The sequence below is a fragment of the Strix aluco genome, chromosome Z (assembly GCF_031877795.1).
Source record: "Strix aluco isolate bStrAlu1 chromosome Z, bStrAlu1.hap1, whole genome shotgun sequence".
Taxonomy (NCBI): domain Eukaryota; kingdom Metazoa; phylum Chordata; class Aves; order Strigiformes; family Strigidae; genus Strix; species Strix aluco.
Window position 1 is genome coordinate 85079827 of NC_133971.1, and position 250922 is coordinate 85330748.

The 250922-nt window shown below is 50.8% G+C and overlaps 11 protein-coding genes across 19 annotated transcripts; 5 read left to right on the forward strand and 6 right to left on the reverse strand.

Moving 5' to 3' along the window:
* Positions 1 to 227: 227 nt before the first annotated feature.
* Positions 228 to 4688, reverse strand: LOC141918835 (uncharacterized). Its single transcript, XM_074813682.1, has 10 exons — positions 4651 to 4688; positions 3936 to 3946; positions 2732 to 3376; positions 2550 to 2624; positions 2356 to 2433; positions 1344 to 1394; positions 1229 to 1264; positions 1097 to 1141; positions 762 to 905; positions 228 to 669 (listed from the first exon to the last, which is right to left on the reverse strand). Exons 1-10 carry the CDS (start codon positions 4686 to 4688, stop codon positions 332 to 334), a joined length of 1461 nt encoding a protein of 486 aa, XP_074669783.1. The 3' UTR covers positions 228 to 331.
* A 278-nt stretch (positions 4689 to 4966) lies between these two features.
* On the forward strand, positions 4967 to 8083 carry LOC141918836 (killer cell lectin-like receptor subfamily B member 1B allele B). The gene is made up of 6 exons (XM_074813683.1): positions 4967 to 5015; positions 5476 to 5586; positions 6099 to 6179; positions 6848 to 6996; positions 7268 to 7371; positions 7888 to 8083. The coding sequence occupies exons 1-6, from the start codon at positions 4967 to 4969 to the stop codon at positions 8081 to 8083; spliced, it is 690 nt and encodes a 229-aa protein (XP_074669784.1).
* Positions 8084 to 8831: 748 nt separating this feature from the next.
* Positions 8832 to 10974, forward strand: LOC141918837 (C-type lectin domain family 4 member G-like). Its single transcript, XM_074813684.1, has 6 exons — positions 8832 to 8942; positions 9131 to 9266; positions 9377 to 9469; positions 10047 to 10361; positions 10492 to 10640; positions 10873 to 10974. Exons 1-6 carry the CDS (start codon positions 8832 to 8834, stop codon positions 10972 to 10974), a joined length of 906 nt encoding a protein of 301 aa, XP_074669785.1.
* Positions 10975 to 14183: 3209 nt separating this feature from the next.
* Positions 14184 to 16459, reverse strand: LOC141918838 (B-cell differentiation antigen CD72-like). The gene is made up of 7 exons (XM_074813685.1): positions 16291 to 16459; positions 16088 to 16180; positions 15226 to 15540; positions 14947 to 15095; positions 14614 to 14714; positions 14378 to 14551; positions 14184 to 14331 (listed from the first exon to the last, which is right to left on the reverse strand). Exons 1-7 carry the CDS (start codon positions 16433 to 16435, stop codon positions 14184 to 14186), a joined length of 1125 nt encoding a protein of 374 aa, XP_074669786.1. The 5' UTR covers positions 16436 to 16459.
* A 1629-nt stretch (positions 16460 to 18088) lies between these two features.
* On the forward strand, positions 18089 to 21438 carry CD72 (CD72 molecule). The gene is made up of 7 exons (XM_074813011.1): positions 18089 to 18190; positions 18276 to 18365; positions 18589 to 18678; positions 19220 to 19534; positions 19783 to 19931; positions 20246 to 20397; positions 21300 to 21438. Exons 1-7 carry the CDS (start codon positions 18106 to 18108, stop codon positions 21436 to 21438), a joined length of 1020 nt encoding a protein of 339 aa, XP_074669112.1. The 5' UTR covers positions 18089 to 18105.
* Positions 21439 to 23058: 1620 nt separating this feature from the next.
* Positions 23059 to 35278, reverse strand: TESK1 (testis associated actin remodelling kinase 1). The gene is made up of 10 exons (XM_074813245.1): positions 34780 to 35278; positions 27763 to 27884; positions 27575 to 27623; positions 27199 to 27345; positions 26944 to 27026; positions 26488 to 26578; positions 26158 to 26241; positions 25623 to 25712; positions 25310 to 25460; positions 23059 to 25068 (listed from the first exon to the last, which is right to left on the reverse strand). Exons 1-10 carry the CDS (start codon positions 34999 to 35001, stop codon positions 24035 to 24037), a joined length of 2073 nt encoding a protein of 690 aa, XP_074669346.1. The 5' UTR covers positions 35002 to 35278; the 3' UTR covers positions 23059 to 24034.
* A 12307-nt stretch (positions 35279 to 47585) lies between these two features.
* On the forward strand, positions 47586 to 58153 carry LOC141918839 (uncharacterized). The gene is made up of 10 exons (XM_074813686.1): positions 47586 to 47697; positions 52146 to 52394; positions 54258 to 54548; positions 54787 to 54884; positions 55145 to 55337; positions 55951 to 56059; positions 56456 to 56502; positions 56896 to 56961; positions 57333 to 57394; positions 57932 to 58153. Exons 1-10 carry the CDS (start codon positions 47586 to 47588, stop codon positions 58151 to 58153), a joined length of 1449 nt encoding a protein of 482 aa, XP_074669787.1.
* Positions 58154 to 60130: 1977 nt separating this feature from the next.
* LOC141918090 (uncharacterized) lies at positions 60131 to 67320 on the forward strand. Its single transcript, XM_074812131.1, has 11 exons — positions 60131 to 60320; positions 61819 to 62061; positions 62401 to 62691; positions 63008 to 63105; positions 64454 to 64646; positions 64869 to 64980; positions 65119 to 65365; positions 65629 to 65668; positions 65955 to 66060; positions 66140 to 66186; positions 66762 to 67320. The coding sequence occupies exons 1-10, from the start codon at positions 60209 to 60211 to the stop codon at positions 66180 to 66182; spliced, it is 1485 nt and encodes a 494-aa protein (XP_074668232.1). The 5' UTR covers positions 60131 to 60208; the 3' UTR covers positions 66183 to 66186; positions 66762 to 67320.
* Positions 67321 to 67679: 359 nt separating this feature from the next.
* On the reverse strand, positions 67680 to 92620 carry LOC141918595 (receptor-type tyrosine-protein phosphatase kappa-like). Of its 2 annotated transcripts, XM_074813256.1 has the most exons (31): positions 92487 to 92598; positions 85011 to 85193; positions 84192 to 84425; positions 83507 to 83749; positions 82380 to 82622; positions 82002 to 82244; positions 81624 to 81866; positions 80762 to 81052; positions 80312 to 80409; positions 79592 to 79784; positions 79258 to 79369; positions 78873 to 79119; positions 78570 to 78609; positions 77916 to 78021; positions 77668 to 77735; positions 77243 to 77385; positions 77015 to 77102; positions 76353 to 76423; positions 75907 to 75943; positions 75049 to 75146; positions 74743 to 74859; positions 73466 to 73623; positions 73254 to 73389; positions 72386 to 72535; positions 72112 to 72211; positions 71477 to 71556; positions 70878 to 71012; positions 70310 to 70435; positions 69568 to 69725; positions 69158 to 69293; positions 67680 to 68571 (listed from the first exon to the last, which is right to left on the reverse strand). In XM_074813256.1, exons 1-31 carry the CDS (start codon positions 92587 to 92589, stop codon positions 68497 to 68499), a joined length of 4455 nt encoding a protein of 1484 aa, XP_074669357.1. In that variant the 5' UTR covers positions 92590 to 92598; the 3' UTR covers positions 67680 to 68496. The 2 variants fall into 2 exon arrangements, with proteins under 2 accessions (XP_074669357.1, XP_074669358.1); XM_074813257.1 differs by lacking the exon at positions 85011 to 85193 and having other exon boundaries at positions 92487 to 92620.
* Positions 92621 to 101559: 8939 nt separating this feature from the next.
* On the reverse strand, positions 101560 to 165386 carry RUSC2 (RUN and SH3 domain containing 2). 7 transcript variants are annotated; one of them, XM_074811574.1, is made up of 14 exons: positions 165361 to 165386; positions 157930 to 158105; positions 139881 to 139979; positions 118345 to 120423; positions 115148 to 115936; positions 114419 to 114619; positions 113031 to 113174; positions 110987 to 111063; positions 108320 to 108494; positions 107257 to 107362; positions 106134 to 106180; positions 103650 to 104628; positions 102814 to 102987; positions 101560 to 101873 (listed from the first exon to the last, which is right to left on the reverse strand). In XM_074811574.1, exons 4-14 carry the CDS (start codon positions 120314 to 120316, stop codon positions 101693 to 101695), a joined length of 4845 nt encoding a protein of 1614 aa, XP_074667675.1. In that variant the 5' UTR covers positions 120317 to 120423; positions 139881 to 139979; positions 157930 to 158105; positions 165361 to 165386; the 3' UTR covers positions 101560 to 101692. The 7 variants fall into 7 exon arrangements, with proteins under 7 accessions (XP_074667675.1, XP_074667679.1, XP_074667673.1 ...); XM_074811578.1 differs by lacking the exon at positions 165361 to 165386 and having other exon boundaries at positions 118447 to 120423; positions 157930 to 158288; XM_074811572.1 differs by lacking the exon at positions 165361 to 165386 and having other exon boundaries at positions 157930 to 158288.
* A 313-nt stretch (positions 165387 to 165699) lies between these two features.
* LOC141917903 (phospholipid-transporting ATPase ID-like) lies at positions 165700 to 240909 on the reverse strand. 2 transcript variants are annotated; one of them, XM_074811580.1, is made up of 28 exons: positions 240251 to 240909; positions 233942 to 234020; positions 222295 to 222353; positions 212514 to 212627; positions 210199 to 210297; positions 209168 to 209229; positions 207535 to 207607; positions 207284 to 207354; positions 206026 to 206108; positions 201976 to 202134; positions 200900 to 200988; positions 195607 to 195803; positions 194245 to 194453; positions 192188 to 192231; positions 190434 to 190599; positions 189449 to 189637; positions 188492 to 188607; positions 186868 to 187032; positions 184313 to 184424; positions 182464 to 182569; positions 181517 to 181664; positions 177708 to 177891; positions 175991 to 176214; positions 174398 to 174481; positions 173248 to 173493; positions 172228 to 172366; positions 170225 to 170355; positions 165700 to 168475 (listed from the first exon to the last, which is right to left on the reverse strand). In XM_074811580.1, exons 2-28 carry the CDS (start codon positions 233982 to 233984, stop codon positions 168254 to 168256), a joined length of 3534 nt encoding a protein of 1177 aa, XP_074667681.1. In that variant the 5' UTR covers positions 233985 to 234020; positions 240251 to 240909; the 3' UTR covers positions 165700 to 168253. The 2 variants fall into 2 exon arrangements, with proteins under 2 accessions (XP_074667681.1, XP_074667682.1); XM_074811581.1 differs by lacking the exon at positions 240251 to 240909 and adding an exon at positions 234236 to 234325.
* Between the last annotated feature and the right edge of the window lie 10013 nt (positions 240910 to 250922).

Consider the following 250922-nt stretch of genomic DNA (forward strand, 5'->3'; position numbering starts at 1 on the left):
GTCCTGCCTGCCCCAGGAGCGGCTGGAAGCTGTTGGGGAGCGGGCAGGGACAGAGAAGCACATCTGCCCCACGGCGTGTGGCCTGGGAGTTTCTCGGGAGGCTGTAAATAGCTGAGTTCCCCTTCTGCTCATCTCGAAAGTGAGAAGGGGAACATCCCCCGGAGAGGGGGAAGGAATCGGTCGATTGCCATTGCTGGTACAAAAGCTATTTTTAATTTTATTAAAATGTCTCTCTTCTATAAACTTCCAAAATATCTGGGCCTCTGCTATAAAGATTTGTGCCGTGACTGCGTAGCGATGCCGTTGCCTCAGGGGCCAGGGATGGTGGCACTCACGGAGGGGTGCAGCCGGCGGCAGGGGACACCTGAGGCTCCTCTTTGTGATCCGGGGAGGTGTGGGGACTGTCCGGGGAGCAGGGTACCCCAGGACCACCCTCAAAAAGAGGCATGTGGGGGATGTAGTTGCCGAGGGGGCCAGGGTGGGTCTGTGGCCGGAGCAGGAGCTGGTGCAGGGTCTCGCCCACCTGCACCAGGCTGTGGGAGAGGAGATGGAGGTGGGAGATGGTGTCGCTGGCCAGGCTCTCCAGCAGTGCCTGCTGCTGCCGCGATGTCTGCAGGATCTGCACCAGCAGCTGCTGGACGCTCTGGAGCAAGCCTGCCACGCCAGAGCCTGCAGTGAGAGGGGGGTCAGTGGCAGCAAACCCTCACCACGTTTCCAAGGGCCCACTGTGAGGCTGTCGGGATGCTGCAGGGAGGACCCACCGTGCAGGCTCGTGTCTGACGCCTCTTCACCTGCTGCTGGCTGCTCGCTCATGGCAGCCGTCCCGGGGGAGCCTGGGCCTGTGGCGGCCACTGACAGCACTTGGTTTCCTCTTCCCATCCCTGGGGACGACTCACCAGGAAAACCTGTCATGACGGTTTGGCATGGAGGAAGCAACCATAGTGTTGTAGCCACGCAAGCCTTGTGCTCAGACTGAACTCACCGCAGAGCTCCGGGAGGCCACTGCCTGTGGGAGGCTCTGCCCTCCGTCCCCACGGGCCGACAGATCAGAGCTGTCTCCTGGAGCAGGGGGACTTGCTCAAAGCCAGAGACTTACCAGCTTTTTGTTCGGCTCTTTCGTGCTTCAGGGCAGTATGAGAGCCTGGAGAGAGAGCACACACAGTCCATGAGCTGCAGCTACCTCCTGCCCCAGGGTGCATGAGCACAGTGGCCTGGGTATGCTACTCACCCAGGAGGGGAAGGGACGGGAAGCAGCGACTGGCGTCTGCAATGAGAACCATATCAGACCCTGCTTGCAGGGCCAAGGGGGTTTACTGGGCTGAGTGGGACAAGGAAAGCCTTACGTGGCACAGCGGGGGGAGCGGGCAGCACTCCAGCGACGTGGTCCCCACTGGCTGCTGGGAGAGAGCAGAGAGGAGAGATGCGCTGTCTGACAGGACCTGCCAGGGGATCACCACCAGCCTGGGGTCTGCCCAGCTTGCCCCGGCCAGCCCCGCAGCCCGACATGCCCTAGCCACAGCTCCACAGCACCCTGCAGGGCCCCAAAGCGTTTCACAAGCTAGATACAAAAGCAGGAGTCACTCACCCACCACTGCAATGCAGCCACCTCTGGGCTGGAAGGCAGCAGCGGCGTAGCAGCACGCAGCAGCGCTACACAACAGATTAGGACTGGAAGTGAAGGAGAATCCCACATCCACTTGAAACTGCAGGGGGAATTTAGGGAGACAGAAGGTAATTACCCAGTGTGGGATGCTGGCTGGGGCGCCCATGCAAATCAGACCCAGGGACGGTATCCTGCACCACCTCCGTGCCAAACCCCCGGGAGTGAGCACAGTGAGGGGGGCACAAGGATCTGCCCCTGGGTGGGCTGCGGGGCTGGGGAGCTGCGGGCACCTCTGGCCCTCACACCCAGTCCTAACTCATCCAAAGCCTTATGGTGTTACTGGGGAAGGGGGGACCAGGACCTGCTGAAGGAAGGGGAGTCACATGCCCTGCAGTGCCGCACAGCCACGAGAGACCCCTGGGCCAGATCAGAGCCACCGTCCCTTAGAGACCTTGAGCCCTGCAACCTGCCATGGGGCAGCCAGCAGCCTCACCATGCCCTCAGGGTGGGTCGGAGCTGGGGAACCCCTCCTGACCTGTCCCAGCCATCCCCATCCCCTCATGCTTGGGCTGGTTTGGAGCCAAAGCCTCTGGAGAGAGAAGTCCCAACACCCCCACTGGTGAGAATCCCTGCTGAGGTGCTCGTGATGGCCCCCCCGACCCTCTAAGCTCCCCGTTCCCATCATGCTGGCATGGGCTTGGGCTGGAGCCGTGGCCGTGCAGCCCGGTGCAGCAGGGCAGACCGGTACTTACAGCTCTCTGGCTCGTCCTTTGCACGCTGCAGCAGCGGGGACAGCAGTGCGCCCGGGGCATCCTCGCCAATGTCATGCTCTGCAGAAGGAGGGTGAGGGAGGGCAGAAAAGAGCTTCAGTAACTGGGAGATGAGGGGTTCCTGCCATCCCACAGCCAGGACAAGCCCCGCTCTGCCTGCCTGAGCCCATGGGTACCTGGTGGCTCTGGTGAGGATGGAGAGCGGGTGGCAAGGGCTGACCTGCGTCTCCTGGGGGGCAGCTTCACCAGGTCTAGAGGAAGAGAAAGAGATCATCAACAGACTCGGGGTGGCCATGCAGCGCCAGTGCTCTCCCAGCATCCCATATCCAGCCACGTCCTGCCCGTCCCCGGCACGCACCTGGCATCCTCCGCTCGCCAAAGACGGGGCGCCCGGCCGCCTTCCAGATGCTCTTCATGGCTCGGTAGTGCGGGGGCAGGCGGGGCGAGTGGTGTCCCGCTCTCCGGCGCGTCTCCCGCTCCGAGTGGAAAGCCTGCTTGAGCGCCTTCCACTTGGAGCGGCACTGGGCCACGCTGCGCCCGTAGCCGGCCGCTGCCAGCCCCTGGGAGATCTCCCGCCACAGCGCCTCGTTGGGTCGCGACGTGGAGGCCATGAGCAGGGCGGCCTCCCCTGAGCCCCCCACCAGGGCCAGCAGGCTGCTGACCTCCGCCTGCGTCCAGGCTCGCCCGCGGGGCATGCTGCCGGGGGCGAGGGCGGGTGCCGGGGGAAAGCTCGGCCCCGGGCCGGTGGCGAGGCCGGGATGGGCAGGGCTCAGCTCCGGGGCTCGGCCGTGCGCTCCCGAGGGCGCACCGGCAGTCTGCCGCGCCGGGAGCTGCACCGGGAGCCGCACCGGGAGCCGCGCCGGGGGCCGGCACCGGGAGCTGCACCGGGAGCCGCGGGGATCCGCACCGGGAGCTGCACCGGGAGCCGCGGGGATCCGCACCGGGAACTGCACCGGGCGCCGCACCGAGCGTCCCTGCGCCGCACCGGGCGCCGCGCCGGGAGCTGCCGGGAGTCTCCGGGAGCCGCAGCGAGCATGTGCAGCCCCGGGAGGAGCTGCTGGGAAACGTAGTCCTGGCCGCGCCGTGCCCCCCCCCCCCCGACTCCATCACCCGCCAGCCCGGCGGAGGGGTCGTTGTCTGCCCACAGGCATCCCCACCCTGCCTGCCCTGCCCGCCCTGCCCGCCCTGCCCGGCTGTAGGGGCAGGGGTGCGCGGTGCGGCAGGGAACCCGGGGCAGGACCACCCCTGGGGGTGTGGGGGTCTCTGCCCCCCACCACAGATGGGTTGCCCATCACGCTAGCCCTCAAGGCTCGGGGAGGGGAAGGAGCCCCCAGCCCCCGCTTTCCAGGGTTGAGATGCAGCTGCAGCCCCATGCAAAAAAGTCGGCAGAAACCACATCTGAGCCAACACCCTGTGGCCTTGCTGCTCTGAGAGCGCCGAGACCGGGGATGCACACAGGGCCCTGTGTCCGGCTCCCCAAGGACGCACAGGTCCCCTGCACAGTCCCTAGGACAGATTTGCTGAGCACTGAGGGGTCAGGGCAGGGAAAGCAGCCTCGGCACATCTGCCCAGCCTGAAACAAAGAGCTTCACTCAACAGTCAGGATTGAGTATAACTGTCAAGCAGGGATTCTTTATTCGCAGCGCTGGGCAGCACTGGGGATCGCTCCAGCACAAGTGCCGCACTTACTAACAAAATTCTCTGACTAATATACACAAAAAGCATACATATGCATTAGATTTCTTAGAAAAAACAGTCTTATGCTAATGGTTCTTAGAATTCATTCACAGTCTGAGCATGCGTAGTAAAAATAGAGTGAGGGTCTTCTCCCCTCCTTAGGGGTCCACACAGCCTTTCTCACACTGTCCCTTAGTGAACTTTAGGTTTCTAGTGTCCATATATGGTCATAGAGTTACTTCATCCGTCCTTCAGCTCCTGTTTGTTCCAGCTTTCAGCACTTATCTTGACACTGGCGTCTTATTTGGCACTAGTTTCTTTAGGTTCCTGCTATTAGGGATGTACTCAGGGAGTTTTTCAGACTGTCCAAGGTCTGTCTTAACTTTACTAGGCAAGGAGTTAAAGGTTTCAAAACATCTTACAAGTGGGTAATGAGTACAGAGGGTAGTTAGGAAAAAGTATGAATGAAATTATATACCTTACAGTAAAATACAGGAAAAATACAGGGGGAAAAAAGCTAGCAAAATACGAGGGATGTCTAACATTAAAGCTAAGTGTCTTATATTACAGGTCCCTGTACATTAGCAATTTCAAGTATACTTGTAGCGACTTCCCTTCGAGCCCAGCTTTGGCCCCATGTCTGAGCTAGCAGTCATCCCCACCGCTCGCTGCCCTGAAGCCAGGGGTGTGGGGTTCCCTCATGCCGGGAAAGCCCAGGTGCCAGCTTCGCCGGGGTTCCCCCTTGCCCTGGTTGCTGGCAGCACCGCGACCCCCCGGATTTGTGGCCCAGGTGGTGCCTCTGGGGACCCGTCAGGAAGTGACACTTTCCATTTCGTGTCACACCCGGCTGCCGAAGGAGGCTGGGAGGGGGTTGCCACTTCCCTCGTGGGGTGCAGAGCGAGAGACGAAGGGAAGGATGGAAGAGGGGGTCACATATGCCGATCTGCGCTTGCCCCCCACACCAGGTAATGGCGCGCTGCTCCCTGCCACTGGCACCCCAGCTCTCCTGGTGGGTCCCCTGCCCTCCTACAGCCACTTGATCTCTGCAGGGCTGTTCTCCCAGCCCTGCTCCCCGCTGGTCCCTCCTTTTGGGTATCCTCTCCCAAACATCTCCTCTCCAGCCCCATTGCAGACTGCCTGCTCTCAGGACAAGGGGCAGGAGGGGCTCAAGGACAGGGGATGCTCACTGCACCCCAGTGCACACAGGCACCCCTTGCTCTGCTCTCCCCACCCTGTGCCAAGTGCTGTCTGCAGGGAGACAACTGCTAGGAGGGGCAAGGTGCTGCAAATGGGCTCTCCCTCACCTTTTCTGGGATCCCCCACTGTCTCCTGATACCCAGCCCAGGGTTCACAGAGCTTTCCTGGCAGGGGGGTCCCCACTGTTCCCACCAAGTCCCCAGGGCCCAGGTTAACTCCCTTTCTCAGCTCCTCAGCAGCCAGTGCGGCTACCCTGCTGCTGGGCAGCCCTCAGCCTGGCTCTCCTCTCCCTGCTGCTCCTCCTGGCACAAATCATCCTTGTTGGCTTGAGCTTCCACTGTGAGTACCTGTTGGGACCTCTCCGGATGGGGTCTTGGGGTCGGGGTTGGCACCATGCAGTCCAAAAGACAGAGCTGCAATTTGCCCATGGAGCTGGGCCCTCCTGCTTGGGGCCAAGGGTGTTGCGGGTTCTGGGGCAAGGAGGAAAATTGGTGAGATAAGACCTCACCTGCCTGGGTGAGAGAGGAAGGTGCAGAGACAGTGTGGGCTGGGCGATGGTGGTGGGGCATCCTGTTCCATCACATGGCAACAAAATGAAGACAGGAGGGAGAGGGAGAACGGTGACACTGAAACCAAAAGGGAGAAGCTCTTTCCCCGAAAACCTGTTGTGTGATGGTCTCCCAAGCACAGCAAAAGCCATAAGGACCTTGGTGGGCTTGGCTGACAGGTCACCCAAAGGGTGGGATGCTCTCAGCTGCAGCTGTGGGTTTGTCTCGTGGGAGAGGGCACTGGTGCTGCTGGAAGCAGGAGCCTGGGGTTGGCGGGGACACTCCTGTACTTTTCTTCTGTAGATTTAGGGCAACAGGCAAGCTGCACCCATGGTCCCTGGAGTATGGAGGAGACTTCCAGCTGTCAGCAACAGACAGTGCAAGGTAGGAGAGCCTGGCAGGCTCATGGGTGAGGTTTGGAGAGGGCCTGACTGCTCCTTTCAAGAGGCCGGATCTGTCCCTACTCCAGAATGTGTCTCTCCCCAAGTCTTCCTTCACCCTTGCTGCCTGTCCCCTGGGTCACGGCAAGAAGAGCTGCCCCAGCACTGCTGAACAGGCTGCACTGCTGGTGCCCGTTTGGGAGAGATGACCCCAGCGTGGCTCAGCATCACCTGGACACACCACCAGCACCAGGCTCACGGCTTCCACGAGTATCTGTGTGCCAGATGGCATCGGACACTCTTTCAACTGGTCTCTGGTGAATCTGAAATCTTGACTGCATTCCCAAGGCTTTGAAAATTATGTTTGTATCACACCCCAAAACCTGGAGCTCCTGTCCCTGACCAACCTGTCTGATGCCAGCACCTTTGTGTAACCAGCCCACCTCTCCTGGGTCTCCCTCTGGGGAGCTGGGACTGAGATGTGGGAGCTGGGCTCCACAGTAAGGGGCAGTGGAGTGTCCTCTCTGAAGGGCCAGCACAGGAGTACACCGGGTTGGTTGGTACCCTGGCTGCTCCTTGTCACCCTCCTGTCCCTTGGGCTGGGGTCTGGGGTTAGCTCCTGCCAGCTGCCCTGCCCTCGCTGCTCCCACAGGCTGAATTTCTGGTGTGCAGGGCAATGCCAGTTCTGCCCGGCCGGCTGGCTCTGGGATGCAGGGCAGTGCTACTACTTCTCCTCTGCCAAAAAGACGTGGGAGCAGAGCAGAGAGGACTGCTGCTCCAGAGGGGCACAGCTGGTCACCATCCAAGCCAACACGACCCTGGTGAGTGCACCCAGCCTGGCCTGTCCAGCTCCCCATGGGCATTGGGCTGAGTTGGTGACCACCACAAGGTCCCTCAGCTGTCACCCAGCCATCACCAGCATTGTCTCAGCTCTCTGGCTCTGGCCCACACGCCCAAAGCCCAGCCAAGCCTCCAGGCAGGGAACCGGTGATGCTGTGCCTGTACTGCACAGCCCCCATCACTAACTGTGTGGCTGGGGCTGGGTTCTCTGAGTTCCCCCAGAGAGCTCATGCATGTCCTCTCCTGTGCTAGGCTTTCCTGTTGCGCACAGCCCACATGGAAGTCTTCCATGTGGGGCTGAAGCGGGATGGTGCCAGGTCTGACTGGAAGTGGCTGGATGGCACCACACTGAAGGGGTGAGTCTGTCAGCTTGTCCCCAGCCAGGGCTGCTGATGGTCCAGCATCAGGGCTTGGGGAGGTGACGGGGGGTGACGGACAGGCAGCCCACTGGCATACGGACATGTGCTCCACATTTTGGCCACTCTCATCTTCCCAGGGCTGCACTGGGACATTCTGGGGAAGCAAAGATTGCAAGGGCCTGACTCTGGTGCCCACACCCTGCCTGGGTGAGAGGCTGTGAGGGGTTCCCCCAAAAGCAGGCTCCCAGGCTTTCGTTGGTGCAGAGCCCTGACAGGAGGGACCTGTGGGTGCTGGGTTGGGGCTGCATGTCAAACACATGGGGGTAGGGGGGGTGGGGATCAAGCATGTGTCCTCGTTGTGAGGAGGGTGACAGGGAAGAGTGCTCTATGGGGAGGGTGAGCTTTGCCTCACAGCATCTCTTTGCAACCTCCAGTCCCTGGCTGCGGGAGATGCTAAGGGCATGACCTCAGCCCTTCCTGCCCATTCCATCTCAGACTGCTCTCTCCCTGCAGGTTCTTCCCAATCCAGCGGTCCACCAGATCCTTCCTGGCCTGTGGCAGAGTGTCAGGCTTGGGGCTGTCAGGCGGTCTGTGTGGGGAAGCCCTCGGCTGGATCTGCGAGCAGCGAGCAGCCACCCTGCAGTGGCTCCAGTCCTCGCCTCCCACCTTCCTCTGGGGAAACACCACCTACACCTGTGTGGGGTCCTGATGACCATGGAGACCTCCAGCCTGTCCCACCATCCTGTTCCGTGACCAACCCCAGCACAAGGGCATCCCCAGCCACTGCTGCCTCCTCACTCAGACCTCCTTAGCTCCCTGGATCTCTGCACTTTGCCAATAAACTCTAGCACTTGGATGCTGTGGCTGTCTTTGAGGGATGAGGGTGGTAGGATGGAGGTCCATCCTTCAGCTGACTCGGTCACATCGCTGCCCGGTGGGAAATAGCAGCTGCTGTGGCACTGAAGGAAGTGGTCAGGAGCCAGCATTGCATCCTCATGGCCTTGTGGCAGTGTGGACCAGCTCCTGTGCAGGCTGGAGCAGGTTCCCTCAAAGCTCTGGGCTTTCTGATCATGGTGGCTTCCCAGGTGCTTCTTGGGAAAGGCAGCTGAGAGGTGACCCTTGGCCTCCCTGGTCCCACTGAGGGCTCCAGCTGGGCAGCACCTTGTCTCCTGGTGCCTGCCTCTGAGGAGGTGACAGCAAATGCCCTCACTTTGCTTTGAGGCTGGGTGACATGTGAGAGCCTAAAAGGCCTGCTGGGGCTTGGCTTGGAGGAGTTTGGTCCTGGGACCTGTTAAGGTTTTGATATAGACCACTGGAGTTGTTCCATCAGCATGCAGCCCCAGCATGGACATCCCTGGGAGTCCCTCCAGGCACATGCGGAGGACCAAGCCCCCACAGTCACTGCATCCTTCCTCCCGGGCAGGGGCTGGGATGGGGAAGGTGATGCATGGGGCAGCATGGCCCCGCTGTGGCCAGTACACACCGGCTCCCGAGGCTGCTCGCAGCCTGGGGAGGCACATAAGACCGTGCTGCCCGGGACGGAGCTCGTTCACCTCCCACCCCCCGAAGTGAGAGCGGCTTCAGAAATAAAACCACTTTTTGCAAAGAAAGCAAATACTTCTGCTTTTCTGCACATGAATATGCGTCTCCATCCCACGTGGTTTTGGCCACAGCATGCCACCTGACTGTGGTGGAGGAGAGCAGGACGAGTCCCTGTACTGTTGCCACCTGGGCGGTGCCTGCCCACACGGCCCAGAGCGTGGTCTATGCTGACCTGAAATTTGCTGCGGCCTCCCCGCTCACTGCCCTCGCCTGCCCCGCAGCCCCTGATGAGGACGACAGCCTCTATGAGAACGTGCAGCTGGGGCCGGTGTCCGTGGAGCCCAGCCCAGGTGAGAGCCCGGCCGTGGCCACCACCGCGGGGATGCCCCAGCGCAGGGTGGGCACTGGGTGGTGGCAGTGGGACCCCGGGGTGATGCCTGTGGGCGCTCATCTCTTGCAGGGCGCTGGACCCGGCGTTGGCGTGTCCCCGCGGGGGTGCTGGCAGCCAGCCTGCTGCTGCTGCTGGTGGCCACCGTGGCCCTGGGGGCTTGCTGTGAGTTGGGACAGGGGTCGTGGGGTGGGGGCAGCTGGGGAGGGGGGTCACAGGGACGGGGGGGCTGGGCAAGGGCCAGGCTGCTGGGGGTTGTCAGGGCCAGAGGGTGCCTGGGGCTGGTGGTCCAGGAGTGGTGCTGCTTCTTGCTTGGCCACCCTGAGCTGCCTTCCATCTGCCTGCACTGCCTTCCCACTGCCTTCCCACTGCCTGCACTGCCTTCCCACTGCCTTCCCACTGCCTGCACTGCCTTCCCACTGCCTTCTCCTTGCCTCCCATTGCCTCCCATTGCCTCCCATTGCCTCCCACTGCCTTCCAACTGTCTCCCCATTGCCTCCCCATTGCTTCTCAACACCTTTCCATTACCTTCCCATTATATCCCACTGCCTCCCATTACCTCTCCTCCCCTTGCCACCACTGGGGTGTCCTTGCCCTTCCCACTGGCACCCCCAGCACAGTCTCTGCCCACAGTCAGACACTCTTGGCTCATTCTCCCTTGCGAGGGCTGTGCCCTGAGTCCCATGTCCCCCTGGCCGAGCTGTCCCATCCCCGTGCCCCAGCTCACCCGCCCTGTCCCCAGACTGGCAGGTCACCCGCAGGCTGCAGGACACGTCCCGTGAGCACGAGGCCGAGCAGGGCCGCCTCGAGCAGGAGGTGAGCGTGCGGGAGCAGAGCCTGGAGCAGACACGGCTGGAGCTGGCGTGGGCCAGAGCGGAGCTGCAGCGAGTGTGGCGAGAGGGCAACAGCAGCCAGCTGGAGCTGGAGAGCCTGAACGCCGAGCTGGGGCGCGTCATGGAGGTGCTGGGAGAGACGGAGAAGGAGATGCAGGAGGTGTGGGGGGAGCTCAGGGCCAGCGAGAGCACAGTGAGCAGCCTGCGCACCTGCGTGAATACAGGTAGGGCTGTGGTGGGGTGGGGGGACGGGCAGTGATGCTGCCTGGGAGATGTGGGGGCTGATCCTGGCCAGGCTGGGCCCCTCGAGCGTCTGTGGGAGGCTGAGTGCCTGAGCCATGTCCCTGCCCCCAGATTGCTGCCCCTTGGGCTGGGTGCTCTACAGGGGCAAGTGCCTCTTCATCTCAGTGGAGAAGAAGGTGTGGTGGGAGAGTTATCATGACTGCAAGAGGAGATCCGCTTCCCTGCTGGTCCAAGGCGACTGGCCATCGTGGACGTTGCCGGTACAGAGCAGGGGGTCTGTGGCACCCCAGGAGGGTGGGGGCAATGGTGGGGCTGGACAGAGCCCTGTGGAGCCAGCAGCAGCAGCATCTGTGGAGTTGCTGGGGTGACACTTTGAGCCCTGGGTGCCCATCCTGGCAGGCTGCGGGGAGGAGCACGGCCGGCCCCGGGGCTCCTGGGCAGCAGGCGGTTGTGGGGCGTGGGGCAGGCAGTTGACAGCTTCTCTCCCCTCAGCATTTTGTGCAGGCTGATGGTGGCATGTACTGGATTGACGAGAGATATCAAAATCATCATGATAAAACTGAGGGTCTCTATGAGAAGCTGTATAAAGAGTAAGTTGTTCCATCTTGGCCACCTGCACCTCTCCCACCTTCACCAGTCATGGGCAGAGGTGGTAGGCACTGTCTGGGCATCTGTCCTGGCCACGGGACCGATGCTTGGGCACAGGCAGTGTTCTGGCCTTCCTGCCCAGGCTAAGGGGCCCTGGAGCTGCAGCTGTGTGAGGGGCACCACAGTGCTGGCTCTGTGCTGAGAACATTATGGTGGCACCTCTCACATGCTCCTTCCATTTTGAAACAGTTGGTTCCCTCTCTGTGCAAGAACATCCTATGGACATATAAGCAACTAGTATTGCTTTGATAATTTTCCATGAATCTGTGAGAAGCCCCCAAATCTGAGCAGTCCGTCTGAGATCCTCTTTCTTCTCCCAGCCAAGGGATGAACTCTGAGACCCCTCTTCCATCGCAGGACTGAGGGACAGGACCTGGGGGTGCACAGCAAAGACACCCTTTCCTCCTGCACAGCCACATCCCTGCATTGTGTAGCTTTGGGGATACAGGTTGGGAAAGAAGGTGTCTGCATTTTAAGACAAGACTTGTGGAAAAGAGACTGTATTTCTGCCTACTCATGCCCATGTTTACATCCCCAGCCCCTGCCCTTCAGCCCCAGCTCCTGTGACCCAGGGAGGGGATGCCAGTACCAAGCCCTGCTCACCCCTGCTGCCTTCCACTGAGGCTGGTTTGGGAGGTGCCTCTTGCACCTTGTGAAGCTGGATATGGTGGTGCCATTGGTGTCCCCAAACCGTGTCCCCTAGGTAGTCCTTTGGTTTTACTGCCTGCCCCTTGCCTCTGCCCCTGGCTGCTGCTGACTCCTGTCCTCCCTTTTCTCCACCCTCCGTATGTGTCCCTTGGCCACAGACTGTTGCAGAGCTGAGATTTATTCTCCCAGGAAGAAGATAGAGCATGTCCTCCTGGGCATGTGATGGTCCAGGCCCAGGGAGGACATGCTGGTAGATGGGGAAAGCCAGGCAGGATTTACCAAGGGCAAGTGCTGTCTGTCTGTCCTGCTGGCTGCTGTGGGAACACTGGGCTGTGGACAAGGGGAGAGCGATGGGGGCCATTTATCATGAACCTTTGAGGTCACGTGGTTTCCCCTGGTCTCCTTGCTGGCAGAGTGGAGAGATGTGGCCAGGAGAAGAGGAAAACAAGGTGGGCAGAAACCTGGATGGTGGGAGGGCTGCAGGAGGTGTCAGTGATCCCTCATCCAACTGGCAACATTCCTGCGGGGTCAATTCTGGGGCTGGTGCTTCTTGAAGCCTTCACTGGTGCTCTGGATTGTGGAATGGGATGGCCTCAGCCAGCTCAGAGGCAATACCAAACTGGACAGGAGTGGGTATACTGGTGGGCAGGACTGCTGTTCGGAGGGGCCTGGAGAAACTGGGTGATGGAAGCTTGCTGATGTTGGATGGGGGAAGGGGTGACCCCCGCAGCTGGGAAGGAAGGAGAAACACCACATGTCTGTAGGAGTCTGGGCTGCTCTGGAGGGAAGTTAGTACAGGCAGAAGAATGCAAGGACGAAGACAAGGCCAGCAAAATAAGGCTGGCAAAAACACACAAGATAGCAGATAAGTGAGAAACATCTGTGGTCAGCAAAAGCACACAAGTCTGAGCAGAACAGGGTATGAGATAAGGGAGTTTTTGGCAAGTTTGGGGCTTTACGTACTAATTGCAATTAACCAATGCAAATGCTTGTAGAGGCGCATGAACAGCACGTGCAGATAACCTGTAGCCTACTAGAAGATAGATGAGCACGTGTACGGAACTTAGTAGAATATAAATGTAACAAGGATTGGGAAATAAACGGACGATCTGATCATCATATTGGTGTTGTGTCGTTCCTGTTCCCGCACGGAGAAATAAGGACCCTGGCAAATGGTGACCTCGACACGTGTCAAGATGGGCAAGCAAGCAGACATGCTGAACAGACCTGGCAGACCCACGAACCAGAGGCTGGACAGGAGTCAGCAGTGTGTCCTTATGGTGGCAGAGCCCAATGACACTGGGTAGTAGTGGTGGCTGGAGCTCGGGTCTCCAGGAGCAGGGAGCCTGCTCCTCTGTAGGCACCAGGGAGACCATGACTGGGCTCCCCAGGACAAGCCAAACGCAGCAAGTCCTTGTTTCACACAATAGCTGAGATTGCAGTGGACCTCCTGCAATCCTGCCCCAGCCTCCCAGTCTCACCATGCTGTGGGCTGGCTCCACCAACCTCCTTCCACACCTCCACTCCCAGGAGCTGCCTGCATCCAGCTTAGCAAAGTGGTCCCTGTCTCGTCCCCCTCTGGAGAAACACTGAGTGAGACAGGGAAAGTCAGAGCTGCCCCTGGACTCCCCCACACACCCCAGCCAGGTCGGGGACAGGGGTCCCTTATCACCCTCCTGACAGCTCAAGTCCCACCATGGTCTTACGGATCTTTCCCCCGTGGTGGCAGAGATCTCCCTTTTCCACCATGTTCCGAAGCCTCTCCAGTGCTCCTTTCTTTCTCCCACTGTCTTAAGACTCCTCACTGCACCCGCATTTCCTCCCACTGCCTCAGGGCTCCCTCATTTCCCTTCCATCATCTCAGGGATCTTCACTGCATCCCCATTTCCCCCATGGCATCAGGGCTCCCTTATTCACTCCCCATGGTCTCAGGGTTCCCTCATTCACCCCGCCATGGTCTCAGGGGTCCCCAGTGCTCTCCCATCTCCCACATAGTTTCAGGGCTTCCCAGCAGTTTCCCATGCTGATGGCACCACTACCTGCATCCTCCCCAGGCAAGGCCCAGCCCAAAGCCCTGGCCAGATGATGGAGGCAAGAGAAAGGGCAGGATGGGAGCTGTCGATGCTGAGGAAAGGGACAGGCGGTAAATCCACAGGACTCCTTGAAGAGGACAGGTGAGGGACTGCACCAGCGCACCACTGGCAGCCTGGGAGGAGCATGGGAGGCGGGAGCTGGGCTCTGCATCAGAGTCCAGGGTTACTGTGAGATGTGCTGGCTGGGGAAAACAGGGACACGCAGAAGACCAGTGCAAGGTGGTATAAGTGTATACGTGAATGTGAGAGAGGGGAATAAGGCCTGTTTTCCATGAGCCTTGCTTTACAATACAGACACTCTTTCCCAGCGCTTTGCAACGCGGTTGAGGCAATGTGTGCACAGGGCAGAGGGTCTTGGGGTGCAACTCCAGCTCCTGTCCCTGAGTCCCTTGATGAAGTGGGGTGGCAGCACAGTCAGTCCTTGACCAGGAAAGGAAGGAGGGTCTCAGATACGCTGCTTAGCTTCGGGGGCTGCTCGCAGATCCACTGGCACTTTCTTGTGCATTTTGAAGGCTCTATAATCCCTTTAGCTGTTAGCCCACAGTCTGCAGAATAGTCATAACTAGGAGAGAGGGCATGTCTCAGAGGGGCAGTGGCAGCATCCTCACCATGGACTCCTCTTCCCACAGGTCCCAGTGTCGCTGGGACAGGCAGGGCACCTGGCACTGGGACCAGTCTGAGGAAGGGTCATGTTCCTCCCCGCAACCTCCTGCTCTGCCACTTGGAAACCCAGCAGTGTACACTGCAGCTGGGCTCTGCCCAGGGGCCGCTCCCTCAGGACACTGCTCGTGGGAGCATCACCCCCTTTGCCAGGGGGGTCTCACAGGGGTTAAACAGCACTTACAAGTTGAACTGCTTGCTGTTCTGCCATACAGGAGTCCTCTTTTTGTCAGAAGTATATTGTGCTCCAACCCAGTACATGCCACCATCAGCCTGCACAAAATGCTGAGGGGAGAGAAGCTGTCAACTGCCTGCCCCACGCCCCACAACCGCCTGCTGCCCAGGAGCCCCGGGGCCGGCCGTGCTCCTCCCCGCAGCCTGCCAGGATGGGCACCCAGGGCTCAAAGTGTCACCCCAGCAACTCCACAGATGCTGCTGCTGCTGGCTCCACAGGGCTCTGTCCAGCCCCACCATTGCCCCCACCCTCCTGGGGTGCCACAGACCCCCTGCTCTGTACCGGCAACGTCCACGATGGCCAGTCGCCTTGGACCAGCAGGGAAGCGGATCTCCTCTTGCAGTCATGATAACTCTCCCACCACATCTTCTTCTCCACTGAGATGAAGAGGCACTTGCCCCTGTAGAGCACCCAGCCCAAGGGGCAGCAATCTGGGGGCAGGGACATGGCTCAGGCACTCAGCCTCCCACGGACGCTCGAGGGGCCCAGCCTGGCCAGGATCAGCCCCCACATCTCCCCGGCAGCATCACTGCCCGTCCCCCCACCCCACCACAGCCCTACCTGTATTCACGCAGGTGCGCAGGCTGCTCACTGTGCTCTCGCTGGCCCTGAGCTCCCCCCGCACCTCCTGCATCTCCTTCTCTGTCTCTCCCAGCACCTCCATGACGCGCCCCAGCTCGGCGTTCAGGCTCTCCAGCTCCAGCCGACTGCTGTTGCCCTCTCGCCACACTCGCTGCAGCTCCGCTCTGGCCCACGCCAGCTCCAGCCGTGTCTGCTCCAGGCTCTGCTCCCGCACGCTCACCTCCTGCTCGAGGCGGCCCTGCTCGGCCTCGTGCTCACGGGACGTGTCCTGCAGCCTGCGGGTGACCTGCCAGTCTGGGGACAGGGCGGGTGAGCTGGGGCACGGGGATGGGACAGCTCGGCCAGGGGGACATGGGACTCAGGGCACAGCCCTCGCAAGGGAGAATGAGCCAAGAGTGTCTGACTGTGGGCAGAGACTGTGCTGGGGGTGCCAGTGGGAAGGGCAAGGACACCCCAGTGGTGGCAAGGGGAGGAGAGGTAATGGGAGGCAGTGGGATATAATGGGAAGGTAATGGAAAGGTGTTGAGAAGCAATGGGGAGGCAATGGGGAGACAGTTGGAAGGCAGTGGGAGGCAATGGGAGGCAATGGGAGGCAATGGGAGGCAAGGGGAAGGCAGTGGGAAGGCAGTGCAGGCAGTGGGAAGGCAGTGGGAAGGCAGTGCAGGCAGATGGAAGGCAGCTCAGGGTGGCCAAGCAAGAAGCAGCACCACCCCTGGACCACCAGCCCCAGGCACCCTCTGGCCCTGACAACCCCCAGCAGCCTGGCCCTTGCCCAGCCCCCCCCCTCCCTGTGACCCCCCTCCCCAGCTGCCCCCACCCCACGACCCCTGTCCCAACTCACAGCAAGCCCCCAGGGCCACGGTGGCCACCAGCAGCAGCAGCAGGCTGGCTGCCAGCACCCCCGCGGGGACACGCCAACGCCGGGTCCAGCGCCCTGCAAGAGATGAGCGCCCACAGGCATCACCCCGGGGTCCCACTGCCACCACCCAGTGCCCACCCTGCGCTGGGGCATCCCCACGGTGGTGGCCACGGCCGGGCTCTCACCTGGGCTGGGCTCCACGGACACCGGCCCCAGCTGCACGTTCTCATAGGGGCTGTCGTCCTCATCAGGGGCTGTGGGGCAGGCGAGGGCAGTGAGCGGGGAGGCCGCAGCAAATTTCAGGTCAGCATAGACCACGCTCTGGGCCATGTCCTGGGCTGCCCCAATGGCCGATGGCTCCTGCCCCACTGTGGTCGCCCACTCTCTTGTTGCTGCAAAGGAGAAGTGTGGCTGGTTTTTGCATAAGCAGAAGTTTTCTGTGAGATGCAGCAGAGAGGAGCAGGAAGGCACAGCCATTGGCCCCGGCACTGCTGTGCTGTCCCCTTCCACGCCCTGAAAGTACTCAGGGTCCCCTGGGATGATGTCAGCGTGATGCAGCTCGGGGTTGGGGTGCTGGGCAGAGCTGCATGGCTCAGCTTACTGAGAATAGGCCCAAGTCCCTGCGTCAGGGGAGAGTGGGGCCGGTTTCCTTGTGGGAACAGGTCGCTCTGGGGCTGGCCGCATCCAGGATGGATGTGCTCTGTTCAGCAATGTTTGAGCATCACTGCCATGCAGAAATGTTTGCCATAATGCCTAAAATGGGTTTCCACATTGCAGTGTGGGCTCTTGTTCTCCCTTTCTCCTGGCCATGTCTTCCCACTCTGCCAGCAAGGAGACCACAGGGGACAATGTCCCAGACCTCAAAGGGTCATGATAAATAGCCCCCACTGCTCTTCCCTTGTCCCCAGCCCAGTGCTCCCATGGCAGCAGGCAGGCAGGTCGGACAAATGCCACTTGCCCTTGACAAATCACTCTGGGCCACCACCATGTCCTCCCTGGGTGTGGACCACTGTGTGCCCAGGAGGACATGCTCCATCTTTTTCCTGCGGATTCGGTGGAAGCTATTCAACCTTTAGTTTTCCAAACCTCCCTCCTGTCCCCTTTGAAGTTGGCCTTGATTTTTGCCTTCTCCAGTGACGAAGGACTTCCCCAGCTCTTTGCGGAGGTGATGGAGAGTGGCCTTGCAATGCTGCGCTCCACCAGCACCCCTGCACACCTCCAGTCCTACCCCAGGAACTGACTGTGTCCAGCTGTGCCCAGTGGATCCCCAACTCAGCACCGTTTCCGAAACTTGACTTTCTCTGCACGCAGTTCAGTGGAGACCTCCAAGATGCTGATGGGCTGGAGGTTGGGACAGAGGAGGAGATACTGCTGGGGCTGTATTCTGGGGAAGGGAAGGCAGAGCAGGTGTCATTGCTCTGTGCAACTCTCTGGTGGGAGGGTTTGGGGTGATGCCAAAGCTGGGGTCTTCTAGGCAGGGACCAGGGAGAGGATGAGAGGCAGCAGCACAAGCTACATGGGGAAATTCCCATTCCCAGAGGACAGAAGGGGAAATCTGCATCTGTGAAGAACTCCAGCCCTCCACAGGGCTGTCCCCAGGGCAATGTAGTCCTGTGTCCAGGCTGGCCCTGCTCTCACCCAGCTCTCCCCTGGCCAAGGGATTTGGATCCATTCTTGCTCAGCCACTGCCCTGACCTCAGGCTGTGCTGTCCTGGCCCTGCAGCGTGCCCAGGGGGACCATGAGAACTTTTTGGGTGTGGGAGGGGCTGGGCAGGTGGTGCTAGGACCAATGAGAGGGTGCTGGTACCCGCAGCCGTGCCTCGCTGGTCCCATCTGCTACAGCTCAGATCAAACTTCTGCTTCTGCAGACGCTGGCTGCACTTCTTCTTTGTACCTCTGAGAGACGGCTCAATCACCGGGGAGCAGGACCATCCCAGAAAGGCATTGCAAGGGCACGGTGGGAGACAGCAGGGCTCAGGGATTGCTCAGCGCTTCCCCACATGGCCCAAAGTGTGGTTTATGCTGACCTGAGGTTTGCCAAGGTGATGGGGGGCCGGAGCATGGCCAGCCAGGCGCTGGAGGCAGGTGAGAGCCTGCGGGACCCCCCGCGCTGCCCCCACCATGCCCAGCCCCGGGGACTCAGCCGCTCTCCCCTGCCTTCCTCGAACAGCCCTCGGCATGGATGAGGCAGAGAGCCCCTACGAGAACATGCAGCCGGCGCCGGTGGGGCAGGATGGGGATGGGGCCCAGCCCAGCCCAGGTGAGTGCCCAGCTGGAGCCCAGGGGACCCGGGGAAGTCCTGGCATGGGTAGTGGGTGGTGTTTTGGGGTGCTCCCGCTCACATCCTTGAAGAGAGGAAGCGCCCACACCATGCCACCTGTGCCACCATGCTACCACTCCACTGCTTGCAGGCGGGAGGTCTGGGGGCTGCCGGGAGTTTCCTGGCTCACCAGCTGATGCCTGTGGTTGGTTTTGTCTTACAGGGCGCTGGTCCTGGAGGTGGTGCATCCGTGTGGGGCTGTTGGCAACCTGCCTCCTGCTGCTGGTGGCCACTGTGGCCCTGGGGGCTTGCTGTGAGTTGGGGTGATGGGCACTTCTGGGGTTGGGGGTGGCTGGGCAGCACGCGGAAAGGGAGGCATCTGGGCTGGGGTGAGTGCCGTGCGTGAACAGGGGGGTGAATAGAGGCATGCCCACACACACTGCTCGTGGCTGGGTCCGTCTGCCCTGTCTGCCATGATCTGGCCTGTATCCCTCACACATCATGGGTACCTCCCTTGCCTTCCATCACCCACCTTCCCCACCCCGTTCTTTGTTTCTGCTCCTTTCCCTTCTCTTCCAGATGTTGCCCAGCCTCGTATTGCTGCACCGTCCCTGCCCCTGCCCTGCACTGTCTGCTCCTACACTCTATCCTGCCTTGCCCTGCTCTCCCCTGCCAGACCTTGCTCAGTCCCTGACCGTACACTTCCCTGCCATGTCTTCCCCATCCTTTCCCACCCAGCACAGACACCTCCCCACCTTGCCCTGCCCATCCTATCCCCTGAGCAGGCTCAGTCCCATGTCTGCCTGGCCGAGCTGTCCCATCCCCGTGCCCCAGCTCACCCGCCCTGTCCCCAGACTGGCAGGTCACCCGCAGGCTGCAGGACATGTCCCGTGAGCACGAGGCTGAGCAGGGCCGCCTCGAGCGGGAGATGAGCGTGCGGGAGCAGAGCCTGGAGCAGACGCGGCTGGAGCTGGCGTGGGCCAGAGCGGAGCTGCAGCGAGTGTGGCGAGAGGGCAACAGCAGCCAGCTGGAGCTGGAGAGCCTGAACGCCGAGCTGAGGCGCGTCATGGGGGTCCTGGGGAAGACGGAGAAGGAGATGCAGGAGGTACAGGGGAAACTCAACAACAGCGAGAGCACTGTGGCCATCCTGCGCTCCTGCACGGCTATAGGTAGGGTGATGGTGGAGCAGGGATGGGGTGCCCCAGGGGGCTGGCACCCCTCAGTGGGTACAGTGCCAAGGCACGAGCACTGGTGTTTTTGGCCACATGGTGGGGGCAGGGTGGTGTAAAGGCTGAAGCTACACCTGGAGCGGAGGCTGAGCCTGTGATGTCTGCTGGGAAGATGTGGGTCTGTTCCTAGTCCCTCCCTCAGGGCATTTGTGGCTGAGCAAGCACCTGAGGTGTGCCCCTGCCCCCAGATTGCTGCCCTTCAGGCTGGCTGCTGTACAGGGGCAAGTGCCTCTTCATCTCATCGGAGAAGAAGACATGGGAGGACAGCAGAGATGAGTGCGAGAGGAAATATTCTCAGCTCCTGGTCACCAAATCCTGGAGTCGCTGGACCGTGCCGGTAGGGTGCTGGGGGAGCTGAGGGCAGGAGCTGGTGCATCCAGCCCTGGGCTCCCCAGGTGGGCCACCACCCCTCTGGGGGCCCCTGGCCTACCGAAACATTGGAAGGTGCAAGGCTGATCTCTGGAGCATGTGGTTGGCGATGCATTGGGCAGAGGCTCCGGCATCCCTGGATGCTGCCCAAGCTGCCTAGCTCTCCTGCCCCAAGTAGCTCCAGCTGCAGGAGCTCCTTGGGGAGATGAACACCCCTGCAAACACCGCAGCACATAGGTACCATGGAAAAGCCACTAAAAGGCCCTTTTTCTCCTTCCCCAGACCTTTCTGAAGAACGCGGACATCCCATACTGGATTGGGCTGCAGAAGAGCAGTTTCCCCTGGTATGACTACGGCTGGCTGGAGGAAGGGGACCCGGATGGCGAGGGAGTCTCAGACGCCTGGTTTTGGGTGGACGGCTCCCTTTATGAAAGGTACCCAGTGGCCAAACCCCCTCTCCTCCAGCATGGCTTTAGGAAGCATTTTAAATCCCATCGGTACCCAGTCCCAGGCACAAGCCCTGGGCAACAAAGAGCACCAAAGCAGCTGAAGCGGGGGGAGACAGGTGCAGTGGTGTGATGAGATGCTTAGAGGCCACGCAAATGGAAAGCCAGGACTTGTTGAGGCACGTGTAGGGCATGCACAAGCAGGAGGCAGCGAGAGGGGAGAAAAGAAACCGCAAGTTTTATTTGGGGTCTAGAAAAAACCTTTGAGCAACACCTCTATCCCCCACGGTGCCTCCTTGGTTCCTCCTTGAGGGTAAATCAAGCCTTCCCACCCACAGAGGGTCCTGGGCTCCTCCCTGCCACGTGCACCCCCTCCCCAGCTCGCCACCACTTCCTTCTGCAGTGTCTGAGAGCAGTGGGGAGGAACAGACCTGTCTGGCCAGATGCTGGGTACCCAGTCCCTGCCCGCTGCCTGCCCCTCCATTCTCAGCCCCGCTGTGGGGGCCTGCACCCCACCGTGGCCCCATGGCCCAGAGCAGCTCCTCCTGGCATCAACGAACCCTTGGGGATGACCAGGCTCTCCCCACTGCTGGGTGCTGCAGGGATGAAACATCCCCCAGCAGCAAGGCTGAGATTCAAGCAGTGTGGAGGCTAAGGGGAGTCGCAAGTGATGCAAACTTTTGCAAAGGGGTTTCTCAGCCTGCCCAAGGGCAGGGGTGCGTTGGCTGAGGCTTCAGGCTGTGAAATCAGGGGAGGACTGGGGGATCCCTGCTTTGACTGCAGCATTCAACCCCTCCTGTGCGAGCGTACAAGAGGCAGCCGTGGCTGCCTTGGCAGAAGGTGGTGGGTAAGGCGGTGGCAGCCCCCCAGTGTGTCGTTTCCCCATCCAGGCCGTGGCAGTCAAAGTCGAATGGATCCTGTGCCATAATAAGCCGCGGAAACATCAAACCTGCCCAATGTGCCGGTCCCGAAGACCTGCACCTCTGGATCTGCGAGAAGGCGGCGGGTCCAAGCTCCCCTTTCATGTGATGATGGCCTCTGGCCCCAGCACCGCTGTGGTGAGTGCGCCCATGCCATGTTCTGCTGAACCCTGGCAGGTGTGGGGCCTGTGGGGTGTGCATGGAGGAAAGCAGGGAGCCTGGACCTCTGCGTGGGGCATGTTGACCCCCTCCCTTGGGAAGGGAGAGGGATGCAGGCACCTCTCAGTGCTGGACAAAGCCTGCCTCCATCCCTTCGCTGCCATGGGAGCTGCTGGTCTGTGGTAGCTCAAGAGACGCCCCCACAAGCTGTGGTGCAGCAAAGGGACAAGATGGGGGAAACCCCTTTGCAAGCTGCCCCACTCCGTGCCGTGGAGGCTGGGCAGCACCTCATCTTCACCCTCACCCTGTGTCTTCCCTTGCAGCACCTGCACCCCTCCCTGCCTCCGCTTCAGCCCCGCTGCTCTCCTGCCCAGGATGTCCCATCTATGCGAGCAACCCCCTTCCCTCTCACAGACCCCTGCCCACGCACCGCCCAGGTCCTTCCCAGCAGTTCCCAGTGATGTTCTGCCATCACCCAAGCTGGGGGAGGCGGCGGCAGTGGCCGTTCCCCCTCAGCTGATGTGCTTCAGCAGAGCGGTACAGGCCCCACAGCTCAGACCCACACCTGCATGGGGTATGCTGGGTCTTCCTGAGCACAGGGGCTGGTTGCGATGGGGACCCCGGACCCGGCCACAGAGTGGAGCAAGCCCCGACGCTCAGCGCTGCAGCCATACAACATCCCCAGCATGGAGCACGCGGTGGTGCTGGCATGCAAGGACACGGGAGTAGGGGACAGCACAGCCCCACACCCAGCCAGGTCCCCTCCCCACGGCAGAGACTTTCTGCTTGGCCCCATCGCAGAAGCAGCTTGGCCACAGCTTTCAGGCAAGCCAGCAAGCAACAGCCTCGGTGCCCAAGGCGGGAAGCTGCACTTGAACAGTCTGGTGCCTGTGCTAGTGGTGGGTTTTTTTTTGCTAATTAGAAAGTAGAGCAATGACGTTTTAGGATTGTACAATATGATGGTGCCTTTCAAAAGCAAATCTGGCACTTGCAGTGGCTGATGCTTTGTGAGACAAGTAATCAGGACTTTAAATAGTTACTACACACGTGCACATGCAAAGATTAAGCAAAATAGCCCTGATGTAACATTGCAGCCAGGCAAGAGCAGAGGAAGTCCTGTTCAACCAGGCAAAAACGCTCTCAGTTTATTATGGTGTCGTGCGTGCCATATATAGTTGATTAATTGCTATGTGAATTAGCTTGCTTGAAGAGCAGAAGGGTGTTAAAGGCAGGCTTTTTGGAGGTGGCACATGTCACTCCTCTCTCTCGTCCGCTGGCTGAACCCACTTTGTAGCAATAAAGAGTAACAGTTTGTCTGCTCTTTGCTTTCTTGCGTGCCACCACAAACACAAACTCAAGGGCAAAAACCCAAAGAACCTAAATAATAAATGGGAATTTGACTGAAGCCATTTCAGCCAAGATGGCCACTTTGGGACCACTGACATCTTGGTCTGAGCCAGGCTGGCTTGTGGTCGCCAAGGGGCTCCCAGCAGCCCCAGGCAAGCCTGTGCAACCTTTTGGGGCCATCCGTGTCTGATGCGCAACCAAGAGACAGAAGCAGGAGCCTGAGTTGCTAGGACATTCAGTTTTTATTGAACACTTTAAATAAGCTGGGTATATATTACTGGCAATTATTAATAATAAAAACCACAAGAGTTCTGCATTCACCAGTGCATTGTGCGGGAGGGAGGAAAGCCGGCTCCCACCCTTGCCAGGGGCTGGGCAGCCTGGCCATGCTGCTCACCAGCCCCTTATCCCCAGTGCCAGGATGGCACCTGGCCCCTCTGCCAGCACCCCGCTCCCAAACCCATGTACTCCCAAACCCATGTGCTGGGGGTAAGCGGAGCGCTGTGACAGCTCAGCACTCAGCTGTTGGTGCTGGGTGGGCACAGGCAACTCAAGCACTGGCAATCTTCCCCCTGCACTGTACCCTGGGCATTGCCCATCTCCCAGCCCCCTTCACGCCTCTCCCTGCATCAGGAGAGCATGGGGACACCCCCCCAGCCCCACAGGGTCCCCCAACACAAACATACACACACTGACCCCTCCACCCCCAGCCCAGCCCTGCTCATCCCCCAGCCTGGGAAATGGCAAGGGGGCTCCTGGTTCTCCTAGAGGAGCAGGCTCGTTGCACACCCCTCTGTGAGAGCTCACAGAGCAGTGAACCCTTGGGGAAGAGAAATCCTGCCTCCAGGGTTTGAGCCCCCAGGTCCCTGGGGGGACCAGCCCTGCTGCCTGGGGCAGCGCTGCTGCGTGCTCAGAGCAGGGGTGTTATTGCACTTCAGTCCCCGGCAGGGACCCAGCCCATCCCCGGGGGTCCCCACAAATCCCCAAGACTGATTCTGGTGGGATGGGTGCCCAAGCGCCTAGGCAGCACTGTGGCAGCCATGGCATGGGGCACCGTGGCCACCAGCAGCCACCAAACACGGAGCGAGCCAAGGCAGACCGTGGGGACATGCCGGGCTCCCGCGGCTGCTCGGTGTTGGGGCTGCAGAGGGGTCTGGGGGGTGGCTGGACGCAGCCTGGCCCCCCAGGGCTCCCCGGCACTAGGATTGTGCCTCTGGCAGCTTCAGGCTGGGCTCCGCCAGCACCGGCCCCGCGGCTTTCTGGTGGTGGCTCCGGTCGTGGTAGAGGAGGCTCTTGGTCTCGCAGTTGAGGTTCTGGTAGCGGGGCGGGCTGGGTGCCGGCCGGTGGCAGACGGAGGTGAAGCTGAAGGGACCCAGGCAGCAGCCAGGGCAGGGCAGCACTTCGTCCTGCTCCATGACACTGGAGCCGTGCCCAGGCAGCATGGCCACGCGCTCCGTCCGCTCCAGCGTTGCTGCGCAGGGGATGCTGAGCTCAGAGAAGCCGTGCTCCAGCCCGCTGCCCCAAGCCAGGGGTTTGCTGACCACCTCGTCGTTGTTGTTGAAGAGGAGCCCGCTGGGGGCTTGTGGCTCCGGCTGCCAGGGTTGGGCGCCCGAGGATGCCGTGCGGATAAAGTTGCTGTTGGGCGGCGGCGGCGGGGGCTGTGGCGGCTCGGGGCTGTCGGGGCCACAGTCCATCCGCTCCTCCGCCCCAGGGTTGAATGGAGAGGCTCGTCCCCAAGCTGGGGGAGGAAGGAGGGCGGGAGGCTGGGGGTCATCAGTGAGACAGGGAGACCCCACGCCTAGCGCCAGGCCCCCCCGGTGGGGCAGCTCGGGGGAGGTGGGCAGTGAGTGGCACTTGCGGGGGGCGGCGGCAGGGGCCGAGAAGTCACACTGCACCTCCACGGCGGGCTCGGGTGTTATGGGGGTGCCGAGCTGGAGCAGGGTGGGGGGCGGCAGGTCGAAGGTGAGTGAGATGACTGACTTGCTTGGTGTGTCGAAGAGCTTGATCTTCCCCCCCTTTAGGTCCTCACGCTGGGAGAAGGGGTTGACGCGGGGGAGCGTCTCCTTGGTCCTGGCCCCGCCGTAAGGCTCCAGTGAACGCAGCAGGGCGGGCAATTTCAGGGAGAACATGTCAGACTGGCTGCGGGACAGGCGCTGGTCCGGCTGCAGGTGCTGCGTTTCCAGTTCACGCAGGGGCGACTGTTTGGCACAGCCAGCTGCCCTCCCGGGTGCCCCTGGGCATGGGCACAGGAACAGGTCAGCAGCTGCCAGCAGCTGTCGCTGAGGGGTGCTATGGGGTGCTGGGCACCCAACAGCCCTGGGGTGCACCCCAAGAGGGGAACAGTGACTGGTTCCATCCTGCAGACCTCATGCAACCCCTGTCTCCTTCCCCTTCAGCTGCTGGGGTAGGATGGGACATTGCACATCCCCCCTCCTTGAACCCCTCTACAGCCTGTCCCTCGGACACCCACATACCATTGAACGTGGCCGCCATCCCAGGTGTGGGCAGGCTCTCCCCAATGCTGAAGAGGGTGGCCCCGGTGCCCTCCACGTCCGGCTGGTGCTGCAGGATGTCCTCCAGGCACTGCGTGATTTCCAGAAATGAGGGGCGGGAGGTGGGCTCCATCTGTGGGTAGGAGGGGTTTCCCGTCAGGTCTGAGGTCTCCTAAGCACCCCAGGGAGCACTGCCCAGCAAAGGCAGCTCCCTGCCTCTTCCCCTGTGCAGGCAAGGCTGCCTGTCCTGCCCAGCTGCCCCAGCAGGGAAGGGCAGCCAAGATGGGAGGCTCACGCTGCAGCAGTGGAAAGCGAGCTGGAGGAAGGCTGATGGGCAGTCGATTCCCACCATGGTGCGGAAAGTGGTGATGTCCAGACCAAAGTCCTGCGCCAGGGAAAAGAGGAAGAGTGAGATTGGGTCCCTTGGGACACCACATGGCCTGAGGGACACAGAATGGCCTGCCCTGCCCCCCCCCCGCCCCCCCACTGACTGCGTGTCACCCAGGGCTGCGGACCTGGCAGCACCCCAAGCTGGGGCAACGCTGGGGGATGCGGGGACACAGATCCCTCATGCTCTCTGTCTGAATCCAACTGTCCCCTTCTCCCTCCCATGCTGACTACGGGCTCTGATGACAGGATATTAGCAGAGAGCATCCCTCCCTGGGCAGCATTTGGGACACAGCACCACTGTCCCAAGATGCAGGGCAGCTCCTGCACATGGGGCTCTGCCCAGCACAGGATGGTCCCCTTCATTTGGTGAAGTGGTCCCAGCCCTGGTGCTGCTGCCCACCCACCCACCCTCCCTCCCTGTCCCCGTCCCAGGGAGTCACCTCGGTGCGGGGCAGGTAGTCGGGGTCAGCGGGGACACGAGCGATGGTCTCGCACAGGATGATGCCGTACGCGAACACATCGGCCTGCAGAGAGCAGGGAGTCATGGCGGGGCCCTGCAGCCCCGAGGTGACATGCCCACCCTTCCATAAACCCACAGCCTCCCTCCTCCCTGCGGAGCCACGCTGGGGGCCCTGCCACCTCACCACCAGAGGGATGCCCAGTTCCTTCCCTCTGTGTGCCCAAACGCCCCCAGAGCTGCAAATCCTGCAAACTGCTGGCAGTGCAAGCCTGGATAAAGCCCCCCCCTCACAGCAGCCAGGGAGCCTCACCTTCTCGTTGTAGATCTCCCCTCGCAGCACCTCGGGCGCCATCCAGTACGGGGAGCCCACCACAGCCAGTGGCTCCTTCTCGCTGCCCTCGCTGGGGGACATGGTGGGAGATCAGGGGCTGCCCACAGTCCCCTGTCCCTGTCCAACCTCCCATCTTCCCACTGGGGCAGCCCAAATCACCATCTCCATCTCCCTTCCTGGGCTAACCCTCCTCCATGCATCCCGCAAACTCATCTCTCCCCACCTACACCATCCCCTTCTCCAGCCCCTCTTAGTCAACCCCAAACGTGTCCATCTGCCCCGAGTCACCACTGTTGGGGATCACCCCCACCACCCCCCATCCTTGCCCTTCTAGTTGCATCCCAAATGTCCACCTTTCCCCAGCTCCTGCTCCGCGTCAGCTGGAACCCCCCCACTCCAAGGATGGGGACAGAGGGGTGGACGCTGCCCACGCACCTGTAGGTGGGTATCTTCTCTGCCAAGCCGAAGTCACCCACCACAGCCGTGTAGCCGTTGGCCTCGCAGCGCACCAGGCAGTTCTGGGGGCACAGGAGGACCCCAGTCACATCGATCACACCAGCCCTGCCTCACCGGCCGCTGCTCCCGGGATGCCCCGGCACAGCACAGCCTCCTGCTCCCCAGCCAGCCACGCCTGGGGCAGCAATGTGGGTATGGGACAAGGTAAACGCGATGCCTTAGAGCATCCTGTACCTTGGAGGTGAGGTCACGGTGGAAGATGCCCTTGGAGTGCAGGTAGCGCAGGCCACGGGCGATGTCGAGGGCCAGCTTGACACGCGTAGACCAGGAGAGGGGCACAGGGCTGTCCAGCAGCTGCTCCAGGTTCCCACCGTTCATGTACTGATGGCAAGAGCCGGGCCACTGCATCACTGCACCCCACCTCCCTCCCATAATGCTGGATGCCCATCTCTCATCCCACCGCATCCCCCAAGCACCCCACAGCACAGCCTCCCAGTAGACCTTGCCCTGCGCATGCACCACGGGCTGAGAAAGTGTCCCCACAGCCATCACTGTGTCCTCCCCAGGCCTGCGGGAACCCCAAGACGCATGGCCGTTGCCCCGCTCTCACCTCCGTCAGCGCGTGAAGCTGTCCCTGGTGCACACACACCCCCATGAACCTGTGAGATAGAGGGAATCTGAGGGTGACCACAGCAGGGACCAGCCCCAGGAGCTTATCCAGGGCTGGTGGTAGCTCCAAACATCCCAGGCTAGGGAAAGGGGGTGCAATGGGGATGGTAGCGGGGGAGCAGGTCCTACCTGAGGATGTTGGGGTGCGAGAGGCGGTTCATCAGCTGCACCTCCCGCAGCATGTTGCCCCGGTTGCTGGTCAGTTTGTTCATCTTCAGCACCATGATCTGCCCTGACTGGCGGTGCCGCACCTGGAGGGGGGTGCAAAGGGAGGCTGAGCCCCACGTGTCTCTGCAGCCCCCCCAGACAGCAGCATGCACCCAGCACCCACCCCTGTCCTAGAAGCAGGAGCTGGGGACCTCACACAGTTGAGGCATGGGGCACCCCAGAGACTGTTAGGGCTGGGGGGGGGCTCTCCCAGCACAGCCCCAAGGACCCCCAGTGCTGATGACACACATCCCCATCCTCCCCAGAGCACCCTGCTCGTCATGCCCCCAACACCACTACACTGGCCAGCCCTCCTGGAGAGGCAATGGCAACTCCTGCAAGCTGTGACCCCAACCCTGCAGCAAGGACAGGCAGCAGCAGGATTGGGGCGCATCAGGGAGGGCTTTTTTGGGTCAGTACCACCCAGCCAGACCCTACCAGCACGGGATGGAGGACAGAGGGGGCACACTGCCCCCCCGAACCAGCCCCATGGTTGGCCAGTGTTGCCCCAGTGCATGACCCCGGCCTGGCAGGGTACAGCGCTCAGACGAGGCTGTATAATTAGCTGGCCCCAGCCTGACGCTGTCATGTAAGCGGGGAGCCTGGCCGCCTGCCAGGAACAGCAGCTGGGAGCGTGGCCAAGCACAGACACCCCTGTCCTCCTGGAGCCCCCTGGCACGTGCAGGGCGAGGGACGAGCATGGATTCCCCTGCCCCAGCACCATGCTGGGGGCGGGGGGCCAAACTGGTGCTGAGGGTCCCCTCCTGAATGGGTGCTGGGGGTGGGATGGGACACCCCCTGAGCAGCAGCCGGTGGTGGGGGACAACCCGGCGGATCCCAGCTGCCCCCCGGCACACACCGAGCTGTGCACGGAGGCGCAGGCATTCCTCGGTGCTGCCGTCAGCTCCCTGCTCTTCTCCTTTTTAGTCGATGCTGGTTGAGGCTGCTGTGTCAGTGCCAGCCCCTCGCCACCCCTGTGCTTCAGGGATCGCCTCACTGGGCAAAACATGGGGGTCTGGCTGGAGGCAGGGTTCCCAGTGCCCCCCATCCTGCTCACAGCTTGGCCCCTGTCCCCACCACAACGTGGGGAGGCTGGCAGGCTGGGCTCTCTGGGGCTCTCTTACCACCTCACAGCTGCCATTGCTTTGGGGAGCAGCTGTCCTGGGGTGCACGCTGAGATGGGGACCCATCCAGCACCCAATACCCTGGGGATTGGCAGCAGCTCACCCCCCTGCAAAGGGCCTGGGGGAGAAATTATGCTTTATAAAGATCCCTCTACATGTCTGGGTGCACCAAGGCCAAACCAGCCCCAGGCTGAGTGGAAGCAAGAGGCAATAGCCTAGCCTGCCCCACCCTGCCACCACCAGCTCACTGAGTTCATGGGGAAGCTCCAAATAATTCGGCAGCCCCCTGCCTGTGGGCACCCCTCCAGCCAGCACCAGGCAGCCAGCCAGAACCCCTGGCCTGTGGGCAGGGTCCACCTGGCAGCAGAGATCAGGATGGACCTTGGATGAGTAAGGAGGGGACACCCCAGACACCCGCCACTGTGAGTCCCCATCCCGGCCCCCCACCACACTGTGGGGAGAAGGGAGGATGCATTTCCCCACACCACCTCGCTGAGCACTGGACAAAGCTCCTGGGCTTGGGGAGAGTCTGTCCCAGGGTGACGGTGCAGTCCATGCTGTGGGGAGCATGGCTGTGTGCACCCAAGCTGCCCCATCTAATGGCACCCAGGTCCTCCCGGTGCCCACCACCCTGCTCACCCCACCCCGTCACTGCCCTGCAGTGCCTGGTACTGCTGCCAGCCCCATCCCAGTGTCCTAGGGCTCCCTGCCCACACTGCACCAGCAGGCAGAGCAAGGAGCACCCCCAGTGTACCGCCACCATTGCTGTCTTCCCTCTGCCCCATCGCCAGCGCAGGGCAGCTGGAGGCAGCACCAGACACAGAAACGGGGCTCCCAGCCTGGATTTGGTGGCTGTGGGAGCTTTAAGGAGGGGATCTCCCTGGCCAAAGCAGGGTGGGAAGTGTCTCCCTTTGCCCCTCCAGCTCCTTGCAGAGCCAGAGCCCCAATGAGGCCAGCAGAATCCACCAACCCCCCGGCGCGCCCAGCAAAGCCCAGTGCTCTGGACTCAGCTCACCCACGGCAGCGCTGCCTTCCCTTCCCACGCCACGCGGGGCTGGCAGGACGGGCTTGGTCGGTTTGGCTGGCACAGGCAGCTGCCAGGCACCAGGACCTGGGCTCGACGGCGCTGGCAGGCTCAGCCCCGCCAGGATGGCTGCAGGCGGCGAGGCTCCGGCACCACACGCCCACGACAGGAACGCCGGGTGGCACGCAAGGCACTGGCACTCGGCGGCTACGCATCGTGGGGCTGGCTGGGTCCCTGCCAGCAGCAGCATCCCTGAATCAGAGAGCAGCCCCCGGCGGGCACTCGCTCAGCCCCACATTGCTGGGATGTACCCATGGCTGAATTCCTTGTTAACAAGCCTCCCGACATTGCAACAGACTGGGTCAGGTCTGAGTGCAGCCACACGGCATCGAACGCCTTAATCCTGGAGGAGAGGCAGCCTGGGGGAGGGAAGGTCTGGTGAAAGCCCCTTCCCTGGGATTTCTCCCAGGGATCCCAGGAGCCTGGTGCTCTGCTCCGGGACTCTGTCCCCAGGGGCAGGGAGGGCTCCAGGGGCTCCTAGGACAGCCCCAGCGCCACGCAGACGGGACACGACCTCCTCGAGGGCACCCGGTGCCCTGAGCTCGCTTGCAAGGCCCCATCCTGCCATCTCCCCCGCATGCTCCGTGGCTCAAGGCCAGCCGCTTGGGCTTCCTACGGCCTCCCATGCACGCTGGCCAGTTTATCCAGTCTGGCCAGGTGCTAGCACCAGCCCAGGGCCCTGGCTGCCCCTGGGAGCCTCGCAAGCCACGACCCCAGGCAGGACGCACTCCTTGCTAAGGGAAGTTTCCTTCCCTGCTGCCATCTGGGGAAAGCAGCGGGCAGCAGAGCGTCCCCGGGCAGGACGTCGTCCCCCCTCGCCTCTCTGTGCTTTGGCATGCCGCCCAGGAATCCCAGTGCATTCCCCAGAGCTGAGCTCAGCCGGGCAGCCCTGCCGGGGTGCAGGGTGGAGGACAAGCCTCCGGCCTCCACCCAGGAGCCAGGCAAGCCCTCGCCCCTTGCAGGTGCCCACCAGCACCCCACACGGACCCCCACTGGGTGCTTCATGAGGGTACCACGGCTGAGCCGGGGTGCCATGGTGTGTCAGTCCCCATCCCATCTGTTGCCAGCACACAGGGCTGGGGGATGGGACAGGGCTGGCGGAGGCCCCAGCCTGGGCACAAGGGATTTGAGCTCTTTTAACAGCGGAAATTAGAGTCTTATTTAAAGAGCATGCTAATCAGAGTGAGCAGACGGCCTGCTCCCTCCCCCCAGCCGGCGATCCTGTCTAGACACGGGGTGAAGCCCCCCCACCACTGCCCCACCCCGGGGGTCTCTGCAGCCAGCGCCCCTCCACCCCACGCTGGGGACAGGCTCGCACATAGCCACACTCAGTGCACGTCTCCTTGCCACAGCACAGGCAAGGCACAGTCACGCAGGGACATCATCCCACACCCCTTGCCCCAGAGAGACCAGTAGCAAAACATGGGAGGGCAAGAAAGGGACCTAGCAACACCACTGGTAATCCCACAGCCGCCCGCAATGGCTGCACCTCAGTTCGTGTTTCCCTGCGTTCCCAGTAGCGCAACAGGTCTTTTACTGGGTGGGACTGGAAAACCCGCTTATTGCATGGAAAAGGCAGAATCGGTCAAGACTGAGTTCTTGCAGGGAAGGAAAAGGACCAGGGCACGCAGCACCCGCTCCCAATGAATGCTTGAGCATCATCAGCCCTCACCGCCCGCGGTCCCTGGAGCAGCACCATGGGCATACCAGGAACCTGGGCAGAGCCGGCGTTGCGCCGCAGCGGTGCGGCTTTGCCACCCCTCACCGGCAAGGCCAGAGCACGCCCCGTGACAGCGCAGGAGAGGTGCCAGCTGGTCCCTGGCTAGTCAGCACAACGCGTTTCCAGCGCCTGGGGCTCCTGAGCGGTGACAGCAGGGCCAGGGCTGCTCCCGGCCTTGCCGCGGCTGGCTGACCTCGGCAAATTCGCTTCCTCCCCGCCTGCCTTAGTTTCTCCATCTGTGTCACACTGCTCCACCCTCCTTTGTAAAACAAGGCAAGGTCCACTGATGAAGGGCAGCAGATAAGAGGGAGGGAGTTGTGTCATTAGTTGCACTGGCAAATTGGGAGTAAATACAAAATCTCAAAGGTTGGCGGGGAAGAGAGCAGAGATGGGCAGGTGACAGTGGTGCCAAAGCCTCTCCTGAGCTCCGTCCGTGCTGGGAGATGCTAATTCCCCCCCCAGCACTGTGGAAATGGGGCGCTGGGCTGCGCACATGGAATGGCTTGGGAAGCAGCATCTCTAAGAGGGCATAAGGTGCAGAGTTGGATGAGTGAAGATCTCTTGATACAGCCCCCAGGAGAGCAAAGTCAGGATGCTGCCTGTAGCTCCCGTGTCTGCTACAGACTGCACACAGGAAGGTAAGAGAGGGATTTGGGGAAAACATGCAACAGTGGTTTAAAGGCTGGAGAAAATGACTGGCACAAACACACCTGGCTCGATCTGCTCAGCCTATCAGAGATGGAGAGGCAGCTCGCTGCAATGTCTGTGTACCTGAAAAAACAGGTAGGCCTGGTGCACAGGGGAAGGCAGTGAGAACCAGCTGCTCCAGAAGGAAACAGCCCAGCTCTGCAGCACAGCGGGCGATCAGCTGGGAACAACCCCCGGGGAAAAGGGCAGCTTTTCATCACTGGTCCCTCCCGTTCGCTCTAGATAGCCTTTTTGAGAGAAGCGCTTGGCTGGAGCATGATAAGGCTCAACCCAAAGGCTAGCTTGGGACACCAGGGCTCAGACATGCTGAGCCCTTTGGCTTTAATGCTGGGAAGACAGCTGGACACCCGTGCCAGTCAGACTCATCCTGCGTGGCTCATCTGCACACCAGGGCTGAGCTACCTGTGTAGGGACAGAGACGTCCAGTTCCCCTCCCTGTCCCCCACACCCACCAAGGCTGGAATGAGGCAGGACTCAGCAGTCACACAGAGCAGGGAGCCACAAGTGCCCACGGCCATGGAAAGCAACAGCAGGAACAAGGGAGGTGGGAGGAAAATGGGTCCTGTGCTGCCCTGCCAAGCTCCATCCTCCTCGCAAGCTCAGGCAGCCAAACCCCAGCTCAGATCCCAGGCTTGTCCCACCATCCTGCTGAGCTCTTGGACTCAACCCACCGCACGAGCACAAAGCCCCATCTGGCCCCCTCCTGCCCCTGCCTCCTCTCCGACATGCACACACGTTGGCTCCTGCCGCCTGATCCCACTCCCACCCCCCAACCTCCGCCAGTCCCCCAAATCCTACATGCAAGTGGCCCCACAAAAACATGAACAACGGGTGAGAGAAGGAGCACTTTGTGGCTCCTGCAGGGCCTGGGAGAACTGAAACATCGAGGCAAGGAGAGACCGTGGCCTGGCCGAGACACAGGAGCATCCATTATTAAAGAGCTGTATCCACGCCTGACATTATTAAATGCCTCCCTCTGCTCCGAGGTGCTGCTGTGCGCTCCAAGCCAGAGATCAATAGCAGGAACCTGGCCAGCGGAGAGGCCATGGCTCCGGAGGGGCAGGAGGGAGCACGGAGGAGAGGGACCCCTCTGCACGCCCGCCACAGCCCCGTGCAGGACACCTCTCTTGTGGCTGCACAGGAGCTGGGTCTGGGGTCTCCCGTCTGAGCGGGGAAAGGTGGCAGGGCTGGAGACGGACCCCACAGTCCTGCTGGGATGTGGATGCCCCGTTGTGCTGCACGTGGGAGCGTGGTCCCACACGGGGACACAGCACAGTGCTGCCCGGGACCCCAGCGACCGTGGTGGGACATGGTGGGGGTCCTGCTGCTTTTTGGCTTACACTGCCCAGCCCAAAGCTGCTCTTTGAGGGGGGTGAAGCCACTAGAAGCACGACTTAAGGGCAGTCCTTGCCCAACAGCTTGTGGCATCTTAAGCGATGCCGAGGATGAAAACAACATGTGCACACACCTCTCCTCGGAACGGGAGGGGCGGCCGTGGCGGTGGGGCAGGGCACAGCCCCTCAGCCCTGGCAGCAGCGTGGGGGCTGGCAGGGTACCCTCACCACACACCTCCGCCGTACTGTTGGGACCCCGAGCTCCCCACCAGCACCCACGCACCCCTAACCAGGGTGTGGGCCACACACGGGCATCCCCACTCTGGCTGTCCCGGAGAGGACGGAGACAAAGGCAGCTCCGGGGTCCCAGCCGGGGACCAGCCCCTGCGCTGCCCTCACCGCACCCCAGCCCTCTCCCAGAGCCGGTCACCTTCGGGAGCTCCCGCGGGGACCCTGCACACCCACCTGCCCAGCGCAGGCTGGAGCAGGCCCAGCAACGCTGGAAACCCCCTCGGACGGCTGCAAACACTGCCTGCGTCCCCCGACACAGGCACACCCTGGGCCTGGCGGGGTCGGGGCTCCAGGCTCTTAACTGGGGTCCCCGGGACTGGGGTACCCGCCACCCCACCCGTGCCCCGGCCCCCCACGCGGCCCCGTTGTGACCCCCCGCCGCAGCGCTTCGGAGCGCGCAGCCCTCCCGGGCTGTAAACAGAGCCGACACTCCCCTCCCCCCCCGCACGGAGGGACGGAGCCACAACACCCGCGGTGGGGACGGGGCTCCCCGGCACCCCAGGTCCTCGCCGCACCACATCCCACCCTGACCTCGCACAGCCGCCGGGGGGCCAGACGCCCCCCCCCCCCCCCAACCCCGCGATCCCCCCCCCGCCCCGCGCACCCCACCGGGGGCCTGGCCACGGACGGAGGATAGCCAAACCCGTCGGGATGCCTCGCCATCCCCGCCCCGCATACCTTGAAGACCTCGGAGAAGAAGCCGGCCCCGATCTTCTCGCAGTAGAAGTCGTCGATGCGCGCCAGGGTGGAGACGGCGCTGCGCAGCGCCCGGTACGAGGAGGGCCGCAGCCGCCCGCAGCCCGGCCAGGGCCCCGCCGCCGCCTCCCCCTCGCCCTCCCCGGACCGCCGCGGCAGTTTCTCCCACTCCATGTCGGTCCCGCTGAGCACCCCCAGCGCCATTCACATCCCCCGCCGGGCAGCCCCGCCGCCGGGGCGCCGCCGCCTTCCCACACCCCCCGTTCCCGGGGCGAGGCTAGCGGCGGCGGCGGCGGCGCGGGGAGGGGCGGGCAGTGCTCATGGCCCGGTAGCGGTGCGGCGGCAGCTGCCCGACCCCCGCCGCGGCCCGGGGCTACGCCTCCGCCGCCCCGAGCGCTGGCACCGGCGGGGCGGAACCGGGGCGGTGACAGCCCTTAACTCCTTAGGAACCGCCGCCGCCGAGCGCTGCCGGGCGTCCGTGTGCTCCCACCTCCCCGCCCCGCCCCGGCGGGCAGCGGGGATCCTCCCCGCCCTTGATGTCCTCACCGGCCCCTGCAGGGTCCGTGGGTGCCCAGATGGCATCTCGGTGGGCTCTATGAGGACCTGAGGTCCCGGGGTGCGGCTTGGACAGACCCGGTGGACACAGTGCTCTGGTCCTCCCCTACCCCGGGACCTGTCTGGATGCTCCTTGTAGCTGCGGGACTCTTTCCCGCCGGGTCCCACCTGGATGCACATTGTAAATGCGGGAGTCTCTTCCCTGGGCCCTGCCCGGATGCTCCCTGTAGCTGTGGGACTCTTTGTCCTTGTAGCACCCTGAGTGTGGGGATCTGATCCCCCATATATCCAGCACCACCCCATACAGTGTCGTGGCTCCAACTCCCCCATACAAGCAGATGCTGGCAGGATGGGTCCCACTGCTACAGGCTCAGATCTCTCCTCACAGCCACCATTGGGCTGGATGGATGCTGTGGATGTGGGGCTCTGATTCTCCCCATGCACCCACCCCTGCCTGGATGGGGTCCCAGCAGCTGTGGGGTCCATGCTCCAGAGGAGCAGGGAAGCGCAGCCTCCTAGTGACAGTATGCCCAGTGCCTGTTGCACCCCTTCGCGTTTCTCCCTTTCCCGAGCTCTTCCACTTCTCCCCAGTTCCTTCCTGCTTCCTGCTCACCCCCAGCCCGGCCTTTTCCCTGCTCCCAGGCTGATCTGGACTCCCTGCAGCTGGATCTGCCCTTGCTCCTTGGCACCCACCTGCCTGTGCCGGCCCAGTCCTGCCACAGCCACCTCCTGAGGTGCTGCCACAACCCTCCTGTGCTGCCCTGCTGCCGCAGCTACCCTGCAACTGCTTTGCTCCGGCCTTTTCCCTGTGCGGTGCAGCTGGCTCCACACGGCCTGCACCCCTCTAGCTGCTCTTCCTGCTGGGAAAAGCAGACACACGGGAGTGTCTCCTGGTGCAGCAATTTTTTTGGCCAGTGCTCAGGTCCAGGTGACACCAAACACAGGCGTAAACACCATGGACCATGAGCTCTGGGATTTCTTCCTTGTCCCAAGAGGAAGAATAGCCCTGTGAACTAGAGCAGGTGAACTGAGCCTCTGACTTCTTTATAGCAGGAGCAGCCCCCTGCCCCCCTATGCCCTCTGAAATGTCTGGTATTTCTGCTCTTACAGGTCCACAGAAGGGAGTGGGTCTGTGCAGGGCAAGTTTCCTACATGTAGGGAGGCAGAGCCTGGGGACAGGGCTCTGCCAGTCCCTATCTCATGGGGTCTGAGCCATCCCTTTCATCACCAGTACCGCTCCAGCCTGGTGCTGCTGCCTGCCAGGGTGACTGATGGTGTGTGCCAGGGAGGCTGCTGCAGCCGGGGGGAACCGCGCTGTGCTCGGGCTTTCCGGGCTGCACATGTCTGTCCCGCTGACACCAGCCTGACAGAATGACAGGAGCAGCTTCACAGGCCTTCTGTGATGGGCACGGAGAGGAGACCAGTGCCTGTGTGTGGGGATAGGAGGCTGCAGGCTTTGCCCTTCCACCACGACAGCAGCTGCAGCTCCTGGGATGGCAGTGGGTGCCTTTCCTGCCTGCCTGGGCTCAATCCTCGTACCTGAAATCTGAGCACCCTGCTGCACCCGCAGCCCAGTGACCAGCTCCTCAGTGGTGTAGGGAGCTGCTCAGAGGAGCAAAGCCAGCTCAACTGGGGCTAGAAGGAGAGCAAACATTGCCTCTCTGTCTACCTTGAGTGGACATGAGCAGTGGCCCCCCAAGGATCAAGGCACCTCGACAGAGGTGGGGAGTCCTGGAAAGGCATCTTGCAGAGAGAAGCTCAGGACCATCTCCTGTTCAGGGCTCCTGCAGCTTACAAGTGACTGGGTTTACATCCAATTAAGTTGTAACGGATAAATTAAAGCCCTGGAGACGGCCCTGACTGTGGAAATTGCTGCTGCAGGATTTACAGTCCCTTCTCTCATCAGCTCTGGTAACTCTACTGTGCTATTTCCACCTCACTCTGTTCCTGGCTTGCACAGCAGTGTTGAGCTGAGACATGGCTAAAGGTCCCCAGTGCCCCTAATCCCTCCTGTGGTCCAGGCAGGTACACGCTGGACAGCTGGGTGCAAAGCCAGGCTGGGCTGATCCTGTGGCAAACCCTGAATTAAGCTCCCCAAGCCCTGGTGAGGAAGAGCGGGAAGGAAGCACTGGCTGTGCTCTGCTCCTGTGGAGCTGCAGGGGGTAAAGGAGGGGACTTTGTCCTCTTTGCCCTTCTCGATCTGGGCTCTGCACCTTCCCCTCTCATGGGGAGAAGGCTCAGGGATTCACAAACATCTCCCTGCCTGCTGGGGGTGGTGCATCACCCAGGCAGAGCAGGAGCAAGAGCCTTTCCTACAGCCCAGGGAGGCTGGTGCTGGAGAGGTGGAAGGGCTGAGGGTGTCCTGTAAGGATCAGGGCACACCACAGCTGGGGGGTATCCAGGCTGCGTGCAGGGCATGAGAGGTGCAGGGGGTCTTCCACGCAGAAAGCCTGGTGCTCACTGCACCCCCACCTCTATTCCACACCAGCACCTGCGGCATCGGGTCCTTGCAGCACATCTCTGGTTGGGATCAGCCAACAATAACCACCCTGACCAAAGGCTTTCCCGGCTCTGTGTGAAGCTGTGCCAGAGCAGGCACAAGGCTTCATTGCAGGAGGGTTTTCCAGCCTGGAAAGGGGCTGTGCAGACCTAGAGATGAGCAGGACATGGAGCATCAACTGACTCAAATGACTCCCTTTGGTGCTTTCTCCCAGAATGTGGGTGCAGCCTCTTGGTCCCAGCTCTTTTCCCACATTACCACATACCACCCAGCAGATCTCCACACCTGCCTGTGTCCTGCACATTCCCCAGCTCCCTGCTTATGAGAGGGCCAGTCCATGACAAACCTCTCCCTCTTTTGCCCTGTAGAAACAGGAGAGGGGGGCACAGCAGGGTCTGTTGCAAACTGCTAGGAGGCCTGGTCGGTGCAAAGAGTCCAGAGAACGTGGCAGAAGGTCTGAGTGGTTTATGTGCAGCCTGGCTATGCCCAACAGCACACAGTACAGGTGATGCAGCAGGACTACATTTCCCAGCGCGCTGTGTGTTGCTGAGCTGGTCGAGCGCAGGGCTGTGCAGCACCATGGCTGCAAGCTGCAGCAGGCCACGTCCAGCTGCGAGCAGGGACTGGTAGGGTCCCCACTGTGCAGGCGCGTTGCTGCCCCCACATTCCCTCCCTAGCACTCCAGCTGCAAGGCCAATGCGGGGCTGTCTGCAGCAGGAGGGCTGAAAATCTTTGTTGTGTCATTAATTTTCTATGAGCAGAGTCAGCACAGCACCTGGCAACATTTTCTCACTGCCTCCTGTTAGCTCCTGTTGATGCTTCTCATGCCTGGGTGCTGGTACTGTGACATCTGTGGAGGCAGCATCCGCATCCCATCCCTATCTCTTAGTGGTGGGCAGTGATTTCAGCTCCCAGCTCTGCTTCTCCTCAAACAAGCCTCAGTGCCCCTGCCAGGGTGCATGATAGGGTGGCAGTGGATGAGAGGCCAATGCCTGAACACAGCTGAGTGTGTGCCTGCTGGAGGCCCTGTGGGCTATGAATTTGAAAACATTGAGAACACTGATAAAACAAAACCAACCACCACCTCTGAAAAGGAGGGAGAGGCAGCTCTGGCCATGCCTGTACCACCTGTGACCCATGGTGACATGCACCCATGTGAGAACAGCTACATACTTGCAGTGAACCAGCACTGCTGAGAGCTCCATGGTCACCAGAACTGGTCACCTTGTACCAGACAAGTAGGGGCAATGCTACCACTTACAGCATCTCCCACCCTGCTCCTGAACCAGCCTCAAACAGCTTATCTCCCAATACCTGCCATGGTCCCATCCTCCAAGGCTGCCCAGCAGGTAACAGGGCTGTTCCTTGTCCCCTTGACCTGGCCCTAAGAAACAGGACTCTCAGCAGCTCCACACTCATCCCAGGAGGCTGTGCCAGCCATGCCCCATCTCCTGCCTCTTGCCAGGCTATTAGTAATACTCCCTAGCCACAGCACAGCGTTTCTGAAGTGCTTATGGTTCTGCCAGTTGTAAGCCAGGAGCAGACATGCCAAGAATCTGCTCTGGCTGCAGTGGTGGGCTGAGTGGGACCACATCAGAGCAGGTCTAGGACTGGCCTCAGCTGAGCTGGTGGGGGCAGCCCCGTGACCCACAGCACCAGTTGCAGGAGAGCAGGGCTGAAAGTGTTCAGTGGGTCTTGGCCTACGGCTCTGGGGGAGAGCCTTCACCTGTGGTTCATCACCGCCCTTTGATCCACACGGCCTGACGTTGCTGCAGGGAGGAACTCATAAGCAGCACAGCAATGTGGAGGGAAAGGCTGGTGGGGGCATGCACAGCTCAGCACAGTGACTGCCAGAGGCCCTGCAGAACAAACCCACATGCACAGTCCACCCCAGAGACCCTACATTAACAAGCCAGCATCCTTAGCCTTGCCCTGGCTTCCTTACCCATCCCAGAGCTGACAAAAGGAAAACCTGCAGGAGGAAAGCAATGCATCAGGCTGGAGAACCATTCCCCTGTGAGATCTGAGCTTTTGTCTGGAAGGGCACATCCTACTCCTGCCACAGCAGCATGGGTGAGAGAGATGCTCCCGGTCCCTTCTGCTCTCCTGCCCACAAGTAGAGACTGTAGAGGCCTGCTTATTCACCCAGATGCCTGAACAAGAGGTAGGTGCTGCAAGGGGCTCCCCATCCTCAAGCCAGTGGTCACTCAGGCTACACCCCTCTGAGTAACTCCTCGGCCTGAGCATGGCTCTGTAATCGTCCACACCGCTCAGTTAGTTCCCTGACACAGTTTTGGCCTGTGCTAAATAGGACAGGTTCAAGGAAAGTCATGGGCCAGAGCCATTCCCAGGAGGAACCATGGACACAGCCACCACCAGGCAGAGAGGAGAGATGAGCTGTGTGCCTGTCCCCTTGCCACTGCTGCCTTCCCTTTCAGCTTCCCCTCTCTGTGCCACGGCACAGAGGACCAGGGTGATGGTGATGGGCTCTGGATGCCCGTGGGAGTCTTTTGCCTGGAGGTCACTGATGCCACAGCCATGTGTGGACAGAGATGCTCTGTCCAGGTGACAGAGGGGCTGGAAAGTGGAGCATCAGTTCTCTGTGCACCAGCAAGATCAGGAGCTCCATGTGACTGGGGGCGTTTCCTAGCCCTTTCCCTTGTTCCCATGCCCTGTCCAGACCCTGGCCAGGCAGGGCAGGCTGGAACATGGCTCAGTGTGGGGACGGAAGGCAGCTGCGCTGTGTTTGGCTTGGAAGTTGCCGTCACGCTGCTGCTTGCAGCTGATACAAGCTCTTTATTGCTTCTCCCAGCTATTGAAAATCTCATTAGGTTTAGCGAGCTCTGTGAGCAGCGCTGCCAGCCCTTCTCATCTCCTGCTGTCTCCCATGAGTCAAGGCATCCTGACCTCCAAGGAAGTGTATCAGCACAATCCATGGGGCCTGGGCTGGAAAACCTTCCCACCCCTGGGTCTGGCACAGTCAAGGTGTACCAGGGTCTGCCACAAAGACAAGGGCAAGGAAAGGTGTGGTGTTATTTTACGTGGGGACATCTCTACAACACAACAGAGTGAGGGAGCAGGGCTGTCCACGCACAGCAGCCTTGTATCCCATGGTCAGTAAAAAATCAGGAAGGAGAGCAGGTCCTCTCAGCTACATTAGTGGCAAACATGTGAGGCTGATGGTCTCAGGCCAGCAGTAGTAGAAGCAAATAGTACTTGAGCCAGGACAAGCGGTGGTAATGCTGTCTTGACCTGGGATCTCTGCCAGCTCCAGTGAAAGGTATTGCTGAGATGAATGGGGTAGGGCTTTGATCCTGCTGTGCCCTGCACGCTGGAGCCCTGTTCCCAGGCAGCACCTGCATGCCACCACAACACATTATTACCTTTGATTACCATGGCCTAATTTCTGTCCACCTGTGTCATGGGTGGCCGGTCACCCCACCCTGCTGAGCCCTTGTTCTACAGTGTCTGATTGCACCAGCACTGGAGAAACTGGTCTCCTGGGGTAATTACAGCCAGGAGAGACCCAGTGCTGCAGGCTCTGGGTGAGCCAAGTGTGTCACCACCAGTCCAGCACCTGGGTTGTAAGTCACACCATGATGCATGATGGGTCCTTTCTTATGGGACATTCAGGAGCATCCATGTGGATGCCCTGCAGCCTGGACTCTCATGAAGAAGAACCATCACCAGCATCGTCTCACCAAGGTCCCTGGCGGGATGCTGATATCTTCCTCCCAATGCCAACCAGGCTTGACCTCCTCCATGGCAGTGGTGAAGGAGCATCCACCCTCCCTCCCCACTGCCTCCTGCCTGGGAACCCTTCTCCCTAGCCTCCTTGTCTCATGGTCCTGGACTCCATGGGATTTCTGCTGGACAAGGAAGAATAGGCCAGAAAAGTGGGGGTTCCCCATGGAAGGTTGTTGCATGAGATGGGACCTTCTCTTTGGCCCCAGGTCAGCTGTGGTGCTGCTGTAGATCTGCTCAGGATCTTCACCTTGGGCTGGAAACACACATGACTTTATGCACATATTTATACAACAAAGGGCAACTGCTCTCTGGGCTCTGGACACCATGTCATCCTCACCACTTGCACTGACTTATGAAGACACAGAGTCCTTCTCCCTCCTTCTCCTCCACCTGCCCAGCCTTTGTGGGGAACAGCGTCATGCCATGACAGGCCTTGGTCAGAGGCTGAAAGCGGGGGGAAGCCAGCAGGCTCCCAGGGGGTTCTGCAGGGCCACATGTTGAGGAAGGGGGTGAGCAGGGCCGCAGCCCAGACCTTGGCTTTCCAATGCCCCATGTGTGAGTGAAGCTGCTTTGGGGAGGCACAGCGCTCTGCTGATGGCAACTGCACGGCCAGGATGCAGTCAGACATCGTGGGATGGGCCAGGCAGGAGCCGTGCCAACTCAGAGTCCCCCTGCCAGCAGCGATACCTCCTCCCAGGCATCTCTGGTGCAGTGCCAGGCAGGACAATGGGGCTGTGCAGCCCCCAGAAGACCAGCTAACACCACCAGATGTGCCACCTTCCCCCCTCCACCAGGCCACTGCCTCCATTTCACTGGGGAAACAGCTGCTTGGCTTTTTCTTCCCTATTCATCTGGTTCCTTCTAGGCTCAGGATATTTTGGGCACTTCTCTGTCCCCAGCTAGCCTGGGTGGCATAGGCATTCCTCAGGATTTTTTTCTCCTCTGGAGCTGTACAGGCTGAGAACTGAAAAGGGGAAATGCCAAGCCCTTTATTTAAGACCCGTGTATGGAAGGAGAGGCTCATGACTCCACTGAACACATGCACTCCATCAGCTGTCTGTGAAAGAGAGCTGTGACATATGGGGCCAGCACATGGTGTTGGGTGGAGCATTCAAACGGGAGCAATGTTAGAGGCTTGTGCAATGAAGGAGGTGCAGAGTGAAGTGTTTGTCTAGGAGATAGAGAGCTGCTGCACTCAGTCAGAGAGGGAGACTGCAGGCACAATATGCCACCCTGCCAGAGGGGAGAAGGGGGGATGTGGGTATGAAACACGGGGACAGAAAGAGCAGGTCAGGGGTATTGATCTTGGTGCAGAGACTCTGCCCTGAAAGCCACACCTTCAGGCAGCAGGGTTTGGGGGGAAACTAGTCTGGCCTGAGATGCTGCTCCAAGTCTTATAATTCCCACCTCCTGGGCTTAGCCAGGTTCTCTGTCCAAGAACCAGGGTGGGATGGGCTGAAGATGGCCCTGGGGATGGGAGCAGGAATAGCTGGACCAGATGTGGAACTGCTTGGAGGTCAGAGCTGGAAACCCCGTTTCTGAGTGTATCTTCCTCAAACCAAAACGCAGCATCCCACACCCCTCAAGCCTTACTCCACCCTGCTGTCAGCTGCAAACTGCTTATGTCCAATTTTGTGCGCTAAAAATACCTTTCTGGATGGTCAGCAAGTGCGCAGCCAGATGGGAGAGGGTTGCAGTCTGAGAGCGAAGGGGAGTGGGGGTGTATTTGGGGTAGGGGTGGGCTGCAGCACAAGGCCAGAGGGGCCTGGGCAAGCTGGGGTGGGGGACGGGGTCATGGGCTGGTTGTCACCGCAGAGGAACATGCATCAAGGTGGCAGTGCCAGGGCAGAACGTCTTGCTTGGCTTGGGTCCATGCTTCTGGGAAGGGGCATAGCAGGGGGGGCATGCACAGATGGACTCAGAAAGGTGGGGAGATGCTCACTGTGGAGAGCAGGCAGCAGTTCCTGCTCCCTCCCCTGGAAACAAGTTGCTGTATCAGAGCAGAGGGGAGGGACGGATGGTTATCCAGCCCCCAGGGCCTGCCACAGCTCTGCCCAGCACCCAGGAGACGCCTCCTGGGACCCCTGCACCCAGCTGGGCTGTCCCCGTCACATCTCTGCTCTCAGCCCGCTGTCCTGGGGGAGGCCAGGCCACGAACAGACCTGGCGGCTCCATAAGCTACCTCAGGAGCAGAGATGGTGGCCTTGGGTGGCCAGTGCCACAAGCGGGAGTCCCTGCCCTGGCTGCTGCCACCAACTGGGTGACAACAAAGATACCCCACCCAATGCCACCCCTCTCCCAGGCCAGCACAGCTCCCTGCAGACCTCCCAGATGTTTTGCTGGGTTCAAGGCAAACTGTGATAACTCACCATGACCAGGCTGTCACCCTGGAGGGATCCCTCTACACCCCAGCACTATGGGGGCTCCCCTTACCCTCCTGCCCATCGGTCTGGGGGAGATGTGCTGTAGGGGACTGGGATGTCTGGGTTTTATTGTGAGCTTGGGGAAAGGGCTGTAGGATTCCTAAGTTCAGAGTGGCACTGTGTACTGGCCTTTGTCCCTGTAATGGCACTGCAAGATCCCTATGTGGAAGAAGGTTCAGGGCTGGTGGGGTTGGGAAGGTTGCTGGAGTGGAGAAAGACCCCACAGCAAGGCTCAGGGCTGGGCTCTAGCCAGGATCCTGTGAGTATTTTCCAGCTCTCCCTGCCAGAAGAGCGTCTGGGCTCTGGCAGCGCAGACTGCAGCCCTGACTGAGGCAGATGCTGCATCCTGGAGCATGTGGAGAGCCAGCCCCCCAGATCACATGGGGTTATGTGCTGGTGCTGTGCAGGGAGCAGACACCTGCCTGGCCATCCTGGGGCTGGATCTGACTGGGTTACCCTCCCCAGGCCTGATCCTGACCCACCACCTGTGGGATGACACCCCAGCCTGGCCTCAGCCCAGCCCCATCACCATGGTCGTGTCTGATTATCTATAGGTACGCCCCACACCACACTCCCTCAAGGACAGGTATGAGGTAGGGACAGGGATAAGCCCCACATATATTTCTGTTATTTGTGAGGTCTGACACAGGAATAGACTTTACAGCAGGGGAACATAGACTTTCCACAAAGCCTGATCCTCAAAAGCCACAGCTACTTCTTGTTTCCTTGTGGTTTTTTGGATGGTTTTGAGCCCTCAATGTTCTTCCCTGTCAGAAGTAAAACTGATTGTAAATTGCAGGTTGTTTGGGTTTTTCTCTCTTCAGTCTGAAGGTCTGAGTCCTGTTAGTTCACTGACGATCGAACCAGACCTTCAGGAAACAGCCTATTAATCATATTTATAATGATCAAATCAATTGTCTTGAGGAAGGTATGTGATTGGCTGGTGTTATGATCTGAAAAAATATACATGTCCGCTGTATGCTATAGCAGGAAGTCTGTATTAGAAAGCATCTAAAATGGGTTGAGATGGCTCTGTGAGACTTAGCCCTGCTGCAAGGGCTAGAGCAGTGTGTGCAGAGTATGCACAGCCCACACGTGATGTGCTCTTGGAAGCACAGTGAGTGGTGTCATGGAACTGGAGCTCATCGCCTCCCATTGATCATGCCATGCCGAGTTTGGATTAATGAGTTGCTGTGTGACTTGGCAGTCCCTTGGAAACCTTCTCTCATTTGAAGTCCTCTGTGCGGTTCCCAGAGAAGTAAGGCATCATCAACTGAACTAGCAGCTCCGATGCTGGACTGTGTAAGAGCAAGGCATATGACTGAGTGCAGTGGCTTTCAGTATTTCTTCAGCATTTTTCTAGTGCATGCTATACACCAAGACAACAAATCTCAAAAAATGATAAATTTCTAAGGAGGAAGAGGCCAAACACAGATTTCTGGGCCCCAGTGCATTTCAATATAGGGGATAAGAAAAGAAACACATCAGCTGCAATAGGAAGCCTCTTGCACCACATGGGCATTTTTGAAGCTTGGCTGTTTTCTTTCACTAATTTTGCTTCTTTCATATGGCAAAGACAGGCAGTGAGAGTGTCTATATCTAACACTGGGATTTTATGAGGACATTATGCAGGGAGTGCTGGCTGTGCCCGTTCTCCTGGATTCTTGCACTCTTTCTGGCTGCACAGAGGCAAAAAACCCCTAGTTCCCAACGTCCAGGGAAACTCCCAAGGAAACAGGGAGGACATGACTTAGTGTTGGTGCTCTTCTTGCTGCAAGCTTGCTAGAAGACTTTACCCTGTTACCCCTTACCTCACATACAGCTGTATATGAGACAGCTGGACTTGTACTGATGTTCTGAATAGATCTTAGGAGAGACCTAGCTTCCAGAAACGCCTCAGTGTTGCTGCTCTACTGGTGTAATGCAGATAGATACACCAAGTGCTGTCCTGTGGTGCTGAGGATGGTGGTTCCTGGGAAAGGATCTGCCATGGAGCTCTGGGCCAACTGGTCCCAGTTGGGTGGTGAAGAGCACCCTGGGTGACAGCACCTGTTCCCAAAACACTGATTGTGTCAGGCCATAGAGCAATCATGCTCTTCTGTCCAGGGAAACAGAGAGAGAGAGAGGCCTTATAAACCACAGAGTTGAAAGAGGAACTGCCCAGGCGAGCGGTGAGAGCAGAGGGAGACAGGACTCTGGAAGCCTGAGGCTGTGCAGCAGTGAGCTGGAAAGGGGTTCAGAGAATTGGTGGTGGTGTCTTCAGGGACAGGAGACTGGGGGAGCAAGCCAGCCTTGGATTATGGCCCAAAATGAGGACTACCCAGGGAATTTCCTCCCATATCAAAAGACCCTGCCTGGCCTAGCCAGGGACAGGAATAAGTCTTCTCCATCCAGCTCCAGGAAGACCCTCTTACCCACAGTACTGTGTGCACTGTCCATTTGTGTGAGCAAGGACAACAGGCAGGATGCAAGAACAACCACAAACCACAGATGAAATGCAAAGAGTAAATTTATTCCCATTATCTCACAACTCAAGGGATCTCTGCAGCAAGACCTGGGCAGAGGCACACAAGCGGGGACACAGGCACCGCGGACCTTGGTCCTTGATAGTCAAGTCAAGGAGAGGGAAAAAAGTAAAAAAAGAAAAAGAAGAACCCTGGCCTGATGATTTTGCCTGTATCTATCAGGGATTTTTGCAGGCGTACTTTTCCACTGTGCTTTGACCTTTCCCACAGCAGGGCAGGAATCTCGAGGATGTTTGATAAGGTGCCTCTGAGTTTCTCACAGGCCTCTGCTATACCTAAACACAGACATTCTACCCATCAAGCACACAGGGCTAAGCAACAATTAGTGAGATATATGTGTTTTTCGGCACCCCAGCTGCAAGTCACTTAAGTGTGTTTACAATCCTCCTTGCCAATCTTCTGCTGTATTCCCACACTATCTCAAGGCGCTTCACATCCTAGAAAGCACTGAGAAAGTGTAGCTCAGTGCAGGGTAGCAGGAAGAGTTTGGAGGAGAATGGAAATGACCCACATCTGGCTGGTTCAGGAGCTTGTCAGATCTGGAAAGTCTGTTGGTGGCGTTCAACAGCAATATTGTTGCAGCTGGGTCAGTTCAAGGTAATAAGTACACTGATTTCAAGTCAAAAGTGATGCATTATGAGAGCACCCTGGTGTGGGCTTGGGCGGGTGAACCAGGAGTGTTTTCCTCAACATCTACTGCTGGATCTGGAGGGATAGAGGAGTGAGACAGACCTGAGAAGGTTTTGGGGGTGTTTGTGGGAGCAGGGCTACGGAGGCCTGAGGTGGCCAGCAAGAGGCTGGACCAAGGCACCCAGGAGACCCCATCGAGCCTGGACCTGCTGCCTGCAGGCAGATGGGTGAGGAGCAGTTCTGCGGCTGGCGGGATAGTATCTTTCCAAAGAGGAAGCTTCTTGCACCACATGTGATTTCCCTGGGTGGCTGTTTCATTTCTGTGTCTGCACCTCTCCTGTGCTGGGTAACACAGATACCTTTCCTGAGCAACTCAGACTGAGTCCTGCCCAGGGACTTCATGCTAGCATGGATCTGCAAGGGACAGCTCTGGCCTTTCTCCTGGTCCTTGCCCCTCTGCTGCTTGCACGGGGGCAGAAGGACTCTGGTCCCAAGAATCAGGGGGCAGCCAAGGAGACAGGTAAGAGCAGGTTGTGCCTCTCTCTTACAGAAAAGGTTTTGCTGCTCCTCCCTGAACGTTTGCTATGTGGCTATACCCTGTTCACCCCGTGGTGGCTCTGTTGTGGGGGGCTGAATCTGGTGTCTGCATCAGTCCTGAGACACTCAGGCATCTGTTGGGTTGTGGTGGGGTGAAGCTCTGTTTGGGGATTGAGGAGAGCAAGCCTCGGTGTGCTGGGAAAGCTTCCAGGAGCACAGGAGCTGCAGTGTCCCTTCAGGGAGTGGGCAGTGTCCCTGGGAGCAGGAGGTGGCCAGTTGTTGTTGCACTGTGGAAAGATGAAGCCAGGGCAATCAGAGCAGTGGTGGCCTTCCTGGGGCAATTGAGGCAGCAGGGGAAGGCAGTGGTGGTGTTCAGCAAAGATGTGGGGAGCTGTGAGATGAATCCCTGTGTTAGCTGGGACGCCTTCTCTCTCCCATAGTCCTTGGGGATGGGGGAGCTGTAGTTCAGTGGGATTGTTCTTTAACAGCATAGTTCTGTTCTTTCTCTGTGCCAGGAGGGCTAGGAGCACCTTCTGGGTCTCTGCTGGGCTCTTCCTAGGGAGACTGTGGGCTTTCCGAGGGGAGACTGTGTGCTTTGCCCTGGGGTTGTCGATACCTGTTGAGGTCCCCGTGGGGCACAGGAGGAATGGATGCTGTTTGCACGAGGGGCTCGGGGACCTGAGGTATGAGTCATTCTCTCAGTAAGGAAATGGGAGCAGAAGTGGCTTGCCGAGTCAGTGGATGGATCATGAGTCACGTTGCCCATTGCTGGTGGCTGTAGGGATGCAGCCCTTCCAGCAATGGGCAGCCCTCAGCTATCCAGGGCAGGATGGAGCCTGTTTCCCTCAACTGAGCAGCACCTTCTGCCCCTTCCTCCTGTCCCCCACAGCCCATCCCTGAGAAGCCCTCTCGATACTCACAGCTCTCTTTTCCTTGGCCTGAGGAGTCCCAACTGAAGGACCCTATGATGGGCTCAGTAGAGGCATTGGCTCTGAGTGGCTGGGGGAGATTTCTTGGGTCTATGTTTGCAGAAGAGGTGTGGGGCACCAGTTTGAGGTTCTGGCCATCACCCTTTACTGTGTTGCTGGCAGCTGCAGCACCAAAGGATGCTGTTGGAATCTGGATTGTGGGTAGCCCAGCAGAGCTGCGGGCAGGGGCAGAGCTTGCCTCCACCTGCACTGAGAGGAAAGTCCTGGTGCCAAGCCAAGGCCCCGCAAGGGCTTTTGTTGCAGTTAGTGCTCTTCAAGTGTCATCAAGGAATCATGTCTGCCATGGACATGTGCTTTTTTGACTTTCTCTTTGTGTCCTGTGTCCTTGCTGTTCAGCGGTAGCCATCAACATCTGAATGACCCACATGCATTTTCTAGACCACACCTCGACAACAAAGGCTTGCGTTACTTGCTGACAGTGCCCATGGCCCAGTTTTGCTGACCTTCCTCTCACCACTGAGGTCTGCATGAGACAGCCTAGTGCTCCCATTTCTCCCACTTGCTATGTCCCCTCTCGTGCCTTGGCCTTGCCAGCTGTTTCCTCAGTGGCTCTTCTTGTTGATTTCTACTCCCTTAGGAGTGTAACCTGCTTGTCACTGTGTCCTCTTGCTTTGTAGGTCATTGTCAACCTCCTGACTGAGCTAGGCTGTGCTCTTACTGCATCCTCCATCCTCTTTCTGTGTAAGGGTGTTTCTGCCTAGCCTTTCAGATAGTAGAGCATCTTGGGGACAGCCAGTCTTTGGGACCTGTATCCGGACAGGTACCAATAGGAAAAAAAACGTTCCTCCCCACAGGTGGAAATCTGCTCTTTGAAGCATAGTTCATTTTCCCACAGCAGAGGGGTTTCCTCCCCTCTGGCTGGTGTCCCTGGTCGAACGCTTGGTGCTAGGTAGGTAGCATGGACTCTGCTGAGGTGGGAAGGATCCTAGATGTCACCCTGGGGCAGGAGTGTGAGGGTACATGCACTGCTTCAGGGGGGTTTAATGATGTGAGGGGGGAAGGTGCGTGCCAGAGATACCTAACTAGGCTGGGACCAAGTCAAGGGTTTCAGACCTGTGCAGGCTTTTGGCTGTCACAGTGAAGTGTGTGATCTGACGGCACTGGGAGGTGTCCAGCTGTGGGGGAAGAAGTTTCCTATGTGGACAACACATGTGGTCTCAAAGGCTCGCCACTGTCCTTTGTGGGGAAGCATCAGGGTGTAGGGTTGAGAAGATGGTGTGCAAACCTGTTACCAGATAAAGGAAGTATGGTGATGCCCCTGTTCCATTGTAAGCAACTGCAGCCCCACGTGTGCCGGCTGGCAGGAAGCAGGCAGTTGTAGAGATGCGCGTAGCTGAAGAAAGGTATTTCATCTTAATTTAGGGGAGGCCACCTCCTACCCTGATGCCTCCTCATGGACTCAGCTTGCACTGGGTGAGCAAGTCTTGCGTGACACATTTACCAGGGCAGGACAAGGCAGGCTCATTTTGGGTGAAGTGCACTGAAAAGGCTGGGGGCATGGAGTAGGGTGTGAGCTTTGTGGCCAGTGCTGTGAACTTGGATGTGGAGGTCTGGAGGCAGGCTCTTGGTGCTGGCAGCTGCCTCGTGGGGCCAAGTTGGAAGGGTGTGCAAAGGCAGCAGAGACTCACTTGGTCTGGTGCACTCCCACAGCCCCTGCCTTTGGGGGAGAGAGCGCAGGAGAGAGCAGCATCCACCGGGCTGCTGGATCCCACTGGCTGGGATCCCTCCACAGCACCTGGGTGGGCAGGAGGGCCTGAGGGTGCAGGGAGGGTTAATGCACCTCGGATCTGAGGCCTCATCCTGAGAGGTTCTCATCTCTGCCACCCCTCAGCAGTGAGGGGGACCAGCAGTACTCTGGATGGGGACTCCTCACCCCCCGAGGACACTGCCAGAGCCCAGTGACCCTCAGGGCTCTCCCTCATGTCCTTTGCACACAGGAAGATGTAGAGTTCCCTCCGACTGGGACCCCAAGCTGCAGTTTACCCCACACCAGAGCAGCTACCTCTTGAACGATTTGGTGCAGCTGAGCTGTGCTGGGGAGTATGTGCCATCGGTCCCCGAGATCAAATGTATTTCCAACGGGACCCAGACCTTGTGGAATGAGACTGCTACCTGCAAGGGTAAGCACAGCCCCACATCACCCTGACCCAGGGTCCTGAGCTGGTGGCAGGACCTCTGTGAGATGGTCGTGCTTCAGCCCCACCTGGGTGACAGTCCAGGAATGGGAGACCTGGATGCCTTGGCTTCCCCCCCTGTCCTGGCAGTGCCAGGGCATCTTTTATCTCAGCACCTTGCTGCAGGCAGCTGCCAGGGTCTGTGCTCCTGGAGAGGAGTTAAAAGGCAGGAATCCTTCCTGGCCAGTGTCTTCTGGTTCCACATGGACAGCTGCAGCTCTGAACCTGGGAGAAGGAGTAGATGAAGGGTTTCAGCTTAAAGCTTTGGCATTTTGTGCTGCTTGTTTCCCTGGGAAACTTCTCTGGGGTTTGGGTGAGCTCTGGTGGGGGAGGCTGTCACTGCTGCCCTGCTCACCTGGGCATGAGGGGGGCCAAGAGAATGGGGTCTCAAGTACCCCATGGGTGGGTGGAACCCAGGGGAAGATTGGGAGTCTTGGAGCTAGGGGTGAAAATAAGCCCTGTGCCTCTGAACAGTTCCTGGGCACACGATGGGAGTAGAGGGACCCTTGCATGTGTCAGGGTGAGTGGTCAGAGACATGGGGAGAAGGGACCTGTCCCAAGCCTCCTCTTGTCACCTCCAAGAAATACTCACCCAATTTTAGCTCTGACAGAAACATGCCAAAGGCCTGTTTGGTGGGACCCAAGACTCCAGATGGCGCCAGTCCGTGGGAATTACAAAAAGAATGAAGAAGTGACTCTGAGCTGCAACAATGGTTTCCAGCCATCCTTCACCCATGTCAAATGTGCAGGGGGAGCTCAGTCCTTGAATTATTCTGGATCTCTAAACAGAGATGTGTGGCTGGGGAGGAAAAGCAGTGATGTCTGGATCCACATTGAGGGGAACGTAGTGTGCATTGGTAAGCAGGGTGTGAGGAGATGCCTCTTATGGAGTTCCATGGTCAAATCCTGTCCCATTTGTTGATCTCTGAGCTTCCACCATCACCACTTGGCCAGGGATGCACTTCTGATGCCTGACTGGGGCCATTCAGATGTTTTTGGTACCTAAGACCATTCCTCCACTGAATTCTGGCACATCCTCATCCATCATCTGCCTGAGCAGGCCTCAGCCCTGGTTGGCATGCACCCACAAGGAGACCCCCATCCCAAAAAGCCTTGTCTACAGGTCACATCCTGGCAGAGGGATGTGTCACCTTCCATCTCCCTTCAGGGATGGAGGGATTGCTGGGGATTGCTGATGCCCCAACACATACACCAGCCCCTCCTCAAACCCTCCCACCCCAACTAACACCCACTTTCACTTCTGCCAGAAACATGCCAAAGGCTTCACTGGGGCCGAGGACTCCAGCTGGCACCAGACCAGGACAAATACAAGAAGAATCAAGAAGTGATGCTGAGCTGCCCTGATGGTTTCCAGCCATCCTTCACCCATGTCAAATGTACAGGAAAAGTCCTGTCCATCAGCAATGGGAAACCTGTATACAGAGAAACTTGGAATGGAAAGAACAGCAAAGGCACATGGATCAACATTCAGCCCATGTTCAGTGTGGAGTGCATCGGTAAGGGAGGCATCAGGAGCTCTCCAGGCTGCCCTGCTCTGCCCTTCCTGAGCAGGGGAAGGCAGGCTGTGCCTGCACAGGAGATTTCAGGCTCCTGTCTGCCTGCTCTCTGCCTGCCTGGGGAAATGGTAGGTGCTGCCGAAGGCCATGTCTAGGCAGCCCCTGTAACTGACCTGTGTCCAGCCTATGGCTAACCAGTGGGTGGGAGCCTTGGTGGGGAGGGGGCTGCTGCCAGCCTCAGTCCCTGAGGGTCCCAGCAGGAAGAGACTTTGGGATCAAGGTGGGGGGCAGTGGCCAGAGCTGCTCATGCCAGGCTAGGGCAAGGAGCCCGGTGTGCAGGGCTCCAGACTATGGTTCATGGGTGGCTGGGAGGTTCCTGGTGGAGGTGCATGGGTGACATGGGTCTCCCTGAGGGATTCTGGCAAGAGCATGTGTAGAGGAGATGGGGGTTACAGTGCTGTAGGTCTGACAGGCATTTGTGGCACAGGCGGCCAAAAGCACTGTGTCAGAGTCTGGGGGATCACAGGACTCTGTTCCCTGTGTCCTCTCAGCCCGTGTGGTCAGGGCAAAGGCCTGGCCTCCTCCTCATGTGCTGGTGTCCCCTCCCAGTCTCTGCTGCACGCCATCACGGCAGGAGCCAGCTTTCAGGCTCAGGCTTTTTTGCCTTCTCAGGAGGACTCAGGGTGGTGGTGTCCTATGTGGGGGACGAACAGGGCACCTGGGTCAAATGCTGGTCCATCAGTCTCTGTGCAGGCATTGTGCATAGTATGAGCCCCTCATGGGTGCCCAGTCCTCAGAGCTCCAGCTCCAGTGCAGGGCCCTTCTTGTTCTCATCCCCTTGCCGAGCATGTGGTGCAGGAGGGCTGCTCTATATAGTGTCCTGGAGCTCCATCTCTCACCCTGCTGTGCCATGGGAAGGATTCCCTGCTCCATCTGCTGGCATGGCCTCCAGGGCCACACTCTGCCCTGCTAATGCCTTCCCATCTTGTTGGTGCAGAGAGATGCCAGAAGCCCCAGTGGGACTCCAGGTTTATATTTGACCAAGAATGGGGGACCTTCAACCCAAATGATGTGGTAAAGATGAGATGCCCTGAGGGGTACTGGCCTCCCCCAATGGAGATCAAATGTCTGAAGCTCAACACAAGGGAAAGCTCCATGATTCCTCGCAGTGGCTGGTTTGTGAGGAACAGCACAGGCCGCTGGCACCGTGTGGAGGGGAACTTGACCTGTGTGGGTAAGTGAGCAAAGCAGCTGCTCTCCCAGTGCTCTCAGTCTGTTCTCTCCAGGCAGGGAGAGCAGTGCTGCGTGTGTCCCACAGCATTAGTGCCCTGTGCTCGGGGTGATCAGGGCATGGCATGGGCATTCACTCCAGAGAAAATGGCTGCTGCTGCATCCCAGGTTTGTGTCTGCGCTGCTGGCAACTGGGGCACCCTGCACAGCACTGAGGAGGACAAGTCCTTGCCCCTGCATGTAGGATGCCAGGCAGCAAGCCCAGATCAGCTAGATGGGTCTGCCTGGAGAAGAGCATGAGAGTCCTGCTGTGGCTGCTGGGTTCGTTGGCTAAGTCACTGTTGATATGAAAGGGACCAGACACCAGATCGTTTGCTAGCCCCAGGGTGGTAGCTGCAGAGAGGCCACAAGTACCTGCTCTTACTTTCCCACAATCACTGCAGCACCCAGAGTACCCCTGGGAATGATCCAGGGCCAGAGAAAGGTGCAGGCAGCACATGAGCATACTCTGGGAGATGGCCTTGTCCACAGTGTGCTGGGGACAGGCTAGGGAGGGAAGAGTGGGGATGGCAGAGGTTGGCTGCAAGGCTGTGAGGGGAAGGGAGTGACCCTCTTGCAATGTTTCCTTCACAGATATCCTCCAGGTTGTCCCTGGGAGCTTGGAGATTTCCAGCACCAGCATCAAACTGAACTGGACCTGCAGGCTCCCTGACGTCTGCCAGCACATTTGGGCCAGGTGCCGGCTGGAAGAACGTTCCTCCCCTCCCTGTGAGGCTGAGGAGGTGAAGGGAGAAGAGATGTTACATGGTCAGGAGGGAACATTCACCTGTCCCCCTCTGCAGCCCTTCACTGTCTACAGTGTCACTGTCTCCCTGCCCCCCAGCACGATCCTGTACACACGACTCCTCAGGACAAAGGAAACGGGTATGTCTACATGACATGCAAAGGTGCCGTTTGCCTGACAGCTTAGCCCGAGTATTGGCTCCCTGCAGTGATGGTACTGGGATCAGGACTGCTGGGATCCTGTGGGGCTCTGGGGAAGGGGCTGTACAGGGCCCCTCCTCACACACCAGACTGTTGCTGCTGCTGTGGCACATGCAGCCTTTGTGGGGGACAAATCCTCACCGGCCTCATGCTTGACCCCATCCTCTTGTGCTTCCAGTGCCGGACAAACCAGAGAAGCTGTGGCTGGATCCCAACACGGGGTCCCTCAGGTGGAAGGCGCTGCCCTCCTGCAGAGGGGAGATCATCGGATACCAGGTACCAGGGGACCACAGACTGCCTGTGGTGCCGCTGACCTTGCCAGGCACCTCCCTGCCTGGAGCTCTGTGCAGACAGCCTGGGGAGAGGTGTGAGCCCTCCTCAGCCAGGGCCCATCAGCTCTACACTGCTGGTGTTTCTGGTAGCATCAGGTCCTCTCCTGTCCCCAGCTAGCAGTAGCAGGGTCTCTCCACAGATCTGACCTGAGTGGGAGTGGGAGGTCGGTGCTGCTCCCCACCAGCTCCCTATCCTTCCTCTAGCTGAACATCACGGCCAGGAGAGCGCATGATGGCAGCTTCCTTGAATTCAAGCAGGTGTTGGTGAACCAGTCTGTCACTCAGTACACGCCACTTCATCAGACACCCGGAAGCAAATACATGGTGACAGTGCAGGGGCTCACGGTGGCTGGTGCTGGGGCTGCGTCACTGCTGGAATTTCAAACCTACGTCTCAGGTAATGGTTGTTCTGCCCTGGATCTGGCTGTGGTGGCCTCCCCGGGAGCAAATGCTGAGCCTGGAGCAGCTTCCAGAGCTGTGTGTGTTCCGACCCTGTCCCCACCAAGACAGAGGTGGGGAGTGTGGGCACCCTGAGAGCCATGGGGCTGGGTGAATCCTGTTTCAAGGCAGTGCATTCCTGGTCCCCAGAGCTTCAGCCCCTGTTTGTGCATGTGAAAGCAGAGCTGGCCCCTCCACTCTTCCACTAAAGATGATACCCATCCCTGCATGCACGTGCACTTGGGGCTCAAGGTCAGACAGCACTAGGGCTTCTGAGCCTGGTTCTGTGTGTCCTCTTGCTGTGCACAGTCTGGTTGAGCAGGCTTCCCGTCCCTCTGGTTGTGTATGGAAGATGGGGCAAGCCCCGCTGCTCCAGAGCCTCCTTCTGCCCTGCCCTGCCCAGCAGATGTGAAGGCAGAGGAAGACTGTGCCTCGCTGCCTGTCCCTACAGCAGCCAGGACAGCAGAGCCTGGACACACATGTCTACACACACGTACACACCCAACGCCAAGGTTGGGGCTGTTGCTGGCACATGATCCAGTCTGTGGCACCCACTCCTGGCTGTGTATTAGTTTCAGGGCAGTCTCTGGGACTGTGGCCAGGGTCAGCAGTCACAGTAGTGGTGGTGGTGTTGGTGCTGGTCCTCCTGTCTGCAGGGATCCTGTGGTTTGTGGTGTCTAGGTGAGTAGGCAGGAGACTTGGAGTCGCTGCTCTGCCTCAGGCCATGCTGTGCTGTGGGGTGGCAGGGAATGGAGAAGGGGTTTCCCCAGCTGCTCCCACCCTTCTCTGGGTGTGGAGAATGCTGCTGGGTGGTCCTACCATAGCTTGGCTGGCTGGGGCTCATAAGCATCTTCCTTGGGGCTGGGGCAGGGACCGTCCATGCTAAGAGACCCCTTCCCTTGTTGCTGTTGCTGCCACTGCTGCTGTCCCCTGGGGTGTTGATGAGCAATGCCTGCCAGCTCATGAGAGGCCCAGAGGGAGGGTCCAGAGCCCTCCAAGCCTCTGCCGCTGGATTCAACAAGGCCCTGGTCCAGGTCTGCCTCTCCACTGACTCAGGACTGCCCTTTGCCTTCCCAGGAAAAGGAAGGCCTTGCCCAGCAAAGCTGAGGAGGATCATTACACAGGTAGGGTCCCCATTACAGAGAGGGCTGTAGGTCTGGGGTTGGAACGAGGAGGGGAGCAGGTTTACTGCAGGAGAGCCTGTTGCCATCCTGTGGTGCCTGCAGGCAGCCCAGCTGACTCTGGCTGACCTGTCAGAGCAGCATGTCCCACATCTGCTATCCCCAGCTGAGAGCCTCCTCTGGCTGCTTCTTTCAGCAACTCCTGGCTGGGGTCCCCCCATGGTGCCCGTGAGGGTTGGGAGATGTCCCTTGTGCTCTCCCTGCCCAGCCTTGCTGCCCTGCTGGTGCATGTCCCAGGGTGCCTTCCAGCCCCCAGTGCTGCTGCCTGCCTGGGTCTGCCCTGCTCCTTCCCCCACGGCCCCTGGGCCCCTCATGCTATTTCTGTCATCCCCCCAGAGCTTCAGCCTTATGAGAACTTGGATAATTACTGCGTGATCAAGGAGAGTCTTCTGGCAGATGCAGGTAGGAGATGGATTGCCCTGCCTGTGTTCCCAAACATGGCAGGGAGAGGGTAAACAGTGGCAGCTGTGGAGGCCTGAGCTCCCCACACTGCTGAGGGCACACAGCAGCCTCTGCCCTGGGTGCCCTTGGTCTCTGCAGGTAAAGGTGGCCAGGCTGGAGAGACGTTGCCCAAGCCCCTGCCTGTCCTGCAGTCCTAAGGAGACAGTCAGTGCAGTGAGGGGGAGGAGAAGATGGGGTGGACGTCTGAGGCTCAGTGCTGATGGCACTTGCCATAGCCCCTTCTTGAGGCTTGCTCCTCCACTGCCGGAAGCAGGACCTCATATAGCTCGTGCTGGGTTATTGCTCCCCCTCAAATTTGCTCCCTCATCAAGCTCTAGCATCCTCTGTCACAGAGCAGGAGCAGCCCAAGGCCTGGGATGACCTGCTCGTGCCAGTAAGGACGTGTTCTGGTAGTCCTTCAGTGCTTTGGCAAAGCCATCTCACCTGCATCCTGGTGCCTACAACTGTCCTCTAAGACTGAAGTATCTCTCTGGGTCCCAATCCATCTTTCCCAGCTTCATATCCCCATATCCACCTAGCCCCTGGCCTCTGCTTACGTTTGGCCTGACCACACTGCCCCTGCAGCTGTGCTGCTCTGTCTGAACAACCAATAAACTTTTCTGGTTTTCATGGGCTGTCTGCCCTGCGACGGCTCCCACCTTGTCGTGCTTCCTCCTTGTTCTGTGTGTGACAGCCCTGTCCCTATAAATCTTCATGGAGGAGCTTGGACTAGGCTTTTCCAGCCCCTGGCAGCCCTGAGGAAGCACTTCTGAGAAGCCCTGTGCTCCCAGAGCAATGCTTCGGGTTGCTACTTTCCTTCCTCCTCATCCTACAAGTAGCATGGTCTCAACTAGGCTGAGCTGGACCTCTGTGTTGGTCTGTGACCCCCTTTGTGGGTGTTGGTGCTCGTTTCCCATTTTGTGAGGTGCAGTTGACCCTGGCCCTCTTGGGAAATCTCCATCTTGCAGCCTTTGGGATCTGCTCAATCTCAGCTGCTGCCCTGGTGCAGCCTCCAGCAGCCACTGCCTCTCCTGCCCTGAGGGATGCCAGTGCCCGGTGCAGCCTGGAGGCTGCCCGAAGGCTCTGCTTGGTGAAGACCACACTGCTGGAAGATGAGGAAATCAACCACTCTCTTCTGCAGCCTTTTTTTTAGCCTGGGATGACCTGCATGTGCCAGTAAAGACATGTTTTGGCAGTGTTGTGGTTTAAACCCGGCCGGCAGCCAAACACCATGCAGCTGTTTGCTCACCCTCCCCTGCCTGGGGGATGGGGGAGAGAATTGGACGAGTAAAGGTAGGGAGACTCATAGGTTGAGGTAAAACCAGTTTAATAATTGTAATAAAATAAAGCAATAACAATAATGGAAAGTACAAATGGGTAATGCACAATGCGACTGCTCAACACTTGCCAGCTGATACCCAGCCCGTTCCCTGCTAGCGATCCTGAAATACCAAGATCCCACAATTTCAATCCCAGAAGCGAGAGAGAACGCCCTCCTTCACAGTCATCCCTCCTTTATATACTGAGCATGACATTACATGATATGGAATATTTCATTAGCTTCTTGTACACCTGCGCACAGGCAGGACAGAGTGAGTTGGAGAGTCCTTGATCTCTTAGCAACAACTGAAAATATCAGTGTATTATCATCATTCTTCTCATACCAAATCCTATACTGAATCCAAATTCTAGCTACTAAGAAGAAAATTAACTCTATGTCAGCCGAAACTGGGACAGTAGTCCTTCATATGAGCTGTCTGACCATCATCGTGGTACCTGCAACTGGTCCCTGGGACCAAAGCATTTCCTTCTTGTGGACTTTAGTTAGTGTGACCTGCGTGCCTGATGGAGCTGCTCTCAATGGGTATTGGGCAGAGAGGGGAAGAGGGGGCTTAACCCCGTGTGACTGCTGCTGGTTGGGAAAGGGGAATGTGCAGGGTTGGGATATGGGGAAGCAGAAGGTTGGTTTGCGCTCCTGCCACCTCCTGGGTTGCCCCGCTCCCCACTACCCATCCCCATACCCAGTCAGACCCAGGGCTGTCAGCCCTGTGGCTCTGCCTGCTCTGTCCAGACAACCAGTAAAGGCTCGTGGTTTGGAGGGGGCTGCCAACACGCCCCAGCTCCTGCCTGGTCTCCTGCATTGCCCTTGTGGGGGCTCATTCCCTGTGGGATACTGAGATAACGGCACCCTGTTGAGGGGAAGCCACGAACAGGGCTGCTGTAGCTGGAGCTGTGGCTGACAGCCTCCACAGTCCCTCAGGGCTGTGCTGGGCAGCTCTGACGTGTGTTTGGATGGGGGGTGTGTTGAGGACCAGTGAGTGGTGGTGCTCCCCCATATTCATCCTGGGCAGGAGTGTGTCCTGTGCATGTGCCATGGGCAAAAGCTGAGCGTCAAGCATGGTCTTGCTCCTCTGCAGCCCCCATATCTGATCACCCATCCCTCTGGGACCTGAGGTGTCCCAGGTGGACCCATGGGAGGTTCTGGAAGAAGAGAAAAGCAGGAGCTGTTGAGGAGCAAGGGGGATGGTTTAGCAGTTCTGAGGGTTTCCTCAGACACTCAGCTGGCACTGGAGGGCAGGGTGGTCTGCACACCTGGGGGCAGAGGAGAGTGCTGACAGGCTGATGGGGAGGAAGAGGAGGCAGCTGGGGATGGAGGAGCAGGGAAGGATGAGAGAAGGAGCAGGTTGAATGTATCTTTCATAAGGGTCAAGGACTGTTTCAGACCTTGAGGTGGTCCTTGCAGTTCACATCCCCATTCCTATCTCTGCTTCTTGCCAGCTCTTTATGTGCTTTCTCAGAGATCCTCCATCTCCTGTGATCATTGAAGGGAAGTGCAGTGACTCATCACAACTCTAAAACCCATGCAGTGGCATTCAGAAGCACAAGGACGTTGCCTCAGAAATAGGAGTAGTTCTTCTTGAATGCACTCTGGTAACTAGGAGGGTTTAGGGGGGAAACTCTGGGATCTTGATGACAGGGGCTCTTCAGTTGAGTACCAGAGCCCCTGGGGAAAAAAGGCAGCAAAAGGCAGCAGTACTGACACTGATGGGAGGTTCCATCCCCAAAGAGGAAGCTTCTCTCATGAGGTTTCCCCATGTGTCTGTTTCCTTCCTGTGGCTGCAAGTCTTGCAGTCAGTTACCGATGCCTGGGCTGAGAGGCAGCAAGTGGGGCTGAGATTTGAGTGCTGCCTGCGGACTTCATACTAGGATGGCCCTGCAGTTGCTGGCTCTGAGGTTTCTCCTGGTCCTTGTATCTCTGTGGACAGCACAGGGCCAGGAAGAACCTGATCCCAAGGTCCAAGGAGTGCCCTGGGAAACAGGTAAGAAGTGGTTCCTCCTCTTTGCTGGAGGGATTTTGATGCTTCTCCTTCTGCAAGTTTGATATGCATCTTTACTGCCTGCAGCCTTGGGCTGGAGCCCAGGCAGACCCCTGAGTGCTGTCAGCTGGGGTGCCTGATGTCTCTTGGAGACACCAGGGTGGGGGTGTGGGTGGGTGTGGGTGCAGTAGGGTGCTGTGGGAAGAGGGAATTGGACTGGACAGTCAGGGATGGGTCGTGTCCTGCACCAAGCCAGTTTGCCAGTTGTTCCCTGGAGGGTGCAGGCATGAATCAGGCATGAATTCATGCATTATGAATCAGTGGAAGGGTCTCCAGGGAGCAGGGCTACCGCTTTCTGTACACATCCTATCACCAGGTGTGCCTGAGGGACACTGTGCCTACTGAGAGCAGAGCAAAAGAGAATTTGCTGCCGCTTTGCCAGCTGGATGGGCCTGGGCGTGGGGAGGAGCTGGGTCCCTGTGCGTGGGGTAGGTCGTGGCTGTGTGTCAGTGGGACACAGCTTCTGGTTGTGGTGCTCAGCTGGGCATCTCTTGCCTTCTGCTGTCAGGGTTGTTTGAGAGCAAAGCCTGACCATAAGTGACTTGTTCACCAGCATGTCTGTACTTCTTTGTGGCTGTTCAGAAGATGGTCTGAACCTTGTGAGATCCCTTCTCTGCTCCTTTGGGAGAAGGAAGATTGTATTTTAAGCAATTTAAGGCCTCCCAGAGGCCCTTGCAGAGGCTGGAACAGGGAAGATCTCCTTCTCAGGTGCCAGCATGCTTGCTTGTAGGAAACATTGCCACAAAACCTCCCCCTGCAGCACTCAGCAAACAGCTGGGACAGACTGTGTGTGCTCAGCCCCAAGGATGGTGAATATGGTGTGGAGGGGTTGTGGAGGAGGAAGCAGGGCTTGTGGCAGGGAAAAGGGGCTGTGGTAAAGAAGGGGATGTGAATGGAAAAGGCATTGCTCATCCCCATGTCCCACTGCACGGTGGCATGGGCCAGGAGGAGAGGTACTGACTGAGCCAGCACAGGCACCCCAGAACTGTAACAGAGGCATCTCTGCTCCCTGTGGGAGGGATGATCCATGGCTGGAGAGACATCCATCCCAGAAGGGCTGGTGGAGACATGACCCAGCAAGGGCATCCTGAGCTGGGGTGGCTGACATGGCTGAATGAGTGGCTGGAGGGAGTCTCCTAGTGCACGAGTGATTGTCCTGGGAAGCTCCCTGTGTGGGCTGTGGAGGAGGGTATATAGTGTCCCCGGACACAAGAGTAGAGGGAGGAGGTTCATGGATAAGTGACCGTTGACTGTTTGGGTACACAAGGAGAGCCCCCTCCCAACAAGCCTTGCTTATGGGTCACATCCTGGCAGATGGATGAGTCACCTTTCTTCTCACTTCAGGGACCAGAGGGATTGCTGGGGATTTCTTTCCCACCACCCTCTGGGCTCCACCTCATCACCTCCCAGCCCAACTAATATTCACTTTCACTTCTGCCAGAAATGTGCCAAAGGCCCCGGTGGGACTCAAGACTCCAGCTAGCACCAGAACAGGACAGTTACAAGAAGAACGAAGAAGTGATGCTGAGTTGCATTGATGGTTTCCAGCCATCCTTCACCCATGTTAAATGTGCGAGGGAAGTCCAGTCCCTCAGTCAAGGGAGACCCATATACAGAGAAGTTTGGCTTGGAAGGAACAGCAGAGGCATCTGGATCCGCATTCGGTCCAGTGTGGAGTGCATCGGTAAGGGAGGCATCAGAAGCTCTCCAGGCTGCCCTGCTCTGCCCTTCCTGAGCAGGGGAAGGCAGGCTGTGCCTGCACAGGAGATTTCAGGCTCCTGTCTGCCTGCTCTCTGCCTGCCTGGGGAAATGGTAGGTGCTGCCGAAGGCTATGTCAAAGCAGCTCCTGTGCCTGACCTGACTCCTGCTGCTTCCCTACCAGAGAGCTGGAGTGACCAATTTCAGCCTCTTGCTTTCCCTCCCTCCCAGCTGGGTGGGGAGCAGGGCTCTCCGACTGCAGCACCCTCACAGGGCTGGGAGGGGAAGGGAAGGAAGTGACCCTCTTGCAACGTTTCCTTCACAGAGGTCCTCCAGGTTGTCCCTGAGACCTTGGAGATTTCCAGCACCAGCATCAAACTGAACTGGACCTGCAGGATCCCTGATGCCTGCCAGCGCATGCAGGCCATGTGCCGTCTGGCAGGGCCTTCCTCCCCTCCCTGTGAGGCTGAGGAGGTGAAGGGAGAGGAGATGCTACATGGTCAGGAAGGAACATTCACCTGCCCCCCTCTGCAGCCCTTCACTGACTACAGTGTCACCATCTCCCTGCCCCCCAGCACGATCCTTTTCACCTGGTTGGTCAGGACAAAGGAAACAGGTATGTGCACATGAGTACAGGAGAGAAGGGACAGTGCTGGGATGTGTCACAGGTAGGGGAGGTGGATAGATGTCACCTTCACCTGGCAGCTCAGCCTGAGCATCTGCTCCCTGCAGTGATGGTCCTGTAATCGGGGCTGTTTGGAGACTGGGGTGCTCTGGGGAAGGGGCTGTGCAGGGCCCTGGAGCACAGCACGTCCCCTCCTCACTCTCCCCCTTACTCACCACACTGTTGCTGCTGCTGTGGCACATGCAGCCTTTGTGGGGGACAAATCCTCGTCGGCCTCATGCTTGACCCCATCCTCTTGTGCTTCCAGTGCCGGACAAACCGGAGAAGCTGTGGCTGGATCCCAACACGGGGTCCCTCAGGTGGAAGGCGCTGCCCTCCTGCAAAGGGGAGATCATCGGATACCAGGTACCAGGGGACCACAGACTGCCTGTGGTGCCGCTGACCTTGCCAGGCACCTCCCTGCCTGGAGCTCTGTGCAGGCAGCCTGGGGGGGGAGTGGGGAAGGGAAAGCTGTGATAACCTCTGGCAGTCCCCATCCAGTCCAGGTGAGTATCTGGCTGTGATGTGCATGAGCATTTTCTGTCTCATGCTCAACATTTCTCATGGTGTGGAGCTGCCCAGAGAATTGGTGGGTGCTCCCTGCCTTCTGGGCTTCCTCCCTGGGTCTGCCAGGCTGGGGTTTGGCAGACTTTGCGGCTTGGTGTGCAGCACTTGGTGACGTGTCTTCCCTGGGTGGCGTCACGGTTTCCTGTGCCTCTTGCGTGCTTGTTTCAGGTTCCTGCCACAGGGAAGCCTGTGGTTTGAGTAGTCTTCTGAAAACCCCTCTTCTTCTGGGACAGTTGCACCGTTCCTTTGAGTTGCCTAGAAGCACCTCCTCTGTCTGTAGGTTTGGGGCTCTTTCCACGGTGCAGCCCTGTTTTCTAGCACTGAGGGGTGGTGAGACCCTTACCAGTGTGCCCTGTGCCAGCTCTGAGGACAGATATCTGTGGGGTGACAGGGACCCAGACATGCTGGTTCCTTGTGCCCCTCTTTGCTCTTTCCTGGAGAAACTGGCAAATAGGAACCCTGATGGCACTGCTTGTGGGTCTGTTCCAACCAGTTCCCTGCTTCCAGACAGCTCTGTTTGTGAAAAGAATCCCTTTTTCTGCTTTCAGTTAGCTCCTTTTTTTGCATATTCCCAAGATGCCATTTCCATAAAGACCCTGACAGCAGCAAGGATGGCCTGGGATCTCATGAGAAATTCAAATGATGCATTGGCAGATGGGGGCCTCCATCTGTATCGCTTGTGGGAACTTGTCTGCCCATTTTCATGTAGACAGAGTCGTTAGACTCCAACCTTGCATGGGAAGAAAGAGATGTTCAGGGCCCCTCTTGTGGGTGATGTCACCACAGCGCCTGTGGTGTTGCAATACTGTACCGGTGACCTGGCCTTGGGCTCATTACTCTTCAAACAATTGGCCTCCCTCTTGCCCTCAGCTCTTCACAGAGGTTTGGTCCTTTGCTCACAGACGCAGCCACTCTGACATCTTGAGTGTTGGCTCCAAATTCCTCCTCTCATCCTCTTGTCTGCCTTGAGGTCCACGCATGGGGCCAAGGCTCCTGCTGGTTCCTCTCCAGGAGCCTTCCACAAGGAGGGCAGGCGCAGAGGAGGGGAAGCTTGCAGGGGTGCTTTTCTCTGTCTTGGTGTGCTGTGGGCAGGTTCCTAGAGGACAGGTCAGAGCTGCTGCCCTCCAGCTCGGTCCCCTGTCCCCAGTTGAACATCACGGCCAGGAGCGCGCAGGACGGCGGCTTCCTGGAGATGGAGCGGCTGCGGCTGAGCGGCTCCGTCACTGAGCACCCGCTGCCTGAGCTCAGCCCCGGCAGCAGCTACGTGGTGATGATGCAGGGGCTCACGGCTGCCGGAGCCGGGCCTGCGTCGCTGTGGGAGTTTCAGACCAACAGCTCGGGTAAGGCTCGCTGTGTCCTGGTGCCTCCAGGGTGGCCACAACGTGCACCCTGGCTGAGGCAGCTCTCCGTCCCCAGCCCTGTGGCCTTGTGGCCATCACCAAGGAGCCTGGGCACAGAGGAGCTGTGCTCTGCAGCCTGCACTGCCCGCGGCTGCCCCTGCTCCTCGCACAGCCCTTGCTGTTCTGCCCACAGATGCTCATCCCCCAGCTCTTCCCCTCCAGGCACCCCGCAGCCTCTTGACATCAGCTGCCACAGCGTCCGTGACATCTCCCCATCCCAAGGGACGGCAGTGCTTCCCCTCCATCCCATCTCTCGTCCCCCCGAGGTGGCGAGGTGAGTGCAGCCCCCAGCAGCTCTGCTCTCTGCAGCCCCAAGAGAGGTTTCGCCACTGGCAGCCTTTGCCTGCAGCCGCCCCCATCCCTCTCTCTCCATCCCTGTCCCCCCTGGCCCTCTCACCACCCCGCCTTGCAGGGAGCACCAGCTGATCGTGGCCGCCACGCACAACGGCACGGCGGTGGAAGGCGCCTGCTCAGGGGACCCACAGCCCTTCAACGCCAGCCATCAGCTGGGCGCCTACGTGGCCGCCGTGATCAACCTCACCACCCCCACGGACTTTGTGCTGGGCGAGGGGACCCGCGGGCAGGGTTTCCACAACGCTGCCCTCCAGCCGGGCTGGGACTACATGGCCCTTCTCCGCCTCGTCCGCCGCTCGCAGCAGGTACCTACCACGGGGGGCTCCTGCTCTCCGGGTCGCTGCCAGCCAGGGCCAGGACCCTCGGCAGGGTCTATGGCGAGCAGCAGTGCCACACTGGCTCTGCTCCCAGCTCCTGTGCTGAGAGCCCGGGTGCCCTGGCAGGACAGTGCCCCAGGGTCCCTGGCCACAGCTGGGGCATTCGGTGGCCGTGGGTGGGGGGCATTTGGCCCCAGGGTTGGCAGTGGAGCAGGAGTGGCCTGAGCTCTCCCTCCTGTCTTCTCCAACAGGCAGAGAAGTTCACCTGCATCTGCTACAGCTTCTCTGTTGGTAAGTGGGGTCCTCACACCCTGTGCCCGAGTCCCTCTCCCACATGTTCACTTTTTTCCCAGCCTGGCTGCTTTCCATGGAGAGGAGCTGGCTGAGCACAGGAGTGGTGGGGTCTCGTGGGGGGCAGAGGAAACCTTCTGTTTGCCATACGTGGGATGATCCTCCATCCTTGAAGAAACCTAAGCCAAGACACTCATCTACACCCTTGCATATACCCTTTGCTACTGTTGGAGCCATTGCCAGGACATGGCCCAGGCTGTGGCACCCACTCCTGGCTGTGTGTTAGCTGCAGGGTACCCTCCAGGCTCCTGGCGTGGGACTGTGATTGGGGTGGTTGTGCTGTTGGCACTCCTCCTCGTGTCTGCAGGGATTCTGTGGTTCGTGCTTTCCAGGTGAGTAGGAAGGTGACAGGTTCAGCAGGGCCATGGGAAGTGTCAGTCTTTTACTCAGGACTTCCCTTTGCCTTTCCAGGAAAAGGAAGTCTTTGCCCAGCAAAACTAAGGAGGATAATTAAAAAGGTAGGAAAATACAATTCCCTGGACCACCATCACAGAAAGGACTGTAGGGATGAGTGACAGCTGGGAGTAGAGCAGAGATCTCCCAGGAGAGCCTGACCCTCAGGACAAACATCTGTTCATTATCTTCACTGACTCGTTTCCCCATTTTCCCCAGCCTTCTGGTGCCAGGGGTGGTGGGGATGGCTCTGCCCCCTGAGCCCCAGGCAGCAGCAGAGCATGGCTCCAGGTAGTGCTTCCAGCCTGGAGCAGGGGCAGGGAAGAGCAGAGATGGGCATCCCAAAGGGTGGCTCATGGCTCAGCCCTCTGTGGGACCCACAGCTGTGTCATCCCTCCCAGGGGAGAGACCTGCTGGAAGAGGTCTCAGGAGGGTCAGGCTGAGGGATGCTGCTCTCACCTGGGCACCGTTGGGCACCTTCGGGGACCTGTGGTTGGGCATGTCTGGGATGAAGGGGTCGGGCTGTGGCAGGCACTGCCCTGTGCTCCAGCCTGTGCGCAGGCAGCTGTGGTGGTGTGAGCTCCCCAAGCAGCCAAAGGCACACAGCAGCCTCTGCCCTGGCTGCCTTTGGTCTCCACAGGTAAAGGTGGCCGGAGATCAGCCACTGCAGCCCCTGCCCAGGACTACAGGAGACATTTAGAGCAATGAAGGAGTGGAGAAGATGGGGAGGATGACCCCCAGCTCAGTGCTGACGACTTTTCTGTAACTGACCAGCACTGGGGGGTCCCATACAATTCAGCAAAGCAAGAGCAAAACAGGAGGCCAAGGAGGGTTGTGAGCTTTTTCTTTCCTCATCCCCTTCACCTCCCAGCTTTTGCTTACTGCTATTTTAAGGCCTTTGAATGTGACTCTCTGTAGTTCCTTTTTTTAGGCTTTGCTTTCATTTTTGCTTTCCTGGAAGCAGGAACTGTACTCTAGATTTCCCAATCCCCGACTCACAGGGGCTCAGGCTGAGGGATGGCCCATGCTCCTGCCATGTCCTGGGTTCCCAACTCCTCTCCCCTCTCTGTCTGCTGATATTCAGCCAAACCCAGGGTTCTGCTGAAGCTTGGCCTGACTGGGCTGCCTTCGTGACTGTCTGCTCTGTCTGGACAATCAATAAAGGCTTGTGATTTGGAGGGCCTGCCTGCCCCACTACAGCTCCTGTCTGGTCCCCTCATTGCCCTTGTGGGGTCACACCTCCCTGCAGGGACCTAACTGTGCCCTGTTGAGGGGAGGCCACGAGCAGGGCTGCTGTGACCCCCTGTCCCCAAATAGTGCCTGAGAGCCTTTCTGACCCCCAGACCTGTGCTGGGCAGCTCTCATGTGAGTTTGGATGGGGTGCGTGGTGGGAATCAGTGAAGGGTGATGTCCTTCAATGCATATCTTGGGCAGGAGTGTATTCTGTGCCCATGCTGTGGCCAGAGCGGGGTGACCTGTGTGCTTTCAGCTCCTTTGCAGCCTCTGTGCCAGGTCAAACCTGGAAGAAAAGTGAAGATCGGAGGTCACCACCACCATGGCCAGCACAGAGTCTTTATTGGTGAGACACAGAACAGAGCCATGGGGTCGGTCCTGGCTCTGAGGCCCCTTGCCCTTGAGCAGCAAAGGCAGAAATAGTCTCTGTGGTGCAGCAGCCCCTGCCAGAACAGCATCCAGGATACCTAAATTGAGCCACTACAACCTGGGATTACCATGGTGGAGCCAGACAGGCTGGTGAGGGAGCGTCTCTGGAGCTGGCAGGGCTGTAGCACCTGGATCAGCATCAGGAAGATGGAGCTCCACGAAGGAGTTGTGTGGGGTAGGAAGGACCAGGCTAGCCCCACAGGACTAAGGATTGTCCCTCCCTTGGCTCTTGTTGGCCTTGGGCTTCATGCTTCTCCCAAAGTAGGACAAATAGCCTGTGCTCCTGAGCCCCATGGATCTTACAGTGGTTTGATGCTCCCCTGGCAAAACAGTTTGGGTGTAGGTGGAGCTACCCCCACTCTCCCTGGGGCTGTCTGAAGGACAAGGATCATGGATGGGACAGCTGGTTCTCTTAATCCCCGGCAGACAGATCAAGTTCTGGTGCCTCTTCTCTGCTCTGCATAGTCAGGCTGTGAGTCCAGGTAAGTTTCTGTGCAAACTCTGGGCAAAGGGTCAGATTCTGGCTTCAAACCCTGACCACAATTTGGAGACAGTTCAGACTGTGCTCTCCAGCCACAGAGGACCCTTGGGGTGGCTTTTCAGGGGAGTAAAGCATCTTGGGGCTGTGCACATCCCTCTCATCTCCTCTGGTTTCTGGATGGAAGGCTGCCAAGAGTCAAAGTCCTGGCCACAGATGGGCTGTGGCAATGCCTCTACTTGAAATTCCCATAGGTTTCAAATGAATTCAAGTAGCTGAGGGCTAGTTCGTAGCAGAGCCCATACTGATCCTGTGGACAGAAGGATGCACGTGAGAACCTGGTACACGAACACCTGCAGTGGAAGGCCAGCCTTGGTTGCCAACAGCTTCCTGAGCAGGCCAGGTGCAGGTACAGACCACTCTCCTCCTCCCAGTTAGAGCCCGCCTTCCCCTGCTGTAGCTGAGGGCTGGGCTACCCCAATGCTGGAGCCAGGTGGTCTTGGGAGGAGAGCCAGCATCCATGGCATGAAGCATCTGCTGCTCACTCCCATCTGGGGTGCTCACCCTAGGAAGGCCTCTAGCACCCAGACAGGGTGGTGAGGTGGGTTCAGGAGAAGTGCCTGAGCACCCACGAGTGCAGCCCCCTGCTGAGCAGGCCAGGTGGACCAGAAAGGGGCAACTCAGTCTGCAGGATGCTTTGGTGCCCATCCGGTTCTGCAGAACCTGCCCCTGAGTGAGTGGGTATCTCTCAGCGGCAGAAAATAGGGTTTTCAGAGGTCTCATCATCCCCCTGGATGATCTGAGCACACAGGTGCTAGGGCAGCTTCCGGAAGAGTCCAGGCTTTGGCTCTTGCTCTGGTGTTGCCATCCTGGCTGGATTTGAAGTCAGCACCTACCACATCTTTAACCAGTTGTCTCCGCCGCCTCTTCAGCATCCTCACAGCCTGGGATACATCCACCAGCCCTTCACTTTGGATCTGCTCACACAGGAAACTAGCAGCACAGAAGATCCCGCTCCGACTGGCACCATCCCTGCGGAGGAGAGCAAGGGGAGAGTCACTTGCTTTGGGATCACCTGGGAGGGCTGAGTCTCAGAGGTGTTCCACTAGACATGCAGGCTCTCAGGATGATCTTGTCCACAGATCCTGCACCCAGCCAGCCTCCACAGGGAAGCCTTCCTCCCTGAACACAGCTGAATTCCTGTCCATATGTCCACCCAAGATGGAGCTGTGATCCAAGTTCACTGACGCAGCCTGGGCTGAGCCAGCTCTGTGCTGCAGTTGCTCCTCTGAGAGACATCACTCACCAGCAGGTGACGAGGATATGACCATCTTGGCTCTGCCGATGGTGTGTCTCCACCTTCCCTAGCAGGCTGATGATTGTGGCAGGGTGTGGAGGAAGACGGTGCTGCATGGGCCAGTCCTTCAGTTGCCAGAACCGGACTTCCAGTGCAGACTTCTTGGGCTAGTGGGGAAGAAGGACAGCGGGTTGGACAGAGAAGAAACCCACTGGCTTCATGGAGGGAAGGGCAGGACAGTGTGTGTCAGTCCTGGCTCAGCCATGCACACTGGATCAAGGGAGCAGCTCCGCAGTGGGATGGCTCAGTCCCAGCCTTTGCCTTTCTCCATGGAGTGCTCTGAGACTGGCAGATGGACAGAGCATGAGATAAGAGCTGAGCACCAGGTGCTGCTCAGAGTGAGGCCAGTCCAGCGCCCAGATACCTGTAATAGCTGTCCCCATCCACGAACCACCACTGAGATGCACAAACTCTATCCACGGCTGCTGTCCTCCAAGTTAGAAAGGTACACAAATGTACCTCTGCTTGCAAACTCACCGTCTTGGGACTAACCTCTCTCTCAGGCAAAAGGCTGTGCTCTGGCCAGTGCCCTTATTGGACCACATCCAACCCCTCTGACTGCTGTGGCCTCTGCCATCCCTAGCTGTGACTTTGACCCAAAATCCTGCTGATGCTGGAGCCTGGCCAGTCCTCCCAGCTCTTGCAAAGGCTGTTCTCAAAGGACTTTGCCATCTCCGTGCAAAGAGCACACCTGCTGCCTGTTGGTGAGGGCAAGCGTCCAGGCTGTGAAGCCAGCTCCGGGCTCCTCTGAGATCAGGTGGACGTGGAAACGGCCATATGCAGCTTCACCCTGGGTGGGCCAGAACTCCACGTATGTCTAGGGGGGGAGATAGCACATGATCACACACAGCCCCAGCCTGCACACGTGGCAGAGCTCAGCACCTCGCGTGAGCGTGCTCACACCAGCCCCTCGCCCACACGCCATGTGGGTGCTCTGCCTTGCTGTTTGCTGGGGACCAACCCACAGTGCTGCAGCCAGAAAAATAACACTCCTGTGGAGAGGACACCTGGGCAGCGGTAAGCAAAACTTGAGGGATGGTGCCTTGCTGTGAGACTGGGGACAGACCACCACTGTAGTGCCATGGTGGTGGGTCTGCCTGTCAGCAGGACTCTCCCAGGTGGAGCCCACAGGCCTGCAGTGGGGTCCTGCAGCAAGCAGGGGTCTCAGGAGAAGAGCTGTGTGGGGGCAAAGGCAGAAAGCACACTGCCCGGCCCCATGGGGAGCCAGGAGAGGGGAGGGCTACGCGTGGGCTGCTGACCTTGTCCAGCTCCTGGAGCTGGTTCAGCACAACCACTGATGTGCAGGTGTAATCCCAGACCAGAGACCAAAAATCCACCAGTGTGGTGGGGAGAGGCAGCTGAGTGACGATGAGTCTGTCCTCCTCGCTGTATGTCTGCAAAACACACCGGGTGTGAGGGGAGGAAAAGATCACAAAATCCACACCTTGAGAGCCTCTCTGACAGTGGGGGTGGCTCCCCGCCTCCCTGCAGCCAGGGGTCTGCAGGGCTGGGACAGAGCCCGAGGAGAGGCAGGGCACCCCAGCCCTGCTCAGAGCAGGCTGACACCCTGCTGCCCCCTCAGCTCATCACACCCGGGCTCTGCTCCCAGCAGGCAAAGACCAGCCGCTGTGAAGCAGCCTGCTGAGTTGCCTGTGCAGGCAGGGCTTAGGCTGATCGCGGGGGCCATCTCCTGGCAGCAGGGTCCCAGCCGCTGGGAAGCAGTCACTGTGAAGAAGTCTCAGGGCTGGGACACCTCAAACAAGGGTAACGTGGTCTACCCCTGCCTTGAGCAGTGGTGCCCAGGGGGGTCTCTGTTGCTCTCAGCAGCTCCCACCCCCGGCTGGGGCTGGAGCCTTACGTTGGCAAACACGGCGTTGATGTAACCTGGCGAGCCATCCATGTTCAGCGAGGACATCAGGATGGGCCGGCAGGAATCCGCTGTGGAGGCAAGGCGCAAAGAGAGGGACATGATGAGCTATCCTTTTTCTGTATGGAGGCATGGGGCTTTCCCTGCAAGCGGTGGGGTCACTGTGGCTCCCTGGGGCACGGGCTGGAGAGGCTTGGATGAACAGGCACCACCAGCCCCATGGCTATGAAAGCTCAGGGCTGCCTGACACAGGATGTCCAAATCCCCATGGGCAGAGGCACAGAGGTGCAGCAGTTAGGAGGGTGGCCTCATCATTACTCCCTGATGCCTCATGTGGGCTCCTCCACTGGGAAAGATGAGACCCAGGGACATGTTTGTCCCTGGTATGCCCCATGAATACGTGCCTCCAGCAAGCCCACAAGGAAGACGGGATGGGATCTTGCTCCCATGGAGGGACCAACCTAATATATATTTATGACCGAACAGAAAATGATGATTGGACCTTGGGCAAAACCTGCCAGTTGCATGGTGCTGGGGAGGGAAGCAGCAGGGGAGCATCATCCCCCCTTGCTGCTCTCAGGTGCTGGGCTGCAGAGCAAGGGGCTGCCCAGCCCTTCCAGTGGTACCTGGCAGGATCCCTGGCTTGCGGTTCTTGGGCTGGTTGCTGGGTTTCTCTGCTTCTCTGCATGGCAGCAGTTGGAACAACTCGGAAAACTTCTGCAGGGCCTGTAGGGATGGTTCATCCAAGCAAGTCCTGCCTGCCAGCTCCTCCCCTTCCTCAGCCACCCCAGAGAAATTTTCCCCATCTCCATCCCACAGCTGAGGAGGGCAGCAGTAGCGGGGAGGCACCACAGACCAGCCCCACAGCACCAGACCCAGTGCACCAGATCCTGATGGTACCTTGAACTCCTTCTCAAGGACATTGTTGTGCCTTGAGGTCTCAGATTCTTGAAGGCAGTGGATATGGCTGGTGATGCTCTCCACTGGGACCCCGGTGCTGCCGCAGAGCAAGCCTTCGAGCAGCACCTCGTAGAGGAAGGTGTACTGCTCCTGCATGAGGACATGGGTCAGCTGCACAGTCTGGAGCAGCTCTATGAAGAGCTCTGGGACTCCAGACCACCAGCTCACCGGCATCAACCTGTGTCAGGAATGAGCCAGGTCCATCCTTCACCTTCCTGCTGTGGGGCTCTGAGGCCAGTCACCTCAGTGCAGAGAGCCCTGCTCTTGAGAAATTTCAACAACCCAGACAAGACTATCTTCCCTGTGGTTTAATACTCCCTCTCAGACCAGACCCCTGCTCTGAGGAAGGAAACCCAGAAAACCAGTGAACTAGTGAGTCCTCCTAGAGGCAGCTGGATGGTCCTGCCCAACCCAGTTTTCTTCAAAGGGTCCCAGCACTGAGCAGACCATGGGGACCTAGTATCTAGGCCAGGACACTTCAGCACAGAAGATGCCACTAGGGCAGACATCCTGAAAGCCTGAAGGACATATGGACTCTCATTCATGCTCCTTGCCTACAAGACAGCCCTTCTATACCAGGATGACTGGTACATGTGAATGCTGCTGGCCCCTCAGAGGGTCTCAGGGGAACATGGATCCTGACTAGGTTTGGCCACAAGATCCTGCGGTCTCCATCACCTAGCACCTCCAGTCCCTGTGGCTAGGCCATGAATGGCATGGCCAGTGTGGATTTGCATGCCACATCCCTGGGAAGGGTGGGAAGCAGATCTGCAGCCTGACAGTGGGCAGGGAGCAGGTAACTCCTCACCTTGGTCTGCACCATGCTGACCCGCTGCTCCCGCAGCCGCTGCACACACTGAAACACATCCACCTTCCCCTCAGCCTTCCCCATCTTCAGGAGGAAGTCCAGGGCGATGAAGGTACCTGTGCGCCCAATCCCTGCACTGATGACAGAAAATTGGGGGTCAGTGGTGCCCCAGCAAGCCTTGCCCCAGCACCCAAGCGCTCCCAGCCCAGTACCTGCAGTGCACCAGCACGGGTCCAGCAGGTGCTTCCAACACCCTCTTGTTCACCATCTCCACTAAGCACAGGAGCTGGGCAGGGTTTCTGGGGACCCCGTGGTCTGGCCACAGCTGGTAGTGAAACTGCTCCACCGCTCTTGGGAGAGCACAGCCTGCCTGCAAAGAGGGAGACATGGCTGGGAGCAGGGAGCAGGAACCAACCTGGAAACTTGCATGAAGTAATTGCATGCCAACAAGTAGGGAGCAGTGGAGTAAACCACTTCAGGGGGGCACCAGCACACAGTGTTCCCCCCCAGCACCCCTACTGCAATGACTGATCCATTATAGCTCATCAGACAGCAAAGGGCAAATTCACCCAGCACACAGCCACACAGTTCACTATGTTTTCTGCTTCCCTGCACTGTGAACAGTGAACTCAAAGTAGTAAACGCAGCTTGTGCCCCAGAGGAAAAAAGAAATAAATCACAGTTTAGAGTGTTTCCATAGTCATTGAAAAGCCCTGGCTTCCCCAAACAAGGTATTTCCTAAGACTGGTACTGCACTGATGTGAATGTAGTCACTTTTGTTACCAGACCATCATGTATTTTTCCCTAAACATCACATTCACTTGGCCTGAACTAATGAACTGCTTATGTCCCACCATCAGGTGCTCTTGGACGTTTACCTTTCAGATAGATTTTGCTCTGGGCAAGACAAGAAAAGACAAGAATATGCATAACTGCAATTTCTTTACATTGTACATGTTTTCCCCTCCTTGCAGCTCCTTCAATTTCTGCTTATTATTTGTGGTATAACTTCAGCAGAAGTACCTGTCTTGAGAAATGTCATTTTGTAAGTTATCTTAAACCATAAACTATTTGTCCAGGTTTAGGAGCTGTAAGTGACCTCAGAGCTTCAATGTGGACCCTCAGCAGATTCGCCCAGGTGACAGGCAGGCACCAGTCCCATCATCCTGAATGTACAGAGATGCCATTTTATACCCTTTAATTGCCTTTGTGATCACCTCATCCAAGCTCTCGAGGGTGCACAATCTGTCCATGTACATCATCAGTCCAGACTCACCTGGGGTGACCACTGCAGCTGACCAATTGCCTTTGCCTGGCACAGAAACCTGGGTCTGATGCCTTGTCATAGCACCCAGTGATAGCAATGCTGACCTGTTAGTCCTGGAGGCCAGGCAGCGCTCCCCACAGCATCTCTTGGCTGACAGCTTCCACTAGCTGTTGAAACTCAAAAGCTTTCTGCATCCCCATGTCAGCTACACGCCAGGCTCACCTTCTGCAGGCAGAAGATGCGTGTGACAAGGCCCGTGGTGGTCCTGATGTTGTTGAGTGTCACGGTGAATTCCCCGTAGACCTGCTCCTGCTCTGGCCAATACTGCTCACACTTGGTCTGTCAACAGCAGCGAGACCGCTAAGCACGAGCAAACTTATGAGGGGAGCGTTGCAAGCCAGCAGTGGTGTGGAGCTGCTCCCCGCTCCCACTGACAGCTGCACTGGGAGCAAAGCAAAGCAAAGCAGGCAAGGAAGCCTGGGCTCTGGGGAGGCCCAAGCTGAGCACAGGCTGAGATGGTTTCTCTACCTTATTCTGCTCCACTAAGCCCGTCAGCATCACAATGACCGAGGTCTTCTCCTGCCAGACCATCTGCCAGAAATCCAGCACTGTCCCAGGCAAGGGGCCTTGGGGAGAAAGAGGAAAGCCCTGTGCCAGTGTCCAAGCCGTGGGGGCGTAGCTGCTCCCAGCCACAACTCAGATGTTCCCAGGCTATGAACAGCCCTGGGCTTCCCTCTGCTCAGGGACTAACTGCACAGCCTGGGCACAGCAGCACCTGACTGGGGGTGATGGGTGGCTTCATCACCCCTGTTAGTAATTGGGACAAGGAAGAGGGAGGGCAGGTGAGCCCAGGATACATCAGGAATTCACTGTTGCTTCAGGGGCTTCCCCATGCAGACCCTCAAGACGACTGTGAGCTGCTCCCACATTTAGGCTCCTATTTCCTGAAAAGCATTTCTGCTGCTTTGCAAGGAGCCTGAGATCTTCTCACTGCATGCTGCACAGAGCAGACTAACCCATCCTGGCATTGCACCACGGGAAGGAGCCTGTCTCTGAGTGCACTGAGTGTGGACGTGTCAGGCATTTGCAGGTTTGTCCCTGTCACGCCAGCTGCCAAAGGGAACAAACCAAGCTTGTGGGTGGAAGGACTGTGTCCTCAGGCTGGGTAGTGCAGGGACCATCTCCAGCTGGCCACTACCAAACTGACACTGAGGCCTTCCACGCCTTGCAGCAGCTGTAACCACCATTCAAGACAGAGGCCTAGGTGATACAGGGCCTTGGACGGAGCCATTAACAGATCTTAGGCTGCTATCCCAGTTCCCCACTCCCCAAAGTGCTCAGGGCAGTGACTGGTGTCTCCTGAGCATGAGGGTTGGGAGCACCCACCTTGAGCTGCAATGAAGAAGCGTGAACTCCGGTAGCTCTGTGGGGAAGAGGTTCAAACAGCTCTGATCACATGGGTTAAATGTTTAACAGGGAATGAAATAAAGGACCCATCCCCACAAGCACCAGAGCCCAGAGCCCTTGGCACAACGTGTCCCACAGCATTGAGAATAGGTACCCAGAGGCTGCATCTGAGCTTCTGTCCCCTTGCACAGGTCCATTTTTGTTAGAAATGAGAACTGCACACAAACCCAGAGTACTCCAGGCAGCTTAGAGAGGACTCAAGGAGAGTGACATCCCAAGATCTGCCAGCACTTGAGGGCAGCAAGTGTCAGACCTCGGGGCCACCCATGTGAGCAGCACTGTCCTCACTGAGAGCAGACAGGCACCTCTCCTACCCAGCCCAGGCACCTCTACCCTGTTCAGGGTAGCAATTCCGTGCTACCTACATCCACGTAGCTGGCATTGATGTAGCCATTCCCCATGTCAGAGGGCTGCAGCACCACACGGCAGTGATCGTCTGAAAGAAAAGGGAGGTGGGAGTCAGTGGACTGTCTCTTCGGAGCAGCAATGAAGTGACTGCTTAAGGAGGGGGATGTCATATTGCAAAGTCCAGGATGGTCCGCTCCCTCCTTAGGATATTTTCAGAGATAAAGAGCAGCTAATGAGAAGAAAGGTGACATGGCACAGCAGGAAACGTAATGTGCTTTTGGGGAAGACGGTTAATGTAATGGCCAAATGTCCATACCATGTGGGGCTCAGAGGAGCTTTAAATTTTGATAGAAATTGGTTCACTCCCTCCACTTTCCCACAAACACCCACCTCTGGATGGGACAGGGCAGTGTTCAGTGATAACTAACAGCAGGAATAGGAATGCAGTGATGAATGATTAAGCTTGCAGGGAGATTTGAGGAGCAGAACAAGGATTCTTCAACTGGACATAAAACAGTGATGATTTTGGAAAATGCCTCTGGATTTCAGTGGCCACAGAGGGTGAGACGAGGAGCTCAGCACTGCTGATGAGCTGGAGGGGCACATACACCAGCCCAGCACCCTGTACTCCCCAACCACCTCCAAGCGGCTGTGCCAACCCCTGGTGAGCTCTGCTTACATGGGATGATGCTCTTGTAGCGGTTCTTGCTCTGATTACACAGCTCCTGCCCGGCATCGCAGGGATGCAACGAAGTGGAGGACAGTTGCTGCAGAGGAAGAAGACAAGCCCACTCTGCATTATCAAGTGTTCTGGGGCTGACCAAGGCCAACTGCATCACATACCCAAGGAAGGGGTGAGGGCTGGGTGGACAGTGCAGTCAGGTGGGAAAGCAAAGCTCAACCAGACCTGATACTCTCTCAGACGCCCAGCGCCATGCCTGTTGTCTGATTCATCCTCTGTCTGCTCTGCCTCTATTTCTGCCCTCTTAAACCTCTTCAGAGCCTCCAGCAGTTCCTCCACTTGGATCTGTGTGTTCAGCTTGCACACACCTAAGGAGACACCGAGGCCAGTTTAGCATGCACCTCATGGCTGGCCCTGGAGCTCTGCAGCTGGGACTGCACTGGCATTGTTGTGGTCAGGACCCCACCAAATTCTAGATTGTCCCTCCCCACTCAGGTCCCTTTCTCCTGCAAGGCGTCCCTTTCCCAGTGCCAGAAAGCTCTGATCCCCTTGTTCCTGTAAAGACTTTACAGAGCCTGTAAGCACTGTGGCTGTGTTTTTAACAGACAGTCTGTCCAGACCAGGCATGTAGGGCTCTGCTCATACTGCACCTCCTTGACGTCTTCGCAGGGGGATAGTGCTGATGTTCTCTGAGTTTTTTGAATTGTTGTACTTTCTCCTGCAAAACAGCAAGTCAGGCCCATAGACCAGCAGAATAGAGAGACAGAGGAGAGGCTGTTGCCTATGTAACAGCCCTGCCTACCACCTTGCTTTATCTCAGGGTCCACTTGGACACTCCCTGTCAATGCAAGGTGCTGGATGCCTCACAGAGAGCAGGAAAGATGGGATACATACTGACCTGAAGAGCATGAAGAGTAGCAAAACCCCCAGTGCCAGGAGTGCAACGATCAGCGCTACTGCCATAACCATGGGCATCCCGCCCAGCAGAGGCCTCGACTCCTGCCCTGCAACCAGCACAGACCAGACTCAGGCTCATGCACAGCCTGAACCAGGCACCAGGAGATCCTATATAGTGGAATGTGGTGAAAAGCAGCTTCCCTCATCTCTCACCACAGGCTTTGCACTGGAGAATAGCTAAGCAGGGGCAGAAAGATTAGGTGCTTTCTTGGTGTGATACCCTCCAACGTGGGCCCTGTCTCCCTGACTGCCCCAGGCATGGACAGAGCCTGGTGAGGTGTTTGCATTTCTGGGCTTCAACATGCATCAGGGGAGTACTTGGGCTAAGATGCAATATGCGATGGTGGCAGAGATGATGCACAGTGTCCAGCTGCCATTGGTACCACAGCTGCCCAAGTGGCCAGAGGTTGCCCAAAGCCCATCTACCATAGATAGGTTCAAGATACAGAGAACTTCAACAAAGATGGAAGTAGGACAACGAGACCCCACCACTCCTGTGCTCAGCCAGCTCCTCTCCATGGAAAGCAGCCAGGCTGGGAAAAAAGTGAACATGTGGGAGAGGGGCTCGGGCACAGGGTGTGAGGACCCCACTTACCAACAGAGAAGGTGTAGCAGATGCAGGTGAACTTCTCTGCCTGTTGGAGGAGACAGGAGGGAGAACTCAGGCCACTCCTGCTCCACTGCCAACCCTGGGGCCAAATGCCTCCCACCCACGGCCACCGAATGTCCCAGCTGTGGCCAGGGACCCTGGAGCACTGTCCTGCCAGGGCACCCAGGCTCTCAGCACAGGAGCTGGGAGCAGAGCCCGTGTGGCACTGCTGCTCACCATAGACCCTGCCGAGGGTCCTGGCCCTGGCTGGCAGCGACCTGGAGAGCAGGAGCCCCCCGTGGTAGGTACCTGCTGCGAGCGGCGGACGAGGCGGAGAAGGGCCATGTAGTCCCAGCCCGGCTGGAGGGCAGCGTTGTGGAAACCCTGCCCGCGGGTCCCCTCGCCCAGCACAAAGTCCGTGGGGGTGGTGAGGTTGATCACGGCGGCCACGTAGGTCCCTGGCTGATGGCTAGCGTTGAAGGGCTGTGGGTCCCCCGAGCAGGCGCCTTCCACCGCCGTGCCGTTGTGCGTGGCGGCCACGATCAGCTGGTGCTCCCTGCAAGGCGGGGTGGTGAGAGGGCCAGGGGGGACAGGGATGGAGAGAGAGGGATGGGGGCGGCTGCAGGCAAAGGCTGCCAGTGGCGAAACCCCTCTTGGGGCTGCAGAGAGCAGAGCTGCTGGGGGCTGCACTCACCTCGCCACCTCAGGGGGACTAGAGATGGGATGGAGGGGAAGCACGGCCGTCCCTTGGGATGGGGAGATGTCACGGACGCTGTGGCAGCTGATGTCAAGAGGCTGCGGGGTGCCTGGAGGGGAAGAGCTGGGGGATGAGCATCTGTGGGCAGAACAGCAGGGGCTGTGCAAGGAGCAGGGGCAGCCGCGGGCAGTGCAGGCTGCAGAGCACAGCTCCTCTGTGCCCAGGCTCCTTGGTGATGGCCACAAGGCCACAGGGCTGGGGACAGAGAGCTGCCTCAGCCAGGGTGCACGTTGTGGCCACCCTGGAGGCACCAGGACACAGCGAGCCTTACCCGAGCTGTTGGTCTGAAACTCCCACAGCGACGCAGGCCCGGCTCCGGCAGCCGTGAGCCCCTGCATCATCACCACGTAGCTGCTGCCGGGGCTGAGCTCAGGCAGCGGGTGCTCAGTGACGGAGCCGCTCAGCCGCAGCCGCTCCATCTCCAGGAAGCCGCCGTCCTGCGCGCTCCTGGCCGTGATGTTCAACTGGGGACAGGGGACCGAGCTGGAGGGCAGCAGCTCTGACCTGTCCTCTAGGAACCTGCCCACAGCACACCAAGACAGAGAAAAGCACCCCTGCAAGCTTCCCCTCCTCTGCGCCTGCCCTCCTTGTGGAAGGCTCCTGGAGAGGAACCAGCAGGAGCCTTGGCCCCATGCGTGGACCTCAAGGTAGACAAGAGGATGAGAGGAGGAATTTGGAGCCAACACTCAAGATGTCAGAGTGGCTGTGTCTGTGAGCAAAGGACCAAATCTCTGTGAAGAGCTGAGGGCAAGAGGAAAGCCAATTGTTTGAAGAGTAATGAGCCCAAGGCCAGGTCACCGGTACAGTATTGCAACACCACAGGCGCTGTGGTGACATCACCCACAAGAGGGGCCCTGAACATCTCTTTCTTCCCATGAGTCATGACAGCCTTCCCTTCCCCAATCTCCCCAGGCTGCCTGCACAGAGGTCCAGGCAGGAACGTGCCTGGCAAGGTCAGCGGCACCACGGGCAGTCTGTGGTCCCCTGGTACCTGGTATCCGATGATCTCCCCTTTGCAGGAGGGCAGCGCCTTCCACCTGAGGGACCCTGTGTTGGGATCCAGCCACAGCTTCTTTGGTTTGTCTGGCACTGGAAGCACAAGAGGTCAGGGTCATGCACAATGTCAACAAGGAGGGTCTGAGCCCAGAGCAGGGTTCAGGCATCTCCTGGCCCAGGGAACAGGCTGCAAAGGGACCCCCTAAGCAGGATTTGTCCCCCTAAAGGCTGCATGTGCTACAGCAGCAGGAGCTGCAACAGTGTCATGAGAAGGGGGAGAGTGAGGAGGGGTCATGCCGTGCTCCAGGGACTGCACAGCCCCTTTTCCAGAGCTGCAGAGGCTCCAAACAGCCCCAATCGCAGGACCATCACTGTAGGGAGCAGATGCTCAGGCTGAGCTCCCAGGTGAAGGGCACCTTTACATTTCATGTAGGTGGACACATACTCGTTTCATTTGTCCTGAGGAGTCGTGTGTACAGGATCGTGCTGGGGGGCAGGAAGACGGTGACATTGTAGACAGTGAAGGGCTGCAGAGGGGGACAGGTGAATGTTCCCTCCTGACCATGTAACATCTCCTCTCCCTTCACCTCCTCAGCCTCACAGGGAGGGGAGGAAGGCCCTGCCAGATGGCATGTTGCCCACATGCGCTGACAGGTGTCAGGGAGCCTGCAGGTCCAGTTCAGTTTGATGCTGGTGCTGGAAATCTCCAAGGTCTTGGGGACAACCTGGAAGTCCTCTGTAAAGGAAACGTTGCAAGAGGGTCACTCCCTTCCCTTCTCCTCCCAGCCCTGCGAGGGTGCTGCAGTCGGAGAGCCCTGCTCCCCACCCAGCTGGGAGGGAGGGAAAGCAAGAGGCTGAAATTGGTCACTCCAGGTCTCTGGTAGGGGAGCAGCAGGAGTTTGGGGTCATGGTGTGCTCAGAAGCTGAACATGACCTTTTGGGAGAATTCCCCCAGTGGGACAATTGCCTCCATTCATTGAAACATCAGGACATGGCGGGGGCAACAAAAGGAAGTACAGGACAGTGTGTCCCCAGCTGGCTACATCACAGCTCACAAGGAGGAACATGGGGTCCTTCTGCCCTCACACCCTCTGAGGTCTGTGATTTCAGTCAATCTTTGGTGCCATGGGAGACCACAGCGGGGCACATTTCATCTTGGCTTTGCAGGAGCTACTTCCACAATCATCAAACCTCACAGCACTGGCCCCAAGGGAAAACCATGACCTTCCCATACTGACTCTCACCCAGACATATTCCCAGCATTCTGCCCCTGCAAGGGACCATCCCGCCCCTGGTGCCTCCCTTACCAATGCACTTCACGCTGGGCTGAATGTGGATCCAGCCACCTCTGATGTTGCCTCCCAGCCAAATCTCTCTGTTTACAGGTTTCCCATCACTGATGGTCTGACCTCCACTCCAACATTTGATTTTGGTGAAGGACGGCTGGAAACCCTCAGGACAGCTCAGCATCACTTCCTCACTCTTCTTGTAATTCTCCTGGTCTGGTGACAGCTGGATTCTTTCGTCTCGCCAGGGCCTTTGGCATGTTTCTGGCAGAGGTGAAAGTGGGTGTTAGTTGGGCTGGGAGGTGACAAGCTGGGTCAGGGCTGGGTGGTGGGCTATTGGCAAGCACTCAGTTTGGGGCAGAGTGGGGCAGCCAGGAGAGCTCCTGATGCCTCCCTTACCGATGCAGTCAAGTCTGGACTTAATGTGGATCCAGTCACCTCTGATGTTGCTTCCCCGCCAAATATATCTGGTTACAGGTTTCCCATCACTGATGGTCTGACCTCCACTCCAACATTTGATTTTGGTGAAGGATGGCTGGAAACCCTCAGGACAGCTCAGCATCACTTCCTCATTCTTCTTGTAATTTTCCTGGTCTGGTGCCAGCTGGATTCTTTCATCTCGCCAGGGCCTTTGGCATGTTTCTGGCAGAGGTGAAAGTGGGTGTTAGTTGGGCTGGGAGGTGACAAGCTGGGTCAGGGCTGGGTGGTGGGCTATTGGCAAGCACTCAGTTTGGGGCAGAGTGGGGCAGCCAGGAGAGCTCCTGATGCCTCCCTTACCAATGCAGTCAAGTCTGGACTTAATGTGGATCCAGTCACCTCTGATGTTGCTTCCCCGCCAAATATCTCTGGTTACAGGTTTCCTCCTATTGATGGTCTGACCTGCACTCCAACATTTGATTTTGGTGAAGGATGGCTGGAAACCCTCAGGACAGATCAGCATCACTTCCTCGTTCTTCTTGTAATTCTCCTGGTCTGGTGCCAGCTGGATTCTTTCATCTCGCCAGGGCCTTTGGCACATTTCTGGCAGAGGTGAAGGTGGAGCATGGTTAGGTGGTAGGAGAGAAATTCCCAGCAATCCATCCAGCCCCTGAAGGGAGATGGAAGATGACACATCCATCTGCCAGGATGTTACCCACATGCAAGGCATGTTTGGAGGGGGCTCTCCTTGTGCACCTGAAGTGTGAAGGGTCACTCATCCATGAACCTCCCCTTCCCACCCACTTCTGCTCATGGACACTCTTAGCCATCTCCCACAGCCTCAGGTGGGGAGGTTTCAACATCTCTCCCTGCCTATCTTGCCTGAGCACTGGGCTGGCCCTGCACGGCCATCCCCACACTCAGCACAGCTTTGTTCCTGCCTGGGGCAGTCCCACATCCGCATCACCTGAGGGAGGGCATTGCTCTTCCCCCAGGTGCATCCTTCACAGACTCCAGCGCTGGTGCCAAGGGCTGACCCAGCCACAGGCACTCAGGGCTCCCTTCAGTCCCTTCCACTACAACTCCTGGGGCTGCAGGAGATGTCCCCGGGGTCCATCACCTGCACAGGCAGGTAGGGGGACAAGCAGACCTGTGCACTCCAGGGTGGCAGTTGGGGGTGCAGCAAGGATCATGGCACCTCCGTGCACCTCAGTACTGGCCCTGGATCCTGCCCCAGGCCCTGGCACCCATCTGCAGGGCCCCAAGCTTGGCCTGCTCAGGAAACACTGCAGGAGCTGCCAGCTTGCCTGGCTGGCACTACCTTGTCTCTTGTCTCCTGGCCAGGCTGTCCTCTTCAACAGTTTGCACAGGCAACACAGCACCAAGGGACTGTGGCGTGCCTGCAGCTTAGCTGGGCAATGTCAGGACTGGCTATTGAGGGTGAAGGTAGAGAGGGGACATGGGAGAGCTGCTGCTGTCTCACTTACCAATGCACTCTACAGTCCTCTCAATGCGCATCCAGGCACCTGTGATGTTCCTGCCCCACCACGTATCTCTATAGACTGGTCTTCCAGAACTGACTTCCAGCAATTCACTTGCACATTTGACCTCGGGGAAGGATGGCTTGAGACCTGCATAGCAGGTCAGTGTCAGTTCTGCATTCCTTTGGTAATAATTTCTGTTTGATGGAAACTGAAGTTTTTTATCCCACTGGGGTTTTGGGCACATTCCTGTCAGGGAGAAAGTGTGAGAGTCCTTCTCAGGGACAGGGGATGTTCAGGCGGGAGGGGGACCAAGGCTTTGTCATGACTGACTATGGTGTCAGCATTCAACACCACGAGGAAACCCAAGACCCCCCAAGTGCAAGAAAGGAGTGTGTGTCTGTGCAAGGTAGTGATATAGGAGACTGGGAGAGAGGTGAACTGAGGGGCAGGATGTGGCCTCCTCCAAGTTCCCCATGGCCTGCAACTGAGGAACAGACTGGGAGGAGATGTGGGCACAGTGAGAAAACCCATTCCACACTGAAGTCCCTCCCCATCTTGGAGACTGGTCTCAACTAGGGCCCATCTCTGAGCTGTGGCCAAGGCATTTCGTGGATATGGCAGGATGTCCAGTGTCCCTCCCTGGGGAGAAGCACATGTAGCAGGGGAGACCTACTGCTCCTCCACTTACTTGTGTTGCAGACCAGGTTTTCTGTTACCCCATGCCATGTTCCCTGAATGTCCTTCACCTCCCAAGCATCCTTCCAAACTCCAAGAGAGGTCTCTTCTTTTGCACATCTGATCACAGCAAGGGGAGGAGAGTTCTCTGCAAAGCAGCTCAGTGCCACCTCTTCATTGGGCCCATAAAACCACTTCTCTGGGGTAAAGCGGAGTCTTGAGTCCCACTGGGGTGGCTGGCATGCATCTGCACAGAGGAGGAGGAGCGGATGTAAGCAGGATGAGAAAGGGTCTGCTGTGGGGTCTATTGCCTTGATTTTGACACTGCCTAGCTCCTTTGGTTACTACATGCAACTCCAAATCCCTCTCTTGCAGCCTAGAGCAGAGCTGAGGGTGGCAGCAGGCCACCCCAAGAGCAGTCCCATCCATCCCTACAGGTGTGTGGTCTTCCCCACTCAGACTCCATTCAGGTAAGACTGACCAGGGGACTGGGATCCTCCCTAGCTTTCACACAGAGGTCCTTCCACTCCCACCACCTCGGCCATATGCCCAGGCACTGTTTGAAGGTATGGGGCTCACAGTAGCCCCTAGTGCTGGGACCTTTGTTCCTGCCTTGGAACCCCTCTCCAGGAGCATAGACCCTGGCAGCTGCCTGAAGCAAGGTGCTGAGATAAAAGATGCCCTGGCACTGCCAGGACAGGGGGGGAAGCCAAGGCATCCAGGTCTCCCATTCCTGGACTGTCACCCAGGTGGGGCTGAAGCACGACCATCTCACAGAGGTCCTGCCGCCAGCTCAGGACCCTGGGTCAGGGTGATGCGGGGCTGTGCCTACCCTTGCAGGTAGCAGTCTCATTCCACAAGGTCTGGGTCCCGTTGGAAATACATCTGATCTCGGGGACCGATGGCACATACTCCCCAGCACAGCTCAGCTGCACCAAATCGTTCAAGAGGTAGCTGCTCTGGTGTGGGGTAAACTGCAGCTTGGGGTCCCAGTCGGAGGGAACTCTACATCTTCCTGTATGCAAAGGACATGAGGGAGAGCCCTGAGGGTCACTGGGCTCCGGCAGTGTCCTCGGGGGGTGAGGAGTCCCCATCCAGAGTGCTGCTGGTCCCCCTCACTGCTGAGGGGCGGCAGAGATGAGAACCTCTCAGGATGAGGCCTCAGATCCCAGGTGCATTAACCCTCCCTGCACCCTCAGGCCCTCCTGCCCACCCAAGCGCTGTGGAGGGATCCCAGCCAGTGGGATCCAGCAGCCCGGTGGATGCTGCTCTCTCCTGCGCTCTCTCCCCCAAAGGCAGGGGCTGTGGGAGTGCACCAGACCCAGTGAGTCTCTGCTGGCACCACTCACCTGCATTCCCATCATCTTGCTGGGCACTACCCACCTACACCCATGTGCACACTTACTTGAAGCAAAAGGCCACTCTAGTTGCTGATTCGCTTTTGCTCTGCAGGTTACACGTTGTTTTCTCCTCTCCATCCCTTGCCCAAAATTCCTGCTGGCTCCTAGGACTGGGTACATCCTGTCCCTGTCCCTCCCACCCTCACCCAGGAGGGGCAACATGCCCGCGTTTGGCTTGGCAGGAAGGAGTCGACAGGGTCTGCAGGTACATCTTTAACCAGCTGCATGTTTGGTTGCATTTTGCAACATGTAGATTGGGCAGTTCATGGAAGTAAATACTTATATTTGTTTTTCATTAGTTTCTAGGCAGGAGTGCTGCTGTCTCTCTGCATGGCACTAATTTGGGTCTCTACCCTCTGACCAGACACCAATTTTCATGCAATAAGAAATGCATCCCTCTGTGAGCAGTCTTCATCCAACAAATTCAGCTGTAAGTACACACACATTGTCCAAAGTTACCGGAGTGCTACCAGGCTGGCACAGTGACTTTGCACTGCCTCCCAACACACTGAAATGGCATCAGGGCTCACCATGAAACCATGATTGCTCTTGCCTCCTCATGCAGCAGACCAACAGATCACAATGGCCGCATCATCTCAGCCAGACTAAATCTCCTGCCAAATAAATGGAATAAAATACCAGCAGACAGGCAAACTGAGCTGCAATGATTTCAGGCAGGTGAGAGATATTTGTGAAGGCATTTCAGCATTTCATTTTGCATTTCAGGGCCCAAAATCTTGCCTGTACAAAGTTTATTCATCGATGGGGATCCTTCCAGCCTAGAGTCACAGCAGAAATGTGAAAAATCATTGCTTGAAAAGAGGTTTGTGGGGCCTGACCCCAAGCAAGAAGCAGTTTGAGGGAATGAAACCTCTCCAGTGGAGACAGCGCCAGGAGCCGAAGGGGCTGCAAGTGCTGACAGGCATGGCTGGCCTCTCCCAGACTGCACCCGCCTTAACCTTCAGTGCAAAGGGGACTCGTTGCTTTTCTTTTTGTAGGTGCTTCCATACCTCCTGGTAGCTCATACAGTCCCTGCAGTGACACAAAACTCAGCAGCAGCACAGGACATGGCAACCTGCTGGGCAGGAAATGAGGAGGAAAAGAGAAATTGTTCTTCATGTGCAACCTGCTGACAGGTGCAGATTTCAAGAGATATCTGGGACAATGTCTTCCTACAAACACCAGCAGAGGCTGGCAGGGGTGGTTGCAGCTGTATGCCAGAGCTCTGCCTTGCACCCAGCCCCCCCTGAGCCCCTCACCAAAACTTTTAGTGCCCTTCATGTAGCAAAGCATTTGCTGCTGATACAACCATGAATAAACCTTGCTAGAGGTTTTCAGCCTTGTATGGTTCTTCCTTACAGAGGCATGGGGTAACGCTGTGTTTGAAAAGCGCACATCTCATGGTTGCTGCTTTAGAGGTGTAATACAGTGCAGACTTACTGTAGCACAAAGGAGAATTAGTCTTTGTTTAAAGTTTATGATTTTTTTTTTACTAAAAGGTGAAGCCTCTGCATGCTGATTAGGCATATTCAGCATTATACTAATTATTGTTGACAGGCATTTAGGATTGATTCAGCCTTTCCCTTAGTTATGGACAGTTAATTAAAGTACAAGTAAATAGGTGCTGTGTAAGGGTCCCCAGGCTGCCAGTGTGTACGAAGGGATCCTTTGGACTGAGCTGGCACAACAGCCACACATTTCTGAGTAGGCTGGCCACCTTCATCAGGACTCCAGTGCACGCTTCTCTTAAACCTGGGAATTTATCAGCCCTAATCCTCTGCCAGAGATGTCAGCAACTTTTCCCTTTTCTGTTTTTCAGGAGAAAAGGGCCTGGCAGAGGCACAGTTTTGCTTCCTCAGTCCTCCTGTCGGTGTCTACTAGGAGGGGGTAGCAGAATGCTGCTGTGACCCAGCGTGGTTTCCAGTGTGGCATCAGTCAAGAGCAGACAGCTGAAACATGCTTCTGCAAAGACCACACGTGTGTCAGTGGTGTGTCAATGGCCACGTTTGCCCTTCGGCCACAAGGACTATGCTGGTGAGCAGTCCCGATGGCAAACCCTCTTGCTCCCTCCTTGTACCTGGCTGTGCCCGCAGAGCCCCTTGCAAGTGCCAGCAGGGTGCCTGTCCTCTGCAGCTTGCCCTCTCCCTTCCAAGCCTTCTGAGCTATGGGTGTGGTCATTTGGCCCCTTTTTTTCTGCCCTGCAGGCTCCCCTGTGCCAGATGTCGCCCTGTTGTTCTCACGCCTGGGGCAGACAGGGGCTGAATCCAGCACCCAGACCCAGGCTGGGCATGGTCCACGAAGGGCAGAGCCTGAGGGCTCGTGGGAGAGATCAGCAAAGGCAGGCAGAGCCCACAGCTCATCCCCAGAGGAGCCAGAGCCTGGAGAGAGCTGCTGTAGGACAGTGCACCAGCCTCAGAAATTAGTCTGTGAATTAACGCTGTCTGACAGAGGGATGGGTATGACAAAATGACCTTGCTTGCCTTGCAAAGGGGTAGTGCACGCCAGCAGGACAGCCTGGCAGGATGCCACAGCCTATTTACCTCCTGTACGCATCCTGCTAGCAGCGCCTGTGCCATCACAGTCCCTCCAGGCCTTGCCTCCTACCCACACCCCTGCTGCTGCACTGGAGCTGAAGACGTGCAGGGTGTCACAGCACTGGTACCATCTGCATTCAGACATCTGCAGCCACTCAGAGCCCTTTCTGGTGGCATTTCTGATGACTTCTAGGTCAAAGCCTAGAAGTCTCTGCTTCCTCACAGAAGGGGGAAGAGAAGGCACTTTCAGTCCACATCTGTTTTTGTCTCAAGAACATCGCTGAATACAATCCAAATCAACCTCACTTCTAGACTAGCCCAAGCCTAGCAGGCATGTGATTACCACTTGAAACTCACTGGGAGAAACTAATCCATGACTGCTGAGTGCAGTCAAGATGCACAGGCTAGGGGGAGCACCTCTGTCCGCGCTCTCTTTCTTTCACTCCTTCCTCAACCACTCCATAGTATTTGGCACGGGAAAAGAGCTCCTTGGAGCCAAGGAGCCTTTGCTATAATGCAGGGTGGCCGTTTGTGTGCTTTGGTGGTGGCCATGGGAAGCTGTGTGGCACACATGAGGCAGAGAGTAATAGATCTCCAGCAGGCTGGAGCTTATCGATTATGCAAAGGAGATGGATGCACATGCTTGTGTGCAGGGGGACAGGGCGCTGCTGGAGAAGGGAGGCTGCTCACAGAGAAAGGGGAAAGAAACACTCAGCTTCTAGCCTTGTAGGGACTAACAGCATCCGGGAGAATAAAGAAACAGTCATCAGACACTGTTTTTCACCCTGCACTGTGGTATGCAGAGAGCCGCCCACGGACCCTCCGCCCCCAACGGTAGGAAAGAGGCTGAGACAAGTGAAATTTCAGCATGGAAAATATGGTGTAGATGTGACCAAACAAGCACCTCTTATAATGTGCAATGTGTGCTCACTGCAAAATGGAGAATGCTGAATGCCGAGGCCAGAGTGGTAACAAAAGGTTGGTGTATTTGCCTCACACAGTCAGACATTAACCATTACAGGTTTTTTTCAGTTGATGCTATTAAATGAATACCCTCCTTGTTAATATTGTTTAATACTGATGAATATAGAAAGCATTTTACAGAAATGTCTGGACTGCCCATCCATGCTGCAAAGAAGTTATGAGTCTGGCAGGCAAAACAAAGAACCAGCATGCCCCAGAAGCAGGTGTCAGGGACGATCAGGAGAAAAGAGGAAAAGCTATGCTGGTAATTCAGGTCAGTCTCCTGGTTTCAGCCCTTTGCTTACCTCAGCAAAAGATGTACTTCCTTACATTATATTATCCCGTACACAAAGAATAAAAGACAAGGTGAAATCTAAGGAGCAGCAGGCAAAGTTCAACCCCTTTCCCATGACAGCTCATCAGCTAACAGAGGCAACAGCAAAATGCGATGGAGTCTTGCTGTGTTTGATGCCATGTGCTTGCTGAGAGGAGCTAAGAAAAGCAACTACTGTTTCCACCAGTGGAGAATGGTATTGCAAGCCACTGAGAAGACGTGCACGGGTCTTAAAGCATCTCTGTACTCATTGCTAGCAACCAAAGCTGCCAAGTGGCTCTTTAAGAGCAAGCGATGGGCAGTGTGAGGGTGGGGAAAGGGCAGAGAGACCTCAGGGCTGCTCTGCTTGGGAGCGTGCCAGGGAAAGGAGGTGGCGAAGCAGGTCACTGAACAAGGCACTGTGGGAGATCAGGGGAATGGTGGCACTTTAACCTGTACTGCTCTGCCATGCAAAAGCGCATCTGACAGAGTTTTAAGAACGGGAGGTGAAATACTTGTTTCCTGAATCTGTGCTCTGGTGATGGGAAGTGGAAGCACGGTGGAGCGCACAGTTCACAGCCCCAAGGGCGGCAAGCCCCAAGGTGCTCCTCTGCAGCGTCTCTTAGCGTTTGTGTTCCCCACAGGATTTAGTCTAGGCACTGTTTGAAATTCGAGTCCCACTTTCAGATTAAGTGTGGTCTTATTTTACTTAGCACCCTCCCACCCACTGGGCATTGCAGCTACGCTCCTAGTTAGGGTTCCTTGTAGCTGCTACTACATCACTGTGCAATGTCAAGCAAGACTGGTGAAAGAGCGGCCAGGGCCAGCCTGGATCACAGACCCTGTCTCTGCAGGGAAAACATTCTTCACCTGCCTCCCAGGTGCACTGGGACTGTAAGGGGCTAAGGCTTTTGTTCAGGTGTGGCATCTTATGGCGGGAGAAAAACCCTGTAAGAACAGCACAGCAAGACAATAAGGTGACAACAGGACAATGAGACAATGCACGCTGCTCAGTGCACGGTGTCCCTGTGATGAGGTGAGCAGAGCAGCAGTGCTGTGCTAGCTCACACTTGTACCACACACACCGACCACATCCTCTGTCTGCAGCTGCTCTGCTCTTCCCTGGGCTCCCAGCAGTGTGTGCCCTCACCTGGGACACAGCTCTGCCAACTGGCCTCGTTTTCTTGGAAAGTCCCTGACCCCATGGCCCACGGCCCTTCCCCAAAATTACTGCCATGCCTGTGGCTTTTCTGGAACTGGTACTGCCAGTGCTCAGTGCTGGTGGGGAAGGACACAGGGTGAGGTGGGGAAGCTGGTCCCAGTGATTTGGGAATGCAGGAGCCCTGCTGAATGGGGACAACCCCACACTGCCTGGCACCCTGCCCCCCCAGTGACTTTCTGGGTTCCTGGAAAGGGACACTGATGTGAAGTGGGAGCAGCTTGTCCCCACTGGGCTATTCCCCCTCTCTGATTGTACCCTACATCTCCAGGGTCATGGGAGATGCTTAGGGACCCCTGGGAAAGGGGACCCTTGGGTCATGTCCTGTCCCCATGTCCCCCATCTCTACCCAACAGCTTTACCCTGCCCCACAGCCACTGTCTGCCCCACAGAGGCCAATTCCACCCTAATGAGGATGGGAGAGACCCTCCTGCCCCATCCTGGCCATCCCCCTAGTCCTGTCCCTCAGCGAGAGAAGGACCCCGATCCATTAGGTGGGCACCTCGGCACAGGTCCCAGGATGGGATGAGCCCATGTGCCGAGGATGCAGCAGGGCTCCCCATACTGCTGGGTGCGGCTGCCAAATGTTTTTTTTTGGTTCCTCTTTTTGCAAACACCAAGGTGCACACTCAGCAATACAATCTCTGCCGCAGGCAGCCCCAGGCTTCTCCAGGAACGGCTGGGTGACTGAGATGTGCAGAGCGCGCCAAGGGTCTGCTGGCCACCGGGTCCCTGCTGTGTCCCACCGCACATGGTATGGGGAGGTCCTGGCCTTAGAGTGCACTGTGCAAACAAGCTGGAAAGACATGCAATGCTTGGGCACAGTGCACATGCTGGCCTGGGAGGACAGCTTCCATGGGGGATCTGGGCAAGAGGAAGCACTTTGAGCGGGAGGTTAGCGTGCAACCTCCTCTGTCGCAGGTTTAGCCCTTGTTTTTTTGGGTGACAGTGTGCTGTGCTCACACTCCCTGCAACCACAGGGACACATTTCATCTGGGAACAGGGTCCTGTGGCCCATATCACACAGTACAGACACCGCTGTTGCTTCACATCAGATCCTGGTCCCATTCCCATGCCTCTATCATAGCAGGGTACTTAATCAGCAGGTTTCTCCAGCCTGTGTCAGCCCAGACACATCCCCGCAGCAGGCTGGGACAACGTGAGTAGATGCTAGTCTAATGATTCTTATCATCTAGCTCCAGCAAGATTGGTTTAGAGAACTCCAGTTCGGGCAGATGCAGAGCAACACAAGGTCACAGCCCCTGGACCACAGCTCAAACCCCAGACAGTGTGGCCTCCTGGGAGGTCAGATAACATGTGAGCCTGTATATAGATACACACTGACTGACTCTGCTGGGATGAAAGTGTGCAGCCTTTGTAGGAAGAGCCCAACAGAGCCCTTGGGGGTACCCTGGCCTTCCAGCACCAAGGAAGCCTGTTAAAGAGCAATGCCAGCACATCATAACTTCTGCCCCCGCAGGGTCTCCTGGACACAGAGGGGCTCAGCTCACAGCTTCCCAGGTCTTTGCTGGGCACCGGTACCCATCTCCACTGTGGTGAGAACCGGGTATCCACACACTGTGCAAAGAGATACGGCCTTCTCATGCTCCCAGGGACACTGCCCACTCTGTGGAGGAACATTACGGTCCCTGCAGAGGCTTTCCCAGCACACTGAGCTTTGCTGCCCTCCATCCCTAAACAGAGCTTCACCCCACCACAACCTGACTGATGCCTAAATGCTTTGGGCCCTAGTATGGACCTCAGCTCCAGTTCTCTCTACAGCTACTGCATGCTGCACACAGTAAAGATACACAAGCAACCTTGCAGCAGGAGAACAGCAAAACCTTCTGGTGTGGGGAGAGGAACAAGGAATTCTTACCTGTTTCCTGGGGTTCTCTGGAGCTGTTGGGGTCTGGCTCTTTCTCCTCCTGTGCTGCCAGCAGAGGTGTGAGCATCAGAAAAAATGTCCACCGCAGGGCCATGCTTCGTTATGCTCCCAGGGCAGGATCCAGGTCTCAGCCCCACTGGTTGACTCACAGCACACCCGTCCGATTGCAAGAGGTTCAAGCACAGAAAGGAAACAGCCACACAGAGAAATCACATTTGTTACAAGAGGCTTCCTCATTGGAGAGGGAACCTCCGCCAGTGTCAGTGCCACTTTCATTCTTCTCTTCTGAGCACCAGGGCAGCTTCACGCCCCTTTTGCAATTTTGCTGCTCTCTGATCTCTTGTCTGAGAACCACAGTTTTCAGGCTTTCTGGCAGTAGTAGCTACTAGCCACAACAGCTGGGTTGCCTCCTCTCCTGGAACAGATCTCAGCGGTCCCAGAAGGACTTGTGAGCTGTACTGGTTCATGACTGGGGTTTTGCAGGAGGAGGTAGCTTCCATACTCACAGGGTAAAGTCAAGCAGAGACTACATCAGGACAATCCTCACCTTGATACTACCTGATAAGGATTGTGATAAAAAGGACTTCTGAAGGGCACCGATGATCTTAATTACCTGGCAGTGCATGCCATGGGCAGGGAAGCCAAGGTTTTGGTAGAAATGGCTGGGTGCTCAAGACCAGACTGAAAGCAGATGCTCGGGAACAAGCTGAGGAGAGCCCTGGGGACCTGGAGCCCAAGTCTTGTGGCAGGTTGTCTTGCCAGCACATGCTGGGAGTGGCAATGACCATGGAGGGATGAGAAGGTGACAGGCATGGCAGTTAGCAGGGAAAGGGCTGCCAGTGAGACTGTCTGTGCAGCTGGAGGCTGGTGGCATTGGCCATGGCAGCAGAACTGACCATCAGAGGTGGCCCAGGGCAGGAGTTGATGAATTTGTGCTCCATCTTCCCCAGCTGCCCAGCAGCCCTTGCTGGATGTGCTTGGCCCACATCCCAGCTGAAACACACAGCTGGGAGAAAAACAAGCCCTGAAATATCTTCTGAGGCTTTGCAGCAGGGCTGCAGCCCCTTTTGATGGCCTTCCTCTTTATTGTGCTCTTCAGCAAGGCCCGGTACTCCCAAGCCTGGGGTCAGGCTCTGCTTTCTGCTGATGCACATCCTTTGCTTGATTTGCACACCCTGAAACACCTCCATGCAGCAGCATCAAGCAGGCCAATGTGGGGTGACCCTCTCCAAATACACTTTCCTCAGCCACCCCAAAAATCTGACCCTGAGCAAAACATGGTAGAAGTCTTGTTTTATGTTTTTTCTGCAATTACGGTACTTGAGGGCAGATACTCCAGCAGTCTTTTACCTCTCAGGGACAGAGCTAGAGTCTGCCCAGCCACCTTCCTTGTGCCCTCTTATGCTCAGAAAGGCAGTCTCAGTCTCTCCTCCCTTGTCTGTGTTTCATCTCTTCCTGCAACAGAGCTGGCAGAACCGGTGGTCCCCCCCAGGAACCTGCCTTTTTATTTCCTTTGCTCAGATATGAAGTTCACCCATAGAGAGTTTACCATACTCAAACACTCTTGCGCTGGCAGAGGTGCCCTGGGGGATGCAAGTGCACAGGCAGGACCCTGGCATTGCAGCAGGGCACAGCCTGGGATGTAGCTGTGCTCTGTCTCGAGTGGAAGGTTTGTGGCGTGGGGGGAAGCAACTGCTCCTCTTGCCTCCAGCAACAGCAGAAAGTCAGACATCACCTCTCCCTGCCCCATGGTGCTTCTGGGCCTTTCAAGAAATAATTAAAGGGCTGCAAAATCCAACTATATCAGTAGGAATAGGTTCCTATTTGGAGGATCTTTGGAAAATGAGTAGGGAAATTCCATAAATTAAAAAAGACTAAAAAATCACATCCCCGGTCCCTCTGTGCACCTCTCCTAGCACAGTGGTTGTCAGCTCCTATGTTAACAGTATATGACATCTCCAAAAGCCCTTCATTACCCCATCTGAAGCCTCAAAACCAATGGAGGAAGTGTGGCCTAAGCAGTTGCAGGAAGCCCTTTTGTCCTTCACACTTCCCCTTGCCCCGCATCCAAAAAGTCCAGCCTTGAGCATAACCCAGGCTCTTGCACAGAGGACGGAGGAATGTTGCAAGCTGGTGCCACCTTCCCCACCTTCCCCAGTGGGTTCAGCAGTTACATGCTCTGGTCACACAAGGCAAACCCAAAGCCACAAAGCCAGCTTTGACTTGTTTGCAACAAGACGGGAACGCAGGTGTCCCTGGGCTTCTTGGTTTGACAGGTCTCACTGCCTCCCCCATGTCTCCCCGCTGCAGAGCACAGCTGGCAGATCTGGCATGGCTGGGAGGATGGGTAGGGTGTATTTCAGCCGGGTGTAGGCAGAGACCAACGTCCTGCTGCGATGCCAGGGTCCAGGCATGCTGCCACAGACGTGTCCCATTTTGCCACAAACCTTGCAGTGTGTTGGTATTTGAGTCACGTTTAGCAGCAATCTTGCCACCCGGGGGGATGTCACTCCCCTGCTGTGAGGGCATTCTCTCCTATTGACCCTACAGACTTTGTGGCAGTTTTGGAGCTCTTGAAGTGTTTGCAAAAAGGACTGCTGGCTACTTCTACAGGTTCTCTTTTTTGTTTGTCTTACTGAGCTTTTACATCTTACCTACCTTTTGTCATCTAGACATGACTCCAGCTCTTTGAAGGGGCTTCTCTGTTTCAAATAACCTCTGACACTGGCGGTTAGCCCTGCTGGTTCCTCTCTACTTTTGATACCAGGAGCCCTGAAAGGCTGCCTTAAATCTTTGAAAGGTTGCTGGACACTGTGTGACCATGCTGCTTCTTTTAGCTTCATTTTATCCAACTTTCCTCATTTCATGCACTTCCCCTTTCTGAAGCTGAAAAAGATGCCATTGGACTTTTCAATCTTTGGTAATTATGCAGGGTCATGAAAACAAAGCGTGTTGTGGCTGTCACCCGCGGACAGTCCTTTCCTGAGAACGTGCTCAGCCCAGTCCTGCACAGAGTTCAGTTCCCCATCTTCCTCCTTAGCCTTGTGGTGCACGTGGAGGAGCCACATGCCTGACACCTTGTTTACCTCTGCTTGTTATTGCAAGCGAGCCATTTTGATGCTTGAAGACCAACAGCAGTAGTACTATACCTTGTGTCTCTCTTTTGGTTGGGATCCCTGTTCCAAAAGGTGTATCTGTGGTATAAAGAAGTCTGCATCCTTATTCTAAAGCAGGCACTCCATCGCTGGCACCATACCTTGGAGAAAGGGCTTCTGCCTGCTGCCTGCAGCTGGCAGTCAGTCCTTGCACCCACATGTGCTACTCCCCTGCATGCTTCTGGAGAGCACCTGGCTTGCCAGTCCCTACCTAAATCTCCCCCACGCCATCTCCCGTGGACCACAGGCAGCTGCTAGTGTGCAGAGAATGGCTCTTGCCCCATGAGCTTTGAAGCGAGGGGAAACAGGGGCTCTGGCCTGTGAAAGCCGCTTGTGGGCAATGGTGCCACTAAAGTTCATTCAGAGAGAACCTTGTGGGTTTCATTGTACAGATGGGGGCACTGAGGCAGAGAGGGAGTCAGCGAAGGGGCTGAGGAAGGAAGTCTGCACGGCAGATGATGATTTTAGTGCTGAGTTCCAGGGCACTGGTGCAACTGCAGCGCTGACCTTCCTCCGGCTGAACAGGAACCAGGCTGTGCCCCAGTGTCTGTTCCTGCCTTAGCTACTGCCACCGGTGGGGTCACACCAACCAGGGACCTGGGAAGCAGCTCCTGTGACCCCAGGCTGGGACAGCCGCCGTGCAGGGAGCTGGCCTGTCCCCAGGCTATGCTGCAGATGGGCTAGCATGAAAACTGGACGTTCAGCTGTTTTGAGCATGCACAAAGCTCTCAGATGATAATATGAGCTCATACACAGTTTGATGTCCCCATGTCACGAACTGTTCGTAAACAAGAAACTGTTTGCAAAGAGGATGTTTCAAACAACTTGAGTGGGATGCCTTGTGGGGGAGAAGCGGAGCGAGCTCTGCGGAGGTGGGGTGGTGGGCTGTTTCTTTCCTCCTCCCTCCTGTTGTTGCCCAGAGACAAAACTTGCCTAGCTGCACAGGTGCAGGCCAGAGAAAATGAGAACCTTCTGGAACAACCTATTGTGCATGTGTAAGAAAAACTATATAGAGGCAACATCCCATGTGTGTCTTTGTTGACCCACCACCTACAGACCAAGCTGGCTACTCTGCGACAGTGTGGGATCCAAGGGTGGTGATTCCCCTTTTCCTATCCCCTCCTCCTCCTCTCTTTTCTACTTCCTCTTTCTGCTCTCTCTCCTTCTTGCATATATTCATGTGTATAAGTTTTGTACAAATTGAATTGTGATTGGTTGATTGTTGATGGGGTTATTAGGAAAATAGTCTCATCACGAAAGTGCCTTTATTCATTCCCCAGAGGGTTATCAGTTGATTGTTGCCAAATTGTCTCCATTCATTCACTAAAGTGGTCAGTTAATAAAGTCACCAGCTCAATTGTTCCTCTGAGTCATTGTGGTGACTCGGCCGGCCCTGCAACTCTGCCGAGCAGAGACCGGCTCTTCCACCAGCACCGATTCAAATTGGAAAGATTCACCCCTCTCGTAAACCACTGCGTGGGACGAGACACCCTAAAGAGATGTGTCAGAGCCACCTGCATGCCCATTCCCACCCTGGCAGCCCCTGCCCTGTATGGCACGGCTGCTGCATGGAGCCTTGTGGGATTTGGGGATGTGTCACTGCCTGCTGGGTGAGCACTGGGTCTGGCTGCGCTCCCTTCCTCCAATATATGGGCCTTTCCTTCAGACACACACATTCCCGCTTGCACCCCATGCTCCCTTGAGCAGCTGTCTGCCCCTCTGCTGCCCTCAAGCTCAGTGCTGCCTGCAGCCCTTGCAAGAGAAGAGTTAATCCCAGCAGAGCATGAGCCCATTTTCCACCACACTGACGCTTTCCCACTTGCTCAGCTTTTAGTGCCTTGAAAAGCTGCCATGTTAATGTGGGATCTTTGTTCTGTGTCAGATGCCATGCAGTCTTTGTGACATGACAGTCACGCTTCTCTGCCAGGCCTCACACAGGCTGCTACCGAGTCTGATGAGACACCCTCTGCTTTCCCATGAGTCCTGCTGGCTGGCACGGCTTGCAGCTCCGTCCTTAGAAACTGATCATGACATCGTGGCTCAGCCATAGGGTTCCCCCTCTGAAGGCAGCTGTCCTGCTGGGGCTGGAGACCCCCTAGGCTTTGTGCTCACCGTGGGGCTGCCTGTCCTGACTCCATGTGCATCCCTACACCACCTCTCGTGTCTGTCCTGCCCTGTGTGCATCCTCGTCCCACCTCTCCCTCTGGTCCTGACTCCATGTGTATCCCTGTTCCAGCTGTCCTGTGCAAATGTCCATTTCCATCTCAGTTCTCCCAGCTTGACAATTTGCTCGTGCTCAGGTGCCTCCTCCCTTCCCAGTCTCCCACAGCAGCCTCGGAGAGCTGCCAGAGTTGCTTCAGCCCTGGCAGGCATCTGGGGGCCATGGTCACAGTCTTTGCCCTGAAGATGAGCCAGGTCCTGATGACCCGGGTAGAGAAGGTCCAAGGGGACCTGCCAGGAGCCCCTCTCTAGCACTTGGCACCAGCAGGTCTCTGCCTCTCAGCTGGTGCATGTCCCTCAGGTTGTCATGTGTGTCTGGACTCTCACTGCACCTTCAATCTGCCCCCAGCCATGCTGTCACCCCATGCCTTTACCTCCCCCACCTCTGGGTCCCACAGTCCCCCACCACTACTCCAAAGCAGACCCCCGTACCATGAATTTAGGCTCCTCTTTGCTTCCCACATGCTGGATGCTCTGCTCCCAGGGTTCACCCCAAGCCCAGCACTTCTTTGCTAAGACCTACTCTGAGATCTGCAAGGAGGCAAGGAGCAACTTCGCTGAGCAATGGCTGAGAGCTGCCTGCCAGGAGCAGGAGTGGAAGACACTGCTGCTGCTCCAGGACCCTGCACAGGTGACATGAGACAGGCAGGACTGACTGTACATCTTAGCGCTGGTCCAGAGCTGCCCCTGGCCTCGCTCTGCACCTCAGGACATGTGAGGTGGGCACCGGTGCTGAGGTGGGCACTGGTGCTGGGGGTGGCAACTGCTCTGTCCTGTGCCCATAGAGGGCAGGAAGATGTGGGGCTGGCCCTGCCAGGCATCCTGCCACCAGAAGGTTGGGAAGGGACTTTAATTGGTGCAGTAACAAGGCCAGGGACCTGCACTGTTTGCTAGTGAAGGGTTGCTGTGTTTGGGAAACACCCAGGAGGGGTCATGCATACAGCATGACAATCTTACCTACTCCCATCTCCTCTGGAGGTGCTCACAAGGCTGTGGGACAGCACCCATCCCTCTCTCCATCACCACCCGCACCCCACAGCACCCACCTTTCTGCTGCCGTGTCCCAGCTGAAGGGGTGCCAAGGGATGCTGAGCTCAAGGACACACAGCACCTGGTGGCTCCTCTCCCTCCTCAGCCCTATATCCCCATCAGGATCCTGCAGCTGACCCATATACATTGCTGTTTGTCTTCCAGCCTTGCAGGCTTCATGGGCTGTCCCATGGTCAGTTCCTGATTGGGACAGGCTATCTGACAGCCACCAACCAGGACATGCTTGAGTGTAGCTGGATGACCCCGAAGCAGACTTCAGCAGCTGCAAACCCCAAATCCAGCTTCTGACACCCCAACCACCCTGCTATGCCTCCCCTGCATCCGAGGCTGCCCTGGCAGCAAGCACCCAGCAAGCAGCTCCGTGTCAGTGCCTGCAGCGCAGGCAGCTGGAAATCCCCTCTTTTGTCCCAGGGCTGACACAGCACCCCATCCCCTTCCTCATCTGGGCCAGCCCCTGCACGTGGGGAGAACAGACTGGCTCCATGTAATTTGCAAAAGCCCTGACCACTGGCCCCTCCGAGACGTTAATTAAAACAGACCATGTGCAAGCCCTGGCAGCTGTGTGCCTCTCCAACACAGGACATAGGCTTATGCTGCTTCATTTCTGGATTGTCTTCAACGTTTTGACTCACCTCACTACTGCAGACCATCTGTCCACGTGGTTGCAACAAATGCCAGCGTGGCATCGTTGCAGCAAAGGCTGGAGACTCGAGTGGAGCTTTTCCCTTCTCCTGGGAGTTACTGAGATGTAAAGGGAAGGCTTTTGGGGCCATTCCTGCTGGACTTGGAGGTGCAACGCTTGTGCAAGTTTCAGTTTAAAAGCCCCAGAGCCCTTCCTTGTAAGTGACCCACAGCCACTGAGCTTCATGGCCAGGTTGTCCCAGGCTCTGGGTCCCAGCCCCACAACCCATCCTTCATCACCTCCTTCCCATGCTGCTCAGACTTCCTCCCACTGCCCATGGGTTCCAAATTCCAGTTTGGCTGCACCTATGAACACCTTACTGACAACAGCTGGAGCAGACTGAAATGACGTGAACTCCTATCTGAAACCTGCTTGGTCCCCTGCCAGCATGCACAAGGAATAAAGACAAGGAACCTTGAACAACACTGCCTCCCTGAGTCATACCACCATCTGACGATGCGATGTAGTCCCCCCAGCCTGAACTGACAGGTCTGATAGCTAGGGGCAACCTATCTCCTTCTGAAGGTCTGGTGTCGGCTGTGGTGGAGGCAGAACGAAGCCTGCAGTGTAGCGTCCCAGCACAGGTAACCCTCAGACTCTTCCCAGGGACGGGCTGAAATCACAAGGCTGTGTAGCAGGGAGCTCAATCAGCACCTTTTTTATTAATATGCATCATAAATAAAGAAATAAATAAAGGTGAGACACCTCATTCTAACAGGGAAATACAAATTAAATATGGTGCAATGTCTGCTAAGCGATGTACAAGCAGGAGGTAACCTTGCAAGACCAGGGCCCCTCGCCACGGGGAAGCCAGCCCAGGCACGATGCTGCGAGCAGCGTCAACCCAGCCAAGGCACCAAATACTGGCATGGCCTTCCTTTTAACACTGTTCCCCACCTGATGGGCAGTCAAAGATCCCCATCCCAGCAGGCAGCAAGAACATGTCAAGGAAGGGTTGACTGGCATGGCCTCTGCTGAGGACCCCAGGACCCCCAGCAGCCCCTTCTGCTTGTGCACAACACTTGGCCTCCCCCACCCCACGGCACTGCTCAGCAAGACCAAAAACCCTCTGCCAAGGAGAGCACCACCCCTCCCTCCCCAGCTCCCCAGCTCCCTCCGGGAGCACCCCCCCAAGCTACCTGCCAGGAGCACTGCCCCAATTCCAAAGAGCATCCCTAGCCCAGTCAGGGACCCTGCCCTCACCCCCTCCCCTTCAACCCCCCTCCACTGAGCATCCCAGGGTTTCCCAGGCACTTGCTCCCTGCTCAGTGTGGAGGGCACAGGGCCACCCCCGAAAGCACCCATCTCCACACAGGGTGTCACTACCCATCCCGGACCTACATAACACTGAACATCCACGCGCCTTCCTCATGACCCCACGCACCCCTTTGCTCTGCACACACACACGTGCCCCGTCCCCCTCCCCTGGCCATGGCCAGGCACAGCCCCAGCCCTGCAGCATGGCTGTGCCAGGCCATTTGGCCCAGTACAACCCACCAGGCACCACTGTAACACGTTAGTACAGGGCTGCTTCAGCGTGGGGGAACCTACCTTGCATCCCTCACCAAGACACAACACAACCCCTCAGCCCAGCCTTGCAGAGACCTTGCCAACGCACGGTGCTCCCACCCCTGTGGCTGATGACACCAGGGATGCTGGAGGCTGCAGACTGTGCTGCCACCCCCGGGGAGGGGACAGCCAGCATCCTGCACACTCCAGCGTGAAACTGAGCCAGGCAGTGGGACAGTGCTGCCCTGGCAGGGACTGCCTGTGTTCCTGCTATGTACGAGTCCACGGCCTGCGGGTGCTGGAGATGCGTGGGGAGGGGGGCTCAGGCGGTCCCCGGTGTGGCTGCATGCACGGCGATGCCTGGAGAGACGAGGTGCAGCTTGCAGAAGACCCCAGGGGCTGAGTTGGCCTTTGGCAGCTGCACAAGGAGGAGCAAGAAGGAACCACCTATGGTTACTGTATTCTGTAATGGCAAGAAAGGTAAGAAACTAGCAAGAAGCTGTGTCTGTTCCTCTGGCAGGGTGGGCTTCCCCGGCGGAGCCTCAGCAGCCCACGGTACTGTGCTTCACCTCCCAGCCACGTCAATAGTCCTCGTCCTCCGGGTGGGTGACATACATGATGGGCACCAGTCCCTTCTCGGAGCCAAGGCTGCACTGCAGCCAGTCACCATCCACCTTGGAGATGACCTGCAGGATATCCCCTTTGTTGAAGCTCAGTTGTCCCGCCTCGGTGGCAATGTGATGGCAAAGAGCTTTCACCTCACTGCGGGCAGAGGGAGGGGAGGAAGGGTTAGCTCACCACAGGACACTCGCCCCGCTGAAGCCCAGGGACCACTGCGGGCACAGAAAAGTGAGAAAAACACCCCCTGCCTCCCTACCCAGCCAGGCTGTCAGCTGCTGTAAGGAACTGAAGGCATTAATGCCTCAAACATTCATCGACTCGAAAAACCTGAAGGACAAATTGTGGCCTTTGTGTAATTAGTTATCTGCCTAGGGAAGCACAGAGTATATCAAAGTGTGCACGGCTCCGCTCCCTTGCAGTTTTATAGCTAAATTCCTTAGATAAGCCTCGAATGGGGGAGATGTAGACTGAGTAAAACCACAGGTCTGGGTTAAGGCCTATAGTTTAACTTATGACTATAGCCTTGAAGAAGAGCTAACTAGTATGCTAATCAGCTGATAAGATGAATTTAAAAGGTGACAGAAAACTTTGCTGTGTGTGCACCCACCACCCAAGATTACCGGACCTGAGACAGCGCTGCATCCAGGCGTGGTGATCTGTATTTCTTTGACTCTCTTTCTCTCCTTTCTTCTTCTCTTCTTTCTTTTCTTTCTTATAGATTTATAAGAGCCCACACTACATTATCCTTTTCCAAGCCCACACTGCATTATCCTTTTCCAAGTTTAAGCCCTTTCTACCACAAGTAAAACACGTTAACCGATTGTTTGGTGTTGTTTCACCCCAAGTTAACCTGAGGGGATCACAGAACCTTTATGACTCTCTGGGGTCCCAGTCTGGGTCATAACAGCTGTCCCTCGCTGGCAGATTGCAGAGCTGGGATGGATGGATGCATGAGCTGCATCACTGCCCTGAACCAACCCCTGGTCCACGAGTATAAAGGGGTCCAGGCAAACTGCAACAGCCAACCCCAACCCATGTTGTTGTCCCAGCACTTGCAGGATGGCCACACGGTGCCACTCACCAGGGAGGGTGCGGAGACAGCCCCCGGGCTGGCCGTGCTGTGGGGGGCACTTCAGGTGGCTCTGGCTGTGGGGGCTCCGGCTCAGGAGCTGCTTCTCGCCACATACTTGCCCCAACTGTCTGGGCCACCAGCTGGAACACAGACTTGTCCAAGCTCAGCCAGCCAGAGGGCAACCTGCAAGAAGGAGACAGAAACAAGTAGTGGCAGGGAAGCGTGCCTGGGGGCAAGAGGCAGCTGCTCGCATGGGGAGGTCATGCCTTAGAGGTCTATCTCCTGTGGTCCCCAGGCTGTCTCCTGGCAGGGAGGACTCAGCATCCTCCAGACACAACATGGGCTAGACTGGGAAGGACATTTCCAGAGGCCGTAGAAGAAAGGGTACAGATGGAGAGGCAATGTGGGGAGGTCTCAGCTACATGGGTCAACTTTATGCTTCCTCCTCACCCATTGTGTGCAACAGTCTCTATGTTCTATTCTCCCTTACTACGCACTTTTGGGAGGGAAAAGGTGATGATGGGGGTGGTCCAGCTGCACCCCTTCCCCAGAGAGGAGGCTTAGGAGCCAAGGCAGTGGTACAGCTCAGGCAGAAGAGAAAAGCCAGTGAGGTGGATTGAACAAGGGTAGGAGCCGAAGAGGGGAACAGTGGTGTGGTAGGAAGTGGGAAGGCCAGCAAGCTGGTAGGGCTGGGCAGGGCTAACAGACATCTCTGTTCACATACTGCCTCTGGTGTACCACTGTGGTGTAGCTCAGCAGTTAGCTATTGAATTGACTTCCACGTGCACTGCTGCAATCCCAGGTTAACCAGCCCTCTCCAGCCCCAAATCATCCCTGTCCCCTACCTGTTAGGCTGCCTGGGCTCTTTTTGCACCTTCCTGGACCCAAACAAGTGTCCCCACTTGATGGGCTGGCTGCTGTCTGATGCATTGGTGCTGCTCTCCTCTTGGGGGGCTGCTGCTGCTGCTCCCACTCTTTGCTGAGTCCCCGTCTCCTTCTCCTTGCTATGCTTCAGCTCTGTAACCACCGAGTCTGGGGGGCTGCCCATCCAGAAGGGCCAGCTCCGTTCCTTCACCTCTTCGCTGACCACTACCTGCTGCGGCTTTTCCAACGGCTTTTCTACAGCTTCAGGACTTGGCTTGCTGGCAGCCTTGGGCTTCTCCTCCAAGGTGCCTTCAGCAATGGGGCAAGCCTCTGCACCCTCCACCACTCCTTCGCGGGGGGGTGGTGCCTTCTGGGTCTCCACTGGCTTGGGCACAGCATTCAAAGCCTTCTTCTTCTTCTCATAGCGGATGAACTTTGAGCCTTCAGCTGAGCCCTCGATGTAAATCTGAGAGCTCTGCATGAGCTGGTACCACCAGCCTGCCTGTTTGTCCTTCTTCCCCTCCCACGTGCTCTCTTGCACCTTCCTCTGTTCTTCCTCCCTGTCACCGTCTCCGCAGGAGGCCCCTACTCCTTTGACCCTCTCACTCTCAGCTTCCTGGGGGCTGTGGACTGGTGAGATGTCACCATCTCTGGCACCCACTTTGCATGCTTCAGGGGCGGTGCTGCAGCCATCTGGATCCTCACTGCTGCCCCGTGTCCGCATCAGCTGCAGGGTGGAGTGTGCGGAAAGCAGCAGGTCCTGCTTCACACGCAGCAGCTCCTTTTGCTGCTGCTGCTCTTTGCCCATCTGCATCAGGTGGTGCTCGAAAAGGAGGTCTAGGTTGAAGGGCAGCAGGGAAAGAGGCTGGAGCAGGAGCAGGAGCTCCTCGAAAAGAGGCTGGCACACGCTGTGAGACAGGCACAAGAAGCCCACGGGCTGGTAGTGTGCCAGGACGATATCTGTAGGGCAATAGACATTAATTAGAGGAGAAGCCCTTGCCACCTTTGCCAAGACACACCAAGAAGCTGCTAACGCTTGGGGAAAAGACGTGGACGCTAGTTTTTTGGTCAGAGGTGTGGCTGCAGTGTGAGGCTCAGCACTGGGTCAGGGGGCACCAGATGCTCTGTGAGCTCTGGGAAAACTGGCCCAGGTCCTGCTTCTAGTCACACCTGCAGCCAGGACCTGCCAATCAGACTACCCACCAGGATGACCTTTGCCCCAAAATACCATGGGAGTAGGGTGCGAATAAAAGGCAGCAAAAGACTGGCACATGTTAAAATCCTCCTCCCCACCTCCTGGAGATGAACAAGGAGCTGCAGATCTGGTCAGTACCAGTCTCCTGTAGAGAGAGGTGTCAGGGACAGCTGAATAGTCTTCCCAGGGACTTGGCTGGTCTGAACTGTAGATCCTAACAGAAAATGGGCTAGCATTTCTACCTGCAGCATTCATCCTACACTTCATTCGGGCACATCCACAGTGCCCCCCCATCCCGGCTCTGTTTTCAGGTCTCACTCACAGGGAGAGAGTGTGGAACAGGATTTGTGGCCCTTTGGCCTCAGTGAGATAACGAACTTATACCACAGACAGGACTTGGGCACTTTATCTCCAACCACTTTGCCTAGCCTTCATCATCCTGACAGCCCTAGCTTTTGCTCACAAATACAGCTCTTAATGATGGCTTGAAACAGATGGTCTTCTGCTCCAGAAAACCAGGAAGCTTTCTCTTGCCACACTGCTCAGTACAAAGGCAAGTCTGCTCTCCTGTCTGCTCCAGAAAGAAGTGCTAACTGCACACACAGACCTGGGAAATGTCTGCTGTCAGCCCCCAAACCTGCCAGAAGATACTGGGCTGGACTTCTTGTCCTGGGATGAGCACAGGCTGAGCCAGCAGCACTCTCAGGGGATCCAGCAGGTCGAGGGTGTCACTTAGCACTTAGTCATGCTACTTCTAGGCATCAGGCAGCTTGGTCATGCTGCTCTGTTAGCTGCACACGCTAAAAACATTTCTGGTTGAAAAAACAAGATATATCCAGTAAAATCTGCTTTTTGTTTCTCAGTTTCAGTTTTGTTTCCATTTTCGAGGGTTTCAGCTAAGTGTGTACATCTTCAGATGTACAAAGCACTCAGGCACTGGGCAGGGAACACAGAAATTTGGGGAGGGTTAGATCTGGTCTCCGGCGGGTAGACTGAGGGAATCTGCATTGGAGGTGACAGCCTTGGGTACTAGCTACAGCTGGGAAGCACATGGCTGGCCAGGCTCAGGTGGAGGAAGCTGCATGGAGCCTGGACTTCCACTTGGGACTTCCCTGGTACACTGGGACTGTGTATAGTCTGGTCCTTCAGCTCAGAGCAGAGGTGAGCAGTCTAGGCTGAGAGACCAACAAGAGAAATGTATGTCCCTCCCATGCTCTACATTGTGCAGAATTTGGGCCCCCACTGCAGCCCACAGCCCTCAGGCTCTTACCTTCATGGTTGTAGAGGTGGTTGAACCAGAACTCCAAGGACCGGATACTGCAGGAAGGGAAAACAAGCAGGGAAAGAAAGAAAGAGTGAAAATCATTTCACCCCCTTCGTCCTCAAAAGGTGTGGCTGGAAAAGGGCATTTACACAGCATGAACCTATGAACGTGAAGACCTCGTGAAAGGACAGTGGCTCACTCCCGTCAGTGTGCACTGACCACAGCCACACAGCCTGTCACAGAGACATCCAGTTTGCTTTACATAAGGCACTGTGCAATGTAACCCCTAACAACCACATTTCCAGCAAGTTTCCTCACCATTTAGCTCTTATGTCCTTGGCAGAGCTTAGTTTTGCTGAGGAGGGCTCATATGGAAGAGGCAAATCATCTACAAACATTAAGACCATTGGTACAGGCTTGGCCCAAAATATGCTGGTATCCTGTGCCAGCAGGGGAGAGCTGGGCCACCCTGGGTGGGGAGAGCAGGGCAGAGCTTGTTCCTGCTTGTGGGGGTCCTCCAACATTTGGAGATCTTGGGGACTCTGTTGCCACTGCTAGAGCTCGTGCTGACCACCAGAGAGAAACAGTGAAATACCAACCTAGCAGCAATTATCCCTTCACAAGCAAAAAGACATTACTGCCTTCTTCTGTTTAACACTGAGTGTAGTGTGCACACTGCTTACCCAGCCTAGAAGGGCCAGCCTTGAGCCTGGACCAGGGCAGTTTCTCCTTCAGAGTCTCACACCCTGGGATTCACTGCAGCTCAAGGAAGCAGTGATTTAAGCAGTGATTTCCAGGAGTAATTTATTCATATGTTATGTCTAACCTTGTATGAACCCTGACAGACAAGACTCTTCCCACCTAATGTTTCGGGGCTAAAACAAGCTGACAATGTTCTTTAGTGGGCTACAGCCACACCTTCTCAGTCCTGGCCTGGTAGGGTATGTTTTGATCCTTCTGGAATTCCCTGAGGCTCACAGCTTCTTCCTTCCCTCACCTACAGCTAAGGAGCAGCTTCCCAGGTTTCTTAAGTTTTTTCACTGACAACGGTGCCTTCCTGCAGTCAAGGACCAGCACCTGCTGCCAGCCCTGGACAGTGACATGCAGCCAGCCCAGAGAGCCTGCTTACTTGAGGAGGCCAAAGATGAATGCATTGAACCTCATGGTGTGGTTGGTGAGCTCCATGTACTGGCTGATCTTGCTATAGAGGCTGTGCAGCAACTTGGTAGAGGGGCCTACAGAGAGAAGCAAAATGTTGAGATTAGCTGAGGCCAGCAAAACCAAAATGGCACCACGGGAAGGACCGTCAAGGCACAGACAGATGATGGCTGGGTGCCCACGCCTGTATGTGCATTGCCCCTCCACCAAACACCAACATGAGCTCATTCCATCCCAACAGTTAAGACTCCACAAGGGAGATGAGTTGTGGTCTGTCCCAGGCTGCCACTCCAAAACTCTGGGAGAGTTTCAATGCTGCAAGGACCCGTCTCTCACACTTCAGGGACAATCAGAGCCCTTGGTCAAAATCAGCAAGTAAACAGAATATTGTGGTGGGTGGTTATAATCTGGGGTTTCTGCAATCACAGAGATAACCCCCAGAGCTGGAGATCTGCCACAAACAGGCTAGAAGGCTTCCCAGCCCTGGATGTAAGCTCTTTATGATGCAGAAATCAGTGTGGCCCTGACATCTGTAACCTCAGAAAGAGTTATCCTGGATGGCAGCCACTGCCATAATCCAGGGTGCAGACTGGTACTAGCAGATGGTGCAGGTGTTGTGGGCATGGTTGAGCCAAGTGAGCTGTGAGTGCAAATTTTCTTACAGACCAGGCTAGAGCACAACTCTGCCTTATACAGTAGCTGTGCAGGGCTAAAGAGGAAGGTCTACAAACACCCTGGAAACTTAGAGGGGGGAAAGGGGCATTCTTTTTGTTTTTTTCTTTTTTTTCATTGCTAGGCTCTGTTATAGAAGAATTTGGAAATTTTAGGGGAAATATCAATAAATATTTGGGCAGAATATTTAGACAGCAGTGGCTCTCTTGTCTTACAAGAGAAGGTCAAGCTGCACCCTTTTCTGTGTGGGGAGACAAGTATTATTCTGCATTCTCATCCTTAGAGTCAACCTTCCGCAACACCTCCTAGCCACAACACGGGAGGTCCGCAGAGCGATGGGCACTGCTGCACACCCTCCATACCTAGCTGGGTGGATGCCTCCACCACACTCCAGGGGATGTTCCTCCTCTGGCCAATGATCATGTCCAGGACGTAAGCCTTGAGACCGTCACTCAGAATGTCCCGGACAGCAGGGCACAGGTATTTCAGGATGAGGTGCCCCACGTTGGGGCTCACAGAGCTGTTCCCAAGTTTGGCCTAAGGGACGACAGGCAATAGGGAGAGTGTTAGTAATGGCTCTACAAGGCACAGATGCATGCAAACAGTCTAGCCCCACTTGCCTACTACAGACACCCAGCAAGCAACTTCCAGGCTATGCTGTTGCTCAGCAGCAAACAGAACAGGCAGGCTCTTCCCCTTCACGCCTGCTGCCTCATACACCAGTTCTGGATTGCTCCCTGCAAGGTCTGCCATCGGCTAGGACAAGGCAACAGCTTGGGAAAAGAATATCCCAGCTTGGGAAGAGGATATCCCAATTCGAAGTGATGCCTGGTTCTGCCTACAGGTATAGCAAGGCTGTCCTGCTGGAGGAAGAAAAGAGTAGGGGATTTTTTTTTCACTGTCGATTTTCTTGTTGCTATTTTTGAAGGAGGAAACAGCAAGCCACATAGGAACTACCAGCACTGAGGGGGTTAAGGAACACTTAACTCAGTGACATGCTGAGCTGTAATTCCTAGGGATTACTATAAATAAACAGGGTGAGGGCAAAATGGATGGACAGTGCTCAGGTTGAGGTGAGGAAGCACATAAGAGCCCAGCACCAGCAGAGCAGAGACATGTTCTGCTGCATACAGTCTCTGAGCTGCTGAGGGGTCTATCCAAAGGGGTCAACCCCTGACCTTGCACATCATGTTGGTGGTCCCAGGCACAGGGGCATTCAGGGCACAGATTTTACCAGCTGAGCTGGAATTATACTGACCAGTTGGCACAGGTCCACAAAGGCGCTGAACTGAGACTGAACTTCTGGGTTAGGAATAATCCCGTCAGATCCACTGAGTGTGGGAGCATCAGGGACAGGTGCTGTCTTTTGACAGGTGAATGCTCAGCCCTTGGCACACTGATGCAAACAAACTCCCAGGTCAAAATCACAGTTGTCTGATAAGTAAAGTAATGGGGAAACATTGCAATTATTCCCCAAACCAAAACTGCAAGAATAGGAAACTCACAGTGAAGCCTTAAAAAGCTGTGGGAACCCCAACAGCTCCGGTTGCACTGCACAGCAATCTCTGCATCAGCAACAATTGCAATTAGGGGCAAATTACGCTGAGCTCTGAGATACGATTGAATGGGCCTGGAATCTGTCCCAGTCAGTTTCTCCTTGGGGATGGCACTCCGGGGCAGTCATCATGTCCAAATAGTGTCACATTGCTGACCCAGAGTCCCCTTGTTCCCCTGAACAAGAGGCCTCGTTCAGAGTTGCTAAACTGTACGTGCTTGCTACCTGAACAAGAGGCTTTGTTCAAGAATTGCTTAGACCGTATGTGCTTGTTATGGGAAAGAATGTACTGTTTACCAGGAACTGTAGGCTGCAAAACCATTTCTCATCACACGTTACAGGCCCCACAAACGTTTCTCATTGCATCCAAGGCCACTTAGTACGTATTGTTATCCATACAAGTGTTTCTCATCAAAAACAAGGACAAATTGGGCACACCAGTTAGGTCAGCCTGTTCTTCAAACATCAACAGTAACTAGTAAGGAACTTCTAATCAGAAGCTACCGTCCTTGAAGAAGAGAAGCATCCTGGGACATGAAAGCCTGTTAAAATTGTCTTATGTAAATAGTTTAAGACCCCTGCCTGGATACAGACTCTTACCCTTCGAGTTTGTGCAGAAAGTTACCAAATCCACCATATGTTACTAACAAATAAGGGATAGGAGCGATAAGCAATTAGCCAATAATCATTATAGAAAATATGTAATCACATCGTTTGAAGTGTATAAATACTTTGTAGTTCTTTGGTGAGGGGTGCTTGATTTGTGGATGCTTCCCACCCAGCATCCTGCGCAAAATAAAGCAGTATCTCCTCTCTAAACTAATTCTGGTTTCGAGAATCTTTATTTCAGATAACAGGTGGGCAATGACTGATGCACTTTTATATCATTATGGAGCCCTGTGATGCGTTGAGGGACTGGGGACACTGCACTATATCCTGGCACCAGTGCCATAACAGAATCACAGGACGTGTGGAGGAGGGAGACACAGGTCTCACTGTATGAGAAGAAAGCTGATGTACTGCATCAGACTATAAGTCCAGCTGGCCTGGTATTCCTTCTTATAAAAAGCCGTAAGTGAGTACATAAGAAAGAGTCAAACCAGAGCAAGCATGTATAATACTTGTCCTTAATACTCTCACAGCCTACAACTACTTTCAACTGAAAGACAGATCAGTTGAACTGAGCTGGACATTATTCCTGTGTGTTTAGTAGACCTCAATGAATTTCCCTTCCCTGTGTTTTTCTGATCTTCCCTTAAATCCATATACTCTTTTAACACCCTCAGCATCATGCAGCAAGAACTGTCATAGATTAACTATCTGCTGCACATGGCATACCATTCCCTTTGTTTGGTTTGGTTTTGGTACTACTACCTTCATTGAATACCCTGTACTTTTTGACTGGAAAGAGAATGGAGAGGCAACCTTTTGCCATCCTTTCCATGTCACTCATGATGTTGAAAGTGAGACATACCTTCACCCCTGGATCCCGGCTGGTTCCAAAGTGAGCCACAATCAGGTCAACAGCAGTGTTGATTGCCTTCACCAGACCTAAAGGGAAAGAATGAGTCAGAGAGCTGCCTGAAGGGCTTCTAGGACAGACCCTGACCAAACACTTCATGAAGAAATGAGGCAGGGGCATTTCAAGCCCATGTCAGTGCACATGCCGTCTCCGCCAAAAACATGTAGAGCCCTCCTGACTCCTCACCAAACTGTCCCTGCTGATTCCAACACTCACGTATCAGCCCAACAGTAGGACAACCTTTAGAATTGGCTGAAGCATAAGATACCCTATCAATATTTCCAAGGGAGATGGACCATCACCTCCACATACCATCCCTTGAGGGTGCAGAGATGGGATCTGAGGCAATGAGTCTTTTGCTGCTTTGATCCTACAGGGTGGCAGGGCAGAAGCCATGCATTTGGCAAGCTATGTAATGACATTCTTTAATAAGCCATTGGTGGGTAATCTGATACCTGCATCAGTCTGATGCAAGAACAGAAGTGGAATGGAGGGGAAAGCTGCCATCTGCTAATCACCAATACATAGCTTGCAAAGGCATGGGAACCTTTCTGCACATTTCTGCAAGCCTGCTGACAACACCAAGCTGTGTGGTGTGGTTGACACTCTGAAGGGAAGGGATGTGCCATCCAGAGGGACCTGGACAGGCTGGAGAGGTGGGCCCGTGCAAACCTCATGTTTAACAAGGCCAAGTGCACTCCTGCACATGAGTCAGGGCAATCCCAAGCACAAACATAGGCTGGGCAATGAGTGGATTGAGAGCAGCCCTGAGGAGAGGGACTTGGGCGTATTGGTGGATGGAAAACTGAGTATGAGCCAGTAATGTGTGCTTGCAGCCCAGAAAGCCAACCATGCCCTGGGCTACATCAAGAGAAGTGCAGCCAGCAGGTCGAGGGAGGGGTTTTTCCCCTCTCATGAGACCCCACCTGCAGTGCTGTGTCCAGCTCTGGGGTCCCCAACATAAGAAAGACATGGACCTGCTCAAGGTCCAGAGGAGGCCACGAAGATGATCAGAGGGCTGGAGCACCTCCCCTGTGAGGACAGGCTGAGAGAGTTAGGAGTGTTTAGCCTGGAGAAGAGAAGGCTCCAGGGAGACCTTATAGTGGCCTTCCAGTACTTAAAGGGGGCTACAGGAAAGATGGGGAGGGACTCTTTATCAGGGGGTATAGTGATAGGACAAAGGTTAATGGTTTTAAACTGAAAGAGGGTAGATTTACATTAGATCTAAGGAAGAAATCCTTTACAGTGAGGGTGGTGAGACACTGGAACAGGTTGCCCAGAGAAGCTGTGGCTGCCCCCTCCCTGGCAGTGTTCAAGGCCAGGCTGGACGGGGCTTTGAGCAACCTGGTCTAGTGGAAGGTGTCCCTGCCCATGGCAGGGGGGTTGGAACTGGATGATCTTTCAGGTCCCTCTTCTATGACTCTATGATCCCTTGCCTCTGAAATTATACCAAGTCAGCTGTCAACAACCCAGTTCCCAGCCCTGCCTCTAGCATGGGTCTTATGACAGCCATGTCTTGTCCTGCTTTGGAATCCTTTCTCCCACCCTTTTATATAAACAATTTCCCATGTAGGACACAACAGACCTTTAAACTAAATTACAAAATCTCAGGCTAGCACATCTGAAGCATCACACAGTACACAGGTCTACCCTTTATACTGAGACAGGGGTGGCAGCAGGTCCTGCCTTAGGGTCATATGTGCCTGCCTGCTTTCTCTGCCCCTTCTTGTGGACTTAAGATCCTTTCTAATCATACTTCCTGGGACAAGCAGCTCAAACATATTCCATGGCACACTGCATGGTGCAGAGAACACAAGAACCTGCCATGGAAACAGCCATCAGTCCAGGCAGACATGCAGTTATGATGCTACAGTAGAGAAGGGCAGGGAAAGAAACCATTACGTCTACAGAGATGAGATGAGACAGAGTCTCCTTATGCTGTCACCTTATGCTGTGCTACACCACACTCTCGCCCATGAGAGATGCACAGACTCACCCTTCTTCTGCAGCAAGTCAATGGAGATGGACTCTGTGTTGCCGTCTGGGGAGAGGCAGAACTCAGCGGGGGGTTTCTCTGCTAGCGAGAAGTAGTCAGGGAAGAAGTCAGTGTAGGTAAGCTGGAGTTGCCTCATAGACTGTCCTGCAGGGCCAAGACAGTGGGAAGAAGGATCAGTCACAAACCCTTATACCAAAGTCTCTCCCACAGCATTTGCTTTTCCAAGAAGCAACCTGCACCAGCAGCAGTCTTCACCCCAGCCTGTTCACAGCCGTGACAGCAAGGCTACAGGCTTGTTATTCGCCCAGAAATGGTTTGCAATGTGAGCCTGTACCCCACAGCCCACCCAACATCTAGCTCCAGCTTGACTGGGGGCCCATGGGCACTGGAGGATGCTGTAGGAGGTTCACCCTCATGGGTTGGTGCCAAGGGAAACCTTGCTGCACCAGACTCTCAGGGTTGCTGTGCGGATAGCCCCAGCAAGTGGGGTCAAAAGCAGAGCACAGAGAGAATCCCTACTTGTCACACACAGGCATGCACATGGAACAAACTACATGTCTTCTGCCTGTGCCCCGGGATGATGTCTGTTTTCAAAAGGTGACTTCTTCAGGAGCTCTTTCATGTACTCAATTTCCACCTGGTTGATTCCCCAGCTCTGTGCTAGGCATCTTCCCGTGAAGGAGGGGTGGAGAAACTGTTTGGGTTGGCAGAGTGAGGTGTAGAGCTTTGTGAGATTCCCTCCATGACTTGAGGCTGGCCTGAAGAACGCTCTCCCTCCCACAGATAGACCACACTGCTCTTCCCAGAGGACTCTCAAAGGTTCAGCCAAAAGCAACCTGCCCCTCTCAGCACTTTCTGCATAGGTTTTGGAGGACAGGGAAGCCCTTAAGGGAAAAGCATGGAGAAGACAGAGCCCCGTGGAGCCCCACAGTGTTGCCAGCTGCCCCATGAAAGCTATAGTCCAGCACTTAGCATGCTGCCAGGGTTGGGACAGATGGGCAGACATTGTGGGGCACAGACATGAGATATCCAAGGGCCACAACTCCTGTGTGAGACATGAACTACAAGATGGACACAATCCAGGAGCACTTGCTGAAGTCTGAGCAGGCTCTTGGGCCATTCACTTTCCCCTTCAATCCAGCCCAGAGCCAGACAACTCCTCCCAGCTTGTGGAGAAGGGAGTCTCCACACAGATTGTACCCATCCGTGAGGCAATTTTCACCTTTCTCTTGTACCCCTCAGCCTCAGTGTGAGCAGATACATCATCCCTCCCACTTGGAGCAGGCAGAGCTGTGATAAAGCCAGGCTGAACCTGAGCCCAAACGGATACTGAACCTGAGCCCCAAGGTCACCTCGCAAGACCCCCCCAGCAGAAAGGTGGTGCGCACCGTTCAGCTTGCAGTGGAAATGGCTGGTGTTGAGAGTGCCAGGGAGCTCAAAGATGGGGTTCCCCCGGTTCAGCCGAGGCTCTTGCTGCCTCCTGTCTAGGCTGCCTGCTAAGCTGGGCAGCCCCGAAACATGGTCCAGACCCAGGGGGTTCCTCCGCCTGTACTCCCGCCACTTCAGCGCTTGGGGAGAGAGGTGGTTCGCTAGGATGCCGCAGGCAGTGAGCACCAGATGGGAGGATGTGAGCAAATGGGAGGATGTGGAGGAGAAACGGAGAGAGAGAAGATGAGAAAGAGGACGGATAGAGAAAGAGAGACAGCACATTAGTTAAAAGTCCAACAGCATTTCAGGACGTTAGCACACACACATGGAGGGAGGTGGAGGCCACAGCCTGGCAGGGCAGGGCAGGAGCCTGGGTGGCCTCGTGGCTGTGGGCACAAAGAGAGGAGGTTTGGGGTGCAAGCACCTGGCATGGGGTGCTGTAAGATCTGCAACCCACGCTGCCGTCTCAGAGGCACAGTGTAGAAGCTGGGACTGGAGGGACACGCTCTTAGTGTAGGACTTCCTTTTGCAGGTAAAGCTATGGTAGGGGCTGATGTGCACTGCAGTACCCAGATGCAATTTCGCCCCGGGCTGTGGCTATAAGAGAGCGTGGTACTATAGGGAGCAGCCACAGCCATAGGGAGCTGGGGTTGTTCCAGACAAGAATGTCCTGGTGGATGGGTACCTACCATTGAGGGGCCGTATTCCCATGCTGCTCAGGGGACCAGAGCTGCTGGTCTCACTGCCACTTCTCCAGTGGGGATCTGCGTGGCCTCCCACTCTGCTCAAGGGCATACCACCCACAGAGAGGGGTGGAAGGGACCCACTGTGGAGTCGGTACTCGGAGAGTTGTGGGCTTGGCTCCAGTGCTGCCTCCTTCTTGGGAACCGGCTTGGGGTTTTCCTTTTGCCTCAGGGCATCAGCTTTGGTGGCTTGGGAGGGCTGCATGGCACTGACAGCAGGGGAAGACCTCGTGGGAAGCAGGCTGGCAGAGATGGGGCAGGATCTGCTCCTGGGAGGTTGGCTCTCTCCAGCTCTCTCCGCAGTGGGCGAGGAAGAAGAGTCCACGCTTTGAAAGAAAGGCACGTTGCATCGCACAGGAGAGTAACTCCCCAGGGGGGATGGCCGGGTTGTCTCAGGGGCAGGTTTCTTAATGCAGCCATCAGTGTGGGAGGCAGCTCCGTCCACTGAGCGCTGGGTCAGGAACGTGCTGTGGGCTTGGCTCCCCCTCACCGCTGCCTGCTCTGCCGAGGTGGCCGAGGCTGAGGACTGGGAATTGAAGGAGATCTGCTGGCTGGCAGGCCTGTTGCTGGACAAGCTGTAGAGTTGGGAAAGGCTGGAGGCAAAATGGCTGTGCAGGGCACGGGCCTTGGGTGGCTTGCTGAAATGGTGCTGGAAAACAAACGGCTGGATGGGCAGAGTCGTGGGACGCTGGTCCTTGCTGTAGCGTACCACAGGCTTGCTGTCTGTGCCACCACCTTCAGGGAGAGAAAGGGGGACAAAGTGTGAGGATTGGGCAGAGGACAATCATCGTCAGCCTGGCAGATTGCAGGCAAAAGGGAATGTGCTCTCAGCTGCAGGAGGAAGAGATCAGCTAGAGGCCAGTGACACACGCAGAGTGGTTCCAGTCTGAACTGGTTACACACATCAGGGCAGGGTAAAGACATGTGGCCCCAAATGCAGTGTTTCCAGCTGTTGACAGCTGTCTGGAAGAGTAAAGCGCTGCACCAGGAGCTTGTGTCTCCTGGTAGGGTCACCAGCTTCACATCCCTTCCCCATCTCTTGGTCCCAGGACAGCACAACGTCATTTTCCCAAGTGCCTGCTCTCAACCTGTCTCTGCCCAGGCAGTACCACAAAGATATGGCTCAGTGTGCTGTGGTACAACCAGATTTCTTATTCCAAAGGACTGTCCCCTCCCATGCGTGCTGAGAACTCACCCAGCCAAGCACAAGCATTACATACAATAGCACCGCAGTTCTGCATCTGACATTGCACTCGGTGCTGTCGGAAAGGCTGCTTGCTTCCCCTTCTCCTCTTCTTTCTCCTGTAACTGTCCCCCTTCTGAACAGACAGGTACCTTCATCCCCCTGCCTATACAAGACCTAACCAGGGTGTCCCAACCAAATCAGGACCACAGCAGAAACAGAAGAGCTTCCAACCCTGGAAAGCGCAGGTCTCCTCCAGCAAATGATGGACACAGATGTCCTAAGGGAGTGGGCTGGGCTGATCTCCTATGCGTGCATGCCTCCAGCTCCTGGTGGGGCCACAATATCCTGAGGGACACAGCTGAAGCATGACACAGGGTGCACTCAGTGCACCACACACACAACACTGGATGCACACGCAGGGCTGACTGGGATCCCTGATCACCAGCCACGCTGCATCCCAGTGCAGTGTGGCACCTTCTCCCTTGCTTCCCCCCCAACTCCTCCAGCACACAGCAAATACTGGGACAAAGGACCCATCCCAAGCACAGCCCTGGTGTTACCTGCTGCCTGTGGGGTGTGACAAGCCTTTCTCCCTATAGCTAGCTTTTAGCAGGGCTTGCTTTCCCTCTACCCCTTCCTCAGACCCTCTAGGCTTGCATGCTGCTCTCAACTTGAGTAAGGCAGCTCTGCCCCTAACTCCCGCTGCAGGCAGGAGTTTTCTGCACAGCACTAATGCCTGCCTTGCTGTCACAGAGCAGAGGAAGGGATTCCAGCTGGGCGTGCAGGAACTGCTGGGACATATCACCCTGAGAGCTCCTGTCCTCCTCGTCCTCCCTAAGCAAGAGTTTGCTCCTTCCAAGTACTTCCTCTGCAAACCAAACGGGCTGCCTTCTCCCAGCAGATACCTGTCTTGCCTGCCATCCCACAGCAAGTACACATTCAAGACTCAATAAATAAACAGCACAATACCTAAAAAACTCTTGCTCCAAAGGCCAAAATCTCTCCCACACCTGTGATGGCAATGAACAACATGTTCTTCCTATTTCCTGCCAGAATTCTTCAGGGCATTAAATGGAGACGGTCTGGCCCTTGGCATGTTAGGGGCTATCTACTGCAGCAGTCTGGTCAGAGGCACTTCAGCCAGGCTCTTACTTGTGAAGCAGGCACAAGAACTGCCTAGCGCGGAGACAGAGGTCTGGTGCCATGTTGGAGAAATGGCCATACCTCTGATGGGGCTGTCGCACAGCTTCCTCACCAGGACAAGTGATGGCAATATCAAGGCGTAAAGCAACACCTATATTACAGGCTTTTCTACAGAGGCAACCGTGACAATTACCCTCCACAGGATCCTCTGCTGCAATCCAATGCACTGTGGAGGATATGACCAGGATATTCCAGCAGAGACACACAACTGGTGTAATCTCTGCAGGACCGAGGCTGCAAGTCCTGGCAGAGACTGTGTGAGCTCCCTGACGCTGCATTGAGAGGAAACTGCTGGCTACGCCTCTTCCCTCTCCACCTCTGCCCTATGTAGCTCCAAAGAAGAAAGGCTAAAAACTCCTCAATGTTCCCCTTCCCTTTATCTGCTGGGAATGTAACTCTGCTAAGCATCTTCACATCTCTGTCTTAGGAGCTAAAGTCGGGTAATTCTCATGGACTGGAAGGGAGATAATCCTCCAAGCTGCACAGACCCGAAGTGCTAATGCCATGACCTCTCTTACACGATATGAGAGGTTTGCACAAAACCTCAAAAGGTTTTAGAAATGCAACTACAAGACACTTGCACTGATCTGGGTCTGAAATAAGCACAGCAGGGCTCTGTCCCAGGGACTGGTAGACCAGAAAACAAACTGCACAGGCACTGGTCTCCCATTGCCATGTAGATTCATCTGCTGCTCCCCTCATGTCCCAAAGAGCAGCCTTTCTTTCTTCCATTCTGCCTAGTTTGGCTCCTTACCGTCTGCTCGGGCTCTAACATCTCTTTGTCCGTGGCCACTGGCAGAGCCACCTGAGAAGCTGGCATCTGCCTCCGTCAGCAGGGAGAGAGAGGCTTGCTCACCTGCCCCATGCCCACTGGGGACCTTCTCACTGGAGACCGAGTCTTTGGTGGAACACAAAGCCTGACTATCCCCCAAAGCATGATTCAAACAGAAGCCCTCGCAGCTCCTGTTCAGGCCATGGACGAAGGGCATGGGTGGAAGACTCTGGCTGCGGCGAGCTCTTTCTTCAAGGAAGGCTGGGCAATCCCGCTGTGTCTCAGGGATAGGGGAGAACTCCAAGGAGGAATCACCACTGGACCGGAGTGGTGGGGAGGTGCCATTTTTTTTCCGGCCTTTAGCCAGTTCAGCAAAAGATGTCACTCGCTTTGGGGGAGAACTCTGGATGGGTATTGCTGGACTTTCACTCAGCTTGACTGGACAGCTCACCATGCGCTCCAAGGAGCCCAGCCTGTTGCTGGGACTTCTGTCCAGGTTCTGGTCATAGCTCCTAGAGCGCTGTCGGCTTGTGTTGAGGTTAGGTGGTGACACATTCACATAGACCTGACCCTCAATCACGTTCTGGGTAGATTCTCCCTTTGCCTCTTCTTCACCGCACTCCACATTGTTTTCTTCTTGTCTCAGATCAGGCCTTCTGAACAGATAGTATTCAGTGGGCTGGGCTGGGCTACCTTTGGTATGGTCTTCCGAGCAGCTAGTTATGGAAGATCCTGCTGGGCTGGGGGATGACTGGGAAGACAAGTCACACGTGACTAACTTATAATAATTCTGAGTAGCCACAACGAGCCGTGCTTGGCTCTGAAAGCAGGCAGTGAGGTCTGAGCTCTCCGAAGTGCAAGGCTCACAGTGGAGGTGGTAGGAGTTGCAGTTAGCATCAAGGACAGGTGAGGAGGAGTGTTGACACCCACACACTTTCCCTGCACTCTCTGGGTGATGCGACTCGCAAGACATCTTGGATTCTGTGGGTGATGAATGCAAATCCAGGTAAAAAGCTCCTGTGTCTGAGTGGCTGCAGAAGGAAGAGTCACAGGACAGGTTGGCTGAATTCAGGTTAGATCGAGAATGGCCATTCATTTTGTTGTAGAGAGCACTGAAATTCACCAGCACCCCATCAGAGCTGTTGCAGGAAGAGTCGCTGATGTAGCCCATCTGTTGGTCTATCATTTCTGACTGACTTGATGAACTGTAGCAGCGGCAGTGCTGGAGCTCCGAGCTGGAACAGCTGCATGACCGGCTGTGCAGGGCATCCTGATTCCTCAGAGATTCACCTGTGTTCTGGTTCCACTCCTGGTCACCACCATCAAAGGAGAAGCGGGAGGAGCTGCCGCGACGGCAGCTGCATTCATCCAGCTCCATGCGTTCTGAGGCCTGGTGGCACCTGTTTGCATTGTTCCTCTTCTGGACATCATCACTGCTGATTTTGTCCTCTTGCCCGTCTACCACACCAGACCGGCTGGCCATGTTCCAGGATTTCACAATGTGGTTGGAGTCGTGGAGGTGGAAAGGAGGCAAGGCCAGCTCGTGCAGATGAAAGGGAGGTTTGCCAGCCACAAGTGAGTTGTGAAGGTGAAAAGATTTTTGACCCAGGTCATCCCCAAAAATGCTGAGGTCTTCACCCTCACTCAGCAGGAAAGGGTTGTGTCGCTTACTGACACTAGGGACAATCAAATCCCTCGCTTTGCCTTCTTTGTTGTCTGAGGCCTCTGCTGAGGTTTCGGAGGTCTGGAGAAAGCTGCTGTACACCAAGGAGTCAGTCTGCGAAAGGTCTCTGTCTGGAAGGGCAGAGGTCCGTGTAATGCTGAGCTCAGGCTGGCAGAAGGGGTTGGTCCTTTTGCTCATGGAGCAGCACTGTCTGTCAGGGACCTGGCAATGCACCAGGGGAATGTGATGGACAATCAGCGTCTCACCAGTCAGCTTGGGTGGACTATCCATGGTGAGGAATGCTCTTCAGGACATCAGTTAAGCTGGTGCTACCCATGGACAGGTAGGGCTGCACATGAGAGGCAGGGAGGATACTTCTCATGAGGGAATTCAGATACCTAGAGAGAGACAAAAACACCAAGGAAGTCACCTTTCAGCAAAGGCAGTGACTGTTTAAAGCATCACCGGTTTGACTAAAGACTTTATGTGTTGACAAGGACCAAACAGACTGGTCCTTGTCAGCACAAGTACCTGAGCACAAGGTCCTGAGTTGTCCTTTTTCAGAGAAAGCATCACAATGTAAGACAAACAAAACCCCTCCCTGCAGATGCCTCGGACAACACTTGTGCTTCCAGCTGACGCCTCTCAAACTTATCTGAAGTGAGTAACTGATTTCACTCAAGTGGCCAAAGGGCTGCACAGGCTTTGGGCCAAATGAAGACCTCACTGTGGATGGCACTATGTAGTTCACAGGAAAACACACAGACAGCACAGGATCTGAAAGAAACTGCTGCACTCTGATGAGAGCAGTCCCTCTTCTCACACTGCATTAAATATCTTTGCCTCCCTCTAGGTACCATGAACTCTTCTTTAAGGACCAAACACTGAATTGCACTGCCAGGCCTTGCAACGTTAGAGACTGGAAAGCAGGAACAGACTGGAACAGGAAAGCAGCAACAACCATTCCTCTGCAAAATCCAGGAGGCCCATGAGGTCCTGAGCTGTTTTAATGGTGCCAGGGGCGCATGCCAAAGTATGCAACTACTTATGCACACAAAGGCCTCTCATGTGAAAAGGAGTGGATGACTTCAGTGGGGCCATGGGGAGGCACTGGTGATGGTTAAATAGGTCCCACATAGCACATTGCCTTCTGCTAATCTTTTGCTGATGGTTAGGCCTCAGCTCAAACTGGTTCTTCTTGTGGTCTGGGGTGCCTGGTTCACAGGTCTGTGACACTCCGCCACATTATCTATAGCACTTATCTGCTTTTCTTATTACCAGCTGCACTTCACAACAGTACGACTGCCACAGTCCACAGGAGCCATAGAGTCAGTGTTCAGTAAACAGCAGGTTCGCATAAAGCTAGAATATGGTCACCAGCATTTGATATGGGAGAGCAGAGAACACATTCATTCTTCCTTCCCCATTTAACCCAGGGGTCCAGCCTGCAAGCACCTCCAGGACAGTCTGGAGGCCTCTTGCCTTCCCTTCTGAAAGGGAATGGAGGGGCTCAAACAAATGAATTTCTGACAATTATTAAGACTAAACTGTGATGTGATGTGATGTATGAAAGCTTTGCTTATGCTTTGCTTCATTTGTTTCAAAGCTTTGCTTGCGTTTTGCTGTTTGTTTCTCAAGGACTCCTGACTTCTCAACTGTTTCCTTAGGTGTCTTTGTTTAGGTAAGATTAAAACACTCATTAGGCTCCCTGTGTAAATCACTGATAGCAGACTCTGATAGCCTTCAGTGGACACCTGGGCAACTCCTACAGTGAGATAAGGGGGGCTCAAACAAAGAGACACAGAGACCCTACTATAGGGAAAATGATTCTGCTGATTTAGGAGGGAGACACCTGGACTTCACAGCGCATGCTCTGGAAAGAGGGTCAACTAGCGAACACTGTGAAGAAAACCACTTACTTCTTCCCTCGATCACCGAAGACCCTCACCCTATTTTCATTACGCATGCTCGGACTATGTAAATGAATTCCAGGAACTCATTACCATTAGACACCTCTTTCCAGGAAATCTAATGAATATGTCTGATTTGTGTGTATGTAAACTGATGTCCCTTGCTAATTCTTGCATGTAATAGCGTGGCCAGCAGGAACAGGGAAGTGATCTTACCCCTGTACTCGGCCCTGGTGAGGCCGCACCTCGATTCCTGTGTTCAGTTTTGGGCCCCTCACTACAAAAAGGACATTGAATTACTCGAGCGTGTCCAGAGAAGGGCAACGGAGCTGGTGAAGGGTCTGGAGCACAGGTCGTAGGAGGAGCGGCTGAGGGAACTGGGGTTGTTTAGTCTGGAGAAGAGGAGGCTGAGGGGAGACCTCATCGCCCTCTACAGCTACCTGAAAGGAGGTTGCAGAGAGCTGGGGATGAGTCTCTTTAACTAAGTAACAAGTGATAGGACAAGAGGGAATGGCCTCAAGTTGCGCCAGGGAAGGTTTAGACTGGATATTAGGAAGCATTTCTTTACAGAACGGGTAGTTAGGCGTTGGAATGGGCTGCCCAGGGAGGTGGTGGCATCCCCATCCCTGGAGGTGTTCAAGAGTTGGGTTGACATAGCGCTGAGGGATATGGTGTAGTTGGGAACTGTCAGTATTAGGTTAATGGTTGGACTAGATGATCTTCAAGGTCTTTTCTAACCTAGACGGTTCTGTGATTCTGTGATTGGGAGCCCTTATGGTGGAGAATCCCCAGGGCAACCCCAGCGCTGCTAATAAAGAATACCTGCTTAACAGTTATATTGGATTATGACTGTTGAGTTAATTTCTTTGTTTCAATGGCATAAGAATAGCAATTGAAAAATGCTTAAAAAAAAAATCAGAAGAAGTACTTTCCTCCCACGCATAGTCGTGCTTCTCACAGACACAGGATGATGCTGGCAGGAAAAAAATATAAAGATGGAAACGGACCCAGTGTTTATAGTAAACACTCAATGATGTAAAAGTTAATGCTAACACCAGTGTTAGCGAACAGGCAAGTCTGAGATCTAGACTCTACCAGAGATCATCATGAGACCTACATGAGGGGCACACTGACCCTCATGTCTGCTTCTGTGGGGGTGCCTCACCCAGAATTAGGCTCTGAAGTAGAAAGGTCACCTCGGCCACTTGAGCATATCCAGCTGGACTACTGTGCAACCCTAAACTCTCCCCCACCTATAGCCTCCCTAATGCCCTTTACTCCCCTTTCAGTGACTCTGGCTCCTTTACCGCAGCCACTGTCGCAGGGGCTGAAATGAGTGAGTCTGTCCTCAGCCTGGTTCCTGGGGGAAGATCTTTTCCATCAGAGATTCCCAAGATCACATTGTTCAAGAACCACTGTGGGTAACAGCAGCTCCTGACTCTGTGTCCAGCACACACACACAGACACGCTAAAAGTGGTGTTCTACAGCTGAGGCAGCACTCATGCCTCATTTTGGACCTTGTGCACCATTGGTGGTACACGTAGCAGCAGGAGCCCCTATTTATCCTGTCTCCTCACCCCCCCCGCCAGCATTATGGCTAAAAAGCTGGTCTCCCAGTGCCTATCTGCTCATGCAGGCCTCCCCTGATCTTGTTACTGCCTTTGTAGCTGATCATAGTGCTTAGATCACATCTCTACATCAGGTTTTGCTATATTTTTAGAGTGTTGCCACAATGCAACCACTTGAAAAGCATAATTTTGAAGATACAGACGGTGATGACAGCACACTTCACTGCTGAAGCCCTGGGTCTCTGCTGCCTCTGGGAAATGGCTGCTTGGAGCCGGATCCCAGCACCAGCATCGATCTGCTGACAAGCCCTGCTGAGCAACACGCACTTCACGTTGGTGCAGAAGCTGCTGTCGGAGGACAAGGCTTGCACAGGCACACTGTGACATTTGACAACAAAATGTCAAGCGAGCTGACAGCCACCACTTCCCAGCTGTCTCTCTGGAGTCTGGCTGCAACATGGAACTCTGCCCAGCTATTTGGTTTCAGTGGCAGCACACGCTCCCTGGGAGGACTGTGATTCACTGGCTGTCACAGATGCTGCAGCAGACAGATGCCCACCCTACCTGCACCCACAGCCTGCTCCCAGCACACAGCTCTGAGGTCCAATATCACAGGTGGCAAGCAGCCAGCTCCTGCTGGGATCCATTCTAACAGCTTCCCTAGGGATATGCGTGACTTTTTTTGTGCCCTAGATACCCCTCCTCTCTCCCTTGGGACATCTCTTCCAGCTTCCTCCTGTCTTAGGGATGCAGGGAGGTTGGCAAAGGCACTGCCAGCACAGGGATTATTCAGTTCCCAACACTAGAGCATCCTCCCTGGCCAAATACCCCTTCACTCTCCCTCCCTGATTCTGGAAGACCGTAGAAGGATCCTCCCACTCCCTATTCAGTGTCTGGTAGGCTGAGATTGACACTGGGGCATAAAATCCAGCAAGCAGAGTAGTTTCAGATTCTGATGGATTTCATCAGCTCTTTGTAAAGCCCTCACACTCCTTTGCAGGGGGAATTTTCCACATGCGGACAGGCAGTCTGTACCTGAACGCTTTTTGCCAAATCACTTAATTCTTCTTATTTATCATTTGCAATAGCACAAGCCCACAGTGTGCTGAATCCTGTTCAAATACAATAGCAAACACAGCACCCAGAAAAGCGTGCCATGGCAGTACAAGGCAGGGAGGCACGCAGGGGAGCACCGTAAGTCTAGACACATCAGTACAACAGCCATTTGAATGGCAAATGTCAAAATTCTTTGCCTTCTCCTACTGACACCATCTGCTGCTAGATGGGAGATACAGGTTATTTATTCAGTCAGCTCTTTCTTGCGGTGCTAAGGGTTACTTGGAGAAGGTGGGCGCCTGATGTTCATTACCTGTGGATGCTTCATTCCAGCCAAGATAATACAGAGCAGAGAAGGATGACTTTTTGTGGGACACCTATGGTGTGGTATGGAATTGCTCATGAATGCTTGTACCCGCATGTGTGTATATATATATATATATACACATGACAAAAACTCCTTAGCTGCAACAAAGCTCTAGGTAAGTAGAAGGAGGCGAGTGTTGAGCAACAAAGGATGGTTCGGCACTGATCTGAGAGCCGCCTACCAAGCCATGTCTGCACTTTAGAAAGGAGGCAGCATGCTGTAGATAACAGGGGCATGCAGCACCTTGCAGTGCTGTGCCCTTCAGGCTCTGCACTTCATGTTTTGTTAAGTCTTTGCTGAGCACTACACAGAGGCTCCCAAATCCCTCCTCTGTCAAACCCTCAAAGACTGAGGACGCTGTGCCAATTTAAGGTTGGTTGGTGCAGCTCCATAGCTTCTGGAGTACAACCTCTTGCCTCTGCAACCCTGCTGAGGAGATGCAGAAGCCTTCAGAGTTGGCTCCAAACTGGCCAATTAGAGGGGGCTGGTGCAAATACCAGCCTTGACTCCAAGTGCTGATGCGTAGAGGTGTGGTGGTCACATACCACCAGGCATACCCTGCTATCTGTTACCGATCCGGCCGCACTTTTGGAGTTCCATTGCTGATTGCTTAATACCCTGCTCTGACCAGTGCTGTCAGCTGCACACGTGGGGCAACAGGGTTTAACACACAGCGACACAAGTTGCCTCCTAAAATGTAATGCAATACTGGGGGAGGCATGCAGAGATTTAATAAATAAATGTGATTTAAATGCAAAAAGATTGCACATATAGCATGGAGGATGAACAGACGGAACAATATTATCAGAACTGTCAGCTGGAGGCAATGCTGGCTTTCTGGAGGCTGGCTGTTCTGAACAGATTACTGTTTCTACAAATCTCAGTTGCTTCATCTATGAAACTGAATGTCCAATGGAAACCTTTAACAGTGAGGGTTCTTGCTACCTCTTTCTGAATGGCTAGGGTTTCACTGTCATCATCTTCCTCAGATGGACCAAGATCTATTACGTGACTCAAGGGTGAAAGATGGAAAAACAGGGTTAAAAACTGGGCATTCAGTTTCACAGATGAAACAGCAAAAATCCTTTTGTATTGGAGCTGGTTGTTCTTTAAGGGTTGTTCCACTTGAATCCCTGACTCTTACAGAGCATTTGCATTAACATGCCTGAAGAACCCACACAGCTCTGCAAAACAAACACAAAAACAAACACAAAGGAGAAATACTGCAAAAAGCAACGTTTGTGTGAACTTGCAGACAGGGGCACAATACAGACATCTCCTCTTTGCTCCACGGGGAGAGATCTGTTCAGTTTACTCCCTGTAAGTCTACACGAATCCAAACTGAAAGCCACTCTTCAGACAGCGTGGGGGATCTCAGGGCTCACTGGTTCCAGCACCGGTTTCCAGGATCCCAGTAACACAGTTCATCCCTACCCCAGCTTTGCCACTCCAAAAAGCTGCCAGAAACTACTGAATGGCTTTTAAAAAAACTTAACAGGAAAATTCCACGAAGCCAGAGGGAATATTCAGGGAGCAGCATCAGTGAAGAGGATGGGGTGAGGGGCACAGGATGAGTGGCCTGGGGATGGGTCTGAACCATTGGGATGAGTAAGAAGAGGGTGGAGGGGAGGAAGCCTGTAGGTTGTTGTAGGGTGGGCCTAGTAGTGGTATATGTTTGGACATCTGTTTATTTCTTGCCAGCTAACGCATCTCTGTCAAATCATGCCTTCATTAAATCCTTTAGTAAATCATACAGCTCATTTAATGAAAAAAAAGGTGTAAAAGGAAATACTAGTTGTTTGACTCATCCTAAAAGTCCAGCTCTCCTTCCCTGCTTTGGGGAACAGGGAGCATAGTGAGGGCAGTCTGCCTGGTGCCAGGGTAAATATTTCAGCACTCAGTGTTCAAAGGGGGCTGCAGCAAGATGGAAAGACTAAGTATTTCCTAAATTTCTGCCTCAACTCAGGCTGGTTCCTCTTGTGGTGCTGAGCAATCAGCGATTCCTGAAAAGACCACTTCCCTTTTCTTTCCACAATGAGGTGCTGCCTGGGCCAGGGCTTTTTCTAGCAGTTTCCAGGACAGTCTGACTAAGCCCATGATTAATGTATCATTACATCCCAGAACTGTACAGGATTATGATGTGTTCAAAATGGAAACTGCAGCACATGATGATCGATCACAGCCCCTGTGCTCATGGCAGCAAGGAGCTATGCAGGTCAGAGATGAGGGGCTTGCCAGCAGAGATGAGAGGGGGCATGCGACAAAAATAAGCAATTGGTAGTATTCCTGACGATGACACAACTAGCATGAAGCAGGTACTGCCTCCCAGTTAGAGGAAAAGAAGCCCTAGCTGCTTTGGGCATTCTGAGTTACACAAGACACCAGAAATAGCTCAAGCAGCAGATCCATACCAGCTAATACAGGAGCTGGACAGTGACCGAACCAGTTTCTCCCATTTCTGTGCTCTCTTGCTCCATGACTCATCATCTGGCATGTGGCACTCAGCAGGAGCCACTTATAGGCCGTGACTCAGGAGCATCCATGAGGCGATCGGGGCTGGAACCTGCTCCGCCTTCTCCCCACCGGGCCGACCTCTGCCCCAGCCCCCACCACATATGCTCTTAATTACTTTATGCAGATCCGCAGAGGAGAAAAAGACTCTGATGTTTCTAGCTGTTAAGATCACACTGAAATTGCTGTTGAATTAAACTGCAGACACAGTAAATCCTTTCTTATCACAGACACTCCGGTAGCAGTGGGAGGAGGGACTATGGTTCTACAGCACCCTTCTGCCTGAGTACTCTGAAAGCATACTAAAGATCTTACAGGAGCATAAATTACCGAATTCCTTTCTGAAACATGGATCTGTCTGGGTGCTGGAGCCTGGTTGCTGCAGGGCTCCTAGAGCGCTCAAGAACCCACACAGAAAGAAAAAAATCCTATAAGCAAATTAAATTGCTGGGCAAAATCAATAGCTGAAGATGCCAAGCTTAACTCCTTAACTGCACAGCTTTGGCCAGGGCTTAGCTGCAAAGCAGGGCTGTCAACTGGCTGCCTCATGGAAGTGGCTCCTTTTACAGACCCTGGGTACCAGAGGCTGCTGCTGAATAGTGGCAAAAACACAGACAGCAGTTGTGGGTGAACCAGAGTCAAAGCCAGCAGAAGTGTGGACTGAAGGTTTTCCCACCAACTTCTATGCCTGGGAGCTGTGAGCTCAAAACTCTCCACCACAACAGCCACAGGAGAGGAAGGAATAAAGTGTCCTGCTGAGGGAGTCAGGCATCAAACTCAGCACAGCCTCATGAGTCAAAGATGGCTCTCTGACCTGTACCTGCAGGCATAAAAAATGGCAAAACTGCTCACAAAGTCTGTTATATAGCTACATGCAATGGTGAATCCTTTCTCAGGTGTGCACTGCAGGGGTGAAGGCTCCCAAGATGATAGCAAGAGATGGCGAGGGCACAGATGCTTTGTATGGATGGAGATATTCTCAACAGCACTGGAGATTTCAAGGGTTGCTGGGGATCTGAAGCATCCCTAGAATTACTATTCTTTGGAAAGACCTCTCCATGAGAGGTCACGAATCACCTCCACTGGGCCCTCAGGACTTTCCTCCCTAACATCTACTGGAACCTGGCTTCAGACAACTTGGTGTTGCCCAGACCATGCCAAGGAGACGCTCTGCTTATACAAGGCTTATGGGAGGATAATTTCAGAAGGAAGTTTCATCTCCGCAAAGAAAAAGCACACGAGGACAGCTCCATCTCAAGCAGTTTTAGATCTCTATCATCTTCATGACTTGGGGAAAACAGATGAGCTAAGCCCTGAAAGGGACAAAGGTCTGTCTTCACAGTAAGATCTCACTGCTGTACAGGTCAGCACACCCATACAGGCTCCAGCCACTCCAAGGCTGCAGATCTTCACTATTGCTTCCTCTCCATCCAGATTAAAACTGGCATTGCATTTCTGTCCAGACCACACCTTGCAGGAACTACAGCTGCAAAAAAATCCTGAACCTTCCCTGCAAGGCAAAAGCATCAGTGATCGGTGGAGAAAGTCTGACAAATAAGGAACTCGAGTCTTAAGATAACACAGTTAAAGAGGCTGTAAAATCATGTTTACTGTCTATTCAGCCCAGAGCTCCATGTATGTAGGAATCACCCACTATCAAGTGAAAAACACATTTCTGGGATGGCAGATTACAGATGTACAACCCCATGTAGCAACATAGCAAAAGCAGAACAGGCAGCAAAGGTGGCTACAGGAGAGTGCAGTAAAACCACAGCAGGGCCAAGTTCTTGAAATATTTGAAGCATTACCTCACAAGCCACCATAAATAAAGCAGCTAGGGATGTCAAAAAGCCCCAGCAGGATTATTTTCAGACTTGAACACAGTGGTGATACAATGGTTTGCTAACAGGACTAGGTAGCCATGTCCCAGTGAACAGGAGAAGCAAAGCAGGTATGGCATTACCTAGCAGTGATGGGCATCAGTTCTGCCAGACAGCCAGAACGCCTGCATCTGCAGAGCTGTATTATTTTTAAATGATGCAATCCTACATGAAATTTAATACACAGTGTGCAACCGTATCAGGAACTCCAAATTCAAGCACAAAGAGAAAGCATCCCAGCAGCAGCCTGGTTTTATTAGATGTTCCTCTTCACAGTGCACATCTAAACCGTTTTGCAAACAGCAGCTACATCCAACAGCTGACTCCTGCTAAAACTGCAGGAAACTTTAACTCCTTCTAGCTCTAGGTAGTTCTGCCAAGACCAGAAGCAGTAACTGGATCCATGGGAAGAAATTTTCTGTCTCTCCAGAGCAGGAGTATGCAATTCAATGGTCCAGAGGCTGGCAGCACCCTGATTTGGGGATGATAGCATGCTACAAAGCAAAAGACTGAGTATCAGCCCAATAAAGGCAGCATCTAATGACAGTAATGAATCAAATTTATCCTGCCCTCTGAAGGACATTAGGACCACCTATACTTTTGCTGCTGACAGCCAGATGCTTTTAGACCACAGGCTGGATTTTGCAATCCCTTGAAGGCAGCTGGAGGAAAAGACCCTGAAACACACAGGTTTGGAAAGGGAATTTGCCTGATTACTCTTAAAACTGTGTATTTCTTGACCCTTTTTTTGGCCAGGCCCCTGAACAGACAGGTCCTCTGTAATCAAGTCCAAATGCTGTCTGAATCTCATTTCAGCAGAATTCAGGATGGGTGAAAAAAAAAAAAAAGCAGAATGAATCCCAAGACGATGGGACAAGAAGCTTCTGAAGTGGGAACAAATCCTTGAACCACAGCAAGACTGTGCGAGATTAGAAGACACTCTCTGCACTTCACAGTAGGTCTTGACATGACCTCCCTGGCCAAAACAAGTCTATCAAGAATGTTATTCTCAAGAAAGACAAAAATCAAGGACTTTTGCCACTAGCTCAGAAATAGAGGGAGGAGAAAGATGTAATGGACAGATGAACATACTTAGTCTTCATGGATCAACTGCTGCAGGGAAGTTTTAATTTCAGCACAGGAACACAGACATCTGTGGACTGAATCAGATGGCTAAAGCCCTGTCCTCTACCTCTGCCAGCAGAGTTTCACATGCTCTGCAAGAGGCATAATAACCCCAAAGTAGGCAACTGAGGGACCAGCTGCTCCATTCTTCCCCCCAGTCACAGACTGCCTCCTTCATATGGGAACAGTTTATGTCTGGAAGTGGGTTTCATCACCCACTCATAGGAAGTTAGGAGCCTGTACAATCATAGTGCTATATATTCTTGAATCCCTTATAGCATTCCATCTTTTTTCCTGAATTCTTGCAATTGTTAGGGCTTGTAACTTCCTGAACCAGTGAGTTCCACACCAAATTCCACACCACAGTAGTAGCTATCTGTCAGTCCTTTTGAACATACAGGCATTTAACTTCATTGCTTGTCCTTGGGCTAGGACAGGCAGAGCAGTATATTTTCTACTACATTTGCCACCCCTCTGAGCAGTCCCAATCTTTTCATTCTGCTCACACACAAGAGTATTCCCAGATCCTTGGTCCAGTGATCAACCTCTCTCCAAGCATCCTCCTGATGTGTGGGTGTGTTTGTATGTTCGCATGGCCGGCAGCAAGGCAGAACTCAAGAGGATCTGGATGAAACCACAGCATCAATTTATGTAACATTTTCCATGCAGCAGAACTAACAAAAGGCAAGCCAGAACCTTAATAAAATACTTATGAAGCAGACCAGGCACTCCTAATGATTACACATACTTTTATTCTGAGAGAAGAAACTTATCCCTTGCAGGGGCTGGAAACCCAAACCAAACTTTGCTTGTAAAGCTCTATTCGGGACAGTTTATTTTAGGATATTGCTTCACAAGACAGCTCATGTGCTAATTAGGCTTTGAATGACTGGGCTCAACAGAGCATTAAGGGTCTAACTAACTAAATCTGATAACCCTGGATTAACCAAGGTCTTCTGATGAGGAAAGTCTTGTTGGGCTGCAGAGGGTGCATACACCTATTCACTAGGAGAAAAAAGGAGGGCAAATGGGGATGATCCTTGGCTCTGTACTGGAAGAGCAGGCCAGAGTCCCAGGGGACACACCAAGTCTACTGGAGGGATGACCACTCGGCTTTTAATTACTTCAAGGGTGTTCAAGAGGCCTGAGGAGACACCTTAAGACTGTGGGCTCCCAGATCTTCCCAGCTAGGACACCTCGCATTTGGATACCTCCTTTCTTGAAGCCGTTGTGTCCTTTCTGTATCAAATATCTCAGAGAAAAGAACAAGTACCTGCAACAAGTGGTGAGAAGAATTTGCGTCTCCTAAGCCCTTGCACTGAGATGGGCCTCAACTCGATCAGGAGGTTTCAAAACTCTACAACTTCTGAACACGTATTATAAATACACTGTCTTATTCACACAAATACCAAGCCATTTGGGAATACTGCTGGGCTTTGAAGTTTGACAGCAAATTCATGGACTAATTAATCACAGTACGTGAAAATTATTCCTATCATCAGTTTCAAATAATCCTCCTTAATTTCCTGGAATACTTCCATGTTACAAGCATCTCATAAGTTGCTACCGTCTTTCTCTAGACAATTCATTATTTCGTATCACAAACCCTACAGTTTCCCATTTAACACAAATAATTCCCATTTCTTCAGTCTCTACTTATGAGAGTTTTCCAGGACTTTGTGCAGTTTCCCAGGCAGTCTCTCAATTCCCTCCAACTCTGCAGTCACGCTTCTGAGCTGGGGTGACTAATTGCACGCAGTTTCCCAATCAACAGTGGGATGTCCCCTGCTTTCGGTTACTAACATTAGAAGACTCTGTACCATAATTTTCCATTCCATTTCTAATGTACCTTAACCTTCATACGTAGATACTCACCAAGTCAAGTCCCTTATGACCAGGGTGACATCCAGGTACTTTTTGCAGTTTAATGACATCAGTTTAATGAGTTGGAATCAACTTAATCAATTTAATGATTTGGAACCTGACCAAGTGTGATTTTCTGACTGTTTTCTGTTACACATATTTACATAACTTAGCATCAAGCTCAAAAAAATTAAGGTTTACATCAAGACTAGCCTAGAAGAAACCAGGGGATTTTTCTTACACATCTGTTCTCTGAGGAAAGTAGTTTCTTTTTCCTGTCTGTGGCATGTGATTTTTGGGGGGTTTGCTTCCTCAAGTTGCACAAATTCTTGGCACAGGCTTCTGGGAGAGGCTTGCCATGTCCCCATGTAAATTCTCTTTGTGGTCCCCCGAGAGATAAGACAGTCCTCAACGTCTGACTAAGGGCTGGGCTGAAGGATATTTTCCCTGTTGAATTTGCCTCATTAAATCAGTGAGGTCTGCTGGCTTGCCTCCATGAAAGAAGATTCCACTTTTGTTTTGATGGGCAGGCCAAGAGGTTATTGTGGTTTTTGTTTTCATCCTTAACTCGTGCCAAGGGTAAAGCAGACAACAAGGCAGTAGACCAAAATACTGGCTGTCGAACATGCTGTGGTACAGAAGGGAATCACCCCTCAGTGCCTCCAGGACAAATACAAATGAATTGTTTCAGTTAGGGGTGTTTCTCCACCCTGCAGTACCAAATCATGTCAGCAGCGCAAAGGCTGGGACAAGTCAGGGTTAGAGAGGTGGAGACATTCTTTGGGGTCTCTGAAGCTTGCACAAAGTCACTAACAGAAGCACAGATAACAGAATCCACAATGGATCAACAACTACGATCAGTGTCTCAACAAGATATGGCCAAACATAAACTGAATGACATGTGACTAGAGCATTGCCACCTTTGTGCATTAACCACCCTCATGCCATTGCTCGTCTGTGCTGGGACATACCTGTTTCTGGCAGTTCCTCCTCTCCTCCTCTGTTATTGTGCCATGAACTGGCTATCCCTATTGAATTAGGTTCTAGAGACCTCTAGGGATGCCTGAGGTCCCCTTGTGCTCCATGCAGCCCCACCTGTTCTCTGACCCAGTCTTCCCCCCAAAACAGCCAGTCTAAGAGGAAACAGGGAAGGGAAGCACATGGGCTGTCAGGCTTACTGTAATAAGTAGTCACCACCTTTCAGAGTGCTTTATAAATACAGTAATTATAAATAACAAGTGCCTGCAGAAATGAAAATGAGGCATATGACAAGGAGCTGAAGGCAGGAGGAGACATCTGGATAAGGAAGATGCTCTCCTCAACAGCCATTTCAAACACTATGACCTGCAGCTGGAGCATAATCTCAGCAGTAGGTTAAGTTAGATGCCGCTGACTGTGGACAAGAGAGAACAGCTTGCCAGCAGAAAATGGCTAAGTGCAGATGCATGCTGAAATCCTCTTGCTGTTCTTCTGAAGGGTCAAGCTACAATAACTGCTCACGATAAGCCACATTCAGGCAAGAAATCCCTTAGAAGTCACTACAACAACTCACATACTAACAAGTGGTGAAGGACAGGTCAACTGGAGTAAGCCAAACCCCAGAGCAGGTGTGTCACTACAGGTATCGATCATTAGAATGAATCAGACAAAGCCAAGGAAGATACGCTGTGTGGGCCAACAATATCTTGGGACCAGAAATATGAATTATTTATACCTCCCACTGGATCTTCTCATATGTGGGCTTATGATTCTGCCACCCGAGTTACTGGAAAAGGTCTGAGGGTGGGACTACAGGGAAAAATTCCATGTAAACTGACACTGAAACTAGCCTCACTACTAAGAACAGAAAACTGTACTAGCACAATGGTCCAGACAGGTCATTCTCCCTGCTGAGAAGGACATCTGTGAGGACAGCTATACTATCTCAGCTTACACAGAAGACACATGACAATGCAGCATGAGGCACATGTCCCTGCTCTTCACCACAGGAAACCCAGTGAGAGACCAAAAGAAGGTGGTCTGTGAAATAATTCAGGTGAATTGTATCTACTAGGCCAAAGGAGGCTAAGTAAGCATGCAGTTGGTCCTGCACCAATGCAGGCAGAGCAGAACGGAGAAGAGCCTGCCCACTGGAAGCATTTAGGTCACACTTTTCCAGAAGCGATGGCAGCTGGTGCCAGTTTACAAAGAATAAGGTGCAGTTCTGGAGTTAAACTGATGAGATCAGACTAACTGTGTAGGGAGTAGGGAGTCTCTGAGTAACACCTGAAGGTGACCTGAGGGTCAGAAGGATCTGAGAAAGATTATCTAATTGTTGCTGAACTGAGTCTGTGTTAGCCAACACTCAGGAGCACAGATTTTCCCCAGGGTTCCCTGCATCATAGTTAAGCAACTGATCGGCTACAACCTCACATCACAACTTGAGTTCTCGTGAAAAACTCAATTTTCCTGCAATGGTATGCAGGTTTTTTTCTGGCACTGGTATGCAGCAGAGCTCCTGAGGTTTGTCAGAACCATAGATGCTCAGGTGAGTCTTTTGCACATCTGGGAACCAAGGGGAAGGCAGACTCTCCCAGTCCAGTACCTACCCTTTGTCCATGTGTCTCACCCTTCTCCAAGAACACAGCATGATTTAGTCTGAGGTAACAGTGGGTCTGAGTGAAGTATCAGGTGAAAATCTGCTGTATATTTGCCAAGGTCTTCCCTACATGTTTTCATTTTTTTTTCCCTGTAACTCCCAGAGGAGGAAATCTCCTCTTGCCAGAAGGAACTGCTAGCTCTCATCACTCTCAGATATCTGTGTCACTTGCCCAAAAAGCACAACAGGGCAGTAACACTCGCTCTCTACTTCCAGAGAGCATCTTCTGCTGGAGCAGAGAGAGATAGTTTGGTGGTAGTGCCCGTTTCCCATCAGTTGCCAAGTGTCAGTACAAAGCATTGCTGCCATCACTCAAATATTTATTATTTATCACTCAAAGGTACTGCCGGCCCCACACCCTCAGCACTGCACATGGTCTCTATCCCAAGAGTTCAAACTCAGATGTTGAGCCTGAGCCAGAAGTTGCCATCACCTACATTATGGCCACTCACGTACATTACAGCTCTGCCTTCTGTCTCCCTCCCATTTACAACAGTTGACAGCTGCATGGTTTGGCAAGGTTTTTTTTCCGTATCTGCTGATATAACCACCAGCAGCCTTGCCCAGTATGAAATACTTGCATGCATCTGATCAACAGAAAAAAAACATTGTCTACGTGATGCTGAGGCTGCAACACAACTGCTGTGGGGAGTGGAAGAGTTTGTGGACAAGCCTGCTCTTGCGCTCATCTTAACAGGTATGTCTCTGCTTTGACCCACTTCTTTCAGAAAATTAACATTAAAATAATTTTCATGAAGAGAGAAAACTGGAGCAGCATCAGGGACCAGAGCCATTTTGACAGCCTGTTTCTTTCTCTTTGGAGAGTAACCAACTTCCAGATGAGTGCTAGGCACGCAGAGAACCTGCTCAGCAGATAACATGACAAATCCCTGCTAAGGCTAGTTACCAACACAGCTGTCATTGATCATTGCTATGGATTTCACCCCCCGCCAGCCAAGATCCCTCAGCTCCTTCAAGCCTTATCCTGTAGCCTTTTGCATAGCTCTGGAATGGGGTGAATTTCTGGCTCTTTTGGACTTACAGACTGGACTGCCAGCAGCACTTTATCAACATCAGAACTTGCCCCATGAAGCAACACAGGTAGAAGACAAGCGAGTTTTCCCACCACCAGTTGGATTTCAATGGCTTCCACAAACGTGGGGACAAAATCTTATCGCTCAGTACTGTCCTTCGATTCCACAGCTACAGGGAGGCACCTCCACCTCCAAACCTCTGCCACTCAACCACCTGCACAGATCTCTGCATCTCTCACTTTCAGTTTGCTTTTCCTGGGTTTAACCACCAGAACCATGCCTACTGAGACGAGCTATCACCCAGCATCTACAATATAGAGGTGGCTTTGGACTGAATATCTCAAGCTGACCCAGTTTATATTAAACAGAAGGGTAAAAAGCAAACAACTCTGTAATGAAACCTTTTTAATTTTTAAAGAGCAGATCTCTGGTGTCTGAGGGTAAACAGTTATAAAGGCAACAAGAACAAAGAGCTTGGAGAAGTACTGCAGAAAACACTTTGAATGTACATCATAAGTAAAAAAAAAATCTGGAATCACCAAGCAAGGTAAGGAAATCAGAAGAGCAGGGCTCCTGAACAACCTGAATGAATAACCACAGCAAGAAGGATATCAGAGGTAAGTAAAACAGCATCTTTGGTGCTGTTTTGGCAAGAAGAATAATATTGAAGCTGCAGCAACGACAGGTTAGATAATACAGAGGAAAGAGGGTGCAGAAAAGGAAATGAGCTTTTGAAGTAGAAACAAATTCCAGAGGATAAATGCACTTAAGTCAGACAGACAAGATATTCTTGATCCCAGAACAATGAAATAATAGTTGTGTGATCACAGCTGGCAATCTGGCTTTTGACAAAAATACCTGTGAGGAAAGAGAGGAAGGAGGGGAAGCTGTGTGGCTGGTGAATAATAAAGGTGAAGTCTGTACCTGTTCTGAAAGAAGAAGGAAAGTGACTCATGTTAGATTTATCAACCTGCTCTTAGTAGTATAAAAGGCTTTCAGAAAACATTGGAAAAGAATAGTAAAGACTGGGAAATAAATGAAAAATGGGGCAAAGCACAATGCAGGGTTGCAAAAGGTGGGCTACTGTCTGGCTATCAGGAGTAATACCAGAGTGAGATCTTGACTCACCAGGAGCATCAGATTGGAAGAAAATGAAGATCACTGGGACAGAGAATTAATCTGTTTGCTATCCCAGACACCTGAGAGGTGGTAATGGAGCTGTGGGCAGGCCATTCCCGAGTCCACAGCATACTCTCCCAGGCCACCTGCACTTTCTGCAATGCAGGTCCGGGTCTCTTGTATCTCGAGATCCAGCTGCACTTTATATTCAGCATTCTGCATCGATGCAGCGAGGAAGACACACAGCAGCAATTATATCTCCTTCCTGTGAATCCTTTTGGTCAGCTCCAGTCACCAGAAGCTCTTGCCCATCTTCTAAGCATCTCAAGGCAAAGATTATCTGTGCAGTCTCACTGCTTAACAAACGCTCTTGTAAGAGTGGCACCTACTAGCCAGGCGCAGCCTGTATGTGTTGGGGAGCGTTCCCATCCCACACAGCGCAGGAGGCTGCATCACCTTTGTTTTACTCCTTTAGACAAGCATTGTACACACAAACTGTACACAATTTTTCCTCCACACCCTGACACAAATATGTATATACTGCATAGATATGTCCTGCTGCATGTCCTGTCCTCTGGCACACAATGCACCTACAATTACACAGGTGCTGTTGTAACCACTGAGCTCCTGCAGGAGCCTGTTCTGCAGCAGCACCACAAACACAGTCTGGTACACACCTACAGGAGCATACCTCGCTCCCTGCTCCCATCTCGCTGAATGGGACAGAGACCTGGAGACATAGAGAGGGTTCTAAGATCCCAGGGTGAAATAGGGATGAGAAGGAGCTGCAGTTCAGGAAGCCCTATGGTGCTTCCAGGACATCACCACAGAGCTGCAAGCAGAATGCACTCTGCTGCATGGTTTTGCTGGAAGACCTCTCCTTCTCACATGGCACCCTGCACCAAAACTCTGGGTTTACCTTCTTCACCAGGTGTAAAGGCCGGAGAGCCTTGCCACTCCACAGGGATGGAGAGGGAGCAACCAGCTGAGAACCTGCAGCAGCAAAATGGTTCCTTCAGAAAACTGCTGCAGAAAAGGCTGTGCTGAGGATCAATCCCACCTCCACAAACCCCTTGGGGCCGCACACAGCACTGACCATCTCAGGGAACACAGTGAGAGGCTGGAGAATGACAGCACAAACAACACATTTACATTCCTCGACAATGACAATCCTGAATTTCCTCCTCTGCGCTCTGTCTCTGACCCACAATTCCCTGTTCCTCCAGCTCTGCAATGCCCCTCACACCTGCCTCTTCTGCTCCATGGTTTCTCTATAGCTCTGCCAGACATTTAGCATTTTATCTACATTTTCCCTACCATTCTGTTGCTCCTGACAAGCCTGAAGATACTATGTCTTAATTATTCTTGGGTGACTAAAAAACTGCAGAAAGCTTTTGTCAATAGGTTAGGCCTGCTAAGTTCGCTCTTAGCAACACCTGTATACGAGGCTGTAGGTGTCTGGAGGTAAAAAAGCAGATGTCTACTTCCCCCATACTCCATACACCTTTACGACACCCATCAATCCAGACCCTGTACGATCTGTTCCTCAACAGCAAATGCTAATGTAACCGCCATTAACACCACATTCCCCCAAAACACCTGCAACCCACACGCTCAGCATCTTCCCTAATCCCAAAAGACTGCATGTGCTTTTTGCTTATCCCCTTTTGTTAACACATTCCCATGTGTACATTCCCCTACAGCCACAATACTGTACACACATACTGAACTCTCATTCTTTTCTTATTGTTATCACTGTCATCCTGAACAACGCCTCTCCAGCATCTATACCCTTATCCCACATATACCCTTCTCTTTGCTCAAGCCCTTCTCCCTTTGCGTTTGCAGAGGCAATTTGATGGAAGGATTTGTGCAGAGGGTGGGGGAGGGAAAAAGAAGGAAGGCGGGGAGGGAAAAGAGGGATTTGGCTATAAGAAGACCATATAATTAAGCTCTAGTAACTGGTATCCAGGTTGGACCCCTCATTTCAGTAATTGAAAGTAGTCATTCCTTCATTCCTAGACAACCCTTCTCATCCAGTATGTGAAAAGAGGCAGGCATCCATTTACACAGCCAGCACAGACACACCCTGGGCAACACAAAGGACTCCAGCCTGCACAGAATCCATGTATCTCTTAGCAGAAGAGCGGGGTTTTACCTGCCACAATATTTACCCTAATGCCTTTTGAGCAATTGATTTACCAGTATTTAGGAAAAAAAAAAAAAAACAAACAAAAAGGAGAGGCAAAAGCCACACTGACAGCAGCCTTTCCTCTGTCTGCATCCTTTGTTTCTGGCTTTTCATGGAAGCGCTGTCTGTCAAAACAGCTTTTGAGCTGCACAGCAGCATCATCACCAGGGATACACAGAGTGCATGGTAGCTGGCGGGACCAAAACAATCCGTGTGGGCTCGGCTGTCACGGCAGGCACAATGGAGAGCTGTGCGACAGCATTGTTGGGGCAAAGCACGGCTCGCTTCTGCACAACCAGCCCCGGACATGACAACCACTATTTCACAGCTACAATAGACAAATATGCATTCTGCGCAGCAACATCAGCCTCCTCACTCGCTTACATCCATTATAATGACAGCAGCTCCAAAGCAACGCAGCCTCTGAAGAGGCAAAGCAAGCCTAAAATATTTCAAGCTTCATCGGGTAACTGGCAATCTCTACAAAAAGAAACCAGCCACTTTGTAAAACAATGAGCAGCCTGAAAACCACCAAGCAGCCTGAAAACCGTCAGCATGACTAACGCCCACCCCGATCATCTCTCCATCTCACCTTTCCACAGATCCTCCGTTCCCTCTCACTGAACGCACTCTGCTCCGGCACTGCTGAGCAGCTGGATTCCAGTGGGCTCTGTGTTCTCTCACCAGGATGCTGTGGGAAACACAGAGTCAATTTTTTTTTTTTTTTTTTTTTTTTTTTCACAGCTGCATCCCTGGCAATGCAGAGGGTCTGCGCAATCACATCTCCAATGCTCCTGCTGCTGCTGTGACGTTGCTGCGTGTGAAGGAGCAAGCCTGCCCACAGCACCGCCGCTTCAGCTTGCAATCAGTCCCTGTGGGACCTCAGACAAGGCAGGGAAAGGGAGGGAGTGGAGGAGAGGAGGGGAGATAAGTCGAGCTGGAAGATGGAGGATTGATTCCTACAGGAACTGGGAATCAGGGAGGTAGCATAAGGAGAAATAAAGACTAAAGCTTATGGCATAAAATAGAGCTGCAGCATCTTATTCTGTGATGGGCTTGGGTTTCAAATGCCGCATGACTGCAAGCTGCCTGATCTCTTCTCCTGTCTTTGAAAGGAGAGCAAAACGAACTGGAGTGCTATGTTCCTACCGTTGATAATGGCAGCCAGAGCCCTTAGAGATAAAATGCTAGTCTGCAAAGCAGCGCCGAGGAGGAGGAGGAGGATGGGAGGACTTATTACTGAGCGATCAGGAAGACTAAAAGAAGCTTCTTGAAGCTTCTTTTACATTTCTGTAGCGCCTTGTCCTGAAGAGCTTCACCAACAGTATCTACACAGCATCCCTGAAATGCGGCCACCCCCAGAGTGAGATGCAACCACCAGCACTTCCCCCTGTGCCAAACACACCTGGCAGGAACAGGATGGCTGAAGTCCCTGATCAAGATCCCAGCAACTACTAACTACAGCTTGTTATTAAAGCGATGCCTGTAATCTGGGCTAAATCTCGGTATCTCTACAAAGCAATCCATGGCAGATCTTCCTTCCTGAAACAAGGGGTCACCACCTACAAAAACCCAGGCTCTTGGGGCCATGTGAAAGGATTTCTCCATCACCCCCTTTCACCAGAGGCAGCTGCAACCTGCTCCATAGGCAAGTCAGTGCAGTTCCTGACATGGCACAGGTAGCTTCATCAAGGGACACCTGCGGATACTTTAGTTTTCCTACCACAGTCTGGACATGACCACACACCCCATAAACTCAGCTGTGCTCCAGGTTGTGCCAGGGGAGATGTTTCTAGCACTGGAGCAGCTGCCCTGAGACAACCATCCTGGAGGGACCACCCACCTTATTGCACTTTGCCATCTAGCCCCACTCTGAGTTAAGCAGAGCTCAGAAAATGGAGTGTCCACAATGGAAAAAGCAATCCCTACAAGCCCGAACCAAACCCCATTTCCTAAACTGAGGCTCCATGGGGAGTGTGTAAGTCAGAGTAAAAATGTCACACAGCCACACAGTTCAAAGAAATGAAGAACCATCACATGCCTGAGTACTTTCTGCTTTATGCCATGATGCACCCAAAGCAGCAACCAAATAAAACAAATACAACAGTTCAGACAATACAATGCTTTGCAGAAGCTTCTGCCTCTGGACAGGCCAATACAAAAAGCTATGCTAGAAAAATGTTAGATTCATTACTGGAAGCAGCTGCCAATTGTCTTCAGATCCCAGACCACTAGAAACCTTTAAAATCTCTCTTCAGGTAACATTCAAATCAGATTTCTGACTGAAAAACCAATGGCTGGTGGGTGGTTCCCGCCAAGGGCTCCAGAGGCAGGAGTCCAGGACTTTCCCCGGTGCAGAGAGACCCTTCCAGTGAGAAAAGAGAAAGGGCCTTGGGATGGCTGTGGGCTGCGCGGGCTCTGCTACTCACCTCCAAAACACTGGGAATGATCCCTCAGCCCATCCCAAAGCTCAGGCTCTGCAGGTCCTTCCTGAGAGGCCGATGCATCTGCCCCATCTGCGGTACTTCACGCTCCCCAGGGCACTGCTTGCCTTTCTGTGGATGCTCGGGACCCACACCACCACCCGGTCCCGCTCAGGCAGCAGGGACAAGCCCCAGGGAGGACGCAGGAGCGAGGGATGTATCTCCATGCCTGGCCATTACAGCAAGCAGAAAGCTAGTCCTGCCAGGCTCTGCTCCACCCGAGCTGCAGTAAATGAGACTATTTACTGTACTCCCATTAGTGTGCAGCCCCTGGACCCCCATACGGCCAGTCCCATTGTATTGTCAGCGTTAATTAAGGCAGGCTGAAGCAGACGTCTCCGGCCCCTTCAGCTGGGACAGTCAGGGAGCAGCAGCGAGGAAGGAGACAGAGAGTCTCAGCTGCGGAGCTCTGTGCAGAACAAGGAGCGTTTGTTACCCAGGAGACTCGTTCCCACAGCAGAGAGGAGAATGGAAACTATTTCGGTGCCCTCCCCAGTCCTCCACAAGCATTGCCAATGCTGACGCCAGGAGGTATAAATGCTGGCAGGCTGAGTGCTTGCCTGCATCCCTGTCCCTGCCACAGGACACTGGCATTAACCAATTCACTGACAGCAATGCCTGCCTTGTGTTGCAGACATGCACACCAGAGCAGATGGAGTCAGAGGGCTGTTTTGTTAAAAATCAGACAGAGCAATGGAGCAGGCAGGGGCTCCCTCAGAAACACTCCTATTTACATATCTATTCCCATCATGAACATTTGTATCCTTCTCCCCAAAACACGTTCAGCACGTTCCCCCCACCCCAAGCTCACGTGGCCTTGCACCTCTGCAGCAAGCACCCCTTTGTTGCATCCCCCTCCCAGGATCTTACCGCAACAGCAGTAAAAACTGATGGGCTGTCCCAAAGCTTTGTAGGTAGTAAGAGATTACAGGCGCTAATGAGGAAGAATAAAGCTCCATCTTGGGGACTGTCTTCTAGGAGGTGACTTCTCTTTGATCACAGAGATGAGTCAGTGCGAGAAGGGGAGCATGGCTGACTCCACAACCTCATGCAAGGAGGGGAGCAGGGATACTGCAGGCTGGTGTCTGCGCTCCTTAGAGAAGCAAGGTGAGGGAAATGAAGGTGCCAGAACATGGCTGCCCCTAGAGTAACAGGGGTCCCTGTCCTGCGTGGCCTGAAGTGGTAGGGATAGGTGCTTCCCACACACCACAGCACTGTGGGGTGCAGCTTGGCAGGAGATGTGGCCAAGCAACATGGACAGTGGGATCGAGTGCACCCTCAGCAAGCTTGCTGGTGACACCAAGCTGTGTGGTGCAGTCGACACGCTGGAGGGAAGGGATGTGCCATCCAGAGGGACTTGGACAGGCTGGAGAGGTGGGACCGTGCAAACCTCATAAAGTTCAACAAGGCCAAGTAGAAGGTCCTGCACATGGGTTGGGGCAATCCCAAGCACAAATACAGGCTGAGGGATGAAGAAATTGAGAGCAGCCCTGCAGAAAAGGACTTGGGAGTATTGGTGGATGGAAAACTGACTGTGAACCAGCTATGTGCACTCACACATAAAGCCAACCGTATCCTGGGCTGCACCAAGAGAAGTGTGGCCACCAGGTCAAGGGAGGGGATTCTGCCCCTCTGCTCCACTCTTGTGCGACCCCACCTGCAGTGCTGTGTCCAGCTCTGGGGCCCCCAGTGTAAGAAAGACCTGCTCGAGTGGGTCCAGAGGCGGGCCAAGAAGATCATCAGGGGGCTGGAGCACCTCCCCTGTGAGGACAGGCTGAGAGAGTTGGGGGTGTTCAGCCTGGAGAAGAGAAGGCTCTGGGGAGACGTTACAGTGGCCTTTCAGTACTTAAAGGGGGCTACAGGAAAGATGGGGAGGGACTCTTTATCAGGGGGTATAGGGATAGGATGAGGGGTAATGGTTTTAAACTGAAAGAGGGTAAATTCAGTTTAGATCTAAGGAAGAAATCCTTTACTGTGAGGGTGGTGAGACACTGGCACAGGTTGCCCAGAGAATCTGTGGCTGCCCCCTCCCTGGCAGTGTTCAAGGCCAGGTTGGACGGGGCTTTGAGCAACCTGGTCTAGTGGAAGGTGTCCCTGCCCATGGCTAGGGGGTTGGGACTAGATGATCTTTAAGGTCCCTTCCAACCCAAACCATTCTATGATTCTATGAAAATTGCTTATCAAGCAACATCAGTCTCCTTATTCACAGGAATCCTGGGTGTCAGGCAGGGTTTTTGCCATCTCGCTTCCTTCCTCCTTGCTCCACGGGTGTGAGAACTCAATGCACACTGTGTTCTCCCACCAGTGAATTCCAGTAAGGAGGCGCATCCCATTCCCAGTGCCGGTCTGCAGCAGAGCTCACCACTTCGGGGGAGCCCCATGTGCTGCACTCACACTGGAGACAAGCCGTGTGTATACCTGGAGAGCTTGCTGACAACAGCCAGGACACAAATAGATCGTCTAGGTGGAAAAAAGCCCAACACATTTCTGTCTTGGCCTCGGGCTCCTTCCTCCACATACTATGCAGGAATTGGCTGCTGAGGTCAGCACACCCCCACATACAAGAAGGAACAAACCTTTCCACTTTTGCTGCACATGTACAGCAAAATCATCCACCAGCAGCTCGAGCCTCTCACCTAATTGCTGCACATCTGCTCCAGTGATCCATGAACTGGAAACAGCTCAGCCCCAGATCCCAGCATGCTGCCTGGGCTGTCAGCTCTGACACCAAGCAGTGGGCAGGAACAGGTCTTTAATCACCCCTCCCTGTTAAGCGTGATGCACAAGTGCCCACCCTCGCAACAGCCTGACAGCCCCAGGGCTGCCACCTCTCCACTGAATCTCACAGCTATAACCCAGCCTGCTCCTAAAGTATGAGTCTTTTGATCTAGCCCTTGTTACGTTGATTGTGTCCATGCCTCTCAAGGAAACAGAAAGTGGTATGAGCAAGCTCATCACCACAGCAGACTGTGCTGTGCTATCTGCGGGTGAAACAGCACAAACATGCCTCGGCAACAGCTTCTGGCTCATCATGACCCCATCTGTAGCATGGCCACAGGAGGGGTGGACATCAGCACTCTTTCCCACGTGCTGGACCACTCAGGAGCAAGATGGGAGCCACTCAGCGCCTTTCCACCTCACTCACTGATTGTTCATGGCAGAAATCTGAATCCTCAAGACATGGCAACCCCATCCACCCCAGCTGAGGCTGTTTCAGGAATGCCAGAGCGGGATGTCAGTCAGAGCTGGACTAAGTGCATGGTCTTGCTCAAGTGGAGCAAGGGGGACCAGAACATAGGGGCCATGAGGAAAGCAGAAGCTGCTGAAAACTCTATAAAAATCCTCTGAAAGAAAAAACAAAATCATTTCCCACCCCTGCCAACCCCGCTTTTCAAGGTCAAACAACATCCCTCTCTCAAACACACGACGAATCAATACAGGCTAATCGCTACCAACATGCGCTTGACAACTTTTCTATTCGTTGGCAACAAATATGGGTGTTTTTTGAATGAGGGGTCAGAATCAAAGAAGATTGAGAAAAGCACATGTTAGCTTAGTGGCAATACCTGCCCTCAGTCCTCACATTTCCCCAGGGGGGTCACTAACCCATCCCCTCCACTGAATCTGCTTTCTGAGAGGATCTGAGGACAGAGGTACAGGACTCTGGGGTTATGCCAGTCACAGACACATTCACAACAGCAGGATTCACCAGCCTCCCCATGATGATCCTGTCCCAGAGAGCCCTGCCCACTGCCCAGAGCAGCAGTACTGATTTCTTCAGGGCTAGCAACCCAAGGCAGGACTCATGACTCCACATAGGAAAATGGCTTGAGATGAGAAAGTTGTTCCTTTTTTTCCAAAAATGTGGACATTTCTTGTTGTTTGCTAATCGTTTGCTAACAGAATTAATTCCCCAAATTAATTCCTCTGATGTTTAAGAATGTTCTCCAAATTTCCAGCTTATCTTTATCCATGCACAGCTCACCTCTATTCACTCATGTTCCAAAAATGAGCTTTAACATCAGCATTTATCCAGTCTGCGTTTAAAATTATATCAGCTGAGTTCTTTAATCACTTTACATTAGGTAGGCCCTTCATTTCTTTGATCATACCAGTATCCCTTCTCTGGACCTGACCCAGTTTGCATACCACCTTCAGAGTGTGACTGGAAACGTACACAGTCTTCCAAGCAAAGTTTCACCATGCCTCAATACACTAAAATTTTCCGGTCTCTGCTACAAATATTTTGTCCAATGTGTAACACTGGATGACAATTTATCTTTTTCATAGCTGCATCATATTAGGTGCTCACAGTTATTCTGCACGTTACTGACAGACCCTGGGTTTTCTGCTGTCTCTCTCACTTTCCCTAATGAGCTTCCAGCTGGAGCTGAACTTTTTGTCCTTTTCTCATGCACACAGCCATGCAATTTTGAACTATCCAATTCCCATTTGTATTATTTCTCAAGGACATCCAAGATCTTCCTGCTGAATAACCCTGAACTGCCTCTAATGGTGCTTCCTAGCTTTGTGTCTTTAGGAAATATCACTAGTAAAATCTTACTTTTTAATGCTCAGAGCATGAGTTGACATATTGAATAGCTTCCATTTTAAGGCTACTCTCTACGAACAACTTCCCTTCAGACCAGTAGTTCCTCTTTCAACACTCCTGTTATCTTGCTCCAGTCGTCTTAGTTCTCAAAGGGTATTACGTATGGAAGAAGCCCACATGGGTTCAAAGGGAGGCAGGGCAAGCACTTGAAAGATCCATTTCAGCTTAGTAAACAGATAAAATATAATAGACTTGGCATATTCCCCAGAAAAAAATATTAGGGTATGATATCTGCTTGTCCTGCTCCCCCTCTTCCCTAGCTGACCACCTGCAACCACTTTTGAAAAAATCATACCAGGCAAAGTGGTTTCCAATCACGAGAGTGATTTCAGCCTGCCTGTATTAAGGTCAAACCCTTTCTATTGCTAGCGGCTGATGCCTCACTGCCCACAAACAGAGGCTTTCACAAGCTCCATAAAAAGTCACAACTATCAGACAGGGCTAGTGCTGGCAAGTCTCCCCACGGGGCTGGGCTCAGGTCCACATACATCTACAATACTGAGACGTCTACAGAAAAACCAAACCCAGCACACAGCCTGCTGTCTGTCTCCAGTCCGTTCCAGCCCAGAATTCCAGTATGTTCATACCGTTTTTCTAGGAAAGTGCTGCCATCAATATTTTACATGCAGAAGACTCGGGCAACGAGGAGATGTGAACCACTTGGAAGGCTGTGGGAAAGGGAGAACTGATCCTGCAACCCCAGTACCCATCTTTTAGCCCTAATACATAGTACTGCCCACGCAAGAGCACAAAGAAAGAGCTGAACGCTTTTAGGCAGAAGGAAATCAGGACAGAAACAACAGAGCAGCTCCTGAATCATGCCTGAATTCTCAGCTTCAATCTGACAAACCAAGCTCATAAAGCTGTACAGGAAACTTTGAACTAAAGCAAAGCCTGGGCGTAAATGATCCAGCCTGAGATTTCAGAGTGTCTGAAGCAGGAGGCCAGATCTAAGAGCAACCCTGTTTCTTCAAGCACTTACTCAAATATTGATGATACACTGACTGGGAATATAAACTCTCTCACCCATCAAAGCCTTGGCAAAAGGAGCAGAAAACGTTTTATTACAAAAAAGATATGCCATCTAATCTGGCAATCAATTGCTCTGAGCAGCCCATGGTTACAGTGGATATTAAGGTGTTATTGGCTTTGCTTCTATTAAAATTAGTTTTCAAAATGGGATCAATGCTGCCCCTACAGCACTATTTACCTAAACCATTAGTTTCACCACAACTTAATAGTTCCCCACCACCACATTACATGCTATACTGGAGCTGGTGAATTTGGCAGCCACAGTTCTGCTGTATTCACCGGTTTGTATTCTGACCACAAATAAAAACTACGTATTTCCAACTAAGCAGCTGAAAAGCTGCAGGGCTGAACTGAATCCACAGCCCTGAAATGGTTCACTGTCTACATATGAAGTACAAGTACAAGTACAGATTGTACACAGCACGCACTGCTCAAGAATGACGTACACCAAAGTGACATTCCTTTCCCACTCCAGGGGCATCACCTGACTGACTCAAAGCTAGAGTGACTGCACTGCAAACAAGCCTCAGCTCACAGGGACCACAATGGAAAGGATGCAGCAGGAAAGAGGCAAGCAGAGCAGAAATATCACTGTTGGACACATGAGAGGCCACATCCAAGAATGGAAAAAGACTCCTGCCCTCCTGCTTCAGTACTAAGTCATAAATATTCTAGTCTTCCAAGGCAACAGCAAGTATGAAAACTGCTCTGGATTTCACACAGAAAACCCACACTCACCTCTCTCTGCGCATGCCAAAGCACTTCCCTGACATCACTGCTTAGAGCAATGACAAAAGTCAAGCCGTGAGAGCTGTCAACTCACCATGAAGTGAGTCCCCAGCAGACCTCCCTGCTCTCAAACACTCCCACCTTTCCAACAAAGCCCAGAGAGCACATAACCACCAGCTGATTTATTAGAGACAGGTGATACTAACTATAGGTGCTTATGCTGATTTTTTTCCTAAATTTCTCCATTTACCACCCAAACTGGGCATGCATTGCTGCTCTGCAGTGTTACCTGTCCCAGCTAGTTATGTTTTAGTAGCAAATAAACAATGTCTAGACAGCTTGCTCTTCTGCAAAGCCCTCTGTGATTAAAAGAGACTGTTGAAGGTACACTCAAAACCCACCCACTAGCAGCAATGCTACAGCACAAGACTGGCAGCATAGGACTCCAGTGCCACCCAGGAGACAGTCTGTGCTCCAGAGCGCCCACATCCCAGCAGGCAACTAGAAAAGCTGCAAAGGGGCGAGGAAACAGGACCACTGAAAACGTCTCCTAAAAAGCCACTGTAATGCAGGCTTGTAACTCTGCGCATTTAACCTTCTGGCTCTCAGATGGAGCAGTTGTTTTTTACTCTTCATCTCTACCGTCTACAGTACCAATACTGTTAGCTGAAGGTATAAGGTCTACACATAAACAGCAAATTGACATAAATTATAATCATTACCATGACACCTCACACAGCACAGATTGCACATCCCCACCCATAATCATCATGCATGACCTGCTCATTCAGAAGGGATCTGCGGTTACCGTAGATCACAGGCTGAACTTGAGTAATAGTGGCATTTTGCTTTGAAGCAAACAAACAGTATGTAGGGCTGTACGAATAGGCACGTCATACACAAGATGTGGAGTAACCCCTCCTCTCTGCCGAACACTGGCACATGCCTCATGGGCATGTCCTATATGGACAAACTGGTGAGAGTTCAAAGGGAACAAGGAAAAACACAAAGGAGTAAATTGCAAAGCAACTGTGTTAGTTCTCTGTAGAAAACTAGGGGGTACATGAAAGCAGTTCTGAAATGTGTAAAAGGCTGCTGCCAAGAGCAAATGAATAAGCTGTTCTCCATATCCTCAACAGCAGGAATAGGGTCCCTGAGGGGCAGCCAGGGAAGTTTAGGTTAGACATCAGGTGTAAAAGACAAAACTAGCCATTCATTATTCCACTAAAAAAGCACAGCAGTCAGGAGGTAAGACTGGGTTTCTTAATATTTTGCATGCTCTTGTCTCAGAAGCTCTTTGCTTAACTAATTATTGAAAGGCATGCATTTTTGTTAATTCTCACAGGCCCTTAGTGTCAGAAATTGGAAACAACTGATTTTACTAGCTTTGCCACCAAAGAAATGCCTATAGTCTTGGCCAACCCAGTGTGCCATGGCATCAGGAGATACCAACAGAGGGAAGGGACTGTACTGCTAAGATGCAGGATGCAGCAGATAATGTCCTAATCACTGGGAACTTCTAGAGAGATAAAATGAAGAAACACAAGGAATGACATAGCCCAAGTCCACTATGCCTGTGTCAAGGAGATGTAATTATATGGCTTCTGGAGGTTTTATTCTTCTATGATTTCTGTTTGACTCAGAGGAGCAGGAAGCCTCTAATGCAGGATTAAAAACTGAGAGCAGTTTATTCAGTGAGACAGAATACCTGGAGAAACAGAAACACGCTCCTGGAAAGACACAGGCAAACCTACAGGTACAGCCTGAGTGGAAAAGCATTCCATGCCAGGTGATCCAGTAGCTAATCCACCCGGCTGTTAAAAACATACTCCGGGGTTTGTTTTTCTTCCTAAATGGAATATGCTTAGCACCAGCTTTCAGGCAATGAACTCATCTTCCTTTCATCCACCACAGTGAAGAGACTTTTTCTCATGAATTCAGTCTTGTTGAAGATGATCCTTGACTACAGCTGAGAACCCCTCTAAGTTCCTCTCTGGTTATTATTAACCTCTTCCCATCTAATAGAGCAGACTGTCCTGGACCATCAGCCAGCTGTACCCAAGGTCTCTATGTCCGGTCAGCCCATGATTAAACAACCTTTTGGCTGTACGCATTTATTGGTGTATGCTTAATTAGCACAAAGAGTCTATCTGCAGCACCTGGCTGCCCTGTGGCTAGTTGTACAAGGTCTGCCTCCTCCAAAAGACATGCTCAACCAACAAGCAGCCATCCCATAGGCAGGCAGGCACACAGAGCCAGAACCGGGAAGTATGTGCCCATCAGCTGCCTACAACAATTTTGCTCAGGTTGGAGAAAGACCCACATCAAAGGAAATGCTATAGGGATAAAGGGGATCCGTGCTTGGGAGGAAATCCTGCCATGTTCTTTAAAATAGCAAATAAAAGTTAGCAGAGGCAAAGCCCAGGCACCAGTGATGCGGCAGGCCACGAAGGCAAAGCAGGTCACAGGAGATGTGTGACAAACACGCCAAGCTTAGGTTGTGTTGGACAGGCTGAAATAGGGCTCAACCTCCTGTGAAGCAGATGAAAGAGCTGGGTCACACTGCTCTATGGGGTTCCCCATGGAGACATCTGAGCACTTCAGGAACTGCTGGAAACTGTGGTGTGGGGCTCAGGCACCACACAGAAGACTATTGAAAAGTGTTCAGCAAGAGGTGCTTGAAGTCGACAAACAAGGTCATGTGTCCCCATGCACACCAGACACATTCCAGTCAGGGGAACAAGAGCATGGCAGGGTGGAAAGAGCCCTGAAAGAGCCCTCAGGAGCTCTGCAGTGTACAATGATTCACAGAGCCTTAGCTCAGGCCTAATAATAAGAAGAAAGATGATGACTCAGAGAGCTCCTTTGTTGGCTGGACATGGGAGAGGAGCAGGAAGGAGCAGAGGAACAGAAGAGCAGGAAGCCCCTGATGAAGGACTGATTGCCCAGAGCAAGTTCCTGGAAAAACAGAAACATGCTTTTCATGTCCGTGACATATTTCCATCCCTCGTCAATTCTGAAGTCTGTGCTTTCAATACACACTTAAGAAAGCACTCCATCCTGTACAGAAAAGCAGTGTGTGCCTCTCAACACACAGCAAGGAAAAGAGAAGACCACCTAAACGGTGAGATGGGGGAGAGCTAGCAAGGACTGAGCACGTGAGATACAACAGTCCAAGCCAGAGTGGCTGCTCTGCTCTCACTCATTCTCAGAGCAACAGCCTGTTGTGTTTTAAACCTGGCCGGCAGCCAAGCACCACGCAGCCGCTTGCTCACACTCCCCCACCACAGAGAGAGTTGGAGGGGTAAGGGTAAGGAGACTCGGAGGTTGAGATAAAAGCAATTTAATTGGAAAAAAAAAAATCATCATAATAATGATAATAATAACAGTAATAATAAAAATACAAATGGGTGATGCACAATGTGATTGCTCACCACCCGCTGACCGATGCCCAGCCCATTCCTGGCTTGTGATCCCAGAGAGGAGAGAATCCTGAAACCACCGTCCTGAACACCTGAGTGGAGCTTCCCAACCAACCCTTATCTATATACTGAACATGATGTTAGATGATATGGAATATTCCACTGGCCAATTTGGGTCCGTTGTTTTGGCTGTGCTGTCCCCCAGCTTCTTGTGTACCTGTGCACTTGCAGGACGTGAGAAGTTGAAAAGTCCTGGATTTCTGAGCAACAACTAAACCCATCAGTACATTATCAACATTCTTCTCAAATTCTACACTGAAACCAAAACAGAGCACTATTCTAGCTACTAAGAAGGGGGGAAAAAAAAATAACTATCCCAGCCAAAACCAGGACAGCTGGAGAAAACACTTGGTCATGATGTTCTAACAGGACCTGCTCTCCATCCCTGGGAACATCTGCCAGAATTAGTAATCCCCTATCAGAGGAGGTGAAGCATGGAGGGCCAAAGAGTGCTTGTGACCTTTTTAGCAATTTTTGCACGCCTGCTGCTTTCAGAGCAACTTTCTGTATCAGCTTAAAATAAATCTAGCCCTTGTGAAAGTAAAGTACTCAGAGGTTGCAGAAGCATCTGGCCCTTCCTCTGCAAAGCCAGAAACTAGCACAGATGTATCTGGCGATGAAAATGTGGAGGCCAAGGGGGATTAATGCTGTCGTCCTGAACCTCAGCATCTGAAAGAGAAGTGTGGTCTCCTCTGTCCACAACACTACTGCTTTCAACTCAGAGCAAATAGGTAAGCCTAAGCACTGCCCCCAGGTTTGCAGTCAAGAGACATCTTGGCTCTCTTCCTCTTCTTCTGTGTGCAAGGCTCCATGTAACAGCAATGGGCGCTTCCCTCCCACCGGGATAACTCCTGGATCTCATATTAGACCAGGCAAGAGTGGAACCACATCATCTATCTGCAAGAGGGAGCACTTCTGTCTTCAGATGGGGCTCCTTTGAGCATGAGCCCTCCAAGAAGCACTTCTGTGAGCTCTAGGCTCCACACACTGAACACAAGGACTCGGCGAGGTCTGCTGCTTTCCACTGGGGTCTCCTGTTTTCCAGCACACAGCAGGGGCTGGTGCTGCAGCAGCATGAGAGCAGCTGAACTGCATACCTAGCATAGGACTTCATCAACAACAGGCAAAAACCCATCCTGAGGTAAACAAACTGCAGCTTCCAGCTCCTCAGTGGGACAGTGCATCCTGCACTGGCCGTGCATAGCCCAGGGAGCATGGCTCCCCAGAAATCTCTGCAGTTTGGTCCGGTTTTCAGTTATAGGCACTGACCACACCATGAAAAGGGCAGAATTTTGGAATAGCTTTTGCGTTTATATGGATAGCAACAATGTCCAGAGCTACAGCTGTTAATTCAACATACAGATTTAATATGCCTTTCGCAATTAAACTGATCTCCAGCTACCAGTCCTCAGGATAAACCGAACACGGGGCCTGAATCCCTACATAGGCCATTGCTACAGCCCAAGACTTTTTAGTGAAGCAACTAGCTTTGGCCACCAGCACGGACCTGTCAGCAGGCTAGATTAAAGCTCAGGTTAGCCCCTCCTGGAATTTGCTGTACCTCTCATTAGATCTAACAATAATGCTCAGAACACACAGGGAAAGCTCAGTAGCAAATAACCTAATTAGAAGTGAAAGTCTCACATTCTCTTGGTGACCAGCACATCTGCTGAATGTGAGGGTTGATGTCCTCTGTGGTAAGCAGGGCAGCAAGGCGAAGAAAACATGGGGAGCCCTGCCGGATCCCCTCCTGTTGCACCCTTCCAAGTGTCCCAAGGCTGCTCTCTATGGAAGATTCCCAAAACTTTGGCTGAAATAACACCAGCATTTGGGCAGGGCTTGGTGTTATTTTTAACACTTGCTCACATAACTCTTTGGATGAATCCTGGGAAGAGCTTGTCACCAAAATAGTATACTGTGGGCACTATTTATACACCCACTGGCAGCACAGCAGGGTATGCTAAGGAGGGAAAGCTAGAGGACCCCCTTCCCTCCTCACAGCTTAGCAACTAGGTATATAGGGGAGCCCTAAAACATGGTTTGTTGTTTGGGCTAGTCCTCAGAAGTAAACCTTCACCTGCAGAAGGCCTGATATCCTTGTCTGTCCTGTTTACAAGACTCTCATCCACATGGGAGGGAAGCCCAGGTACAGTAAGCTTAGGGAAGATGGATGGCTGTGTGTATCAGGGGCGGGCACATCCCAGCTGCTGTGAACTAAAAAGGGAACAGCTGTGCCTAAATACCAGCTAGGTCAGAAGAAAATGCTGCCACACTCCTATTTTATCTGTCCTTGGCTACTGCAGGGAAATCCAGCAGGGGTTTCTAGGTCATCACCTCTTTTCCCTATACAGCCCCAGTAATGATGTGCAGTGGTGGGGGAAGGTGAAGCATTAAATGCCAGTGAAGTTCACTGGAAAGAAGGCACCAGACTAACATGACTGATTCTCCTTCATCCATGGACAACAGCAGCCTCAGGCCTTCCTATACCAAAACAGCTTGCCCTATGGAGCTGAAGGGAAAAAAAAAACAACCAAAACCTTTTGAGACTATCCAGGGAAAGGAGGCCCTCCTTCTGTCTAATGTTCTAGAGTAACAATAACTTCTCTAAAGCCATTTCCGTGCCTGTTGAACTTTCTTGATTTTTGTCTTCAATGAGTTTCTTCTCCCTCCTCCTTTCTCTTAAGCCACATTCAGACTGCTCTCTACTTTCATGTCTGCTGCAGAAGCAGGTGACATGACCTGCAGAACATGCACAGGATGCTGCATGAGAACAGAGAAGACAGGCTCTGGAACACCAGCACTCCAACCTGGAGTAGAAAGGGAGCCAGAGTTTGATTTTCCAGTGTGCAGGTAAAAAGAAAATGGATATATGCATTTTCTTCCCATGTAATAGAGGCTACAGCCTGAGCAGCATACTGACTGTTCATCAGAGCTACAGAACAATGCAAAATAAAACCACATACATGCTACTAATTGAAGCATGCTCTCCAGGCAGGGGCAGGACTGACCACATTACTTTTAGCAGAACAAACAGAAGGCATCAGCTCCTACCTTGCCAGATACAATCTCCCCAGATCATGGGTTCAGCTCACTGCAGCTGGAAGCCGGGTGCAGCAGCAACGGCTTGAGAGCAGCAGAAATAATAAGGCATGCAGAGCCAGCGATAATCCAAAGCAAAACCAGCCTGTCCCTGTGTCGGCTCAGGGATCAGCGGGCCATGCTGTGGGGAGTTTCCACAGGCAGCTCACCCATTGCTGCAGGATGGCAGGCGAGAATCAACATGACAAGGCACTTCTTCCAGACAGGAGCTGGCTGAGGGATTCCTCCTGCTGCCAGTCACCTGCCTCTCCTCGGGCACAGTGGTGCCAAGGTGATGGTTTCACTCACAGAGCATGTGGGCAGGAGAGAAAAGCGAGGGCTGCTGGCAATGCAAGGGCCAGATTGCTAATGAAAGCCCCAGTGTAAATACAGATGCACTCTGGAGAGGGCTATGGCAGAAATGCAGCTCGTGTTACAGAGAGCCATTTACAGCAAGCTCAGAAAGCAGCCAGCGTGATGGGGTGTGCGGGCTGACTCCACGGCCTGCCTGCTCAGGCAGCAGGGTGGGAGGGCAGCTGCTGTGAGGGGAAGCTGTGGGGTGAAGTGACCACTCGCGAGGGGAGACCCCCCAACGCCACACTCTCCAGCAGCTCCTACAACTCCATACACAGCACCTGCTAGCAGTAATGCAAACCTATGCAATTTTCCATCCTATGCCCTGCTTGGGACAGCCCCAGCCCCACACCTTCTCTTGTATCAGAAGTAGCGTGGCCAGCAGGGACAGGGAAGTGATCCTACCCCTGTACTCAGCACTGGTGAGGCCGCACCTCGATTCCTGTGTTCAGTTTTGGGCCCCTCACTACAAAAAGGACATTGAATTACTCGAGCGTGTCCAGAGAAGGGCAACGAAGCTGGTGAAGGGTCTGGAGCACAGGTCGTACGAGGAGCGGCTGAGGGAACTGGGGTTGTTTAGTCTGGAGAAGAGGAGGCTGAGGGGAGACCTCATCGCCCTCTACAACTACCTGAAAGGAGGTTGCAGAGAGCTGGGGATGAGCCTCTTTAACCAAGTAACAAGCAATAGGACAAGAGGGAATGGCCTCAAGTTGTGCCAGGGAAGGTTTAGACTGGGTATTAGGAAGCATTTCTTTACAGAACGGGTTGTTAGGCGTTGGAATGGGCTGCCCAGGGAGGTGGTGGAGTCCCCATCCCTGGAGGTGTTTAAGAGTTGGACTGACATAGCGCTGAGAGATATGGTGGAGTTGGGAACTGTCAGTGTTAGGTTAATGGTTGGACTAGATGATCTGCAAGGTCTTTTCCAACCTAGATGATTCTGTGATGCACAGTGCTGGAAGAAAGGCTGCTCAGAGCATTGCTCCATCCATGTGTGTGACCAGCTGATGGTACAGGAGCCCATTCCCATTGCCCAGGCCCAATCCCCATGCTCAGGGGCTCCACATTTTTGGGACTTACCCTCTCTCTCCAGTTCACTGCCTTTGGCAACTCCTGCTAGGATTCTTCTGTCCTTGCCGTCTCAGGATAATTTTCAAGTTGTATTGCAACTGGATTTACACCAAATAAAGAAGATGGGGGATAGGGACTAGCTCAGCAAAGATGGAATGTGTCAAAGGGTTTGGGGGCTTTGCCTCTGTTGTGCCCACAACTGGAACCAGCAGTAGAGGGGTTTTGCAAGTTTCAGCCACTGCCCATTCAATAAGCACTGAAAGACCTCAGCAAGAGGCAGAGAAGGAGCTGTTTCAGGATGCATACCGCAGCAGGCATAGCCTATATTCAGTAAGCCCGGTGCCAGACAGACATATACCTCATGCCAGTGACCTCTGGGTGCAACTGGTGACAAAAGAACTGGGAGTTCATGTAGTGCTGAAGCAACTGAAGTCTGTTCTGTAGAGGCTGAGGGGACCTCCTTTGAAAAAATATTGCCTAGCCTCTAAAGAATAAGTGTGAAAACAGTTGACTTAGGCCAATTGCATCAGTGAGTTCTGTTAAAAACCTAGCTCCAAGGAGAGCACAGGGATCCCAAAGTAATAGGTGTATGTCCTGGTGATACCTACCAGAGGGGTGAAGCCAGACAGGCATCAAGCCAGCCTGAAATGCTCCCTGTTAATGAGAGCAGCCAGGTTGTATTATCTATTGTCTCCTCTCTCCAGCAAAGTGCTGCTACTGCCACTACCCCTCCACACAACTGGGAAAGCAAGGTTATCTGAGTTAAAAACCCCTGTTTGTGCACATGCTGATAGTCTGTCCCTGGGTTGACAGTGCCTGCAATGAGGAAGGTGCTTTATGCTTTCCCCTTCCATCGTGCAGAGATTCTCCACCACAGCCCAGCCCAGCTGACCTTGGGATGAAGTAATTCTCCTAGCATTGAACTGCCCTTGCACAAGAAAAAGGGAAAACTTCCCAATGTAACAACAGTGAATATGATACCAAGTGCAGCTCCTCAGGTCTGTCTGAGACAAAATACAGCCCGGACTTCAATGCCAAGTATTCATCAACATTGCAAGAGGGCTCCAGAGAGGAGGCTGCTTCTCCAAACATGATGGGCCTTCATGACTTATTCCTGCGTAGGGACAAACCAGGACAGGTCTCTTCTGGGGTGAAACAACTACACTGATAGGCTGGTTCACTGCTAAGCAAGACAACACTGAAGCCGTATCTTCTACCAAGTTGCTTCTGCAGCTGAACTGGTCTCAGCCAGGGAATGGTTAACCACCAGATCATCCCAAAGGGTGTAAAAACCATTCACAACAACCCTGGCTCAAATGAGGCAGCTGAGAGTGTTTAGGTCAAGGCTGCAGTAAGGCTCACCACATCTGCAGCAACAGCAATGCTGTCAAGGCACAAGGGACAGCTCTCCAGCAGCCACAGACTCCCAGGAGCATGAGCATTGACCTTGGCTGGGGCACCCTGTCTATAACGGGTCCCCCCTGTGCTTTCTGACCACACCTGGAGAGATAGAGGAAAGTGATACCCACAGAAAATGGGGTTTAGCAATCTGTACAGCCTGGCCTTGTCTCAGTTTGGGAGCTGCTCTTCCCTACAAGCACTGCTCTACCTCAGTTTGACCCACTGCCCACATTCTTCGTTCACTGGAGGCATCCAGCCATTACAGGAGCGGACAGGCATAGTCAGCACCACTTCACGGGAGTTTACTTTTCCAGCTCAGCTGCACAAAATCTCGAGCACACCACCTCCCCGTTCGGTGCCTCGGTTTCCCCCCCCCTGTGAAATAAGGATCGTAACACTTACCAAGTTGCTGAGGATATTGTAAAGTTAACTTCATTATGGGATGCTGGCAGTCTGTAAACAGTAACAAGCATTCTGTGAGACTCTTCTTCCTCCCATAAAGCAGAGACTCCTTGTGGCTTTCCCAGGCATACAAGCTACTGCCCGCAGCTTTCTTCACCCTCACCACGGCAGGTACACTGTAAAGACAGGGATCTCGATTACCCCCAAAAGCAGGATCTTTCGTCCCTCTACCAGCTCCATTCAGGCCATCTTCCAGGCACGAATGCAATGCACCAGCCCGGCCTCAGCCGAGCTGTCAAGGCAGCGGAAGGGCTGGGGCTGCACCGCTCTGGAATTCCAGCAACGCACAAACACCCCGTCAGCTTGCACCAGAAATGACTCCTCCCTGCCCCGGACCAGGCTGAATCACTGGAAATACCAAAACAACGATGAGGTCACGTTCCCAGAGCAAGGAACTGGAGCCAGATATAGCCGTGCGGAGAAGCGTGCTAAAAAGGGACTCCGTGTACAGGCTGGAGGCTCTGGCAGACAGGCACCTCGGGCATTTGTCTCGTTTAAAAACAGCTTGAGGCTGCCAGGAGACTTTTTTTCTCTCTGCAGGGAGCAGGGAACTGGGCAGCACAACAGGGGCTTTTAACTCTTTATCCATCCCACTGAAAGAGACGCAAACATTAGAGTTTGTGAGTGTATAGATTTAGGGTTCAAGGAACAAGGCAGAGGTAAAATTATGACTGCATTCCGAGTCCAGTATTCCCAAAATCTCACTGTGATACCATACTCAGGCTTAAGCAGTTAAGAATCCCGCTGCAGGAAGCTGAATGGCAGACAAAAATCATATGCCCATTACTGTCTGGTTGCTTTTGCTACAGCCTCAGCCAGTTTTCATGAAAAAAGAAAAAACATTGGTTTTGTAAGTTTTCAGCAGGGTTAGTGGCAAATAACAGTGGCTCCTGCTATTGCTCCTAAAATGAGCATCTAAGGCACTCCATTATCAGAAAACAGACTTTTCAAAGCAGTGCAGTTCCAGCCTTTCCCAGTTCTCAGTGGAGGGAGACTGGAGACATTTTGTTGCTTAGACTGTGAAGGAAATTGCAACATAGGACTTGGAAAGGATAGAGGAATTCACAATAGAATTCGCAATAGCCTGCTCTTTCCCCTCTCTGTAGGATGAGACATTTGGATGGGTAACAATAACACCCACAGTTATATGAAGAAAGGGCTCTAAGAATCCAGATTTTGCTCCATCAGGACATAAACCAGATCCTAATCAGAAGCCAAAGGCGAGCAAAGATAGGACCAGATGGCTAGCACCAGGCATCTCACCTGGCTGGCTGGGCAGCAGTCATCGAGCTGGCATGCTCTGCAACAACTGCCATGGTGTCTGGCACACAGAGCGGGTGGGCTGTGCCCGCACCAGTTCCTTTGTCCTGCAAGTGCCTTCAGATTTGCTAACAAAAGATATAAGAAAACCAGTGGTGACCTCTGCGTAACTCCCACAGGAGAACCATTAGACCAGAAGTGCTCAAAACCAAATCAGTTCATTTTCACCCCACTGTCTCAGCGTGTTCTGGTAACAAGAGCCACCATTTTGGGTCACACCAAGAATTGTTCTGGTCTAGTACCCTACCCTTGACCTTTTGGCACTGGCATATGCATATCACAGAGTACAAAGTGATCTCTCCTAAGGCCACACTCTTCCAGCCTGCAACAATCAGCAGTCAAGGAACTTCTAGAGCTGGAGGTTGCATGCTGACCACCATGTTTAGCAGCCACTGAAACACATCTCAGCCTTTGAGGTGTCTGGTTTCTTTTGGAATCCGTGTGTATTTTCAGCCTTCATGCCATCTCGTAGCAACATGTTCTGCAAATCAACTGTGTTGAAAAAGGACTTCCTTAACCTCCTGGCTAATAAATAATTTTGCTGGATGTGCTTCCTCTGTGCTGTGAGAAATAGCAAAGATGAGTAAGGTCATTCATTACTGAACTTCTCCCCAGGCCTTTACTCTTTTCCACTATCATCTACTTTTCCTTGTTTAATCTCTCTTCCTACAGAAGCTATCCCAGTCCCTTAATCATCCTCATTACCCTTTTCTGTATTATGTCCAGGTCTGTGCCACTCTTTTTGAGAGAGGGTGACCAGACTGTATGTGGTACTCGGGATGCGGGCACATGACTGTATACCTAAGTATGCAAGAATATATTCCAGCATTTTTTGACTTATTCTTTATTTCCAATATGAGGTCTGCTTTTTTGGCTACAGCTGATCATAGGGCTGATGTGCTCAGATAATGATGCACAGTGACTCCAGAGGGCTTCTTGTGGGCGGTGAGAAACTGTTCACAAATCACCATTACATACGTAAAGTTGTGTCATTTATCAGCATGGAATCCCATTTGCAGTTTTATGATGCTAATAGTTTTGCAAGAAACTCCTGTGATTCTTCAGGCAGTTTTCAAACTGACTACCTTGACTAACTTAGAATCATTTGAAAATTATAGTCTTCACTGTTTTCCAAATCATGGCTAGATGTGTTGCAGCATGTGTTCCACAGAGATCCCTGCAGAACGCAGGCACTGCAGGTACCAGAGCTTTGATGTGTGGCAAAGCATGGTGTTTGACAAGTAGTGGTCTAAGCACAATGACCAAGAATGCTCCATCTCAGTGGATATCCCACTATGGCCTGACGCACAGAGCTGCGGAGCTCTAACGCTCCTGTTCTGCACCTGCTGACACAGGTCCACGCACAGGTAGTCAGACACCTGTACCAGGTACTCCACAGCCTTTGCCATGCACAGTCTCAGTGCTGTGTATATGGTAGCACAACAATTACAGCAGTAGCGTGGCCATACTCCACATCCCATTGCTGGGATATTAGCAGCACAACAAATTTGCACTCACACACCACTGTCTAAACCAGTGTCTTGCCCTGGCACTCATGAAGGATCCTGGTGCACTTTGAACCAGCCATTGTGAAATCAGTCAACAAGAAGTTCTTCTCATGAAGGACATGAACAAGTTGCCCAAGAGACACCACCACCCTAGTGCATAATTTTCTGCAAAGCAAATTAACTAGTAGAGAGGTTGAAAGCATCCTAAGGCAGTGCCCTCCAACAGCAGACTTTACAGGTTGTGCCAGACAGCTACTGGTGTCAGCAGGACTTTTGTGACAGCAGCCCAAGAGCTGTCCAAGGAGATACTGTTCAGACAGGAGCAGTCCTGAGGAGGACACTGTGACCAGTTCCCCCTGCTCCCAATCCCTGGCAATGTGGTTAGCACAGCTAATGCCATTTTATGAGGTGAGCAGCTATTCTCTGTGACTGAGCAGGTCACATATTCCTTCCCTTCCCCTCATCATCAGGCCCTTAAGGTCCTGTGCACCAAGCAGACAAACCAAACAGATTTCTTCTTCCCCTCCCTACCAGCTTCAAGGTTCCTGGATGCCAGGAACCTGTTAAGAAAATAAAGCTTTAATTGTGACTATGATTTAGTGCCATCATCATTCTGCCAAGAATCTCTACAGTGTTGGGTGACGAACACACACTCCCATCCACAGCTCCTCTGAGGACTTGGAAGTGCAGAGTCCAGGACAAGGCTTAAGGGCTACAAAGATGCTCAGTGAATACCCACCCAGGCACAACAATATCCCTAGTCCAGGCAAGCACACCCAGGAATGGGAAGAGGAGGAGGAGAAACTGTGGGCCTCACATAAGCAGCCAGATATCACAAGCAAAACCCCAGCCAGGCTTCATGTTCCAGAATCAGAGAGATCTATAGTCAGCAAACCTCAGAAAACACCCTGCGATGTGTCCGTGGCTTTGGTGAAGAACTGGGATATAAGTGTTGAGTGGAAGGCAGATTGTCTAAGGCCAAATAGAATTGGGGTAACCAGCCTCCCTGAACATCTGGGAAGGATACAGTAAGCAGAAGAACTCCTCCCAGCCAAGTTTACCCTAAACTACTCCAAGCTGAGCTGGCAAACCAGCAGAATCTGATGCCTGGCCCAGCTTCAGCAGAGCTAACCACAGGAAAGAGCATAGGGCAGCTACAACTACACGCAGTATCTTCATTTCATGTATTCCCAGAGCTCAAAGGTACCCTTGCTACACAGCAGGTTGATGGCGTGGGGAAGGAGGCACTTCATCTATCCTTCATCTGTTTCATGCAAAATATTGCCTGCAATCCCAGCAGAAAGACAGAAAGGAGGTTTCAGTGAGCCATAACCCCTATGTAATATCCTGGTCTGGGATATTACTTTCTCCAGCTCACATAAAAAGAGAACAGATGCATTCCTGCACATTGTCCATCAAACACTGCCCAGTCAACAGTTCCACCAACCCATCCAAAGGCAACAGAAACCACTGAGTAGAGAAAACTCAGGATACCAGGCATCCTGCACAGGAAAAAGTGTCAGACAGCATCTGCTGCCACAGCAAAAACTGAACCAGAAGCAGAACTGCAGGCAGAATACTGGGCTACCATAAACCAGGCTTGCACCTTCTGAATATTCTATGTTCCCTTATCCACAGCCGGAAGGTTTTTGAGGGATGATTGCCAGGAGGTAAGGAAGCCTCTGAAGCAGCTGCTCTAGGTGTTGTTATCTAAGCCCAAAGGATGCAAACCCACTGCTGCCAGCAAAAGGTCACCAGACTGGAACCTGGCCCGGCAGCTTCTATGAAGCACATGAGACTTTTAGACTACAATTTTTCAACATGAGAGTACAAATTAGTTTTCTAAATACAGACCTGTACCCTACATGGAATGAATGGCCTGGATGCCTGCAGGGCTGATGGAGGGTAGCACTCTACTCCAGATGACACAAAAGACTTCAGTTTAAAATTCAGGGCAGCTACTGACTCCCTGAGTCACCTTGGTCTGCATACTTCAGGCCCCAGCTCCCTGCTGAAGAAGATACTGACCCTCCCTGCCTCTCAGGGGAGGGACAATGCAATAAAGCTTAAAAGATCCCAGGATCTCTGCCATAAATACCAAAGTTAAGGGAAGCAAACAGTGTTACTCATTATGTACAAAAGCCAGGCTTCTTTTATTAAGTGCTTAATACGGATGTGGAAGCAGGATGCAGTCAGTAACAAAAACATTGGCCTTCCCTGGAGACACAACGCTCAGAGCAGACAGCACTTTGTTTGTCGGGTGATGCATGGGGATGGAGATAACACCTATAGGTCTGCCCCAGCCTTGCATTCAGGTCTGGGAATAACCGCTGTTGCAATGCAAACAAGCAGCTCAGCAGCACAGCCCTCACCGGGGCACAGTCAGCTCCCCCCCCAAAGCCAGGCACGATGCTTCCAGAGAACCTACGAAAAGCCAGTGGTTGGATCGTATGTTTTCCTAATTCAGAGGAAGCCTGGCCCAGCTCCGATTTCCCGCAACATCTCTTGGTGTCAGGAGAGGGGGTTGGAAAAGGCCAGATCCATTTATAGCTGAAAAGTCTGGCAGAGGGCTCAGCGTTGTGCAGAAAGGCAGGGAGCTGAAAACTCAGTACAGCCAGCTCCACCAAGGAGGAGAGGCAGGCTGGGGAAAGGGACAGGGTGTATGAAAACCACTTCCCTTCAAGCTGGGAGTGACGGGGGAGAGGTTGCTCCTCCGCAGTGCCAGGCAGAGAAAAACACTCTCTACTTCTGAGTAAATTATAAAAAGTAGGGCAGCAGAAGACTAGCTTTGGAAAAACTGAAGAGCAACTGAGCTGCAGCTATGGCCAGAAGCACTCGCAGGTCAAGCCCAGGCTGCAGGGCTCCGTGCCCTTCTTCTGAGCCCTGCATCTCATCCAGCCCTGCAGCAACCCAGTTCCCCTATCGTGGGGACAGGGCTAGAGGTGGCTCCTGGACAGGGAGCTGAGCCTGGGAACCTGCCTCTGCTAGGAGGAACAACAGCTCCCTCACTCTAGCATATTTACATCGGCCAGCACATAAGTAGATATAGTAAAAAGCTCTTGCCAGCCCTCATGGAAAAATTTTGCCCCTGAGGACCAGACACCAGTTTAAAGCATCAGCATGCACAGACTTACTCTATGATGACTTCAGCTCCTCCCTCGTGTTATCAGGCATAAGACAGAGACGAGAGGTATTTATTTAGCGAACAGTTGTGCATAGTCATGGTAAAGTTAGGAAAAATAACCACTAAAGCTGCGTTAGGGATCACAGAGATAATGAGGCCATAAGAAAAGCAAATGCTGTCTAGACAAGGCAGTGAAATACCAGTGCTGTCGTATAGGCACTGATGACAGGAGCATCATACAAGAAAAATTCTGGTCACCTGCATTTAAAAATGATCAACGCAAATGAACAGGTGCAGAAAGGCCTGGGGGAAACAGAAAACCTATCAAACAAGAAGAAACTTAAGAGCCTGGCTTGTTTAGCCTAGCCAAATGTAGGCAGAGAGCGGATAGGATTGCTCTCTAAATATATCACAAGAGACAAACAGAACTGCTGAAGCAAAAGGATAATGCTGGCACGACAACAAGAGAATAAATGCACTGTGAATACATTTAGGTTGAAAATTAGAGGGGGAGAAAAAAAATCAACCATCAGAACAGGAAGCTTTCCAGCTGGAATGGCTGGTTTTAGAATGAAGTTTTATTAGTGGTCTGACTGGGTTATAGGACACAGCGTCTCACAGATATCCAAGAGGTCCCTTATGCTCCTGTTTTTGTTCTCAGCTGGTAATTAGCATGGGTCATTATTCACACAACTCCTTTCTTATAACAGACCTTGTTGAGGATTGCTGCAGTTGGAGAACCTAGGGCAAGCAGGCGATGCCCCTTTGCCTTCCCATTCCCTAAAGGCTGTTCATGAGTAATGACTTCCAGGCTACAGGTCAGTGGAAGAGAGTTGTGTGGATGCGCACTGATAACGTGAGAGCTGGCGGGCAGCCTGGCAGGACTGCAGGTGTTGCAGTTAGCCATCTGAAACAGCCTCGAGGTGCCTCTGCCCAAAAGTACCTGCTGCCCCACACTATGAGTGGTAGAGGTTGCTCCGGGTCACCCTGTTGGATTCAGGGGAGAGAGAAGATGCTCTAAGACCTCCACTGCTGCAGTGTAACAAAAGTAACCATATTGTCATGGGTTATCATCCACGCATTGTCATTCTTGATCCTGAAACTGCTGCCCAGTGGGCTGGCGAGTATTTAGGTACTACAGCAGAACAGAGTCTTCAAACCATGAACCTTTCTGTTATGGAATAATGAGGAAAAAGGGGAGTAACCCACATTTCAGGGATTCATTTTGATATGTCTATCAAAGAGAAGACCTTCATGAAAGACTAAATTATGATGTCCAGACATGGCACAACCGATGACACGAGGTGTGACACACACCCCCCACCCCCGGGACATACGGACCCCCCCGAGGCAGCTGCCCCCCACCCTGCTCTGCTCACGGACAGGCCTCCCCGCTGCCCCCCCTCCGTCGCCTCTTACCGGCCGCCCGCACCGCTCCGTTGTTTACAGCCGGGCGGCGGGGCGGGATCTCAGCGCTGCCCGCCCCCCCCCCCCCCCCCCCCCCCCCCCGCGCTCCCGGGAATGGGCGTCGTCCGTCTAAGGATGTCTGACGTTTCCTCTAAGTTTCTTCTTAAAACATCCCTGATAGGATCTGAAGTTTGGGAATTTGATTGTTTTCAAAATCAGGATGCGGCATGAAAAGCGCTATCGTGACAGGTGCAGCCTTCCCACAGGCTGTCCTCCCACTTCAGGAGGTCCAGGACCAACATACACATCTGGTTATAAATTCCTTTGATCAATTAGCAGACTGGCAAAGAATCAATCATCCCAGTATTTTTATTTAAAAAAAAATATTTTACAGAATCAGGGGTGATGTAGCACAGACATCACTGCCAACTGATATGTTTCAAATGCTGATCTTGTCAAACCACTGAAATATTGGTATTTGGTGCAAGTTCACCAACAGCTCTATTATCCCCTGCATGTGCTATACAGCATTTGCAAATCCCCTTCAGCCAGAGGTGAGTGCTTTGCACATAAACCATATGAAAAGAGTGACAGTCTCAAGAGTTGCCTTGCTCCGTCAGCAAAAGGCCTGCCTCTGCTGCTCTGCGTTATACCCTGCCGCATTACATGTTAGGAACAGCTTTGATAGAACTCTCGGTCCACAGACCAGTCCAGATATTGGGGGGGATGTCTGCTTACCTGCATAAATTCTCCTTTTTCCTCTAGCCCCAGGGAGGCTGACTGTGAAAGACATAATCCTCATCAGAAGTCCATCACTGTCTCTGCAAAGTGAATGGTAAATCTGAGGGCTGTGACAACCGCAAACTATCACAGCCGTTTCCTCAGTCAGGGTGCAGGCTCTCACTTTACTTATCTCCTTGCAGAGGAGATCACTGGATTAGAATTTGCTCCTTCCCTAGCAAGCAGCTCCTGGCTGCTGAAGTTTGGATCCAGTCCCAGCTCTAGATTTGCACTGGCTATGCTGAAATTTAATACCACAGTTTGCAACGAGCCTCCCAAAGCAGCAGGTGCAACAGACTGGTTTTTTTTCTGTTCTGAGTTAAACCGAGGGAGATGAAACCTTCTATTAGAGTTTAAACAATTTTACACAGTAATTGCTGAAACTGGGACCACAGGCATCAAGGTGTTATATGCAGACTGGATGAAATGGGGACATGGCTGGCCTGTTGCCATCATACACTGCCTCCACTGATAGCTCAGAGACTCAAGGCAAAGATCTCCCAATAAATACCAGATGGTTACTGTGCAAAAAAATCCAATTCAAACAAGGAAGGAGTCTAAATTTATATAAAGGAGACAAAAAAAAAAAAAAAACACAACACCAAAAAAACCCACCAGCCAACGCTGCTTAAACCTCTGCGCAAAAAAGCTCCATTTAGACAGCTCAGCAGTACTGGCAGGACAGACTCGTGCTGCCATGCTGGCCTTCCACCCAGTAACCCCGCTGATTATGGAGCTGGTTAACAAAACAGTGAGCAAGTCCCAGTCCCTCAGGATCACCATGTCTTTGGCTGTGTCGGTGCATTTTAGGTCCCTCTGCTGGCAGCCAGGCTGATAGCATTTTCAGCTCTGCAACTCATGATTGACAGATGAACTGTTCCCAAATAAAATATTAGCCAGCACAGAGAAACTCTGCAGAAGCACCTGAAGCTCTCACTAAGTTCCTCTGAAACTTGACCGCTCATCAGGGAGGCTGAGGGAGCCGCCTGGGCACGCTTCATCCCTTACACCGAGTGACAGCATCAGTGGAGTAAAGGGCAGCACACCCTGAGCTAGTCATGAAATAGCATCTCTGCCTCCGATACTGCCTGTGTGATCTCCATCAAGCAGATGTGTGTGTGCGTGTCTGTTATGGTGGGAGAGACACCCGGTGCTGGCAGCTTAGATGAGCCCAAACCATGACACAGGCTTCTCAGGGCCAGATTTTATGCCTTGAGCCATATGGGAGCCTGAGCTTCTTTTGCCCTTTTAAGTCTAAATGAAATAGCTGGTGCCCAGCTACAAAACCTTAGGAGGGCTCTGAGGACAATGATCTTTTATGAGAGCAGATTTGCAATGCAGATAAAACAGGGCAGGCTGATGAATGTCAAGTCCGTGTCCCTTGACCAACTAAGGGTTTCTGTGAGCTTGCAGCACTTCCTGACTGCAGATGCGGAAAGAGGGTGGTGTTTGGGCACTGGCCATCTCTTGAGAAACTGGATTAACCATTAGTTTGAAAGGAGGTTATCTCCAACTCACGCCTTCCAAAGTGCCTGTGTACAGTCAAAAGGCTACAAAATTACACATATTACAAAGATTAGGGATTTGGGGGTTGTGTGGCTGGACCTAAGGCACACCTGGGTCAATACTGTCACCCAAGTAATAGGGCCCAGAGTGGATTAATGACAGAAACAAAGGCACGTGAATGAGAAAGACATTGCCAATTCAGCCTTTTCCTCAGCCTGGACTTCTCTTTGCTCTGAGGTATGTAGTAAAAGGGAGAAAAAAAAATTAGCGTTATGAACAATCTCAGGGAGTGGAGATGCCTCCGGTGGCATGTTCTGTCTTGTTCCAGGGAAACCCTCTGGAATACCATACAACAGCTCTAATCCACCGTGTCTGCCTTCCCCGGCAACAGCACACATCTTCACAAGAGAAACTGCAGTGAGAGGGTGCATGTGGGTGAAAGGAAAGGCCCAAGTCCTTGATTTAGTAGCCCCGAGGGCAGAGCTCTGGGCAGCCACTCTCTCGGTTCTTGGCAGGGGGCTGGGTTCTTGGCAGGGAGCAGCGCCTCATCCTGACAGACCTTTACTTTGGTTTGCTATGTAGGTTTTTTTGTTTGGTTGGTTTGGTTTTTGGTCTTTGTTTACAGTCCTTTGTGTTTATGTTTGTCACTATTTGGTGAAAATGTTCCCGTTGTGGCAAAAGGTGATTTTGGCCGCATGTTTCTCCCAGACATAATGAGTGCTCCAAAGCCGTGCTGATGGGAGAAGGCATAGCCGGAGCGGCGGGTGCTGGTCCGCCGCAGGCGTCTCTTGGGTGAGGGTGGGGGTGGCCGCTTTTTGGCTTCTTTGATCTTGAGCAGGACCTGAAATCAGAAAATAAGATGGAAAAAGTGGAAGTGCATAATTATTCACAAGCACAGTAAAAGAGGAGCAAAGAAAGGGAAACAGAAGCAGGGGTGCAAAGCCAAAGATGACTGGCAAAACAGGGGCATGGCGGGAGGGGTTGCAGAACAGGAACTGAACTGGCAGCACAGGATGGCAATCTGGTGAAAGGAAAAGTCGATCTTATTCTAAAAGGCGTTAATGGGAGTGTCATCTGTAAGTCACTGGAGGGGAGGATGTCAGTGTATTGTTCCTCACAGCTCTGTGATGCCTTGGTCTGGATATCACTGTAGCTCTTTTAGGCACTTCAGTCAAAATGTGAAAGTCATCTCAACAATAGTCAAAAGTCCAGAAGACAAATAACGAAGCATTTAAAAATTGGCTTACTTAATCTAGAAAACAGACTACTAAAGGGGATCTTTAATATGTAAAAGCTTTTTATAATGAGAATGGTGATCAACAGATTCTCATATTCCTTGGCAGAAGGGAACAAAATAATGCACTTCATTTGCAGGTAGTGGGCTCTCTGCTCCCATGTGGCCACTCAGATAATGTGTGGACAAGCATCTTTTCAGAAAGGGGCTGTCAAAGGCAGGAGGCCAGTACTGAGTGCCAGCAGCTCAGCAGAATCCCCAGCCACTGGACCCCTGTCATTTCTGCCTGGGACAGTGGCAGCTGTAGGCACTTGGCTTCTCTAAGCATTAGGTCTATTTAAGTTACTCTCGTACTGCCAGCTGGGGATCTCGGTACAGCAGGAAACCCAAACACTCTTCTCCTGTGACAATTCACTTCCTAGAGGAAAGTAAAGTGATTTTGCACTACAGAGAGATGCTCAACCCAAGGACTGAGGCTGGGACACAGCTGTGTCAGACTTCTACTCAACTGAAGGTAAACTCAGCCCATTTTTGCACATCTAGCTGTTTCCCGAGGACCTTACTTCCTAGCAGTCTTCTCTAGCACCCACCTATCCCCTCTGCAAGGGCTGAGAATTCCCCTTCACTCGTCTTCCAGCAGTCCTGGAGCACCTGGGGATCTTCTCAGACATCCCAAGGGTGATCAGGGCAGGCACAGAGGAGCATGCCCTTGGGGCTGTACTCAGAGACAGTCGTGTCTCACAGCTCAGTGCAGGAAGAGGCAGGAAGCACCAGGTGGCAGCAGCATTTAGCAGATGCTGCTGTTTGAAAGCCAGCCCAGAAAGCTGTGCTGATGCTGATATTCTTGAGGGGTCCATTGGCTGTAGTGAGCTGTGTGCTCTCTGCCCACTTCATCTCTCCCAGCCTCTCCTTGCCCTAGTGGCCTTATCTTCATATTCCTGGGCATGGGGGGGCAGCTGGTTTCAGAGGGGACGTATAACCGTTGGCTACAAATGAAGTAACTTCGAAAGTAAAAAAATGCCCAGCAAACACATACGCCTGGGTGGAGGGTGAAGGGCTGCGGTCTGTCAGGCTAAAAACTGTATGGCAGCAGGGCAGGAGGAACATGCCACTCCTTTGCCACTGAGCCACAGCACATAAACCCTGCACCTAAAAATAGCATAGCCTCCTTGCTCCAGTGCAATCTAATCCACATCTAAATAATCTCAGCATTGGTCCCAGCTGCAGATGGTTTGAACTGTGCCAAAACCCAAATTCAGTCCTCCTTCTCAAGGGACTAGGGGACAGATGGATGGCAGCCTAGTAAGCTTAGGTGGTAGTAAGCAGGATTTCTGGTTTAATAAGGTATCTCCTTACTTTATCACTGGGAGTTGGCTTTAACTGAGCCTTCAGAAATCGAAAGCCAACTACAGGCAGCACACAGAGGGTGATGCTGAGGAAAATTGCTAGCCACACATTTGGTTGGCTGAGGGTGTTCCGAGCTGTACCTGAAAAACAGAAGCATGATTAAAACTGTAACAGCAGCACCTCTCACCATCAGGGTTCACCTGAACCTTTTGCTCTCTGTGATTCCAAAGCAACTGGCAAACAAACCAAATTATAAAGCCGACACTATCTCCAACAGTGGAATCAACTTGCTGTAGAGAAGAGAGCAACATCAATGTCACTGAGACAAGCAAAGAAAAATGCAACGTCCAGACACAACTGCAGCAACAACTCAGGGAGACAAGGATATCAGAGTGAATGCCTCATCTCTTTACAAAGAGTCAAATCACTGCAAAGGATTGATACAAGTGTTTAGGAGACCTTCTTCAGCAGCAGTCCAGGCCTCTCACCTTTTCCAGGACTGTACTGCAAAAGGAGGAACACTATTTTCCTACTTTCCAGCACCATTTCCTGAAGCATATGGAGTGCTGGCTCTGACTGCCCAGCAGGCAGCATGATCCCTTTATGAGAGGAGTATGTGTTGCTCTGAGTGTCTGCATGGACAGTGTGGCCTAATGGGTGTATTGGCAGAGCAACTGCCATGTGCTGGTGTGACACTGCCATCTTCTTTGAAACCAAAGTGCTCACTTCTGACTCCTCCAAAACTAAAGGAATGTAAGATAGAACAAACAGTCTGCAAAACCCTCATTACAGGGCTTAATGATGCTGTTATTGGCAGTAAAGTTACTGAATGTTTTCTTTTCAGTTGGCCAAATTCTGCTGTAATACAACTCCACTGAAATTAAAGTAAACAAGTTGTCTGAGTCCAGACTAGAAACACTTTCCTTAAAATGGTTTCAGACTGAGACCTTATTAAGCATCTCTCAGCATTATGGCAAATTTGACCTATGTAGTATCAACAGAGCATCAGATAGAGATATCCCTGGCAAGTGAGTTACTACCTGTCTTTGGGAAGTGAACTGACACTCTGTCATCTCTCACTCAGCACTTTTGATACTAAAAGCCATCTTACAGTGGATGTGACCATCTGCTTGGAAAATACACTGCAACAACTGATGTGCATCTCAGATATCTCCAAAATGGCCAAGCACCTTGGTATTGCAGTGAAGATGGGCAGAACAAGTCTTGGTTTAACAATTCATCCAGAAATAAAGGCATGGATTAATACACCAACCTGAGACTCAAAGCAAAAAGGATTGGGATTTCAGAAGTAGAGTCTCATAACAATGTTGTATCAATATTGGCTATGGATGCACAGAGCTATTAGAAACATCTGAATTACTTTGCTAAGCTTTCATCTTCCTTCCTGTCAAAGTCTCAGGAGACGGACTCATTTTTATGTTATCCTTCACCTTTTGCATAAGTTCAGAAATCTGTTATGTAGAGTAACTCCAAAGACCTGGTCATCACTGGAAATTTTTTTGTTGGGAATTTGCCATTTAATCTGGTGAAGGCTCACCATAATCACATGACATTTTTCTCATGTCTAACCAGATGTGGTACTTCTATGGTTTCCTATACCAACATGTTAACTTACAGAAGAACATGCATCCTTCTGCAAACAAAATACTCCTAGATACCTGTAAGACATGGACACCCAGATATAAAAGAGCAACAGAAAGCATTCCAGACAGCCCAGCAGGTTTATTTAAAGGACCATTCTAGTGGCTGCATGTGAGTGTGCATTCCTATGCAAGGAAGTGAGCTGGCACACTTTAAACTGGACGGATGGGATTCAAAATAAGTATTCCCAGCAGCCCGCAAAAATACCCTGTCATTTCTTGTAGAAGAGCAATCAGTATATTCTGTAATTGCCTCTAGAGAGGCAATAACATGCACTAGAAATACTCAGCAGATTTAAGCCCCACAGTATGCCCATTTTGAGTGCAATCCAAATTTGTCCCAGGGCTTACCAATGAAGGGAAAGGAGGCTGTGAAGATCAGGTACATGCCATCACTATACATGGTGAAGGTGATAGCAAAGTAAACAGAAAGGCTGCCCCAGATGAAGAACTGGTTCACAACTGTCCAGTAAGAGGTGTCCAAGCCAATCTGAAAGAATGGAGCAATACAGCTATCGTCAGTGCCTTAATTATTTAGCAGATCCATGCCGAACACAGCTAGAGATCTTGTCCTCTTCTTTGTACCCCTGCTACCAAGACTGTTACTCATTCAAGTCTCAAGAAATACCAAGCCACAGATTGTAGGATGCTGGAACACCATTCAAAGTAAGCACTAGTGTATTTGCCCTGTTGTTGCCCTCTTATGGAGCATTCACCAGTGTCCAGTACTGGAGACAGGATACTAAGTTCAAAGGAGCCATGCTTATGTCCCCATTCCCAAGATGTTATCTAGCATTGAAAACTAGGAGAAGGAACCTACAAGACCTCAGACAGCAGAAACCATTATCTAGGGAGGTGTGCTTGACTGACTTTTCTTTTAAGAAATTTCTCTCATCCTGCTACTACCATCTGAGTTTTTGTCATCCAATTCTTAGCTATTTCTTCCAGCAAGTGCAGTTGTACCATCTGCATCATGCATGGGGCCAGGCTACAGAGACAGCCCCGTGATGGAGACCCTGTAAATAACTGCCTGATATCAGACAGCCAGTCCCATGCTTCAAACCCATTTCATAAAACTGGAATGAGTCCTTTGCTACTCCCAGCCTTAACTGTTTTGTCTGCTATAACTGTAAAATTCCCAAGGCAAAGACTCTGCTTTCCTGTCACCCCGATCTTTCATGGCATATAAATCTGTTGTTCTGTGGAACTGAGGAGAGTAATCTGGTGCCAAGAGACATTTTTTTTTTTTTTTTTCCAAAAATGCAAGATGCAGCAACAAATACAATGCAATCAAGATCCCAAATGGCCCTCCAGATGCTGCCTTCATAAAACAAAAACTAATTCCTAAAAACATTACCTGCGATGGCTTACCTGTACAGACACCACAATCAGTAAGCAGGTCTGGGCCATCAGTGCAAAGGACTGGTAGTCAGCAATGGCTTTCCCATCACTTCTCATTGTATTATACATGGCCCCATAGGGGATGAAGAAGAGAATGAGGGAACTGTAGATCCCTTGCAACATGCACTTGACAAACACCGTTTTGTTAAAATAGAGGTTTTGCTGGCCAGGCACATATAGCTGAGGAAATAGCATGCTCCAACGATCATCCACATCCTGAAAGTAGAGAGGAGATTGTCAGATTTGCTGGCACCTACCCAGCCAACCACACAAGATCATTTAGGGTTGCCATGTCCCTGTGACATGCATTTCCATGAGAAAAGGCTTAGCACACAATTCACTCAGTTGTGCTGACCAGCATGCCACATCCCAAGGTCACCTAGACATATTTTTCATGTTGAATTTCACCTTTCTTGTGCTGAGAAAACTGACAAGTACTGCAAAAAAAAATGAAGGTACAGTTCATCTTAAGCAGAGTGCATGGTCTGCTCTCCAGAGAGTTGCCTGGAAGCTGAGGGATAGAAAATACCTCCCCTGGGTCCACACACAGGCAAGGCTATCTGACTGGGATCCCTTAAGTGTCTGTGAACCACTGCAGAGTAGCAAGTTCCTACTTATTTAACTTCTAAAAGGCATATAGGAACAGCTTTTTTGCTTTTATGTCTTGCCAAACAGTAATAATGAGGTAGAAATGTGTATCTGAAATTACTGCAGGAAGACTTCCACTAGAAAGGCTGAACCTAGAACACCTGCCTTCGGAGATCTAGTTCATTAAGTGGCTTTGTAGTTGTAAAAAGTAACTTGTCAGGCTTCAGGAGCACAGCTGATAGGATGTGATCACTTCAGGGGAGTGTTGCAATGGCAGCTTTTACTGTAGTCAACAGCATAACCCAAAAGTCTTGTCACACACTGAAATCCACAGGCCAAATCAAGATAATACAGCATCTCCTCCCTGGTGCATCCTTTTTTTGTGCTCTCAGGTCTCACTGGCAGGAAACTATTTCACGGGCTACCACAATAGCTAGCCAAAAAGTCAGCTGCTTTTGCTTCATGAAACCAGCTCAAAGCACCTGGAGATAAAACCCCTCTATAAAAGTCCAAGTGATGATAGAAACAGTACCTGATCGAAAAGGCTCATTCCTAGCACTGGGAGGGAGGTATATACCAAATTGTAAAGCGTAATGAACCACTCATCATAGACAGTCTAAAAAAAAGAAAAAAACAGAGCATGAAGTTAGCAAAAGGCTGCCTTTTCCAGCTCTTCAAAAGCATACACATAGAATCATCATAATCATAGAATCATAGAATACCAGGTTGGAAGGGACCTCAAGGATCATCCGGTCCAACCTTTCTTGGCAAAACCATGGTCTAGACAAGATGGCCCACTTGAATCTTAAAAGTGTCCAATGTTGGGGAATCCACCACTTCCCTGGGGAGATTATTCCAGTGGCTGATTGTTCTCATTGTGAAAAATTTTCCTCGTGTCCAATCAGAATCTCCCCAGGAGTAACTTGTACCCATTACTCCTCATCTTTTCCATGTGACTCCTGGTAAAAAGGGAGTTTCCATCTTCTTTGTAGCCACCCTTTAAATACTGGAACATGGTGATAAGATCTCCCCTAAGCCTTCTCTTCTCAAGGCTAAACAAACCCTACTCTCTCATCCTTTACTCATGCAGCAGGCTTCCCAGTCCCTTGATCACCTTTGTGGCCCTTCTCTGGACCCTCTCCAGCCTGCCCACAACTTTTTTGTATAGTGGGGACCAAAACTGAACACAGTATTCCAGGTGTGGCCTGGCAAGCACTGAGTACAGTGGGGTAATGACTTCTTTCTCTCTGCTGGTGATGCCCGTGCTGATGCAGCCCAGCATCCTGTGACTTTCTTTGTCGCTGCAGCACACTGTTCACTGATGTTGAGCTTGTTGTCCACCTTTTCCACAGAGCTGCTCCCCAGACAGGTAGATCCCAGCCTGTGCTGCACTCCTGTATTATGTTTTCCCAGGTGCAAGACCTTAACACTTGTCCTTGCTGAACTTCATAAGGTTCTTGTTAGCCCACTCTTCCAGGTCTTCTGCAGGGTGGCTCTCCCTTCCAAACTGTCCACTTCCCCACTCAGTTTGGTATCATCAGCAAATTTCATCAGGGTACACTTCATCCCATCATCCAGATCACTTATGAAGGTATTAAACAGTGTTTAATACACTATTAAATTCTGGAACATCTTGGTTCAAGATGCTACCAAGACCAAAAGTATAAGGTGACTCAAGTTCAGCAGCCCTAAACGACTTGTTACCATAAGCTGTGGGAATACATGGGGGATGGATCATGTTATGCTAACCCCGTTTGCTCAGCATCCATCGCTGGTGCTATGGGGCAAGCATAGGTCTTACACAGATCTGCGTCAAACTGTTCAGGCCTCTGTGTAATCTGTATCCTTGTTTGATGCCTGTAATCACTTCAAACACTTTCAAAAGTTCCACAAAGGACCTATGTGCTTCATAATGCATCTAAATGTCTTCAGGCATCTGCCCTCTACGAGCAGTGCAATGAAGGCAGCAATATCTGCTTTATACTCGTACAGCTGAAGAAGGCAGACCTGTGTGCTATTCAGTGAGGTGGGGGAAATGGCTTAGTTTATTTCCTTTTAAAATGTTTCTGGATACTTTGCTTGAAAACGCTAGGCATGACTATGAGAAAACAGCAGCTGGACCTACCTGTGCTGAGAAGCCAGAGAAGAAGCCATACCAGAAATGCACTAACGTGAAGGCAAAATTCTTATAGAAGAAGTATTTGAGGAACTTGCACATGCGGATGTAGGACCACCGGCCGTGGACCAAGAGCAGGCGCTGCAGGTAACGGAACTGCGCAAAGGAGAAGTCACTGGACAAGACCGCCTGCATCCCCTCCTGGCCACTGATACCAACCCCGATGTGGGCAGCTGCAACAAGAAGGTTATCGATCATGTCATTACACTGAGAGTTTTGATTACCCCATTTTTAAAATGAGTTCCCTGCACTGGGACATTGTATTAATTCCCTCCCAGCCTTCATAAAAAGTCATATGTAAAGTTATTTTTAAAAAAACAAAAATATTTTGGGGCGCTAATTCTTTCAGCAGCATTACGATTTTGGCAGTGGTGATACACTTCCAGTAACTGGGCTTTTATTTGAACGAAATTACACCTTCAGTGACAATGTTTTGTTTCTGAATGTCTTCCAACAGCATAAATGCTGTTGTTCATAACAGCTGCTTTTATGAAAAAGTAACTTTAATTTATACTGACTTGTGACTTATATTTACATGCATGCATGTCCTTCCAGCAGCCTTAAAATATCACTCCAGAGAAGCAAAATCTTCAAACCCCTTATAGATTTCTCAGACAGAGTGCTACAAGGCAGACTGAAGCCTTTTTACGTTTCCTGGACTTTATTAGTTCAATCAAACAATTAGGTAGAAGAGTCACATCTTTTTTAATAGCAACTTGGGTTTATTAAACATGGACATAAGTTTAATGTGACAGCTAATTATACAACTTGAACTAATCACAGAATGGCTTGAGGTTGGTTAGATTCAAAGGTTTCCACGGAACAGTGGATTGATAAAATCCCAAAGTCCCAACCCTCTCGTGGGGGGAGCGGGTTAGTTTCTAATTATCATGTACACTTGAACTTTTCTTATCCTTGCTTTACTGACTGCCTGACTTATCTCCCTTGAAGCTCCCTACTTAGCCTTTCCTTTCTTAATTAAAAGGCTCCAGCTAATCAATTCTTGCAAATTAACACAAGGAAGATTAGCAATAGACCCTTCTGAATAATCTTAATTTAATTATACCTAGTTAGGGGATTTTTTTCATAAATTCACTGAGGTAATGCAGCATCAAATGATGCTCAAGGACGAAGGGGCCTAGAAGCCTGTGCTTTATAACGCAAGGGAGATAATTGATAAATGGCCCTACCACAAGGAAATGTTAAATAAAATCATGTAACATTATACAGACTATTTACAGGCATGAAGATTTTCTTTCTGCATTGCAGACAGGCCCTCTCTGAAACAAACTCATTTGTTCTTTGTATTGCCCTTGTGATGGTGGCCACGCAGACACACAGGTGGACGTGTCACAGCCCCAGTGGGCTTTTGCCTATTCTAAGGTAGAAACAGAGAAGTAGGCAATAAGTGCAACCTTAGCTTCCTGTGATGCTGGTGGTGAGAGCAAAGAGGCCTCCTGTGTGCCTGGGAAGGCAAGAGACACAAGTAGCCTATAGTGACAGTGCTCTGTAAAAAACCTGCCAAAACCTGGGACAAGGCCACTTGGTGCCACAAAGAGAGTGGTACAGAAGGCACTCAGGTAGGTGTTCTGTCTGCTAGGCCACGTTAGATAGCAAATACATCAGCGAGTCAGCTTGCTAGAGCCGGCAGTTGGCCATCACTCACTTTTGATCATGCTGACATCGTTGGCGCCATCTCCGATTGCCAGGGTGACAGCCTTCTTGTACTTCTTCACTAGCTCCACCACCTGGGCCTTCTGCAGCGGAGTCACCCGGCAGCAGATCACCACTTTGCACAGGCAGGCGGTTCTCACCAGCTCCAGCTCCAGATTCCCTTCCAGCGCGTAAGCCTAAGAAGAAGGAGCAGAGGGGGTGTTCAGGTCAGACTAGCAGCAACTCGTGGCCTGACCAAGCCTGACAACAGCTGCTTTGGCTGATGTAACCTGACAGTGCAGCAGAAGTGTCAAACAACAGGAGCACTAAGGGAATGAAGCTGCTGCTGGGCCTGAGACAACCCTGTATATCTCCATGCGAGAGAGTCCCTGCTCATCCCTCTTGGTTTATTTTTTAAGCTCTGGGAGATCTGCGGTATAAATAGAAGAGATTTCATTTTGGGAGTACTTAATTAAAAAAAAAACATGAAAAAAGCTGAGCTCAGGGCATGATAAAGCAAAACACAAAGCCAGAGAGAAGGCAACTTTGTTCTGAGTGCTGACCTTTTAACTCAGTCAGCCGTGTTATTTCTGTTTGGGAAGCACAGAGATAATTGGATGTCTGGTCACCCCTCTAGCTCTACGTGAGGAGGAGGGAGCAGTGTTAGCTTTTCATATTTCTTTCAAATCATGCTTTTTGGTATCTTCTCAGTAGACGTGCGTGGAAGGAATCTACAGGGCGCTCTCCTCCTCAGAGACATTACAGCAGGCCCACTGCCCTTTCTGCAGGCAGTCCTTAGGCCAGATACCCTTTCTTCTTGAAACAGAGAGCTGTGGGTCGCCAGCACCCCTGCTTCCCTTCCGTCAGTTGCAGGCTCAACAAGAGAGACCTTTTCATGGTTTAGCTTTAGTACTGGCTGGTCAGTGCACTTACAGATGGCTTTTGCTACAACATCCTCGCTGCGCAGCACTAACAAAATGTTATCGTGTTACCATAAAAGCCCGTGGAGGAACGCTCTAAGGCTCGTTTTGGAGTTTTAGAAAGCAGGCATTCTTTATTGCAGCGCTGGATGCACGGGGGATCATTCCACATAATGTGCACACACTAAAACAAAAGTTCATCCTTTATATACCTTAAAGACATGAATATTCATTTTCCAATAAGTCTTCACCTTTCTGCCTATCTACTACATTTACATAAGGCTGGCATTGCAGAACTACACTACACATGCATGGGGGTCTCAGGTGGTCGTCGGTGGTCATTTGGGGAGTTAGCCCCCTACTCCTTTTTCCCTTTTATGGTCATGAGTCTTTTGAGGACAATTTCTTCTCCTTGGATGTTTCCCAACTCTGTTGTCCAGTCAGGCTGTTCTTTCTTATCCGCCTTGTCTGAGCATTTCTGCCAGGATGTATTTATTCTCAAGGTTAGGATATCTTCTTTTAATCTTGATTTTAATCACTCAGGATTTGTTAAATACAAAATTAAACACTGTTTGTCAAAAGAATTTCTTAATATTCCCAGCTTTGAGACTTCCAGGTATACACAACTAGGTACAACATGACCACATAAGATATAATGGAATGCTTCCCTTATCACTAATTGTTACAGGTGTCAACTTGCAGGCAGCAACTGCTCACAGGCATCAGTCAAATAGTATATTAATGGTACTGCACACAAATCAGCTAGTGTGATGATGACATTGCAGATGCTACTGTGCTTCTGTTCACTCGTGTTCTTTAAGCAAGACCACATGTGTGCATAGCCCCAGTGCTGCCATCCCACCCATCTGCATGTAGGGATACAGTGCTGAATAGATGCTGTGTTTGAGAGGGACGGTACAGCACTACCTATTACCATTGTTCAAGCTCTAGGTTCATAGAAATAAACAAATAACTCATAGTTTTGTCCACACTGTCCTTGTGGTTCACACCCAGGGGAAAGCCATGGCCTTGGTAAGACTGGCTGTATGCACTCTGCTGTGGGCTGGCTGCTCCCACAAGGCCCAGATTTGAATTTCTTTGTGTGGGACATATCTCCTTGCCAGGGTGTAGGTGAATGTGTGGTTTTCCACCAATAAAAAGAAAGCTTTGTCACTGCTGCCAGGGGTGGTCTGTGCTGCAGGCTGAAGGGATAGAGTAGGAACAGGCCCTGCCTGCGGCTGGCTGGGATGTCGGAGGATTTGCCCATGCAGATGCACCGAATTTGATAGAGCTCTTGTCTGTTTTGCAGTGAATCTAGAGGGGATTAAGGCCCTGGAGTTAAAGAGGGAACGAGGGTAAAAGAGGGAGAGAGTACTTGACAATGTAGGCACTGCCTGAAAGTGTCCTCCCTAGTCCAGGCCCATATATGTGGCACACAAGCCGAAAATGGAGCAAGATGAGAATTTTAATAGTAATTTGCTGGGCTGGTATAGAGCTAGGAGTTAAATTTTCTGGACTGCCCACCAAGAGAGGTAGCAAACACAGGGAACAAAAGCATCTTGTCTCTGAGAGGCAGTGCCTCCCAGCTCTTTCTGTGTCTACCTATTTGCTTCCCCTGCAATCTGGGAAAGCAAAATACAATAGACAAATAAACCTGATCTAGACTAAGCTTTCCTCCCAGACAGGTTGAAATGTATCTAAGCTATTTTTTTCTCTAACCCTTTCTAAAATATTTCCAAAGATGGCAAATCTATTCTAGTGCTTCACTATTCTCACCAGGAAGACATTTCACCCCAAACTCTCTTATTTCAGTTGAATTATGTTACTTTGTTTACCTGTTATTTGAAGAGTATTACCAAGACTGATCAGTATTCTCCAGGCTCAGAAATCCTAACTCTCTCAGTTTTCCCCTATGCTTTCCAGATCATGCATGACTACTCTTACAGTTTTCTTTGTATGCTCTCTAGTTGGTTTATATTTTCTCAAAGAAAATGGCCCAAATAAGTTGAATTATTTCAGCTAAGACTTTACCGATGCCAAATGAAGCAGGAGGCTTTCTTCACAGGTCTTAGAGATGGTGCTCTTACATATATATCTCTGCTTTTGTATCTGTCTAGTTGATTATGTGAAAGTGGAGATCAAGATATTTGTTCTTGATGAATTGCATTCTCCATTTTTCGAAGTATTTCTTCAATTTGTTAAAATTATTTTCAAATCTAATTTTGAACTCCATCACACCTGCAGTTTCTCCCAGCCAGGTGTTACCTGTTCTTTTTAAGCAGTTAATGCAAACACTGAACATCAAATTGATGTGGGATAGCCCCCTGCAGATGCCACTTAACTGTTGATTTAGATCAGCTGTGAGCCCTTAAGAGCCATACTTTCCAAGCAGTCTTGCGTCTGTCACTTAACAATTTCATCTAGACTGTATTACTTCGGTTTGCTTGGAAGAACATCATGGCAGAGAACGTAAAACAATTTATTAGTTAAATTACAAGATACATATCCTATCTGTTAAATATATTTGTTACCAGAGACATATAGTAGAATATGTTATTGGCATAGTTGAAACCCATGTCTGATGTTATCTTCTTTTCTTGCTGCATCCATAAACTGCCTTATCATTCTTCTAGTACCTTTCTGGAAATGAAAATTGATATAACTTCTCTACCCCTCTTATTCACCTAACATCAGGGCCAACTCTTCCCTGTTCCAGTCTTCTGAAACCTTGCCCATCACCTTTGATGTCTCAGATAACCACTGAACCTAATCTTCAATGAGGAGAAAAAAAATTGTTCTTGTAGAGTTACATTTTTAAAGCATTTCCAGACTTCCAGTATGTCCCTATCACATTAAGATCTTCAGAGAACTCAGCCCTAACATGACTCTGGACCCTCCTTACCAGGCTGTGACCAGTGATAACCAGACCATACACTCCATTTGCTTGCTCATCAGGTATAATTTTTGGTTTTTTTGAAGATTTTTCAAACTGAATATTGATTTCATCACTGTCCAGAAAGGAGTCTGGCTTCATCTTTTTCCTCGCATTCCTAAAAAAAGCCCAGAATAATTATGAAAATCTTGTAAAGATATATATGTTTTATTACATCAACTTTATTAACATAAAAAAATCGATGCTTCCCTTTGATAGTTTAGTTCAATTTTCCCTGTATCCATACAACTAATTGCATAGTTTAGCTGCTGCTGTTTGTGCAGATCATCCACATGTTTCTGAAACTCTAACAAGTGTGTGCTAAACTTGTGCTGATTTAAAGTCAAACAAACCAGCTGAGCGTCATGAAGGACAGTATCCCAAAGGGCACCCCAATTTTCTGTGTGTATTGTCTGCCAACCACTTATTTCAAGAGAAAAGGGCTGAAAAACTTCCCCATTTTCCACCTATACCTAAGAACTTGTGTCTACTGAGGAAGCTAAGGGAGAAAGATAGATTTCCAGGTAATGCTAGAAAAGGACCATATCCCAACAAAGGATGGCAATGTGGATGAATGGCAATAGCAGTAGAGCAACAGCATAGCTCAAGCCTGCAGCCAGAGGCTTTGTGGCTCCAGATCACTTGTCAAATGTCAGCTGATATTGCCTGCCTGATTCTGCTTTCTTATACTTTTATATAGATTTGACCTCTTGGATCAAGAAGCTCCAGAGTTTACCCTCAGAGGAGATCCCTACATTGTGTTTAGCTGCTGGATCTTACAGGGAGCCAGGTAGCCCTTATCTGAGGTTCCTGAATGAACTGCAGCAAGTAAAACCCACAGGAAAAAAGGGTGGGATGATACAAAGTACAAATATTGTCAGTGCACAGCAGTGAAGCTGCATAATTCAGCCATTTACCTCAGTTCATTAAGTACGTCATCAGATGTGCTGCCTTCAATAATGAAAACATCTTCCATGTCATCATTCAGCAAGTTGCAGGAGTAACCAATATTCATTGCCGTCTCTGGGAAAGATAAACCAAGAAGATGACCCATCTTAGCAGGCCTAAATTCACCCACCATCTCTGTGGCCTATTTACTCACATGGTAAAAGCTCTCTTTCTCATTCAAAAGAAAAGAGTGAGCCTTTCAGAGCCTTGTTGACTCTGAGCCTTTCAGAGTCAACAGTTTAAGAGAGCAAGAGAGTCACCTAGATGGATGTAGCAGCAAATCTCCCCTAATTTGGCTTCACAAGGCCATAGAAAAAAATAATTCTACCAAAATGAAAAAGCTTAAAACACCTTTTGGTCAATGTACTTAGAGAACAAAAAATATTTCATGTTGATTCCAAAGAATTTTTTCAGGATTTTTAACTTTCCCTCTCCCTACTCCCAGAAAAGCCCCAAACCATAGTTCTGAAGAGGAGTATCAAGACATTTTGTTCACAAAATACTGAAAAAAATATATTTTGGTATTTCATAAGCAAAACTATTACATTTGGAACATGACAAAATGAAATGTTTTTTCTCAAAATTTTTCTCAAAAATTCTCTGCTCGTTTCTGTGATGAAATTATTTGCAAATACTTTGGGCCTCCCTGAAACACCATTGTTTCAGTGAAGTTACTATTTCTTCACAAGAATTCATTGGAGTTTATTTACCATTCTTTCCAACTTAATGCTTTCTCCAAAAGCCTGTGTTTCCTCCATTTCTATTCTGGATCATTAATGCCAGAACCAAACTGAAACAGACCCAACGTCCACTTCAGCATTAAAGTTCTTGGAAAGCAGGACAAGATTTTTTCCACTTTCTTCACCAGGGTGGTCGACTGTACTGAAGTGACACCTTTTCACAGCATATGACAGGGACTATGGAATGCTCATTGGTCACCTTTGAAAGGCAAAGGATGCTGCCTTCACACTGCTTCTGTTACCCTGAACAAAAGGCCTTGTTCACTTTATGTGCTTGCTATCCATGGTATTGTTTACTGGGAACTGTAGGCTGCAAAACTGTTTCTCATCACACATTACAGGCCCCACAAATGCTTCTCATCACACCCAAGGCCACATAGTACGTATTGTTATCCATACAAGTGTTTCTCATCAAATACAAGGACAAATTGGGTACACCAAATAGGTCAGCCTGTTCTTCAAACTGTCAACAATAATTAGTAAGGAACTTTTAACCAGGAGCTACTGTCTTTGAAGAAGAGAAACATCCTGGGACATGGAAGCCTATTAAAATTGTTTTACATAAAACAGCTTAAGACCCCTGCCTGAATACAGACCCCTTACCCTTTGAGCTTGTGCAGGAAGTTCACAAACCCTCTGTATGTTACTAACCAACAAGGGATAGAAGCGATAAACAACTAACCAATAATCATTATAGAAAATATGTAATCACATCGTTTGCAGTATATAAATACTCTGAAGTTCTTTGGTGAGGGGTGCTTGATCTGTGGATGCTTTTCACCTAGCACCCTGCACAGAATAAAGCAATATCTCCTCTCTAAACTAATTTCTGGTTTCAAGAGTCTTTATTTCAGGTAACACTTCCAGCCTCAGGACAGGAATTAAGAACAGGCACTATCTACAGTTACCTGTTCTAATTCCAGATTACTGGAGTTTTGCCTAGCTGACAATGAAGCAAAGCCCTGTGAATGTGTCTTCTGTGCAGTTTTCGAAGGAGGAAGAATGAGAACATGGATCTTAGCAGAACCATCCTGCTGGTGGGAGAAAAGAGAAATATCCAAAGCTGTAGCCGCTTTACCTTGCTTGTCTCCAGTGAGAACCCATATCTTAATGTTGGCTTTGGCAAGAGTCTCAATTGTCTGTGGGACTCCATCTTGTAACTTGTCCTCAATCGCTGTGGCACCTAGCAGCTTAACAGAAAATGGCAGGGAACCGGTAAGTCTTCCCATTGCTAGCAAAAGAGAGAGCGTTAGACCTCCACATGATTAGTTAAGCAAACACAAATTAAATCCAGGAATAAGGTTGTACTGATTTTCATTCTTCCTCAGCAAATTTACTATACAGAGGCCAGATCCTGCATATGTATCTAATCCTCCAGGCTCAGATGGATCATGAACATGCATGAAATTATTTGCCAACATGTTTGCAGACCTACAGGTCTGTGTTCTTCCACATGTCCCCGTCACAGCAGATAGAGCTTTAACTGAGGGACAAAGACAGCTGTGGGTCCGTGTCCCCAGACCTTCATACGCATCCTCTCATGCTTGCTCCCAGCTATATTGTACCGCAGCTGTCATATGGCTGCTAAACATCTTCTCCAGCCCATAACAGACCTGTTCCCACTCCTGCTCCACACTGTCACACAGCTAAACCACAGACTGCTCAAGAAACAAACCTTCATTATTTTAAAGTTGTTGCTTTTTCTGCACTTTGGAGATACTTGGTGGCTTTAACCTATCGTCAAAGGGACATGAAAGTTTCACTGCTAGCTCAGGTTTAGACAGCATCTGCTACCACCTACCTCCTGCTGTTGGGAGACTAAATTCAGAGGTTGGCTTTAAGCCAAGATCCCTTTTGGCTTCCTGGGATGTTCATCATTCATCAGCTATGAATGTTATCAATGTAGACAACAGCTCTGATGGAACTTCTCTATAGGGTCCTCAAAATTGCACAATCCACATTTTACAGCAGTAGTCCCTGGTCCCTGTAGCAGGACCTTAAATGCTTGTACCATACAAAGCCACCTCCTGGGAGCACTTGCAGATCTTTGGCAGCCTGAGTCTGAGCTGGAAGCTGAAAGATGGACACCTATGTCAAATGTGCCCAGGAAAAGAGAACAAGGGCTTGCATTCCCCACAGCCCTTGTCTTTCTGGAGCTGCAGAAAGGCACAATAGTATTGCGCACAGGCCTTTGCCTGTCTGCCCATGGGTGTAAGAGCACCTGGAGGGACAGTTGTGGTGCCTTCCTGACTGTGGATCTTCCTAAGTTTTTAGGTTAATCAATAACTAGTATTTTTACTACTGTTCTCTGAATCTAACCATGTTGCATCCCCTTGTGTCCTTATATCCTTACTCCCATTAAGGGCCCCTAGCAGGAGCCTGCCACACACAGGGACTTCTGCTCTTGCCCATCCACCAGACTATGATACTTGGCAGTCCTCTACACCTCCACAAGACCCATCTACTTCCTTGCTGACTCTGGCTCTCACATGCATTTTCTGTCACAATCCAGGCTTTTCTATACCCACCCTCTGTTCTTCCCACAGCACCTTTGGGAAGTAAAGCCACTCCTGTACAGAGTACAGAGAAGGGTCTGGTATAAACAGCATTTTCTTCTGAGCCACCCTTCTTTCTGTTGTGAGCCCATGACTTTTTCTCTACTCAGGCCATAAGCTTCATAACCCTTCCTTGCAAGGCAGCTGGCCCCTCAACCTCCTAAACCTCCATGTCTTTCCTGCTTGGAACATGACCCACAGAGCATTTGCACAATGTATTCTCTGGACTGGAGGATCAGCATTTTCCACTACTCTGTTGAGACCGAGAAGAGCAGTAGGCTCTGCCCCATGGACTATGCAACTTCCAGAGGTCAGCATCTCCTCGGCTCACAGTTGCTTCTGCCCAGGCCCTGCTGGCATCCTGAGCATACAGCTAATGGAAGGAGCAATGGTGTGGCTCCCAGGATTTCTGAGATTTCAGGAAAGCACTTCTGCAAGTGCAAAAGCTGAATTGCTTCCCCTCAGATCCCACACATACTTTTCATTCATTATTCATGGCTTTAAAACAGAGGCAGACCCCCCAGGGCATTCAAAAAGCTGTAACAACACTCAGGGAGAGAAGAATGACTTGAAGATCACAGTTTAGCCCTATTTCAAATTGACACAAACATGTTCATGGACATCATCTCCCCATCCTTCCCAAGGGCTGCAAGAACAAAGAAGACCCTCTCTGAAATGGAAGGGCACTGGGGATTATTCGCTGCCTGCCATTTCAAAGACAGGAAAATAAATAGATCAGCCATTTGCACATATAAAGGGTAGCTATGAAATATTTGTGTCCACGTCATCTCCCTTAGGCTCTGGTATGTCACTTCATCACCAGAAAGCTACTCTGACACCCACGTGAGTTAAAATAAAACTATTCCCCAGCACTAGTGGCTGACACCCCAGTTACAGGCTCCTGATGGAGGTGCCAGTGAAAACCCAGGACTGCCATATTCTTAACTGCTCTTGTCACACAACCCACTGAGCTGTTTGCAGAGCAATGTTTACTTAAGTCTTACTGAGCTGTTTATTGACAAACCACCATCCTCGTTGCCTCCCCCAGAGCTTGGCCCAGATTCCCTGAAATACCAACCATGAGGTCTTTTTCAATCTCTTCATATAACTCTGACAATTTATCTTCCCGTCCTTCCAAGGCAGTGCTTGCTTCATGGTGACGCCTGATCCACTCCTGAAAGTAGTCTTCGTCCAAGTTTTTATAGGCCACCACAAGTGTCCTCAGACCTTCACCAGCAAACTCCTGCGAGACAATGGTGAGGCAGAATAGGTCAAAGAACAGTCTGCTCACCTGGGCTTACAAAGGACCCTCAGAAAGCAAATGGCTATCTCTAAAAGCTTCCTGCCTAAAGTCTGCAGAGAAAAGGTGAAAAAAATCACACCTTAGACCACAAACCTTGGAGTACTTTTTAAAACTAGTTCCAGACCACTTTACCATTGCCATCCATGGTCCTTACAAAGAACAAATTCAAAAGGGCCTTACTACTTTCTGTCTCTAAAGACTTACATTAACCAGGCAGTTGTTTCCTAGGCTCATATTTGTCAACAAAAGGTTTGTAACAGTGAGACCTAAATAAACACTGAATACAGCCTTGAATTTTGGACCTCGACTCAACATTTCTAGGGTACAAATGCTGGATGAAATGCACAGCATGAGCACAGTCAGTCATAACATCTCAGCAAGTCCTTGTAACTGTGCTTTCTGCAGATGTATGATTGACGGTATGGATCTCAGTGTTTGGTGGAATAACAGAGATCCATTTAGAAAACTGAAGTGTTCCCCCAGGCTTGAAGTAAAGGTGCATCAGGAACAGGCCACATCCATAGCTCTGCTCTGCCCTCTCCTTTGCCAGCAATTTCCTCTGACTCTTTCAGGCAGTGAGCAGAGATGTTTTTGCTATTGCACAACCCCTCTGGCAAAACTTTCTGTTATCTTTTGCTCTGCACCATACCAGCAGGATTTGGCATCACAAGGGGGAGTAAATATAGGCCAAAACATCTCCTTATGTGTAACCACCTCCCAGTGTACACCATCAACAATATAAAAGGCCACAAGTTTGAGTGATGCTTTTTCCTTGCTGCCCAGTCAATATGCCCCTATACGGTCTGGAAGAAGGGCAGGTGAGCAAGAATATGTCCCAGAACCACCCCGGTCCCTTCTGACTGAGACCTCTCAAATCACATTTGCTGCAGATCTGAATTGTGTTCAAGAAGGTAAATGGCTCTGTGGCCCTTTACCGATCAACTGAGTTATTCTGATCCAAGGCATGCTTGAATGCATTGGGTGCATGCGTTGTAGAGTAACAGCAGACTTGGATGGAATTTAGTTGCCAGAACACAGATGTGTTGTGCCATTTCAGGTGTTTCACCTATCCTGCCTGGCTTCCAGCTCCTACTGCAGAGAAATACAGGTTTTCTGGATGTCCCACACTCTATTTGCCATCTGTGTCCAGATGTCTTGTGCCATCTGTGTCCAGATGTCTTGGAGCAGTTCAAATAGCACCTGATGGCCCTGCTTAGGCAACTGATCTGAGACCTAAGGCTTTATAAATTAATTTCCCTCTCTATTCCATAATTTAAAAAATTGGTGCTTAGGTGCTGTTTCTGAAACCTGTTTTTTGTCTCATCACACAGTACATTTCCATACCTGGAGGAAAGGAAACCATCAAATCCAGAGCTGTTGTGCAGAAGAAAACACTTACATTCAGGTGTTCTGTGGTCTCCTCTTTGAGAGTGTCACAGGATGAATGGAGCAGCTCATAAAGAATGGTGTCAGCCCCCTTGCAGTACAAAGTCAAGTCACCCTCTGGACTCCGTACTATGAGGAAGAGGAGAAGAAATGCTACAGATCTCAGACTGAGGCACTTAGGATTCACAACACTTCCATCAAGACAAATAAAGGTTTTTAGAGGTGTCTGAACTCCACCAAATTTTGTCCAACTCCCAGGAATCAAAACAAGATTTGCTCAGAAAAGAAAATGCATCTCTCTCCACTTTAGTGGTAGCAGCACAGGCAACTGTACCCAGATTGCATTGGTCTGAGCAGATGCTTTGCTGGACTATGTGATTCCTACAAGCAGCACTTCAGACGAGACATCTGCATTCAAGTCAAGAACAATTTTTCTTAGGGAACCCGTCCTGCTGCTCCTAACAGTAAAAGCACTACAACTCTCTTGCTACAGTTGTGATATTCCAATCCACAAAGTGTCTGAGGATGTTGGAGGGTTAATAAAGGCTACACGAAGTTTCTTGAACCATTAGTCCATTTTCCCTTTGGACTTCTCTGCTCATCCTTGCTTTCTCCTTTCCCACTTCCTCAGATTTTGCTGATAAATTTGAAGCTGATTAGAAGGATGGCCTTTCCTGCATTGTCATGAAATAGGTAAGATATGCAAAACGTTTAGTGTCTTCAGGAGGCTGCTGTATCATTGTGGTCCAGATGTTAAGATGTTCTCTCACCTGCCTAAGTTAAGTATTTACCTAGTGCTGTTGCTGTGTAATTAAAAAGTCAAGGGAGTCCATCTCAAGCACTCAGAAGTAAATGTTATTCAGAAAGCATTACAAAGGAGGTCTCCTAGGAAAAGGCATCACAGCAGAATGATGGCCAACTTGAATAGCTAAAAGGTCAGGAAGGAAAGAAGGGAGCAAAGGGAACATACCAATAACAGACATTCGCTTGCGAACATTGTTGAAATCAAGAATAGCCAGGAGTTTGTAGATTTTTGTTTCTCCCATTTCCACGACGGTGATGGTCTCTGGTGTGCGAGCCCGGAACACAAATCCAAAGTTTCTGGCAGCAGTGACGAGGGCTCCCTCATCAGGAGATTGGGCCTGATACACCAAGTTACCTGACATGCAAGAAAAAAAACAGGTGATGTAGCTTCTGCCTTGTTTCTGAGGCTAAACAAATACAAAATCAAAGACATTATAGCAGTTAACCCTTTGCTTTTCTGTCTGTGCCCAATGGTGCAGCACTAAAAAGCACCTTATGTCCACATGTCTTCATCAAGTCCCATCAACCCATCCTCCAGGCCAGTATAAGAGGCCTCCTAGACTCTTTTGGGTCTTTTATCACTCTCTTTGGAGTCCAACAGATCTCACTGAGAGGACAACTTCCTTGGGTTTAACCACTTTTAGTTACATCTGATGTATTTTTCTGATCAGTATTTTCACCTTGTATGTGTCAATTAATGGTTCTAGCCTTTAAAGCACAGTTTTCACCCTGTCTGGGATTTGAGGAGACTGACCCAGTACCTGTGGGGACACTGGGTGAGTGGAGCTAAAGAGTCCCCTGTGGATAGCTGCTCTATGATCTTTGCTTTATGGGACTTGGTGCAGAGCAGAGAAAGAGTGGGGCAAGCCATCTGCCACCTCAGGGAAGCTGTGGCACCTGCAATTTCCACACTCCAGAGATGTGGTATTTGCAGTAGTGTCAGCTCCACCACAGGAACACACAGGGACTGGAGGCCCTGATCCTTTCTCTTCCCATGTGGCATCTCCAAAGACATTGATTTATGTGTAACCATAGACTACAGAAAATCACCAGGGAGCCAAAAGGACCAATAACAGCTTCTGTGCAGAGAAGACATACTGTGGTGCAGGGTGAACATAACCGCTCAGTCTGGTGCCTTCAACAGTCCTCACCTTCCTTCTTCTCTTCTGGCATCACTGTGTGACAAAGTGAGAGCAGCCGGAAGAACCTGTGCGTCGGGACATCACTCAGCTTCACAGCTTCAACCAGGCTATGGTCATAGAAGGCAAACTTCGGGTCGGCTAACTGGTTGTATGAGAAATCAACCTTCTCTGTGTTCTGCAAAAATATGGCTCAATGTTATCTGTGGAGCTCTCATATGCCTGTACACCAGTGCCTGCCCATCATAGCCCCTCTGTCTTCCTTACATTTACAAAGGGCCCTCTCCTGCAGGGCTGTTCGTGACAGAGATTGCTGAGTCTAAGTAAGTGGGAGTCATGAAAACTACTAAATCACAGGAGGGGACAGGCACTTGAGGTGCCTTTCAGAGCAGCACTTGGGCTGAGAACCTGATTAGCTAAAGATGCCTTCTCTGTACGACAACAAATGCTCCTATGGGATCCCTGCCAAAGGGTTTCTACAGCAAAGAAATGCCTGCCTTCAACACATGCCTGCTTGGAGGCATCATGTTCCTGATGTCAATGGCTGCCTGTGATAAGGGAATGTGAAAGCCCAGTTTAAAACAATTCAAAAGGCTGTGTTCTCCACCCTGTTCTCCCAAAGCAACAAAAAATCCTCATATGGAAAAAAGATGACAGACAAGTGATGTAAAGGTTCAACTGCATGGGCACTGCCCTTTTTGTCTAAGAACAAGGAGCCCCAAGCAGAGGGAAATGTACTAGAGAAATGGCCAGAAGCTCACAGCATGATGTGTCATGAAGGAATGCACTGCCTGCCCCGGACGATTCCAACTCCCGCCCCGTCCCTGATGAGCTCAGAGTTTCCTGGATGGGAGTCACCCTTTTGACCTCTGCAAGCTGACATTTAGCGCTTACCACAAGAGCACAGACCCACCCTCCCACCCCCCCCGCCACCTCATCCGCGCAGCAAGGTCCAGGCACTGCAACACCATGGAAGTGCGGGCAGTAGGACTCTGCTCCAGCGAGTATCATGGGCAGGAGGAGCTGCCGGGCAGCCAGTTGGCAGGAGACCAGCATGTGTCCCCAAGAAAGCCAGCCTTTTGCATTTTGCTGGCTGAGCGAGGGCAGTCTGGAGGCACATCACAAATAGCCAATTTCAGTGGGTAATTTAAGTTGTAAATGGCCTGGAAATGGATCACTGGGATGAGGAGTGGGATTTTCATCATCATCTTGCCCTTTGTTACTTGGGTTACTGCATGCAGTTTTCAGACATTTTAGAAATCCAAGACCTGTGGGATTGTGCCAGCAAGCAGAGGGTAGAGAGAAATGGAGAAGTCACCCATTTTCACACTTCTCAATGTCCAGACATTAAGGGAATTTGACAGGGACCTTGTTATCGATATGAACTGAACTTGCTGATTCCTCACCAAAGCCTTCATTAACTGCCAAGGATAATAAAATTCACTAATGTCCAAGTTTCCAACAAGCATTGATGGCCAAGCATTCAAGAGGAGCTATGCATGCACTAGGATGTCATGTGAAGCTGAGGGAACAGTGGGCACTCTGGCTACCCAACCTGAAGGTTTACACTAGACTTTACTGGAACGGAATGCCGCTCTGGCAATCCTCTGAAATCCACAAGAATACACATCCCTGTTGTCAGGGTCAAGACCATCAGCTCTTGCAGGGTCCAGAGCATGAGCTATGCCGGGGTGGGTTGTGACCACTAGAACTTAGGCAGGCAGGTTCACTGAAAGCACAGATCCTGACAGCTCTTGAGCACTTACCTCATTTATTTCTATCCTTTGTCCAGACATATCATACACATCACCTGCAAACAAGAAAGACTGAGGTTATAGCCACAAACTCCAGATAAGTGTAGTCTCTGAGCTTCTCTACCACAAAAACTGGTTAAAGTGTTTTGAAGCTAGTATCTAATTAAAAAGTTTCAGTAAGCATAAATATCTTGATATGGGCATTGGAGACTGATATCTCCATATCAGTCAGTTTCTGTGTTAATCCATGACAAAATCCAGAGACTGACAGATGCTTGAAACACAAAACAGTTACGAAAAAAATGACTGGCATTTGGGTAAAGAAGACTTGTTTCAAGCTGAACCCAGGAAACACATAGTGCTAGGTAGGAAATGAAGGTGCTTTCAGGGAACGACCTCTCTTGTACCTTCCCTTTGGAATGCGGAACAGAATCCAACTCCTGGATCATACTGGGTTTGCAACAGTCCCTGGACAACCACAGAGGAGTTGTTAAAGCCCATTCTTCCCACATCTAGGTAGCAAAGCTGCTCCATACCTGCACCAGCAACCTCAACTGTGAGCAAAGTCAGTTGTAGGTACTAGTACTCCCTCACAAAAGCCCTGAGGGTGTAGAATAAACTCAGAAGTCATCTCTCCTGAGAACTGCACATCAATTGATCCCTTCGGAACTGTAACCGAGAAGCTTTTGGACACCTCCTTCCCAATGAGAAGTTTAAACCTCCGGAGTACCTTCCCTGGCAGCAGAACTAATTCATCCTTTCTGACATGGCTTTCCCAAATGCCCCTGACCAGCAAAGCCAAAGAAGTACATTCTAAATGTTAAACATTTAGAAAACTATAGACAATAGACTGTCTGCCTTCTTTTCCCATATTTCCTGCTCATTTCTTGAAACCACAACCTATATCTATGTTAGTGGTGACATCCACTTTGGAAAAGTCAGTTAAGGACATATGAATGAACAGACTGAATATTTTTCAAACTGTTTAACAGCACTAACATTGGCTAGCATAGTAGCATTCTTTGAGATATGGTGGTCTCCAAATACACATAAACCAAGATTTATAGGAAGACATAACTTCTTTTATTAGTCCATCTGATAGCAGTGAGGAAAAAAGACAAGCTTCCTGGCACACTAGTCCATCAGCAGGTCTGAAACAGGCAATACAAGCATCAATCTATGAATAAGGGACCAATTTCTCGGGGGGGGGGGGTGGGGGTGGGGGTGGGGGTGGGGGATGTGGGGGGTGGGGGGTAGTAGTAGTGGTGGTAATCTAATGATGTTCATCAATTAGTCAGTCTGTGAATCGTTAGCACCTCTTGAGCAGTATGAAGAAAACTGCCCGGGGTGGTACAATGAATGAGCCTTTTACTGTTAGGAGCTAACAATTTCCCATTTTTTCCAACTCCCTACAAACTTTTCTCTCTTCTGGTAGGTGAAGTATGTCAGTGCTGAAGAAAAATGACCAGGCCATTGACTAGGTGCTGACCGAAGGTTCAGCTACCTGAACAGGATGTGGAAAACCGCTGCTCATGACATGAGAAATTGCTGAACGTGAGAGATAACAGTGTGGGAAGCTGACAAAATTTTCAGATAACCTCATGAGGGATGGCTGATTTCACAAGTGGCTAAGAGGGAGGGAGTTATGTGTGTTATGTGTTATGTTTTGCAGGGTTAGCAATACCTGGGTAACCATTTCAATAATGCCATAAAAGGCTGAGATTACCAAGGTAGTGATATCAGAAAAAAACCCAAATTTGAGTACCTATGTAGTAAAACTGGGACCAATGAGTGAAAAGTAATAAAGTGCAGATTTTTTAGTAGGGACGATACTGGGGCATAAAAAGGGAGGTAAAAGGGTGGCAAAAAGGGAAAAAAAAAAGGCACAGGAAAATGATATTAAGATACACAAATGATGTAATCAGGGCTGTCCAGGCAGCCCTCATGGGCATCCCTGCGCTTGATCACTGCAGCTTCTTACAGGACACTCTCTTCTGGATACCACATCTGTGGACCGAGAGGCATACAGTGGAATAAAACTCAGAGAATAAGACAAGTAGATAACATACCATAGGATTTGCCATTGATGGAGCACTTGTTGAAACACATGATGTTCTGAGTAAGAGTTCCTGTTTTGTCTGAGAAGATGTACTTGATCTGCCCCAGCTCTTCATTGAGTGTAGTGGTACGGGCCTGAGCCGGTGTGTCATTCAGCGGATAATACATTTTACGGTCCCAGTCAATGTAGAAACTGTTACCCAAGCGTATAATCTCTACACTGGTGAAACAGAAAGAAAAGGTGATGGAATATTCATTAGCTAAGGGACAAGATCTTTATCTTCAGCACTACCATTGGCGATTGCAATTAGAAGACAAATTTGAAGGTAATGACAGAGTGTACTCATCAGGTTGTCCTTAAATGGCCTGTAGTAAGCAATGCTGAAGCAAGTCCCGCAGAAATGATCTGTTAGGCTTACAGTAAATTCCTTTCCTTTAGTTATAAAACATCTTATAAATGTATCCGAAAATTTTCTGAAGTCTTCAGACTTAAAAGTGAGGTGGGAGCAGTGGGTTTCACTTGGTGCAGTTTCAGCAGTGGTGCTCAGACAGGGACAGATTCCATCAGGGCTCTGGGCTGGGCTGAGCCTGGTGCCAGGGATGAGCACAGCCACGGCTCAAACAACCCAGAGCTCCACAAGAGAGAGTCATTGTGTAACTCGATACAGCCAAGGAGCTGTATCAGCTTGCAGATGACATGAGTTTCCACTTCGCTGGCTGGTGTGACATATTGAACAGGAGTGGGGTTAATTCCTCCCATTTACCAACACAAAAGAGAGTCTCAGTAGCAAAGCTGTCTGAAGAGTTAGGTGCCAATGATAAACTACAGACCTGCTCAGTCTACATCCCAACCTCAAGGTTTTGAGAGTGTCGGGGACACATTGCCTACTCTTTACCTCTGCTAGCCTATCTGCAAGAACTGGGAAGTAGCAACATTCACTCTGCTCATATAGCACCCCATACTATGGATCCTCAACCTGATTACACCTACTTAACTGGAAATCCACTCTTCACATGAGCCCTACAGCCACCTCAAAGAACACGCCATTCACTTTGTTTGAAGGGCAGTGCAAGTGGGAGAGAGCAAGACGCTAACTGTAGCAGGCTTCCAGCCTTACTCCTATAGCATCCTGCACCTACACCTCCCCTTCAACTACAAAATCATCCTCTTCTCTTGAGGGCTCACTGCTGGCCCCGCTCCAACCCTGACAAAGACCTCCAAAGGCAGCAGAAATAAGAAAAAACATCACTGTAGTTGTGTGCAATGGTCCACAATGGGGTTGCATTTGTGTCTAGTGAAAATGATTCTCCCAGCTAAAGCAAAAGCTAAACCTCTCTTAAGATGAAACATGAAAAGAAGTTCTGGTACGTACCTGACATAGAGCGAAATTGGCACCACCGTGTTTAGAATGATCACGTATGACCAGAACATGAGGAAGCCAGAGTAGGAGGCAGAGTTGACACCTTCTGCCCAGGGCAGATAGACCTGGAAGTAGTAGCCCTTATCATACTCCCAGATGCCATTGCCAATGGCTAGGATAAGGCACATCAGTGCTAAAAATGCAAAGATCTACAAAAAAACCACAAAACCATTGCATTTTAGAAACAAGGAATTTATTGTGTACAGGTTAATCAGAAGACCCTAATGAGATTGACTTGGACAGCCTGAATCACAGGAAAGTGTTCCTAGGGATGAAGGAGGAAAAACCAGAAAAGTTATGATGCTTTTACCTCAAGGACAAAAATACAAGGTGCTGAGTCTGGCAATTTGGAATCACAAGGCCTCAAACACCTGGGAATTTAAGTCTCAAGCAGACACCTAAACCAGGGTGCTCACGGGCAGCTGGCTGCAGAACACCAAATCTCCTTAGAGGTGAGTTGATCTGTGGGTTCTCAAACATCTGGCTAAACACCTGGGAACAGAAACTGCCTGGAGGACTCCCTGGCCATTTCCTGGATGTATCGTAGTTTTCCTCAGCATTTCTGAAAAGCTACTAAAGATAATTTGTAACACAGAAACTCCAGCACTGTGCAGTTTGGAATTCAGCACTGACTATCATTCTGGTGATGGCTAAAGGAGAGTTAATCTCTGACTCAGAACTAATGGTTACCTTGGTATCTGCCATCACAATCTGATTACATTTCCTTTGAGCAAACAGAAAGCAACACTAACCATTGATGTGTATCCTTGGACTTCAGAGAAGCCTATTTCCTGAAGCCTAAAGCAACTAGGGGAAGAACAACTGGGAAGAGAATTTCAAAGTGGGAGGGGACATCTTAGTGAAAACAGGGGCTTGCTCAGGAACCCCATTTAATAGACACAAAAACATTACATAGGTCATAAAGCATTTTTGATTAAAAGAAGCAAGAACATAGCAAAACAATTGGAAAAGAATACAAAAAGAAGGGGAAGAAGAGAAGTTAACAGAAATTAATATAAACTGCAAGAAATTATAGAACGATGAATATCTAATAGTCATGTAAAATATCAAGAACAGAAAAGAGTAAACTCCTAAACAGATGTGGAAAAAGCAGACATGTTCAACAGACAGAATGAGGAGGAAAGAGGCAGAAAGAAGTATCTATCGCTTATGATGTAGCAGATGGAAAAGACAGAAATGTTATGTGGCTCTTTCTGCTAATAATAAGCATTTTCAGTCCAGTGGGTCCAGGTAATTTAAAGATGAAGGCTTAGAGGGACTAGCTGAGAAATTCTATTAACCAGTAATGTTAATTTTTAACAATGCTTTGAAAACTAGGAAGCTTCACCATACTGAAAAATCTGCTAATACAGTTCCAATATTTGAAAGGTAGAAATGGTGATTGTGGGAAAGATAAACTGAAGTTAGCTTGACATTATTACTGGGCAAATGATAATAGAACCATTTCTGTTGATACGGACTTCTCCAAATATTTGACTTAAAACAAGCAACATCCTCATAAAAATGTAAGGATACGGAATCATCAGGCTGCACAACAGAGCAATTAAAAATCTTCTCTTGCAAGTATCATCATTAGGGAGGAAATATCACTAAGTAGGGCCATTATGTACCACCCAGTAGCAATCACATTACAACAGTAATCAACCTTTTTAAAAAACAGTAACTGTGGTATAAACATAGAAACATTGCTGGTAAAGCTGATAGTTGTATTGCTAAGGTAATCTATGAGAGGAGGAAGGATACTTTTATGGAGTCACTTGAATCACTTGATGAAAAGATCGCATAAGTCCAACTTGAATTTTAATACCAAGAAGCTGCTAAAAGAGGACTGCAGTAAGTAAAGCTGGTGCGCTGAGTTTCAGGGGACACATTTATGTTCCACATCAGTAGTACCTTTTCTACTTAGTCATGGGAGGCCAAATAGACTACTCCACTTGTGAAATGGAGATAATATTGCTTGCTAGTAAGGAATGTGGTGCAGTGTTTTTAAAACTCTGTGACCAGCAGTAAAAACAGACTTCAATTTGTGCTGTTGTAATCATCAGGACTTGAGGATATATGAGAGTCATGATCCACGGGCAGGTAATGTCCTTTATTAAACCAACAGACATAGTCAGAGAAAATAGACAAGACTATCTATTTTATAGATATTTCTGTTGTTCAAGTAAAAGATATTACTTCTGTCCCCAGGCCTTGTCTGTTGTAAAAGAAACTAATCTTATCACTGTACCCTGAATGATTCCTCACTGCCCCACAGGTTAAAATTTGTCAGTTTGTAGAATACCACAATCCATATAGGAAATTCGACATCTGATTCAGCAACAGAAATACACATGGGGCAAGACAGCAGCTGAACTTTCCCATATCACAGCAGCTCTTGTCTACGACTGCACTTGCTTTATGTACATTTTGCTTTATGTGCATTTTGCATGTCAATGGTCTCATCCCTAAAAGCTCCACTTGTGTGCAATATTCATGCTTACACAAAGTTCACTAAAGTGCTGTTTGCTTTGAGACAAATGCAAAAGACTGAGCCGTTAACTGTGACCCCAGAGATTAATTTCTGTGCAGAGAAACAACTGTGTGCAGGGTGTTGTAACTGTAACCAGAGGTCTGCAAGAGAAGGACATAAAAAAACCCTGATAGTAGGCTTGTGCATGATCATGGGGTGAACATCCTTGTTCTCTGGGTACTGCCCATGCACTGCTTGTGAAAGATCCTCTGCAGGACTGAGTAGGATTTTTGTAAAGAGGAGGTGGGTTTTGACAAACATTTCCTGTCGGACTGTGAATTCAAACCGTCTCAGTTTCTTTATTGTCATTTTGAGTTCTGCTCCAGAAGTCGAAGCAGTAAGTTGTTTAAGGGATGAAGGTGACAGCCCTATTTCTGGGAAAACATGCTTTCCCAAAACAGCTAAAAAGCGAGTTTTGGAGGAAAAAGCATTCCTGGAGCTGGCGGATGCGTCCCTGGCAGAGAAACATTCAATTCTCTCTCAGATCAACAAGAAACACTCCCAAACATGAAAAAAACAGCTATGCTTGCCATCTGGAGAGGTTCACTCCTGATTAACCCCTGTTGGGACAGACCAGGGTGACATATAATCAGGACACCATTGTTAAACCCTGCTTAAACACTGTTTTGTGCCTGAAAGTTTTACGGACGATTAAAACATGAAATAGCTTTGCCACTGTTAACATGGAACAAGTTTCATCACACTTAAAATGAACTATTTATAGCAAGCTGTGGCTGCTTTGTATTTCCAAGCTCAAGAGCTCAATATACTGCCTTTTTTATGGCTGCACTTTGTAACCTTTGACCACCCAGTGAGCTGGAAGGACCTGATGCCACATCCCTTGGATGTGCAAAGAGCCTGGTTCTTAGGGCAGGACAGAGCTTTATTTAGACACCAAAATGTTAGGTGCCTTAAAAATGTGAGGAGAAAAACATACCCTTGGCTCCATCACCGCCCAAGAACCTAGCGAGAGGCTGATGCAATCAACTGCAACTTGCTCAGCTTTTTAAAATGGAGCCAGGAAGTAAATTCATCTTGTTCACATTCACAAAGAGAGGCCAAAGAGACTGAAAGCTCTGGGTGGGACCCTTGACTTGTGAGAGGAGATTTGGCAAACCTTATTCAAATGCTAAATTCCGAGTTCCCTATTCAGTTTTTCTCTGCTCTATTTCTGTGCCCTGTGGATCCCTCACAGCCCTACCCCAGAGCCCATCCTCCTTTCCACCTAAACCATAGCAGAACACCTAAGAAAATGTGAATTTTTTCTAACATTTGCAAAATTTTGAATGTAGGAGGCCCAAACCTTGCTTGATTTTGCTGTTCCCTTAAGTGTAAGGGAAGAAAACACTGAGGAAATCAAGCTGCTTATGGTAATCAAGATTTTCACTCAGTGGAGATTGGTGTAAGGTTACTGAAGTCAAGGGCATGTCCTTATTCTACACGGAGCAAGGACTCAAGAGAGCTTGAAGATGACCTTGGAGTTGCTTTCTGTGCTGTGTCACTGCTTTACCACCACTTCACATCTCTGGGAGTTGGGCTAATCACTGCTGCTTTGGTACGATTTCACAACTGGCTCTGTCCACTAACATCTCCCATCTCTGGGCCCACGTAAAGAGCTTTTGGTATCCTGAGAAAAAAGCAGGAGAGCAGGGGCTGAGATGAAGTGACAAGGTGGGAAAGTAGCGCCATCCTGGAGACATTTGTGCTATAATAAGCCCCAGTGCTGAGGAGGCATGAAGTTACAAAGGGCAGGGAGAGCTCAGGATAGCCTTGCTGTGATGGACAGACTGCTGTTGGATGCCTTCTCCAGGGCTTGCTCCAGCACCTGGGGGTGGATCCTGGCCCCAGCCTGGCTGCCAGGTTGGGCTGGAGAGCAAGGACAGGAGGAAAGAGGAGGGAACAGAGGGACCTTCCCAGTGTCATAAACCAAGGTGGTGCAGCATGCGTGAAAAAGCATGGCATGCTTTCACTCAAAGTAAAATAAAAGCCTGAAATTAAAGAGCTTTTCTTCAAGCAACACTGAGCAAAGCAGTGTCAATGTATGTCTTCCTTCCCTGGGCAGCTTGGAACTCAAGTGGTAAAATCTTGGGAAAGTCTACACAAAGGAATCACTACCTCTGCCTGGAAATGTTTGCCATTTATTAAAACCAGTGACAAGCTTAAACCTCAAATCAGATCTGCTATATAAGATTAGTGTTATCAAATTTCCCAGCTGCTAAAAACACCAGGTTTTGAGTATTAATGAGACCATTTCTCACATTTTACCCTAATGTGTTAAGTCAGAAGCTGGCATCATGTAAATTAACAAACTCAATTACCAAGTCCTATATAGACATCACCAGAGATGCCAAGAAATCAGGAGGAAGAGGGAGAACTGCTAATGTTTATTTAAATAAAAAATGACAAAATTACTAGGGAAAAAAGGCATTTGCAGGCTTCAAAGTGATTCTCACAAGAAAACACAGGGCAAGGGAGAGCAGAGCAATTAAAAGCTCAGAAGAAAGGTCCTTAATGCTGTCAATGTAATGGCCTTGCTTTGCAAGATGGGCTGGCAGAGGCACTGCAGAATTCAGGCTGCTAATAAATTATTAGATAATTTTTCTTTTTATCATTAGTCACTTCTGATATTCCCTCATTTGTGTGGACAAAGAGGTGGAGCATCTGGAAGTGATAATACATCTGAAGAAATGAAGACACATTAATCAGACTTACCACCAACACAAGGACATTCATGAGCCGATCAATGCTTGTCCGTTTAAAAGTTGTTTTTCCACTGTTCTGCATTAGTTTGGTGTCTGGCCCTAGAGATGAAACACACTTGTGAATTTTAGTAATAAAGCTTAGTTGTTCTAAAGCTGATTCCCTCTGAGGCCCCACTGTGCTTTACAGCATAAATACTCATCACAGCTCTCTTGAAGACAGGTACGTGCAGTTTACAGTGCCAGTGGAAAACTTAGGCAGAAAAAGGTTAAGTAAGTCACTTGCCTTAGATGATATAGAGAGAGTCACATAAAGCCATTAATTCCGGATTTTGACCCTGCTCTCTTCTTTCAACAGTCAATCCTCCCTTTCAGGTTTAATTACTTTTCACAGAATACTTGATACTGCTGTGTTATTGGTGACATATTATACATCATCTCACATGTCTACAGCAGTATAGAAACAATAGAAGGTCTATGCTCATAAAAAACATAGATCTAATGGCGTACAATGGTATTATTGGTGACTCTGATATTCCAATGTGGATTAAAATCGCATAGAAATAATGTGGAATTTTTAATCAAATACACTCAAGAATGAAAAATTTTAAACAAGCCTAGTGAGAGAAAGACTCCAATCGGCCCAGTGTGGGCCAGTAAAGGCAGATGTAATTCATCTTTAATTCTTAAACAGATTTAATTCTTATATTCTTTTTTATTGATTGATTAAGACTTCTCTCATATACTTTGCTGCATGCATTTCTGAAATAAGAGACTACTTCTGCTACTAAAGCAACTAGAAGAATCAAGACAGAACTGGATATTGTAATGTAGTGTTTGCAATCCAGTTTTCTCTTATAGACCACTATAAAAAAACCCTCAGATTAACATCCCGTGTAATATGCATAATTTCTAGCCTAGAGTTAAGCCAAGGGATCTCACATATTGCTTTGCTTTTGTTCTTGTACCTGGTAGAAACATATTTTCCAAAGAGGAAAATACTTGGTTCTTTTGTGCATACTGGGTGCGATGTACTTCCATGCTAGTGCTGCTGTGCTCTGCAAATCATATGTCAATTTTTCTACCTACCAGCATAAATAACGAGTCCAAAGCACCATTCTGTGTTCCTAATAGTACAGCCCCTCAGCAACATCTTCTCATTGTCCAGGGCATACTTCTCGCCTCGAAGAGTAAGAGTTCCTGTGAATTTATCCAATTTGTTATTTGGTGCCTCACATTTGACTTCACCTGTAAAAGGAAGGTAAAAACAAAAATGAAAATCTTAGCCCAGAAAGATGTCAGTCAGTACTGCATTCTCAGCTGTTCCCCAGACAGGGAATATTTCACACAGTAGCTGCAGTCCACTCCTGACCCTGTCGTTCCCATCCTGTATCCTGATGTTTTGAAGTAACAAGATTCAATGTTCTGTAAATATGAACATCCATATTTACTGATGTTTTGGGACATTGCTCCTTCCCCGTGTTCATGTCATAATCCAATGAACCACAGTGAACTTGGATTTATCCTATTCTTTGAACATGGCAATTTTTTACTGGTAGAGTGCAAAACAAAGTTTCCACAGCTTTTATGTGGGTGAGAAGAAATGTTGAATCAGCAACATACTTTTAATCCTTTCACAGCAAGTTCATAGTGGTAGGATGTCACTGGATAACTTTAGCTAAAAGTGCCAACCTCACATAATTCCTACTCCATTTTCTTTAAAACTGCAGGAGTCTAAGCGAGAAAAATCATAGCCTGAAGGGTGCAAAAGAGTAATTAAGTGAAGTGTCTTTGTTCACTGTTTTTTAATTTCATCTGTTTTATAATTTAAGTCCCAGTGGCACATGAAAAAAGATAATGCTACCTTCTTTGGCCATGCAGCTGACACCGTAAGTGATTGGAGAGCCTGTTTCTATTTCCATTCTTTATATTTATTTATTGTAATAAAACATGTTCACACAAAATTATAAACAGATACTTAAGTATAAAAATTATTTAAATCAACACTTGCACCTGACATCTAAAGATTCAAAGCAGAGCCCTGTGCATGCATTGAAAAGAACTGGAAAATACAAATATGACTTATTGAAAGGGAATCCATCAGTTAATCAGCAGGAACATTAAAGTTATTTTGATCACGGGCTGCAAATATCTACATTTGCTGAGACTACAGCTTTTCCAGCTGTTCTCAGACAAAACACATCAAGCTCAAGATACGGGAAACAAAATCCAGAGAAGGCCAGAAGAACAGTACAACTTTAAGTATTGCACTAGTCTCCACCACTGCAAATTTTAAAATCAAGAATGAATATTCTTTTCATAGAAAAGTAGCTCTACTCTGGGGCAGACAAACCATCAGCCTTGAAAGATTAAGTGATTAGGAAATTCTGTGATATATGTGACATCAGAGCTCATATGAACAGCTATGCTGACCTACTTTATCATCTGGTTAATCCAAGAACAATCAGACCTGTGCTCCATCATTTCTAAAAGCCTACAGTAACCAGACCCTTCTCACTGCAGCCCTTGCAACCCCTTGGCAAGCACAGAGAAAACAGAGGTGCAGTGCAGTGCAACCTGAAACACAGGCACAACGAGACCTTGGTGAACGAAACCCAGGGCATGGTCCCCCACCAGGAAGGCTGTGCCCCTCCTCATGCCAGCTGTGGGACAAAGCTTGTGTGAGTACCTTGCGTGTTAACACCCACATCTGCTTTCCAGTAAGCGGGTGGCTCTGGATTACTGATACACTGATTTTGAGATCAGAAGACTCATCCAAATGAGACTGATCACAAAAAAGTGAGAAGGTCTAGAGATTCACTCAGTACACCTGCACTGACCCCAGTAACTCTGCAGCTGAAGATACCTCAGCAGGGCACTGTGCCTTCTGTCTCCTCCTCCCATTAACAGCAAGATGATATCTGAATGCATTTCACCTGAAAGTTAAATACCGCCAAGTCTACATGTGGTAAGTAGTAGGTATCTTTTCCTTTCTCATCTCCCAGTTCCCCAAATCAAGTAAAGACATTCAGCGTTTTGCAAGCATCTTCCTTATCTGAACCACTGCAATGTCAACAAACATCATAACTCACATTAAGCATTCCACCAAGTGCCTGTATTAGCTGCTCAACCCTTTCCTCTCTTCCTGTCTTAAGAAGTAATTAGATAAAGAGTTACATAAATATTTAAATACTTCTACAGAGGTTTGCTGGGGAAATGCAAGGTTGGGTCTGATTCCAGGCACTTTTCCCAGTACTCTGCCAAATATAAATCATCCTGGGAAACATTTTATTCATTTTAAGTATTGCGAAGAGGCCACTCTTATTTACAATATAACTAAAATAGAGATTTAAAGGACAAATAAATATTTGATTTAAAAAGTTTTAATGTTCCAAAATATTTTGAAACATTTTTTTTAATTATGCAGTTTCAAGAATTCAGTATCCTTAGAAAAACATTACACAGAAAATGCTTGGAAAATTATTTAAGATTAAGATTTTGCTTACAAGTTGATACACACTGCAGCCTCTTCAGGAAAATAATTAAGGCATGCCACTGAGTATTAACATAAAGCATCTAACTGCACCTGTAAAAACATATTACTCAAGACTTAAAACACTCAGAATCTCAGCCACCACTTCCGAGAAATCCTGATGTACTGAGCTGACACTCAGCTGAGACCACACACACTATTTCTCAAAAGCTCAATGTAGAAAGCAAAAGAAATGCCGATGCCTTTGGATGGCTATAGCCAGTCCCAGCTATGCTAACTCTCTGCCATGTCCCCACCATTTGTCCTGGAATCAGCTAGTTAGTTCAAAGAGAATTTTTTAAAAAATTATTTTTCCTCTTTATCTAAAAATATTTCCTGAGACCCTGCAGTCCTTGAGATGTTCCAAGGACAGTAGCACTTACTCCACCCTTTCCCATACCGACTCTTCCTGTAATCATGCTCTCGTACCTAAGCCAGCAGGGCACTGCAGAGTGTGACTAACACAACTTGCTCTGTTCCTCCATTCTCTCTCTGCAGGCAGATGATGTGTGAGCATGGAGTATTCTGGTTTTGACAAGTCTGGCTCATTTCTGTGTACGTACTGCTATATACTCCCTCGTATGCGGTGACAGGATGCATGGGAAGGACTCTAAGCTGTGTCAGGGGAGGTTTAGGCTGGACATTAGGAAGCATTTCTTTACCAAGAGGGTGGTCAAACACTAGAACAGGCTTCCTAGAGAGGTACTTGATGCCCCGAGCCTGTCAGTGTTTGAGGTGTTTCATCAATGCCCTTAACAACATGCTTTAACTTTTAGTCAGCGCTGAAGTGGTCAGGCAGTTGGAATAGATGATCACTGAAGGTCCTTTCCAGCTGAAATTTCTATTCTATTCTATTCTATTCTATTCTATTCTATTCTATTCTATTCTATTCTATTCTATTCTATTCTATTCTATTCTATTCTATTCTATTCTATTCTATTCTATTCTTGATATACAAAACAATGCTAAGAAAGGACATATTGCCCGCTAACCACATCTGCATTGCTTGTCTTTAAATATCCTAAAATGCAGTCTTTATTTTGGCATCAAGAGAGGAGAGAAATGCTGTCAGGGCAAGGCTTCAGGATGGGAAGTAGCCACCTGTCCTTTGTGCAGTTATTGCTCAGGTCTGCATGGTGTCTGGAAAGCATCACTGCTCAGAAGCTAAATGTAATCACATCAGCATTGTTGCATCAATGTAAAAATGCAGCATCAAAATATTTCAAGATTAGAACTAAGCATTCAGTTTTGGGAAAAGTTTCCACTGCACAATTACACAAACTCTTGTACTGAAGTTCAAGGTGGGCAGTCTCAACATGTACAGACAGATGCAAAAGAAAAGTGTGCAGCCAGAAGGAGAATTGTCACCAATGCAGTTTCAGATTACAGCCATGCATGGCACCAAGACCTGCAAATGAAGGGGGATCTCTATGCTGTTTGTATCTGTTGTACAGATTGCAATGAGCCCATTCTGTTTTCCTGCCACTGCATCCAGAGGACTCCTATCAGGGAGCAGGGCATAGCCTGGAAGGAAGACTCCCAGGTGCTCTCTGGACGCTGGTGCCTGGGCAAATCCCCTCAAAAGTGAATTTTCCATGTAGACTCACCATTGAACTCTGTCAGTTTCTGAAGATCTTCTCCAAGCTCTGCAGTGACTGTCAGTGCCTGCTTCACCTTCAGGTTTGTTTCACTGTAACAAATAACACGAAACAAAAGCATGAACTGAAAGTCCTATGTGAACTGAAAGCTCTCCCCGAAAGACAGTTCTGTTCTTGAGGATATTCTTCCTTAGACACCTGATGGACCATGCCATCACTGGCCTTTTTTACCTGGCCAAAGGGTGTATTTGTCTCTTTCAGTTGCAAAGATAGGCAAGCCAGAGGAATTCTGGTCATGATATCATGGTACTAAAGATAGTGAGGTGGCTCTGTCTTATCATTTTCACTGCAAAGTGCACTACCAGGCACCTGAGCTCCCTGAGCAGCTGTCTATCTTGCCACACATACCACACCGAACCCTGAGGCATCTGAGTATATAGGAGAGCTCAGGATTTTCTCCCATTATTCTGGTCCCGAAGAGTATTCAAGTCCTGGAACTAGCTAGCTGGGGAGTTTGAAATGCAATGTCAAAGAAACACTGCATTTGTTCCGGGTCTCCTGGCACTTGCATGTACAGGAACCGCAAGCTCATTTTCAGCAGAAATCAGATGGGGAAAGTCCAGAGGGCTGTCTGTAGGGTACTGGGAGAGACACAATTCCTTGATCTCTCAGGTCTTGCTTAGTCCTTCAAGCTGATGCTAGCTCCAGTCAATCCAGAAAAGGTAATGCAAACTGGGTCATAAAGATGAGGTCAAATCCAGTTTATTCCAATTAATACAAATTAGTTGCAGCCCTCTGACTTGTGGTCAGTTGTGCTCTGGAGTGAGCAACATTTGGAGGCATTTGCAGAGTGCATGCATTAATATTATGGTATAGCAGTCCAAAGGAGATTACTGGAGTTACTGCTTGTGATTATCTCGCCCAGATAATCTGGCTAAGAGAAAAGACTAAGGGAGACACAAGTAACAGAAAGTTTCTGCCAGTGACCTGGGGTAGTGCAAGAACACATTTCAAACTAACTCTCAGTGTTAGAACTGTCACTAAAAGTAAAAGGAAGAGTTCCCTCCTCACATGACATTTGCACTGAAAGAGCAAAAGTATCTACCAGAAGATGTTATTTTCAAGATACCGACCCAAGCTTTATTTTATGTATTAGTAAACTCTTGCTACAAAAGCTATTGCAGGGAAGGTAGCAGCACCCAGGGTCACCAGAGATTTGGCCTTGCACTGGCAGCAGTGATTGTACCCGAGGGCCAGGCTCGCTTACCCGTCCAGTTCAGCCGTCTCGATGTACGTCAGGCTGTGCGGCTCGCTGCTCGACAGTAACAGTAGATCAGCCTGAACACAGACAGACAGACTTGGCATGAGTTCACATGGTCAGAGGGCATGGCACTGTAATGCTTCTGCACACCGCAGGTCCCTGAGTTAGTTATTGTCACTAATGACTCATTTGCTTGTGAGTGATAAGAGTAATTACAAGGACTAACTGTGAGCAGGATGGAGAGAAACTGTACTCACCGTCACAAAGTTGTTGTTTTCTAGTTTTATTATATCTCCCACTTGGACATTCATCCATTTTTCATCCTTTAACCTGCAAGAAAACTCCTAGTAAGTAGGCACATAAACACCACTTGGGAAAGTAGGATACTCAGGTCTGCTCTTGAAGTCAGACTGTAGGTGCCATCAGAACTTGAGATGTTGATAAGAAGGAGCAGGGTCTGCCATGATGTGGCCTGATCCATACTAAGCCAAGGGACCATCACAATACAAAAAAAGAGGTAACAGTGATGGGGTGACCTGTGCAGGGTTGAGACCAATCACCACAACAGCAGCACAGTCCATGTGCACTGTTCTGTCTGGACTGGCTACTCCCTTCCTTCTCCTCAGGCAAAAAGGGCTACATTGCCTCATAAAAAAACTCTACTTTGTGTAACAGACTTCCCAAACACCTGGGAAATTTGCCACTTGTGTTAGATTTTCTAAGCGGTATTAAGGGCCAGAGCAATGGTTCTGTGTGGGCCTGGCTGTCAGGAAGGTCAATGCAGGTGCTTTGGCTGTGTGTGTACCTAGCTAAGCCCGTGTCTGCAGTGGCCTTCACAGCACTAAGCAAGATGTTCATGCAGACAGCCAGCTAAACTGAAAGTGACAACGTAACCAAGTCATGATAGCTGTACATGCGAAATCTGGAGGTGAGAAATATCAAGAGCTATATCAAAACAGGACTGGGTATTCAAGCTTGAGTTCAGCTCAGCCTTTTTCAATGTTCATCAGAGTTAGGCAGGATGTATGCTTTCCAGTTTTCAAACAAAGGCAAAATATTAGAAAATTTCTATTTCAATGTCCATTTCCTGGACACAGTAACTAATACACAGTAAACTAAGAAATGGGTTTACTTAGCAGAAAGCACAAAAAGTATGTTCCTATTCTTCAGTTTCCAGTTATATTTTTAACTGTTTTATCATCTGTTGGAGTTTACACAACATACTGCTATCTATAGTATGGAAAAAAAAGTCACCAGAGACTTCACAGCTGTCTGCAGCTGTGTCCTACGCACAGTTGGACTCTATGGAGCTGCAAGTAAACAGCACATCTGTCTGCCACGAAAGCCAAAGCTATCTTTTCTGCAGGAAAGAACAGTACTAGCTGTACAATGTCCAAAGCACACAGCTGTAATGTTTTGAGTACATCTAAGTCAGAAGTGCTACACACACTCAAAGTATTATGACATATATGAGAAAGCTATTCCTGCTTCTCAATTTAAAATAACTTGTTGATAATGCCTAGTTTGCTTACTGTGGAAATAAATGTTATGAACATAAACGGACATGGGAAGATAGCCTTGCTTGTCACTTCTAGGGTAAAGACTAAAATATTACAATACTCTCAAAGTATCACTTATTTAAACATATACATACCCAGGAACAGAAAGAATTTACTTTTTGTCAGTGCAAGGTCACAGCCATAATGTCCACACTGATTTTGGTACTGTGTTCATTAATCAGACACATAGTCCAGAACTGCATGGTGAACTAATGGTGTGAAAGACAATTCAATTTTAAATTGTTTAGTGATCCTTGCAAATCACACAGAAAAAAAATATTAATAAAATGCTCTTCCCCTTCAAAATTACAGCAAAAGAAAAAGGACTTACATGCCGTTGATCAGCACCTGGACTGGGCGGTTGTTGACATGTTTGTCACTTTTGTGTCGATTCTGAAAATTTTGAAAATCAGAACATTAGAAGGTATTTCCGGGAAAATAAGCACACAGGAACTGTAGGCAGTTCATTAACATTTTAAGTTTTCACCCAGCTGGCTGAATAGGTCAGGCAGATTAGAGCCACAACTGAGTCATAGTCAAGCCCATGTTTACACTAGCAACATAGGGCATAACTGGACTGCAAAGGGCAACAGGCAACACGGGGCTTGCTCTTGGAGGGAAGGAGGGTAGAACCATACGCATCACTTAGCATAGTCCTGACTCAACTGGTGTTGGTCCTGACTGTCACAGTTTTGTAAGCTAAGCACCCAGAGAAATCCATTCCTCTGCTCTGATGTGGAAAGTGGCCACTGACATTCTGGCATTGCTCTCTGGGAGAGCATCTCGCCACCTCTCACCTGCCTACCTGGAAAGTTGCACTGAGTCTCCATAGACAATCAAAATTATTTCATAATGAGAGAAAATCAGATGCTAAACTCAGCTCTAATGTCACCCTGTGAAGTTAATGGGACTTTGACCATTAGTTCTGATGTGAGCAGGCTTCGGCCAAACCTGTGCAAGTTTGAAAAATCACACACAGACTGTATGCTTACTTCCCACCAAATGTTTCTTCTGCCTACATTGCAGCTAGACGGCAGAGGATGAGTTCTCCAAAGTGGAAGCCTAAGAACAGACTTCTGTGCATGTGTCCAGACATATTTATTGGTGACCACCTTTTCAGACATGCTGAGCAGTTTCAGAGAAAGTCAGTGGAGCTGCTGGGCTGCTCAGCAGATTGGAAGTTCTAGCTCCTTTTTAGGTAATGAACCACAGATTTGGGGATCTAATCTCAGACACCATCTTGGCCACAGACCAGTTCTCCAACTGCCTGCCACTGACTTTATTTTAAGTGGTTTGCTTTAGTCATTGTGCTGAAGAATCACAGGCAAACTCCAAAGTACAGGTCAGCAATATAGATCTTACAAAATCATCGATGGCATCCTTGACTCCCGATACAGCCAGCACCAGCACTAGGGGCACCACCGTTGTAAACCAGGCCAGTGAGGAGATCTGAGGAATCAACTGTAGGAAGAAAAGATCTGTTGAGAATTTTCCTGCCAGTTCAGTAAACAGATGGAAACAAAACACTCTTTTCTGTGGAAGCTGCAGATAATTTTTTTCTATGATGTCTGAATACAGAATAGAGACAGAAATGCAGCTCTATCACTTACATGTGAACCCACAAAGGTGGGACAGGCAGGGAACCCATGCTTTGCTTAAAAACAAGCTGTAATTTAGGATATAAACATGGAGCTGCCAGGAAGTGTAGTGGGTTGCTCTCTCTTGTTGTTTGTAACATTAGGATTGCAAAGTCCCCAGTGGATTTCTCTGGAGGCACTGACATGGGCAAGCCTGCTGTGAGGGACCCAGAGCTATCTGAGCAAGGCCTGCTGTGCAGAGCCTTCAAAAGCCTCTATTTTTTGTTTCAATAACTCTTCACATTTTGCTGAAGTAAACTTACTACCAATAAAAAACACAGAGCTGTTGCCAAGGCTGACCTTCCTCTTCCAAGATCAACAGAGCCATTTTTGTTTCCCACATCTTTAATGCTTTAATAATGAGAGGACCCAAGAGTTGAAGGTGACTCTGTCATGCCTTTGGTGATGCAGAGATGGATGTCTTACCCCAGCATCTCTGTGCCCATCAGGTTGGATCTGTGCGGTGTCAACTCCATGTGCATTGTGAAGTTGACTTTGATGCCATGAAATCAGATGCTTAAGGGTGGAGAGCTGCTCTTTGAGATTGCTCCTTCCTGTCACAACCCAGATCCAGGCAACCACAAAGCCAGCCATGAGGAATGATGTTTAGAGGCAAGCACAGCCCTGCTCAGCTGTGGAGGCTGCAGAGACATGTAACCGCTACCTTCTCACGTAACTGAGAATATGCATGTCCTACTGGTCTCTGACAAAGGAGTGGGGAGGCAGAGTCCCCACAGCCTACCTATCACATCCACTCCTGATGCAGGAAGAGATACTCCCAGGGATGGAGTGAGTGGGCAGAAGAGGGAAAAAAAATTAAATGGAGGAATATGTAAATATAAAAGACTAATGGCTGCCCTCTTTAGCCTACCTTAATGCTGGTAGCAGAAAACCCTGTATGCTTTTATACACAGTAGCTCCTAGATGGTTCAGCAAAAGACACAGCAGAATAATTTAAGGCAAATAGTTTGAAATACTATGAATTTGGTAGACAAACAGCTAGAGTGCAGTACAACAACACAGGAATAGCGCTGCCAGCTTAACTGAAAAGGCACTTTCACTAGTTTCTTGAAAAATATACACGGGCTGAAATTTCCCAAATTCGTTCCCAGTGAATAAGCAAAGAAGATTGTATGTAGTTTGCTACAGGCTTAATAATTTCGCCCATGCTTCTTTGAGCTGAAATTGAAAAAGAGCACTTGAAAAAGGTAATTTTGCAAACTTGTGTACACTGAATGGTCAAATTTAAAATACCATACTTGAAACATAAAATTATACCCTTTTTTTCATAATGTGTATTCCGGTATGACTCAGCAACAACAGAGTACACTGCGTTTATCCATATTTTAGCAAAGTGCAAAGGGGCAGAAGTCCTGATATCCATTTCTTCATTGTGTTCGGCTTTCAGGCAGAGTAGTATTACCAGCAATGATGGGCAAAGTGCAACCCAATGCCATTATGAGCCACAGGGTTCAATAGTGTTGTCCATGTCTGACACACTCCATATTAGACACCTTCCTCACCCTGCTGAGCAGGGAGCAGCAATATTCAGCTCTATGCAAACTAGCTCCAACCTTGAGCCTTCCTGATGTTAACTCCTTCTTTCTCACGGAAACAGTACAGGTTACAAATTTGTTGTTCTTCTCGCCGTTTCCTTTGAGACTGACGACGAAACTTGCCTTTAAACCTATGGATAAGAGAGGACTTCCTTTTGTTCTACAGGAGGAATGAGTACTGCAAATATGGGGACAGAACTCAGATGTACAGACAAAGAGGTGGTAGGCCAGGGCATGAAAAAGGTACACAATTTGTTGAAAACTTTAATTAAATTTTTTTCGTCATTTAGTTCAAACCCTCATATCCAAAGGTAAGAGAGGAAATTGCTTTTTTTCTGCCTTACTTTCTATCTACTTTAAGGTTTTACTAAGACACTAATTCATAACAGGGATATAGCTTGCACTTTATTGCAACTATCAGTACATAGATGGGCTTTGGTAACAGACAGTGCAATCTGCTAGAAACAGCACAGTGAATTCATACCTGCAAAATCAGCAAGAAAAGGAAGTAGGCATTGGCTATTCGCTGAAACTGTTCAAACAGGTTGAGAGGCAGGAAAGTGAAGAAGTTGTATTTCGATGTCTTAATTGAATTGTTCTGTAGGGAAAAAAGGAAAATAAATAGGATTGGTAAAACAGGAAACAAAATTACAGCACAACCCATTTCAACTGTGTTTTTACTTGCTTATATTTAGCAATAGCATTGTTTCCAACAGCAGCTCAAAAACCATTTCCTTTTCCCCCACACAATCGTGCTGATCCTGGATAAACAGGCAGAATTCCCCTTGGAATTGGGGAAAACATGATGCTCAGTTTATGCCAGTGCAACTGCAGGTAAATACAGGTACATGTAGTCGCTCACAGAGATGCATCTTCCCTTTATTAATAGTCTTCCTACTTACACATTGCACAAATAGAAAAACTGTAACCAGAACACAACATTTTTGCTAGTAGTGTCTGCAAAGCAGTGTTAGAAAATACACTGAGGTCAATTATCTATAACTTGTCCAGGATTTTGAAGCACCATTTGGCTGGACAACGCCTCAGGACCTGTAAGTCCTCCCAGGAGCAGAACACAACATTATTATTTTCAGCTGATTCAGCAGCCTCTCAACTCAGCAACTTGAAGAGATGGCTTGTTTCTATTCCACAAAGATCACTTGAATGTGGTGTTGTGCAAACAGCCACTAATACAAGAACTCACCGTTTCAGTGAGTTGCAGTTTTGTTCCCTTTTCCAGTTTCCTTTTCTAATTGCAGACGGCCCCTCCAGACACAAGCAATGACTGCTCCCCTATCTGTCTTCTTGAAACCAGAGAAAGACCCAAGCTTCAGATTACAGGACTGGGTATTTTCTTCTCCAAAGATCAGAGCACTCTGCTCCAATTCTTGCCATCTGACAGATTCAATCCACTTTACTGAGCCCGCCAGCTTGGGCTGTCCCTTCAGTTTTTAAGTGTGCTAGACTTTCTTTTCATATGGAGTTTATCAAGTATTCATCCAGGTTTAGTCCTGGAAGCATGTATGCCATCTGTTGCCAGCACATCTAAAATTTGCCCCTTAGAAGCTCTCCAGAAGATGTCTATTAACCCCCTGCCAGGGAACCTCGGGTGTGACAGCACAAGGAGGCAGATATTACACAATGAATCTTCATTCAGTAATAGATTTGCTGGTTCAACAGAAGAGAAAATGGTGATTGTAGTATTGTAATAACCTTTAGATATTGCTAAGCTTCTGGGAGAACAGGAGCTACTAAGTATGAATCACAGGCCACTTCTAATCCATGCATTAATCCAGGATCTTGACATTTGAACTGACACACATCAGCATGTTTCCGTCATTAAATCAATTATTTAAGATTACTACTGTAAGGTGTGTATGGGGGAAGCTCTTCCATTTTAGGCAGTTACTGGATTTTGCTATGTCCAGACACAAAGTACAGCAACATTCTTCAGCATTAACTTCATGTCTTATCCCTTCTACAAGCCAATGAATAAGTCTCTAAAAGGGCAGAGATGGAAACACCCTTCACAGAAGAGCAAGCCAAATCTTCCCTCTGATCGCACTCCAGCAAGAAAAGATGTTTATCACTGATCATCATATAAACAATATTGCCTGTCTCCTGGCATCATGTAGCCATCTCCGGGTGTGGTTAACTCTGCCTGTGATCTAAATGTCATGACACATACTTAAATTTGGTTTACTTCAAAACTCTTCACCAGGCTCCCCAGACACTGCTAAAACAGAAGCAATGGAAAAGCAGCATCCTCTGCAAATCCAACATAGAGAGAACTAAATTGCTTGACAAGACTGTGTCCATCAGATACAGAGTTTGGCAGATTTTTTAATAAAAACTGGATCTAAAATGCTCCCTACCTACTAATCTGAAGAAAAATATCAGGGCCACTTACATTAAAAAAGAGAAGGCAGTAGCTGCAGGACAAAGTAAGTACAGGGGACATGACCTTTGTGCGTCAACAGAATTCAGAGGGTCACATACAACATGGGAAAAACTATTCAGTAAACACTCACATAAAGTTTACAGATCTTTGCCTGCAAAAATCTCAGAGGGAGATAAGAAAAGAATGGGAGTGGTTTATTTCAATTCCTGCCTTCTATTTCTGTCCATTAATTACGTCAGGAAAACCACTGAATGAACCAGAGCCATTCATTTTGTTTCCTATTGCCATTAGGCACGGTAAAAATCCCAGACATAACAGCTTCCAAATGCTCAACTGCAGGAATTTGGACATCCAATATTTTCTCCATAGTTGTTCAGGATCGTGATATTGTTTGACATGCACTGCCTTTTGGGACGCTGGGACACTACAGACCACAGGGTAACGACGGAGTATTATAGTGGATCTTCTCATTATTCTAGAATCTATAATTAAAACTAAGTGCCAGAAAAAAAAGAATTCCTCATAATCACCATGAAGATTTCTAATTCAACAAGTAACTTGTTCATGGCCCTCAGGGGCTAAAGGAATATCAATATTAGATGATAAAAACAAACTAGGGAAAACGTCGGCCTTTCCAGTTCAAAGCTCTGCATTCCCACATCACAGATACAGTTGAAGCTCTGTGTGAGATACCATTTATGTTTTCATGCAATACTCCAGGGCTGTGTGCTTTGACAGTTGGGGGTCTTGGTTGACGATACGGAAATCTCAGTTGGCCTCTGCTTTTGATCTTATGCTACTTCATGATGCTTAAAACCATCGCTCCCTGTCACTCCTTTAGAGCTGTACCAGAACTGGACTCTGGGGTGGGAGGGGAACCTGCAGCACCGCAGTGTGTTAAACAGTCCATATGCAGCCATCATTTTGTAAGCAATGCCTCTAAAGCGTCATCTGCCTTACCTCCCCCATGCTCTGCCTTCAGCGAGGGAGACTCCCATATGGGAGAAGTGATGGAGGGGAAACATCTTTGAAGCAACATTTAAGTATTAAGAGGCCTTACTGGAACTTCTGGTTCTCCTATAGATTTATGAAAATCAAACATTTAAGAAAAGCAGCTCTATGGGCCAAGCACTAAGATGGGAGCTTTACAGTCCCTGCCAGATCTGCTCAAGACTTCTGGTTGACCGTGGGCAGCTCCTGCATGCCCCTGTGTCCTAAAGGAATAGGCTCAGGCGTGGTTACCCACCGTCAGCCTCAAGCTCTCCAGATGCGAAGCTTGACACAAGAGCAACATTGTCTGTGGGTGAGGGATTATTCTCATCTGCTCTTTTCAGGGGCTAGATTCACACCTCCTGGAGGTGTGACTCCACCAAAATGCTGTCCCTAAGAATAGTGCTCATCGCGCCACAGTTACACAAGTCCAGATCTGGCAGATGAGCTGTTACTTTGGGGGTGTTGTCAGAAGCCCGTCTGTGACGTCCGACCACAGGCAAATGCTCAGCAGATGGCTCCTACCTTTGTTCACTGAGCAAACAAATCATCTCCTCACCATAAAAGTCACTGGAAATAAGAGACACTGCTGCTTTCGTGGCTAGATTACAGGGACTAAAGGGTGATACCCAGAAAAGGCAGGATATGGCAGGGTATTGACCACTTGAATTTATACCCCTGGGTCGGTGACATATTAGTTTCTAGCAGCTGGACAACCTGGCCCAAAGCAAATTTTAGCAAAACCTTGGCAATCCCACAGGGAGGTGTTTTGCCATGACACCTGGCAATTTCTCTGGTACCTGCGTAGCACAAGGTACAGACCAATGAAGCAACTGAGAAGCAGAAACAGCTTTCCCAGGTGCTTTGATAAAGCCTGGCAAGGAGGCAGCAGAAGAGCAATTCAGTGGCACTTTGTTTAACTACAGCAGTGCAATGCGAAGGCATGCAGATGCCATATGCAGAAACGTCACCATAGGGTTGTGAATGTGCTCAAGGACATATTTAATAAACTCATGTAACAGGGCATGTGGTGCCACAGAGGCTTTGTTTTCATAGGAAATACACATCAATCAGACCAGATCAGTTTTAAGCCTACCAAGTTCACTGCCTTATTCCTGATGGTGGGGGGCAGCCCCAGCTCAGCAGAAGACTGAGAAAGGCCAACAGGATGTGATGGGGTTCATCTGGTCCCTGTAAAGATCTCATCCTGACTCCCAGAAGTAAAAGAGTGGCCAGACACCAGAAATAAAAAGATCTATATCCAACCCACAATCCTTTTCAGATTTTTCATTTTTCCTTTTTTTTTTCTTTTCTTCTTTTTTTCTTTTTTAGCAGCCTTGGGAATTTCTTACAAATGTAACCCCTTGACCCCCTCTTGGCAGCAATAATGAAGTGAGTTTCAGGATCCCATTCCACTTTGGGTAGTCCAGGAAAATCTCTAGGAAAATGTGGTCACTGGTTGTGTTTTCCTATGCTGTTCTGCCTGGTGTCATCCCATTACAGAGCAGTTAATCATCACTGTGGTGAGTGTCCTCATCATGGTGGTGCAGAGGTGGACACGGAGGCAGATGGAGGTGGCATGGCTTGATGACCTCACAGGGTTGCTCACAGACAGGATCTAAATGTCTTGTCTCTTAGTCCTCTCCTTCAATTACACTGCCTTCTCCTCCCACTCAGCTTCGTACCTGAAGTTGCTGCCAAGCAGGGAGAAGTGAAGGGGAGCGCAGAGCTCTGCTGAGTGGTGCAGAGAAGGCAAATTCCAAACCCCCGTACCCTGTTCATTAAGGTCTCACATAACCAGACTCCATGAGGTTTAAGCTAAGATGAAGAGTGAAGGACTTGGTCCCAAGGAGCCTACGGACTTCAGTGCAGCTCACGTCTGGCACAGCTCAACATTTCTGTGCTTGTCAGGGTCTTAAGGGCCTTGACTTCACCTGGCATCTCCATCCACAACACCTATCCAGGGCTCAGGACCCCACTTTAGCCCAGCCATGGTCTTTCAGTCTTTGCCTGAGCTATGTTGTAGGAGTGCCAGTCTCCAGCCTGACATCTGTTCTAGTTTCCCTGATGAACCTATCCAGCTCTGCTTCCTGGATGGACTTTGGAACTATGGTGTAGCCTTCTCTTCCGCCCTGTCTCTTGCTGCTCCTGGCTGTGCTCCCTAGATGGACTCTGGACCTGATTCATCACCTCACCTTCTCTGGGATGGTCAGGATGGGCCCCATTATTAGCATCCTGCTGTGTCCCCTCCAAGCAGATGCTGCAGGACTGCACCGTGGTCAGTGAGGGCATTGCCTATGCTGGGGTCACCCTCAACTCCCAGCCTGTCCCCTCTCATGGGGCAGTCCTGCTGTGGCTGCTCCCTGACAGTACCTCACCTGGTCTTTGGATTAATCCAGCTAACACCTTCACATTCCCAAATGCAGAAGGAGCAGTGCAGGTTGTTGCTGTAGCTATTTCTTCAGGGGCTACTCAAACCACTTTTTACATGATCAGACAACACTCCCTTCAACCTTGAGTGTGATGAATACTGAGAAACATTTGCAGGTTGAGACAGAAAGAGAGAGCAGCTATTGCCACCATCCTGACCACAATGACAAGGTCCTTGAGAATAACCCACCAAGAATCCTTCTCAGCTCGAAGCACGCAAGCAAAGGAAGTGGAGCAGAGTCTGAGCCCACTGTCAGAGCTCCTTGCTCTTTGACTAAATTTCAAACAGATAAGAACCCAGCTGCAGATCCAGCACAGGGCAATGTGTATTGGCCATAGAAAGTAATATACATCCCTCCTATTTCACTAAAGAATTCATCAGGTGACCAGGGAGAACAAAAGCAGAGTCCAAGCAGCCCCCTCGCTGCTGGTCCTGCAGAAAGGATGCTGGTTTGACCCTAGATCCTGATCCAAGATGAAATTTGTCATTGACTCATGGGCCCTGCATTTCCTCTCCTATTGTCTGAAAGCCAATTTCAAAGTTGTTTTCGCAGCCCTTTGTGACGTCCCAGTGCAGCTGTGCTAAATTCCAACGTGAAAGCGAAAAAATAAAAGGGAATTGGGATCAGACCAAACATTGAAAGCCTTCAGAAGAGATTTTCTTCTCTAGAGTGTTGATAGACAGAGAGCCCATCGTGGTGGACCCACATGGGGCAGTCCCCTCTGCATCTGTGCTGGGGACAGTACAGGCAGGCTGGGGACAGTGTAGCCAGATTGAATTGCCTCAGATAAGAACCTCAATTAAAGCCCCTAAATCTTGCTGGACCACATCTGGCACCCGGCTTTCCACTTTATTTCAGTCTTTACACAGGCATGTCTCTTACTGAGGTCAGGAAGGATCTTCCTGTCTGCAGTGTGGATAAACATGGGATTAGGACTTTTCATTTTTACTGACCTATACTGAGTCCATTTCTGTGCTGCACTAAGTGCCGTTGCATGCCACTCATTCACACTTGGTTTCTGAGTCATTCCTAACTAATTTTGTGAGCTGGTGGGTAGTACATACCTTCACACTCAGCCCTTTCAGTTAACTGCACAGCACTTTGTTTTAAAGTTTGTCTTATTTTTCTAAGCTACTGCGCTCTTGCGTGCAGGATAAGGCCAAGGATGTCTGGGGTTGCAGCACTCTGAAAGCTCTAGTTTCAGCTTCAGTCTTCACACTAAGTCCAAATAAATCCTGACCTACCCAAGCACTGACAGTGCTTAAAGCTGCCACCCTTAACCACAGACACCTCCTATTATTTAATCACAGCAAAAACCATCAGAAGACATGTAGGAGGCTTCTTCAGGTAAGAGACACTTCCCTTGTCCCCCTGTCAGTCTGTACAGCCTCTGTTCACACAGAGGAAGGAGACCACCCCAATCTTCCAGCCCACTGCATGACACATCTCATATACCCATGGGGTGTATTCAGTTCTTCCTCTGAAGCTGTCTCTTGGCCTCACTGTGAAGCCTCTGTGTTAAGGGGGTTTCCACTACATGCAGCTCCTATCCACCTCTTATCCTCATCCTACCCTATCAGTCCAGCTTCTCTCACTGCCCAACCCCCCTGCCCAGCCCGTGCTCAGCTAAAGAGGTTCTGTGGCTGGGGCAGAGTGGCAGGAACACACTGCAGCTTGGCCTCTCGCTTATTTTCTGATGAGCTCTGGGAGAGAATTTGCCCTGCAAAGTCTCCTGCAAGTCCAAGTGTGAGGGATCTGGACGTGCCCTTGCACGTACTGGCAGATGCAGCTTTCCACGGTGCAGCATCATGTTCCAGCAAAGCTGGTTTGAGCATATTCGTGAGTCTTGCTTCATACCAGGAGGGCCAGCTTTCAGCAGCTGCCAGAGCTGATGTCAGACTCCATACATACTAGAGTTTTCAAGTCTTTCTCAGTTCCTCTCTTCTCCCTTCACAGATATCCTGTAGACTTTGCACCGGGAAGAGACGATAACCACCAACTATTCATGGACAACACACCCACCTCTGATTGTACTTTCCACTTCCCTGTTCTCACTGATACTAAACGAGGACAAAGCATCTCTGTACCTTTGATTTATGCCTACATAATAAAAACTCTTTTTTGTTAACGAAAGGCCCAAAGCTTCATACTAGCCGCAACGTACAGCCTGGCCACAGCAGTAAGGCAATGCACTACGTGCCTGTTTGCATTTCCCTTTCTTTTCCTTACTGGCCTTTCTCAGCAGCTGCCTCACCCTAAAGAAACATTTACCGCCTCACCTAGCTTTGTTACAAGAACCTGTTCTATAGGTTTTATGGCTAACATGGCCTTAAGTTACCAACTAAAGTAAACTCCACTGGCCTTCACTGTCTAAAATACTTTCTAAACTTTGTTATATTGCTGTGTTTCCTTCCAGTTTCTGCCCAGTGTCCCTTTTATCTGGCTGGAATAGCTATTGGTGCAACCTTTCTTGTGTCTTGAGAGAAGGCAAGGCCACTGTGCAGGAGGACAAGGACTAATGGTTCTCACTGTGGGACCAAGAGTTGGAGGACAGCTGTTCTCCTCCTGGCTCTATAAAGAAGACTCAAATTACCATGCGGCCATCCACGTATGCTGATTCTCATGTCCCGAAGACCTGAGCACCACAATGAAACACAGACAGCCCAAATGCTTCCATTGCTTTCTTGTACACAGGTGACACTAAATACATGAGAGTGGGAAAGACATATTGAGGGTGGATTGTGGCTGCAGGAGACAGAAATTACTCTGTCCAGAAAATATCAGCATGCTGAAAGACAACTGAGACCAATAGCTGCTGTGCCTGAGCACCCCAGGGCAGGCTCCAACATTCAGTCTTGGTCCCCCTGGATGACATCCCAGTGCTCAGCAGTGCAGCTTCACCATGTTCAGACAAATCTGAACGTGAGGAAAGGGCCCGCATTTGACCCTCGCAGTGGACTACAGGACTGGAAGAGCTAACTTTCAGGAGCATCATGCATATGTTGACTGGAGAGTACCAGGAGACTATCTCCCTTTTTCACATCTCCAGATGCACCCAGCAATCTATAGCATGGGATCTGAAGTAACTTATCAGCAAGGTTAGTCCTTTTCACACACCATGGTAATCTGGGTTTAATAAATTGAACTTTTGCATATTGGAAATAAGCAGCCCTGTACAGTTAGGGCAGTGCTTGCATCACCGCTTAAAGTCTTTTAGTACTCTACTGTCAGGTTCTGTGCAAATCAAATGTGCTTTCCCAGGCTCAAATCACCAGACTTGATAAGGCATTTGTGCTGCGTGGCCCTTTACATATATTAAATACAAACCATTTCATATTCAGGACACGTGCAGCAGCTCTGTATGCAGGAAGTCTCTAACCTGTGTTGGTTTGTTCATGGATGAAAGGTGACCACTGAAAACCATCCAGTTCATGTTCCCAACAGATCAGCTACATTAAGATCTTTAGTAAAAGCTGTTGGCAAGTCAGACTTTCTGTCTCACAACAAATTACAGTGTTCTGAAATGTTGAGTTTTTTCAGTTCTTACTGAGAAAATACTTGTGATGTTCCTAAACCAAAACACAATTTGAAGGAGCTCCTGAGTAAAACTGAAGGATGAATTTCACCGCTCGAATTCAGATATGCAGAGGACAAAAACTCACAAAATTTGTTTCACTATCAGTTGGCAGCTGCAAACGCTTTGAAAGAATGCAGCTTCAGGATCCTCTCAAGGAGGAGATGACCCTGCAGCCAGGCAGTACAAGTCTAGCAACTGAGTTATCCCTCCTCTGCACACAGTGTCAGCAAATGGTCCACAAGTTTTGGAAATCAAGTTGCCAAAGGGGCTGCCTGGCACTGTAGCCTGGCAGACCTGGGTCACAGCCAGCCTGTGTCATGATGTTTGTTGGAATCACAGATTTCATGGCACAATGTGAACCTAAGTAGGCTGTTAAGGAGCTGGAAATAAAGTTGTCAGGAAGCCAAAAAGGCCTGATTCAAAACCTTCCTGCCAGAGAGGATTCCACTGTGAGAGCTGAGGAACTGACACATTTCCCTTCCTCCTTTACTTTAAATGGAGACACATTTCCAACTGAAAACTCCCCCCAGGTCTCTTATTGAAAGGCCTTGGAGCCTGATCGTGCAAATGCTTTGACTCACAAGTAATTTTCTGGAAGTGTGTAAAGTCATTGCGTTATGCTCTTCCAGCATTAGATCTCCTTAAACTGCCCATCTGCAGGGTTGAGTTCAAAGGCAGAGCTCCCTATGATTGACTCAGTAATGAACCATCCCTGATGGTTCATCTGGCACATGTTTGCCTTGTTTGCAAAATCATAGATAGTGTGCAGTCCTGTCACCCCCTTGAAACAACATTTAAGACATGAAGCAGATGCAGCTATGTCTGTGACTACATCTGCATGAAACAGCATATGCTGGTTACTTACAGCATATTCAAACTGCAGATTAAAATCCCGGTTGTTTGCTTGAAGTTGTCTCTCTTCCTCTGTAAAGAAGAGGAAATACGTCAGACATGTTTGAAGGTAAGCAGAGTCAATACAGATATGAATGAAACATCAGAAAACACAAGCAGAACTGCTAGAAGGTAAAGTCACCAGGAATCTGTGCTCTGGGCTAACCATCCCATGTCAGGGAACTGAAGAGGCTCCTGGCACTGACAGAGCAGCACCATGGACTGGTACCATAGCATGCTAAACCCATAATCCAAGTCTCCTCTACCCATAATCCACTGCGATGCCAGCACTGGTTTTACAGGTTGTTCACCTTGTCCTGGGTAACCATTTAACTAGTGGTGCTCACTATTCCTGCCCTGCTCCTTCTCTTCCCCCTGAAGTCTCTGAAGTTGTTGCCTTCAACCTACTGTTAGGGCCCTTCTTCCAGTACAAGTACATCTCCTAGCATCATCTCACAGGTGGGACATCACAGCCATAGCTATAATGAAATAAGAAACTACTGGAAGGGTTTTCAAAAGGTCACCAAATCTATCCTCTACCTCAAGACAGGGTTATGCCTGTCATTCCCAATAAATGTCCTAGAAAGCTCCAGTGATGGTTGTTCTTCTGACTACCTATTCCAGGACTGCAGTGTCCTTCTCCTGGGGGAGTTTCTTCCTCATTATTTAATGTAAAACTCATTATTTCGATTTAAAGAAATTTTATCTTCTCCTGGGATGGTCAAAAGTGCTCTTCTGCTCCACCTCAGTTCCTTGTGCTACTTGCCAAGGATGCAGAGCACAGACGAGTTCATTATGTATTGAAAGCTGTTATGCCTTACTGTAGTCTTCTCTTCCCAAGGGTAAGAATCTCCACTTCCTTCAGTCTCTTCCTATGGGTCAATCTGTCAGAAGTAACATCACTCTTGCTGCTCTACAGTGGGCTTCCCAACTTGCTCACCTCATTCTGGATGCGCAGTGGCCAAAGTGGGCCATAGTTTGCAGATAAGGCCTTACCAAAGCTGACCAGAGCACAAGGGACACTCCACCTATCTTGTAGACAATGCATATTTGACATGGGAATTCACTTAGAAGTAATTTAAAATAATATCCTTATGCACCACCAGCGCACAGCTGATGGTGTTCCAGAATATGATCCATTTCGGCAGATCCTTTCTGGCAGTGCCAGTACCTCATCAGGCAATGCAAATCTTTCATTTGTCCTTGCTGAACTGCATCCAAATTTTTTCAGACTATTCCTCCAACTAGTCAATTCTAATCTTATCTTTCAGTGTGCTTGTAGCTCCTGCCAGCATGGTGCCATTCGCAGATTTACTAAGTGTGTTCTTTATTCTGCTAGCCAAGATCTCGAAGAAAATATTGAATACCAGAATCAGGATACATCCCTGAGGAATCTCTCAAGTTTCATCATCAGTCACTCATAACTATTGTCAGCGTATTTTATGTCTGGAAAGTCTGGCACTCACTGTGTGGTGATTTTATCTTGAGCACCTATCCCCAATTTACTTGTAAAAATGCCATAAGTGACAGTCAAGATACATGACAGCTATCTAAGGCTTTTTCACTAGCCCTCTGGCTACCACTAATTCAGAATTAATTTTTGTTTGATGCAGTTTTTCAGGACTGCTGACTGTTAACCATCTCTTCACTCCCCCCGCTTCTAGTTACTTTGAAGTGGTTTGTTGGATCGTTTTAACCTTTACCCAAGAAGTGAAGCCAATATATCTATAATCGCTCAGCTTTTCTTTTTCCCCTGTTTCAAGACAGATGCTATGCTTGCTCTTTTCCCAGTCTTCTGAGCTTTGCCTGTCTGTGCACCAGGCAGCATTGCTCCAGGCCATGCTCTACCTTACCTTGCCAACCCATTCCCTCTCTATTCCAGCTGAAAACCTCCCCTCTTCTGCTCTGTTTCTGGCAACTATTATGTTAGATGTCTAAAGAAGAAAAAAAACAAACCAGACCAAAACCCCCAGATTTCTTAGCATTATTTGTTAGGCTTTTTTCACTGAGTAGCAGACATAAACGGTCTTTGATCTCTCTCTTACTAGAAGGGTTACAGAATCCCAGAGATCCCAAGTCTTACAGAACAACTTTTATTGCCCTTTGTGTCCTTGATGGCGTTTTCTCGCTTTCAGCCTTTGCCACACAGTTTGTGCTGGATAAAACAAGCTGCTTTGCACATTCTAGAGGCATCCTTCCTCTGCCTAAAATGAATGAGGAGCTTGTGATTTTGGCATTTCACTCAGCCTTCTGAGCCCTTCCCTGAAGGATGATAACTTATTATATACCTGTGCCCTTACTATCAATTATTTAAGGAAACAACAGCTCTGCTTAATTCTCCCTCCACCCTAGACTTCCTTCCCATGAGATCTCAGTTACTAGTTCTTCATATTTACTGACGATTTCCTTCTTGGAGTCCATTTCAAACACTTTTCTATTGTCACTTTTTCCTAAGTAATATACTGTCATTTCATAATCATTCCCATTTACACTCCCTCCTGCTTTCACAGGACCAGCCAGCTCCTCCCTGTTGGAGGGAATCAGTTCTGGAACAGCCTCCTCTCTAGATCCAAAAAATTACGCACCTCTGCACCAAGATGCTGTGCCAGCTGAACAGGTCGTGTTCCCCTACGCTCCTCTCCAACTCTGCCTCTGCATAGCTAGAATTCTTAATTTATCACCATGCACTGTCTCTCAGAAAACTAGACTTTTTTTTTTTTTTTTTTCCCCACAAAATACTGCCCTTCTTGGTTTGCTATGCCTGTGTTCTTTACTCAGAGATCTGCGATTTGTTCATCTCTTTCTTCAGGCTGGATCTTAGAGCACACAGACATAGAAGGAAAATCTCTGTTACCCTTCCAGAATAAGCTTTATTATCTATTAATATTCCAGCCTCATGAGTTATCCCAGCACATGTCTATTACACCTATTAAATGATGTGTTAAGACATCTAGTTCTTCCTGTTTATTCACTTTTGCGTTAGCAAGCGTCTAAGCTATTAGGTGCATTGAACTGCTATCCTTCCTCCTTTCGCTCCAATAACCCTATAAATAATACAGCATGCCTAATTTTTAAGCCTTTTTTCAGATCACCATTTTTTTTGTCTCTCTCTGTGGGCCATTTTCATCAAGCCCTCTAATTACTAATGTAAAGCTATGTTAGCAGGTAAACGTGCTTTTCCCTTTCTTCAGGCACATCTATCTGTGGCAGGCATTTTTGAATCAGCTCCCATCTGGCCCAACTGGGTGATTCAGACCAACCACAGAGGCTTCATTCAAGACCCTCAAAGTGCTTAATCTTTCATGCTTTCCTCGGACACATTTTGTCTCATCTTTCACAATGGGGAGAACAATGTACAGAGAGATCAGAGTAACTTGTCTGGTGCCCCAGAGGAAAACAGAAGTGGAGCTCAAGAGGTCCAAGCTTTCAGGGCTTCAACTATTGTGTTATGTGCCCCTTCAGGAATTTTCCTGAGACCAACCAGTATTATCAAAGCAGACGAAAGATAAAGCTGTTTGTTAAAAACAGAACTTCCCAACACTTGCACGTTTCCTCCCATACAGTAAGTGCTACTCTTATCCCCTCCCCAGGGGCTCCAAGTCTAGTCCTGGAATAAATGCCACTGAAAAGATAAATGGCTTTAATGTAAATAAGAATAGATGACAAAACTTGAAAACCTACTGGGCTACAGAGACATGCTCACAGAGCCCGTGCTGGTCCTCGGCAGGGAACTGGTGGGCAGAAGCAGAGCTGAGTGCATGCACCACATGCTTACGTGGAGCAGCACAAACCAACCAAAGACCTGCAGCAACCCTGAAGTGAAAGGCTGGACACTCGCAGGGGACAACATTGTCTGTGCTGCTCATCGCCAGCAGGTCTGACCAGCTGCTTCACCAGAAGAAGCTAGACATGCATGATGGATGGAGAGGCACAAAGACATCCAGAACTGCTAATCTGGGTTGGAGTTTTTTGGGTATCTATTCCCTTGCCAGCACATGAGATATTTGGCACATGGCAGAGCCTCGGTGGCACACGGCAGCTTCTGAGAGGCTCTAAAGTCCTCAGTGACTTTCTGGTTTTCATAGGGCAGCCCTTGAAGGGACTGCACACAGAAACCGAAATCCAAGTGCTGCTGGCAGCAGCTGGACATGCTGTGAGATCCTTTGCTCCTCCAGGGCTTGCTGGGGGAGTGAGGAGGTATCCCCCTTCCTCAGCCTGCCCCCTGGGTCTGTGCAGCCAGGGATGAGGCACTTGACATGTGCAATTGAATTCAAGGAACTCAAATGCTCCTGGAAAGAAATAATCACGCGTGTATCTGCTCCAGTGAGGAAAGGAGCCTGGCTTCACACCATGGTGAGAGATGCACTCTCCAAGAGGAATGGCTTTTATGTGAGACACACAAATAGCTGCAAACAGCTTAGGGATGGCACAGAAACATGAAGCAGCGGGACGTGAGACAGAACAGCAAATGAAATTCACTCAAGTCATTGCCCTCCTGTGCCTGCTCGTATAGTACCTACGGGTAGGTTTTCTAGGACAACCCATTTCTGAAGGCCCCAGATAGCTATGAACCTGATTCAAAACGGAATGGAAAGTCTCTGGCTTGCCATAACCATCCATCCCTCTCAGAGGCAGTGTCCCTAAAGGCCAAAATACAAGGCTAATTTTTAGTGGCAAGATTTTAATTTTCCTTACTGGGTAACAGCCAATACCTTTGGCTAAAGCAAGAACAACCACAAGAAATTGAAAAGCGTGCCTCATCCAACAACATCAGTAAGCAGAACTCACTTTCTGTCCTCTGGCTACACCAAACAAGAACCACCACTGACCACATGTACAGGGCAACACTGCCTCAGTGGTTTTATTTTTACCAGCAGAAGACTGTGAGGTCCTACTGCTGTGCCTCCTAAACCAGCAGTTCTCATCTGTCATAGACCAGACAGCTCTTATTTGTTTCTGGAACTGTTTGGACAGAAATGAAGCCTCTTGGATGATCACAATAAACAAAAAGTTAGGGAAAGTCGAGCATTACACCAGCTTCATCTGGAAACACAGCACAGGGTATTTTGGCTGTAGATCCAAGCACGCATGTCTTATCATGCCCTGTTGATTCTGAAAGCATTGAGAAAAAAGGGAGGGGAGACCTGAAGGGCTATCAGATGAGAAGTTTTTAATTTTTTAAAACTTCTTTATATCTCTAAGCAACTCAAACTTTCTGCTTCTGCAAACTGCGGTCACAAATCACTGGAAAGAAGGAATGGGATTTGTGCTCCAAGTTATCATTTCACTGCCACTGAAAACTATTTTAAATTATTCATCAGTGGAAACTCAGCATACATAAATATGGCTTAGTGCCCAGTTCTTGGTCTAACCACTGAGACCAAGTCACTGGGAAAGTGGCTGTTTTCTCAGGCAGACAGATTTAGGAGCTAAAACACAGAATAACATCTGTATTTAATAAAATTAAACCCATGCCAAAAATCAGCTATAAATGTAACTGGCCATCCCACCAGCCTTCTCCATTTAGGATTCCTGCATGGAAAAGTCCTGCAAAAGGTTAGATTCAAGATCTGGTCAGACAGCCTGGAAATTTGTTTCTGCTTTGTACTAAGGAGCATGTGCCAAGAGCAATGCTTTCAACACGCTGTTGGAAAAATTTTGTAGGTATTAGGTCTTGTGGCTCCAAGAAAACAGGAGGTTAAGGGCTGGTGATTTTGCCAAGTCATATACAAACCAGGGCCTGATACCTCATGCATGAAACAAACACAGCCCAATTAGGGGAGTGCCAGTGTAACTAAGGCTGACAACAGAACAGAGACAAACTCTGTAAAAATAATGATCTCTACTCCACCCTTTAAACAACTGACCTCAAGAGCACAAACGCTGCCCTGGACCAGCTACAAAGAGTGGCATCCAGGAGCTGGGCTCATCTCCCCAGCTTCCCTTGCAGAGTGGCTCTTAGCAAAGCTATTAACCTTACAAATACCAAGTTGTGAAAGCTGTAACACGGTTATTCTGATCCCAAGGGCACACATCTGACCTTCCTGAGACTGTAATTCAGGTGTCTGCTGCAACAGGGTATAAGCAGTCTCAGAAGACCTCTACCAGTCGCAGCACATTTTTTGTTTCAAATCTCATGACGTGTCTCCTTCCACCTCCTTCTGCCATATCTCCCTCCTACTTTTGTTGACCCTACTTTCGGGTACCTCATCGTCACTGCATGACCCAGCTTTTGGTATCACCTCTCAGCAATGGCACAAGTGCCACCTCACATCCAGCACCCAGGAGATCACCTGTCTCTTCAGAGGCAGAGAAATCCTAGCCCTTATTTCTGGTCTGTGCTGGACTGTTACTCTGCTTGCACGAGTAGCTGAAACCCACCATGGTGGATTGGTACCTCTATCCTCCCCCCAAAAAACAGAATTATAGTGTCCCTTGAAAGGCAACTACATGGGAGATGGCAAGTCATTGTATACTGTATTAGGCGACTAAAATTGCTGCTCCTAGGGAGGTGATTCTACAAGCTAATAGCCAAAATCTCCTTTCACCTCTAAGCAATAATTGTCCCTTTTTGCGCCCATGAGAGATGAAAGAACTATGCAACAAGCTTCTCAATTTCCAGGTGCTGTACCTGGGTAGACTCCCTACTGTTGGGTTAAAGAGAACAAGATATTTTTTTATAGCGTCGATATCACAGAATTTCACATTCATAACACAGCAGTGCCTTGCTGGGATCAGAGTTGCACTGAGCGAAATCCACCCAAAACCAAAGCCAGGGATTTTTACCCTCAACATTTAGTATGGATCTGAGGATACGTGGGTGAAGGGAAGAGCCATAGGACAGGTCTGAGGCTCACAGTGGTTAAATAGCTACATTTCACAGCCAGTCTGGGACACACACAGACAAAAGCAAAACCTTCATCACCTGAGAGTCAACCTAAGGCTGTAACCTGCCTGGTGCCGGCCTGCCTGCTGTTCCGCGGCACAAAACCGAAGCCCATCCCTGCCCTGAACCCCAGCCAGAGCCTGGCAGGGTGCAGCAAGCGTGGCTGGGGCAGGAGGAGTGGTGAGAACGCGGTGGGATGGAAATGGCGAAGGGGAAGGTTGCAGCCAAGCCCTGCTTGGAGCAGGAACATGCCCAACTGCCGGGCGAACAAACACGTTTTTTATTATTGTCTCAAAGGAAGGGCTCCCCAGGGCTTTGTGTTACAAAACTGCACATTTCTGATGTGTAGATGCCCCCTCTTCTATGAAGCCTCTCTGGTTGCTGTGGTTGGAGAGGATTTATGCTGGCAATCAATCACATGCATTTTCATCTCTGAAATGGAACAGCTTGCACTGAGTCTGAGGGATTCAATTTTAAAAAACCTGCGGCAAGACCATTCAGAGACACCACCATAAATGGGATTAGCCCTATTCCCTCCTGCCTGTTCCTTCATTATCAAACAAAGATATTCTTTATTATGTCTTTTTGCCTCAAAAGAACAAGAATCCTCCTTCCTCCTCAAGAAATGAAATGCAAGAAATGCACTTTTGTGGTCATGGATTGTACCTTTGGTGCTTGGTACTGAGCTCAGCCTCCTGCTACCACTAAACAGACACTACATGGCAACTGGAATTTCCCACGTAAGTAAAATATTTCAAATGTCCCTGGTATTAATGCAAAATTATTTTTTTTTTCTGGCATCACTAACAGTGGGCCCACTTAGGAGATGTGCTAACATACCTTCATTTTCATACAGCAGATGAAAGGTCTGAAATCAAAAATCTTGAGGGTGAACTGGATTATTTCTGCTTCAGGTTCAGTAAATTTTTAATATGAAGATAAAGTTCAATATTAGATCCTGCCATTTTCTAAAAGCAGTATTTGATATTATCACCATAAGGAGAGAGAAAACAAGAAAAGAGAGCTCCAAAAGGATGCCTCAGATTTGCCAAGCATGTACAACACTCGTGGTCAAATAGTACTCTTGGGACACAGGCCTGGAAGAAGTGCTAGATAACCTTAAAACAGAAAATATTCCCTTTTAGGTTATTCTGGGAAGGGACAGAGTCTGCCTCATCTCTCCTTTCCCTGTCTCCTTCAATAATACCAGTTCTGGTTTTTCTTTGCTTCTTCCTCCCAGTGATGCCTCACCCACTTGCCTTAGCTCTGGGCAAGGGGTGAGGACTCACCATGTCTCAGAAACACCTTGCAACAGTCTATTTCTCAAGAAGCATCTATAACTTTTCATGTTTGCTTTCAGTCCACTTCAGAATGAAAGTAGGTATATTTCAAATATATTAGCAATAGAAATTGTCTCGTTTTCATTTTGGAAAACTTTAATTTAAAAAATTTATTTTTCAAATTTGACTTAGAATTTTATATCCTGGTTTTTGTAAGAGTAGTTCACAATATTTTGACCAATATCAGCATGAGAAATAAAGCAGCTGAAATAGTAATTTTGTTTTATTTTAAAAACTAGTCAGACAGTGACTGGCTGTCACATATAATTTCCTTTACTAGAAAACCATATCTCCTAGACACTCTGGTAATGCCACAGCTTGACACAATTGCACATGTTGTTAGTAACAGTGATACACAGTGATAGGAAGTGATGTAAAAGTCAAAAATAAATATAGGTCTGAAACAAACTTTGAGAAGTTTTTCAATTCACAGTTATTTCCCTCATGGGAAATTATGTAAAAATAAATATTTTTTTTCATACTCAGTGTCTGTTGTGGTAAGACATTTCCTATCTGATCTGAATGGTAGTCCCAGAAGGCAGCCAAGCTTTATGTCTGTAGAGCCAGTCTTGGGCTGCCTTCTATGCAGGGAGCTGGTACCCCTGCCAAGCTCTGTCCAGAGCCCAGCTACTCAAAACGCAGCTGCCCAGGAGAGCAGGATGCCCCTAGCAGCAAGAACAAAAACCCACTGGAGTTTTCTAAAAGCCCTGGCTCAGTTTATATCCTTCCTCTTCCTCTCACAGTGCCCCTAGGCTGGTCTTACGGAGACAAAGCTGCGGCAGTGACTGCTTTTGCCATTGACTGGAAGCACACACCCTGGGATAAGGTTATTTGTGTAGATGACTTTTCCCTGTTCCCTATTACTGTTTGTTTCGTAGACAGTACTTCACCATCCCCATCCTCGAGGTACAAAGCACTAGTGTTGAGTTAAGCTGCCATGGGATCAAGCCAGTGAGCAGATATATTTCACATTTATCAAGGCATGATCTTTACTTCTTCCCACACACTCTGTGAAATGGAGGTCCCCCCATTCCTCTCTGTTTCATCAATGTTCATTGTAGGTTAAACCACAGTGTAAAAGATCTCAGGCACCTTTTCCAGAGAATCACTACTGCTGCTTATCTAAGAGATATACTTCCTCACTTTTCAGGAAGTATTTCTTTACAGAACGGGTTATTAGGCAGTGGAATGGATTGCCCAGGGACGTGGTGGAGTCCCCATCCCTGGAGGTGTTTAAGAGTCGGGTCGACATAGCGCTGAAGGATATGGTGTAGATGGGAACTGGCAGTGTTAGGTTAATGGTTGGACTAGATGATCTTCAAGGTCCTTTCCAACCTAGTTGATTCTGTGATTCTGTGATTCACTCTGGCTTGAAGAGCTTCACTAAGGTTCTAATTTTGCCTGCATCTCAGATCATGTAGAAACAGCCCTGTCTTGCTGGAGAGAAACAGCAAAATATTACTGGTTCTCATGGGAGAAATTCTGATCCCAGTTTCAGCAGCTGATGCTGAGATAATCTATTGCCTCCCATGAAAGTCATACCAGAAGCATGGCTTTTCAGTAAGGTTAACAACTGTCACCCAGCTTTGTTTTTGGAATAGAAATTTGGTCTTTCCATGAGCAGTACTGTCCCTCCAAGATGAGTGCATGGGATGTTCCTCACAGAAGAGCCTTGCCTGCTCTCAGGCAGCATAGTTCTATGGACTTCTCCAAATGCAAAGGTTTATAAACTGTTGGAATAAAATAGCACTTCAACCCTGGCATTTACTTCAATGAAATGTTTGCAAGGAGCAATCATAGTCCTTTCAGCTTTTGGTCTGAAAAACAAAAGAATTAAAAATAAAAGGGGAGAAAAAAATGCTCTTTTAGCTTCCTGTTATGGAAGTTCCTCATTCCTTGATCACCCCAACTTCCTTTATCCTTCTCTGAACTTTCTCCAGTTTGAATTAATTGGTTTTGAAGTGGTGATGAAAAGCGCATAAAATGATTTTTCCCCATGAAGCAGGGGGTTTATATCTAGGAAGATCTGAGTTTCTTATACACTTGGTTGAAGGGGGAGCTGAACACTTCTCTGCTAAAACTCAGATACAGGGCCAGGCAAAACACAAAATTCTCCTAATATAGCAACATAATCTTTTTGATAGTCAGAACAGCTACTGTTTTACAAGAGGGAATGCCCTGAGTGGACAGCAGCTCACAGACAAGCCTGTGCTCCCTTGTCTCCAAAGCCAAGATGGAGAAAGAGACCTCAGGCTGGCAGAGATCCTTCCCCGGGAGCAATCACAACCTCCTCTCCTGGGACTATCAGAGCAGCAAACGGATGTCCCTGTCTTAACATCAGGGCTCACAGTCTGCCCTGTGCTAGGAAGGGGAAACAGCAGCACAATTGCAAAAATAAACCCTTGGGAAAAAGCTATTGAGTCTTCTGAGCTCAGAGAGGTTGGGAAAAAATAATTTCACATCAAAATACGAGTGGGGCACTAATCTCTGCATTCATGAAATACAGGGAGGAACACCCTGGAAAAGAAAGGCTAGAGACTTTCCTTCTTCAGAGCATCTGCGGACCTGGATCCCTGACTGGAGGTTGCACCCTGGGCCTGGACCTGAAGTGATAAAACACGAGACTGAGTTCAGTGGCTCCTCCTGCAAAGCCTGATGAAGATGCACCCTAAGAGGCTGTGGGAAGCTGGCCCACTTTAAGGATATGCTAATAGCCCTCCTGCTTAACTTCTTCCAAGCATTCACCTCTTCAGGGATTTCTGCTGCAAAGTCTGTAGAAGATCATGCTCCAGAGCATGTCTGCTTCCTATCTCCACACCCATTTATTTGGGTGCCACATGGAGCTCACAAAGAGGGAATTATGTAGGCTCTGGCTTCTCCTCCAGAGTTAGTGTTCCCCTCAGCAGCTTTTCGGTGCTCTCAGGATGCATCTCTCTACTTTGCTCTTCTTTCTGCCTCTCACTGAAGGGAATATCTGGGCCGTTGCCTTCAACACATTTCATCATCAAAAGACTGCATCAGACCTTCACACTAACTTGCTTCTAGGATATTTTATAAACTGCTTGGGAGAGGGCACTGTGCGTTGCTCATCTACTCACTCCCCCAAAAGATCCTTGTAGAAAAACCACCAAAACTCAACTTCCCCAAGCCTGTCATGTGCCATGACAGAGCACAAACTTTGCAGATGTCCCCTGTTCTGTTGCAGATGTCCCCGCATTCACTGGCACACAGTCTGCAGCAGTCCTCCAAAGTAGTACAAAATGCAGGAAAGTCCCCTGACTGCTCTGCAGGTGTAAGACATACTCCCCGACATGATCTCAAGGGCTCACACGTGTGCTGTATTTACATTCCTTAGCTTGTTACCCATGATAATGGCATTACCAGACCACACTCACCTCTCAATTTCTTCTTTCCAAATTGTAATCCAAATAGAGACATCCCAAAACTTTATTTTAGTCCAACTCCATGGAACTTCTGCAAGAGAAAAGAGTAGGTAATTCACAATGGGGGTTTCTTGTCCTGCAGCATGACATGATGCAGCCCATACATGTAATTCTGTGCCCATAGAATGGGAGAACCCAACTCCTAAGCACCGTGGCCAACAGCTACAGTTTATCACATAGTGTGTTTTAAAATGCAAAACCATCTCAGGTTTGCAAGTTGCACTGCATCTGTGTGGGCTACCTTACCTTGAACATTTTTGATCTGTTCATTTCCTGATATGGCACAAGGAAGGAGCCGGTGGAGGAGAGACTGCAAAGGACATTCCTACTACCTTGGCCCTATATAAAAAGGAGAAATACATGCACAGGACTTGTACTTAAGGTACAGAGGAACTGTGTGACTATCCAGAGCAAGACCAGCCTCCCTGAGGAGGAGGAAGCAGTGGGAAATGCTGGTTTCCTGTACATCTGCCTGTGCTCAACATGTGCTGGCTCACACTGTTGTTTGTCTGCTGGTCACCTTCTGTGTTTGGAGTGGACTAGCCTATATGGCTCTGAGTAAAATTTCTCCCCCGCTGGCTGCAAAGTTCCTGACCCAGAAGTCAAAAGCCAGTCACTAGAAATGCATTTAAGGCACTGAATACATCTTGATATGGAGAGGAACATAAAACAAAATCACATCAATACCTGTTGGCAATGAAACTTCTGGTGTTCCAAGCATCAGACAGTTTATTTAAAGGACTTAATGGTGACGTTGATGCTGACAGCCTGAGAAGATCCATGAGCATGGGAAAAGTTGGCACTGCCTGACACACCTGGCTGACCGGGATCCTGAATCAACACGAATGCTGTACCAGTTGCTTAACTGGCCAGTGGAGCCAAGGTGAGACATTTGAGGGAATCATAATCTATCTAGAACAAGTTTTGTAGGTGACAGAGCAAGGGTGTCTAAGGAGACAAGTATAGCAAATATATTGTAATTTGGAACACACAAATGCGAATACAGCCCATGCTGCTGCCCAAATGCAAGCCTGATACATTAGGACCATGCCCAGTGCAAGCTTGGGCTTCACATCTTTTCAGAAAATGAAGGTAAACTTTAAGGAAAACTACAGTCGTCGCACAGGTTGAACATTTCTGTGCAGATGTCTATTCCGTATGCTAAAGCAAAGCTGTATTTGGCAGCTGCAATTCAATGATCCTGAGATAAGGCAAACAGCATCAGGTGAGCTCCAGCCAGCCAGCTAAGAGCTGCACACCCTGGGCACGGCGCAGCCTTGACATGATGCTCCCTGCAGCTCACGGCAGTGTTCAGTAGCCCCTCTGTGTCTGCTGTGCTTGAAAGAGATCCTTTTTCTATTCACTCATGTAGATCCAATTTTTTTTGCTCACCAGCATAAATGTTTTGGCAACACCTCTCCCCAAAATTTCCTCTGTCCATGGGCTAAACCACTTAAAGTTACCATATTCAGTGTCTCAACCCTGCTGACCAACCTCACTTTCCATCCTTAATGACCTCAGTCTATCATTTTCAACATACTTCTTCCATGTTTTACAACTGCTATTATGTCTTACAAAACCCTCCTAACTAGGACTGAGAGCTCCCCATAACATGGTGGAAGGAGCAAGACAAGTTACCTACACACCCAGATGTAAAGACCTCAGATTTCCTAGAGCACCAGGAGCCACCACTCTGATAATCACTGTCACACAATGATGGAAAAGGTTGGCTGGTTGTAATCATTATATGGCTATACTGCTGAACTCTGGATTTTGCTGTATTTGCCAAATGTTTTAGAAAAACTATCTGCAGCTACCGAACCTCTCCCAGCTGTGTACTCAATTGACAAGGCATATAATTTCAGATGAGGGAAAAAAAGGCTGTTTATATTTGTGGGGGAGCAGACGAGAGAGGGTGGTTATAAGCTTTCTTTCAGCAGTAATAACATGAAACAAACAATAGAGTTAAGATTCACATCTCACAAACAAAAACCTGAAATATCCTTCAGCTCTGACACATGGCTTTTGTTAATTACTGTGATTCTTTAATCACTGGTTTCTGGCGTGACTGCACTATGAAAACAAGACTGCAACAATACACAATTTTGGCAAGGAGGGCATCTTTAATTCCTTCAGTTTCTCAGTGCGTTTGACTAGGATCACTGACCATCTTTACTCAGCAGCAAATTTAAGTTACCATCATGGCCAGCACAAATATCCTTACAGTCTCACCATTCCCACAAAACCTTGCTTTTTAGGGCAGACATGGGTGATAACTTTGCCATATCCATTTGTACCAATTACCTCTCTGGTACGTCATTTCCTTCATACAGATTTAGCATAGCTGCTTACTTAGTTAAAACCCAGGAGTTATGAATCCTTCCCAAGCTGACCTGATCCTTTATGCAAAACTCAGTTCCCGGCTTGCCCAAACCACAATGTCATTTGAGAATGTGTCAGTATTCAATGGGGCACACACACAATGGCATTAAGGGGTTGACACACCCCTATTACACTAAGGTGTACCCTTTATTTTTGTAATATTGCAAATACCTTCCTTTGCTGCTTTATTATTGACTCACACATCTAATCCTTGTAGTCTACCTAGCAAGCCACTCTCATGCTGGCTATAGATTCTGTGTGTGCCTGCCTGCTCACACCCCTGTTTGTGCCAGTACACCTTCACACTTCCAGGTGTCTGTTTTCAGTCTGAGAGTTCACTGACCATTGGCTGCAAGTGTGAAAACAAACCTAAGCGAATGGTGGTGGAGTTGCCCCTTTTGGTGGTGCTCCAGGTACCGCTCCACTTGTCTCAGCTATCACAGCTTCCACAGCCAGATGTGGTCTCTTGGCTGACCTTAGCTCTGCCTGCTGTTCAGTCCCAGGTCTTTTTCTTGAGCTATTTTGGACTTTCAATCCTACCTGCAGGTTCCAAGATCTTTGAACCTGTATCTATCAATAATGTGCCTCAGGGTATTTTTTTTTTTCCAGATTCCACTTGTAATCAAAATTCATGTCCCTGTTCAGTTTTCTTTACGTACCTCTCTACTTTTTAAATTTGAGATTTGGTTTCCGTTCCAAAATTGCAACAATGGATCTTCAGCCTCATATCACTCAGATACACTGCTACAGTTTTAATTTCCCTCTGTGCTTTCTGGAAAAAATGATATCTCTCATGTTTCATTTTCATGTGGCGTGAAGTACTTCTCAAATTTTGGTAAGATGCTTTCACAGCCTCCTATTCCTGAATTAAGTGAAAACCCATAAAACACACGAAAACTTTCTATAGTCAGAAAAAAGGCAATTTCCTGTTTGCATTAATTTTCCCTGGCACCAGCTATTTTCAGAGGCAAAGTGAAGCACTGCTTCAATCTCCTCAAGTTGCCTTCCAAAGCCTGGGTCAGCCCTTCTAGACTTTTTTTTTTTGTTCAATTTTCCACTCAATTATTTTGCTGTGGTTTGGTTGTTGGTTTTCTTTGGTTTTTTTTTTTTTTTTTTTTATTATTTTTATTTCTGTTTACTCCAGGTACCCTGCATTGTTCAGTAATCAATGGGGGCTCACAGTATTTGAGTAACCATGCAGCTCCAACCTCTCTGCTTAACAGAACACGTGTTACTTCCCTATGTTTCCAAAGCCTATAGCAAAAAATATTCAAAGCTCAAATTCCCAGTTCCTCGTTTATGGGGATTTGGGTGTATAAGCTATGAATAAATTATCCCTTCTCACTCTAGAAGGCTTTTGTACCTACAGTGCTCTACAAACTGTCTAGCTACAGCTTACACTTCTGCAAAGACAATCCACCTGCTTTATGGCTATTGACAGTTTAATCATGGGCTCTGAGCACTTTAATATCCATAGCAAGAAACTACTTTGATGGGTCTTGAATAGGGAAGGGATGCTTTCTCACAAACCAAGCTCAGCCTTATTTAAGAGAGACAAGAGACAGATTTGGCTTAAAAACACAGCTGCAAAGCTCTTCCTGCATGAGGGGCAGGTTGCAATGAGCTATGGCACGTGGAATTTGCAAGGGCTACAGACTAATCTGAAACCATGGCTGGCTAAGGGCTGTACTGCAAACTGGAGGTGGAGGAAGGCACTTCCCACCATTGCAGTGATGAGTGGCAAAATGAGAAAAGACATGGCACAACTCAGATGAATGGAGAGCAGATGCTGCAGATAGAAAACATGGCTAGCTTCTTGGTCCCATTTCTCCAGATGTAGCTACATGATACATCAGATTCAATGGCAAATACAAATTAGAAAATACTTGATGCTTCTGCTCTCATCACCTTGTTCCCTGGCTTGGTGAAATGATCAGTGTTAAATACAGTCATTTTTTTGAAGGGTTATTTTAATCTAGACCATGGGGTGTAGTTCAGACCAAAATTCCTGCCCAAACAGTGGCTGTAGCAGATCTGAGGGGCAGCAAATTGTGATATAATACTAGAAGCAAGCACCCAGAGTCCAGGAGAATTAGGCAGGAGAACAAGATTTCTCCAGTCAGTTTTGCCACCAAAAATAGTATGGTATGTATATACCCTAAAAAGCTTAAATAGATCTGTCCAGGTAAAAATTCAGAAAGCATACGATGCCTCCATTCTCCAGCTTTCCAGGTCAGGTCAGTTTTTGTACATGAGCAAGATTTATAAATTAAATTTTTTTCAATCTATCTATAGGCCTCAGAACTTGTTGGGTTTTTTTTTCAGGCTAAAGTACTAAATATCCAACTAATAGCTCACTATATGAGAAAGTAGATCTCAAGCAGTGGGCATCGTGACAGACAAGGTTCAAGACTGCCTGTGCTGCCTAGTGCTCTTCATGGAGTAATGCTGTTAAATCCATGAGATGAACCAATTCTAAGTCCCTAAATTTTGAACACACATCACTTTGGATTTGGAAGCACAACAGGGAAAATATCAAGGGTTTAAAATACATCAGGTCCTTAAAAACCCTGATTTCTCTGTGCCTTAGTTGCACACCTGCTAAAGGGGTGCACATGTCAGATGCTAAATCAGGAGAGTCACGTTCACTCCCAGGTATTGCAGAGAAGGGCATCACAGTTGGTGCAGTATTTGCCAGTGCACTGTCAAGACCAATGTAAAGGCCTGGCACACCTGGCCTGAACCGACCTTGTAATGTGCCACGCAAAAAGTATGTTTGCAAAGGACCCCCTTTGAACTTCTGATGTATTGACTACTTCAGTCAAATTGCTCAATTTTTGGTTCCAAAGAGTACGATCCATTTGCTTTCCCCTATCGAAAGCGGACACAATTTCAGCCATTAGAAATAATTATTACTAATCATCTTTTAACATAGAAATGTGTTAGCGTTTGTATTTCTCCACCCCTCCTTACATCCTTTTGTGTCTGAACACCTCAAGAGCAAAACGGAGTAGCATGTGTTGCAGCACTCCCCACTTTGCAAGTGGGAAACATAGAGAGCGAGCTGCAGGACGGACAACCAGAACGTGTGTTTTTAATCCCAGAATAACGCTCTTTTGGGGCTGAAATCGGATTTGCCTGAATTCAACCTGGAATAAATTTCAGAAGCTATAGATGGTCATTCTTGGCATCAGGCTTTACAAAAGGAGTGATGACTGGTTTAAATCTACTAGCTCAGTGCAAAGAGTTTGAAAGTATCTCTGAAACCTTCCCAGCTTTTTAAATACCTGAAGAGGTATCCTGGATGAGGTGAGCTACCCCTCCAGCTATTTTTTGGTGCTGTTCCAAGCTATACATACAGAAACCGATGAAACTGTGTGCTTCTACCCCCTACACTCAAATGTGCCAATGCAATTAGCTATAATTGCTGGGAAACAGACTCAGTCTGTTATCTGCCACGTTTTAAAGTAGTGATCCAATATCCTCCATCTGTCTTCATTAAAACACTCCTTAAACTGACACCAGAATGGCAGTCAAAAATTTGCATTCAGCTCCTTTGGGTAAGTTAGTTGCAATGCTCAAGTTACCGATTAACAGCTGAGGCAGAGCGCGTTCCCAAACAGAAATGCAGGCTGCAGTCTGCTCCCTCCGAAACAATGCGAACAATAGCAGCTTCCCCGGGCGGCTGCTGCTGCTTGAAATCATGCACAGCTCAGCTCACTCCACCCAGAAGTCTATCAGCTCGCTCTCAGAAAAAGCTCAACCCCAAGCACTTTGATTAAGCTTTGCAAAGCTCTCGGGTCTGAAAAAAAAATATCAAGTTTTCTGCCCCCAAATACTGAGAGAGAAAACAAGAGGAAGGAAAGCATTAAATCTTACCCTTGAAGGCTTGTAAAAGTCACAGCAACAAAGTTGCTGCCCTCCATAGCACTTCGGTACACTCCTCTCTTCTCATTTACACACAGCTTTATCCCCTCCCAAGACCAACAGCTTCGCTCGTAGTTGCAGCGCCAGGACATTCATCTAAGAAAGCAAAGCTTCTTTGCGCTATGAAATGGGCATCGCGTGCTTGTCTCCCAGCCCTTAAAATCCACTGCGGACCAGCTCTGCCATGCAATGTCCTGGTAACTAAACTTACTCCAAGTTCCCTACTTCTTACTTCAGTCACTGGGCTTGGCTCCTTGCCAAATTCTTCCTTTTTTTCTTTTCTTTTTTTTTTTTTTTTAAATTCTGTTTCCTGCAGATAGGGAGAATGTAGTAGCTCCCTTAAAACTAAAATGCTTCAGCACAACAAGCTGTGGAAGAGTAAAACAGAAAAGCAGAGAGAGCACCTAGACTTGGGGCACCCCAGTTAACTCCAGAGGCAACTGCTGCTCGCCTTACTTACCTCCTGCCGACGCGGAAGCTTTCAAAAGGAAACCAAGCGAGTACAAGAGTCCAACATATCAAATTGCTTTAAAAAAGGATGAACTTGATAAGGGATCCATTTCCCAGCAGCAGCCCCTCTCTCTGCGTCCGTAATGCTGGAGTTGGCCAGGACTCCTTAAACTCAGAGACACTGTCCTACAAGTTGATCCTAAGTCTCCACCTCACCCACTTTCCAATAGCTGTGAGTAGCAAAAACTCTGCAGAGAAAAACCTCATAGAGCACAATTGCATAACTCAACCACAGAGCTTCCTCCAGCTAGCCGGAGGATCACTTTGGCGCTGAAACGTCAGGGCTTGCTCATCCCTGAGAGCATGACCTCCCCTTGGCCTCTGGGACACCCTTCTGGCCTCACTGCTGTCGAGGGGACCCTCCTACCAAAACCCCTCAGCACTCTCATGAGCTTCCCCATCTTCCCACTCGTTGTCCCACCTTCAGTGAACCAAACATTCACTTTTTTTTCCAGATTGTGGGACCATCCACAATACAGTGCCCTCCTATATGCCAGTCCCCCTGGCATTTTACCTACCAGTGACACTACGAGACTAAAACTGGGCCAACTACAACTTTAATCCACCTCCTGCTTCTCTATTCCTGTGAATTGCAATTACTCTAAGATCACAATATTCTTTCCCGAAGTTGTGTTGACAGTAATGTCTGCCAGGAACATGCCAATTTATTGCAGACAGCAAGAGAAAGTTTAACGTAAAAGATTTCTGTATGTATTTATCTCTGTTTTTTTCCTTAATCTTCTGTGTTTTCCTGCTGGATTTATGTGAACACTTAGAATTAATTTCAAGCCTACCCACAAACACTTGAACACATTAATCAGCTGATTAATTATAGTAACAGAGAGAGTCAAGGCTTGCCAAAGAGTATTTTCTAGAAGGTGAAATTTTCTGAAGTCCTGTCAAGAGAAAAGCTGTGGAGGACCCAAGATGCTGCAATGGCAGTACTCCCATGGTCATGAATCTTGAAGTGCAGAGCGGCAATGAAGAGGACCCTATAGCACCATAAGCAATTTCTGAAGGAACAACAAGACCCTGTGTCCCTTTGCAGTGACTTCAGGGTTGTTCTTCCAAGCTATACCCACTTGAGGCAATGTTCATTGAATTGGCTTCCTAATTCCAACACAAAATGTCCATACAAAAAGCCAACATGGGACATGGCATGTAGGACTAATCTTCTCAAGACCCAGGTCATTTTTAGATTATTTTGAGCTGAAAAGCATCTAATCTGAGAAGGAATTCCCCCTGCACTAGCCATTTCTCATGTTCTCACCACCCACACCCCATCTCAACAGCAACAGCCACATGTATCACGTTTTTTCCTGCAATCAAAAGTGCAAGGATCTGGATTAATTTTGGTCCTTCTACATATTTGGAGAACTCCTTGTTCTTGCTTAATTCTGGAGTTTTCTTCCTTCTTAGAACTTTCTTCTGCTTTTTCCCCCCTTAATGATGATTCATTCCACAGTACTCCTCCTTTCTTTGCTCTTGTCTTTATACTTGCTTCTTAGCACTTTGACCTCGACCACAGTCATTTCTTCATTTCTAGACTTAGGTTCATCTGCTTCCTTTGACATGAGGGTGGACCCAACCATAAAATCAGATGGCCTTGGGGCTTGTTTAGACTTTAAAATAGCTAAAAATTGGGTAGGCTGTTCTGTTAATGATTTTTCTTGGCACTGAAATCCACCTCACATGCATTGGCAATGACTTTTTCCCTCAACTATGCTTTCCCCATGGACTTCAGTGAACCTGCTCATATAGGGAAGCTCAGCACATGTGGAAGCACTCAGAAGAGCAGGAGTGACTCAGTGTTATGAACTCAGCTCTGAGGTCTCTTGTCCTTGCCTTACACTTTGGTCCCTGGATAGCATATTCCCAATAATCACACCATTTGCATTCTCCTTTTCAAATTTCTGATCACATCAGGGAGGGCTGCATCCTGCAAGGTCAGTTGTCAAAATTTCAGTCCCTGCATAAAGGGTGTACATGTATGCTGGGTGTTTTGAGCTCCTACTGCAGCCAGCACGGGTTGGGCAGAGATTAAGCTGACCAGCTGCAGCAGGGCAGCAGTCAGTTTGCTGTGACCCATAGTTGTGGGAAGAAGTTCAGTCTGTTGCCTTTTCAGTAAATGAGCTCTTTTCTTGGCCAGGCAGCTACCTCCAAACCACGGTGTTTCACCTTTGAGTCTTCCACTTTCCCAACTGACCACTAGTCACAGAGGCCTAACTTAGAGTGGGATGGATTTAAATTCATGCCATTAAGACCTTATCCTAGGACTGTATCTGGGAGATTGACTTCCAGTCATTCAGCCTGTGCTGCATTTCAACTATGATCAAGATGCAAAACTGAAGACTTACTGACAGTGATGCTTTCCCAACTATCCTGTATAGTTCAAAAGGAGTGCTGATGATCCTTGGTTTCCCTTACTTTCATGTAACTGCAGTTTGCAACTCCTGAACTGCAAGATTTGAAGCTTGACCTGCTCTGCCACGGCTGGTATCTCTCACTGCAGAGAAGTGGCTGTGGCCAGTTGAGCCAAGCTGGGCACTCCCCACACCCAGAACTGGTGTAGTGTCCAGGGATCATTTCCACCCAAACAACCTCATCTCCAGCTCCCAAAACAACACAAGTACATTGCTCATGCTAACCATGGGAGTCACAACTCCAGAAAAGCCTTTCTACATGGTGCTGAAGGGTTTCCTAATGAACCCACAAGGGTCAGCCTTAGATGACTGAATCTCCTCCCACAGCCTGTTTTCCTCATCCCAACTTCTCCTCTTTTTCCTGACTAGTCTTGGCCAGTGAGGAGCAACTTGTGTAGGGGAAGGATAAGGAGCATACTTCACTCTGGGGACCACTGACACACATGTTGCTATGAGCAGCTACAGTGGCTACAAGGGGTCAGATGGGCATCTTGTCCCAACTGCCCTTGCTATGACAGACTTTCTGCATCCTCTTGCTGTCGAAAATCAGTGTAGGATACATAAGAAACACAGGACTGAAAGGAACAAATTGGGACATTGATGGTCACCCCTTCAATACCAGAGAGCTGTTAAAACATATATTGTAGGAGGAACATCCAATTTGCAAATTGCTGTAGTCCAGGAAAGAGCAGCACAATCATAAAGTGAATAATGAAAGACCAAAGGACCCAAAATATACTGTATCCCAGGTGAGGAAAGATGAAGTGTACTGGCAGTGTCCTTTATCCCTGCGGAGGATGAGGCAGGTGAAACTGTCCAGCTGGTAGAGGAAAGCACACCACAATGCAGCAGAGGAAGGGAAAAAGAAATCCTACATATTTCTGTTATCATGACCAGACTGTGGGAGGAAAATGAAATGGACACAGGAAGGCAATGTCATGAAGTGACCAGTTGCTCTAGGACTGTCCTTGCCTGTTGGGAGCTACTCAGCCAAATTCATTTAACTGCTCCTCCAAGGAACTGATAACCTGGTAGAAATCTAAAGTAACTCAATTTGAAGGGTTGCTCTGGATTCCTACCCCTGTGCATTCATCTCCCTGGGTGTGATCTGAAGTGTGTGCTTTGGCATTATAGGTTCATACAGAAATATTCCCATACCTTGCCAGTTACTCCAGCATCTGGGAGCCGACACAGTGCTGTAAGGTACATGCCAAATGGAAATGGTCAGAAAATAGTTTCAGTGGGTGTGTGCAGTGTAATGTGATTCATACTGATCAGGATGTGGTGGAGTGCCACTTACCTGCAGCAGGGAAGGAAGGGTGCGTGGCTAGAAACTCCCTTTCTCCATCAGAGTCCCTTTCCCAGTACTCCAGGCCCTTAACAAACAATGATCAGCTGGGGAAAATAGTAAGAAATCCACAAAGGCGCAGCCTCTTGCCTTTAAAAAGAAAGCAGCAACTTGCTGTGGTGACTATTGACCTCATTTTCCTGGCACCAACACCTGCAAACGTGATACCTCCTGACAATTTAAAATAGAAATTAAAATAGTCACTTCTGACTGTCCCCTTTGCAGCCTATAGGAGACAGAGCAGAGCCAAAAACCTCTTGGTCAAAGAGCTTGCATTTGGGTGCAGCTGCTCAGATTACACTGAAGGGGAGATAAAGCTAAATTCAATTCTGCAGGGAATGAAGCCCAAGATCATCTCATCTCTGACGTCTGGTTGCCACCAGATTTCGGATCTTGTGTTCACAAACTCTCTTCTGGACAAAAATATCATTGCTCTGTCAGGGAAGGGGCTGTTGCAAGTTGGGGAAGTCTGCCAGGTACCTGAAATATTTGCTGTGATCCCATGAGAAATTAGGTGATTTGATGGACAGAGAAATCAGTGGGAGCTGATGGAGATCCACCTGTCTCAGGATTATGTTCTTGGACTATAAATCTGTGTCTCTTCATTTGTCCATTAAACTGCACATGCCTGACTGTGGGGGGAAAGCACAGGGATTAATCAGCCACTGCAGCAAACCCCAGATGTGTCTACACTGCTTTTAGCACGTATTTCCTAATCATCACCAGTGAACAAAGTGGAATCCCGGGTGGGGGGTGTGCTTGGAAGGGCTTGTTAAAAGCTAATCATGCCTACGTGAATAGAAAAATCAATATCTGAGGGCAAAGCAACAGCCCAACTTGTTAGAGCCTTCAACTAAAGTGCCCTTTGTAACAGGGGTATTACACAAGACCTCCTGCTGTTATTTGCAAGGCAGTAGCTACCACAAACACATATGCTGTATCTGGTGACACTTCAAACATTGTCACATGCACACTCTTCAGATACACATCAAAAAACCCAGCTCATACCACTGAGGAATTAGGATACCCCTCAGTGGGACCCCGTGATTGAACACAGAGGAAATCCAACCCATGCAGAGACAATAAAAAGCCTTGGCATTTTACAGAGTCTTCTCATGAGCTGTTGCATATGGGAAAAATAAGTTGCACTTGTGGGAGAAATGGCACTTTTGGCATGGTATAACATCACCTGAAGGGCCATATAATGGCTATACAGTGTTTTATCTCCTGTAGCCTCCCAGAGATGCTCTAGTCCTGGTTGTGCTTAACCTGTGTACTCTCTCTGTGAACTCCACTGCCGTGGGAGAGCAAGCACTGGTGCCTAACAGACGTACTAGGAGAGCTCAGCAGGCAAAGGAGCACAGATCTGCAATGGATCTGCCCTTCAGTTTTCCAGGTGGTAATCACAGGGGACACTGATGAGCAGTGTCCAGCATGCGGACAGGCTGTCTCATACTGCAGCACTGCAGTCCTGTCCTCTGTTGCCAGTTCTACGGTTTTCTGCACCAAGCATGTGTGGAGAGGATGGGAGATCCCTGGAACTGCAGGGAGAAGATTGCTTCTGCATTCCCTACAGCACCATCCAAGGCATCTGGGATTTATTTCTTTAAGACCCTCATGGTTTGCATTAGATGCTGCTCTGACAGTCAATTATCCTTCACATGAAAAACTCAGTGGCATTCTGAGAGGCTTCCTTTAAATACCATGTCACATCCATTATGCTCATAAACACTTTAACTATCATTCCAAATTAAATACACCATGCACAGGTATCTATGTACTCTCTTTTCCAGATTACAATCACAGTGTCCTGTCAGCAAAAATATGGAAGCAACCTGTTGCCTTCCATGAAATTCTCACTTGTAACAATGATCTTTTGTATATTTCATAGTAGTATTTTCTTCATTAGGTCCTTATTATATTATAACAGTGTTTGCTCGCTAGATGGTGATAAGATGTCCCTCTTCAGAGAGGTCAGGGGGAGATCAGGGGTGTCCAACTGATGTTCTCTTTAGGGATGTGCAGCAGCACCAGCATTCCATAGGGTCATGGACCCAAAAGGGGACAGGAGCACGTAGGAGTATATTACTCTAGTGCTGATGACTGGGACTGGGTGACTTCTTGACCTGTCATAACTCAAGCTCTGTGAGCTCTGAGAAGAATAAGGAAACCTCTGCCTGGTGGGCAAAGGAGCATGGTCAGGATGGAGTCAGAAAAAAGAAAAAAACAAACAGGCATCTTATAAAAGAAGGCCCAGGGAGCCTAATGTATCAAGAAGAGAGAATTTGGCTCCCCTCTGAAACATCAAATTCTAGTTAATTAACCAAAGATCTAAAATGTCTGCACTAATACAACCTTGCATAAATAGGCACAAAACCATTGATTTCCCTGGAGATTTCCCAAGGAAGCTTCATGACATCTTTATCAACAGTTTGCACTTCAATTGCAGCACCACCTTGGCAGTAAATAAGCTGTATATAACCACAGCTGCACCAGCATGGCCACAACACAGGCATGCCAGGTCCTGGCACTGTCAGCCTTTGCTTTTATTCAGTGAGAGTTTATTTTATGTTAGATTGTTCCTTTATCTGTTCTCCAGGTGTTTAACAGAAATGCATGCTCCTCTGCACTTACATGGCTGAGAACAAAGACCTGTATTATTCTCATCTCTGTGCAGGCTGACAGTTGGTGTTTAAGCAGTGAATTCCCATTAACTCAAATGGAAGTTACGCACATAAATCCCTCTGCAGCCATATGAAAAGAGGAATAACCTGATGGGTGCACAGGGCCATCAGGGTGTGATGGCAGAGTTAAGGAGGGCATGTTCTTCTCCCAACAGTTTAGGAGAACCTGGAGGGGGAGAAGGCAGCAGCAGCTAAGACAGTGAGAAATGCACACACAGTGCACACAGCCACAAGGATGCTGGGGTTATAGCTCTTATTTGAGGTTAATCATTGCCATTTCTCCTGTTGGGGTTTGATGCAACATCACAAAAGATCCCTTTAAAATCAAGGAGATAAATGGAAAGGGAGGCAGGTATTTAAATTAATCACCTTATTCCGAGCATTACAATCCATGTTTGGTTTTCATGTGCTGCTTGCAGGGTAAAATTAGTTGCGGGCCCCATAAGAAGAGACTGCGCTTACTGGTTTTGATAGTGCGATCAAGGTTTTACCGGTGTATCTCCAGAAGGCAATGGCACACAGCCTGAAGTTAAGAATGTGCTAATGAAGGCACACAGGAGAAAACTTAATCAAAGACTTTGAGAGACTAAGGGGAATTAAGTAAGGTTTCAGCATTACTGTGCGGCACCAAATGCCTAGTCAGGAGAAATAAAGAAAGGTGTTTTCTTAAGAAGGAAGTAAAAACCCATGCCCCTCTAGTTTCACGTGGCACAGAAAGAAAAACTCCACCTTTTTTTGGTGCTTCCTCCCCCCCAAGGATATAGATAATCCCAACTTAAAAATAATAGAAAGAGAGGTGGAAGCTGCATGAGGCTTAGTGAAGTCAACGAGAAACTGTATTTTTAAGCATGATCTTCAGGGTGTGTTTTGTTATTTTAGCTTCTTTTTTTGTGCCGTGTTCCATTATTTCAAAATCTACATTTTTACCTTTCTTATAGCCTTGAATCTTGGCAAGCGACAAAGCATTCCTCATTCAAGATGTGGCACATCTCAGAAGCAGAGCTCTGCAATGCTCTGCCTATCACCCAGCTCCACATGAGCCTACTGGCACCCCAAGTGTACAGCTACCCATGGAACTGCTTAGGCTAGTTTGACAGCTAGTGTTGGCAGGGCTTGGGTGAAGAAGAAATGTCTTCTAAGGACCATTAGTATCTGGTCAAGTTCCCTGGAATGAAGCAAAGCACTAGAAAACACATGTAAAGACCTTTGCAACGATGGTGTAATCAGAACAGAATAAACACCTTGTGTCAATAAATGAAAGTCACAATTTCTCTTAGAAAAAGCAGAATTGGATTAGCTTTGGGGGCGAGCATGGTACAGAGATGTAAACAGCTCAGACAGAGTTCTGAGTGTTTCTTTGGATGGCATGTGCTGAACAGGCTGTGTCTGCCCAGAAAGGCATTGACATTAATTTTTTCCTACAGTCAGATTACTATTTTGGCCACAGGAGGAAAAGTATCAGGAAACATAAAGAGGTTCAGCAAAGGCAGTGTCCTGAGTGAGTTTGTGGATTGTATTTGGGAAGAGATGTTTACACTACTCCAGGAAAATTGCTGAGGAGAAGTTTTGTTTGTAAACCAGATAAAGAAAAGCACGTTAACCTGGCCAGCCCACCTGCAGCACAGCTTTGCAGCAAGGGTTGACTAGAAGGGAAACTGTGGTGACAATCCAGAGGATTATGATTTCTGACAAACAGCCAGAATCAAAGGTAGTGTCTGGTGACCAGCTGTAGCTGGGAAACCTCTAGCATGTGGTAAAGTTGTGGGAAACATCTCTATACCTTGACACTCTCAAAAATGTTCGTGGTACGAGGCATGAAATTTAAATGTTGCAACCAAGCATGAATTAAGCAAAACCATTGTTCTCACTCCCCTCACACCTGTATCAATACCTTTTCTACTGTTGTAAAACCAAAGCTGTAGATTTAAGATGGAAAAGTAAACTAAAGCTTGTTTGTCCAAGAAGAGAAATGGCAGGTGGGAAAGCATTGGCAACATTCCCAATGACAACAAGAGTACAAATTGCATGCAACAGCTCTTATCAAAGGGCAGGGGAAAGAAAGTGAAGGTCTTAATGGTAAACTAGTGGGTAATCCGGATTGCCACAGAAATTGCAATCCACAGCAGCTGCAAATCCCAGTAAACTCAGGATCACATGAACAATGGACTAGGAGGAAGCAATGGATGAAAGAATAACACTGAATAACCTGTGGAGACGGGCGGGGAGCTGCAGGAGCCCCTGGAGTGAGTCAGGGAAAGGGAAAAGGAGTCCTGTTTGTCTATGGATCATAGTTATCAGCCCTGCCTACAGGGCATGCACCCAGCTTTGACCTTGGATCTACCATAGTGTTGCCCAACCCGCAGTTTAAGCATCTCACTGCTGTTTGTCACGAGCAGACAGAGAAAAGCAAAGTCTTTAACGGACTGTGATCTACCTGCATTCCTCCTTTCAATGCTGCTGCTTGGAGTACGGCATTGGAAGCACTGGCAAAACCACATAATTCAATCTTTGAGATGTGAAAACAAGTTTTAAATGTATGTAAATATATTTAAACACACACACAGCTACAGACAGTAGAGCAGAACTCACCTCTTCGAGCTTTCCTGCTGTATGAGTCTTGGGGACTCAGGTGGCTTGTCATCATTACCTCTTATTGGTTTACACGCATGCAAGAACCTAATCCTGCTCCTCTTGGAGTTAATGCTGAGCACATGCAAACATTTATGGGTCCTAGAATGGACCATGAATGTAAGGGACTGGATGGCTTTCCAGACCAAATACTGCCACGCCAAGTGCGTGGAAGGTGGGTCACTGGCGAGCACAGAATAGTCTCTCTAATGCAGACAACCAGCTGGCTGGTCTTACCCTGTGGATCTGTCTTGTCCGATGGTGATGAACTATTCCCGGTGAACCTGGAAGCAGGTTACCAGGCTGAGTTGAAGAGAGTCGTACTTCCACCAAACAGTATGATATGTCAGCAAAGTAGCCCATTTCACTGTTCTCTTTCTTTCAGTTATTTTTTTGCTTAAGCCTGGAATAGTGACTTTAATAATGCTAAACTATGTGTAGGTCATGAATAAGCTAACACCTGAAGTCAAAGCTAAAGTGCAGTAAGTCACACATTTGACTAAACAGACCTCCACAGGGAGTTTTTATCACTAAGAAAAATAAGCCATTTGCTTGAAAAGAAGTGAACTGTTACTTCTGAACTGCTGTGCTACTTTCCTCTGTAGGTTTGCAACCAAGTTAACACTGAGAGATAAAGAGAGTGCATCTATCACCAGTGGTATGGCCTTAATCTTTCCTTTCAATATTGTTTTTGAACTAATTTATCATTTGCAGAGGTATACATTAAGGTTAGTGCAGCAAGTTCACTTCAGCTAAAACCAAAAGGTTTCTTCCCCTCCATGGTCTCACTTAGCAAATCTCCTGATGGCTTCTGTGGGACTTTTGCCTGTTTCAGGGTTCTTGAATAATCATGTTTTCATGGGCAAAGAAGAGCAATGCTTTGTGGTGAAAATCCTCCTTCTATCATGTTAGAGTGTCTTGCACCTGCATTGAGAGTCACATTAGTGTCAGATACGGGAAGATTTTGTATGTCAGAGCAGCCAGGATTAGGGGGGGAAGGAGTTATTTTTCTCTGTAGTACAGAAAGTACT

Coding starts and splice junctions, on each gene's coding strand:
- LOC141918835 (XM_074813682.1), bottom strand. CDS start 4,688: ATGGGGCCAAAGCTGGGCTCGAAGGGAAGTCGCTACAA. Junction 2,625..2,731: donor TGGCGAGCGGAGGATGCCAG/GTGCGTGCCGGG, acceptor CTCTTCCTCTAG/ACCTGGTGAAGCTGCCCCCC. Junction 670..761: donor GTCAGACACGAGCCTGCACG/GTGGGTCCTCCC, acceptor CTCTCACTGCAG/GCTCTGGCGTGGCAGGCTTG.
- LOC141918836 (XM_074813683.1), top strand. CDS start 4,967: ATGGAAGAGGGGGTCACATATGCCGATCTGCGCTTGCCCCCCACACCA. Junction 5,587..6,098: donor TGTTGGCTTGAGCTTCCACT/GTGAGTACCTGT, acceptor TTTCTTCTGTAG/ATTTAGGGCAACAGGCAAGC. Junction 6,180..6,847: donor TCAGCAACAGACAGTGCAAG/GTAGGAGAGCCT, acceptor TCTGGTGTGCAG/GGCAATGCCAGTTCTGCCCG.
- LOC141918837 (XM_074813684.1), top strand. CDS start 8,832: ATGGCCCCGCTGTGGCCAGTACACACCGGCTCCCGAGGCTGCTCGCAG. Junction 8,943..9,130: donor TTCACCTCCCACCCCCCGAA/GTGAGAGCGGCT, acceptor CACACGGCCCAG/AGCGTGGTCTATGCTGACCT. Junction 10,641..10,872: donor GGCCATCGTGGACGTTGCCG/GTACAGAGCAGG, acceptor CTCTCCCCTCAG/CATTTTGTGCAGGCTGATGG.
- LOC141918838 (XM_074813685.1), bottom strand. CDS start 16,435: ATGGCCCAGAGCGTGGTCTATGCTGACCTGAAATTTGCTGCGGCCTCC. Junction 14,715..14,946: donor GGCCATCGTGGACGTTGCCG/GTACAGAGCAGG, acceptor CTCTCCCCTCAG/CATTTTGTGCAGGCTGATGG. Junction 14,552..14,613: donor AACAGCAAGCAGTTCAACTT/GTAAGTGCTGTT, acceptor TCCCACGAGCAG/TGTCCTGAGGGAGCGGCCCC.
- CD72 (XM_074813011.1), top strand. CDS start 18,106: ATGGCCCAAAGTGTGGTTTATGCTGACCTGAGGTTTGCCAAGGTGATG. Junction 19,535..19,782: donor GCGCTCCTGCACGGCTATAG/GTAGGGTGATGG, acceptor CCCTGCCCCCAG/ATTGCTGCCCTTCAGGCTGG. Junction 19,932..20,245: donor GGAGTCGCTGGACCGTGCCG/GTAGGGTGCTGG, acceptor CTCCTTCCCCAG/ACCTTTCTGAAGAACGCGGA.
- TESK1 (XM_074813245.1), bottom strand. CDS start 35,001: ATGGCGCTGGGGGTGCTCAGCGGGACCGACATGGAGTGGGAGAAACTG. Junction 27,624..27,762: donor TCGCACCCCAACATCCTCAG/GTAGGACCTGCT, acceptor TCTATCTCACAG/GTTCATGGGGGTGTGTGTGC. Junction 25,713..26,157: donor ACTACCTGCCCCGCACCGAG/GTGACTCCCTGG, acceptor TCCCTGGCGCAG/GACTTTGGTCTGGACATCAC.
- LOC141918839 (XM_074813686.1), top strand. CDS start 47,586: ATGGATCTGCAAGGGACAGCTCTGGCCTTTCTCCTGGTCCTTGCCCCT. Junction 54,885..55,144: donor GGGAGATCATCGGATACCAG/GTACCAGGGGAC, acceptor TCCTTCCTCTAG/CTGAACATCACGGCCAGGAG. Junction 56,060..56,455: donor CTGTGGTTTGTGGTGTCTAG/GTGAGTAGGCAG, acceptor TTGCCTTCCCAG/GAAAAGGAAGGCCTTGCCCA.
- LOC141918090 (XM_074812131.1), top strand. CDS start 60,209: ATGGCCCTGCAGTTGCTGGCTCTGAGGTTTCTCCTGGTCCTTGTATCT. Junction 64,981..65,118: donor CGTCCCCCCGAGGTGGCGAG/GTGAGTGCAGCC, acceptor CCCGCCTTGCAG/GGAGCACCAGCTGATCGTGG. Junction 66,061..66,139: donor CTGTGGTTCGTGCTTTCCAG/GTGAGTAGGAAG, acceptor TTGCCTTTCCAG/GAAAAGGAAGTCTTTGCCCA.
- LOC141918595 (XM_074813256.1), bottom strand. CDS start 92,589: ATGGCCCTGCGGTGGACATTTTTTCTGATGCTCACACCTCTGCTGGCA. Junction 81,053..81,623: donor GCCCAGCGTGAAGTGCATTG/GTAAGGGAGGCA, acceptor TTTCCTTTACAG/AGGACTTCCAGGTTGTCCCC. Junction 69,726..70,309: donor CCCTCACCAACAGGCAGCAG/GTGTGCTCTTTG, acceptor CTTCCCCACTAG/CCCAAGAAGTCTGCACTGGA.
- RUSC2 (XM_074811574.1), bottom strand. CDS start 120,316: ATGGATAGTCCACCCAAGCTGACTGGTGAGACGCTGATTGTCCATCAC. Junction 108,495..110,986: donor GCCGGGATCCAGGGGTGAAG/GTATGTCTCACT, acceptor GTCGTCCCTTAG/GCCAAACTTGGGAACAGCTC. Junction 104,629..106,133: donor CCACCTCTACAACCATGAAG/GTAAGAGCCTGA, acceptor ATTGCCCTACAG/ATATCGTCCTGGCACACTAC.
- LOC141917903 (XM_074811580.1), bottom strand. CDS start 233,984: ATGTCTCTATTTGGATTACAATTTGGAAAGAAGAAATTGAGAG. Junction 188,608..189,448: donor CAAGCGAATGTCTGTTATTG/GTATGTTCCCTT, acceptor TCTTCCTCATAG/TACGGAGTCCAGAGGGTGAC. Junction 182,570..184,312: donor TCTCACTGGAGACAAGCAAG/GTAAAGCGGCTA, acceptor TATCTTTCCCAG/AGACGGCAATGAATATTGGT.